This window comes from Phoenix dactylifera, unplaced genomic scaffold (genome assembly GCF_009389715.1).
Source record: "Phoenix dactylifera cultivar Barhee BC4 unplaced genomic scaffold, palm_55x_up_171113_PBpolish2nd_filt_p 000007F, whole genome shotgun sequence".
Taxonomy (NCBI): Eukaryota; Viridiplantae; Streptophyta; class Magnoliopsida; order Arecales; family Arecaceae; genus Phoenix; species Phoenix dactylifera.
Window position 1 is genome coordinate 4,133,006 of NW_024067666.1, and position 248,258 is coordinate 4,381,263.

At 39.2% G+C, this 248,258-nt stretch overlaps 22 protein-coding genes and 2 long non-coding RNA genes across 44 annotated transcripts; 12 read left to right on the top strand and 12 right to left on the bottom strand.

The window, feature by feature from the left end:
* Nucleotides 1-1,043: 1,043 nt before the first annotated feature.
* LOC103704531 (transcription factor UNE12-like) lies at nt 1,044-8,169 on the top strand. Its single transcript, XM_008787863.4, has 7 exons — nt 1,044-1,518; nt 1,704-1,802; nt 2,601-2,720; nt 3,224-3,289; nt 3,987-4,052; nt 5,329-5,403; nt 7,476-8,169. The coding sequence occupies exons 1-7, from the start codon at nt 1,243-1,245 to the stop codon at nt 7,704-7,706; spliced, it is 933 nt and encodes a 310-aa protein (XP_008786085.2). The 5' UTR covers nt 1,044-1,242; the 3' UTR covers nt 7,707-8,169.
* Nucleotides 8,170-9,589: 1,420 nt separating this feature from the next.
* On the bottom strand, nt 9,590-19,689 carry LOC103704591 (NADH dehydrogenase [ubiquinone] flavoprotein 2, mitochondrial). The gene is given in 11 exon segments (XM_039115796.1): nt 9,590-10,056; nt 10,141-10,206; nt 13,874-13,951; nt 14,446-14,492; nt 14,639-14,744; nt 14,901-14,978; nt 16,038-16,154; nt 19,201-19,266; nt 19,370-19,429; nt 19,484-19,566; nt 19,569-19,689. Coding segments are annotated over 11 exon segments (855 nt in total). The 5' UTR covers nt 19,615-19,689; the 3' UTR covers nt 9,590-9,948.
* A 120-nt stretch (nt 19,690-19,809) lies between these two features.
* LOC120104517 lies at nt 19,810-22,328 on the top strand. Of its 2 annotated transcripts, none has more exons than XR_005506907.1 (3): nt 19,810-19,898; nt 21,096-21,374; nt 22,044-22,328. It is a non-coding gene; the product is annotated as an uncharacterized LOC120104517 (long non-coding RNA). The 2 variants fall into 2 exon arrangements; XR_005506908.1 differs by having other exon boundaries at nt 19,811-19,898; nt 21,119-21,374.
* Nucleotides 22,329-25,253: 2,925 nt separating this feature from the next.
* On the top strand, nt 25,254-30,487 carry LOC103704534 (protein OSB2, chloroplastic-like; the record flags this gene model as incomplete). The annotated part of the gene is made up of 7 exons (XM_039115797.1): nt 25,254-25,456; nt 25,638-25,737; nt 25,852-25,936; nt 26,750-26,856; nt 28,069-28,654; nt 28,919-29,381; nt 30,068-30,487. Coding segments are annotated over 5 exons (684 nt in total), but the record flags the coding sequence as incomplete, so codon positions are not given.
* Nucleotides 29,666-31,628, bottom strand: LOC103704533 (auxin-induced protein 22D-like). The gene is made up of 4 exons (XM_008787869.3): nt 30,757-31,628; nt 30,457-30,662; nt 30,260-30,359; nt 29,666-30,155 (listed from the first exon to the last, which is right to left on the bottom strand). Exons 1-4 carry the CDS (start codon nt 30,963-30,965, stop codon nt 30,080-30,082), a joined length of 591 nt encoding a protein of 196 aa, XP_008786091.2. The 5' UTR covers nt 30,966-31,628; the 3' UTR covers nt 29,666-30,079.
* Nucleotides 31,629-43,402: 11,774 nt separating this feature from the next.
* Nucleotides 43,403-49,916, bottom strand: LOC103704535 (F-box/LRR-repeat protein 17-like). The gene is made up of 11 exons (XM_008787871.4): nt 49,214-49,916; nt 48,122-48,223; nt 46,947-47,091; nt 46,667-46,851; nt 46,277-46,381; nt 45,971-46,068; nt 45,563-45,807; nt 45,413-45,479; nt 45,242-45,327; nt 44,279-44,374; nt 43,403-43,760 (listed from the first exon to the last, which is right to left on the bottom strand). Exons 1-11 carry the CDS (start codon nt 49,738-49,740, stop codon nt 43,698-43,700), a joined length of 1,719 nt encoding a protein of 572 aa, XP_008786093.2. The 5' UTR covers nt 49,741-49,916; the 3' UTR covers nt 43,403-43,697.
* A 3,352-nt stretch (nt 49,917-53,268) lies between these two features.
* LOC103704536 (photosystem II reaction center W protein, chloroplastic) lies at nt 53,269-53,988 on the bottom strand. Its single transcript, XM_008787873.4, has 2 exons — nt 53,767-53,988; nt 53,269-53,676 (listed from the first exon to the last, which is right to left on the bottom strand). Exons 1-2 carry the CDS (start codon nt 53,858-53,860, stop codon nt 53,372-53,374), a joined length of 399 nt encoding a protein of 132 aa, XP_008786095.1. The 5' UTR covers nt 53,861-53,988; the 3' UTR covers nt 53,269-53,371.
* A 3,182-nt stretch (nt 53,989-57,170) lies between these two features.
* On the top strand, nt 57,171-67,286 carry LOC103704592 (magnesium transporter MRS2-I-like). The gene is made up of 12 exons (XM_008787944.3): nt 57,171-57,443; nt 57,560-57,589; nt 57,810-57,951; nt 59,540-59,661; nt 61,082-61,156; nt 61,937-62,164; nt 62,278-62,322; nt 65,963-66,007; nt 66,109-66,138; nt 66,394-66,513; nt 66,610-66,705; nt 66,871-67,286. The coding sequence occupies exons 1-11, from the start codon at nt 57,171-57,173 to the stop codon at nt 66,694-66,696; spliced, it is 1,197 nt and encodes a 398-aa protein (XP_008786166.2). The 3' UTR covers nt 66,697-66,705; nt 66,871-67,286.
* A 4,245-nt stretch (nt 67,287-71,531) lies between these two features.
* Nucleotides 71,532-83,231, top strand: LOC103704537 (E3 ubiquitin protein ligase DRIP2). The gene is made up of 7 exons (XM_008787874.4): nt 71,532-72,006; nt 73,608-73,707; nt 76,461-76,794; nt 76,924-77,357; nt 77,454-77,504; nt 80,517-80,589; nt 82,784-83,231. Exons 1-7 carry the CDS (start codon nt 71,862-71,864, stop codon nt 82,955-82,957), a joined length of 1,311 nt encoding a protein of 436 aa, XP_008786096.1. The 5' UTR covers nt 71,532-71,861; the 3' UTR covers nt 82,958-83,231.
* Nucleotides 83,232-83,955: 724 nt separating this feature from the next.
* Nucleotides 83,956-89,988, bottom strand: LOC108511194 (PRA1 family protein F3-like). The gene is made up of 2 exons (XM_026803617.2): nt 87,562-89,988; nt 83,956-84,244 (listed from the first exon to the last, which is right to left on the bottom strand). Exon 1 carries the CDS (start codon nt 89,679-89,681, stop codon nt 89,073-89,075), a length of 609 nt encoding a protein of 202 aa, XP_026659418.2. The 5' UTR covers nt 89,682-89,988; the 3' UTR covers nt 83,956-84,244; nt 87,562-89,072.
* Nucleotides 89,989-95,042: 5,054 nt separating this feature from the next.
* Nucleotides 95,043-97,601, top strand: LOC103704539 (transcription factor BHLH148-like). The gene is made up of 3 exons (XM_008787877.4): nt 95,043-95,895; nt 96,011-96,298; nt 97,383-97,601. The coding sequence occupies exons 1-3, from the start codon at nt 95,500-95,502 to the stop codon at nt 97,509-97,511; spliced, it is 813 nt and encodes a 270-aa protein (XP_008786099.2). The 5' UTR covers nt 95,043-95,499; the 3' UTR covers nt 97,512-97,601.
* Nucleotides 97,602-113,907: 16,306 nt separating this feature from the next.
* LOC103704540 (protein WRKY1) lies at nt 113,908-117,080 on the top strand. 3 transcript variants are annotated; one of them, XM_026803614.2, is made up of 4 exons: nt 113,908-114,073; nt 114,620-115,488; nt 115,584-115,709; nt 116,474-117,080. In XM_026803614.2, the coding sequence occupies exons 2-4, from the start codon at nt 114,680-114,682 to the stop codon at nt 116,616-116,618; spliced, it is 1,080 nt and encodes a 359-aa protein (XP_026659415.2). In that variant the 5' UTR covers nt 113,908-114,073; nt 114,620-114,679; the 3' UTR covers nt 116,619-117,080. The 3 variants fall into 3 exon arrangements, with proteins under 3 accessions (XP_026659415.2, XP_008786100.2, XP_008786102.2); XM_008787878.4 differs by having other exon boundaries at nt 113,909-114,061; nt 116,474-117,062; XM_008787880.4 differs by lacking the exon at nt 113,908-114,073 and adding an exon at nt 114,080-114,151.
* Nucleotides 117,081-119,093: 2,013 nt separating this feature from the next.
* On the bottom strand, nt 119,094-125,286 carry LOC103704593. 4 transcript variants are annotated; one of them, XM_026803610.2, is made up of 10 exons: nt 125,152-125,286; nt 124,770-124,901; nt 123,967-124,190; nt 123,798-123,859; nt 122,325-122,549; nt 122,146-122,215; nt 121,274-121,414; nt 120,144-120,484; nt 119,864-120,005; nt 119,094-119,506 (listed from the first exon to the last, which is right to left on the bottom strand). In XM_026803610.2, the coding sequence occupies exons 1-10, from the start codon at nt 125,159-125,161 to the stop codon at nt 119,267-119,269; spliced, it is 1,587 nt and encodes a 528-aa protein (XP_026659411.2). In that variant the 5' UTR covers nt 125,162-125,286; the 3' UTR covers nt 119,094-119,266. The 4 variants fall into 4 exon arrangements, with proteins under 4 accessions (XP_026659411.2, XP_026659412.2, XP_026659413.2 ...); XM_026803611.2 differs by having other exon boundaries at nt 122,146-122,212; nt 125,152-125,285; XM_026803612.2 differs by lacking the exon at nt 123,967-124,190 and having other exon boundaries at nt 124,774-124,901; nt 125,152-125,284.
* Nucleotides 125,287-128,711: 3,425 nt separating this feature from the next.
* Nucleotides 128,712-159,323, top strand: LOC120103847 (ATP-dependent DNA helicase 2 subunit KU70-like). Of its 2 annotated transcripts, none has more exons than XR_003385116.2 (19): nt 128,712-129,016; nt 129,129-129,206; nt 132,203-132,319; nt 134,954-135,068; nt 137,178-137,283; nt 137,410-137,527; nt 137,785-137,868; nt 137,975-138,033; nt 140,980-141,113; nt 141,231-141,274; nt 145,493-145,569; nt 146,533-146,680; nt 148,284-148,345; nt 153,504-153,564; nt 155,466-155,558; nt 155,637-155,757; nt 157,867-157,983; nt 158,094-158,286; nt 158,676-159,323. XR_003385116.2 is itself a non-coding variant. In XM_039115798.1 (19 exons), the coding sequence occupies exons 1-19, from the start codon at nt 128,954-128,956 to the stop codon at nt 158,787-158,789; spliced, it is 1,890 nt and encodes a 629-aa protein (XP_038971726.1). In that variant the 5' UTR covers nt 128,721-128,953; the 3' UTR covers nt 158,790-159,323. The 2 variants fall into 2 exon arrangements, 1 of the variants encoding a protein (XP_038971726.1); XM_039115798.1 differs by having other exon boundaries at nt 128,721-129,016; nt 157,867-157,969.
* Nucleotides 159,324-159,937: 614 nt separating this feature from the next.
* Nucleotides 159,938-167,393, bottom strand: LOC120104518. 2 transcript variants are annotated; one of them, XM_039115799.1, is made up of 6 exons: nt 166,850-167,393; nt 163,128-163,287; nt 162,556-162,732; nt 162,379-162,462; nt 160,875-160,956; nt 159,938-160,604 (listed from the first exon to the last, which is right to left on the bottom strand). In XM_039115799.1, exons 1-6 carry the CDS (start codon nt 167,233-167,235, stop codon nt 160,171-160,173), a joined length of 1,323 nt encoding a protein of 440 aa, XP_038971727.1. In that variant the 5' UTR covers nt 167,236-167,393; the 3' UTR covers nt 159,938-160,170. The 2 variants fall into 2 exon arrangements, with proteins under 2 accessions (XP_038971727.1, XP_038971728.1); XM_039115800.1 differs by having other exon boundaries at nt 163,128-163,284; nt 166,850-167,392.
* A 4,975-nt stretch (nt 167,394-172,368) lies between these two features.
* Nucleotides 172,369-173,318, bottom strand: LOC103704594 (ylmG homolog protein 1-2, chloroplastic-like). The gene has a single exon (XM_008787946.3). The coding sequence runs from the start codon at nt 173,259-173,261 to the stop codon at nt 172,554-172,556; it is 708 nt and encodes a 235-aa protein (XP_008786168.2). The 5' UTR covers nt 173,262-173,318; the 3' UTR covers nt 172,369-172,553.
* Nucleotides 173,319-178,726: 5,408 nt separating this feature from the next.
* On the top strand, nt 178,727-179,170 carry LOC120104550 (egg cell-secreted protein 1.2-like). The gene has a single exon (XM_039115855.1). The coding sequence runs from the start codon at nt 178,727-178,729 to the stop codon at nt 179,168-179,170; it is 444 nt and encodes a 147-aa protein (XP_038971783.1).
* A 2,224-nt stretch (nt 179,171-181,394) lies between these two features.
* Nucleotides 181,395-182,188, bottom strand: LOC120104534. Its single transcript, XR_005506924.1, has 2 exons — nt 181,856-182,188; nt 181,395-181,763 (listed from the first exon to the last, which is right to left on the bottom strand). It is a non-coding gene; the product is annotated as an uncharacterized LOC120104534 (long non-coding RNA).
* A 364-nt stretch (nt 182,189-182,552) lies between these two features.
* LOC120104000 (phosphoglycerate kinase, cytosolic-like) lies at nt 182,553-185,815 on the bottom strand. Its single transcript, XM_039115801.1, has 6 exons — nt 185,243-185,815; nt 184,610-184,687; nt 184,275-184,535; nt 183,618-183,935; nt 183,157-183,315; nt 182,553-183,079 (listed from the first exon to the last, which is right to left on the bottom strand). The coding sequence occupies exons 1-6, from the start codon at nt 185,690-185,692 to the stop codon at nt 182,870-182,872; spliced, it is 1,476 nt and encodes a 491-aa protein (XP_038971729.1). The 5' UTR covers nt 185,693-185,815; the 3' UTR covers nt 182,553-182,869.
* Nucleotides 185,816-188,327: 2,512 nt separating this feature from the next.
* Nucleotides 188,328-199,638, top strand: LOC120103784 (putative bifunctional dihydrofolate reductase-thymidylate synthase). 3 transcript variants are annotated; one of them, XM_039115802.1, is made up of 13 exons: nt 188,364-188,564; nt 190,670-190,732; nt 190,938-191,476; nt 191,551-191,950; nt 192,092-192,136; nt 192,773-192,838; nt 194,652-194,713; nt 194,813-194,887; nt 194,970-195,135; nt 196,115-196,238; nt 198,421-198,527; nt 198,665-198,847; nt 199,253-199,638. In XM_039115802.1, the coding sequence occupies exons 2-12, from the start codon at nt 190,670-190,672 to the stop codon at nt 198,773-198,775; spliced, it is 1,758 nt and encodes a 585-aa protein (XP_038971730.1). In that variant the 5' UTR covers nt 188,364-188,564; the 3' UTR covers nt 198,776-198,847; nt 199,253-199,638. The 3 variants fall into 3 exon arrangements, with proteins under 3 accessions (XP_038971731.1, XP_038971730.1, XP_038971732.1); XM_039115803.1 differs by lacking the exon at nt 199,253-199,638 and having other exon boundaries at nt 188,328-188,564; nt 198,421-198,541; nt 198,665-198,758; XM_039115804.1 differs by lacking the exon at nt 190,670-190,732 and having other exon boundaries at nt 188,367-188,564.
* A 951-nt stretch (nt 199,639-200,589) lies between these two features.
* On the bottom strand, nt 200,590-202,729 carry LOC103704547 (scarecrow-like protein 23). Its single transcript, XM_008787890.4, has one exon. It carries the CDS (start codon nt 202,230-202,232, stop codon nt 200,952-200,954), a length of 1,281 nt encoding a protein of 426 aa, XP_008786112.3. The 5' UTR covers nt 202,233-202,729; the 3' UTR covers nt 200,590-200,951.
* A 13,127-nt stretch (nt 202,730-215,856) lies between these two features.
* On the bottom strand, nt 215,857-223,647 carry LOC103719429. 4 transcript variants are annotated; one of them, XM_008808667.4, is made up of 8 exons: nt 223,474-223,646; nt 222,857-222,959; nt 221,101-221,206; nt 219,718-219,900; nt 217,675-218,145; nt 217,490-217,570; nt 217,320-217,416; nt 215,857-216,205 (listed from the first exon to the last, which is right to left on the bottom strand). In XM_008808667.4, exons 2-7 carry the CDS (start codon nt 222,902-222,904, stop codon nt 217,349-217,351), a joined length of 957 nt encoding a protein of 318 aa, XP_008806889.1. In that variant the 5' UTR covers nt 222,905-222,959; nt 223,474-223,646; the 3' UTR covers nt 215,857-216,205; nt 217,320-217,348. The 4 variants fall into 4 exon arrangements, with proteins under 4 accessions (XP_008806889.1, XP_008806890.1, XP_008806891.1 ...); XM_008808668.4 differs by having other exon boundaries at nt 222,857-223,020; XM_008808669.4 differs by lacking the exon at nt 217,320-217,416.
* A 3,701-nt stretch (nt 223,648-227,348) lies between these two features.
* Nucleotides 227,349-230,799, top strand: LOC103719430 (outer envelope pore protein 24B, chloroplastic-like). Its single transcript, XM_008808670.4, has 3 exons — nt 227,349-227,694; nt 227,797-228,162; nt 230,519-230,799. Exons 1-3 carry the CDS (start codon nt 227,497-227,499, stop codon nt 230,597-230,599), a joined length of 645 nt encoding a protein of 214 aa, XP_008806892.2. The 5' UTR covers nt 227,349-227,496; the 3' UTR covers nt 230,600-230,799.
* A 5,886-nt stretch (nt 230,800-236,685) lies between these two features.
* Nucleotides 236,686-246,015, top strand: LOC103704549 (transcription initiation factor TFIID subunit 11). Of its 8 annotated transcripts, none has more exons than XR_005506912.1 (14): nt 236,686-237,578; nt 237,675-237,729; nt 237,910-238,009; nt 238,116-238,239; nt 238,381-238,464; nt 240,530-240,583; nt 240,679-240,806; nt 242,539-243,109; nt 243,974-244,088; nt 244,199-244,248; nt 244,727-244,870; nt 245,181-245,477; nt 245,572-245,658; nt 245,731-246,015. XR_005506912.1 is itself a non-coding variant. In XM_039115807.1 (13 exons), exons 1-12 carry the CDS (start codon nt 236,991-236,993, stop codon nt 245,451-245,453), a joined length of 2,286 nt encoding a protein of 761 aa, XP_038971735.1. In that variant the 5' UTR covers nt 236,686-236,990; the 3' UTR covers nt 245,454-245,477; nt 245,572-246,015. The 8 variants fall into 8 exon arrangements, 4 of the variants coding, with proteins under 4 accessions (XP_038971735.1, XP_038971736.1, XP_038971734.1 ...); XR_005506911.1 differs by having other exon boundaries at nt 245,734-246,015; XM_039115807.1 differs by having other exon boundaries at nt 245,572-246,015.
* Nucleotides 246,016-248,258: the final 2,243 nt, after the last annotated feature.

Here is a 248,258-nt window from a genome sequence, read left to right on the forward strand (position 1 = left end):
TAATAATTATTAAAATTAATATAATTTTAAAAGGTTGCCTGATTACAAAAAATTGTTGGAACTCCAAAAACTCAATTCAAAAAATATTTTTAATATCTCTTTTAATTTTAAAATATTTTTAAAAAAATTATTTAAAAATATTTTAAATAATTATTTTTTGTTGTTTTTTTACTAAGAGCATAATAGATATTTTATACAATTTTTTAGAAAAAATAGATGTTCAACCAAACCTAAATTATTTTGAAAAGTATATTTTTTATATTATTTTTTCATTGTCAGCCAAATATGCAAAAACTACTTTTATAGGTATTATATGCCCAAACATCAACTATGTAGAAAAAAATTCTAGTGAAATAAAAGTTTTTCTGCGAGCAAAATAAGTCCCAAAAAAATAAGAAAATGAACGCCATAAATAAGGCCTTGTTTCTTTGCATTAAAAAGATATAAAGGAAGAATATTTTAAGCAAAGAACTTGCCTTTAATATTAACCTCCTAATGCCTATAGGAATTTGAGCATAAAATACATGTATACTTTAGTAATTTCTAATTTAAATTTAGTACCAAATTTCTAAAAAAAATTTAGGTATGTTCGGTGGGAGGGGGTTCAACTTTAGAATGAGAATGGAAACAAGCCACTTTCATTTTAATTGTTTGGTTGCAATTTGGAAAGAGTCTCATTTTAGTTTTTATTTTTACATAAGAACGAAAATGTTCCAATATTTCAAAATCAAATTCTGACTTTCTTTCAGAATTCAAATTCGATTGCAATACTGATTTTAATTAAGAATCAGATACGTGAGAAAAAAAAATGTTCATTCTGATTCCTGTTTCAACCAATTCCGTTTCAACCGGAACCAAATGCCGTCCGCTCGTCCGGGACTCAATCCGTTTAAAATAACAATAATAATAATAATAATAATAATAATAATAATAATAATAAAAATAAATAAATTACAAAAAGAAAAAGAAAACCCCGCCTTTTAGATTCTTCTTTGGCTCTTTCCGTTCCTCGGCCTATAAATTTCTCCTTCCCCCTTCACCGCCTCTCCTCTTTTATACGCTCCCACCTTTCCCCGCTATACCCCATTGCCCGCAAAAGCTTGCTTGCTCTTTCTCTCCACCGACGCTTCCCTCTTCTCTCGCTCCCAAAACTCCTATACCTTGCATGCACTTTGAGCTCTCCGGAGACCATCCCGCCTTCTTCTTGCTGGTAGAAACGCCCGCTTCTCGAGATTCGGCGCCATGGCGAACGCACCGCCGCCGCCACCGGACGGCATAGGGGACGACTTCTTTGAGCAGATCTTCTCGATGCCGCCGCCCTACACCGGGGGGGACGGCAGCGGCGGCGGCGGCCTCGCTGGAGGAGGCGAGGGAGGTATGCCCGCGGGGATCGTACTCCCTCGCGGGGACGGCTCCGTCGCCGGCGGGCCGGCGGGGTTCCCGCTGGGGCTCAGCTTGGAGCGGGGCTCCGGCAGTGGCAAAAGGTTCCGGGACGAATCGGCGGCCAAAGCGGTGCCGGTGAGCAGATGCTTTTTCTTTCCGTTGGTTTACCCTTTTACCCCCACCTTTTCTTCCTAATGGCGCGCGCGTCCAGTTCTGAGGCCGCCTTTCCCGGGAAATAAGAGGATGTCTTCGTCTTTTGCGTTGTGGGGGGGGTGGTAATTTGGACCTTTGGAGCTTACTGACTCTTGGCTGTTGGGCAGGAGAGGGATCCGGTGCAGTTAGCGGGATTGTTTCCTCCGGGGTTCGGTCACCTCCAGTCTCATCAAATCCGGCCTAATCCTCCAGCTCCTCCTCCTCAGGTCCGTAACTTTCTAAAAAAACTCGGTAAATCGGTAATTTGTTATCCTTGTCTTAATCGGCATTTAAAATTGTTGGAGGTCCTGCCACCTGGAACTCAAGAGGCAGCCTTGCTCAATTTCCCATTTTGATTGCGAAACAGAGCGGCAGGTGGTCATAGGATTGCTTTTTGTCGTTTCAATGTTGTTTGGAGTTGCATGCGTTGGAAAAAAAAAGGAGTTTTCATTTGTCTGACACTGTTTTTCTGATTTGTCTTACCTATGTAGGCAAGAAACAGATGCAATCACACGGCTCCTCAAGTTTGTGCTTTTTTGCAAATTTCTATTTTTGAATTTTGTTTTTGTGCTGGTGACTTAGAGATGAATTACTTCAAGTTAAGAGCTTGATCTAAAATTAGTGCCCAGGACCGAGAAAGTCAATAGGCTGCTAATAGTGCCAAATCGAGTTTGACAGCCACAACCAATTCAGCAGCATGAGAAATAAAACACTTTGGTCTAGAAATGTCATACAACCAGTGCAAAACTGCCAAATGATGTAGGGACTTAAACAATTTGAGATTGTTTATTAATTTTGGATTTCTCAGGACTATTTTCTTTGATATCACTTACATAGAAAGAAAGCAGGAACATGTTTACCACTCGCCTAACATGAAGAGAGCAGCATATCTGCTTCTATCACGTCTCCTGTGGTGCATACCATTTGGGGCCTTGAATGTTTCTTTGATATCTGATGTTATCGGAGGAATTGACATATCTTACCATATTTTTTTTTATTAACTTCTGTCATTTCTTTCTGTCTAGACTTTTCATGGGCAAGTGAAGCAAGGCGGGGTTGCTGCAGGGCCACAACCACCAGCCCCACGACCAAAGGTGCGGGCACGGCGGGGTCAAGCCACCGATCCTCATAGTATCGCTGAGAGGGTAATGTCTGACGCTTTCATTAAAGCATGTAATGTACTATTTGTGGGTCTAGCATGAAAGTATTCTCTCTATAGATAATTATAATGCTCGTGGCTTGCTGCCAAAGGAAATTCAAATTTAGAAAGCTTTGTTATGTGAAGGTATATGTATCTGACAAGGGCCATCAAGATTGCTTTCAATGCCAAGAAAAATTGCTTTTTAAGGATTTCTATCACATGTTATTTTCATTAATTACTAATTTGTTATTTGTCTTTTCGGCACTTACATAATTTTTATCTTGCATATTCATCATTCCTTCGTCTGCTTCATTTGAGTGTTATTTAGCTGTTTTCCTGATATTTGCTAAAAACATCATAAGGTGATCCACAAAATTTGTTGCTTTATTTAATGCTATGCCACATCCAGGTTTACAGAGCTTGCTTTACAGACCAGATTCCAAATTTCCAGTTATCCTAATGTATGGACAGCGGCATTTCTAACATCAATTTTTTTCCTGAGTGCAGCTACGCAGAGAAAGAATAGCAGAAAGGATGAGGACTTTGCAGGAGTTGGTTCCAAACACCAATAAGGTCAGCATACGATTTATGTTGTGAATCAAAGTGTACATATGCATGCATATTAAACAATTCAAAATCTATAATCTGAGCATTTAGTTATTTTCTTGTGAATATTTTTTTTGAAAATGCATCTTCTTAAAAATCACAAGTTCTTAACCTTTTTTAATGCTTTATTTTGGGTTGGTTCCATGGCTTAAGACTATGTTTTGTCTGAAACCATAGCCCAGCTTGAGACTCCTATATTGGGTGAGTTGAATTCCAAAAGCTTTTGAAGAAAAAATATTTTACGACTAGAGACAACCATTAGTCTAGTTCTTTATCTCTGTGCATTTTTCACTGATATTGTCTTGGGTGATGCATGAGTTCTCAAGAGCTATAAGACCTCAGATCTAAATGACATGGTATAGTGATCCAGGTCCTCTTATATAGGTTATCTTAGATTTCTGAACTACCTAAGTTTTCTTAGATGACATGCTCATTTCGTTACTACTTTAGAATAATAAGAGCAATTATTTGACTTAGAGTTGACTTCTGTTTCTCTTCTCTCTCTTTCTCTGACTCTCTCTCTCTCGCCCCGCCCTCCCCCCCCCCCCCCCCCCCCCCCCCCCCCCCCCTCTTCTTTTTAAATTTTTTAGAACAGCTTGTTTGGCAGTGACTAAGAGAGCACTTCTCATAACTCCATATTAATAGGCTTTGCTTTTCTGTGCAGACAGACAGAGCAGCCATGCTTGATGAAATCTTAGATTATGTGAAGTTTTTGAGACTTCAAGTGAAGGTATGCTATTTCTATCTTGCATTAGCGAGCACTCTTATATTACTTTTTTAGAAGCAACAATCATACGCATGTCTAAAAGAGCACTGCATATTTGCTAATTTATTATTATTTTTCCTTGTGTTGGTTACAGCTTGATTACTTTTTTCCCTAAAACCATGGATGTTGAGCAACTTTGGCCAATTACATTTATTATTTTTATTATCACAATAATTTTGATCCAGTCTCCCTGTTTACTTGTTTTAGAATGCCTTTATACTTGTATCTGTTAGCATTGATTGCAATCTCTTGCATAAGATGGTATTCTTTATTGAGTTGCTAGTTTTGAAGGACTGTAAAGAGGATGTATGTTTATGCCATTCCACTTGCTTAATAGTTGACCTACTCAGTAGCAGACCTAGGAGCACTAAAATGGTGCTGATGTTGAAGCAAGAATTCTGAATTCATAAACTATATTAGCTAATCTCTAGGAACCTTCTGCTTCTTGCAGGCCCAGCTGGAATTGCTTGTAGCAAACTATGATTACCCTATAGTTTCATTCAAAGAACTAACTATTTAAGCAAATTTTGTTGTGCTATAGTTTCATTTCAGACAAGAATTACGTATTTCAACACTACACCTGCCTTATATTGATGCTCTCCTGAACTGTCACCATTTAACCTCACAAGTGAGCCATACAAGTCTGACATAATTGTCATGTTGCTGGCACATGACATACTAATTTTATAATTGCATTGGTAGCATTATGCTGCAGGAAACTGATCATTTTAGACTGTCACCAGCATTACATACAAGCAGCTTTCAAACGTTAGTGTGTCATCTCCTCATCAATTCCACTAATTGAATTAGCTATCAACTAAAATAACATAAATTTTATCGAGCAGTACTGATTTAAGTTGAAGTAGCACCAAGGCTTTTAGGGCTGGTTTGGAAGAAGTACCAAAGTCAGGTAGCAGGTGGCATAACCCTATGATGTGGAATCCTCTCTGGATTATATCTACCTTAAGAGCTGCTCTTGATCCAGCAAGTTGCAGGATGAGTTCCTTCATTTTATAAGATTGTTTTTTTCTTACTCTATATTTCAAAAAGGGTCATGCAAGTTGCACAGAATAATGCTCTTGTGAAGTGCTAGATCTGATGATAATCTTTTGTAGAAAAGTTTACCACTAGCAAATTATTTTTTGACTTGCTATTTTTTTTTTTTTGTCTGATTCATTGATTTCCTATTACCTTTTCTCTTAAACACAGTTTCAAATATAGTTCATCTGCTGAATGACAGGTTTTAAGCATGAGTAGGCTGGGTGGTGCTGGTGCCGTGGCACAGCTGGTAGCTGATATCCCACTATCAGTTGAGGTAATGTGTTAGAAAACGAGGGAATACCAGTTTTAGCACCTTGCATGGATCCAATATTTTTGAACTACTTTATGCATGTAATCTTCCTTTATTCATGGGATAAGGCCTGTTAGTCATGTTATCTGTGAGTACTTTTCCTTAAATTTTCATTGTGTAAAATTCATATGTTTTAAGAATGTATGTCTGAAATTCTCTTGTTTTACTGATTAATGCATTGTATTTGATATTTGTTCGCTACATGCATATTTCGGTGTCTGTATTTTATATTAATGAAGTACATCTGTTCATGCATGCTAAGATAAATGGAGCACAAGAGTGCTTGTAAGCACATATATTAACCAATTTTTACTTTATGAGTATATTCATATTTGTGCTTGGTGCAAATAAACCATTCATTTTTGTTCAGATTCATGTGTATGATCATCGTTAATTTTTTAAAGTCCGTAACTAAGTAGCCTTTCTGAATTATTGGGGTTTGGCTCTACCAGTCATTCACCATCCATTCTTGTTAAATGATCTATCATTTTAATCCCTTGTTTTTTTACTTTATTTATCCAGAAGTTCATCATAATTTTCATCATGTTATCTCGTTACTCTTACATTCTTTCTCACATATTTAATTGTTTTAACTTGTGGGTACTGTTTGTTGCACAAGATTATGAAACCAATCTCAATCACTTCTCCCTCGCTTCATTTGCAATAGATGCAATTGCTGTACTTATTTTCAGTAGGTGCAATTTTTATGCTTCCTCTAACACTCATTTTTAACATTAGTTTTCCAAGTTTTAACATGCATTCAATGCCACATACTCAACACTTTGGTGCCCAGCTTATGTGCTTGGAATCTCTTCTTTTTCATATTTTCCAATCCAAACAAAGAGTTGTCCCTGTTGTCGTCTATTTAAATCCCCTTATTCCTCAAACATGTTGAATGCCTGCTTGAGTCTTGAAGTTATGTAGCAATTGCACAACATTTATCACCTCTCCACTCGTAATTATTGCTCCATTTTCCTGATCTCTTGTTCTGTGCGATCTCTTCAGTCTTTGTTATAATTGATCCAAGAGAGTGGAGATTTGAGCATGGATGTCTCTTGCATTAAAGACTATGATCTCATTTTCTGTTATATATTGACTGAAATTGTGTACATTAATTTCAAAACCCTAAAGCTTTCGATCATAACGCCAATTAAGAATCCAGCACTGTTCTTGTATTGGAAACTCAGTTATCTTGTCCAAGCTACTTCAAACAATTGATATCGATCCATAGTATGCATTCTAGATGCACTTTTGGTACATGGATTCAGTCTCATGAAGTATGAAAGACCTACCAGAACCTGGAAAACCAGTTGGTTATAGCATGATTTCTATGCAGTTTAACTTCATGGAATCCGAGAATCATCTGTTCAAGGTTGCTTTAGACATGGACTAGGTTGAGACAGGGAAAAGCTATGCTCAGCACAAGGATTTGTGTTCATATTCAAGGCACAATCAGAAATTAAGTACATACAAAAGCATGATTTCTCCAACTTTTGCTTCAGTGCACGCCAAATTAGCTCCTAGCTTTTTATCAATTATCGCACACTTTTATTAAATTTCTTATCTCTAGATTTTTCCTTCTGTTGCTTAGGTAAAGTACTTTTCATGGCTAACTTTTAGGGCGTATAGCCTGATAGGTTTTGAGAGGTGGTTGTCTTTTGTTGATCTTTGTCTCTGTCACTCTTTTCTATGGCTTTATAGTGGCTCATGAGTTATTCTATGATAGTTGGTGATGTTTTGGACACCACTTGTATTCTTATTAGCAAGCACCAAAACAATTTGCAATCATTTGATGTTTTTCTTTTCTTTTCTCCTCGTCTACCTGAATAGGTCGACAGTTGTTTATTATATTTGCTTCTATGAACACATTCAAGATGGCATGTCATGCATCATGGTCGTTCTTTTCTTTGTTTGCAGTAGTCACATTATGTTGTCTATAACTATGTACATGTGTATGTGAATGGTCTTTTTTTGTGTATGTGCATCCCAGTATGATGCGATGTACCTGACAGTCTTCCTCATTCAATTGTCATTAGGGGGAGGCAAGTGAGAGTGGGAGCAACCAGCAGGTGTGGGAGAAGTGGTCAACGGATGGCACAGAAAGGCAAGTAGCAAAGCTCATGGAAGAAGACATCGGAGCAGCAATGCAACTCCTCCAGTCCAAAGCCCTCTGCATGATGCCAATCTCACTTGCCATGGCAATCTATGACACGCATGACCAGCCTGAAGGCCACGCCGTTAAGCCTGAACCCAACACCCCTTCATAGACTACTAAGACCATCATCTATAGAACCCATGAACGGCTACTACATCCTGCCCCTATACATATGTATGAAGCTTCCACAGCCCAATTTCTTCAGTAGTACTTCTGGGAGGACCTGAAAGATCTCCCTAGCTGGACGAGTACCAAATGTCACTTTCTCACCTCCCCCTCTTCTTTTGTCAAAGGTGCTGTGATTGGAAGGAAATGGCAAGCAAAGAGTCTTCCCATGTCTACAAATCTTCCATTTTTTTTGAGTGGGAGGAAGGCATTGCTAAAGGTCATGCCCGCTCTTATTTTGTCTTGTGGGGGTTGTGCTGCACTAACCATACACTTTGTGGTGGGGACTCCTTTTTTTTCTTTTAAATGTAGGGCATATTGGGACTGATCAAAAATGGATGGATGGTTTTATATATTCATACACAAGTTTCATTGAATTGGAAAGAAAGATGGAAGGGGATAAATAATGATGATGACGCTGCTGCTACAGCTGCTCATTCTTTTAAAAGTGATATTGGGGAGTTGAGTCGTGGGTGGCAGATCATGCACTCAATTTTGCTTGTTAGTGGAGCCTGTCTTTTTTGTAGGTTTGTTCTTTTAATTTTCTCAGGTCATTGGATGGATAGAGACCGTTGCCAAAAGTTTAAGCCTGTTCCTCTTAGTGGTCCTTTTATCGATCCCATCATGCTTTGTATCTGAGATCAGCTCAGCGGGCTAGCCGGAGGGGGTTTCGCATTTCAAACTTTTTTTTTTTTTTTTTGATACATGGGCGCCTCACACACATGTATAGGTGGTGACCAAAGATTTTTTTGGTACATCGGTGCCTCACGCACAGGTGCAGGCGGTGATCAAAGAGTCAGAAAGTAAAAAAGACTGCAGAAGAGAGCAACAAGAAAGTAAAAAAGACTGCAGAGGAGAGCAACAAGGAGATGCTGTTGCTCGACGCCGTGTCGCAGAGAGAGAGAGAGAGATGACCTTCCTGTTGAACGCCAGTACTGCTGAAGCCATAGGGTTGGCTGAGGAAAAGTTGCAGAGGGGTCGTACACAACGTGGGATGGTGGGTTGGCAGGCGCGTCTTCTCCATTTCAGCTGCAAGCTCAAGTGGCTGTTGCGATTGGTGTGGTTCCCACCACTATGGCTGACCTACGCCACCGCCAGCGACCGGTAAAGTATCCACCGAGCCGAATGAACCGCTCCAGAGATGGCAATTGAGAATGGTAGAAAAATATGACCATCAAGGGAAATGGAAGTCTTTGAAGGCAATGATGCAGGCTAGGTTTGCTGTGAAGTGGAAATCAACTTTCAACTTTGTGCCCCTGCGATATATAGAGGACTTTGATATTTGGAAAGAACATCTTGTGTTAAATTGTTCTCCAAATATTTGGCTACTAAGGAGCCACGTCCAATCTCAAAGTCTGCAAGCTGTGTTAGAGCCAGATCTTTTTGGTGGAAACTTATTTTTCACTTGGCAGAGGACTGGAAAACTGCTGTTTAAAGGCAGTCTTTTACCCAAAAAAAAAGGGTGCATAGTCAAGTGACTTGATTGCTTTGAAAGCCAAGAAAAAGAAAGGGGAGCTAAAACGGAAGATATGACAAAGGACAGTATTATGATTCAGTGTATCAATTGGAAACCTCACCAAGGCCTTAGGGCTTGCCTATGAAGCTGTTTCTGTGGATTAATATATCAATATATGTAAATTTCTATGTGCATACGTGCATGCAAGTGTGTGCATGTAAAAGTTAGGACGAGCCACCTCAACCCATCTAAATCAGAGAGCCTAGTCCCCTAGATAGATCCAGTCAAAGCTTGCAAAACCTGAGCTTTGTTAATCAAGATCGAAGTGAGAACCGGCGCACCACATAGGATCGAAAATGAATAGATCTTATTGTTCTTGCTATTCCATTCTCTCAAAATGTCATGGAAGCACAAAGTTTAGAATGAGGTATGGAGAAACCATCTGGAAAAGGCTTATTAAGAGGCAACCAGTGCAGTTTGATACAGCATTGGATAAAATTCTGCATCAAGGAGTTTCACGGTTGCCAAGATGCCTAGTCCAGACTTTAAATACAAGTGAAATAAACATATGAATGACTATCGATCTTGAAAGCCAATGGAATCTAGACAACCACATTCGGTATGTTATCCTTAAACCAGGGTAAGAGTGCTGGGAAACACCAACAGGGCTTCCAAAGCTGAAATCAGTAAACAAATTTGATTTCAATTATTGACGACACAGTTCAGTTGAAATTCAACAGGCATCGAGATCCCTGCACGGTGGAGCTTTCGGCTCCCCAAGCAAAGTGGTATTCCCTCCAGCAGGTCCACTCCTTATGCGATCTGGATTCTGTGTACCTACCTGCAAGAGATCCAATATCACAAACAGAGAACTGTAACAGAACTAGCGAAAGACTTGCTGCCCTATCATTTTTAACCAACTTACAGGTGGTTTTCCCCCCTTTCTCAGCATCTCAACAATCTCAATCACTCGCTTGGGAGTGACATCTTCCTGAACAATCACAAGAATAATTATGACTTAGGAAAATATCACTGGAGAAATGAATTCCTGGTTTGTTCACATAGGTGACTGCAGAGAACTGTTCAGTTAATCTAATGAGAATTCATTGTTCAAGGGGTATTACCTATCCTAAACTGTAGGAATTGGATCGAATTGGGTTATTTCATAGATCAGAATACCCTTTTTTTATCATTAAAAAATAAAAACAAAACTATATGAAAAGTAAGAAACGACTTAAATGCAGTCTGCATGAATTAAAAGTAAAAAAAAATCATCATATTTGAAATAAGGAAGACTGCTTTTTTTTTTTTTTGCTAAAGGAAGACTGCTTTTCAACAATAGTAACTGCACATATCACATATCCAATAGACAAATAACCTGTTTAATTATCCAATGTAGACAGTACCAACCATACAAGTCCATAGGACATCTTACTTTGTTCAACAAAGATCAGCGCAGATATAGGCCTGGAGTGAAAAATCAAAGAACGCAAATGATGTGCTTTCATTACCTCATCATCATCATTATCACTAGATCTGGTATACCCAAAAAAAAAAATTGCCCCGTTTCCTTCCTTTTCCTTCTTGAGTAAGAAACACGATATTTTTTCTCGTCCAGTTGGCATCCAGATATTCTCGCTTTTACAAATAAAAAAAGTAAATCCTAATATGCCCAACAAAGCATATTTAGCTCACCAAATATGTCGACCTAATTCTCCTTTTCTTTTGGGTGAAGAACCTAATTCTCCTTCAAGGTAGAAGATTGTAGACAAAAAGAAATCAAATTTTGAAAAAAATGATTGCAAAGATATAAATATTCACCATTACCTTTTAGCTGATAAAACTCTCAAATTTATTGTTCTCTGTTCTGAAATATTCACAAAGCCAAGAAAATTATTAATTGTATGTACCAGAGATTTATATATGTTAATTATTCATTCTTAAAGTCAAAAAAAGTCTAGGACAATAAGGAGGCTTTACAGTTGTTTGATTAAATATGAATGATATCTGAATTCACAATAAAATGACTGGAAATCCACGATCAGGATTTTATAATCCAACCTGATTCCGATCTAAGAATCTGATCCCAATCCGAGGATCTGATCCAGATTGTTTAGGGTATTTTGATCTGGACTGTACAATACAGATCGTGGTGGATCTGAAGATTTTGACAACAGTTTGATGGGTCACTCAGAAAATAGCCCTCAGAAAAAAGATCATTAGCCCTCAGTTTCAAAATGTTATACATCAACATTAATTTCATTGGTTTAGACTTTCTTTCAGAATTGAAGAAAATTTACTACATAGCTAGATGTTCTGCAGCATCTACAAAGTTCAATGCTATAGCCATGTCCTCTGAACTATTAAGAGAAGAATCCCTGAAGTCGGAAATACTGAATTTTCATTTCCGTTGTGCCCAATGATGTGACATTGACAAAGCCTCTTTAAGATATTCTTTAACACAACCCCCACCGAAAAAAATCTTCTGGTTGTTTATTATTAAGCTTCATCCATTTTGCACCATGCTTGAAGACTTTCCACCTGTCGTGATCTTAAGCGAGAGAGCACATGCACATAAACAGTCAAAAATTGAGACATCCACTGTTGCTGATTGAACCATAGGTGCATTTGTTTTTGATCTCTAAAAATGTTGCACAGCCCTATTTACAATTTGTTCTCAACCCTGAATAGCTTAAAATTCCTATCCACGCAAACTCCATAAAAAAGGCAATCTCCATCAGTTGACCAACCAATAAACTAGCAAAACTTTTGTCTATAATGGAATGCCTGTCCTAGATTTCCAAAACAAAACCACATTACCATGAAGGCAAGAGGGTGACAGTAATTGCAGAAGTTTCCAAAACAAAACCACATTACCATGAAGGCAAGAGGGTCAGAGTAATTGCAGAAGTTTCCAAATCAAAACCACATTACCTCATGACCAAGTTTCTAAAAGTATCTCTCACTTCTTTTTTGACATTTGTACCAATTAGGATGTAGAGGCTCCATAAACAGCACAGCTAACAACTACTAGAAAGTTCTCATTTCGTTTCAAAACTTAATAATCCAAAATCGAATTGACAATGGCTTCTGGTAAAGTAGCTGAGCAGGTAGCATAGACAGTCCAATTTTGGCTTCATCACCACATGACAGCCAACCCTATGTAGAGGAAGACACAAAGGACAGTCCCTACCAATACCAGCAACCACAATGGCTTACTTTAATCACACTATTTGATCCAGAAACGGTATTCTGATTGCTATCTAGCATCATAATCCAAGAAGCGTCAAGGATAAATCTAATACAACTTAAAATACCTTACTGAATTATAACTTTTTACCAAAAAGTAGGGCTAAGTTGGTTAATCCACCATTCCACCCTGTCATTATTTCTCTTTCAATTTGTATTAGGCTCAAATAAGCTTCACATATTTTAGCGAAGGCCCTATATCGAACTTTCCAAACTAGACTGTTTCCTTGCTATATACTATCCAGACCAAAATATCACACTTTGATTCCATATAGCCTACCTGGTCCTAAAATGGTCATTTTATCTTTTCTCTCTTCATCTAGACCATTTCCCAGTGCAGGATAATCTTGGAGCATTGCTCACTAGTTGCATGAGCTTAAACTGTGTCAGCTCTACCACTTGATCATTTACATTTCACATCATGCCCCTCTCTCACCAGAACTGTGTGATTCACAAATCCAATCCCCATATAGATGCAATAAGGTGCACTTTTCAAACAAATTTGATGCTTATATTCGAAAGGAAGCTTTATTCTCAATATGCAGTACATAAATACTTCAATTTCCAACAAGAAGACCTCATTTGCAACAAGTTCAATGCAGAGAATGCAGTTTTCCTACAAAAGCTATGAATAAATATACAATGTTACACCATACTATTCAACACAAGTCCACTTCTTTGGTACGTTGAATTGTTAAACTTCTAACGAGATTGACTTCAAAGAGATGGAGATAGCAACCTTAAGGACCAGAAATCATCCTACGAAATTGAACTTGATTGGCAATGCATTCCCTAGAACAAGCATAACATATATGAAACTGTCAAAACAAAAACAAAATTAAAAAAAAACTCTTTTTTGGCAATAGTAAAAGGGTAGTGCCAAATATCCAGTTTATATAGGAAAAATGGTTGTATGAAATGAAACATTTACTCTAGCACCCAGTCGGCCTAAATTCATCTTACAATCCTCTCGACCTGGTAAATGACACACACAGTCAAACTGTATTTAACAGGAATGCATCTCTTATATTTCTCATTTTGCTAGATAGCAAGAGTATCAAGTAAAGTATCACAACATAAGCAATCAAGATACCATTCAACATGTAGAACCAACAACAGAGACCCTTATCTATAGAAATAACACTCCGAGCACATTTGACATTGAAGTGAAAACTTCATGGGCTAACCAACTCAACTGGCCTGCATATACTGAGCTTTACACAAACATGACTCTTTTTTGCAACATGCATGAGCACACAAGTGTTTCTATCACAATGGTGGTTCCAGTGTGACAGTAAAAGCATCATTAAAAGAAATGAATTAAGCATTTAAAATTCTTTCTTTCTAAGTGAAAAATTAACTAGAATGCAAAAAAAAAAAAGAAGGGAAAAGGCTTAATGTGAACTCACATAGTAATTGTATGAGTATCCTTCCGAACCGTTGGAATAGTCAGCCACAGTAATCATTGGAGCATTCACACAACATCCCTGGGAAGGCCCATTATTGTTATCAAAAAGTATGAATACACCAAGACTAAAAGCAGTAATTAATGAAACATGGTCCTTTTGCTATCAAGTTTACGGTCGTCATTAATGAACCAAATCGACCAATCTGTCATCCAACAAGTTTTAGGGTGTGAGCCACATGTGAAACAATTCCACCAGAACCATCACAAATTCCCAACAAGCATCATTAAGTGTATTCAGATAAAAATCTACAACAAAGTTTGCCAATATCGATAGGTATCGTACCGTACCGGTCAATACTGTATCGGGCATATTGTACCATATCCATACCGAACCGATACACAATCTCGTACCATACCATCACTCGGTACATTTCGCTATCCCGTACCATACCGTGTACCGATACTATAATAGGATGGTACCGGTACGGGGTCGGTACCGAGACGGTAAATCTTGATCTACTAGTTCATAACAAGAATTAAATTTTCAAAACCTCTGACTGAGAAAACTCTTACCATGCACTCCATTTCCCCAACAGAAAACATGCCATCCTTTGTCACTTCTGCAGATAAAATGTAGATAGTTGGTCTACATAAGCTTAAACTTCAATACCAAAACTTCAAGCTATGCCTGCCATTCTCCTACAACAAGATAATGTTGTGCATACACAATGAGGGACTAAAGGGTGCGATCCATGAAAATACTCACCATTGCGCTTTACTCCAAGGTGTTTTAGCAGGGCTTCTTCAATTTCACGTGATCCACGTATCATACAAGGTGTTGTTCCACAAACCAAAAGGTGATACTTACCAACCTGCAGAACATCAACAAGTTAACATGCATGCAAATACTGAATGTGTATGAGTGCACCTTTATGCATGGAAGTGCTATTATATACAACAGCAATATTGGACAAGAATGAAGCAGCAGGAAGCATTAAGATATATTAATTAATTATTGACATACTTACCTTAGTCCGATTGAACATTGAATAAAAGGTAGCAACTTCATATACACGAATAGGAGCAACTTCTATGATCTTAGCTACCTGGAACACCAGAACATGAGATTAATAAATGCAAAACTTTAGATAAAGGATTATTGGTACCTAATAACAAAAGAGAGATGAGAAAAAGCACAAAAGTCGGATTTTGCATAGTTGTTTTAACTGACTTACATCAGTCAAGTTTTTAACCATGTGAAAATATAAATGCATGGAGATTCAGAAAAACCATGACTGCACACAAGGGCCACCACTACTGTCACTCTGATTAAATGACTTCCTCATTAAGCAATGTGTCTTGGTAGTTAGAATTTGGAATATTTTACCTAGGTTGTTGCGCTCACACTGATGCATCACTCCCATTACAACAGCAACTTCAAAGACTGACACTCCCTACCCAAAAAAAACCCAAGAAAAAAGGGGAAAGAAAAGAAAATCCCCCTTTCCAATTAAACACTGCTATTACAACCATGTTTAATACAAAACAATCTTAATCAATAGGGGTTTGCGCTTTTTGACTACCTTGATTGTCTGAGTAACAAATCATATGATAAATTAATCGGTTAGCTTTACCCCTTGGCTGGAAGTTCATTTCCCTCTTTGTTTAACAGTTGGCCACTGATATACCCCTCTTTGCTTATCGGTTTCTTCTTATCACACTTGAGGTGAATAATTACAAATTACAAATAAAGATGAAAAATCATTTAGTTTTAGTGGTTTGAGTGCTTTAATATACTCTTAGATGCATTTTTCCCTTCTATTTCCCATTCCGATATACGTAGAAAAAGAGGGAGGAGAAGAGAAGAGAGGAAGAGATGACCAAGTTGAATAGAATGAAAGAAGTGAATGCTCCTCACCTCCCTCTATGCACCAAAATAAAACCTAAAGAAAATGCATGTTAATAATAAAGATAATCGTCCATTACTTTCCAAGTCTATTTTCTTCAGATGATCCTACTGGAATGATTCCAGATAACCATAACATGATAGATACCTAGAGCATAAACAGCTCTTTCATTCAAAGATGACATATATTGCATTTAAATAAATTCATCTACAAAAAAATAAGAAATAAACCACAATTAACCATTCATCTTAAACAAACCGCATTCATTGCAGCAACAGGTAGCCATCCACCATGCTGTTGCTGTGCAAGATCCAGTAATGGAATAACGGCAGATTGCTTGTAGTTGGAAGGATAGTGGGATATAATCTCCTTGACCTGAAGATACACATGCAGATGATCATTAACCTTCCAATAGCTTAACATGTTACAAGTACATGTGTACATAAACAGGCAAGACAAAAATGGAATAAAGAAACCACAAGTAAAGCCCCATACTAGTGCATGAACTAAAAATTACTGAATCAAGTATATAGTTATTTTGCAACTGTCCAGACACCGGTAAGTTAACAAGATTTAAGGTTATTTTTATGTGTTTGTAGTATTGGTTGTCATCGTAAAGAAAAAATGAGAATTTTCCAATCTGCTATCCAATTAACAGAACAATTCCTTTTATTTTACAATGCAGCATTGCTGGAAATGTCACAAGCATAAAGCTTCCAAGTTGCTTTTGAATCAACACTGTTATGTAACATGAGAGTGGATGGTTAATCATTTGAACAACATTTCAACAAAATACTTCAGCATATAACATTGTGTTTGCTTGATTTCACAATATTTAAGGAGCATGGCAGATGATCTATCTTTTTTTTCCCCCCTAATATTCTAAATATTATGAAGGATGATGATGAGATTGAGATTTTTAAATGAATCTCTAAAAGTAGAAATTTTCCTTATCAAAGGTGGGGCATATTGGCTATAATTTTATTGGTGAAACTTAGGGCAACATAATCAGGGTGGAGATCCAGGCTTCCTCCAACATGAAAACTATCGACCAAAACTTCTAACGAAGTAGTCCAAAAGACAATAATTACTACAACTCAACAGGAGAGATCAACTCACTTAACACAAACGAAAAATAAGGTTACGTTATAGTGAAGCCAGAAAGCAAAAAACACTACCATCCACCCTAAAGAAACCAAATAAGGGCCAAAAGTGGCCAAATACTGCAGCCTAATGTTAGCCATGACTTAAACCAATTCAAGTGTTTCCTCAATGCAGCTCCAATGTCTTCTCTAGATATTAATTACATTCAAAGATCATTTTATTGCCCTTGCAATATTTGTGAATATATTCAGTTGAGAGCTACTAGTGTTGGACATATTTTACATTTATTGCATTCTTGAGTATGGTACACCTCATAGTGTGATATTCTCAACATGCCGGTTCCCACCCTTACTTAAACATGATTTTGTATGTTGGACTGATGCCATAGTGAGATATACTTTGCATGAACCTTCTGTCCTTTTATAATGGCATAAAAACCTAAAATTACATACAGGAGCTTTCTGAGAATTTTATAAATTGCTTATCAGGGATATGCCTCCAGTTATTGATCCAATCATGGGATATCCACATGCTCATACTGTTTCCGGACTTCATTATTGAAGCATAACCAGTATTGGTAATCTAAGCATTCACCGTACTATGACAAAAAAATCAGGGTATGCAAAGGATTGAGGGTGCGTTTGGGATATGTTATATGGTCTAGGAGGTTTGAGCTCATCCTTTCTGGGCAGTGAATAGCATCATTTTTCAAAACTTTTCTCTCCCCTGCAACACTAATTTTGGTATTACTTTGTCTCTCCTGCAGCACTTAATTTTCTTTTCTTTTAGGAATTAATGGAGTTTTGTGCTCTCCTCTCCATCACTGACCTAGTGACCATCCAAAGCTGGTGGATACTCTTGACTTCATCTAGGCTTTCCAACCACATTTCTCACCATTTGCCTCCCTACACAATTAGCATTACTTTAATCCCTTCTCTCCATCCTCGGTTCCACTTCTCCATGTTCTTCTTTCTTCCTACCCTTCTTTGTTCACCAAATTTCCTCTATTTGCATATTTCTTCTCATATTTGATTGTGCACTGGAGTTATCAAACAACTATGTACATCTCAACCTGGCTTTGGCTGTTCCCAACAAAGGTTATCTAAGAAAACTGTCACTGACACCGCTTAAAATTGCATTCAAAAAGCACAATTCATTATAAGATTATTCAACCAGAGACTTAAATTTCATACGTAGAACCTCATTTTGTTTATTTTTTCCCTTTAGGTCTGACTTCCAACTACCCAACATGTGCACATTCATCTTGTAAAAATAGTGACAACTAGATTTAGTCATTACTCAATGGTCACGACCGATACATGTTTATTTTATTTTAGAAAACCATTTATAAATTTTCTTGGATTTTATTGTAGACTGGGCTAATTATAGCTCGCTCTTCTGTTTGAAAAATGCTTAACTTTAACGAGATTCAATGAATTCCTGAATTCATGGTTCTTATCACTCTTTAAGCTTGAAGCTGAGAATCCTCTGATAATCCTTAAAAGTCAATCAACTCATTTTACTGTTACTTGCAATATAGCTTTCTTCAATTGACACCTTTAATGTGACATCAGCAGCTTGGAGGGGGTGCTAAGTTGAGTTAGAAACAAATCAAGACTTACATTAACAGTTCAGGCTGTGCTCACTGAATGGATCTTCAAGCTTGTTCAATTTTGATTAGAAAACAAGCCACCTCAAGCTGTCACTTTGCTCATAAACGAGCAAAGCCCAAATACTAGATGCCTGCAGATATAAGTAAGGCTTGGGCTTGGCTCAATAATTGGCTTTTAAGTTGTTCACAAGCCAAGCCTAAACACATGGAGCTGAGGCTGAACAATCTTAAAATGACCAAATCGAGAGTGAATCACCCAAAGCTTAGACTCAGGTTTTTTGCAACCGTGATGCATGGTTTCTTGCTTCATCCGAAAACAAACATCTTATGCAAGAATAGCTTAAGAACATAAAAGAGCACCAGAGCAGTTTCCTCAGTCTTCATGTCCAGATGATCGGTACCGGCTTACCAACCAATTGCACAGATAGTCTCAGAGTATTAAATAAATCAATTCAGCAATCTGCTATCAATTCAGCAATCATTTTCAATCATTGACAAACTTTTAAGCCATGACATCTCCAAACACGCCACTAACTTAGTTACAACTCCAAAACCAAACAATAATAAAGAAAAGATTAAGATCACCAAAAACAATGTACTCAGATTTCAAGTCCATGCGGGAAGCACATCAAATGTCCAAAAATTCTCACAATTGGTGAACGGGAAGAAAAACAAAAACTAACAAATAAAAGCGAAATCACATACTCTTCCCATATTTGCTTCCGTGAATTCCCATGGGATGTCAGGATTGTTATCCGGAGTATCAATGTGCTGAGAAACAACAAGAAGAACCACATGAAGTAGGAAAGTTGGTAAGTTGAAGCCAAATCCAACAAAATCAACACTGAGGGAGCCAACTCTATCAAGAACTCACGTAGTTCAAGGCGGTCGAGAAGGATCTGAAGGAGGAGGCGGTGGCGGCGGGGAAGACGGCCTGGAAGGGAACCCAGTAATATAGAGAGATATCGGCCAAGATCAACGAATAGACTGAAATTGACGCATATGTAGTTGGATCCCAAGGGGAATCAGAGGAGCAAAACCTACCGGCTGAGCGGGCCCGAGACATCGCCGGATCTCGAGGAGGCGCTTGGCCGCGAGGCGAACCGCCGGCGAGAACATCGTGGGCGCGATCGGGCGAAGAGGGCGACGCCACACGGAGAGATACGAGAAATGGGAAACCTAGGGGATGAGAGAACCCCGTGCCCAAAACTATTTACCCAAAAAGAACCAACCATAATTCGCCACGCAGACTACTCGTGGGCCCCTTCTTTCTAATTAAAACCCCACGCGCTCACTTGAACCCAGGCTCTTCTCCCCCCTTCATCCAAAAAAAAAAAGAGCCCAGGCTTTTATCTCGCCGTCTAATTCGATTCTTCGGGAAGCGATAGAGAGAAGGGAGTGAGGTGATGTTCTCTTCTGTGCTTTTCTCGGCTTTCTAGTGGATCAAAATCTAGCAATAAAAAGAACTCTCTTTTTTTGTTTCTGTGTGGGAAAACTCTAAACCCTAACAAAAATCCTCCTTTGTTTCTTCCAATCTTTGATGTTGGATGGAGTCATAGAGGGGCGCTTTCATGTCTATTTTTATGCTAAAAAATTGATTTTAGTTGATAAAAATCAACTAAAATATTTCATTTTCTTTACATGGTACAGCTAGATTTCTATTTTTTTTTAAAAAAAGGATTGCTTTCCTTCTATGATGGGCTTATTGTGCCTATATGGAAGGAAATGGTTGTCAGAGTTCGATCATAAGTATTACATGCAGAAAATTATTCAGTCCTACCTTTTTAAATTTCAATTTGCTACCCAGTTCATGACATCTTATTACTGTTTTAGATAACATTATGCTAACATTAATTTTTCCTTCCGCTAATATTGTAATTCTTTCCTTGAAATTGTTGGATTGTGCATATCACGGATAGGTTGTTTAATATATTGCTGAATTGAAGCCAATTATTATTTCAACTTTTTTTTTCTTTTCTTGGCTACCATTTTATGGCTTCAGTTTTAAATATCATAAAATTAAATATCTTTTGTTTTATATCATCGGTTTTAAAAGAAAATTTGGATCGTCTTTTAAATAGTTTGTAAATTGTATTTTTGGGTGTGGTAGATGCCTAAAGTGTAAATAGGAGAGCTATACAGTAGCATGCTTTGTATTCTTTCTTCTTTCTCTGTCGTAATATCTCATCATGGTATGTAATCTAGTGATTAACTGAGAATGACATCAAAGATGTGCCTAATCCATCTGTAGCTATAAATCAGCAAAATTTTAGCGAGTGTCCTAGGTGTTTATTTTAAATTTTAGTTATCTGTGACCGTGTATTACACAGAAGAAATGTAACTTTCTCACCCTTTCCGTCATTTTTATAACCTAATGATTGTGGCGATACCCCAGAGGATCCCTTCATTGTCAGATTTAACAAGCAAGTTGTGAGCATATGTTTTAGAATTTTTGTTCTGTTTTGTTTTCCTGGTATGGCTAGATATTCTGAAGTTCGATGTAATCCCAATTCTTCATAATTCATTCAAGATTATCAATCTTAAAAAATATTGTTCTTTTCTTGTATAAGTTAATAATCTATTTCTTGTGTATCTAGCAGCAGTCTTAATTTAGAACATACAGGGTGCCATGGGAACTGAAGACTCTAAAGATATACTGAAACACAGGGATTGGAAGGCAGTGGGTGGTGCTATAACTGGTGAACCAAGTGGGCCAATCACAAAAAAACGGCTTCCGAAGAAACTAAGACAAGTCCCTGACTACTATTTTCTTCCTCGGCGATCATTACCTTCTGCTATTGCCATCTATGGTGCCATCTGTGTTGCTGGAGTTGGTGCCGGGATGCTAATGGAGGTTTGGATAAACAAAAAGATCAAAGGTGCATTCTAATTGCTTTTAAGTTGTATTAAATATTTATTTACATAAGGTGACGCAACTCATCTTAAATGGCCTGCATTAGTCATCATCAGACACTGGCTATAAGCCATCAGCCTAGATGGTAAGCACTCCAACTGATGTGCCAATTGGAAATGTATTGAATGTATGCTTACTCTCCATAATTAGAATGCTGAATTACTTCCAACTGGTATATTATTAGTTAGAGGCAAGGTATGCTGTCTCCATACCACCGGGCCTTGTAGCGGTGCCATTTTGTCACTGTGTTGGTATGCCATGTATAGGAGATAGTTCGGCCTACCAAATGTCGGTATGCCCTCTGTATTGTGTACCAGTATCGAACCAATACGGTACAATACATTATGTACCGTCCAATTCAGTACGGTATGGTGTATCATGGTTGGAGGACTATCCATGGATGGGTTGCCTGCCGTTGCTGGTGGGGGAGTGAAAGTTTATGTGCTATCATGGAAGATTATTGTTCTAATCAATTACTCTTGTCAGGATGTTTTTGATGCATGTGACATTTATAAGAAGAGGATATTAGACACGAGTAACGAACTAGGCAGAAATATATATATAGTCTCAGATTGTTTTTTCTAATCCTTGTATTATTGCAAGTTTGTCTGAGACAAACTATATTGAAATGCAGAGGATGATGCCGTCGTCTGGGTGATGGACTGAAAGTGCTGAGTGGATTTGCAGGTGCAGTTTGAGATGCTCTAAAGTTTTCTAGCATATTCAGATGCAACGATGTTCTACTAGCTTGAAATGGAGTATGTCTAATTACATACTGTAACGGTGGCCAAAATGGTTCCATTTGTTTTGCTGCATTATGAGGTGTTATGTTGCTTCTTTTTCATCCCAAATTTTTTAGGTCAGCACTGAATTGAGTGAATTCTTCTTTTCTGGAAATAAGCAATTTCTTGTGGTTATACATGTTGTGTCTACAGTTTTTGACACCGATTCAGAAGCTTGTAGTTTTAAGGTGATGGATATAAACAGAATATGCTTGCCATTCTGGAACATGTTGTACAAATGAATAACTTTAAAAAGTTGATACTATATTTTGTATTTCGGAGTGTTTTATTTATGCATGATCTAAACTGGCACCTTGTGTGGAATGTGCTCGATGCTATGCAAATGAACCTACCACCTGCTTGGTGAGCTATTGCTCTGTCAAAAGGTAGCAAATATGATTTAGTTAATCATGATGCAGTTGTTCTGTTTATTTTTTAGTACATTAAGTATGTGGTTAAAAAGGATTTTGTGTGTATATGGTGTGTATGTACGTTAGATCCTGTGATACCATAGCTACTGTATATTTTTTGATGGTCATCTCTGGCTTTGCTGCAGAATGTGGAAGTCAGCATTCAGCAAAGATCTTGTTGTTGCATGGGATGGTGCCATTGGAAGCGTTCTTAGTTCTTGGATCTCTTAGTGATGGCCGATGAAGCTTGCTTCCAAAGCAAACCTATCAAAAACCATGGCTGCAACAATCATGACAATTGGCTTTATCCAACTGTCCCTACGTTGTGCATTTCTCATATGTTTCAAAGCTGAGACTCTGTCATGAAGTTTTAGCATTATTTATAACATTTTTGGATGGGCAATAGTATTAGCATCCAATCATTTAGGTTGAGCACATGGTGATGCCACAGGAAGATGACAAAAAATCTCATTTTCTAACCTAGTATATTTGTTGATAATAAAAAATAAGGGGGAAAAGGAAATGATTTACATTTTCTAATCTAATGCATTATTTTCCAACTTCTTTTACTTGAGTTTATATTTTTTGAGTTGAACAAGCCTTGAGATACTTGAAGTATTTCAGTTAGATTTTTTTGTCACTTTTGAAGTTGATCACATATATAAACTTTGGATAAACAATATCCAAGACCTGCAATAATCAATAAATTTATTGTTTAGCCTTGTGGAGGAAATCTAGGCAATATGATCAATCAAAGAACCATACCACCATGAAGGACTCCCATGATGTGGAGGAAATTCATTCCAACACTTCTAGCTTCCTATTCCACAAAACTGATTGTTTCCAATCTCTTCTTAGACATCTTAAGAACTTGATTTGCCACTATTTCTCTTTAATCTCTTAATGGTTTAATGTAATTGCCCTTATTCTAAAAGGGGAGAAAAAGAATGCTGTATTTAGGCCTCATACGCTTTCTCAAACAGTTGGTATAGAAAGATTTCTAGCAAACTTGTAATATGGTTAACAGATTTCGTCAGGAAAGGTTTCTAGCAACTCTAGAATTGAACAATTTCATGGAATTTTTGAGTTTAGTTAGGTCCAGTTCTGCTATGGACAAAGTTAAATAGAAATATTCTTTTTCCGAACTTCAGATGCCCAAGAATGCTAAAACATCTATTTGATTGGCTGCTAAAGAAAGAAGATTGCCTATAATTTGGCAAAGAGGTCTTGGATATGACCAAGTTCCTCTATAATGTGTTGCAATGTTGTCTTGAGATGTACTTATGCTGAAGGGTCATCAGTCCTTTTAAAGCAAAGATGTAGTTTCAAGCATGGCTTGGTTCAGACTTGTCTTAGAAGGATCAGAACTGATGCCTTGAAGAGTTAGGAATATTTTGTTGTTTTGATCATTGGTCATACCTAGTAATAGTAAATTGAAAGCTAATATTGATATGCAACTGTATTGATTGATCTTTTGTATGGCATTTCATGGTCTCAATATTTAATAAAATATTGATTGGCACAACTTTTATCTATCCTTTTTTTCAGAAAAAAAATACAAGAAAGGTTTCGAGAAAGGATATTTGTATGCAGCATACATAGATCGGTCTAGTCGCAAACCAAGGTTTTCATAATTTCGTGACCTTTCTGTAGCAAATCCTGGCTTTATTGATTGTTGTAGTCATTATAAGGATTCTACTTGCCTAGACATGTTTGAACTGAAATTATTTAAAATTAAAATAATAATTATTTTGGTAGTTGCTTTTGTCATTACTATTTCATTTTTGGGTGAGCAAAAGGGATTACTCTCAAAATAATTCAACACTAAATTCTCTAGAATTCAACAACATATGCAGCAAAATCTAGCCATTTTCGACAACTATAAAATGCATATATAATCAGAATAAGAAAGAACCATGCCAAGCCTACCAATAAAAAAGAAAACAAAATCTAGTAAAGTAATAGATGGCTGAAATTCATTCTGCCACAAACCTAAGGAACCTAGTAAAGTAATTTACATTTTTTTAAAGTAAATATATCCCAAAAAATGAGAAGACAAAATCCTGCAATTTTTTTAAAAAAATTAGAGATCCATATTACATTGCCTATATGATTAGTGATAAATTTAATTACCTAATCGGCATTGGACTTCCCATCTTATAGGCACGGGTGACTTATGGTAGTAATCATTTTTTTTATAAAGATTATCTTTTATAATATTAGATCTTTTTAAAATTATTTGTGCTTTCTATGTTTTGAAGGAGAAGAAAGAGAGATCTATTTGCGGTGCCTTATAATTATCTGGTACATATACATCTATATCTTCGTATTTTTTTTTCCTTATAGTTTTCAAGCTGCTAGAAGAAAGACTTCTTTTTTTTTCTTACGACCAAAAACAGGACTTAGAAAAAAAAAAAGTATCAAAGGAAGCAGCGATAACCACGGAACGAGCCGAAGGGAATTTTTTAGCGAGAAATGGCTCTTCTCACCCTCCGCCATCTGGAAACCCCGCTTCTAAGATCCCGTGTTTTCCTCTCCCCCTCTCTAAACCCTAACCCTAACCCCTCCGTCTCTCCCTTCTCCTTGCCTTGTAGAGAGAAGCTCTCTATCTCTGTAGGGTTTCGCGGCCCTTCTTCCCTGTTCCCTATCTGATGCTCGAGCGGCAATGCGGACTACGAGCACGCGAGGGTGCTCCACCCGAGGTCCCAGGAGATCCCCTGGAGCGAGGAGCTCGCCAACTCCGTCCGCCTGATCGGAATCGCAGGGGCGCCCATTCAAATCAAGCATCTCAGCAGCGGAAAGGTCGTCGCATGGACCCGCCTCGGCGTCAAGAAATCCGCCTCCGAGACCACCTGGTAAGCCCAAGAAACCCCGCATCCTTCCACCATTCTTTGAGTTTATTTTACCAAGCAATCAAAATTGGATCTTTTTGGGGCTTCAAGCTCGCAGTCGAGCTGTTCGACAGTAGTTTTCTGGAAATGTTGTTGAAAATTAGTTTTTTTTTCTCTTTTTTTAACGTGTTGTGGGGTGCGTCAGGATCAACCTGACATTATGGGATGAGTTGGCCCATGTATCCGGGCAGCTTGTGTTGGATGTTGTCAAAGGGGACAATGAGAGGCGGCAGGTTTATTACAAGGTTCCGTTCTGATTCCTTCTGTAACCTTTTGCATCAATTTCTGCCAATCAGTGCATGTTCTTGTTTAATTGACAGTGGACCCATGTTTTTAAAATGGCATTTGTCTCGTGGCAGGTGGTAGTTCAGCAGCTGAATTTTATTGAGAGAAGCTTCCCGCCAGCATTGTTGTATGAACCAGGGACAAAATCTGGGGCCTCAGGTACTTATATTAAGATAACCCAAGGGAGTAGAGCTGCTAAATTCTCAAATTCATGTGGGTGGGTTCCTTGTGCCAGGACACTAGGTCGTCAATGACTGACATCTTGGCTATCTTGTTAAGTGAACAATACCTAGATGAACCAATTTATTAGGTTATATTGGCCAAGATAAAAGGCTAGCGAAATCTTAAAAAAGCCAATATATTTTAAGATTTCAGCTGATATATAATGAGTGAGATCAAAATAATTTCTGATGTTGTAAGTTCAAGGTTAACTTCTATTTCAATCGTTGATGTCACCATCTAGTTATTTATAAAGCTGTTTTAAGATAGTGGAAGAAAGATTAGAATATCAGCTGATATATTGACATGATATTATCTAGTTATTACTAAACCCGTTTTAAGATAGTGGAAGAAAGATTAGAATATCAGCTGATATAGTGACATAATATCTGCTGAGATATAATTTGTCAATATGGGAACCATGTGTTGGACCTTAATCTTCTTGCCTCTGCAGATACAAGTCTGATGTGCCATGAGTGATTGCTCTATGGCTGCATAAACTTAGCTATAAGGTTGGTTTTCCTATGGGTCAGCTATCCTTAGTTTTTGTGGTAGGCCCCATCTTGCCTTCTGTTTCTCAGACCAGGAATCTGCCAACAATGCATGGACGGTTGGCATTAGGTTGTAGCACCTTCTCATACTTGGATGGACTATGCCTTGATCCATGAAGTTGACTGCATAAACATGAGGCAAGGCTTGATGGTTATGTTTAAGGTTTTATGTTCTTTAATGTTTGTTTTTGTGGTTTTGAAGGTGCAAAGCTTGGGAATTATTTGAGCAAATCTTCTCCTTCAACTGAAGAGCTGTGGCAGGTATTCTTTGCTAATCCAATGGATTGGTGGGATGACAGGAAAAATAAGGTTCAACCACACTCTTTTTATTTTAAGCTATCAACAGATTAACTCACATGCTTGTGCTCATACATATTGCCGTATATGCTATTAATATGTGCTAGGTCTCATGTGCTTATATTATATCTTAAAACAAATGTGAATACGCATGTGTGTTGAGGAATATTCCCAAGTTGGATAAGCTAGGGACTCTAGTTGATCTTATATACTCATGGGCCCATCCATACTAGCTTGAACTTTTTGGTCAGATATTTTAACATGGTATCAAAGTTAGTTGTCTGTCTTGTCTATTGATGCCTCCAGACTTGCACTTGCTAATCCATGTGTCATCCTACTCTACAGGTTCCATCCCTCAGGCTCTAGATTGAGAGGGAGTCCAAGGAATAATCCCATATTGTATAGTTTTGGAACTCTTAAATTGTGTTATATGCTCCTGGGCCCATCCTTCTACTAGCTTTAATATTTGAACAATGCGAATGTCATATTCATTGACATTCACTTATATTTTTGCACCATAGACTTAGAAAAGGGTGCATTTCCAATTGGCCCGTGCTTGTGTTATCTGTATGCACTTGCACATGCATGTACATCCATATGCACAAGCACACTAGCTGTATGCTAACCTGGAAGTAGTCAATTACTCACAGCTTTGTTTCATACTTAAGTCTTCAGTGTGCTAAGATTTTCTTTGTTTAGTTCCTATTTGTTTTGGCCATGATACAAAGCTTTCCATTCTTTAATTTATACTAGAACGCCCGATGCTGGGTGTCAATGCCCAGATTGCTTGTAAAAAATTGAAATGTTTCTTAGACCCATTACTTATGCATCAGGTGATTGCTATGCTAATGCTTTTTCGGCACTCCAAAATTTTATTACATCTAGAAACTATTTAAACCACTTGAATTTTGGTACGGGTGTATTAAAAGTTATGTAGAATGCAACAAAGGGTATGGATAATTGACTTGGATGCTCCACCATGCATTTTAGAACAGGGCACATTGCATTAGTTGGTCAAAGCTCCAGTGGGTAGCCACTCCTTTCTCAGTTTAGTTATTTCCCGGGAACATCAAAACCTTCCCCTATATATATAATTATGAGGAAAATGTCATTGGCATGTAAAAAGTTTTTCTTTTTGTCTTTTGAAGCGTCTACAATTATTTTCTTTGTGAAAACCGGCCTTGCTCAATTATCTGATTTGAAAGTGACATGCAATTTTTACAGAAAAACCCGAAATATCCAGATTTTAAGCACAAGCATGCCGGCAAAGCTCTATGGGTTGAAGCAAATTACAACCCACCATGGGTGAAGTCTCAATTGGCAATATTAGACTCAAGAATGGGTTCTCTCCAAGCTAATGGGACAAGCTCTTCTGTTTCTGTTATGTACAGTGATGATTTCGCACCATTTTAGTTGTGCCTTGGTTACATTGGATTCTAGTTGCTATGCCAAATGATCAATGTCAGCTTAGCAGGTTATGCTCAGCAGCTCAGGGATGTATACCTTAAACCAGCCTCTTGGTTGTAGGCTACTTGATGAATTTGTACCTCTCCCAGAGATGGGTTCAAGAGTCTGTATCACTTTGGGTACACGGTCATCAATGTTTATTTATGTACTAACAACATTGTTTATGTTTCAAATCGGAGGGCAATCTTACAAGTAATCCTCATAATCTTAGATATGATGGGGGTTAATTAGTTACTTGGTTATCAACAGAAAAGCAGCCGTATGAATGTTGCACTTTCAAGGGGCACTTGAGTTCTGACGATTGAATGAAACGTGGACTTTCTTCAATTCGTATCATAATGAGGTAATTCTGTTTACAACACCTCTCTTAAGCTTTACGGTGATAATCATGCGAAAAATCACGAGATCTCAGTTAAGTGAGAGCTCGGAATGTTTTTTAAAATGAAAAACTTCCTGGAATTATTTTCAAAGTTAGCAACAGGCATATGGCCAGTGCATCATTTTGTCACCTCAAGTTAGGTTTCCTTTGTTTTAAAATCTCATCTCATTTTCTATGGCTATTTGATTTTGCGGCTTAATTACCTGAAGTGTATATTTTGCTATTCAGGAAGATCTATGACACTCATCATGTCTGCTGTTATTACCAACTGCATAAATAGCCAGGACTCAGCTGGTTCTCTGATATTCCAACCCCCAGCATGTGGAACGGGATAGCTTGGGAGTTATTAATTATTAAATCAGCAGTTTTTCATATATGGTGCGGTAGTTAGTATATGCTGCTTGTAGAGGTGCAGCTGTAGGAACAAGGTTGGACAGCTCTCTGAAAACAGAGGAATTCAGAAGGTTGCTGTAAAATGGTTTCTACCAACATTGGGTGCTCCTCCATCTCATTCATGTGCATGGCGTCTCCGTTGGAAAATTTTCTCTCTTGCTTCCGTTCATGGAATATGGACTACCTTTAGATCTTGTCAATCTATGCCAGGTTTCAGTGGCACATTTATCTGTTCAACTCAACATCAGAATACCATTAATGGAGAACTGTCTTCTTCGTTGACTCTGATTGACATCAGGTTCTAACATTTCATTTTATCTCTTTGTTTTCTACCATGAACCTATTGCTGCCATCTTGCCATCTTAAAAAATTTGGGAGTTTAGTTTTGTTATGCAACTGGATATTGCGTCGAAAAGTTGTTTCCTTGGCCAGCATCATTGCTTATCATAGAACACTGGGGTTTTTTGCCCTCTCTTTTGATGATTAAGAAAATGTTACGGGCATCATAATATCATAAGGGAGATGACTTACATGGCTCCTTTTCTTTCTTTTTTCCACTGACAATTCTGAAACTATGATAGCTGGCATTGAAAGTTCAAAATGTTTCATTGATCTTAGATTCTCTTGTATTACATGCTAATTTCTACACAGATGAGAAACAAGTAATTTTCTTTGTACAGATGCATGAGAGCATGGCCTTCATCTCTATGTGTGCCGTTTTTCACATCCAAATGAAAGTAATACAACGTATCAAAAAAGAAAGTAATACAAGATAAATAACTCCAAGACCATCTACTTGGTATGCTGTCATGTACTTTTTCTTTTGTTTCTCTTTTTGATTTTGTGAGTTGGGAAATGACGAGATTTATCCGCTCGGGAGGACCAACTCCGAGTGTTCGTTTTTTATTTACAAACTCTCATGAACTTGGAGAACGAAGCAAAAGGGAGTCTTGATGTTTCCATCTCTTCATTTCTTATGTGCAGGTAGGAGTGGTGTCATGGACTTGATCGCGTGCCCCTCGCTTCAGCTCCTCTCATTATTCTCAGCCTTTTGCAAGAGGAGATGAACATCCTGCAAATAAAAGAAGCCTATAAGTTAATTGAAAGGAAGAAGAAGAAAAAGAAGACTGATGCGCGCCGTGACATACTAATATGCAAAAATAGTTGGATACTTACTCCCATGGAACATCTCCTACCAACATCCAGTCGCCATCTTTGTCTTCATAGGTGATGGCATACTTCGGTCCATCGCATCCTTCCATCCCTGAAAGCTCGCCTGAAGAGATTAAAAAGAATCTTTATTATCATTTTATTTATTTTTGCTGTGCTCTTAACAATGTGATCATTTTGTTAGAAACAAGCATGCTTCTCACCTATAGAAAAGCATCTGAACATGTTGTCCAAGGCCTCTCTAAGTTCCTGGTAACCCTTGCACAACTTGAGATCGATCTTTCTCAAGTAAGGAGCTCCATCCATGCTAACTTTCACAAACAATCCGGCCGCCTCCACCTCCGCCTTCCTTGCTTGGAAGCTGTTCTTCCTATATGATCGAATTGGAGGCCATCCAACAACTCGTGCCCTGCCATATTAATCAACACACACCCATCAACATAAATCCCAACAAGCTTATATCACACCTTAATATTCTCCAGCAACCATGATTGGAAACTTACTTAGCCACAGGTTGAGCTTCTTGGTCCCTTGAGTCAGCCTCCAAAGACTTGCTCTTGCCCGGCCGATGCTCCTCGTTGGCCTCCAGGAGTGCCCGTTTGCTACCCCTTGGGCTCGCTGGTGCCGGTTTCTCAGGTGCATCACTCCCGGGCAATCCTAGTCTTAGCTCGGTCGCCTTGAGGTTATCGAGATCGCTCGCTGCAACTTCCATTCCCTTCTTCCTCTAGCTCGATTCCAACTGTATAACCTTACAGGAAATGTGACTTTGTGTATGAAAGGGAGGGGTGTAACTTAAGGTTATTGATTAGTTTTCCAGCTAAGGAGGATGTAGGGGTGATGAGAAAAGAGAGAGGTTTGTGTTTGATATAAAGGTGGTGAGAGTCCACAAGGGGTTGGTATTTTATAGTCTAAAGGGAAAGGAATAGTTGGAGAGGGGCCCCAATGTCTCCAAGTCCAGGCTCTCTTTCTCTGGGGCGGCATGGACAACTGGGCCGGTCGGGGGAATGGGGCGCACCCATGTGGGCCAGGGCAATCCCGGCCGGACATTTTGGACTCCCCGGTCCAAATCGGGCGGGCCGCGGTCGTCCGATCGGGGGGCAGGCACTTGGCATGGCCATGTGGTTGAGCGAGCCGACGCGGCTTTAGCTCTTTTCTACAATGTAAATTGGGCAGCACATGACCTGCTAGAAAATGGCCCACTGCCGCCCTCCCAACTTCTCACAAGAAAAAAAATCTTGCATGTAGAAGATGGTGTATGAGATCTTCGTATGGTCTTGATGGAGTTTGAGATGACCGATCAACCGGTCAAGTCATCCTCGCCGTTGGATCGGTTCGAGCAAAAATATCATGAGAATTTGTACATTCTTATAATAATGATGTACGGTACATTGGACCTAATGATTTTTTTTTGTTTTGTTTTTTAGATGAATATACAGTTCCAATTTTTTTGTTGAGATTCATTGCCAAATTCTAATTTTATTAGGATTCATATTTAGTCCGTCATTAGTTTTAATAACTTTAGAATTTTATGTCTAAATTTATTCTACTTACTTATTCCTTCTGGAATAGTTGTATTTATCCTTTAGTGGTTATCAAGTCTTATCTTTTAGTGATAGTCTATTTAAAGAGAAAGAAGGAGAGAGTAAGAGTTGTCCTTCTTGGTAGGGAGTAAGAGAGAGCATTTTTATGTAGCTTAATTTTTCTTATAAAATATTTTTTTTCTCCTAATTATTCTTCCAGCATCTCTTTTCTGTTTTTTGTTTGGCGTTTGTTTTAGATTTTGGGCCGAGGCAGCCAATCTACTCTGCATAGTACACCGTTCCACATGTTTCCATTTAATTTCTCTTGCCCTCTTAGCAACCAAATGAAGCCTAAATCAGCATCCAGACATAAATGAAGCAAGAACCCACAGCATTGCCTGTTCATTTGTGCATCCACATGTGCTCATAAACATCCATAACCATAACCATCAGCTTGTTCACATGCTCATGCTGTAACCTCTGATGACTTGTGCATGTGTACACAGCGATAGGTCCAATTTGTGGCCTTTTAGCACAAAAAAACAAATGAAAGGAGCTCTTAACAAATAAGATATTTTAATTGCACTTGTGTGTGGCATCCCATATTCTAGAGAGAAAGCACAGTCAAGATGAATCATAATAATGGAGGAGTTTTGGTACTGCTCACTTTATCTCATATCTGAAATCTTCTCCTCTTAGTGGAAGAATGGCCAAGCAAAACACATGACTTGCCTCAGAAATGGTGCCATCCATGTTTGGCCAGCAGTTAATGGACAAAGTATCAACATGGAGTTTATGATTTTTTTGATTAGATGCCTTCCAGTCTACTCTAAATGCCATGCTTTGGTATATCTGGCAGAGATAAAACAAGGGGGAGGTGGACAGTAGCATGTTTAAGTGTAGCGGAATCAACCAACATTTAGCTCTTCTTCCATGAGATATGTCTAAATGACCCATAAAATCTGAAATGAATTAGTTTCGGGTAGAATTTCTGCTTGCCATAGAGATTACTAATCAATCCCCAATTGGATGAATAGTCCTTTGATTGTTCATTATTGCTTTTATTTAGGGCGAAGGGCTTTAATTATCAAGTGGTGGAGCCTATGCATAGTCCATTCAAGCTTTGGAACATAGTAGCGAAAGTAGTTCCAATTTTTCTTTATTGATGAAGAACTTCTTAATATATCTTCCATTTTGTTTTGCGCTTAGAGTTTCTTTGTGCTTAAAATTTCTGAATAGAGATTAAAAATTTGTGAAGTTCCCCTGCTCAAACCTTAAGCTTGAACCACAATGAGGAATCCAAGTATTACACATGCATGTTCGATAGGAGGGGAAAGAAGCACCAACCAACAAAAGTCAACAACTAAAATTTGGCTTTAGAGTGAAAATCTAGTTGCTAGATTCCTTGCTCCCAAGTTTTAATTATAAGTTTTTTTTGCATGGATACCCTTCTAAATATCGAATTTCACATGGATATCCTCCTAAAAATTGATATGTGCATATATACCCTCGTAAAACATTTATTTTGCTATTCTGCCTTTATTTATCCATGTTTTTGCATATGTACCTATGTCATCTAACGCCGTTAAAAAATTAAAGGTTTTAAATTAAAATGAGTAAAATATTCTTAATGGGTAGATATGCAAACACAAATATTTATAAGATGATCACGATGGAGGACAAAAAAATAATTTTAAAATTTTATTTTATTTATAATTAAAATAAATATAATTTTCATTAACGGTGTTAGAATAACCGTTATATTAGGAATATTTATGCAAAAACAGTGTTTTAAGAGGATATAAAAAATAAATATAAATTTTAAAAGGGTATTCACATAAATTTGAATTTTTAAAAGGGTATTCAAATAAAAAAACTCTTTAATTATTAAAGATAACCTTGTTTATGGATGAACCTTGGTTAATCAAATGACATACACCGGCCCTAAACAAGTGGGAATTCCATATCTATTATTCAAATAGCATCTCTTTCCAATACTCCATCCTAGAGTTGGGCAACGGGCCGGCCCGGCCCAGGCCCACCGGGCCTAAGGACTAAACGGGCCGTGCCTGGCACGGCCCGTCCAGCACGGAACACCAGCCCGGCCCGGCCCCAAGCCCCTCTATCGGTGGGCCGGGCCGGGCACGGCACGCCACGGGCCGTGCCAGGCACGGCCCGTAACGGGCGATAACGGGCCGTGCCAGGCACGGCCCGCAACGGCTTCAAACGGGCCGTGCCTGGCACGGCCCGTAACGGCTCCAGACGAGCCATGCCAGGCACGGCCCGTCTGGAGAGGGGGGAGGAAAATAGCAGTTTTCAACGGCTATTTTCGTAAAAATGACCCTTTTACCCCTCCCAACAGTCCAATAACGGCTGAATTGAGGGGTATTTTGGGGAAAAAATTTGGGGCTTCTATAAATAGCCCATTCCTCCCTCATTCTCACCACACAAAACCTCTCATTCTTTTCTTCTCTACTGCTATTATTTCTCTCTTCTAAAGTGCTCTTCTAGCAATTTAATTTTTAGTTTGTTCAAGTGCTACACAAGAAGAGGTTCGTGTTGAGAAGAGAAGGTCGCTTCTGTTGAGAGCACAAGAGGAAGCTCGGAATCTCGGCTCTGCCTCTGCCCTCCGACCCTCTACTCAATTCCTCCTTGCGGTTAGTTTTTATTTTTTGAATTAATCATAGATATGTCATCTTTTGAGGAAAGTCAGTTTGGCATTCCTCCTGTTTCTGAGGGAGAAGAAACTAATCCCCAACCCTATATTCCTAGTTCCTCTAGAACTGGTGAACCGAGTGAAGGTCAAACCTCTTCTCGTAAGAGGACTAGTGCTGTATGGAATGAATTTGATAGAGTTATGGTTGAGGAAGTCTGGAAAGCTAAATGTAAAAAATGTGCCAAACTTTATAGTTGTAGTAGTAGTGGGGGAACAGGGCATTTAAAAAGACATCAAGAGAGTCATAGGATGCATGATTCTCATGCTCAAACTCAAAGTACCCTTAATATACAAGGGGGATTACTTGTAGGTAATTTTGCATATAATCATGAAAATCAAAGAAAAGCACTTGTAAAATGGATAGTTAAGGATGAATTACCTTTTAGTTTATGTGAATCTTTTAATTTTGAAGAATATGTTCAATTAAACCTACAACCTGCTTACAAAAGAACTAGTAGGCGTACATTTAGAAGAGTAGCTATGACCAACTTTTTAGCAATGAAACAAAATTTAATTGAAACACTTTCTACTTTAAATGTAAAAATTTCATTAACTTCTGATATTTGGTCGGCATCTATAGGTAGTAATTGTTTTATTGCCATTACTGCTCATTATATTGATAATGATTGGCAATTAAATAAACGTATTCTTGCTTTTCGTGCTTTTGATTTTCCACATTCTGGGCAACAAATTTCAAATATAATTTATCAAACTGCATGTTCATATAATATTAATGATAAAATTATGTCTATTACTTTTGATAATGCATCTAATAATAATTCTGCTGTTGCATTATTAAAAGACTCATTACATCCCATATTAGATAGAAATTTACTGCATATTAGATGTGCATATCATATCTTAAATCTTTCTGTTCAAGCTGGCATGGGCATGATTTAAGATGTGATTTCAAAAATTAGAAATGCAGTTTCTTTTATTCATGCTTCAAGATCAAGACTTCAAGAATTTAAGAAATTATGCGTAAATCATGGTAAACGTTTTAAAAAATTTAAACTTGATGTAATTACTCGTTGGAACTCCACATATAGCATGATACATGATGCATACCCATATAAGAACTTATTAAGTGCATATATTAATGATCGTGGATTAGGCTTTACATTGTCTGAAACTGATTGGAATAAAGAAAAAATTTTGGAAGATTTTTTGCTTAGTTTTTATAATGCTACCAATGTTCTTTCTGGTATTTATTACCCTACTTCATGTTCATTTTTACAACAAGCATATATAATTAGTCAAAAATTTGCAGAACATAGATATGATGATGTTTTAATGCCTATTATTGACCTAATGGAATCTAAATGGAATGAGTATTGGGACAAGATATGTCCTATGCATAACTTAGCTGCTGTATTTGATCCTAGAGTTAAATTAAATGGCGTGCTAATTTTACTTGATGCATACTCTGAAAATATGAATCAAGATTCTGAATCTGCTAAAAATGAGGTAAAACAACTTCTTTATGATATTTATGCTATATATGATGAAAAAATTCGTGGATCTAGAACACAAATACAAACCTCTATTTCTCCTTCTAGTAGTTCTCGTTCGTCATCTATTTTTTCATTCATTGCACAGAGAAGACACACACATGCTTCAAGTTCCTCTTCATCTTCTTCATCTTTAAGTAGTGAACTAGAATTTTATTTACGAAATGATCTTCAGTCTGCATATGATGAAAATCAAATAGAGAATCTAGATGTATTATCTTGGTGGAAGAGTGTTAGAAATCAATATCCTGTTATGTCTGCAATTGCACGCGATATTTTAGCTGTGCCGATGTCCACGGTAGCATCGGAATCCGCTTTTAGTGCAGGTCGGCGTGTTCTTGACGAAAAGAGAAGTAGGATGATGGGCGAAACGGTGGAGATGCTTCTCTGCTTCAAGGATTGGCTGGATGCTGAGGCAAGACTTCAAGATAAAGGTGGACATAATACAACATCCTCTGATGATGATGATACAAACACTACGAAGAGTGAATACTGATTCACTGAATCACTGATGATTAGTAAGATTTCTTAATTTTTTATAATTGTACATTTTTATTGTATTCTGGAGGTCAGACCAAGGTCCAAACCTCGGCCCTTTCTTATTGTATTCTGGAGGTCAGACCAAGGTCCAAACCTCCCTTCATGTACCATTTTGATTTAAATTAATAAACTGGTAGGGGTCTATGCCAAACCCCCCACCATTAAGGTGGCTTTATATTCATAAATCCTTAGTGTTCAATATTTATTAATTTATTAAAAAAATTTATGAAGCATTAATTTTTATCGGGCCGAGCCGGGCCCAGGCCCAGACCATGCCAGGCCCGCGTGCCAGCCCGGCCCAGGCCCTTATGGGCCGTGCCGTGCTGGCCCGCGGGCCGTGCCGTGCTTGGCCCGCGGGCCTAGACCGGGCCGTGCCGGCCCAGGCCCGAAGCGGGCCGTGCCAGGCACGGCCCACGGGCCAGTACCCTGTGACCCAGCACGGCCCTATCAAATGGGCCGTGCCAGGCACGGCACGGCACTGTAGCTGGCGGGCCGTGCCAGGCACGGCCCGCTTCGTGCCGTGCCGTGCCGGGCCGTGGGCGGCCCGGCCCAGTGCCCATCTCTACTCCATCCTGTGATAAAATCAGAAACATCTTTTCCAATTAAGTATCTTCGCAGCCACCAAACTAACAAACACAGCCGCCAAGGCGGTAGCTCAGTTGGAACGGAGCTCGGCTTCTAACCAAGTGGTTCCAGGTTCGAAACGCGCGGGCGTCGATTAAATGTGGGGACCGGATGCCCCTAGCCTGGACACGGGGTCTAGAAGTGCTACTGGTCGGCTGGTAGCCTTGGTGGTGCCAGGTGTGACGTACTCACACGTGGTTCTCGAGCCGGAGCCCAGAGGGGTAACCGAGCCGGGGTCACGGGTGGGGAGGGTATGAGTAATATATGGCTGGGGTCTGGTGAGCTGGGCCTATACCAAATGGCCATTCTGCCCGAATCGAACATAGTCCTGGCGGGGGCGGGGCCCGGTTGGGGTTGCTACGCGGGGTGGGCTTGTCCCTCCCCCCCTACCCCCTTTTTTTCAGCAAAAAAAAAAAAAAAAAAAAAAAAAAAAAAAAAAAAAACTAACAAACACATATCAAAAAGAGGGATTATATGTTACATCCTATAATTAAAAAATATGAAGAGAAATATGATGAACTACTACATTTATGAAGCAATCTCTTCACATCACAAAATTCATGTGGAAATACAAAAGTGCCCTAGGGCCAAGGAGTTAACTATGAATTAAACCGGACCAAGGGAGACAAAAGACCGTCGTTCGGCGTCACATGGCCATGACTTTTTGACGAGCCCCATCGACATGCCAGGAGCCTCGTGCTAGAATTCGAAGTCAACTGAGGTTGGCTGTGATTCGAAGTAAAAAGCTTCGAGCTAATGGATGGGTGGTGGATCTTGCTCCCAAAATACAAATCTGGCTTGAAAAAAAGTTCTATTGCGGGAAGTTTTCCGGCGGGGAATCCTTCGACACTCAAGTCAGACGAATTTTAAAAAAAATAGTGGAAGAGAGAGAAAAAAGAGTTGAAAGAATAACTTACTTGAGGGTTCTCCGATATCTCCTATTTAAAGGATGGGGTTAATGTTGGTTATCGAAATTAATGCGCCATACAATAACTGCATGATTAACTATAGAGTAACGGCTCGTCATGCAATAACTGTATAGTAACGGCTTCCTATGTAACGATAATTGCGTCAATCATGCAATTACGATCGAACTGGCATAATCATTGTCAAAATTATAGCCATATTAGTAACGAACATTAATCATGTTCTAATGGTCTTTAATGCGATATGTGGTGCTTTTTTATTGCATGATTGAAACGAAACTACACTTCAGCAAGAATCGAGAAAAATTACTTATGACCATACCAACGTCAAGAACTTCGGTCTATCCTGAGATCAGGTTGGCTAATATTCTTCGTATAAAAAATAATTATACCATCCAAAAATATAATACTTTAATATAAATAAAGTATATTATTTAATATATAATAATTATTAATAATATTATTGATGTGTTCTGTTTTAACGGAATAAGGCATCATTTTAGAACCGTCAAGCGAATGGTGATGTCAGCAAACGTCACGGCAACCCCCTACGGGCAAACTCGCGTGGAATTTCCAACGAACGAATCGACACATGTCGGGCACACACGTGATCGGACGGTCTGACCAACCGTATCTATTTACACCGGGTGACAAACTAAGAAGGAATGGAAAGCACCCGGCGTTGTTTAGTTTCTTTTTGCCTGGGCTCATGCAAAGAGGCTTGGAAACAAGAGAAGAGAAGAGAGGAGAGGAAGAGAGAGATTGGATTGGAGAATCTGAGGTTAAGGAGATCGTCGGAGAATGGGGAGCATTTTGGTGGCAGAGAAGGATGGCTATAGGCGTGGGGTGGGAAGGGATCTTGCCGATCCAGGAGGTTAGGGTTTGGGGGAGGGGCAGAGGGGTGGTGCTCCCACGAGCAAGAGGAAGAGGAGGAGGGCTCGGGCTTGGATGCGAAGGCAAGGTTAGGGGTGCCACGGCTGACGAGGCAAGGATAGGGTGGGTGAAGTAGGAGGAGAGGGTGATGGAAGTTTAAGGGATGAGGATGAGGTGAGAGGCAAGAGGTTGGGGTGAGAGAAGAGCAACAGTCAATAGGAGAGCATGAGATCATGACTGATGTCGGCAATTGCAAAGAGGAGGCGGCCTTCCCCTTCCTCAACAATCCTTTTGTTTGAAATACCAGTTCGGTCCACCCATGATCCTTTGGGATGGTCGGGGACATCTGGGATACCTGTCACGCTGTTATAGCGCCCAAGTATGTCCTTCTTTCTTGGGTACCCCCACCCCTTAGTCATCTTAAAGTTAATTTCAATGGTGGTGGACGGCGTGCATGGAGAAGTGGGATTTGTGATTAGAACCATCATGGCATGCTGGTTGTGGCGGGGGGTCGGCGCATCCTTGGCCAGACCGCTATTGAGGCAAAGCTTTAGGCTGCTTGGGAGAGCATCTCCTACGGAGCTGATAGAATTAATACACCTCGAGAGAGATTCCTCCACAGTGATCGATTGAATACCAGAGGAGGACCGTTATGGGGATGGGCACCCGTTGATTGGCGAGGTTCGTCGACTGGTTAGGAAGATAGAGTCCTTCCAGGTAGCACATGTGTTTCGGGAGGCGAACATAACTGCAAATTGGGTTGCCTCCTTTGTTGCCCAACACTTTGGAGATTTTATCTGGACTAGGGCTGCTGAGATTCCTCTTCCATTGTACCAATTTCTTTCTTCTGACTTGGCTAGCTGTACTCATTTAAAAGCTATATGAAATGTCGTATTTACCCAAAAAAAAAAAAAAAAACATAATCTTCCACTTCCTCATCCCTAGCGAGCACATCTCATCGAACTCTATGACCAAATCTTCACCGACCTTTGTGATAGGATCGTCACCGACCTCTATGACCGAATCTTTGCCAGCCTTTGCCACAGTCTCCCTTGCTCCAGCCATCTAGCTCCTCTCCTTCGTCGACTTCGTCATGATCAATAGCCAAGGGTGGCAATAGTATAGCCCAGTCGCAGATGGGACAAAGGAGTGAGCGGGGAGGCTAGCTGCCCTTCACTTGAAGCACCAACCCATCAAAAACTATGGCCCGAATATCTCTTACCAACGGATGGTAGTCGTCGAGCCCCCAGAAGCCGGCCAAATCCACTCAATAACCATCGGAGAGTCACCCTCCAGGAGGACGTCTCTCCCCTGCAAGGCACGTCGAACATATCGACAATCCTTTCGACCACCATGAGATTACGCAATGATGGTTGGGCCGAAAGTGTGCTGATGGTCTACACCCTCACCTATCAGACTTTCGTCAAGGAGAGAGTAGCCTAACTGCAGCTCCACTCCTAGACCGTTAAGAAGGTTCAAAGCACATCTTAGACAAACCTAGAGAATAAGATTGTCCGCTAGATCAAAGCCCTCGACATTGGCAATGGCATAGCCAGCCCTATATGGGACAAGAGAGTGAGTGGGGAGGCCAGCCATCTTCTAGTGCAATTGTTTTTGTTCTTTTCGCTTTTTTTTTTTTACTCGAGCTTATAATTTTAAAAAAAATATTCTACGAAAAAAATAGATTCAACTTACATTATTTCTCCAAAAGCATAGCCAGCCAATTTAGTAGGAAGGGTATTAAAGAAATAGGAGGCTTGATTTGTTATCACGTGAGGTGAGAACATGATAATGATTTCTTGCCGAGATGGATAATTCAGCCAAATTATAATAAAAAAATAAATTATAGTATCTAATTGAAAAAAAAAATAGGATTAAAATATTTCTCTTTCAAACTTGAAAGAGTACATCCGTATGTAGCCCTAGTCAGTGCATTGACACTAACTCACATATATCACCAGGGCCGGCTCGAGCCTTAGGCGACTGAGGCGGTCGCCTAAGGCCCCCAGCCGATGGAAGGCCCCGCTCTGCCCGCTGCAAGTTTTTTTTTTTTTTTGCCTGCACAGCTTTCACATCGGAAAGCTAGCAGAGTAGCAGGGCGACGGGTGATGGCTACGCCGCTACAGTGCATCTCCTTCTCCCCCGACGACAGACAGCCTACAGCCCTGGGCGACGGCTACGAGCCTATGACAATTGAAAATGACAAGCAACAGGCCTTTCTATTTTCCTCCCCCCTTCTCTCCCGGTCTCCCTTCTTCTCTATCGGTGCTTTTCTTTTTTGCTGAAGCAGCTGAACCTTTTCGGCAGGGCACACTCAGCTTCTTCAGTTCTCCTCTCCCCCTAGCGCTTCTTCACTTCAGTTCTTCGGCCCTTGAGCCCTTCCCTAGTTCCCTTCTCTGCCAGCAGGCTCAACCTCGACCGTCAACGGCTTGAAGCTTCTCAAGACTCAAAATGAAATCTTCAGGTCTTGGAGACTTGGACCGCCCCTACTCCGGAATCCGAATCTCCTCTCCAGCTCTCCTCTCTGTCCTCGTTTCCTCCGACCTCTAGCCTCCGGCCTCCGGCTCCTCGGCTCCGCTGTAGACCACCGTTCTCCTCCTCTGGCTCTAAGAAGGCAAGAACCCGGCGAGGGGCGAGCCGCCGGCCGGATCTCCTCTCCAGCTCTTGGGCCACCCCTGCTCCGGAGTTCGGATCTCCTCTCCAGCTCTCCTCGCCGTCCTCCGCTCCTCCAAGCTCTGCCGCTCTGCAGCTTCGGCCTCGTCGGCTCCTCCTCTCTAAAGTCCACAACTCCACCATCCTCCGTTAGGCGGTAGCATCCCAGGCAGTGGTGACTGGTGAGAATCTAGAATCATGGTTCTCAGCCTCTCAGGTTCTGTTATTCTTTTGCATAGAAGCTTAGAACATGAACCATTCTCCACATCCACAAATGATAGAAGTGGAAGCATATGGTAGCAATAAATTTTTAACATAAAAAGAGAAGAAAATTTCTTTCATACGTCATCAGTTTTTCTCTGAGTTGTTGTTATTGCATTTAATGTTATACATTAATGAAAAAGCCAGGAGAATATATGGCCAACTTTTAGACTTTAGACAAGCAGGATATGTGCTGGATAGCTGGAGTTGTTGGCTGTTGGCGAGGGAATTAATTTTAGATTTTAGGATATGTGCTGCAGTGCTGGTTATATGCTTCTGAGCTAGTTTGTTCATTAATTTTTTGATCCAATTAATTTTGATTTAGTCAAATTAGGATACTACAATTGAATTTTTTTTTGGTCCAATTGTAAGTTGGTTGTGACTTCGGCGGTTCAGCCTCTTCTCGCCATCGAGTTCGGCACTATTCGGCCTCTTCTTGCTGTCAAATTCGGCCTCTTTTTGCATCTTAAAAAGCTAGACGAATTATTTTTAAATAAAATTTTAAAATATTTTACATTTATTTAAATTTTTTTACTATTAAAAAAAAAAAAAAGACCTCTTCTAGTAAGTTCGCCTTAGGCCACCAAATGTTTTGGGCCACCCCTGTATATCACCTTGCCTGAGATGAGACTCCAATTACCTCAAGCCAATGTACAAGTTAAACACCCTTATCCTATTAGAATGTACGTTCATCTGTAGATAACAATCTGTTTATCTTATCCTACTCCGAGACTTGGATCCACACACGAAGTCTCCACCCTTAAACCAACGCTATCTAAAAAACTCCGTGGTTCGTGCTCTATTACTGTTACCGAACCTGTTTGGCTGCGCTATCCCATTCCATTGACTAGGATAACTAACTCCAATACTAAAAATCGATATATACGCTATTTGAAATTTAGATTACATTTCCAACACCTAAGACAATCTTTTCTAACGATTCAATGCTTTTGCAAGAGATCTAGGAGAGAAGAAGAGATCACATGAGGCTTCAATTGATGGTCATTATCATGTTGAGGAATTACTACTCACGGAAGGACATGTTCTGCTCAAAATCCATTTTATTCTCTAGTAGTGATTTGGAGATGGAATTACCATCCTTTCATCAAATCACAGGCTCACAGCGTTCAATCCCTCAAGTTAAGAACCACCACTAGCCCATGTATTTCTTAAAGGACAGTTGTTTTATCTCCCCTGCTTCTTTTTCCACTGCACTGCCAGTTGAAGTTGAAATTGGAGTAGCTTTGCCCTTATATCCAGTCCATCCCATGGGAGTTGACTATCCAGAAGGAGTCTTTCTTCGAAAGAAAGATTCATCTTCCTTTGCAATAATCTCTACAAGATCTACGCAGGCAGATGAATAGAAAAGTTTGGAGTACTCTGAGAGTTGCACAGTATGCAATCCAACAGCCTACATATCAGTCATTCTTTCGCGCGAAAGATGCAACTCGAACCCTTTCTAATAAGCCAGTCAAACGATGATCAAGCATAAGTATAATCCAATTACCTCTAATCAGAGATGAGGCTGCTGAAATATCCAATGTGATGAGACCATTGTAAATGAATTACATGCTTCAATCATGTTAAATTTATCTTTGAAGAGGACAGTAAGACATCTAGGCTGCAAATTATTCTTCTACAAGCAGTCCCATTTCTAAAGGTAACCCCATTATCTAGAATGATGAAAGGAGCCCAGCAGTATAGTTAATACAACAAATAGTATTTTCAAGTCTACAGGCCTACAGTAAGTGAATACATCACCAGTAATCAACAGACTGTCTGCTCTGACGGGGTCAATCTGAATGGTATAGAAGAGAATCATCAGTCAATATGCACAGTGCACTCGGTCCGCCGTAACCTCTTTTGTTTCCCATCATCAGATGGCTGCAGCAGGCATGAGAAAAGGTTTTGTGAAATTCCAAAACGAGAATACTGCAAAATATGTGAATAAAGAAAAGAAAGAAGTAACCAGTAACATTTATAAGGTCAGCTGAGTGCATCTATAGAAACACTTCGGACGACAAGAAAGCACTTTCAAGAGATATGAGGGTTGGTAAAATATTGGGAGGTGGTTTCTGATTTTTCAAAAAGCTGAAAAAGCTCTACCTGAGAGAAGCTCCATGCTGATATAAAAAAACTGTTTTTGATTTAACAAAAATTTCCAAATAACCAAAATACCTATGAACAAACCATATAACTACATTCTCTATATACTATATTATATTACATTATAGTACTATACAATATTCTTGATTGTCATTTTGTTATACTAAAAATACTCTTTCAATTCGGTTACCAAACAAATGTATAAATTCCACAAACACTTTAGAAATATAGTTATACAAATAACAAACAGTTTTTGGCTAAAACCTCTACCAGCCAAAGCTTTGGGATAGTCTCACCTGTAGAGGGTATTGAGGGACCTGAACCCTTTTGGAGCCATCTGCTAGCCGCTTGCATGGTAAATGGTTTTCAGCCGCAGCAAACTCATTGAGAACCTACAAAAATTTCAGCCATTAGTAGTATTCAAAAGGAATACTAGATAATTTTTCACCCTAATATTTCTCATAAGAGTGCCACCAGGGACAAGAATACTTGCAAGTGGTGACTGTATTTAAGAAAAAGGTCATATAATCAACCTTATTTTGCCTAGAGAAGTGACAAACATGTCAAAGTTCCAAGATGAAAACTGAAAAATAATGGCCAGAGGACATCAGTTGATAGCTCAAGACCAAGACCTTGAGTTTATGAATGGAGCTTCATAGATGCAAGTTGCTCGAAGATGCATCAAATTCGTGCTGTACAGATAACAGTAAATCCAGACAAGCTGGCCTAAATTTCTGGTAGACCAAGATAATGATCTCAAGCTGTGCTTATTCTATGCAGTCTGAAATCAGAACCCGCCTCATATTATACTGATGTATGCTGATAAAGCCCCATAGCCAATTTTAAAACTACAAACACAAAATATTCTGTTTACCCACAAGACAACATGCCATTGACAATGCAACCCACATTTTGAAAAAGCATCTATGGTTAGTTGTCAAAATGTGAGTGCAACACCAACCATTGAACAGCTATATGCGCTCTAGAGAGAGCCCAGGCTTGCTAGACTAGTAGAAAATTTCCCAGCATTATGCCCCCCACACCATATTTCCTTTTACGTTAGATATGCTCACATGTGTTTTCCAATATCTTCCCTCAGAACTCTATCTCCAAATGCAAGTAACTTATATCTGTTTTGTGCACTCTCTTTAGCAACATACAAACAATGTTATCTTAAACATATAAAACAAAAATCAATCTCAATCTTTATGTCAAGCAATCAGGTTTAAGTAGTCACAATGGTTGGCATAACTCAATACCTGGTTTCGAATTGCTCCAATTAGCATATCTTGACATCCAGAAGCATGAACATTTTTCAAATTGGAACACTGGAGCAACAACCTCTCTGGGGAAAATTTTGCAAAGAATCATATCAATAATGAGAATTTCTTTTGACATCTAAACCTATATGAGGAATGCTAGAGTCATACCTGGATGCAAATTTGTACATGAGTTAAGATTGAGATCATTAAGTTCTGGACAGTTTAGAAACAGGGCCTGCAATTGTTGTAAATTATTCAGAAGGGAATGACAAGATCATGTGAGCATATAAGAATAGCTTCTTTTGCAGTGTGACTTACATCTAAACCAGAACAGCCCCATAAACTGAGTTTTCTCAAACGCCCGTGTTTTATAATTAGTTTTTGGTAAATTGATTGTGGCTTTGATTTTGGTGATTTCTGACACCTAAGCTCTCCACTACTTTCACTACCAAGCAACCCATTTTCTTCAGAACTTTCCTCTTGAGAATTCATATCACGAATGCTCATTCCACAGTCAATTAGCTGAAGAAGGGGTAGCTGTGCAGTAGCAAATTGGATCCCACCTGAAAAAGGCACGGAAGCAGATACCTGAGAATATGGACAAATCACAACATGCAGCCAACCCCGTATAGATGGGACAAGGCTTAGGCAAAGCTTTTTTTCTGAATTAGCACATGTAGCGTAAATTCGAAAAAACATTATGGCATGAAGAAATTTGTTAATTACTTGAAGTGATGTTAGGACAGAGAGCAAGGAGGAGCCTGGATAGGGTCTGAGGGTACACGTTGCATATCATTCCAATCCCACTGTCGCTAATGCTTGATCTAGAAACACAAGCAAAAAATGAAACTGAGAAACTACAGGATCAACAGATATTGCAACAAGTAACATTTCGCAGAGAATGTTTAAGGAGTTCTGCTGTAATCCGTATATAGTAGTAAAGACCAATATTGCTGTAAATCACCGCATCTGGAGCTTTTGGACAATGCATTCTACAGTTTAAGCATTCATAGAGTGCAGAGTGAAGCATACCCACTTAAATCAAGCAATTCTAAACTTGAATAACTTGAAACTATAGCAGCTACAGCCGCATCTGTAATTTTTGAACCAAGAACAAGTGACAGCATGCGCAAGCCCCTGATAAAGAAATTTATATTAGCCAACCTGCTAAAATGAAGATTTGAAGAGCAGAAATGGTAAAGATGCTTTAGTATTGCACTAGGATTTGGCAATTTGGATCTAGATTTTTCAGTTTTATTCACATTTGAGCTCAAACATCTGTAAAAAACCTCAGCGGCCCAACAAGCATACGATAAATATCATATGATGTTAATCTTAGCACAAGTTTCTTTCAATAACTTAAACCACCAATTGGCAAATCATTATGTAGTGATTCACATACATCTGAAACAAATAACATACCTTAGGTTTGCACTTGCTAAAGCAAGCACAGCTTCATTACAAAGTCGAATTGATGCAATATGCACATTTCTTAGCCGTGGACATGTACGGCCCAAACTATCCATCATAGAAACAAGAACTGTAGAATCATTTTCTTGTCGAGTAAAATCAAAAGAAAGCTCTTTCAGATTGGGACAGTTAATGACCTATAAAGAATAAATGAGAATCAATTGATGCATGCACAGAAAATATCAAAGAATTGCTAACTTGACATGATACGTAAAAAGTATATGATAGCTACCATTTTTGAAATGCAATAGAGGTCTGAAAGCCATAGCATTGACAGGCTTGAAGAATAGAGGTTGAGAAAGCCAAGACTATTGCAACCTTCCACTTTAAGAATTGAAAGACAACGTTTCTCAGCAACAAAACGGCCCAATTCATCCCTGCATGACGAGAGACGTCAAGATGCTAAAATACAATGTGATTGGAAAGATGTAATACATTGCTGCTAATTTATTTACCAGTGGAAAAGAAAACTCTAAGCACAGACCTTGATTTGATATAGTTTTCAAGACAAAATGACATATTTGTGAATATTTGTCATGAACATCCTTCTAAAAGGAAGGAACAAGTCTATCGACCGAACAAGCAGTAAGCAAAAACAACAGCATTCCCAACAAACAACATCAGCAATTACATCATTTGGGTCAATACTGTAGAAAATGCTTCAAAATTAAAGCCAATGTATGGAGAAGACAGGCATGTATAAAACTAAGAGCATTTCCAACCAATAAGGCTCTCAGCGACATGGCTGACAAGCAAGAATAACTAAACAAGCAAATGAAACAAGGGAATGAATATTTCGATATCAATCAAGATAAACTGAAACCCAACCCATACACATCTAAGGTTCAAAGACACCCATGGTTGGTAGAAAGAACATGATCTCACTGTCATACTTGATCACGTTAACAAAATTTCAAGCTGTCGTATACCTTTCGAACAGGCGTCCAAGGGAATGAAGAATGATAAAATATTTTTAACGTACCAGGTATAACACATGATCTTTCACAGGAGCTGGAAGCATATAAATGGAACTAATATCACACATCAATGTACTATGACAGTAAACAAACAGAAGATTCTGAATAACATGAGTTTTCTATCACAAGCCTAAGCACATTCACAACTATAGTTGATGGGAGTGTTAGCAACCTGGAAATAGCAAATAAGCAAGAGGTGCTCAATAGCGAGCAAAATGTCTCGATGGTCCCAATCATCTATTTTATAAAATGCAGAAAAATGGACCTAAATCCATTTATTACCCTAGTAATAAGGGGGCACATCCACACAAAATATAGAAGGGACAGTTGTATACTTCAGACAGCAAAATATAAAGTATCATAGTCTAAGGTTAATAATAAAAATAGTAAAAAAAGGCAATCAGACAGAGAATAACAGTCATTCACATACCCAGTTATCCGATTGACTGCATGGTCACCAATACCGATCTCAAAAGCTTCTAGATTAGGGCATGAGAATGCAACACAAGCTAGCAATGTCGCATCAACATCACTGCACCAACAGCAGAAAGAATGTGCTTATCAGGACCTACTTATCCTACTTGGATACTCAAAAGACAGAAGGATCTGCTGTTATTTTCCAGTTTCATCAAATCCTCTTTAACATATAGATGTATTATAGACAATGATAAACGAGGAATCTGATTTTCTTTTCTCCTGGATATTATTTAAGTTGGAGGAGGATCTCACAAAGATCAGCTTGCTACAACGTCACTTGCTATCTCAAAAGCATTCCATTGTTCACAGTTCACCATACAGAAACAAAAACAAAAGAGAAGCAGATGAATATAGAAATAACGAAGAAAACCTAACCTCATACCCCATCAATCATTTTTCCCCTTTTTCCGTTTCCCAACCCAGTTTCAGACCATCAAAATAACCAAAACTACGGAATAGTTAAAAAATCAAGTATAAAAACATAAAATTTGACATGCAGATGATTTAAAATCCATAAAACCCACGATCATGGCAAGATCTAAACATGTCCGACCTAGAAACAACCTCCACGGACGAAAAAAAAAAGATCAAAGTAGCTCACATAAACAGGGCCTTCATAATCGAAAGACCCTCCATTACATTGATCTAAAAACGCATCAAAGCCCCAGATCCGTATAGAAGGAATAGGGACTTGAATGCGAAGATTAGAAATATTTCTCTAGCACCCACATTGTCAAATTTCACAATAACAGAAGCAACAGAAAATAGGAAAACTTCGTAAATTCCTTTTGCATTGCTATCGACCCCACTTCCCAATATTAATCCCTTTACGGAAATCCATATTACTTGGATCCATCATCAAAAGATCCAGAACAAAGGCCATCAGCATAACCCGCTCCCTGATCTGCGAGTTATAATGGTTGTATTATATTTATTCCATTAAAATCCGATTTTTTTTCATTAAAGTTTAGTTCTTTTCAGCTCTACCATCCAACCACGAGATCCCCCGTCCTCTTCCTCCCTCGATCTAAGAAAAAGCCCTGACCTTTCCATTCTCAGCATGAGCCTGGTCAGTCCGGCGCATTTGTGGAGCACCGATCCAACGAAACCGATCTGAGATCGAGGAGAAACACTAAGCCTAAGCTCGTCCGCGGATCGCCACACCCTCTTCACGCAATCCCTCCATCCCCGGCAGACAGCCGCCGCACCCATCAGCTCCTTGGGCGACAGCCGCCTCAGGACCTCCGCCAGGCACGACGCCGGCAGAACACCGCCGCCCACCTCCACCACCTCCTCCTCGGCCGCCGCCGCCGCCGCCGCCGCCGCAGTCTCCGCCACCTCCTCCTCCGCCGCCTCCGCGGCTGCTGCCGGAGACCGGTCCTCCTCAAAGGAGAGGGCGCGGCGGAGGCGGTGATCGGAGCGAGGGGGGAGGGCGTGACCGCCGCTGGAGGGGCAGACGTGGCCCTTCTTGGGGAGGCCGCATCGGCCGCAGTTGTAGCTGCCCCGCTTCTTCGGCGGACCACGCTTGGGCGCGACGGAGGCGGCGGCCTCCGCGGCGGGCTGGCGGAGCATCCGGATCCCGAAGGCTAGGGTTTGTGGGGAGACAGAGAGAGAGAGAAAGAAGGAAGGGAGTGGGGGGGCGGATGCGATGAAATAGAGAAAGTGGGAGAGGTCGGGTGCTGTCGGAAAAGGGGCGGGAGATTAGACTTAATTTCGCGCCATTTTGCCCTAACGGGTGGAGGGAGAGCGAAGCGAGATTAGGGGGAATGAATTACCGAATGAACCTGGTCATGCGCACGTATCTTCCGAAGATCGCTAAGCGGTAACTGTGGCTACATTTTCTTTCCTGGAATGGTATTAAGGAAATGAATTCATTCTTTCCTCTTTTAGCTCCTAGATTACCGTTGGTGCACTCCCTTTGTCATTTGCTTGGAATGGTAAATCAGATGTTTTTGTTTATTTATAATATAATTATATTTTTTTTGTGTTTCTAAAATAAACTTGTATCATTGCCCTGTCAATAGACTCAATACACAAGTGTATCTTCTTGTCAAGGCAGCTTTTTCTTTTTTAACTTCTGGTAAAATTAAGGTTAGTTGGGATGGTGAACATTTGAATAGAACAGTTGTTGTCAACTTTCTTTGAGGTTGGATTGTTGAGTGACACCAGAAATTTGAAGAGGAAAAAAAAACTAGGGGTTCTTGTTTTCTTCCTCCCCCAAAAAAATGTACCGAGAAATAAAAAATGCATGAGTCAATAAAAAAATATAACTTTCCTCTCTCTCTCTCTCTCTCTCTCTCTCTCTCTCTCTCTCTGTCTGAGAGTTAGGATCGTATGCTTGGTTAGCTTGATCACTCACAAATTCACTAATCATCCTGATCAATTTGGCATTCCAACACCCCTCCATCTTTAGCTTCTGTGTGTCTTGAAAAATACTTTGGGTGAGAATGATTTGATTAAGAAACTAATGATATGTAACTTCAGCCTCGTAAAAGATTAATTCCTTCAAATATGAATAGATGAAATGCATGAGTTCTCCATCAACAAAGGCAGTTGCAATAAATTTGCAGCAAATTTTCAAAGAATCTTTGATGCTATAATGCAGAGCCATGTTTACCGTCCATAAAATAGAAAAATCGAGAGAAGGAAAAAGAAGAGAAGCACCTAATAAAAAGGAGCTTGAGATTTGCAAGAGTGAGCGTTTTCTTGGCTAAGATCAAAGAAGGTAAAAGTAAAAGTAATATGTGAAGTAAATATAAATCATCTTCTCCAACAACATGATTTTAATGACTAGTAAATCTAGTCGAGATCTGACGTTAAGCAATGATTAAACTAGCCATTAACAGAAATTTTAGTTCTCCAACATCAAGGTTACTTATGATTGAGTGGATATGATCGAGATATTTTTAATAATTTGAGGTCTCAGATCACCAAGAATAAGAGGGCATACATTTACACTACAAAAAAGAAAAAGAAAGAATGCATGGAAAGCAAGGTGGCAATGAGGACTATATAGCATGAAAATGACATCAAATAAATTGGTTGTTTTAGTTTAAATGCTTGCAGTCCAAGGCGGTCCCATAGCAGCTCTAAAGAGTTTTTGGAAATTAGAGAATAAAGGCATATGGGACCAATCTTCTCTTTCTTTTCAGGCAACTACAACACATTTTTGCATCGATGTGAAGAATCAACAATCTCTTAAGGCCATCTCACCTAATTTATATCTTAGGTTTTATCTTTAACTCGGAGCATCGGTCTCTCTCGAGACTTAATAGTTATATGCATGGTCATCATTATTGGAATTATCTTATCTTTTCACTACATGTTCTTATACTTCTTGCTTTGTCATTCAATCACTCTTAAAGTGAATTTTAAGTTATTTTACTAAGACATTGAACCCGATCACTCACACAATCTCATCGATCATCTTGATTGATTGGGCATGCTGACGATTCTCGATTTTTAGCTTTTTATGTTTTTCCAAAAAATGTTGATTTAAACATTTTGTTGGATTATTAGGGAACCGCTACTTTATATGTAGTAAGCGTTCAACTTTAGCAAGCAAGCAACTTGAAGAGTCAATTATGGTACCAAGCTCGGATATCTACCTTTTGTAAACTATTTCATGAGGTGGGAATTTCTTCAACCCAATCATTTATTGCTTGCTTGCGAGGGAGCACAAAAATTAAAGTGTTATCATTATATTCATCATCTGTGAGAACATCAGATTGAAATAAGCCCATTCAATCACTCTTCTTGTAAATAATTACAATCAAGCAAAACCCACCTACTCAAAATCATCATCACAACAACAATCCCGAGCCATTAAAACATACATATGCTCCATTTGATCATCCATATTTGTTTTGCAACCAAATATTCTCCATTATACACCATTGTGAACCAAATGCAAATTATCTTATTTTGCATCAAAATAAAGGAACAAAACCCAAATCTCTTATCATAAAAAAAAACACGGTTATTACATTATAGTTAAAGTGTCGAAAATCAGTAAATTCTTAGTTTTTTCCAATCCATAAATATTGACATCACTTCCATTCTTCTATATGGAAATTACTCTACTCATACAATATGTTTTTGCCATTCTTTCTTCACTACTTCCATCACGTTTGTCAGGGCACTACTTAGCTTTCATTTTATTTGTGGTTTAAAGACACTGGAGTTCCCTCCTTCTAAAATCCGAATCATCCTTGAGGGCCATTCTTTGGTGGGTAAATATTATGAGAAAGTTGGTCAACTTTTTTATTAACTGACTTACCTATATTCTCATACTTCTCTACGCTGCTAAGTTTCTTTTCTATGGTTAGCATTTACCCATGAAATGGGCAAAAAGACTTACCCACTTGGGAGGTAGGTAATTATTTTCCCATCAGTCGGTAAAATATTCTTTTTACATTATTTCTAAAAACCCATAACCTTATTATTATATGATACTATTAATATAATCTAAATCCTATATAATATATGCATTATATAGTATAGTATAGTATATTATTAAATATTATTATATAATAATATATAATAAAATATTATTATATATTTATTATATATAGAGAGAAGGTATCATGGAAAATATGGACATGTCTTGGCAACTTACCCAGAAAAGTAGTAACACAAAAGAATATGGATATATAGCATATTCCCAGCCACATTTTAATGCATAAAAAAATATGGATATTTTTAAAATCTAAATATTGCCTAAAAATACTTATAAAAAAATATATTACCCCCAAAAGGCCAAGCCTAAGATAGCAATTGAGAAAAAGGCCATGCCGGAAGATCGCGGTATATCCAATACCCCTGCCATACTTCATGTTCAGATACCTCTTCTCTAGACAAGTTTAACTAAATTAACAATTAAAAATTTAGCATAAAATTTTTCCCTGGTTCCCACCTGCATCATTAATTCTGGCATTCAGCCTGCTTGCGTAGCTTCTTACTCTTCTTTTTTTGCTGCAATCCAAAAGATATTTCTTCTTTGCTTCAGATATCAGAAGTCTTTGTTCTTTGCATCAGTTTCAGCTTAGATGGAGCTAGCCCTTAAATAGTAGCACCTTATTGCCTGCCTACAAAGAAGGCTCAAGAAAACACAACACTGAGAAACAATGTTAAGAGCTTTCATACAGATGATTAAATTCTTAAGTTCACCACCAAACAAGCTTCCATTTGTTTACATAAGGGCTTAGAGGGACAGTCCAGATTCCTCATCCTCTTCAAGGGTAGAGGTGTACACAAAGTAGAGGGACCAGATGAGACCAAACACAGCAACCAGGATCCAAGTCAGCAGGTTGTTGCTGATTCCCAGGCTGAGCCCCGTCCCTTCGGTGCTCATCCTATCATCAACCAGGGCCAGGACTGGGTTTGACACGCTCATCACGCTTGCAGCTGCAAGCCATGACACTCCCGTCGACGTCCCACCGGCGACGGATGGCTTCAGCTCCGAGGAGCACCTCAACCTTCCACCTCTAACTCTAATCTGAGGCAATCCTGAACAGTCCATGTTCAAAACAAAACTCTCAGTTATTTGGCAAAGATGGCCATCATCTGGTTAATAATCATATATATATAAGTGTTTACCTAACACCGGTGACAAGGAGATGCCGGTGAGTCGCCTGGGCACGGCAACGCGTGCAACTGTTGAGGTCACTGTGGTGGCGCTGATGGCAGCCATTTCTGTCTGCGCTCGAGAAGGGAAGGAGGAGGATGGTTGAGGAGAGGAGCTTGTGTGGTGACCGGCAATGAGGGTGGTGTGGGCCTGTGGGCACTGGGTTATTTCATTCAGGGACTTCCAAATTATTACATGAACTTATGCCATGCTCCACACAATCGCCCTTCAAACCTCATCCTCTCACAGCCAACCAATGGCTTCGACATGGACACGTAATCTAGATTGCCCTTCCAACCTCATCCTCTCACAGCCAACCAATAGCTTCCACGTGGACACATAATCTTCATGAATGTTACGCTGCAGGAATATTCACAGGAAACCGTAGGAACTGGTGAGATATTGCATACTTCAAACAACAAACAAAAAAAAAAAAGAAAAGAAATCTACTGATCTTTGTGGCTGCAAAAGAGTATGAAACTATGAAGGTTTTGGTCTGCAACTTATTCAGAAGCTTGTCCATGTTGGATCAGCCTGATCATGCTGTCTCTATATATGCAGTTGTATCCAATTTGGCATGTATTTTTGCTAACCAACACGTCTCTGATATGTTTCATAAAATATATCAGGAGGAAAACAAAGATGAACGGATCTATAGACGCGAAAGAATACAATCTTAGAATTTAGCCAATCTTATAGGGAAGCATAATGATGGGGAGAGTTACACAGGTTATTTAATCTTGTGTAGAAGCAAAATGAGGTCAAATTATTTCCCACAAGTCTTGATTAATTACCATATGTTTTTCCAGTTGGATATTCTTTCTAATATTGGACTGAATCTGGCACTTGGGCATGTTCAGTTGAAAAAGTTGGACTCTAAAATAAAGATGGAAATGAGTGACTCCTATTTCATCTATCTGGTTTGAGGGAGTTCAATCCTATTCCGATTCAAAAAGGGTATAGGAATGCCTTAATTCTCCAAAACCTAACCCCTACACTTCCATGGTATTCAAATTTCATTTTGATTTTGATTCCAATTTCAGTCACGAATCAAACAAATCGAGGAATATGGCTATTTAGATTTCTATTCTAACCGATTCCGGTTACAAACCAAACAAGTATGGAGATATGGCCATTTCGATTTCTATTTTAATTTATTTTAATTCTGGTCGCAAACTAAATGCGCCCTTGATGTATTTTATTGATCAAGTGGAGAGAATACTCAATGGATGGCTATGATCGATCCCATCAGTGATATGTTTAGATTTTTTTTTTTTTTTCATGAACTGATTGACAAACACATTCTCTTCCTATCCCATCAAACTGATGACATTAGAGATAATCTTGCTGGGGGCGAAATTTTTTTCTCTCACCTGTGATAGATACCAATGAAGGGAAAATTTGTTGCTCTGGTGATGCAGTATAGAGAGCAACAAAGCAGGTACGTACATGGAATCCAATTTTGGGTGCTAATGAGGTTAGAGGATAAAGAACCAAAAATTTAGTCATCAATTTCAAAAATTATAGCTATCAATCTTAGCTGTTTGCGACCATATTATGAATAATACCTCCTCGACAAGTAATATTGGATGAAAGAAAAAATTGTTGCTTTAATGATGCAGCACAATGTGCAATGAAGCTGGTGCCTGATCTCCAAATCTTGGGCTCTAATGGGATTGGATGATAAAACAGAGTTGCAATTGAACTGCTCGTCAATCTCCATGTTGGAGCCGCGGTAAAAATTAAAAAATCTATTCTACCCAATGTATAGCTAATAAACTCTGGTATCCTTACTAAGCTAAGAGTCCAAATCCATACAATTCTATGCGGTCCATGATTAAGTCCAATATGCTTCACTATAGTGTCCATAGAATCCATTTTAATATTATTTATAATAACTTAGGGTTTTATAAAAAAATTTAGCCGAAAGATATACTTTGATTTTTTTTGGTCTTATATAAGTACTTAAAATCTATCCAAAGAATAGTTGATGTGGAATTAAATACATGCTCACATGAATTCTCATAATTTTGGCAACAAATTTTGAGATTCATACTGCAAGTTAGAGACCATCGGAATATTATTTGATCTCCAACTCAAAGATACAGTTGTTATATAGTATTTCTGCTCGTGCAAGTTGAACTTTATCTTTTTTTTGTACATATAGAAAAAAATATATAAGCAATGAGTTACAGTGGGACTCTCCCAATAATACTCCTGGAAATTCTAATCTTGATAAATGCAGGATCTAAACACAAATCTATGATACACAACTATGAGAATCCAACCAAAATTACGCTTAGTGGTCCATACGTGGCAAATCGAATCCAGTCAAATCAGCAGTGCCGATCGGGCCATCACTACTCCAGCAACAAATCCGTCGCGAACTCATCACCTGATCTTATAGAAGTCTCAAGATACACCAGATAGACGGCCTAGATATCATGGAGGCACACGAAGAAAACTAGTTGGATTAGGATGGAGTGCGAACCAACTGCTCATATTTGCTTTTTGTTTTTTGGGTGCCCCCACTTCCTGGTTTTCTCAAGGTGAACTTTAACGGTAGCGTGTCGGCAGATGGGAGGTTTGGAGGTATTGGATTTGTGATCAGAAACCACCGTGGCAATTTGGTAGCAGCGGGGGTCGACGCACGCCGGGCCTTACCATTGCTGTAGTAGAGCTTTGAGCAGCCTGGGAGGGGATATCATATGCGAGGTGAGTGCTCGGTACCGAGTGGGTATACATTGAGGGTAACTCATCTATGGTGATCGAGTGAATACGGGGTGCAGACAGGTATGGAGATGGTCACCCACTCATTCGTGAGATACGCAGGCTAGTAGTGGAGCTGTGTATGTACTAGATAGCACATGTCTTTCGGGAGGCAAACAGGATAGCAGACTGGGTCGCCTTCTATATTGCACGACACTCCGAAAAGTTTTTATGGACGCCCATAGTAGGGCTCCCGCCCCCATTGTACCTTTTATTTCCTTCTGACTTGGTGGGATGTACTAATATTAGAACTATATGAATTGCCGTTTTTACTAATAATAAAATAATAATAAAATAATAATAATAATAATATATATATTTTTTTAAAAAAAAAACAGTTACAATTCGATTCCTACTCAAAACCGCCCTCTCTCCCGCCCGCCGTGAGCCTCGAAACTCCTTTCCTTCTACGGCGCGTGTAAGCTAAACGGACAAACTACTTTTTAAGATAAGCTCGTGGGAGACTTCTTCGCAACCGAATCGTTGGGAGGATTTGATCTAACACGTGGACTCTCCCCTCTCCCGTTTTCTCCCGTCAAGATTTTTCATAGATATCTTCTCCCGTCGAGGTTTTTGATAGAATCTAGAGTTCTTGGACGGAGATGTGATGGCGCGGGAGGGGTGGGCGGCGGCGTTGGAGGCCCACGGCGAGGCGGCGGCGTTGGAGGCCAACGGCGAGGTGGCGGAGGCGTCGTCGTCGACGACGAGGAGATGGATCGTGTTGGACTTCACCGGCGAGGCGAAGGTCCTGGACGTGGACAAGTATGCCATAATGCACCGGGTCCAGGTCCACGCCCGGGATCTCAGGATCATCGATCCCTTGCTCTCCTATCCCTCCTCAATCTTGGGACGGGAGAGGGCCATCGTTCTCAATCTCGAGGTGAATCCTTTTCATTTTTTTTTTTAATGATTCTTCTTGTTTTCATTATTGATTCCTTGTTGTTAGATTTTGTTAATTAATGTGCTAACGTATCTTTTATTTTTCTTGAAAAACAGCACATTAAAGCGATAATTACGGCAGAAGAGGTGTGATCTGCACTCTCCTATTCTTGTTCTTTATTAATTAAAGTTGGATTTTTTTTTAATTATACTTACCTGTTTTGGTGTGGTTTTGATAATATTTAAGTTGTTAGAGGAGATGCAATGTAGTATTCTGCATCTGTAGTTGTAGTAGTAGGAAAGGAACAAGCCTTTTTCTTTTTTTCCACTCTGTGATTACCCTTCTTTGGTTTGATGGATTCTGTAGGTGTTGCTTAGAGATCCTTACAATGAGAATGTCATTCCAGTAGTGGCGGAGCTTCACAGGCGTCTACCCACTGCCAATGTAGTTCAGCAAGCACAAGGTGAAGGAAGCGGACACAATGAGATTGAAGCTGTCGAAGAACATGGTGATTTGTAATATTACATGACTGCTTAAGAACTGCTTTTCCTGATTGGTTACCTCTGACCTTAAACCTTGTGATAACAAATGAAGGGACAAAAAAAAAAAAAAAAAGAAACCTTGAATTTAGGTTATTATGGCCTCTCTTTTTTCTAAAAAAAATTAAACAAGATTAATTTTCCAGGTTTTGTTAACTGTAATTTTTCTTGAAGGGGTTTGAACAAGTAGAAACCAAATCATCTTTTTTCAACTCGCACGTTTAGGCTTTCTGTTAACATTTTTTTGGAAACTTAAACTGAACAACAATTTGAGTACATGATATAGAAATTGCTCTTCTCATCTTAAAGGATATAAATTTTTCAAATTTAACCATATCACAGTAAAGTTGTCTATTACTCAAGGGAATGATAAAAGAGGCCCCTGATAATTTCAACTCGAACCATGTTAAAGTGAAGTCAGTGTCGGCAGTCTTGACTTCCATGTGAAGGCCAATAAATTTTGACTTTACAATAAAGTTTGAGTTTACATAAATGCTCGAATGTAGATATTTGTTTTTGATTTACTACTCAAGAAAAGAATGATTAGATGTGATAACGCACTCATTGCTGTAAGGTGACATATTGCGTTAATATTTCCAGTATAACTTATAAATTGGATTGAGTATAGATAACTAATAGAATTTGTAGGGTTTTACATGTAAAATATTGCTTGAAACTTTGTGCATAAAAGTAGCTAAGCTTTTTATTTTTTTCTTGGTAAATAATTTTTGATATTTAACAAATATAAATATAATTATTTTGATGAATATTAATACTTTTTTTTACAAAAAGGAAAAATAAATGTTTCACTGTGGCCATTCGATCAAAGCATTTAAAATCAGTTATATAAACTATTGGTATTTTCCTGTTTTAATTGTACTTCGTCTCTACCAAATTTCTTGGAAAAGTTTGTGAAAGGACATTAACATATCTATTCATTATAGAGCAACACTGGATGATATCGGTAGATTACATGTACCTTCAAATGCATTTTTGAGTAAGAATATGCCAAAATTCCTTCCATATTAATACAATCCGGGATTGGAATATTTATTTTGGAGATTGCTGGTAAGGTATATTGTTGGAAGATAAACATGATCTTATTAATAAGGTATAAGTGATTGTCTGATGTTTCGATATCCATCTAAAGAAGCCAAGGTAACATGTTATTATTCATCAATTAGTAATTTTATTTGTATCGTCATATGGGTGACGTGCGTACGTGTGCATGAGTGCTTGAAAGTTATAACAGAGTTGAGTTAAGATAAAAAAGAGCCATTACCCATTGTGGTCTGGCAATCCATGGTCCTGGGAGGGGCAGACTGCAGACTGGGAGCAGACCTAATGCTTGTCCTTTTATTTTCTTGATGTGCTTTTTTGTGAACAAAGTGGCTGCCTGAGATGTGGAACTGTGTCATCATGCTTGTCAGTTCAAGCCTTTTTACCACAAAAAATGTGAAATGTTGGTGTTTTGTATGGACTCTTTTTCAAAGCATAATATGTGAGATAGGCATTATTGTTTATAAGCCCTGATAATGCTCATATCATGCAATACAGAATCTCCATTTGAGTTTCGAGCCCTCGAAGTTGCTTTAGAAGCAATTTGTAGCTTTCTCAGTGCTCGTACGACAGATCTGGAAGCTGCTGCATACCCTGCATTAGATGAGCTGACCTCCAAGGTATGTGAAAACTTACTTTCTGTATCATGCATCCTTTCTTACACATAACACCACTTAATCATTTGTTTCAAAAATTCTGTTAATTCACTTTGTTTTATGTCAACTTTCCTTTAATAGCATCATGTCTTTTGAACCATTTTCTAAAACCTAGATTTGGTCGGGAGTCTAACTGTGCACTAGCACAAGGTCACATCTTCATAGTTGCTGGTGGTAAAAACCATCATTTTTTTTCCAAAGATTTTGAAAATAGCTAGGTAAGGAGAGATTGTTTCTGTTTGATGTGTCTTAAAAAAAATCATCCATTAAATTAAACTTTGATGCTGATGTCGTCCAAACAATTTTTGTAGTTGACATTGAACTTTGTTAGGTTAAATTCATCTTCCTTCTCTTATTCAGAACATTCAAGTTCTTTATTGTTGGAATGATCACTTTTAATTCCATGTTTTCAAATTCAGTACTCATCATCTTAACATCTATTTGTTTGTATGCTTTGGCATCCAAATAATTTGGATTATGCCATATCATCTTTTTTGGTTCCAGCCTTTTGCTTTCCTATCGCGAAAGCATTTGGTGGCCCTCTGTTATTGTCAACTTTACTTAGGAGCTTCTTTTGGTTTGAGTTTTGACACTCTATTTGTGAGTATAAACATTACTTCAGTTATTGGCACCAGCTATACCGGATGTTCAAGCTATTTAGTTATTGCAAGCAAACATGAATTCTGAACGTAAGTTCATATTGCTATCATTGCATGATAAGAGAACCCTACAACTACAAGATGTCTAGGCTTTGATACGAAAACCAGTTCATGCTAAGTCCCCTAAATCTGGTTGGAGGTTATGTCATGCTTATGGAGTTGCAAGGTCACCTTGTGGAGAGAAGAAGGCATCATCATTTTCTGGCATCTAGAGTTATAATAAAATAAAAATAAAAATGCAGCTCATGCCGTCTAACCAATATACTCAGTTCTGCAATTCTCTCATCCATACGAGTACGCCCTCTAAACATGATCATTATTTAATCTGTTTCTTCAAACCTATTGTATGATAGAGTTGGTTCTGACTCAAATATGACAAAGTCACATAAACCTAAGGAATGCCATCTGGCTCTTATAAAAATCAAAATCACATGCTTAATACGATTAAGCTGCATGGGAAAATCATTAAAAATTTTAATTTTCAGAAGAAGGTTAAAAAATACAAATTATGACCCACTAAATAAAGGGATTTCATAAACTAGTATTCTTAATTAACTCATAAACTGTCTACTGATTTAAATCTTTCTATTCTCTGGTTTATATGACGCACCTTGCCGACACAAAAGAAACAACAATATTAATTGTGTCTAAGAAGATTTTTTTTTTCATCTATATGTTCTAGCTTATGCTTTTGGCAATTTGGTTAACGAAGTCACAATCTGCAGATTAGCAGCCGTAACTTGGACAGGGTGCGCAAGCTTAAGAGTGCAATGACAAGGTTGACTGCTCGTGTTCAAAAGGTGCAGATCTTTTTAACCTTTTAAATGTTCACTGCTGACATATATTAACTGGCTAGGTGTATTGACTTATTTTGCTGAGGGTAAACAATACATCTCCTGCAACACTCATGGCTTTATTAGGTTACATTTGTTGTTACGACATTGTTAAATTGTTATACGCGTGTTTGATATTTCCTTTGATTTGTGCATTATTGTTTCGTTGTATTTTTGACATTTTTCAAAAAAGATGCATTGGTTTAGCTATCTTATTCTATTTAGCTTGCCTCTCATTTGCTATCAGGAAAAATGTTATAGGCTGATCCCTGTAAGAGAACCCATTAGTTTATTTGCTACATTCTGGAAATGCTGATTAGATGTTATGGATTGATATGACTGTAGGAAACAATGAAATCTTAGTGCCCGATGAGTTGATTTTAACTGGTGATTCATGGCTATCATAAGTTACATGGTTGCATCTTCGAATGATGTTGTCCATATAGTGCTGTCAAGTGAAACAACACTGGAATGTGATTTGCAGTTTTCTTCTATATTCAAGTGTTGGTTTTTTTCCTTCTCTAAATTTTGACAACTGAAGAAATCTAGAGATAGTTCTCAAGCATAATATTGCTATTATCCACAAAATATTTATAAATTAATTTCAATATTAATATCCATGTGCAAATTTTGGATCTCATGCTGATTTGATGCATATCTAGGATCTAGACAGCAGTGAAGCTGTCTTCCTTCTTCTTTTTTTTTAATCCTCTCCCTTTTAGTAATCAAGTTTGCTGCCTTCTTCAGGTAAGGGATGAACTCGAACAGTTACTGGATGATGACAATGACATGGCCGATCTTTACTTGTCAAGAAAGATGGCTGGAGCATCCTCTCCTAACAGCAACTCTGTTGTGCCTAACCACTTACCTGCCTCACCAACAATAGCTTCAAAAATATTTGGAGCAAGCAGAGCAAGTGCAGCAACATTTCATGGAAATGAGAATGATGTCGAGGAACTTGAGATGTTACTTGAGGTTATAATGATATTTCTACTTCTCGCAGTAAATTTTGTTCTGATATATCATTGTTAGAAACCATTCCTGTCCAATAAACAGATTCTAATGTGCGCTATACTCTAGCTATGCAGGCTTACTTTAGACAAGTTGACAGCACCTTGAACCAATTGACCACGGTAAGCATCCCTTACTCAATTGAACTGGCTTCATTAATGTTAATGAGTAAAAGAAAGTCCTCCAAAATTTGTGCTATCTGCTCTAATTTTTCTTATGGCACAGGCACTCATTTGTGTCTTAAAATGTTATACAGCCACTAGTGTAGGAGGAATCCTTGACATTTTGGTCTTTCACATATTATGGACTGTTAGGATGTCAGACAATACATGTTTTTACATGCCAAATATCATATGAAAGTATAACAAATAATTTTTCATGTTTAATATTTACAATAAAAATGATAACAAGTTTCTTGACAACGAGCTGAGTTTTTAAGAAAGGATTAAGACCTAAAATGCAGGTGATTGTGGTATGTTATATCTAATTGTGAAATTGTATTTTCTTATTACATTCTAATTCCATTTATGGTCAATTGTTGTAAACTGGATTGTCGCTACTTGTTTGATATTTTGGAGCTGAATATGCATGATAAGACCTGAAGGCATCAGGCTAAAAACAGGGACATTAGTGGGCACAGTGGACACCTGTTAATTGAGGTCATGGAGATCTGAATATAATGTTACAAATAATGCATGACAATGATTTGAGGAGTTATGGCAAGGATAGCTACTTGGATTTGCAGTATGGCCAGGAAAAAGGAGGGAAAGGCCTAAGAGAACATTTATGGTAAATCTATTACAAGTTGGAAAGACAACAAAATTCAATCGGAATCCCGTGCCTTGTTCTCGTAACTATGCCCTCTGAGTGTGGACAATTTTGAAGTTCACGCATTACACAAGTGCGCGTACTCATACAAGCAATGGTCTTTGGAATAAAATTTGATGGAGCAAGAGGTTGCTTGTACTAATATAATTAGCTGGATGGGGAACCTGAATGTTACCATTTTCCTTGGCAAGTGAGGTTTGGTGGTTCCTTTCTTATAGTTTGGTGCATGGTTTTAAGATTTGGTTGAAGCAGAAAAGCTGTGATCCAGTTAGTTTGGTTTCAGCGGAAACTAAAATAGAAGCCAACGCTGTTTTGGGGTTTCCACAGTAAAGGTGACTGAGATCAATGTTTATGAGGCTTTTTAACCTGGTCCAATTTTTTAGTGAGGGTAGACTTCTTTTTTTTCCCCAAAAAAATCCCTTTAGTTGTTGATAGTTGGTTTTGCATCTAAAAACATTTTTTGCTTAATTAAACTTGGATTTTGCAAATTTGAGAATATTTTGAAGCTTTAGGTTGGTGGGTTTCCTGAAGTTTAGTTGAAAAGAATGTTCTTTTTCTTGTTTCTCTAAAATAATTTCCAAGTTTGTATAAAACAAATAGATCTTGGAGATCTTGCCGACATAATATATTAAAATCTGATATTTTGGCTCATAAAATTTGAAATCCTTATATTATGTTTTTTCAAATATTTTAAATTCTGGATTTTTCATGTTTCTATTTTTTTTTTTTTTTTTTTTTTTTGGTAAAACGGCAGCTCACACATGACGAGCGTGAATGTTTCTAGTTATGTTTACAAGTAAGATCTTGCAACATTTTATGAAATTCCCTAACTTGGAGAACAATTTTTTTAAAAAGAAAGATTCTATTTACTTTTAAAAATTGATTACATGTTTTTGGGAAAAAGGATCATTACATCCAGAACAAATGCAAGTATTTAACTTCATACTTTTGTATGGTGTAGTCATATAATTCCTTTTTTCTATACTATTATAATTCATACTGTGTTATCCTTTTTCACTAAATATTAGCATATTAATTATAATTAGCATGCTGCGTTAGATTATTCCAAACGATATATGTTGTCTAACTTTAACTTGTACTATTTTTAATTTTTTTATTTTTCTGAATAAGCTCTGGCTGTGTTCTGATTATAAAATAGTTTTTCGAAATATTTTTTATTCTTATTGTGAAATATTTTCCACAAGCTACCCCAAAAGCATTAAAGAAATTCTGTTCTTGTTTTGAGTTTATTGATTGAATCCCACTTCTGTAACCTTGCGTGTTGCTCGGTAAACCATGCCATATGAATTTTTGTTGGAGGTGGAACTTAAACCTGAAGATGGCATGGAAGATTGGAAGAGGTAGTCTGTGAAGGAAAATAATCTCTTTTGGAAGTTTTTAACCATACTTTGCAGTTTTTTTTCTATTTTTTGCTAGTCCTTTCTTGGTTGTATTATTGAGGGAGTGTCCATTGTTTAATTTTCACTTTTTTTGTTAAAAGAAAAGTAGAAATTGTTGCTCTTTCTTTGAAAAAAGGTTATGGCATCTAATGAGTCTATCAGGCTTTTGTTTCACTAGTTATTTTGAAATGTTTGCAGACGGTGTTCGGTGATGTGTTATGTGTGAAAATTGCTTGATATGTGTGCTGCATGTAGAGCTATGATTTTGTTGAAAACTGTCATTCTCTAAGGCGAAGTTGGAGAAAGATGCCAGTGTTATATCTTTATGACTTTTGTCATAATTTTTGCATTGTTAAAATACTGCTTGCAATCTTATGCATCTTCTAGTTCCATGAAGGTGATTGCTGTTATACATGTTCAAGAAGAGGCAGGTAAGAAGGTAGATGAAGTTTGACAGATTAGGATTCCAGAAATGAAAATTTGTATTACAGATACTATTCCATGTGAGGATGGCCTTGATGGGAGACAATGCATGGCTTCCCTAGGACTTCTAATTGAGTTGTGATTTTTCGATGCTGTTATTTGTTTTTTTTTCTCCTCTTTTCATGTGTATGTTCTCTGATTATGAAATACACATATTTCTAATAGAAAATAATTTTTTTCTGTTGACTTTGTTTCAATCTGAATTTTCATTTATCATACAAGTGCCTCAAATGAATTACTGAAGTCTTCATTTAGATTCTTCCAAGCTTACAGAAATCTTTAAAGGTCATTCTGACATGAGCTTAAACTATTTCTCTATTTTAACCTTACTACAATCCGTCTTGATTCTTCCAAGCTTCCAAAAATCTTTTAGGGTTGCTCCAACATGAGTTTAACCATCTGAAGTTCTAAATTATTTGGCAGGTTGCATTGTGCTTTCTACTCTTCTACATTACATTGTAGCTCCCACTCTTACCGAGTACCTTTGACCTGGCACCATTTTTCCCAGTCTCAGTCCCAAGGCCTGATCATAAGAATTTTTAAATTTATTTTGATCATATATTGTTTCATTGAATTGAGTCCATATTATTGGGAAAAGGCAAGTGGTTTAGTGTTAATGGATGTACATGTATTCATGCATCAGTAATCCTACTATTAATACAATGAATACCATATCTAATGAATTACTCACTAGTTGTTATGTTTACATATTGCTTATTTCTCTTCGTCGTTGGTCTTCACCCCACTGTCTTATCAAGGTATCATGGCATAATAGGTTGACAAGCACAGCAGGAATAGAATATATGATTTGTATCATGAGTCCGATTGATCGAAGTCTTATTCCTTTATTCATTTGTTTTCTCTGCCTATTCCTGGGATAACTTTTTTTCAGTTTTTTTAAGTTGAAAGAATCATTTCAGATTTTATATAATTACTCAAAATTGTTATACTTTTGGATAAGCTGGGCATTGGATGAAAGTGATACATCATTGGCTGTTCATAATTTCTGTCTCCACTTTGTTTCTGAAAATTGTCGCATCTTTCTTTGCAGCTGCGGGAATACATCGATGACACTGAGGACTATATCAATTTTCAGGTGGCTTCTAAATACTAAAAAGTCCTTTTGTTTGCCTTAAAATAACTCAAGTGGTTCTCATGAATAGTGTGATAAACACCGAAATGTTCTAAATTATGCAGCTTGACAATCACCGAAATCAGTTAATTCAGGTGACAATTTCTACCTCTATTGTTTATTTTTAAAACTTTATTCAGCCTGTAGTGAATGTCAGAAGTCCCACATTGTTCTGATGGCAATCAGATCACATTTCAAGATTTGCTTGTTATTTTGCCAAATCAAGCACTTTGTGACTTCTTTTGTATTTGCTGCAATATGCTCTTGCTTATGTGCTTTTGGAGGCTTTGGTTCTCTTTCTGGTTGGGTGCCTGATAGGTCCAGCCTTACTTTTATCATACTGATGGCAGTTAGAGCTTTTCTTGAATGGCGCTACTGCTGCCCTCACTGTTTACTCTCTAGTTGCTGGGATTTTTGGCATGAATATCCCATTTTCATGGAATGATAACCATGGATACCTGTTCAAATGGGTGAGTATCTATGAATTAGTGGATAGAAGGGCTATTCGACATGCATAAAATGTTTCTCATATCTTGCCTACATCTTGGTTTTTCATTGTTGAACAGGTGGTTGGTATATCAGGACTTGTGTCTGGATTGCTGTTCATTTTTGTTGTTTTTTACGCTCGCTGCAGAGGACTTATTGGGTCTTGATTTCCAGAGGTATGCATGATTGAGGAGTCAGTTTATAAATTTCTCCCCATGCAATCACTAGCAAGATCTAATCCACGCAAATTATTTTCAAATCATTCTCTTAATTGGAATTGCTCAATTTTTCTGCGTTGCTATGTTTGGCTGATGACTGCTTGTTCTCTTTTCCTTTGCCAGAACCTGTGAGATGTCAAATATTCCTAAAAATTTGCTACTCCGCATTGGAGGCAAGATAAAAGTCTTGGCCCGAGGAGCTTGGTGCCTGGTTCACAACAAAATTCCACTTCCATGGGTCATGGTCTATTGTATTAGTTCATTTTTGTACTATCATTTCACAAGTATTTCTTTTTGTTGGTGTTTCCTCTAAAATCAAGTTATTCAAGCCAGAAGTTCTAGAAAGAGTACATTGGTTTGTTTTGTTTGTCTAATACATATATTTCTTCGATCAGTTTCTTCTACCCTATAGTTCCTTCTGTCAAGTTATTTAGCCTGCCTCCGCTCTATGTCCACTTGGACGCAAGCTGGCATAATTTGCAACCATCCAAGGAGATGGCGCGGTCGTTGCCGGTTTCATTTCTATGAAAAATTATGAATTCAGTGTTCTTCCTCACTTTTAATTGATTTGCATTTCTTATTTCCGTCGGTCCAAGAGGAGAAAGGAGGGATATTTTGTTGAAGTTGAAATACGTTGCCTTCACAAATTATAAATTAACAAGACCGACATACATGTGAAACTCCAGATGTTGGCAATACTAGGTTGCACTAGTAGAGCTGACCATAGGCCATGCATCAGGCCTAAATTCTGTTAATTTTTAACCGAGCTTCGCATTGGGCGTTGTTGGGGGAATATAAATTGCCCTGAAGCACATGAATGCGTCGCCGGCACGTGACCAAGACGCCCAACTCAGAGACGCCTAACCTGAAGGCGCCCGACCTGGAGGCGTCCAACCTGAAGACGCCCGGCTTCAGAGGCGCCCGACCTGGCGTCCGACCAGGCGCTCGACCTCGAAACGTCCGACCTCGGAAGCCCGACATGGCCTCTGCTGATCTCCAGCTCACTCAATAATCAATGCGCATGGCCTCTGCTGATCTTCGGCTCACTCAACAATTAATGCGCATGCTATCTACGGATCTCAAGCCCTCCACGGCAAACAGTTGACCCGCTCGGCTACATCCGATCAGCCACGACGACTCATCGGCTCCGGCCTGATCTCCTACGACAGTGCATTAATTCATACGACATGCTCAATCATGACGGTAACTCGTTTGCCCCGTCACATCACAGGTAATCCTATACCCCTCTATAAAAGGAAAACCCCTCCATCTTAGAGGGGGTTGGACTCTGAAACTCCGGAGACATATTTCCTCTCCTCCCATCGGAGGGCCGGCGCCGGAAACTCCGGCCACCGGCTTTTTGCAGGTCCTCCGGAGGACGTCGCTCGCCGACGGACCGCCACCCGCCATCTCACACTGGAGCTCCTCCTTCTCAGCCGACGGTCGTCCCCGGGTCCCATTTCGGCGTATACAAAATTTGATATTTTTTGTGCTCAAACTCGGCCGCTTTAGGTTGCAGATATATATATATATATATATATATATATATATATATATATATATATATATATATATATATATATATATATATATATATATATATATATATATATATATATATATATATATATATATATATATATATATATATATATATATATATATATAATGACGTCCGGAGCTAGGAAAAGCAATAGAAAACCATTTGAATTTGCAGGCTGTTTTCGAAGTCTATGCCTATCAACTCCATCTATTAGTGACGATCTTATGATTATGCTTTGAGTACGTGTTTCCTACTTGATTTATAATTTGATGTTTTAGAATCCAACAAAACCCATGATTGTGGCATGAGCCTCTCACTGTTTATAATCCTATTTCGTTTCCCCCTCCATATATTTAGACACCAATGTTTTTTTCTAACTTTAAGGACGTCGTTGAGATTAAGAGGGATTGGAACCTTAAAATAGCGAATCTAATGTCACATCCGAGGTTCCCATCAGAAGGGATATAGCGTCTCTCATGCCAATGGGAAAGGGCCAACGATGGTGGAGGAATATCTAATTCTTGTGAGACATATCGTCAAATGCCTTAAGGGGATCAGAAGAGTGGTAGGAGCAACGGAGAGGATGCGGACAAATAGAAGGCCGATGAGTTCGAGGAGCGCGGCGGCATGTGGCGTCGAAAACAGTAGTGAAACAGGCGAAAGAAGACATGGGCAAGCTCTCCAAGGTGAGGGCAATTAAAGAGGACGGGAGGGTATTTTAGTCATTTCGATTTATTAATAATTGCTTCATGATAGAGTCGTGCTGTTGTTGGGATATAGATGTACGGCAAAACGTCGTGGCAGGAATAGAATTGCGACAATAGCTAAGAAGAAGGGTGATTGTATAAATAGTAATTTTAAAGGGATAAATGTTAAATAGTATATAATATTTTTTTATTTTATTATGCATGTCTTTTTTTTGATGCATCTCGTTAGTTAGCTGGTCCTACTTAGATTTTTTTTTTGTTTTAACACAAACTAGGCATGTTTGTTGTGCTTGTGTACAAGGAGTTATCTCATTCGATAAAGAAAAAAAAAATGTTTGGATATACAACTATCTGACCAAAAATCATATAGGACTTCAATAAATGAAGCAATATAAGAATCAAAACTTCCACATACATATGCCTACGATTAGCAACATCCAAATAACACTGGTCTTCAGATAGAAAGATCTGATGGGTGCTAGTAGCAGTGGACCCCCTTATCTCATGCAACCTAGTCACTTTGCTTCCATTCATTTTTGTGGTTTTTGCTGAAGTTATTAAGTTATACATGGGCCACTGGCATCAGAAGCTGATACAATGCAATGATGAGAAGCAATCGCAGGAGTTAGTTCTGTGGAACATATTCTCGGCCATATTTCTCTCGGCGTAATTATATGGAACTATTGATTTGATACTTCAAGAGTTCTAGAAATTTTTATTATACCTACTACTCTAGGATGAGACCCACGCTGCATAAATTTGTTCTCTGTGATAAAATGAAGATACTGACATGGCTTAATCCAAGTAGTTGGTTCGCTCCTTTCTAATGATTGCAGATTGCTTGACTATAAAGTAAGCTAATATGACCTAATTACTCGGTATGTATAATGTATATAGTTAGCACAAATATCTACAACGAATAGGGCAATCCGAAAAATCACATACATCACCCATGACAAATATGGAGTTATAATAGATACTATTTAGCGTATGCGAAGCATGCGAGAAGTAGCATAACAAATGCCTATAATTTCAAATATGCAAGATCGATGACCATTTTTCTTAGTGCATTTTTATCGTTTCATTGTAAGTGGGAGAGCCGGTTGAACAAAGATAAGTGTATTTGCTTAAAAAAGAACTTGACTTAATGTCCAAAAACAAATGGGATAATGTAAAATGTCCACGAAGAAATAGGGTTGGTCGTAAAACTATCCACACAGCATATATACTAGTATTATACTTAAAATTTGCAATAGAATCAATATATGTGATATATAAATATTATTTTATTTAAATAAAAGAAATTATAACCATGCAAAGCTTGTAAGAAGATATGCACTTTGACATATTCTTTATTAAAGGGCATGTACCCAGCGATTCTCAAAAATTTTATAATTTGCTGTCTCATGAGCATGCATGAAGGTGCCTTTTTGTAATACAATACACGTTAGACTCCGGTTTTGCTTTGTATAACGAAGTGGCATTTATCTCCTTTTTGCCTCTTCTTTCTTTTTCTCATAGATGGTCGAAATAGGGGCCCCAATTTTATTTTCTAATGGAGACTACAACATCTATAATAACTTATATGCTTATGCAACATAATGAGAAGAGATAAGGATGGGTTCAAGGTTGGAAAATTAATTTTCTTTACACACTTTTATTATCTTTCTTTAAGAAAAGGAGCTAGGTGAGCAAAGATGGGTGAAATATCCTAGAAGAAATGGGGCAATGATTAGATATCTAACTTGAGATTATGCTATTGTAGAAGTTGAATTTGATAGTAGATTCAATAAATGTGACACATAAAAGCTTGTTCAATTTAAAAAAAATCAAATTGTAACGGCGCCAAGCTTGCCAAAAGATAGTCACTCAGACTTTCATTGATATATCCTCGATTTGAGGAGCATGCATGGGAATACCCTAATGCAATGCAATACATATCATGTGTCATTTTTGCTTAGTATAATAAAGTGAATTTTATCTTTTCCCTTCCTCCCCTCCCTTCGGTTTTTTTTTTTTTTTTCTTTCCCTCTCTTTTTTTTTGTTTTTTCCTCTCTCAAGGTGGTCTAGGTGACTGCCCCCCACCTTTGGTGGTTGGAGCCTAGAAGCTGACCCTCTTCCCATTTATGTGCACTTTAAGATAAATGTTGAACCGAAGTGCCACCTCGTCAAAAAAGAATACCGGTTCTCACTAAACCAGCACAAGCCAAACCAAAAACAAAAACATAAAGAAGAGAGAGCGAGCGAGAGAGAGCCGGATTTGGGTTCAGGTTCGGGTTCGGGTTCGACCAACCCAACGGTTCAATTCTGAACCGCCCAACTGTGGCGCACGTTAGCGTCCGGCTTTGCCCAAGGAGAGATGGTCTACCCACCTCGAGGACGCGTGGGTTCGGCCCGAGCACGCGAAAAACCTCCTCGTTCCGTGCTCTCCTTTTTTTTTTTTTTTTATCTTCTCTTTTCATATTTATCACTTTTATTATAAATATTTATTCTCCGCCCCCACCCGTTTCTCCTGCCTTCCCTTCTCTCTCTCTCTCTCTCTCTCTCTCTCTTTCTCTCTCTGGGGCTCCTCGTCGTCGCTCGATCCCTCTCTCTTTCGCCCGCTCTCCCACTCTCCTCCCCCCTTTCCTTCTCCAAATCCACCCTCAGACCGCTCTCCTCTTCCTTTTCTCCGCATAAAATCCGATCGTTATCCGTTCTCGTCGTCAGATCCCCCTCGTTTCTGCTTTCCCTACGTGATTAGGCGATCAATGTGGGTTCCGAAGCCGTAGGGATGGTAGGGGACGGCGGGCTGTGGCGCTGCGAGCAGGCATGCAGGGAGGCGTGCTGAGCGGCGCGGGGGCCGCGGGCTGGCGGTGCAGGAGATGGCCAACGACGGGTCCGGGACGGCGGCGCGGCCGCCGCAGGTGGTGATGGTCAAGAGGGAGCTGCTGGCCGCGTGCATGACGTGTCCCCTCTGTCACAAGCTCCTCCGCGACGCCACCACCATCTCCGAATGCCTCCACACGTGTGAGCCCCCCTCTCCGCTTTCTCCTCTCCGTCTCTCTCTTCTTCTCTGGGTTTCGCCATCTCGGTTGATTCATTTTATTGAATTTTTTTTCCCCTACGTGGGTGCCGTTTGGTTTCGGGCTATTCGATTCCGGGTTCATGAATTTATATTTCCTGGTTCTGTTCTGTGATGTTTTTTTTTATATTTTTGGTAATTATTCGATCTAGCGATCTGGGTTTTCCTTTGTTTCAATTGGTTTTTTGAGATTGGAGGCTGGTCTTGTGTCGAAACTGGTTTCAAAGGTGGTTCTTCTATGGTTTCGGTCCGTTCCCCTTTGACACGAGGTCCTGCAGTCGCATGCACCGTTGGCTGTTTCGGCTTCTGTGTTGTCTTCTTCCGGCTCTGCCGCCATAGTGAGGTAGGAGGAGGTTGATGAGTGTTCGCACATGGAGAAAGGTGGTACCTTTATCTGGTTACTGGTGTCATTACTCATCTGGCACCGGCAGAAGCTATTGAGATTAAAGGTGGACATTTTCGAGTGTTTTTTAGTTGAAAGGAGCAGGGGAAGCTCCATGCATGCTGTTGTGATTCCATCAGAAATTAAATTTCATCTAGCTGTTGCCCTCTGCGTCTTAATAATTTAGTATGGAAGCAGCAAACTTTGGGTATCTTTCCTTTTCTGAGAGAAGTGGACATCAAATATATGATTTTACTATACAATGTTGAACGTCCTCTTCCATATACTAGAATTGAGTTGGGAATTGCATTAATGTCCTTATGATCGAAACTGTTGTCTGTCCGTTAAATCTATGCTTCAGAGTTCCTTGACTCTATAATATATGACACTTGGTACTCGATAGACTTCTTTTCTGTTCTTCAGTTTATATTTCATGCTTTTTACCAATATAGGAAAAAATTGCTGTATATGTCCATAACAGTACTTATCATGAGAGGTTTTGCACAAAATCTTTGTAGCTGCATGTCTACATGCTTCTATTCAGTTGAAGCTGCGTAGCCGTTAATTGTTGATCAATCATGATACACCGAGCTTCTATTTGTCGTTAGTTAGTTTGTAATCTTTATTGGCTTGTTTATTAGGTTGTCATGCCAGTTGAACCTGCTTAGTTGTTAAGTATTGACTAATCATGATCATGAAGCTACTAATAATGATTAATTAGTTCATCAGGTTGGTTGTAAGGTTGTCATGCTGGGGGCATATCTTTGTCTAGAGAATCTTAATTTGAGTCGCAGTTTCCTGATTCTGTTGTAAGTACACTGTCGCTGAACTTCCCAAACATTTCATTTCAGCAGTTCCTTGATGAAGTCACTGTTCTTGTTTTCTTATTTCTGGCTAAGGTTATCTCTGAAGGCTAGTAATTACTCTAGGGCCTCATCGTATATGAATATATCATGTTTCTCTACTCCTAAATTATATTTCTATCCGTCAACTTTAAATTATTTTTTGATAGTCAAATATTTGATGCTTTTTTTAATGTTATCTTAAAGCAATGAATAGAGCATTTCTTGCTCGTCTGCTATTCTATTTTCCCTAGAGGGAATCCCGGTATGCTTAGTGAGTTGGTGATGTAACAATTCTTTAATATTTTTATCATTGAAACAGTTTGCAGGAAGTGTATCTTGGAGAAACTCACCGACGAGGAGTTAGATTGCTGCCCAATATGCAATACCGATCTGGGTTGTGCTCCAATAGAGAAGCTCAGGTTATTTCTTTTCTCTGGAAATATTTAGACTTTCAGTTGTTATATTGCTCAGTTAAGTTTCTAACTTTGTTTGCTAACCCTTACTTCAAAGCATCTTGGATAAAAAACCTGTAGAATATTATGGCTAAACTATTGGGGATATTAATACAATAGAATTTCAACCTGTGCATTAAAGTTATTCTTTGTTAGATTGAGTGGAGAGTAGTAATGGGAAGAACAAAAAAAAAAGAAAAAGAAAAAAGAAACATAGATGGGATTATCAGCCTTTTATTTTCTAAGGGTGTGAAATAGAAAGATAGGGATCTTAGTTACTTGAACTGAGAATGGATTTGGATACAAGAGCAGGAAGCGTGGCTTTGGAAAGTTTTTTTAGCAAAAAGTGCCAAGGAAGTGAGTTTGGAAGCAAGATTCTAAAGAAACTTCAAAGCAGTTTCAGCACCTGAAGTATAAGATTCTAGCTACTAAAATGAGGTATTTCCAAATGTCAAAAAGAGGAGAGAGAGTTGCAATTGTGAGGGTCGTGAACTGCAGCTACATATGATAATAATCTATGTGGGAAAACAAATACATAAAGGTAGATTCCCTGAAACCAAAATGGCATGAGATAGTAGCCTCTTGAAGAAATTCAAGAAAAATTGGGACCTATAAACCCTTTTTAGTGCAGATTATTTTCCACATGACCATAAGTTCCCCTTTACAGCCCAGAAATTGATATATATTTTTTTGAAATTGATAAGGTATGTTTATTTAAACTATATTTTGAAAGTGTTTCTCAAAAGCTTGATTTGATAATATAATAATCCACAAGTAAAAGTCTGTGTAACTTTTTTTATTTTTTGTATAGACCTAGTGCATAATGATATCAGGCTGGCTGATTCTTTTGTCTCTAATATTTAGTTGAAGCACATAGTGTTATCTCCTACAAATCCATTGGTACATCAACAATGTCTCCGTATAGTAATATCTATAACCATAAAGTTTAAGCTATGTCCCAAGGTTTTCTATACTGATCCGTATTGCCCCATACCAAGCTTACCGTACAGATCCAATAGGGTATTGGTAGAGTATAGGGGCTTGTTATGATACCATACCAATACATGGTATTGCTGCTGTCTTGCCTCCAGCAGCATCCTACGAGGGTTGTCTTTCCAACCCATCCCGAACCGTACCATTAAAGTACCAGTGTGGGGTCTGATATTGAGTCTGAAAATGTTGGTGGAGCAACGCATATCAGCACTTGATCTTGCTGCATCCCGTTGTGTTTTCCCTGATTGATACCAGTGCTTTGGCGGCCTGAGTGAAACTAACCAATATAATTCATTATTCCTATTAGAAATACCAAAGGCAGGGTCATCCTTCCAGGTGTGTTCACTATTAAGCCTTCAGTTTTGGAGTTTAAATGTGATCAGTGCTAAACGTGAATGCTACATAGGCTATTTTCATGCAAAGAGGTAGTCATTAAGCATAAAACACAATCAATTCCCCTCAAAACTTCCTTTAATAGCCCTATCATGGGATCTGTAACATTAATGCATCTCAAGCCAGAGCTCAAATCTTGCACAATTTTTATTCCTCTCTTTTGATTGCTTACCAATGTATTTGCTAGATTTACAACAACTTTTTTTAATACATGCTGAGTTTGCATGAAAGGAAAGCACTAAGCCTGTATCCTTTCACTGAATAATCCATAGTAACAGAGGAGTTAATCTGTTTATAGACCACTCCACTCATCCTGAAACCAAACTTGAAGCTCACCTTAGCCTTCTAGTGGAGCACTGAAAAAGATCTTAGCTATGGCATCAAACTCTAATCCTTGAAACCTTTTTGCCTTACAAAGTCCTTGTTTTATATCTATTGTTTAGAAGTCTCTAATAAGATACCAAAAAGAATAGCATTATAATTTTTCCAATGGATCCCCAGGTCATTACCCTGAATATTTTTAAAGCCCTAGATTTTCCATTTATCAACCGTTGTACTAAATTGGTTGATTTTTATAATTCTATTGCCATGTGCTGGAAGCACCTAAGACACTAGAAGCATAACTCTTGCAATCTGTTCTCCCTGTTGTCTTATAAGTGAAGTGTTAAGTCTAGTGATCAGAGCAAAGAAGCATCAAAGCAAGTAGGCACCATCTTTTTCTTTGTTCATCCTCCAAATGTGCCTCCAGTGTGCAGATTAAAAAGCTACCATGCAAAGCAATGGTGTTAGGTTTCTTGAAAGGCGGAGCTATAATGTCATGGAATAATTAATCTGTAATGACTTGAAATTGTTGAAAATGTAGGTGGTACTTGTGTAGGTCTTTGTGATTTCATGGCACTGAAACTATGTCCATTTTAGCAAAACTTGTTGAAATGATTTCTTGCTCCATTTGAAGCACATCCTAGTGTCTTTCACCTTTTATTTTGTTGTTAGAGTTTCAACTCAATTGCATATTTCTGTTTATATGTGGTTTTTCCACTTCGGCCTGTTAATTGCATTGCTGAACTTGGAAATTATGTGATCTTGCTGTAATTATATGTTGCCTTTGGAGGGATCTTGTTTTCCCAGCTAAATGGTTGAAAGACAGAAAGCTTGTGGGTGATGTCTAAATTTTGTTAGACTGGAGCCTGCCTTGCTTCACCAAACTTGGGAGCATGAAAATTCATTTTATTGAAGTTGAATGCAACAAGAAGAATCTCAAGAGAGTTATTTCGTCTAACTTTATGCTTACATGCGTTGTGGAAGTGCATGAATTGATGCTAGAATGTACGCAGACCTGATCACAATCTACAAGATGTGAGAGCAAAGATATTTCCATTCAAAAGAAGAAAGGTTAATGCTCCGGAAATTGTGCCTCCCATTGCATTGCCTGTTAGAAGAAAAGAAAGATCACTTTCTTCTTTGGTCGTCAACACTCCTCGAATAGCAACACAGACAGGTCTGACAGGAAGAAGGACAAAAGCTGTAGCTAGAAGGGCTGCTGCACTACGTGGATTAAGTCCTGTTATTAACCAGTCTATTAAAAAAGAAGATAATAATGCTGAAAAGCAAGCAGAAGACTCAATCTCAACTGAGACTTCGAGCAAGATGACTCAGAACAGAAGACAGGTAGAATTATGATCATTGTTTTTTATATCTCTGATTTAAGTGGAAAATACTCTTCATATACTTACTCGTGCTCAGAGCTGCCTTTCTATAATTATCTATATTGACATTCGTATTTGGTGAACCTTCCAGAGTTCTACAAAAGCAGAGCCATCTAACCATAGACCTAACAAAGATACAGAGAATGGTGAAGAGTCCTTTTTGGATAAGACTGAGCTTTTGAAACCTTTAAATTTCCTGGTTGAAGCTGCAAACAGATCAAAGTCTCCTAAGTCTAGTCCATGGAGTCCTGTTATAAAGGCAGAGCAAATCAATGGTGCTGATAATGAAGTACAGTTTCATAAGGTGAAGGGTAGGGAACATCCAAATAAATTGAAAATTCATGATGAGAAGCATGAAAGTGTTCCAATGCATCCAGTGATGGCAAGAGCTAGGAGACTGCAAGGAAATAGCCGAAAGAGGAAAGAGTTAGGAACCTCAACTCAGGCACTGCTTGATTCTGCAGGTGCTCAACGTGAAAGGAGGATAAATCAAGTTTGGTTTTCATTAGTTCCCTCTTTTGACCAGTGAGAAACTGTTCCCTTTTCTGGAAGTTATAGTTGTAATTTCTATGCTTTGTTATTTTTAAAAGCCTCTTTTCTGAGTTTGCAACATGGTTTCAGGGAAGGAGATTCGCAATTGCCCCAGGTACCTGCAAATTACTTGAGGATCAAGTGAGTTTTCCCTCCTCAATATGGCTCTAGAACATGCTAATGTCACAATTAACTATTTTGCATTGTTCAAAAGGTATCTCATTTTGCTTTATTTGTTTTTGTCATTTTGAATGTCATGTGTAAAGTTATGCTATAAGATGCATTCTTTTCAGGATGTTTTTGATGTGACAGAGCCATTCTGGGAAACATTTTAGTTTTTTAAGAAATAGAATAGAGTATGAACATGAAAATTAAATGGTAAAGAAGAAAGGAAAATGAAGTAAACTCTCCATGTCTTTTATGCTAAATTGGTGTTGCATGCAGCTGTGACCTAAGAAAGGGATATATAACATATTCACATTATCAAAAAGTGTACATAATGCCCTTATTTTCTTCAGATAAAGCCATGGCTTTCTTGGTAATCAGGCCTTTAGTTGCTTAAAATAGGGACTAGCGCTATGGCAGGTCTGGGTGTGGAAACATGCCAGCATAGCTCTTGAAAATTTATTGCAAGGAAGCATGTAGAAAGCAGGTGTGGAGGTGTGAAGTGAGATTGCAAAGGTAATGCAGAATGCTGAGTTGCATCTATTGAGATTAGGCCAAAGGTTTTGAGGAAGTCAGCATTGTTTTTTAGGTAAATTCTTTAGAACAGTAGATGAAGCTGTTCCTGTTGTATATGATTACGTATTACAAAAAATCTAGAAAGGTGCCTCCTTGTGAGCATTTATGCAAAATGTTCATTTCATATGACTTAAGGCATGTTTCAATATCTTAGCTTATTAAATAATATACAAAATCTTATGAAGCAGAGAAATCAAGGATGATTGGGCGTCTTCTGCACTATGATGCATAGGCAGTCGCCTGGACTATAGGCTAGGTTTGTGTCCTAGTGTCAGGTAAGTGGTTTGATGATTATGGTCTGTTAGAACGATGAATTAGAACTAACAAAAATATGAGAAAGCAGATCTATCATTTTGCACTGAGAAGCTCAACTCAGAACCTTACTGATTCAGTAGCTCGGTTCTTGAAAGTCAATCCAAAAATGATATTTTTTCAGAATATTAGTAAGAATAACAAAGATCTGTGTATATCCATGTGTATATATATCTTGACTATTGAATAAAAAATTGTATTGTCAAATTAGAAAGCTCATTTTTTCCATTCTAGAGCAAAAATTCTAGTTCGAAAAGTATAGGACGAATCTGAAAAAGAAAATAAAAACTGTTGATTGTGAGGACAATTCAGCTTTGGACCAGGGAATATGACTTTCTCTCCAAAAAACTTTGGACATAAATTATTTAAATCTTCATCAGCCACAAACTTGAAAAAAGTAAGTACAACATGCATCTATTCCTTAGATTTTGATCAAAGGACAAAGGAAAAAATTATTCTAAATAAAGTTTTTCTTTTTTCGCCCCCTCGCTTGATGTAGTTGGATTTCAACCAATGGCTGTGAGAAGGACAACGGATGAAAAACCTTTTTGGAAATGGAAAATTTAGACGCAAAGAAGGACTTGGAAAGACAAAAGTTTCATTTTTTAAAAATTTGTCTCCTCTTCTCTCTCTCTCTCCCCCCCCATCTTTGACTATTTCCAAGTCTTGGGGAAACTTGGATGACTGCCTTTTGGTTTCAAAAAAGGGAAGCCCAATACATCAAGTTCTTGCCATTGTAGGGTCGGAGGAGGATAAGATGTATGCAGCCTTATCCCTATATACGGAGAGGCTGTTTTCTTGTTTCAAACCTATGGCCTTTATGTCACAATAGAGCAACCTTGCCATTGCGTGAAGACTTGCCTTCAATACCATTGGTTTTCATAGACTCAAAATTGTGTAACTGGCCTTCCATGTTTCTGCAGGCCACTTTCTCAAATTTTCTTCCAAAGATGCCATCATCAATTTTCCACCATTTGGATGGTCAACATCTGATAGAGAATAGGTTCACGTATTGATATAGATCATATGCTGCTTCTTAAAGTGCCCATTAAGTAGATTTGATGATTAAAGTCCGTATTCAAGTTGTATTAGTAATGCAATGGTATATGGTTTAATACACAGGTGTCTGGTGTCTGTTATATGTCCACAATATAGATGCAACATGTTTCAATAAACCACATGCTATGCGTCAGATGTCTTGACAGCTGAAAGTTGTCAAATAAAAATTCAGGTCTCCCCAGCATCATGGATCTACTAGAAGATAGTTTACATTACTTCATTCATATGATGGTTAATAAAAGAAAGATTGAACTGTAGTTGGTTGGGGAAAATGCTCAATGCTCTCTGTGGAAAAGGGGGAAGAAAGAAATAGGCAAGCATAAAGGTGTATTCAGTGGCAAACATAATAGTTGAACTGTTGAAGAGAGATTTAATACGAATTTCTGAATTATGGAACAATTGCATAAAACTAGTTCATTTCATATGTTGAAAATTGAATTTTGTTATTGAGTAAAGTATTATTATGCAATTCGGGGATTGTGAGTACCATCTGAAGCTAAATTTGCATATTAGTTGTAATAGGTGGAATGCTGCTATCATTGTCATTAGATGCATGTTTGTTACTCATTTATTGATCTAACTATGATATTAGTTCTCCCCTGCGAAGGATGTTTGAAAGAAGTATATTCAGTCACTAAAAGGCACTTGTGTTAGGATATCAGCAGTGCTGTTGTCTAACTAGCTAGAATATTAATTCTTCTCTGTGTAGGATTTTTGAAGGAAGTTTTTATAGGCGCATCAAACCACTTGACTGTCAGGGATGCTAAATCTAATTATTTCTCTTTTTGCTTTTGCAAGCAACTTCTCTTGTAGATCGATGTACCTACCTGTGTAATATTTGTTGGCATGAACTATGAAGACAAGCCAATTATTCTAATAATGAGAATCCACAAAGAATTATTATTCCTATCGCTTTTTGTAGCTTAATTGAGTGGAGAAAAGTTGCATGTTAGTTATCATGCTTAATGGCTCTTTTTATCCATTATTTCTTTCATTGTTGCCTTGTATTAACATATATTATTTTACTACTTTTGGTCTTAGGGATGGCAATCTAACTGTTTCTTTCATCCAAAAATACCTTGCAAAGAAGCTTAATATTGCAAGTGAAGCTGAGGTGAGTTTCCAATTTCCTTCTTATATTAGTAGATTTTGCTTGTATCTTAACTGGTATCAGGTAGTAAAATGGAACGAACACCGTTGCTTTTTGTTGCTAGGATGATAGAATTTTACTTTGAGTCTACTGAGCCTACTTACGTTGCAACTACACTGACTTGCATATGATGTATCAAGAGTGTAGACATACACCAGAAAGAAGCTACAGGGAACATGATACTCTGCAATGAAGATATGCAAGAAATTGTCCTATAAGTAGCAAATAATCTCGGTCATTTTTTTATTGATTGTTGTAGAAGTAAATGTAGAATTAGATCAAAATGATCTTGAACAAGCATTGTCCTTGATTTTCTACAAGCTGTTAATTAAACCCAGATTTCCTAAAAGTCTGCACAATTGGGGGGAAAAGAAAATGATACTAGACAAAAGCAAGAACCCACAAATATATGCCTAAAAATACATGAAGTTAATAAATATTTCTTTTTTGATGATCATATGAGTAAGTTCCAGACAAACTGCAACTAGTTCAAATAAACTGCAATTAGAGTAAATCTATGAAAGCTAAAACCCATTAAGGACTGTCTGTTTATTATATTGTACTATTTTTCGTATATTTCTAGATGGTGGGCCTTGGTACAATGGTAAGATTGCTTCATTTTGACCGGAGTGTCACAAGTTTGAAACATAAAAATAGCCACTCCACATGTAGAGTAAGACTGCGTACATCTGACCCTCTCTTGACCTCGCAATAGCTGGTGCCTCGTGTACCAGGATACTCCTTTTTTTTATTACTTTCAATATTATTTCTCTGGATTTTATAAGGGTTAAAAGAGCTATAGCTTGTTTGGAAATTCATAAACGTTTTAGTTGGTTAGAAATTTGTTCATGAATAGTACGTTGAGTTATGGAAATTATACAATGATATGTTCTAGTGTATCGACCATGTAAGTGCATCAAAGTTGGTGCTTACATTAGCTTAAAAGTTGATGCATATCTCAAACTCAGTCACTCTACAAGCGTACAATCTTGTAGATGCCAATTTTTACGCCACGATTGTATGCCAAGAGTACAAAAATGCCTTCATTTCCTACACACTGATGCCAGTCTCCCTATTCATTCACCGCCAATCTTTCGTGATAATCAAAACACTTTCTCACCTGTTTGCTGGCCTCCTAGGATTTGTGGCAGACCACTTGGTTGGACAAAGTCATCCGGTCCGGTATTTTGACAATGACTCAATTGGTTGAAGTCAGTTTGAGGGTCATTGTAAAATGTTCTTAAGCTTTTTATGTATCGATCTTCTAAGACATGCTTAAAGAACTTCACATCTCTCATACTACTGTTAGTCTTGTTCAATATGTCAATTATGTTTCTTATGATCCAAAACGCAATCATCAGCATTCTTGTGCCACTCCTAGGCAAACAACTAAGCACTTGGACTACTTCCTTGATATCCGGCAACAATTGTGTGGGGCATAAGGGGTTGCTGGCCTGTGACAAGCTCAAATGGGCTCTTGTTTGAGGAAGATCTCTTTTGTAAGTTGAAGCAGAATTGAGCAACGTCTAGAGAAATTAACCAACTGGTCCATGGATTGTATTTCTAGAAGATAGATATGACTGCTTTTTTTTTTTGAATAGATAATTTAGTGATTTGTTCCATCACAAAGACTGACATGATATATATCAAGTCACTGTATACTTGATGAACATGCCTCCACAATCTTGATTGGTTTTTAATTACTTTCTCCTCTATAGGTGCAAAACTTATAAAATTATCCATTTATTATTTACATCACATCCCATTTTGTAGCTCTTAACATGCCTAGACCTGATTAGTTGCCCATGTTTGAACAGTCATTCTCTAAACACTGTATGGCAACACATAGTGCTTGGATGTATTAGATTGAACATTCTCTTAACATCGATCAGCATTCAATCAGAGTCAGAGGCTCAGAGGCTAAGATACTAATGATCATGAGACTTTGTATTTATTTCAGTTGTTCTAGGTTCTTAAGCAGAGCAGGATAAAAATTCTATGATTTCTTACTATAGAACAATAAACATGAATTACTATAGAAACTGGTCTCATCCACTGACTTTGCTTATTGTATTCAGCTGTGTAATTCATTCCTCTGATCAACTCATTCTTTTACCCCATGGAGAAAAATATTTGATTCTTCGACTTGTGGTTATAGGTGGAAATTAAGTGCCGAGGCCAACTAGTGAACTCCGGTTTGACCCTGCACAATTTAGTAGATATGTGGCTAAATGGGGGATCATCACAGAGGGTGCAAGCATCTAGCGGTACCTCAGCCAAGGAGTTTGTGATGGTGCTTGCTTATGGTCGTCGCAAGGTTCCGGCCGCATGAATGCATCACAACAACATCTTTCCAATTCTCCAATAATCCAAATGAAGGTGTCCTGCTGTATTTTCACCTTGTGCTTTAGGAGGTGGTTAAGGATTCCCCTTTCTTATATCACAAGTGCTGAGCCTGGCCTTTCACAGGATGCGTTTATGCCCTTAATGTATCCATTAGTGTATGTCACCGTCCTTCATTTCATATGAACATGTCCTTGCATGTTTAAACTTGCACCGATGTAACGTTAATTTAGTGATTTGCAAGAGCATTATATTGCATATGAGGGTGATCAAATGGTGTTCTGTGTTGGAGTGTTCGGTTCTTATTGCTTTTGAATCATCACTAACATAATTTAAGTAGGAAAGTATATATATTTAAAACAGTTATTGAGTACTTCCATGAATTATGCGGTTCAACTTTATTTTCCTAGGATTTGTAGCCTCTTCGTGTCTGCTTTTGGAGTATCATATCAGGGAGTATGTGGCAAAATCAGAAAGAATGAAAAGTGCATTAAATTGGGTGCAAGAGCTACGAAAATATTTTTATTTGTTGCTAAAACGGGCATTTTATACATTATGAATAAATTCAATAAAATCAAAAAATAATAAGCTTCGGAGTGCTTCAGGCAACTCTATTTTAAATTGGCCCACAGTGTCTTGTGCAAAAGATGTTTTCACTTATTATTATTATATGTATATACGCGCTTTGGCAGAATGTTTCAGGGCTTCTTGTTATATGGATGTGACCTTCATTGAGCTATCTTTGGGTAGTCCTGAGTGTTTTATTGTCATAATAGCAACCAACCAGCCGACCCAGCAACAACAGGTTAGCAATTATGTTAGGATCTTAATCCTTGCATGCCGACCACATTGGTAGGTACTAACCTTTCGATTGCTTGAGCTCTTCTTCAACTTTTAGCTAAGAACTAAATCCATTCAAATGGCCTAGATTTTTGGGACAAATGCAGGTGTTACACTAATAGAAATTCATGGTGTGACAAGCATGACTAGAGGCTTATAAAGCTGATGAAAGTTTTTATATCTAGTCTTTAATTCTTGATTATTACAACAACAAAAAAAAAAGAAAAAACGAGGAACTTGCATCCGAAAACATTTCAGTTTTTCCCATCAATATCCTTAAAAAACATTGAGAGATCGCTGATGCAATACTAGCATACCCCACCATTCGAACTCCAAGGCAACATTTCAGTTGAGTTCTTTTGGTCAAATTCTGCCTTTGTACTGTTTTCTGTCATGTCGGATTAGGGGATTTTGAAGCTTCTTCAAATCCATCAACCTGTTCATGAAACCAATTTAAGGAGAGAGGATTGTATCTTCGTAATAATAAAAAAAATATGATAAAAATCTTTGCAGGTGGCAGATACGGAACTCCCAATGCCAAAATGATACTCCATGAGCTACGTAAGTAGTGCCCAAAATGTACCCTACAATACTTGCAAAGCACTGACTATGCATGTACATGGTCCTGCGTATATGTACAATGACGTGATTTCTTCCTATGATTTACTACCTGGTTCCCATAAGATATCATGCTATGATTTTCTTTCAACCTGATTTACCATAAGCTATCATGCTATCAAAATCGAGCATCAAACTAATCATATTACAGAAAAACCAACTTAAAAACTCATTTCTGGCTTGCCAAAAAGGGTGCACTCTATTAGCTAAATTCGATGTGGCATCACTTTTGCAAGCTTCATGTGACCAATAAAATGGCAACATCAAATTGCTAAGATGGTTAAGCGTAGAATGACTTTCCTTGTGTAGTTCATTTATGAGTATCCAAATAAACTCAATAACTGCCATGGTCTGCTGTACCGGTCCGTACCGGCCGGTACGTATCGGTTCGGCCTGGAACCGGTACCGGATCAGCATGAAATCCGATACCAGTAGCTTATCATTGAAGAACCGATATGGAACTGGTAATGAGACCGGTACGTACTGGTCCGGGCCGCCACCGGTACGCCGACCGGTACCGGTACGGCGAACCTTGAATTAACAGCTATGAAGTTATTATTGCAATCAGGTTATATGATGAAATTTAGCTTCAAAAAGATTGCAAGAGAGGCAAAGAGTGTGTATTGCCATGCAGCTCAAGTGAGGCTCATCTGCTATTTCCAAGTGCTGGAAAGAGGACCTAACTGTAGTCTTGTCAAAACATTGTAAACAAGACTTGATTTCTGCTGATGAATAATTAAATTTGGTCTAAAGCATCTTTAAGTCAAAGGGGGCAAGTAAGGGCTTGAATGCTGCCTAAGCTATAGTAAGATCACTCGTGCTTTAAGCACATCGAATCAAATCTTAAATTTCACATGGCTACATCATGGTTCTAAGTGGTTAGATGTTGATCAAGTTGAGGAAAACAAAAAGAATTATGAATTGCCTAATCAGTGCTCAAACAACTGCAGACAGTCATCCAAGAATTTGTGGAAGGATCAGAATATTTACTTTCAGATTCATCACATACATTAACAGCATGATGTTAGTAAAGCAAACATAGTCTGAGATGGCTGTTCATAGTAACCAAACTGAGATTTGGCATTATTTCGTCAAAGACAAACTTATGTATTTTAGGTAAAAGTTCGAGGGAATTTTCAGATTTCATTGGAGACTAAAAGCGAAAGAATGTACATGGATAAATATTGAAATTTATTTCAATTAGTTGGACAAATTTAAAAATATTTCACAACAATTAATCAAGTGCACAAGAAAAATTGTGACTTATTTGTCAAGTCACCAGAACCACATAAAAGCTTCAACTAAACTTAGGGAAATTAAAAAAAAAAAAAACAAGACTAATCAGAGAGCTTTTCCAATAAGTCAGAGAAATTCACTAGTAGGGGCTGTTGGAATAACAATCTGCCTAGATCATGCATCTTATATTCTAGAAGGGCCAAGAATGGACTATTTTTTGCTTGTTTACTACCTGCAGCTGTTCTGGTTTCAATATTATTATGAAAACCCACTCCCTTAATCATACTACTCTTCCCTTTCTCTTTTTCTCAGTGCTTATGATCTGAAACCTCAAGAAGATGTAATACTCTCTTTTGCCTTTTATTTTCCATCAATTTGCTAATGCTAATAGGAATAGCAAGGTAAATTCTCATATTACTTCTAGAAGATTATCTTTATGCATTCCATTCAGCTCAAATCTGTCCTATAAGTGAAGATTGATAAAGAAAGTAAGAGCACGAAAAGGAAATCAATTTAAGGATTTAAAGAATTTACTGTTACATAGTATTTCATCATCACTCAAACATGTTACTTATATTGGCAATTTAATTCATAACAAAGTTAATGCATGCTTATAACATGCTCGATCCAGATTGACTCCCAAGTTAATTTGCATTCAATCGAACAAATGATCCTCCTGGTCAAATAGCAATCTCGTCTTCCCAGATACCAAGGAATATAAAATTCTTGCCCCTATCCTAGCAAAGGTGCACATTGATTTAACAAATGGATTATGATATTACATTACAACAAACCACATACTCGTTCCAGTATCATGTTACAACAAACCTCAAAAGGGAGATCCAGATAGGCTTCCCAAGATGCATTTGCAAGCAAAAATATGATATTGCAAGGGCGGCCTAGTGCACTAGGATCCCACCGTTGCAACGTCTAGGGAGGATCAGGTGTATGCAGCCTTAAACCCATATACGGAAAAATTGTTTCCATGTTTTGAACCTGTGACCTACAGCCTTTATAGAGCAATCTTGTCATTTCGCCAAGGCTCACCCTCGAACTTGATCGAACAAAATATTACTATTAAAATTGAGGTGGGAAATATATCACAAAATACTATATCCTGAATTTGTTTAGGGGCTTGTCTTAAGATTTGAATTTTGATATTACGTTCAAAACAAATAAGTTAACATGTTTTGGAACTTCATGGTAAGCTTGCGTAGGCAAATCAAGCCTACATCTCTAAAAAACATACTGCATGAATTATTCTACTCCAGTTCCACTAGCATAATGTGATAGCATGGTAGCCAGGACAAGTGATTGATCAAGACCCTTAAAATCCTCAGTTGTTTACATAGCTTGCTGTGTTCAAATGGCCTAATAATAGTTAAGGGGGAAACGTATTAGAGTGCAGATCTAGTGGATTTCTTAACCAAATAAGTTCACATGTTTTGGAACTTCATGGTAAGCTTGCATAGGCGAATCAAGCCTATATATCTAAGAAAACGTGCTGCATGAATTATTCAACTCCAACTCCACTAGCATAATGCGATAGCCATGGCTCCCAAGCCAAGTGATTGCTCAATGCCCTTAAATCCTCAGCTGTTTACATAGCTTGTTGTGTTCAGATGGCCAATAATAGTTAAGGGGAAAGTTCTAGACGAGCCACTACATATAAAATAATATTAAAATGAAAGCTCTAAAACATAATGATTTATCTAATTGGTGTAGCTTCTAGACAGATATAAGGCATAACAAAATATCGACCTAGTAGTATAACAAAAGATCAAGGTTGTAAAAACTTTAGGCCTCAGATGGGCAGCCAGGGGCATATAAAAAGAAAAAGAAATAAGTACAGGCTAAAGAAAGAAAAAATAGGAGAAAGAAAAAGGAAACACTGCATACCTGCACCACTGCCGATATATCCATCGGAGCAACCATCACTGGTCATGGTTTGCCCCTTTCTGCCACAGCCAACAGGTCACCCCATCTGCCAATTTCTTGATCTCCCTCTCTTAACATGGTAGGTTTATTGGGGCAGGTTTAAGGGAAAGGAGTTTCTTATATAAGCTGTTGGGTTGATTACAATCTTCTTAGGTGCACATTATTGGACACCCGGCCCCAAAAATCCAACCACCCAATATTAGTTATTTATTGGGCCACCCATGTGCCTGTTTTTTGGGCCTTCTGGGCAGTCAAAAACTTGCTTGGGGCTGGGCTGCTGGGATTTAAGAGGTTGCTCATGTTAGGTAAGCCTAACACTTTTTTTTTCAGTAAACAGATAAAAGTGAGCAGTTACAGTATATACAGAAGTAGCATCTGTTGATGATGGTGATGAGAAAGAATTGTGTGTCTAAGTGTTCGAGATAGGGTACAAATGAGAGTTTCAGTTAGGTGCTTAAAGATTGAAGAATGAAAAGGAAGAAACAACAATGATGAACAAGAAAATAAAAAGGAGAGAAGTTTTGAGAGGATGAGAAGGAATCCATGTGGTTTAGTCAATCAATTGGTGGGAGGAGCAAAGCCGTTCTTCGCCAATATAACTGATGGTTGGATATATTTAAGGCAAAAACCTACACAATTCTTAATAGGAAACAAGATTAAATGGAATAAAAACACAGTCAAAACATGCGATCATTCATATTGAGCATTTCTAATTATCTCTCATATTGATTAATTCATACTAAGCATTGATCATGATTCCAGTGGTTGGACAAAATTAACTGCCACTTTCACATTCAAGCAGATGCTTGAAAGGCTACATGGCCACTTATGATGTTCAAGCGAACACGGCTTTAAAGGTAAGCACCATACCGTCATTTAGGTATAACATATAGCATAGGTGATTGCAAAATGTTTTTTACCAATATCATTTAAGAGTATCATAGTTTCCAAAAGCCCATTGATGTCCTATTCTAAAAGGCAGATCACAAAAGGAATAATAAGAGAATGGGCTAAAAGGGTGTCAAGCAATCTGCAAACAACCTCAACAAGAACAACTAACACGTAGAAATGCACTTGCTCCGGCAAATTGATCAAAATATCCAACCACATATTGTATCTCAAAAGAAGGCTAGATTTCAAGAAAACTACGAAATTTACATGCTTAATTCAACATTCAATGACATGAAAATTGCCCGCGAGAAACAGATGAATCCGACTTTCTTTCTCCTTTTTTTGTTCAAAAAGCTGAGAACATTTACAAAGATATCTAAAAAGACGAGGAATAAGGGCCAAAACATCCAGAATCAGATGAAAGAGAAGTAGAACGCAACCTCTTATCCCAGGATGGCATGACGGTCGGTGCTTGCCGACAGCCTACAGGCAGGAAAATTTGCTTCAAAACCACATCGATTAGACCCCTAACAAGCAACACGAATCAATCCGCAATCGCAAGAAGCCATCAGAAACAAGAATCACACACGGCCGTAAGCAGGGCGAATCGGACTACCGACAACCGAGAGCAATCCCCGGCCCGCCGCTTCTTGCTCGTCGAGAAAGAGGTCCTCCGTAACCCTAAATGCCGCGTGCAACCCCACGATCACGGCCCCGATGATCAGCGAGACCAGGATATTTAATCCGACATGAGTGAACACGAGGGCGACGATCGTAACGACGGCGAGGGCGAGGAGAACCAAGCGATCATCGATCTCACGGCCGAAGAGTGCGATAGGCTCGTCGCGGAAGAAATAGAGGAAGAACCAGGCGATGAAGACGATGAGGAAGACGATCATGGAAACGGGATGCCAGAGAAGGCTGCAGAAGAGGATGAAGAGGACGATGAGGGCGTAATTGACGCGGAAGTAGGCGAGGTTGCGGCGGAGGCGGGCCATGGCCTCGCCGCAGCTGTAGGGGCGGCCGAAGGCGGTGGGATCCGCGAGCTCGCGCCACGGCCGGCGGGTGGCGACGAGGGCCCGGCCCCGCTCCTTCGCCCGGGAGAAGAGCTCCGCGGCGCGGGAGGTGGAGGCGGCCTCCGGGGCGGTCGGGATGGTCCCGTAGCCGCTGCGCCAGGAGGTGGAGGACATCTCGACGCGAGGGTGGGGGAGAGGACCGGGCCGGGAGGGCGCAAAACCCTAGCCCTAGATCTCTTTCTGGGAGGCGGGGGAAAAGGAAAGGATAGCAGAGAGGAAAACCCTAATCCAAGATCTCTGTGGGAGGGAAAACCGCCAGAAATGCGCACATGTACACAAAAACGAAAGCAAAGCTCAAACAACATTGTCAGAAAGGCGTATTATCTGGCAGAGCGAATACCAAATGGTAGGAATCAGATAGAGAGAGAGAGAGAGTCTAAAAATAATAGACATGCAACAAAAACCACAAATTGGGCAGTACAGTTCTGATCAGGAGAAGCATATAAAATAAAGATGACATACAGCAGAAAACTTTAAACACATTAAACAATCATCATTATGAAATTCAAGCAAAAAAACTGATATTTCTTTAAAAAATTCTAAAGTATTTAAAATTTGATATATTACAATCATCTGTTATTTTTTTCTTATTAGTGCACATAGAGGATATAATTTCTCTATCACAATATACTGGATCCAGCATATTATTTTAAATTTTAAAAAGTAAACCCTGATTATGTTGCTATTAGTTTGATGATGATTATAGTTTTAGATAGATTTATGAGGAATCATGATTTTAGTTTAAATAGCTCGTCATCTCCGTTGTTTTTTGGCAACATAGCCTCTACCTGTTTCTGGTGAATAGATGGATTATACCTTTACAGCTATCATGTTCTAAGAATTCAAACGAGATTAATTTTGGTGATGTATTTTGATAATTGTGGACTAGTTTTGTTACATGGAAGTCCAATGTCTAAAGCCAATGGTGTCTGTCGAGACTTGTTGATTTGGTCAAAACCTAGCTCAATTGGGTCTCTATTTATGTTAAATTTTTTTATTATATTTTATAACTTATTTATTTTTAATTATAAATTTTTTTATCTACCATGCAATTTTTGGGTTACTTGAATTAAATATGCTTTCCTTCCATCTGTACCAAGGTGGCGCTAGGGTAACGTACCCACATGTGAGGTGGTGAGCCCATGGGTCGAAAAAGGCACGCAAAAATCTACGACCTGTATCGAACATTTCCTAATGGAAGGGGGGCCCAGTGGAGGCTACTACGCGGGTGGGCTGGTCCCTCCCCCTCCCCTCCTATTTTTTATCAAAAAAAAAAAAAAAAAAACTCTTGGACTTCTTGAAACTATGATGGTGAGATCATAGTCTAAGCTATTCATGGAATTACTCCAAATCAAGTAGGGGAGAACAATTGCTTCCTGAATGCTCTCATTCGGGTAAAGTTTGATCGGTAACTCTAAATTTATCAATCTAAGCTTGTAGCTTATCTTCATTAGTATCAGGGGGAAGCCTATCCCCAATCGAAAACTTCAAAACATAATCATGTTGGAGAGTAATGTGTCACATGCGAGCTGAATCTTCTATTGGCGCTGTAGAAGCAACTATTTTCATGATGATCAGCTACTAACATCAAAAAAAGAATTCATGGTGGTTATTTCAGCAATCCAAGCCTGGTAAAAGAGCGAATCTGGTAGCTAGGCGTTTCGTCAATTGAGGTCAAAATATTATAAACCCAATATTTTCAACATCTGAATTGATCTAATTGTTCCATTGCTGTCTACCTGATCCAGCAGTTTGTGGGATCTTTCTTATTCTGTCAGAAGCTTAAATGAACGAAGCATGAGTTAAAAAAGCCAGCTTCAATCGCCATGATGCAGCAACCTTGCAATCATCAAACCAACACATTAAAGCACCACATCTTTCTATTGATGAATTCCTGCTGGGGGAATCTATATAGGATCCCTCATGCAAAGAGAAAAAAAAAAAAGAGAAATACTGCCACCGATCATCGCTTAGAAAAACAGACCTCGGTCCGTCGATCGCATACTTCTCTAATTCTCTTTCTGGGAATCCATGGGAGTAAAGATACAGGCCATCCAATAGCCATCTCATTCTGTTTCACATCTTCAAACATGTCATGCTTCCACTTCACTGAGATCCCTCCAACTCCCCTCTAGTTATGTGCATGTTTGTGTCAACTCCACTGCATATCCATGCATATGTATGTTTAGGCCCCGTTTGGGGAGCTTTTGGCACTTTCTGGCCCTCCAAAAGTACTTTAGACAAAAAACTATGTTTGGTAAATTTTTCAAAAAGCTGTTTCAGCTTTTGCGGGAAGCTGAAAACAGCTTTTGGAAGGAAGCTCCAATTTGGAGCTTTTGGGAGGAAGCTGTTTTAGCTTTTTCGGAAAGCTATATTTTTGACAAAAATGTCCATATTAAAATAACATAATTACATAGTTTATCCCTGTATAAACCTAAAAATCTGCTGGAGCCAAGAACCCAAGCCGTCAGACTCCTTTCCGTAAGAAAAGGTATTTTTCTTTTCAATTTTTGTATGCATCTCTTGAACCACATTTTAGAAGAAAAAAATTTTAATCCTTTTCTATACCTTCCAAAATCAATCTATTGTTTTTTTTTTATCATCAACCTCGCGGCCCACGCTGAGGTCCTCCTCGAGCGTGGACCATGAAGAAGAGCCCCTGGACCGCGGAAAATTATTTTATGAAAAATTATGAAAAATTATTTTATACTAATAATTATAATATTTTATATCTTAGGTATTTATATTGAACCAAGAAATATAAATAATACTCACATGTTAGTTTTTTTTTTTTGGTTAAAGTCCTATATTAAATTTTTGACTGAACTGGAAGTTGGTCGACCTGGTCTTTCTCTTGATAAATCTGACACAAAACTTTTATTTTAGCATGGGGACAGCTAAAAAGTTAGCCATGAGCAATTTAATTGGGTGAGAGTTAAATTCTTCGGTGCACCACACCAATCACATATATTCGTTTCTATAGGCCTCATTCATCAAGCACTCATCTCAGTGATTAGCCCATAGGAATGAGCATCTGTGATTAAGCATGGTGCACTGCCACGTGTTGCATGTGGTGTAGGATATGATTTTTCTCTTTATTAACTCATAAAAAGTTCCAGAAAAATATTTATGATGTCATATCACCCCACATAACACTTGTAGAATGGGGTGCTCTACTTGTCTAAGCAAGCTAATGCACAATCCCTACTTAGAATGGGGTCTTCTTTTGCTTCCTAGGCCGATCTCTGGATGTTTGCTTGCCTCTACTATCTATTTTATTTCTTCTGGACTTTTCTTCCTAATGTACATCCAGGCCGACCATAGCTCACCAGAAAAACCGTCCAATTAGAACTCACCACGATGCCAACGCATAAGAGCTGCCACCTAGCAAGCCTGATGCCGCACGACTGGGTTCACATCTCGAGAGCTCCCTACGATTAGCAACATCATAGCCGAGACCCCAAGCAATCACTGAAATCCTGCCGATGTGATAGACAGGATGTCATCTGTGTGCGAGACGCTTGCGCCTGATATCTAGGCCATACCGAGGATAGACATTCCTAGCTGATCCACGTGCCCTAATTCTACGGTGGTAGGTATACTCCTTCACCTATACAATCATCTCTCAAGGAGAACCCTTAGGGTAAGTGTTCAAACACCCTAACGGATTGCAGGAGAACCTCCTTCTGTTCTCTAACATCATCCGGACTTAGGCATCAGAGGGTCTCTTGTCGGATACACTCCAGCAAAAGAACTTCTTCGTTTGTGCTATTTCAGATCGGAGTGTGGCCATCCAACCAGGATCCCGATCGCGGTCGTCCACTACAAGTCCTCATCAAGCTCGGTCAGAGCAGTCGATCACTGAGTCCTCCAGCATCGTCGCATCTCTCATGCGGTGTCTAGGATGGGCCAGTTCTCAGCAGCAACACTTTCTTTGTGCATACTTTTTTTTTGAATAAATTTAAAGTGGGAAGGATGTTTTACACTCCTCCCAAGCTCACCGAAGAAAGCCACCAACCTAGGGGTACAAATGGGTCGGGTCGGATCATGATGACCTCAACCCAACATGGTTTCTTATTCGGGTTCTAATTTTGGATCCAGACTCGATCTGATAGAAGATCGGGTCGGGTTGGGTCCACCGCTACAATTTTTGATCCAACCGGTCATTCGGGTAGGGTCGGGTCCATGTACAATCCGGACTCAATCCAAAAAATTCGGATCTGGGTCAGGTCCGAATCGGGCTCGGTTCGAGTTAACCCATCCATGGCTTCATAACTTGTGTTTGCACTCCCGAGAGTTGCAGCCTGCAGGCCCAAACATGATCGAGAAAATAAATTGGATCTAATTTTAGGACTTGATTCGGCCCACGGATTCTCCAAAATGGGTCGGATCGGATCAGATCACGGGTCAACCCGACGTATTTGCAGCATTACACCTATGTGGCCGTGTTTCCCTGTCCGCGGCCAAGGCGTCAGATAAACCGCGTGGTCGGTCAGTCAAGATCCTTGTGCATGCATCGCTATGTACCTGTAGGTTCTACCATCCGAGTAACGTCGTCACTGGTTTGACAAACCAGACACATGCTCCTTAGTTCTGACAAAATTCGATATCAATTTTAGATTAATCAAGTAGAGTCAGGCCAAGAAAGATAAAAAATCCTTACTACGGAGTTCATACGTGTCTATAGCTGAGTCAACCAAGAAATTGAATTAGTAAACCAGGATTATAAGTTCGAATCAAATGACACATATTGTTTTTTTTTAGTATGATTGACTCCTGTCGATTCCCCTGCCATTCTGATGACGTAGAGGCTGACATATGTCTTCAAAAATGCTAGAAACAAACTTGCGTGGTCCACAAATCCAAAGGTGGATTCGTCAGAAGAGAAGGAAAATGAAAACCGTGATGTTATTTATATTTCATCGTATAGAGGTGTTTCAGGTATTTAAACAATTGGGTATGGTTGATTGACTCATGTCAACCTCGGGGTTGACATATTTACATGCCTAGATAGAACATAAATGCATAAACGTTTAGATATAAGTCATTGAAAAAGGGCGCAGCCATGTTTAGATTAGTAATCATCTTCATTTACATCCTTTGTTGTGGATATTTAAACAAGAAAAGAGGCCGTAATTTATGTTTAAATTACATCCTTTAAACATATTTGATGATATTCGGCATCATTTACATCCTTTGAGGTTAAACTTGGGTACATTAAATTACCATCATCCTCCTCGCAAAGGACATGGTTAGGCCACAGTCTTCCTATTTCATGCAGGATTATTTGAAAACACATTATCAAATGCTGTCATTCCAAAAGATTTTATTTCACCTGCGAGGCATACATGAGTGGAAGCTCTTCAATGTATACCATTTTTTTTTTCCTCATGTCACTTGTTGCTTGCTCATGAATGAGTGTGAGGCAATAATAACATGTTTGAAAAGTGGATGTTGGATCTATGAATTCCAAATTGATGCTCTATAATGTCATACAAGCGTAATGAGATATTTTTAAAGTATATTACACAATTGTAAGAAATGAAAGTGCATGACAATCTTGATCCTAATAAAAAAAAAAAAGTGGAAGCAGGTATAATCCAATTTTTTTTAATATGCCTGGTGGGAAAAAGTACAACCCGAACCCATTATTGGGACCCATTGACCGGTATCAGACAAGTCGAAGAAGAGAGAGCGTGTGCGCGCGCGCGCGGGGTCAAAGGCCGTGAAACTTTGCACGTGGGAAATGAGTGAAAACTATCCCTGACTTTTCCTGTTTTTACACGTGATTTTTCTGGTTGACCATCTGGAGATCACCGTGCCCACGGACATTCCCCGACCGAGTCGCCGACATGAGGCCGCCCAACGGCCCCTGCCGATATTTAAATAACGCGGGAGGACCAAGCGGAAGCAGAGGAACCCGGGAACCACCATGGAACCGTTCCCCTTCCAAACCCAGGAGGACGACGAGCACCCGGAGTATCTGAACTGGGACTTCTCCCTTCCCGACTCCATCGACCTCCTGTCCGCCATCTCCAACCCACAGCCCCCACCGCGAAGTGCTTTTGTCGAATACAGAGCGTTTAATCGTGGGATCTCGTCCCAGAGTTCGGGATGCCAACAGCAACGAACCGGCGGTCGCAACATCCACCGGAGAGTGATCGAGTTTCTAAGAACGATTCCGATGGCGACAAGGGAGGAGAGTTTCAGAGGTGTGGTGGCGGAGGGAAGCAGGGAGTTTCGGCATCTGATGAGGGAGAGGCAGAGGAGAGAGAGATTGAGCCAGGGTTATGCTGACCTCCGCTATATGCTCTCCAACAGATCAAAGGTTTCACCATTTCCCATCGATAATAATTGCAGAAAAAGAAATTCTCTGAATCTTACTTGCTTGGGTGTTTGTGTCTTTTTCTAAAAAAAAAAATTTCTTTCGAATTTTCTCGTAGGGTGACAAGAATTCGGTGGTTCAAGCAGCGGCTGTTTACTTGAAAGAACTGGAGGGAGTGAGGGAGGAGCTGCAGAAGCGCAACGAGGAGCTTGAGGAGACGGCAGCTGGGAAACGAGGGGTGGTAGAAGGGGCGACGATCAAATTGCGCGTGATGAATCCCTCATCGGCCGTTGATTCCATGATGGGGGCTCTGCAATGCTTGAGGGGAATGGAGTTGGCGGCTGCATCCATGCAGGCCGAACTCCGCAGCGACGAGTTGTCAGCCGTCGTCAATCTGAAATCAAAGGTTTGTATGACATGCCTGGTGCTTAAGAAGGACTTGTTATATTATTTAAAGAAATGTTTAATTTACTGAAATTAAATATGGTATTTTAGTCATCATATTTTTTTTTGAAAAAAAAAATGCTCTCAGATTCTTTTTCTTCCCCTTCCTATGGGTGATTAAGCTTCATTTTTAGACAAGTGTAAATGCCAAATTTAAAGTTGTTAATATCAGAAATTTAGATCATGGGTAGGTAGTCACCGAAAAGTTGGGCTGAAGTCCTGTGGAATTTTGACATATCATCTACCAAAATCTAGTTATTGCTATTAATGAATGCCCCATGGACATTCATTTACAAGATCCATTATTTAATCGTGGTTAGCCTCAGAGAGTGATTTTATTAAATTCTGGATCATGGCCATCCATGATCTGCAGCATGGCCCAAGATCAAACCTGGCCATCCATGGTGTATAGAATTGCACACCTAGCTTTCCATATGGCTTGCACAATCATGGGCTATCTTGCAAATCGTATACCCTACATTTCATGCAGCATGCACAATCATGGTCTCATAGATTATCATGCAGATCATCGATACCTGTTATTTATTTTTCTAGTTCATGCAAAGTGGAGAGGATATTGACTCATATAATTAAAAAATATGAGCCTGCATTCTCTCCATATCTCGAAGTTAACAACAAGATAGTCCAATTATTCGAAGTGATTGTATGTGTTTCTAGATGGATGACAAGAGATTAGGGATGCAAATGGTTCCGGTCTACTTGCAATCTGAACCAGTCTCGACTAGATTAAACTCGAATTTGATTGATATTCGAAGACTCGAGTTAGGTCCGGGTAATACTAATTTATACATCAGCCCGGTGTACTTTTGATCAACAAGAAATGGGATAAACATGACTCGACCTAATCAAATCCAAACCGAAAATCTGAATCATATAGAACCCCTTTTCCTTCAGCCACTTCTTTTATTTATTTTTTTTCTGTTTCACTTCTTCCTTCATGGAAGTGTTTTGTTCAAGTTGTACTAATTTTAATTCATGCACTCAATAGTACCTAACATAGTCATGGATTCATTTATGTTGTGCAGAATGTGGCAATAGCTGAAGTGGAGAGAGCAATGGAATGTGCTTTAGAGGAAGTGGAGAAGAAATCCCACACTTTGTCTTCCCAACAATATAAATGCTCCGTGAGTTGCCATGTGGAGAATGCACCATGAGTACCGCGTGTGCTCTACATGTAACTCATTTGACCTAACATTAGAGATGAATGAAACATCCTTTTCTAAAGTCAATACGTAAGAAAGGTTTGCATGTTAAATTCCAGCTAGAGGAATATGATAGCAATTCATTGATTTAGAAATATTCTCAGTCATAGAGGCAGAGAGGCATAATTTTTAAGGAAAATGATAAAAACACTAGCATCCATGATATGTCATACCAGCCCAAACTGGACAGTATGGGGCGTACCATACCATACCAGTTCGGTACCGATATTCGGTACGGATGGCGTACCAATATTCGGTATGCTAAAAAAATTTTCGTACCATACCATACCGACACTATACCAGTGTGGCATTGGTACAGGGTCCGGTACCGAGACAGCGAATCTTTCTCGCATCTTTAAAAGATGCACTATTTGTTGGAAAACCGTGCATGCAGCAGAAAAATCAAATCGCAGCGGAAGACGCATGCACGGCTCGTTCATCACATGAACGTATTTTAAAACCGTTCGTAGATAGATTAAGATTAAATTGTTAGAGGAAAAATCGTATCTTCACCTTATGCAAGTAGATCCTTACCGCAATCTGATGATCATGGTAATCTTGAAAAGCTCGCTTGAAGCCGCACACGTGTTCGGCCTCTATGGGTATCCACATGAGGAAGAGGACCGATCCAAGCGCCTAGATCTCACCGGGGTGCTAGCTCCCTTGCAGAGATCACTTTTGATGGTTAAATCTCTCTTAAACAATCAACTCTTGATTGCTCTCAGGAGGAAGAAGAAGGAGAGAGGGAAGAAGAGGAGGCCACGCCCAAGAGCAAAATGGGAAAGAGGGTTCGGCCGTAAAAGAAGATGAGGCCTACGGCCCTTCTTTTTTCTTTCTCCTTTCAACGGTCTAGATTTGCCCCCAAAGCCTTCTAGGGCTTCCTCTCACGCACTCCCCCCAAAAAATCTGAAAATAAATAATAAAATGAGGGGCGCACGCCCCTCCTTTTATTTTGTGCATGAATCCTCCTCCAAGGAGGATTAGGTGGCCTAATCCAATCATGACTCAATCATGGGCTCTAGGACTCTTAATTCTTATCTAATAAGGAGTCCTACTGCAATTAAGATTCTTCATCCTTATCTAATAAAGAGTCTTATTGCAATTAGGATTCTTCAATTAAGATTCTTAGTTCTAATCCAATTAGGACTCTTCGAGTCCTAATCCAATTAGAACTCTAGGAGTCCTACTCCAAGTAAGACTCTAGACTCTTATAATTTGCAGTCCTAATCTAATTAGAACTCTAAGAGTCCTACTCCAAGTAGGACTCTTAAATCTTATCTAATAAGATCAAGCCCAATTCAATTAAGTCCAATTGATTCAATTAAATTGTAATTTAATTGCTTCTTCAACTCACTAACTCTTAGTGAGTTAAACCAACTATCAATCAAATTGGTAATCATGAACTATTGTGATTCCAAATCACAATCTAACCATCAGATCGATCAAAACCTTTAATGTATGTGACTCCATAGGTTTTATTCTGTCTGGTAGTGAGATAAATTGTGATTTCTATCACAATATTATTGAAAACTCCTTTCAATGGGTTGAAACAATTCCAACTCATCTCACCAGAGATTATTGACCATCAAGATAATCCCTGTGAGTCTCACCATCCACCAGTGACCCCTAGTAGCATGTAGTGGCAACCCAGCAGAATGGAATGAATGAATCTCTAGGTGCAGTTATCGTATGATACAGTCGTTCTATCGTGAATCCTTACAACATGGAGATCATGGATAACTCGTCAAATCTCATCGTCTGTCATATGTCAAGATTTATTCGAGTTTTGCTCGAGAACGAAAACTTCTTTTCCACTATACATACTGCCACGGCCGAGGTTTTTCAAACTTAGTCTCATAAATCACATAAGACCACTCCTTATCTACCAAGGTCGATAGATTTCATGTAGGTGCGCATCCTACTCCTACAGTGAACCTACTGTAGCCAATCTGCACCACAAGGATCCATATGGCTAGAGATCATGTATATGTGCAGTCAGACTACAGCAACCTAACTGTGCATAATCAAGACACCGCAGGTCAAAGAACCAGTCATACCATTTCAACATCAGGTAAGTCACTGACGAGTGGATAGATATCCAAGTGACTTCTTGTTTTGGTCACGCTCGATATCCTTGTTCTCTAATAAGCACCTGCACTATCACTCGAGTGTCCCTACACTGTGGACTCGAGACTCGTCCATCCAAAAGGAAAACGATTTATGCACTAATCTCATCAGATCAATCACCGTTCCCATGATGATCCATCGATTAGAAGCATTTAGGAATTAATCACCAATGACATATGGCTCAAATTTTCAACTCTTGAGAATATGTATCATCATCTTATTAATTCCTTAGACGATTCATGGACATATACACAACATGAATGGAAAAAGATGCCCAATATTATTAAATGATAATAAAGTTAAGTACAAAACTATATCCCAGAACAAATAATGTATTCGCTAGATTGGCTTCTAAGGTATACATCTAACACTGTTTTCACCTCTTCAAGGCAATGTACAAACTGAAGGAGTGTGTACGTCTTAGTGACGTAGTAGTATTGTTGGTACCAGTATCATGCTCAGCTTCCCTATTAAATTCAAAAACTTGTAGTTGTTTTCAGCGAAGTTGAGGTGGCTTTCTTCACTGACTTGCTCATTTGATTCATTAGGTTAAGATGGTTGCTTATGATGTCACAGGCTAATGCACAGATTGGATCTTCTTTTCCACCTGGTGTACTTCAGTTATTTTAGCTGCTTTCCTTCTTGTGTGATGGTTTAGAAAGCATATGAATGCAAGATTTGTTGATCTTGGTCTCACCTCGTGCTATCTTTGTAAAACAAAATATTTCACTTTATCAATTGTAATTGGTTCCGGTATGCGCTTGCACGACATGAAGGCCATTTCCTGAGTTCTAGGCTAGTATTGCCCCTTCAACATCAAATGAAGAAGATTTGTATCATGTGTATTTCAGCTCTTCCTCTTGGGACAGAGTTCTTAAACGTATATTATTACTTCATGTTGTATCCAATATCTTTTTCTTTTTCTTTTTTTGAATTAAAAGGGAAGTAGGAAACCACACATTATTTATTGATATGTTGTAAAGAATATGAAGTTAGATAAGCTGCCAAGAGGAAGAGACAACAAATAGAGAACGGAAATTTGTTGCATAAAGAAGGAAGCTGGGCCAAAACAGAGGAGCAGAAGAACATGGAGAAGTTCTTTATCCATCTCTAGCAGCTATGAAGGTAGCCAGGTAGGAATGTTGAAGCTTTGACAGAAGCAGGTTCAGGACTCAGGTGGCAAAACCACTGAAGCAATGGTTCATGGGAATCTTGAGTTATTCTGCGGCAGCAAAGAAAGCACACCTAATACTGAACAAAGAGTCTTCCAAATGGTTAAAAAGAATGCACGATTAGAGAATAAATGATCCACTGCTTCAGTAGCATGATTGCATAACATCCATCCTCCATGATTCTTTCCCAGTTTTTTGGCAAGCAGCTCTCTAGTACTGAGTTTTTTTCCTCCAACGAAGCTATAAGAAACGCTTTATTTTTAGGGGAACGAACAATTTCTAAAGACTGGATGCGAAACTACACTTGTGTCCCCTCGCATTCAAAAATTGATACATGGAAGAAGTGGAGAAGGTTCCATTCCCATTAAGCTTGCAAACCAGCTGATCCTCGTCTTGATTCGAACAGAGCAATGCCAAAAGGGAAGATAACTGGTTAAATTGGGCCTAAGCATCTACGGAATGTCAACCTGGCTGTTTGATCTTCCAAGTTAAAGTTCATGCATTGAAGAAGTAGCAGCGATTGTTCCATTTTTCTTTTGGCTGATTTTGTAAAGCAAGGGGAAGATAACTAGGAGAGGGGACAAATGCAGCTATCCTTCCAAAAGAGAGTACTATGCCTATTGCCAATTTTGAATTGAGTTCTATTCCAAAGAGAAGGAAGAGCATTAACAATATCACAACAAATATTGTATGCAATATCTACCTTCCAAATGTTCACTAATCCCTAGTGATGTCATTTCTCAAGTAAGGCTTGTGAGATTTTATTCAAGAAATCTGTTCTTGCAATAACAGAATTCTCATTCACTTTCTATGAGAAACAAATACAGGTGAGGCACTAATTGGTGGCAATAGCTAATAAAGAAGAAAGAGAGCAAATTTTGGATTTGGGCTTAGTGCCAACAGCTAACAAAGAAGAAGGGATAAATTTTGGATTTGGGCTTCCCATTTCTTTGCTTAAAACTAACTGCAGCTGGGATGTCAGCAATAAGGCCCAAACTGCTGTTAGCTCAGTTGTTTGACATCCTACTCCCCATGGAATGGGTCCTAGGTTCAACCCCATGGGATGGAAAATAACCACTAAATTCCTGAAAAAAATGAATAAAAAAATAAAAAGCATACATTCTTGCTATGAACAAATCCTCAAATAGTTGCAAACTGCTAAATGGTTGCCTTAAGGTGGCATTAGTTCAAATAATCCAGTGCCAACAATGCTTCAAAAAGGAAGCTTGGTTCAATAGGTTTGTCAGGGATTCAAAAACACTATTCACAAGTCCCTCAGTTTTAGCAGTATAGTCATTATCCATCTCTAACCTTCAGGGAATGCAAGGATGAAGAGGACAGAGGAGCCTATTTCTAATCTTTGTGGTTGTTGCTGCTGCATACCACTTATTGGTTTGTATCAGATAATTGTTTACCTGGACAATCAGGTTATAGAACTTCTAGTCCATCACCCATAAGGTTGCAGGCACCACTAAAATATCAAGAGTTTAGCATGAAGGTGACAACAGCAATTGTTCTCTGGGTCACAAGATCAGTCTATTTTCCCTTCACTGCAGCAGTGGTTTCTGTCGACACCTTTGTGCTGCATATTGTCTGATGATATCTTATTGATCTGAATTTTCCAAGATGCAGCTATTTTTGATAGGACTTGTTGATTAAGGTTGCTCCCAAGCTTCCACTTAGTCCACGGCTGGTTTTTCTGATAGTTTTTTGCTCACACTGCGTCGGTTGCTGTTGTTGTGATCACTGAAAGAGAATTCAATGGTTTTGAGTAGCAAATATTGTGTCAACTCTCCCCACATGCCAAACCCAGGATAATCATTGAATAGGTTTCTTCGCAATTCTTGTCTATCCTGACTTAACTGCAGGTCTCTTTCCTTCATTCATGGGTGCAAAGGATTTCGATTATTAGAACACTACAAGTAGAAGGAAAAAGATAACAATTACATGGCAAACTTTGGTGCTTTAGTTTGTGCTGATCTAATTTTTAAGCCTTGAAATGTTTTTTTTTTCTTTCGGTTACGGAGAGTGAAGGTGCAACTAATGGATTGAGCCAGCGCCAGATGAAAACACTCTTGCCATACTCTATGCAATTGTTCAATGCAAGCCAATGTCGCCAAACAATTGACCACCCGATTTGCTTCTCGAAGAACATGAAGAGAAGTAAAGTTGGACAGATTGGTACAGAACATGTTGATGTTTCTCAGGGTTGGATGATGTGAAGACTCCTCTCCATGATCCATTTCATCACTGTAGTTGAGTCCCCTTCTAACAAAATTTTATCACTCTGAACCATATCAACTGCAGTCTCCAACCCATTCCAAGCAGCCATAAGTTCTGCTACAGGTACAGAGTTTGTGATTACAGGAATTGATGCAGCATAAAGAAGCATTATGTCGAACGGAACCATCAAAATTCAGTTTAATAAACTCTGGTTGCGGGGCTTCCAGGATATAATAGTTTCATTTGGATGATTCGCAAACACTCGTGGTAAATATTAAAAAAGCTGTTAGATTGGTGTCCATTTGAAGAATTCTACTGTAGATCCTTTTACTTCACAAGGCTAATCGCAAAGGGAAAGTACCAAAAGGACACTAACATTTTTCACTTTGCTTTTAATTTAAAATTAAGTTTCTTTTCTTCTCTTTTTTTTTCTTTAACTAAACAAGTAAACATCTCATTCTGAAAAGGTTATATGCATGCAGCTTGCTTTATTCTTCTGCTTTCCTAGGCATTCCTAATTGTAAAGAAGTATGAACATGGTTCACTTATTGCTTCCACACATTTGCCTGCATGCTTTTGCCATCGCTTTATCCACTCGATCGACGGCAAATTCTATTTACTCTCCACCGTATCTCTTATTCCTGAATCACCTTCGGATTAAGGATTGCTTGCCGTTCGCACATATTGAGGTATTTTTATCTGAGTGGTACGCTAGTATTCTAACGAAACGGAGCGAAACGATGAGATATGTTTGTCTTTGGGATAATTATATAGTATTTTATTCTACCATAAATACTGATAGGGGTTGGAACTCTAGACTAGAGTTTAACTATAAATATCTTGTAACTCTTCTTATTTGGAGATAGTGAAAGTTACAGTCGTTTCGCTTCTCTGGATATTGGCACATTGCCGAACCACGTAAAATCTCTATGTTCAATTTCTTTTTCCTTTCTTTTCTGAATTCTGTGCATTGTTCTGTTTGCCATTTAGATCCTGTGTTATGGGCACCAAGTTTAAAGATCGACTTCTGGTCAAGGAGCCGATCTGTTTGGATGGATCGAATTTTCTATTAATAACCAATAATAGTTTAATGATGATTAATTATCATTATTATCATATATTAGAGAGACGAAATCATTTGAAAAATCTAAGTGGATGGTAGGGTTCTGTCCATTGTGGGTCGCAGTTGTTGCGTAGCACCAAAGACTTTGACAATTCATGTTCCCAAAACCCGGCCCATCACTAGGCGTTTGTCAAAGCCCTAATTGGAAATGTGGTGGAAATTTAGAGCAGACAATCCAATGCTACCGCGTCTCACGTAACAAGAGATTTTGGCATGATCTTTCCTGTCTTCTGGTGTGACCCTCCTTCACATGTCACCATGTCAATATAAGATTTGAGCAAAGGGGAGATCACTAGCTTACCTAATTGAAGGTATATATGGAACATTATTTTCTAGCTTGTAAAATTTCCAAGATTGGGCAGTATTCTGCTACAACCTTAGTTGTATCAATAATGTTTCATGGAGGTCACCCTGCTACTGATTCTAAAACCCTAGTTATTCTAGATTCGACGAAGGCGACATCATGTTGGCATCTTGCTATTTTGATTGCATGCAACTCGTAATCTTCGTGGTGGTGAGTTGTAGATGTTTTCTTCATGAAATTTGGATATTTCTCAAACCATTTCTTTCTTCAAACATGACATCTGAGTTTTCGAATTTAGAATGAAATCTAACTTTTCGCTCGGCCAACTTTAGCTTTCCCAATGAAAGGCTAGTAATTCTTTTTTATTGAAGATAGATAAAATTAATATATGTTGAAGCATGCGTTTTGAATTTGTTAGCATGGTAGATGTCTGCATCAACGTTCTAGCAAGCCACCAATGTGGGTCGAATCTTTATGAGGTGATTGATGCTTGATCCTTCATTTGACTATCATTTTAATATTAATATATATTATATTTTATTATGCTTTGTTGTATAATTTTATGTAATGTTCTTCATGTTTATTTTGTCATATCAAAAGTACTTTCTGAATTTGTTTACCAAACACATATTAAAGTTTTACAGCATTTTAGAAATATAGTTACTAAATAGCAAATAGTATTTTATAAAATCTCTATTTCAAAAAATTCTACTTCTGAAAGCTCTGCTGCCAATAACTCTGCCAAACGAGGCCTTAAGCATAGAAAGATATAAGCATGTACAAAAATAGATATAAGTATATATAAAGTAGTGCATATAAATATATGCAAGATATTTGTTTAACTGCGTATAGAATAAAAATATAAAATGCTATATGAGAATTAAATGTAACATGATAGTCAGCCGCAAAAATGATGCTTTGAAAAAGCTGGAAATTTGAGGGTGCGCTAAATTTTTAAGAGAAAGAAAAAGGTCATTTTCATTGAGAAGATATCCACAAAATATTTTTTTATCCCTGTTGACAATTAGATAGAATGAGATAACAGGTCAATTAGTCAAATCACTGCTGTTAATTTAGATTATCCTTTAATCTAATAGTTCTTCTTGTTTAAAAAACTCTTATTTCACTGTTTCATCTCGGTTTTAGAGTTAAGTCATCGATACGGTGATATCTATACTAAAATCATGACCATAAAGAGTTTGATCTAAGGTGTTTAAAGATCTTCATTACCATTTTGATGTAAGAAAAAAAAAGGTATATCAAACCTCGGTTGGCGCCTAAATAATTCATTAGAGGTGAAGAATCATGTTCCCAATATTTCAGGTGCTTTAATAAGAATTTATAAGTGATTGCTTGTAAGTTTATTTATTTATTTTATTTCCGCAATATGGTGAGAATATCACTACTACCATTTTAATTAGTGAACCAATACTTCACCCAAAATAGCTAGTCAGAAGGTATTATTTGGGTTACTTGATTCTGTATAAGTAGCCAATATGGGACTAAACACACGCTCACATGGATCCTTACACACTCCTTTCGTTCAAGCGCTAATATTCTCGTCAGACTAAGGGTTCAAATCTATTCAAATTTAATTACAAGCGCCAGATTAACCCATGGTCAGGCTCAATGGATCCATGTTGTAGTGTTCCCAAGTCCACATAATTTATGAGTAGGTCTGCTCTGATACCATTTGTAACAACTCAAGACTTCACCCAAAATGGTTAGCCGAAAGATATTATTTATACTTCTTGATCCTGTATAAGTATCCAAAATCTATCCAGCGAATAATCGATATGGAACTAAATACATACCTGCCCGATTTCTCACAATTACAGGGCAAGAGGCACATATAAAAATAACAACATACCACACATCTCCGACCAGGAGGTTTAACATATCAATTTATAGGCTAATTTGCTGCATGACTCCAAGCACATCTTTTTATTAGCATTACACCTAGCCATTTCACAAGAATAAGTACTTTTTTTTTTATCACTTCTAAAGTTCTATTTTTCTTTTTTTAAAAATGGGGATCCTTGAATCGCTTCTGTTGGGTATACATTCTTCAATTCGGTGGTTGTCCAATTTCAGATACCAATGATAGAGGTCGATTGAAGTCTCTTTCTATTCCTTCTAAACTTGCAAAACGTAAGAATCATTTAGTCCAACACTTTGCTGCCGCTGAAAGCAACACATCTATCATCAGGCATTTAGTCTTCATCCAAATTCAAAAATTGCGGTAGAGAGTGGGACCTAACATTAAGCTTTTAGGTCTTGAATGATAGCTATACAAACCTGGGTTCCGGCATGCTTGCCTTGTACTACAAATCTAAAATTCTTTGGCACCATGTTCACTCTTATCTTTTAGATTTGCTTGTTATCTTGTGGCTTTCAAAACATGCATTATGGGACCTTACAGTTATACTATCAAAATGGTTATAATGTGTGTGTATATATATATATATATATAGCTCAGTTAATCTTCCATAGCTAAAATTCTAGTATAAAAAATATCTATATAACTATAATTATATGACTAATTATATAATACTTTTAACCTTTTTAATTCAAAATCGAACTTGAAATTTTGGTTTCATTCGGCGTTCACGAAATAAGATATTGGTGGCTTAGGTATATTTCAAAATACGAAAAGCCTAAGGCATAGGTCCAATTTTATTCGAACCCATTATAATAACTGACCTTAGGAACCATTAATTGTTGCCATTGATAGTGGAGCAATCTTTGGGGCTTGTTTTAATGTAAAACATATAATATTAAGAAAAATTAGGAACAATTGCATGTTGTTTGGATGGGATTCTTTTTTTTTTAAATTATCACCACACACAACGCCAAGCAGAAAAATCAACGCCGCTGTTGACTCCATCTCTACTTGTTAGGCTGCAGGCTCTGTTTGCATGCGCATCGTACAATGCTTGTAATGAAGCAAAAATTATCCAAATCTACGTGCATGGATAATTTTTATTTATTTATAAAATATATTATAAAATTATTAATATTATACATAATATATTATAATAATAAAGAAATTATTTAATAAGATTGATGTGGCAGCCATTTATAATGGTATAAAAATCTACAGTCTAAAGGCCGCACCGCAGAGGATCCTGAACTGAACTTCTTCTTCCAGGCAAATAAATTTAATAAATAAGTAGGTGTGGATTTGCCCAAGGGCAAGGGGATTATACAACTGCGTGCCTGCCAAACTCTTGCTTATGTCATCCAAATTTAAGCTTTTCCACTGCCCACTCACATTAAAAGAGTGTTAGGTGCAAACCATTGTTATTAGAGATTAAGCCGAGTAAATGAACATCTTTTTCAACTTTTCCAACTTCCACACTTATAATGTCTCCTTGTAGGACAAGAAAATAATAGATTCCCAGGTATAGGCCTCGTTCATTTGGTTAGGACTTTTACTTGGCTCAAACTAGTGGCGCCTACATGCCCGTGTATAGTTGTATCTAATATTGATCTTCCTTTTTATCTAACTTGATTTATCTAATTCGTTATTCATTTTCTCTTAGATTTAACTTTTATTTTATTTTTTAAACTATTTTTATGCTTATTATTTGTTTTAGAAGAATCACCAGATTCAATATAGACCATTTTGTAGGACTAGACAGAGTCTAAAAGTGAGATCCGCGATATCGAGAAGCTGAGTTGTGAGCCAAACTTTCAAAAATCATAACTTGGTCATACGACATTCGATAGAGATGATCTTTCTTTTGAAATTAGATAATTTTTAGAGATATACGATGTATCGTTGTCCCCTAAGTCGGCCACACCTTTAATGATCAGATCCAAACTCCATCATTTGGGTTCTAAAACCAGCCAGTCGAACCAACAAAATTTTTTTCATAAAAAATTTGACCAAACATATATTTTAATCCAAAAAAAAGTAGACGAAGTGATAAAAGACAGAGTTGTTGTGAAAGTCGAGATCTGCCTCCTATAAAATTAGTGTTTTTGAGCTTATTTGTAATCGTCGAGTCTATTTTAAGAAAATGAGTTCTATTGAAATTAAGAGAGGAATCCGATCTAAATTATGCTAGGACGGACTTCACCATTATAAGTAGATTAGTTTTATTGTCATCAATAAAAAAAAAAAACGTAAACCCTTCTTTTGAAATTTTTTAAGATATTCAAGTTAAATGGATCGAGAAAATTCTTCCTTCTCCTAAATCAGATCACCGTTTGTCTGAATTTTGTTACCATCGCGGTGAGAGTCACAATCCTTTCCATCCGGCATGAATTGCATGCAAGATAGTCTAACATCCATCCAAGACACATGAAATATATATAGAAAGGAACGTACCGCTAAAGCATGCAACGTATCTGAACTGATCCACAAGCATTCACATTCATGGATAGCTCGACTTGCACGCGGTGTAGTTCACAGAGACGAATTGATTCCATCCCTAACCATATTTGGGTGAATGAGTGCACCGTTTGTGGTTGTGTCCATCTTCAGATGCTCTGTCCATGGAAAAATCCGAAATAATAACGATAATAGTTTTCATGTTACAATAAATAACATGATATATATATATATATATATATATATATATATATATATATTCATCATTTTCCATTACAATAAATCGTTAATATAAAAAAATAATGACTTTTTATTTCTACTTTTATCTATTAAAAATATTTTGTGATTGAAAAAGAGGTTAAAACCATCCATCTTTTATTAATTGTAGGCAAAGAATACAAATAATATTTGCGGCCTGGAGGAGGAGAAGGTAGCAAATCAAAGAAAATACCATTTTTTGTTACAAAGAAGTAATAAGAGTAATAGGAGGATGACAGAACAGAGATAAGAGAATAAAACTCCTCTTTAGCAATCAAATAGAGAACTGCTATTCAGCCCAAAATAACTCTTTGCAAACAGAAAATCAGCATCCAATTTCAGCTTGAGACATCAAATATCTATTTCGGATGGACGAGTCCAGAAATTCTTTTAACCTTGTGCCATATTTCTCCAAAGGCCAGCAACATTTTACTGCCACATAGGATGGACCCATTCTTGCAACGAATGAAAGGGAAGCTTGCTTATTTGAAAAAAAATTCTTGCATTTCTTTCTTTACAACATACCCAGATAATACCAGCAATCAACATTAAGATCATTAGTTGGGCTGATTCACAAAACCTCCTCTTTCTCTATCCAAGATAAAGGCTTTCAAAGGCTGTATGAAAAGGTTGCCGTATTCACACCCGTCGAGTGTCAGCCGCTGCACCAGAAAAAACAAAAGAAAAAAAAGTTGCATGAGAAGGTAAGGCTCCAAGTGCAGAGCAAATTGCCTTCCATGTAGATGAAAAGAAAAGGTAGTCAAAAAAACTAAGTTCTCCATTGATTCAGATGAATGACCACAAAGTCCGCAGCTGCCTAAGTTTTTTCCAACTTCCTTACAAGAGTGTCCTGAATGTTCAAATTTTTCTTCCGACATAATTATAGAAAACATTTGACCTTAGCTGGTACATTGAGATTACATAAGTAGGATGGAAAGACACATTTGACCCTCCTTGTGCCGAGGAATTGATAGAAAGATGGTAGTTGGAAATTCTTCTTTACTACTTAATTTCCAAACATTATGATCTTCCTCCCTGTTTAGAGAAACCAAGGCCAATAAGAATGACAAATGATTGTACTGGGATCTGACCTCCATTGTAGAATTAGATGGTAATCTGATTTCCAAGACATCATACTGAGGCCGAAAAACTTGGTTATTTTTCTATTCGTTTTTGGACTAGCTTTGTAGAACGAGAGGGCTAAAATATGAAGAGGTGCATCACAAATTCAATTATTTTTTTAATCTAATTTCTACTATAGAAAGCCAAAAGAGCAATATTAATACCATATTTTTCGAGATTTGAACAACTTCTAATAGGTTTCCAACATGCCTGCAACTTTGATCGGCAAAATGAACTTACTTTTTCAAAATACCCTGCTTAGTGCAGTTATTTTTATCAAAAAATTAAAAAGATCATATAATTACTTTTCGTTAGTATCAAATTTTCCATTATAATAGTCCTGTTTTATAAATTATTTTAATATTAAAAATAAAAAAAAAGAGTATTTACTAATAGCTGTTATTACCGTTAATAACGATTTTTGGCTTGGAGACCATTGTGTTATTCAAAAAATCTTGGTTCTTGGTTTGTGTTCCACTGACATTGAACCCTAGATCCTTTTAAATCCCAAACAAAGGGGATCTTTAAAAAAGATCGGACCCCAGGCACAAGTACCGAGTATCGAGTGCAGCGTCCGACACAATGATTTCAACACCTTAAGGTTCGAGCCACATCTCACCAACCTAGTTTTTGAGGGAATCTCCTTTTCCTCCCGTTGGAAAAATAAGTCCAAATCTTTTGAGATACCAAAAGGCTTTCATGTGCGACAACTAACTCAGGCTTATGGCACTTGCCAATGGACCAAAGGTCATACCAATTTGAATGAGGATACAAATATGCAGTTGATTTCGAAAATTTGAGACAATATAGAAAATGAGTTAATAAAAATCAAATTTAATTTAAAAAAATAGATCAAAATATTTTGTAATATATTAGATAGCAAATATGAATGAAAATGTGGCACCACTAATTTTTAATCTATAAAGATACCCCATATCGATCATGCTCGAAAAAATAAAAAAATTTATTTTTGCCGCCTCCTTTATGCTCGAAAAGGTTGGGCTGATACAACTGTAAAGTGGACTGTGAAACTGCGAATGACTCATTAAATTAGTTATAGTTTGTTTGACGGTACGTGCTACTCGGATAACCGTAGTAATTCTAGGGATAATACGTGCAATAAATTTCAATTTTTGGAAGAAATGCATTTATTAGATAAAAAGTCAATACAGGCTTTGCCGGTGGCGCATCATTCAAATTTCTGCTCTATCAACTTTCGATAGTAGGATAGAGGCTTACCATAATGGTGACGAGTAACGAAAAATTAGGGTTCGATTCCGGACTAGTGACCATTATGAAATGCTTTTATTTTTTTACTTATTCTATAAATACTAAAAAATTAATAGTTATATATATATAATTTTCTAAAATTATAATTTTATTTTTTGAAGTTTGCAATTTCTCCGAGGTATCCATTTCTAATGATCTGCTTTAGAATATAGAGTTTTCCATTTCTATATGAAGGCTAGATTTCGATTTTAATAATTATGTGCTTATTAGTATTCCAAAGTGGATGGCCATCTTTTTAATTTATTAACAACAATAACCTGTCTTAAGGTTTTATATAAGCTGAGATACTTGGTGATTATAAAAGGCTGCGTGAAAGAGAAAAAAAAGGTTTGGGGAACCGCAAAAAAGAGTCATCGGTAATAATTACGTTCATATTCGCCAGAGCAAAAAAGGTCGGAATTGAGCGCGTCATGATTTGACGCTAATTGACACGAAAATCGTCAACATGGCATTATATTGGCATGTACCCGACAAGATGGATCGCGAAGGAACCGATATTGTCCGAACCCGAATCCGATTGGATTTTTACCGGGTGAGTTATTAAATCATGAGCTCCATGCCCACATTCAAAATGGATTACTTTTAGGTTAGTTCAATGGTGGTAAATTTAATGTGGGTCTTATCCAATCCTTGACTTGAGACCAAATTAATATCTTTTAATCTCAACATGATCCCACATTCTTGTTAGATGCATGCACCGAATGTTCTTGCCTATTTTATGGACTAGGTTTGGTCAAATTTAGCTTAAATCAATCCAAGTTGCGTGCTTGGTTTCATATCTATACGAATCTACTCTAGGGTTTCTAGATTGAATTGCCACGTTAGCATTAGCCCAATCCATGTTGCATCCTTAAGTGTATATATATATGTAAAGCTATTTGAAAGCTTGACTTAAATCCAATGTCGAATAACCGGTATTAGCTACATAAGTAGAATGCTGCACTACCGATCCCAAATATACACGCTGCAATACGACGGCGGGGATGGTAATACTTAACCAATCCGTCATAGATTAGATTAGATTATGTATGTATAGATATGGATTTTTAACTCGTTTTGTCTTGGCTTATTTCTATCTGGTTTGTCTCGAACCGATTGCGACCCGTGTGGCTGGGTGTACATTGGTGGAGCAAAATTGGCTTGAAATTTCTTCAAGCAAGGAAGCCTAGGACTTATATGTCACCTTAAATCCTAAACCAAACATAAGTTAGTAGGCACTATTTCCCATTATCTATAAATATATTGTTAGTGCATCCATCTTTTAGAAAATGCTAACCATTACACTTATTTAAGAGGTGAAATTCTATGCGCTTGGAACTCAGGCTTTTGTAAGCAATGACTCCAGTCGCAAACCGGCAAAGATTCAGGATGGCTCTTGACATTTTTACGAGCTTTTTTGACCTTGACGAGGCAAACCCACTCATTGCCCTGTAAGTACCGACCACCGTTTCGTAGTGTTCATCAACCCCGGCCAACGAGTCCAGTAGAAAAAGAAAAAAAAAAGAAGAAGAAAAAGGCTGCTTGCGGATGGAGAGAGAAGAGACAGCTGTTCACACGCAGTTGTGTTACGGCGAGGGGAGAGAGAGAGAGAGAGAGAGGGTGGTCCCCCAGGGAGTCAACGGAGTCCCTGACCTAGGTGGGGCCCGCCAGAGCTCACCGCCCCCTCGCGCGAAGCAAAGGCTGCCACGGTCAATAAAACGCACCCTAAATATGTCCCCACGAAGCGAACTCGGTGCCACGTGTTGCCGCACTCTGCCGCAACGGCTACTCTGGAATGTCCCCATTTTGGTGCCAGAGTCCTGGGCCCCACCTCTCGACACAGGCAGACATGTGGACAAACAACCCTTATCCATCAAAATAATAATAATAATAATAATTTCATGGGACGAACAGAACTGGTGATTAGATCATCCCATAAGAGCATTTATGTGTCATGAGCTTATACTCAGCTCAGTTAATATCAACCTTGTAATATTTTCTATTATATTTGATAATCACAAATTAAAAGGTATTATTTTCTTAATCTTTGCTGTAGCTGTTGCGGTAGCTGAAGCAGCTATTGGACTGGCTGTCTAATATTTTAGAAAGATAGATTCGGCTTACTTATGTTCTTCTGCTGCAGTGTAGTCTTCTTTAGCTGTTTGTGCTAATGCAAAATTAATGGCAATAATAATAATAATAATAATAAATAAATATTATAATGGAAGGAAATCGAGATCGCACCTTGGGACCCATTGTAGAAAAATAAATCACCTCCGTCCATTTCAATCATGATTACCATTCCATCTCCGGTTGCTTTATTATTAATTAATTGATATTATATAATGAGCCCCTTCTCAGCTCCGAATCTAATATTTTAGTCCCCGGAGTTTCCTCCGTTTTCTTTTTCTCCCCCTAGTCCTATCCCAGAGGTTTGAGTATTTATGTTAATAAAGGATGGAGATTTTCTTCTCGGTGCGGTCACACCCCCTTCACAACTTCCAATCCCTCGGCAGCGATGGGAAGACTGGCATTAATCAAGGTCTGCCCCGTCCCCACTCCGAGGTCAGTCCTCCGGTCCGCTCCTCTCCCTCTTTCTTCTGGTATCCGTTTCGTTTTGTCTCGATTTCTTTGGCTGGATTTCTCTCAATAAAGGTGCAAAAATTATCCATCTATGTTTTGACTCTTCTTTCGATAAGATTGGATGTAATCAATCCAAAGAAAACATCTTTTCTTATATAAGAGCTGTTTCAGATGATCAAAATCTCATCTTGGTTATCCTTTTTCCTATTTTGCTTTCTTAAGTTGGTTTCGAGAGAGCTCTTCCGTTTTGAGTCAAGGTTTGGGAAGGATCGGGTGTCCTTGCTTGCGAGGTTTCGGAGTTTTTATAAACTCTGAAATATTTTCTTTGTTGATCCGAATCGTTTGATATACTTTCTTCATCGTTCGGCTACTTCGCAGTTGTTTTAATTTGATCATCTGTTGGTAAAACATGGAGGAAAGACTAGTGATAAACCAATCAAAAATCCCATCTCAGACTTTTCTTCTTTTGAACGTTCTTCAGTTTCTGTAATGGTTTTTGTTTGAGATCTGTCCGATGAACTTGGTTTTGGTGATTTTCAGATGCTGTCGCTGCTGAGACTTTTTTGGGGAATTTAGGGTGTTCCGGGACTTGGTGTTGAGATGGAGCAGGTGGAGGAAGCTAACCGAGCTGCTGTGGAGAGCTGCCAGAGTCTCCTGAGCCTGCTTTCCCAGTCTCAGGATCAAGTCCAGTATAGGAATCTGATGGCGGAGACAGGGGAGGCTGTTTCAAGGTTCAAGAGAGTGGCCTCAATGCTCAGTGATGGTGTGGGTCACGCAAGGGCGAGGATTGCGAAGAGAGTCCAATCCCCCTTCAACCACAAGGTTTTACTAGATCATCCATTGGCATTGTCTGTGATGGAGCCTTCCCCCAAGCCTCTCCAACTCCTGCCAAGAAGTCTGTCAGATACCTCAGCACCAGAGTTGGATTCCAGTGCTAAAAATCCACAGCAGCTCACCCAAAACCAAAAGATCTTACTTGAGAACCCAGGGCTGGATTTGAACTCTTCTTCTTCTTCAAGGAGCGCTCTCCAGCTTGCACCACAGGGTCCTCCAACGGCAGCCCATTTGCAGTTCCTACAACAGCAGCAGAGCAACCACAGGTTTCAGCTCCAGCAGCAGATTAAGTTGCAGGCTGACTTGTTCAGGAGGAGCAATAGTGGCATCAACCTCAAGTTTGAAAGCTCGAGCTGCACGCCGACCGTGTCGTCGGCGAGGTCCTTCCTGTCGTCGCTGAGCATGGATGGCAGTGTGGCCGGCTTGGATGGGAAGGCATTCCATCTGATTGGCGGAGCAGCGGCATCTGATCCAGTGAGCACGCATCTGCCTCCAAAGAGGAGGTGTTCAGGCAGAGGGGAGGATGGGAGTGGAAAATGCGCGACGACCGGCAGATGCCACTGCTCGAAGAGGAGGTGATGAGACCATCGAAGCTGTTCCTTGTTCTTGTTGGATTCAACACAGTTTTGGTTACTAATTCTTGATCTCTTTTGTTCTTATATTTTTGCAGGAAGCTGAGAATCAAGAGATCCATTAAGGTGCCTGCTATCAGTAACAAACTTGCTGACATCCCGCCCGATGAGTATTCATGGAGGAAGTATGGACAGAAACCAATCAAGGGTTCTCCTCATCCTAGGTATTTCTTTACTCCCAATACCAATTTCTCTTGGGCAGTTGCTTAATGCCTCTCGGCGTTAACTTGGATGAGTTTGAGCAATGAATATTTTATTATAGTTTGGCCTCCATGTTCCATGTAAAGGAACAATAAATGCATGCTGTTAAAAGCACATCGAGCTGATTTTCCTAATATTCCATTCTTTCAGAGTTGGTCAGTTGCAGAAGTTTGTGCTCTGCTGGATTGTGTGAGAATTTTTTGAAGAATTTTCTGAACTACAAATTGATTGTGGTTTCCCACAAACCCTCATAGTTATTAGTGTGATGATATAGCACTGCTAAGATGGCATCGTTGATTCTGGTACAAAGAACCCAATTTGCTGAGTAGATTAAAATGCTCTCTTTCTATTGTGGAAACTAGCACACCCTTTACTTCCAAATTTGCTTCTTGTTGCCAAACTTTTGTGTTGGATATACTCATTCAGCTCTCTTATCACTACATCGGGCACCTAAATTTGTAACACCATATAGCAACCCGTGACGACAGAAGCGTTAAGTACAACTAAATAAGCAAGCCTGTATCTTTCTCTAAGTAAAACATCAGCAACAAAGTTTGTTCTTTTGTTTGTATTTATGCTTTTAAGTACTGGAATTATGACTATATAAATCCAGAAAGATCGAATCTTAGCATTTTGCTGAATGTTTGTTCATAATCAATTGCTGTTAAGTTCGTTTTCTTACTCATAGAAGAGCCCTATAAGAGAGAGCAAGTTTGATTTAATGCAGGGGATACTACAAATGCAGCAGCATGAGGGGCTGCCCTGCAAGGAAGCACGTCGAGAGGTGCCTGGAGGACCCCTCAATGCTCATTGTTACTTACGAAGGCGAGCACAACCACACCAGGTTGCTCGCCCAGTCTGCCCAAATCTAAGAGGCATTAGAGCTCTCCACCAGCAGCCAGCCCAGCTGCTGCTCCATCTGCATCCCAGCCTCATTTTGGGGTGACCGAACCAACCGCTCCTGTATATGCTTACTTTTCTATTAGCTAAAGATCGAGGCAGTGGAGCAGTTGCTGATGTGGGTTAGTCTCTCGGATCCTGCAAGCTTTCCAATATGAAGAGGGAGCATACAAGAGGATACTCCCTGTCGAGCCACGTAGAAATGCTACCTACCTCAGTAATGGTTGAAGGAAGCGAACAAAGAACTCTTTCCTTGCTCAATTCACATCTCATACCATCACTGCAACCATGTTCAAAAGCAGTTGGATGGAAGGTATATAGCAGACCTTTTTTGAGACGACAATAGGCATTTTGTAATCTTGGAAGGGAATGGTAGCATTTCATGTTGCTCAAATTTGTTCTCTCCTTTGCTTTCATTCAGTGGTTTATCTCAATGTTTGTTCCGTGGATGACTTGGTGCTAGTAGTACCTGTCCATCTAAGCTCTGGTGGGCCATGCGTACGAGCTTTGTCTCCATGATGGGGTCCTTCTGGACCCATGAAGCTTCCATGAAGCCTCCATTTGATGGTGTTTTCCGAATGCCAGGTATTCGGTTATCATGGAGCTGCTCATCAGCTCGTGATAATACGGTGCCTTCCCATCTGACACTTCTGCAAGCCTTGCTCCGCTGGGTAATGCTATCATTTGTCTGCTTCTACTGCGAGTCTATGACTTTAAAAACGCTGACAGATCTCGCTTGTTTGGATGCATTTGGAAGGCTGGCAGTCTTTTTCCTTTGTCCCAAAAATGGACGCTTGGAGTCTTGAATACATCTCTTTTGACTGTGCAAATGTTTGTTAGTTGTTACGTTCTTTTGCGAGTGCACAGCCCTTCAGGAAGGCATGAAAGAGACTCTACGAAGTGGAACACTGGTTGGTGGCGAGCTCACCATTGTTGGAAACCGGAAGGAGACTGGAAAATAGCTAATGCTTTCGTTAGGCCGGATTAAAGACTGGTTTCAGAGCCCCATTTGCTAGCTTAGACGGATGAGGGTCCTTGGAGTGCTCATCTTAGATGGAGTGCAGTTGTGGGCTCTGCTCTATGACGAACGAAGAAGATGGTGGAGGGTGAACCAAAACTTGAAGTTCACGTTCAATGCAAAATAATGCATTGGCCATATGTGTCAAAATTTTCTATATGATAACATCTTGATCTAATAACTAGAACCAGCTAATCATAAGATCTATAATTTGTTTTAATCTTGGAGACTTAAATTGATCCATGGGGAACTGAAAGTGGGACTGGTGACGTGTGTCGAGACAATAAGTTCCTCTTTATACCAAAGGTACGCATCAATCCAGTTAATAACGGGGGAAGAGTGAACATAGTAGCCGGCAAGCCAACTTGGGGGTTCCTTTTAGCCTTTTTTGGGTTCTTAAGCAAGCATGTTCCTTCTCTTTTCACTAGTTTACAGTAATTGGGCAGCAGGGTTGGACGTCTGATGCTCTTTGGAGTTATCCTTTTCTTTTCTAGACCCATGGGGGGAATGTGACATGAATAAGCCCTCTAGCCCCTAGTTAAAATACTTTAATAACCACCGATGCTTAACTATGAATTATGGAATAAATATGCGCCATAGCAGATTTGTGCTTTGGTTTAAAAAAAAAAAAGGAATAAGTTCATGCTTAATCTAGGTTCGGGTTATATCTTCCGTGCGAAAGAATAATTGATCTTTTTTCGCAACATCGACCATCGGATCGCACTCTGCACTACTCTCAAAGCACTCTGAACTCCTCCATTTATCTGTCTGCGTAGATCTCGAAGCGAACATTGCATTATGAACCATGCAGTGGTAGTAAGTATCCTTAATGAAATGAGAATAGAAACTCATGCATAAATCTGACCTGCCTATTGTGCACTTTACTTGTTACAATCAGTACTAAGGTGATCTAGGAGTGAAATACAAAGTTAAAAACAACGAATAGACTTTTTAGTGTAGCTTGAGACTGCATTTAGATACCCCAAATTGGCAGCAGCATCTTATCTTACCCTGACATGGTCCTGTTTGGATGCAAACTTATAATTATCCATTGGATATCACACTCAGGTTTCCAATGGTATATAGTGTACTCCAATACGAGATAAAGCATCAAGAGATGTGGGACAAAGATAAAATCAAAAAAATATTACCCGTTTATCTCAAGATATGCATTGCCAATGCTGGCTCCTGAGATGCCCTATTAATATCCTCCGATGCAATTTCATGAAATAGTTTGTGTTATAAGCTTTTAACAAGTCATTTGATTCTTTATCCAAGAAACAATCTCAATATATAGAAGTCAAGTTACTCTTTTTTTCTTTTAAACTAACTAATTGTCTAGTCAAGTTAAGTGCACCAGACCTAGATTGTGGCTCGGTCACACATGATTTCAGATGGTTCAGATTGGAGGACCCAAGAAGTGGAGACATTTAGAGAACCATTAACTAGAGCTGTAAACAAGAGACCAGAATACACTTTTTAATTGACACAATCTAGTGGCAAAGTAGGATTCATGACATGTGTTGATTTCCATGCCATTCATAATGTACAAAACAACATCAGACCAACGAGGACCTGGTGATTGGCTTCACAGTGATTAGGTCATGAGCTTTGCTTCTCGATCATTTGAACTGCTGCCTTTAGTTCTCGTTGGATCGATTTCCTCGATGGCGACATCACTATGTCATGCCAAATTGATCGAGATCCACATCCAGTATCACCATGAGGATAGAGTTCGCAGATTGAGTTAGCTTCCTCATTTAATTTGCTCACCCTCTCCAGGCAGCTGAATTCTTGAGGGTTCACTAGCAAGTTGCTGTCCACATCTTTCCTTGCTATTAGCTGCAAAATGATCATCCCATTGATAAATTAAGACTGATACGCATAATAGCTTAAGTTCATAAATAATGTGGATAATTAACATGTTATCCTACCAAATTTGGTAGAAGTTGCGAGTTCAGATCTTTCTAAGCCAGTCGATTATTTCATCGATTCAGTTCGCATGCATGGCCTGAGCCGCACACTTGGCGGATTGCTTAAGTCCGATATAACACTATTGTTAACTCGTTTTCTAATAGTTCAAGTCTTTGGAGTTTAGTGTTTAATTAACATGACTATGTCGGCATTATAGGTTCGATGGACTTGTATAGTTTGGCTACTTGGATTTTGAATGGGAAACTAAGAAAAAGAAGAGATGACCTTGGCAGTTCCCAAAGCGTTGGTGCTGTAGAGCTTGGCGTCGTCTACAAGCTCACAGTATCTTCGGAAGGCACTGGCAAATCTCTGGTGGGACTTCAATTGGGACTTCACCCTCACTGCTCTTTTTATCATTATTGCTCTCCTGTCATTCAACAATAACGTTTGGCATAGTCAACAATTTGGCATTTGCTCTGGACTGCAAAGACATCTTTGTAGGCCATCAAGAGAGAGTGAATTCTCAATGCTATAGCTATGGGCTGAGCTTGGGCTGGCCTTTTACCTGATTCCCCTCACTACTGCAAGATAGGCATCACACACAACTCCAATCAGCTCTATCCTGTAAGGCTTCCTCTTGCTGGTCTCACAGTTGTTATTGTTGTCATCATCGTCGTCGTCGTCATCATCGACTGGTTTCCAGTAATTCTCGGTGATGCTCTCATCTTCGGCAACCTTGTAACCGGCCCCCATTCGGTAGCGCCGGCGGTGGACGGCTCTGGCCATGGCAATCGTTTGCTCGACGAATGGCTCCCATGAAAGTGTGCCATCCATGATCACATCCCGGCCCTCGTTGAGCGCAGTCACCAGGAGGGAGGAGGCAGCGTCTGTTGAAGATTGGTGCACCTATTGCAGCTTTTATGTTAAGCCTGGTTTTAGATTGGAAGGTAATGGCTAGCAAGGGAAGGTTATGAGCAAGACAGCTTTAAATATTAGGTGATCCAGTAGCTAAACATAGTACATTTTGGTGCTCATGCTGTATGCTCAGCGCTCAGTGGACTTGGGTTGGGCTTATCTAGGTTTCAGCCTTTCAGGCCTATGATGCTGAGATTTTAGTTAAGTTTTATGTAACAACTCAGAATCTCATCTCAAAACAAGACATCAAAAGTTATGAATTTACCTCCATGATTTTCATGACCCTTAACTTATAATTCTTAATTATCCAAAACAATCTGATTAACATAACAAAAAGTTTCTTATTAAACTTTGAAATGCATGACCGGCTTCATGAATGTATTATGTTACATGAACATATTTTACATCGTTCAGCTTGATAAACCCTAATAGCTTTTATCGGGTAAAGAACTGCCCTGGCCAACTCAAACATACCATCTCCCTTGACTTTAGCTACCAGTTCTTTCAAATTATTTAAATCTAAAAAAATCATCTATAATATAGTAAAAGCATGCTAATTAGTATATAAGCATGTTAATTATAATAATTATTCTTCATAATCTCGATCCTTAAACCTAACTTGGGTAAAAAACGGAATGTTCTATTCTAAGATTCAATCATTGTACTAAAATTATTCTACATAATCCCATCGTTTCAAATGTAGTTGCTTTTAAGAATAACATCTTGCTTGCCCTCAAGATATCAAGAACAGAGGAGTAGATAGAGGTTTTGATGTGTTACCAGCTCGGCGGTTTGGAGCATGTCGTTGTGGTGGCCTCTTGAGCTGATGGCTCGGTAAATGACATCTCTCTCTTTGAACGCATCCGCTTCCACCCTCACCGCGTTCGCTTTTGACCAAAACTCACTGCAACCAAAATAAGCCCAGCATTGCCTTTGTTACTCCAAAAAATTAAAAGAATCATATCGATTACAAGAATTGATTTATAAAAAAATAAAAGTTTGAAATATATATGTATACTGAGTCATGTTGCTCAATAGCCTAATGAGAGCCCAAATAAGATTTATAGACGTATACTGAGTCCCCTCTTCTTTGTGACATCCGTCGGTTGGTGGGGAAGTACAGTATCTTCTGGTATAGTGGCCATGAAACAATATATCACTGACTGCATGTCTCAAAAAAAAACCACCATTGGAACCCATTGGTGAGATGTGGTTCTGCCTTCAATTATTTTTATTTTTATTTTTATTTTTATTTTTTTAATGAAGAAAGAGGTAAAGCCATCCAGTTTTTATTTAAAAAAAAAATTTACAGAAACTATTTATAAAAAATTTATTGAAAAATAAAAAAAATAATAAATTTTATTTTGAAAAAGTAGTAGTTCTGCCATCAGTTATACAAACAGTCATGTTACTGATGAAAAGGGAGGGATTCACCATAATGGTAGTACATTGCCACAAGTTAAGAGCTGGCTGCCAATCCTTCCTCCTTAATTGCCACACTTGCTATTTGTTTAATGCAAAATTTGTGCTTATTAATGGTACGTAATTATCAGTTACTACTCTAATTGTAAATATTAGCTTAGCTCCCTTCCATTGATTCCCAGTAAGTGGAACTATCAGATCACACAGGAGAGCAGGGAGAAACTGACTACCTTTCCTGCCTGAGTTCCGGCACATTTCAGTGCATTGCACTTCTCCTGAATTGTATAACGGAAGTGACTGCTAAAAAAAAATTTTATCGCTCATATTTTTAAGGGTAAGTCACAATGTATCTACTAGTAATAAGAGATTGTGAGAGAAGGGACCTCAATTTCTGGCAGCGTGGACTTACTCCTGCTCAAGTATGTCATGAAGCACAGTGCTCTTGCCGGCACCCATGCCGCCGCCCATCAGAAGTAGAACCGGGCGCCGATCACCGCAGGCCACGGGGACCATCGCATCGGCGCACCGGGAATCATCGTGCGACGCGATCCCGATGGCCTTCATCTCCTCCACCAATGTAGAGAACAGCCTTGCCACTTTCAGGTCCCTTGTTACCCTCTCAAACCTCTGTTTCCTGCGTTCCAATAAACAAGACAGGCGCTGCATGCATTCATTCATGTCATTGAGTCAACTTTTTTGGGGGATTTGCTTATTGATCAATACTAAATCAAGCGCATTATAAATGAAAAAGTTGGATGGAAGGTAATTCTTCTGGGCCCACATTTCTCTCCCATACAAAACTCCAAACCAAACCAAACCACCACAAGGCCATGATCTTCTACAAGATGAACCAAGACAGAGAATAATTGAAGGCCCTTTGCTCATGAATGAAAAAGTTGGCTGGAAGATATCCAAAAGAAGATGTGATTTTGGGCCCACATTTTATCTGCCATGCAAAGCTCGGATCCAAAATAAGCCACCTCAAGCGTAATTTCCACCACCGAGCTGATGGACCAGTCCAACTATAAAACAACATGCACAAATGCACATGTATTGTGCGCTTTCCTTTTCTTCTCTAGTTTTATGTCTCTTTTTCCTCCTTCAAATCACTCCCTCTTTTTCAAAATCTTTGCACCTAAGAGATTATGAAATCTAAGAAATGGTATAGGTATAATTTCTAAAAATTATGTATCGATTTACTTAAAGATGTATATCAAAAAAGTTTACAGTACGTATCAAAAAATCGATGAGTTTGTATCACTTAGTTATGTAGTATGTATCGGTAAACATAATGTTCTGAAAGGCATATATCAATTTATTTAGAGATGTGTATTGGGCTGTTAGATGACAAATTTACTAAGTATATATTACTGGCTATGTACCATATATTTGTGAATACCATATTTTGAAAACTATATACTGATTTATCTAGAGGTGTATATTGGCTTGCTAGATAACTAATTTGCTTAGTGTGCATCACCTGACCATATAGACCGTATCTTAAAAAATATATTTTAAAAATGAGGAAGAAAGAGAATTATGTGTACGATTGTTTTTTCTTTTTTTGATTTTTTTTATATTTATAAGGCTAACTACTAAGAGCCATCCTTAATTTTTAAGTTTCTTCTTTGAGATGGACATTAGCGGAAATATGGTAAAATAGAAACCTGCTCTATATTTCTTTCTTCAGTGCCCGATTCATATGATATTTGTTCACAAATGATGGGACAGGGCTAGCTCCCAATACTCACATAACTACCGACCAAAGAATTAAACAAGGTCTTCGATGGTTGTTAATATCTCATAATCATACTGGTCTGATTATTTCCTTTTATCTATAGTATGTCTGTCATTAACAAACAGAGGAGTAAGGAGTGCCCACCTGGTAGCCTCCATGACCATGTCCTTGAGCTTCCTTTTGGGTTCTCCATCAGCAGTCAAAACCTACATAAATAAATAAATAGTCAAGATATAATAATACACCATAAAAATGATAAAATTGATGAAACAAAATTAGCAAGGGGGTAACCTTTTGTTGATTGTTCTATTACCTTAGTAATCATAAGAGTGGCGTGATCCCAATGAAATGCAAAATAACCTAGTATACACCTATCTAATTCCTCTATAAATTTCAAACACACAGTTTCAGGATTTGAGTCACCAGCAAAGAAGGCAAATATGCTGTCTTCACACCCCTTGGTTTTCCTCAGGAAATCATATGCTAATTTGCATAGCTGAGGGCATTCATTTGCATCCTCAAAACCCAACTGCCTAGCTGCCAAAACATCATCAAATTAATATGCGACTTAAAAAATCCAAAAAATTTAGTTCTCGTGTTCTCATCAAAATAGAGCTCTAAAAAAAAATGAAGGAAATAATATAATCAAGGACATGGGTCCCCACCTTGACACCATACTATATAATCATGGTTGTGAGATTGTTATGCAAGAACACGGATGGAAATGTACTTGAACTCTTTGTACCTATGATATGATTCGCATAATTCGTTGAAGTACTAGAGCTGATCATGAGCTAGATTTGGGCACAGAAAATATCTAATTTTAAATAAATCAAGCTTAAAGCCTAGCTAGTTTAGACCCGAGGCCTGGCCATATTCTCAATTTTAATTCTATAATGAGGTGTGGGGCCAATCACCAACATAGAAGATTGAATTATAATTCACAACGAGATTAAATTATAATTCGCAACTAGCTGGTGACTAAAAAAGAGATAAAGACATCAAAAAGCTAAACACAACCCAGGGAGAGAGAGAGAGAGATTAAAGGCCGAACGCCAAGTATCCGAAAAACCATGAGACTTGACATATAGAGGTCTGGTGTTGCAGTGAGATTACCCACGTAGTGGGAGAAGCTCTCGAGCTCCTCGACCCCGCCGGAGTCCGTCAACACCAGCCTTGGCATCAGACTAGTGTCTCTCACCGACCGCTGCTTCTTGCGGTGGCAGCCCACCGCGGCGGCTATTGCACCTGCGTTAGAGACCGCGACAACATGGAGAAGGAGAAGTTAAAGTGATGACATCTAAAAGGAGTGATAGAGATTGGGTCAGAGGATCTTCAGTAAGAGAAGAAATAGAAGAAGAATTTGGAGAGGAAGCCCCAAAAAGAGAGGAAGGGAGAGGACATATATAAGATCCGAAAGAGAAGAAGAGGGGAGAGAGAGAGAGAAAGACTTCTCCAATAAAATAAAATAAAAAAACGGAGGGGAGAGAGTGCTTACCTTCGTGCATGATGGTTGGATGAATAGATGGAGTTTTGATCCCCTTGGTGTTGAACGTCCAAGAGAAAAAGAGGGTGCAAACATGCGACAGGTAGAGTATGAGTTTTCTGATAGAACGGATGACGCCGAGCCTGGCCTTCTTATAAAGAAAAGGGAAAGCAATGGAAACTCGTCATTTCCTCCGATCTGCTGCACCAAGGATCATGGTAAGATAACGGAGTTCCTTGAAGTTTGCTTTTTGTCGACGATAAATATCTTGACTGTCTTGGCTTTTACCTCGAGCATCGATGAGGTCGCCCAACATTTTTGAATTGTTCCAAGCTTTTTATGTAAAGGTCGTTTGAGGAATGGTCAAAGTCCCCGTAATCACCGGAGAAATTATATCCTACATGGTAAGCCATTCATTTCTGTGAGTCATATTCATCAAGTGCTTACTTCGCTACAAAAATGAGGCTCTGCTTTTTTAATATTAAACAACAACACCATAAATTATATGCCACAAGATTTATAGTTATTGAAAACAGTAATTATGTCCTGTGGTATTATTACTAGGCGAGGAAAATTTTCGGACAACATAGCTGATGAAATATTGTCCATTGCCTGGCTGATAAATCAGACCAAAGTACCAAACATGCCTCACCATTGGGAAATTGAATTTGCAGCACAAAGATCTCTACCCGGATGGAGCTCTGTCACGGATAGGAAGAGTATGAGTAAAAAATATTTTATCCATATCGAACACTCTCTAGCAGAGAGGAGGCCCAGTGAGGATTACTACGCGGTTGAGGTTTTTCTCACCCCTTTCTTCCCTTTTCTTAAGCAAAAAAAAAAAAAAAAGGAAAAAGAAAAAAGAAAGGAAGAGGGAAAGCAAGAAGGAGGGAGCATTGGGGAGAAAGGATAAAACACCATAAACAAGGCTCAACCCTTTGGTTCCCAATGGATACGGAGAACAAAACACAAAGGCACCAAATGCCAAACTATTCGAGTTGAGCTTAGAACAAAAAATGGGGGCATATATTTTAACATAGAGAAGCTCCTTAATATTAACTAGAACAATTTCAAACTTTAACATTGATTTGTGTTGTAATAAAGGCTTTAAAGCTTTTTGTTATATTTAAGAAAAAGCTACAAAGCAACATGGAGTTTCTATACATAGAAAAAGGTACCATATAATGAAATGAGCCTGCAATTTGTCGATCAACGATTGCCCAAAAAAAAATGTCAATTGATGAACTATAGAATCAAGACATCCTTATTATTTAGTATAACAACTAAGCATAATTAGAAAACTTTTCCTGTGCCGTATCAAATCCAACACATTAGAATCTAGAATTTATAACAACAAGCAATAGTTAGAATGCCATGAGATACATGCCTGAGTTATATCTTGGCTCCTTCACAGAGGATGTTCATTTTCATGAAGCAAACTGCATATAACCCAAAAGATCTTCTATCAGGGAATGCTTTATAAAGTCGGCAATTTATAGTTGATTAGTAGAACTAACATAAAGTAAATAGGTAATAATTTAGTTGGAGATTATAAATAGAGACTCGAAAGGATAAAATATATGCATGTAATATGCTTGTCAAGCATGGAGTCATAGGTTAGAACATGGAATGCGGGATAAAATATAAGAAGTGAAAAAAAATAAAATAGTAACTATAGTTTCATCGATCGATATAGAGAAAATAAAGGGTGCAAGAGCGCTAACTAAGGGATGTTACAAATTCATAGATATTGGATTTAAAATGTTTTTACGTGGCACATTGGACATATGCCTAATTCAAGAGAAAGATACATATCAAGCCTGACATACAACGATATGGCAATTAGCACGTGTATGCACATTATTGGTTTCAAGGGAAGAATTACCATTTTAAATTTGAATTTTTTAAGATATGCCATAATATAAGTAGGCTTTATTTGTAGTTTTCATACATTTCATACGTTTTTTTTTCCTCTCTAAAGCATTGCAGAGGCAAAGAAGAGCTGTATCATTTCATGTATATAAAAAAAAAAGTATGAAGGTGTGTTTATTATAAATAATTGATCTAATTATTTTACGTACTTTATGAATGAGATCCATCGAAGCCTGATATATAGGGGCTGTTGGCTTGGTGGATGGATATGGTGAACCGTTGAATGATTAGACATAGTGTGTGCTAGCTTTTTGACTTTATATAATGGAAAATTTCTTATGATAGATGAGTGAGCTTGTTGAATAATGCAAAGCAATCCGGTCTAATGATGGTTCTTGAAAATAAGAATTTGCTTATGATTGGTTGCCAACCAATGATGAGGATAATTTTCTTCATATAGCATATGATTATTCCACAAAATATTAACTCATGGAAACTTAGTAGAAGTTTTAGTGCGGCATCTTTTTCTTTCCTTAGCAGATAGCTTGTTCACTCTCATCTGGAGTCAAAACTTTTCACAACAATGTATAAGAACTAGCATCATTTTGTGCCTTATTTTAATCTATTCATCGCGGCTAGGTCTCACATCACTCGGAAGCATAATCAAGAAAAATTGCTTTAGTTCAAAATTTCCACAAGAAAAGCTCATCACGGCGATTGCATCCGAGAATTAATAGATGGCAACTAGATCTAATCCATAGTCTCCAAATCTAGTCTTGAGCGATCACTTTTAGCAAAAACTTGCATTCACCAAAACTAGCATAAATGATGTTGAAACAAATCAACTTGCTGATTGGCTAACTGGATTGGGTACTTTATGGGTGAAATATTGATGTAATTTTTTTTGCTGAAAGAATATTGATGTTATTTATAACAGTAGTGCAACCCTACATTTGGTTCTTGCTTCTCCTATTTTATGTGAATAGTGAATGGTGCATATTTATTCAATATTGAGACTTTGCCTCCATTATATCAAAAGTCATAGGGGAAAAAAATCACATGATGAAATAATCATCATGGTGAATTTTGATGAGTATGTCTCGAACGGAGGTACGCAGGGTGGCGCGGAGTTTGTTATCAGGGATCCGAACGCCAGAGTGGTGGTAGCATGTGGCTGTCAGCTATTCGATGTTTCAGTTCCTAGTGCAGAGTTAAGCGCCGCGTGGGCAGGCCTTCGACGTGTTCGGCTAAATTTGCAAGTTCGCTCAGTCATTTTGGAGGGCGACTCGGCTACGGTTATCAGATAGATCCAGGAGGTCCGAGGGGTGCGGGTGACGACCACCCTCTGCTTTGTGATATATGGGCCATGACTAGAAATGGAGTGGCCTTTCAGGCCAAGCATGTCTTTGTGAAGCTAATGGGACTGCCGATTGGATGGCTGCCTATGTGACAAGCCATACAGATAGTACTATATGGGCTGGAGATGAAGAGGTGCCTCTAGCATTTCGAGATATTTTGTTTTCTGATTTTGTTGGATGTACTCATATTCGTCAAATATGGGTTGTCCGTTCCAGCAGAAAAAAAAAAAAATCACATGATGAAGACGGATGATCAGAGTCGTCACCAGTTATCCACGTGGCAACAGCATAAAACCGGGCACCGCATCGGCCCACTGGACACCCCCGGTTGCTTTCGTTACAGGCCAGGCGAGGGCAGAAAGGCGGCAGAAACCCCGTGTCTCTCTCTTCTTTTAAAAGGGGATTTTCTGGTAATTTGACAAGGGCCTCTCGATCTTCTTCCGGAAGAACCCTCTTCCCTTTCCCCGGACGCGGACGCATGACTCCATAAAGAAGCACCTGGCGGGAAGAGCTCCTCGTTCGATTTCGACCCCCTCCTCGCCCCCAAGAAGAAGCATTTCCTCGAACACCTTCGCTCCCTCCTCATGGATTTGGACCCAGAAGGCCTATTTCGGGATGATTCCGACTCCGAGAGCGAGTTCTATCGGGTCGGTTTCCCTCCTACTTCTTTCCCCCTCTCCAGTCTTCTGGTTTCTCGAATCTTTCTCCGTGTCTGGAATCTTCTTGTTTCTTGAAATCTTTTTGTGTCGTTGTTTTCAGGAAAAAGATTCCACAAAGGAGTTTGTAGTCTACCTCGTTGATGCGTCCCCGAAGATGTTCGGTGCAGCAAGAAGCGATGTGAGTTTGTCTTTCCCATCTTCAAATTTCTGGCATTGCGATTTATAGCAGGTCAAATGATTTTTCTTTTTAAAGATCTTTTTTGGTGTTACTGTTCTTTTATTTGGGAACTTGGGAATCATGCAACTCGTGGAACGAGTATTCTGTATTCCTTTTCCCTATCGTTTTGAGTAAAAGAGAAGGGTGTAAATGGGTTGAAAGTGGGGTGACGGGAAGAGATTCTTGGATTTCTGGCTCATAATTTATGCGGTGTTCGATGTTTTCTTCTCTTTCTTTTATGTGGTATTATCGTGGTTTGCATGTATAGTCCTTCCATTTCCTCATATGATGACATTTCTTTCTCATCGGTTTGTGCTGTTGGATGTAATATAGCTGCATTATATGGGTTACAGCTGCACTATCGTGAATTTTAGTATGTCTTAACCATAACCAGGGGCAAGATTTTTTTTTTTGTCGACTTAATTCTTTAGTTCGTATGATGAAAATCAAAGCAAGTCAGAAAATGCAAGAGAAAAAATATACTTTAGGAAAATGCTACGTCTTCCCTGAAAGATCCTTGAAACAACCGTGAACCATGGATTTCAAGGAACGGCCAGCTACAAAGTTGGCACTTAGATTCCAAATTAACACCTGGAGTTTCCTGTGTGTCGCACCAAATCTAGGTTAACACCTTTTGGGTACGTTTCTGGGGAAACTCACCAGAGATGGCCTTGCAGTAAAGGTGGAAGTAATAGATTCAACAAAAGGAGATATTAGGTAGAACTCTGGAGCAACCTAAAACAAGGATGAGTAAAAAACATCTCTAGCATAGGAAAGTCCATAACACATCAAGATGCTTTTTGAGAGCTTAATTCGAGGAGCGCAATAAATCATAAAGTTGAAGCTAAATGACCTGATTGCAAGTAAACTTGATGTCAGGACAAGCATCTGCTATAGTTGGATAAGAAGCCTGGACCTTTTTTTATAAAAAAAAATCTATATTTAGAGAAAAATTAAATTTGCTCTCTGCGCTGAATCAAGCAAAATGATACTTTCAGTGAAAATCACTTTTATTAAAATATGAGTCGATCATGGGTTAAGACTCGCTGCCACAACCTGAATTCACCTAGAAAAAAAATGTGATCCATGCACTCTATGCATGAGATGCAGTGCACCATTTCTTGGGAATGCAAGCCTTCTACTCATATTTTGGGCTTAAACATTTTAAACCTTATTGGCATACCTCATCTTTGAATAGTTTTGAGGAATTTCACTTTTGTGACATCATCATGATTGAAGCTTACTTGACAAAAATAGCAGATACCTCGTCGGTGCAATTTGTTAATATGATTTGGATCATATCCTTTTGCACTACTTATGGATGAACTTACTGCTAATATTTAGGAAGATATATTATGATATATGTTATTTGCAGATGATATAGTGCTGATTCATGAGAAGAAAAGATTCCATATTACATTGGACTTGTAGAGAAAAACTTTAGAGGATAAGGGCTTAAAGATTAGTTGAATGAAGATAGAGTATATGAAATGTAAATTTTGTGAGAATGAGAATGAAAATATGATAATTTACCTAAAAAAATGAAGATATGATACCAATTAAAATTGATGACCGAGAGATGCCAAAAAGTGACAGTTTTGTTATTTAGGATCTGTATTGTACAAAATAACGAGGAGATAGACGAATATATGTATATATATGTATGTATAATAGAACTGGAGCCGGTTGGATGAAGTGGAGAGGTGCTTTTGGAATATTATGTGATAGGCAGGTGTATACCTAGGAAACATAAAGAAAAATTTTATAAAATAATATTGTATGGCTTAGAGTGTTGGACAATAAAGAAAGTGCATGAAAATAAGTTGAACATAGCTGAAATAAGAATGCTAAGATGGGTATGTGATACAACTAGAAAAGATAAAACGAGAAATGAATATATTAGAGGAGCTGTAGGAGTTGCACAAACTAAGGACAAAGTAATGAAAAATCAGTTGAGATGGTATGGACATGTAGAACGAAGACCTAAAGAGGCTCGAGTTAGGAGAGTTATGTTGAAGGTGTTAAGAAAAGGAAGGAAAGATTTAAGGTGACATGGATAGAGCTTTTAAGGAAGGATATGTAGAAACTTGGAGTAATATCAAAGCTGGCCCTAAATAGGAATACTTGGCAAATAAGGATCCATAGAGCCAAACCCAAATAGTTGGAAAATGACTAGATAGTTATGGTTCTGGTTTTGGTTATTTGGACCATTTGCATAGTAAATTGAACTTGTTAGTTATCTGGATTTAAACTATTCTCAATAGTGCTGATGGCACCTTGCTTCATATATTGATTTAAGCATTACCTATCTCAGCTCACTTTTGGTGAATTCTTGCTTCTCATTGAGTTAGACAGCTCCACTGGGATCATCGCTATAGTACGACATGCATAATACGTCATTTATACATTCATGATCCCTGGGCACATCTATAAGCTGAAATATAGATTGATAGCATGATATTTGATGCTCACTACGTAATTGTTTTTTGCTAGACCAATATATTATGAGTCAATGACTATTGCTAAGCCCTGTAGGTGCATAATAAGCATCATCAACCTCTTGCATGCCTACATCACCTCACAAGGTATTGAAATTAAACATATTATCCGTTGATGGAGTTTGTAATTTATTGTTATTTCTTTGTATTTTGAAGATTCATGGCTGACTTCTTAAATTGAATTTTGTTCCGACCCAAATCTTCTTCATGGAATCAACTTAGCATTGGCTTAGCTTTGTTTGTCATTAATTTCAATCTTGAAAAGGAATGGTTTGTAAATAAAAGCTACTCATATGAACATAAAGTTTGAATCTCCTTACAAACATTTATGTATTTTGATGCTTATATAGTTATATTATCATTTGAAAACCAGCATAATAAGAGCATGGTATTGCTCATTTGCTTTGATGTCAGCACTAATAAAATATTCTTGGTAATTGGTTTTATTGTTGCTTGCAGGAAGATGAGAAACCAGAAACACATTTTCATGCTGCAATAAACTGTATTTCCCAGTCATTGATGGCCCAAATTATTGGTAGATCCTATGATGAAGTTGCAGTTTGTTTCTTTAACACTGTAAGCTGTTGATCTTATTGGGTTTTTATATTCATATTTTATTCATTTTCATTTCTTTAGCAATTGTATATTTGTAATCTGTAGGTGCTCAGGTTTATACGAGCCTCCTTATTGAACTGTGGTGTTTTAAACCCATCTTTTTTTTTTCTTCTAAGATTTGAATTTATCATTTTTGAAAATTGATGATCATAACAAGCACCTAGAGTAGAAGTTGTTAGTGCTGTTAGTTGTAAGCAGTGTTAGCCTCACTATCCGGAACCGGACAATTTGGGTTGTACTGAACCAGTCAAGAATTGGAACGGTTCGGGCGGTTTGGATGGTTCAGTGATTTCAATCCTTAATAAAATAACAAGCCTCTTGTGTTGTGGTCCTAATTCGCTTAATCTCTCTCCCTTTCTATTTGGTCCATGATAAAACCATGAGCCTCCCAGCTCTCATGGACCCAATTCGCTCAATCCCTCTCCCTCTCCCCCTCTTGCTCTATCGTTCTCTCTCTTTCTCTCAATGTCTTCTCTCCCTCTCTGAATAGGTCTATGGAAGTTGAGCAAAAGCCGGAGTGGAGGAAACCTTAGAGGAGTCCCCTGGCGGGACCAAAGATGGAGGCGGAGCCGCCCACCGGGCCGAGAGGGTTTCCTCTCTCCCTCCCTCCCTCTCTTTCTCCCCCTCCCTCCCTCTCTTTCTCCCTCTTCCTCCCTCTTCCCCTCCCTTTTCTTGTTTCAGTTCGTCTCAGAATGGTGCAGTAATGATCCATGCCGTGCCAAACTGATTTGGCTGGTAATCCGGTAACACAAACCTTGCTTATAAGTATTATGTGGAAGGGCTTTTTTTTAGATCTTGTATGAGAAACATTATGGAGGATAGCTTTGTGTACCCTCGATTATTATTGGCTTTAAATAGGGTCACACAGGTCTTATTTCTGATACTGAGCAACTACTAGCTCAAATGAAATTGGTTTAAAGCAACAATGCTTCTTTCTTAGCAAGCTACAATGTCTTGTAGAAATGGGTCTTGAAACCATTATGATTAGCACAAAGTTTGGCATATGCTAGATTGTGTATAAAATTACCTTTGAAAATTCAGGCTTCAAGCCATGCCTTGGCCAGTTTCTTAGATGAAAATTCTTTTGGGCTAGTTTTTGGTTGCTTTTGGTCAAGCCTAGGGTGCAAATAAGCCGAGACGAGCTGAGCATCAAGCTGCTCGGGCTCGACTTAGAATATTGAGGAGCTGCTCAAGCTTGGCTTGAGCTTGAGCAAAGTGTAACATAATCTGCTCAAGCTTGGCTAAGTTTTTAGCTGAGCTTTAATTGAGCTACGTCAAGCTTTCCCCTATTTTTGCACTACAAAGTGTTCAGGCTCGGCTTGTCTATGAACCGAGCTCTGAAAATGTTTGAGCTCAGCGTGGTTTCTAATGAGCTCTAATTAAGCAGAACTCAAGCTTGCAACCCTAGTCAAACCTAAAGTGCAAACAATTATATATACTTATAAACATGAATATTTTTTTTAAAATAAAATATAAATAAATAAATAAAATTTACCTAACCCTAGAACAGACACTTAACTTTCCTACTTCTCTCTTCTGCCATTCCCTCATCCTACTTCCTTCTCCACACCTTCACTCATTTCCATTATTTTGCCTTCACCTCTCTTTACCTGCATAATGCTGAGGTTGAGGATTGTGCATTTTGAATTTGCCACAGTTGTGCTAAGTTGGGAACTAGCAGGCCAATTGAAACTCTAAATTAACTGGTGAGAACCCACAAAAGCCAAATGCAAACCAGTAGTGTCAAAAAAAAGAAAAAACTCATAGTATAATGACGATCATCAACCAAGTCAAGTCAACATAAAGAGAAAAGGATGAATCGAAGAACTTTGTAGATCAAATTGTTCATATATCTATTACATTTAGTAAAAAGTTTGACAAATTCTCTGAAAATGAAGTGCTGAAAATTTGGAGCCAAATGATGATTTCTTAGTAAAAGAAAATGTTGAAATATGCTTTTTTTAATTAAATCCTAAAAGTATTTATACTTTATGTTTATTTTTGGTAAGAGAAGACTGCTATTAGAGTTCAATATTCATCTACTAAGTAACAGTGGTACTCCCCCTAATGAAATTCCCACCTTTACCCCAGCCAATTTGCAAAAACGTTGTCTTCCCTGATCAAAATAGGTCTAGTTTACTATTTAGCTTATCTCGAGCTATCAAAATTGGCATTGGCTTCTCATGGGTGTAATGTTGATATCCAGTGATGATTGAAATTGGCAAAGTCTATGGAGAAACCTTTGTTGTAAACCTTGTAGGCATTGATTGAATAGAGGATGAAGAAATTTTAATATAAGAAAGTATGTGGAATTCCTTGATTGTACTGAATTATGTATAGCAATTGTAAACTAATCTATTAATTGATAATTTATACATCCTTGGAGTAATCACATGGAATCATAAACCATATCTACCCGATATTTTTGTGTATGGCCATTTGATGGTTTGTATACTTGCATCTATAGTTTTATATCTATCTAATGATAACTTATTCTTCATAATTTGAACTACTTGGCTGCATGCATTTCTGTTTCTGAGACAATGTATTTCTTGTTAAAAACTCATCACATGTTATGCTTTCTACTTGTTACAGAAGGAAAAGAAAAACTTACAGGATTTAAATGGGGTCTATGTCTTCAATGTTATGGACAGAGAATGTCTTGATAGGCCAACAGCAAGGTTAATTAAAGAGCTCTCTTATGTAGAAGGTAATTGTTAGAGATGATTTATATTTTTTTTCTCTAACAATTGTATCTAATGTTTGTTCCATGAAGATATCAAATAATTGTCATCTCATGTCATAATAATCAGAAGTTTAGAAAATTTGCTAGTTTGTTTGTAACCTTTGGATATATATATTTTTTATTTTTGAGAAGAAATGTGGCAGTACCACCTTTCCTAATTGAACTTGGAACCTCTTTTGTAAGTACCAAGGTGCAAAGTCTGCCATTCCATCACTTATAGTCCTGTACTGACCATACCATGTACCAAGATTCGGTTTGGTTTGTAAGCCAAACTTGCTAGTACTAGTGTAGACTGAGCGGAATCATCCTGTATTGCATGGTAATGACTTGTACTACCCAGTTTTAGCTAGTACCAAGGACGGAGTGAGAAAAGAGTGTTGGAAGCCTGCCTCGGCACATGGTGTGTTCTGCACCATACTGAACTTAACGTACCAAACTGTCAACATATTGGTACAATTTTTGGTACCGGTTTTGTGGAGCTTGCCAAGGAGAAGTGCCAGCCAACCGACCAATGTCCCATTGGTTTTTTAACCTTTAGGTATAACCAAAAGCTAGTTAAGTAGACATCCATAGGAGATTGTTCTCAGATCGTTCAATTAGTTGATTCAGCTAAAACTCCTGTGCAACTATTAGGGCGTCCCACCTATTGTTTCTTTTGTTTTCCTACTTTGTCCTTAGACCATCTCTCTCTTGAAAAATAGAATAAATTATTGTAACACTCATTTGATCAGCTATGTATATATTGTTTTCTCTTATTTAAACTAAAAACATTTTCCAAAGGCACTATCAAAGTGTATGTTTGCTACAAAGGCGGTCTACTAATCTTTCAAATACACCCTCCTTCAAGTATTTCCCTGTAAAAGAATTCTTTGTGGTAGTGAATCTTATAGAGACTGTTCATACACAATACTAATTTATCACATGCAAAATAAGAGTTGTCAGATTTAGATAATAAGCAATCCCGATATTATGGTTCAGGTTATAGTTAAACAAGGGCAATGTTAAATAATACAACATTCTACACAAGTGGAAGAAGCCATTAAAATTTTGAATTCAAGTGCTAGTATTTGATTCATGGAAAAAAAACCCTAAAGCTCAAAAACATTGTCGGACCTCTTCATGTTTGGTAGGCCTACGATTGGGCCAGGCACCTGGACACGAGCTTTTGGGTCATGATTTTAGATGTGGACCCAACCTGTTGAATAATTGAGTTGGTTCAGGTTCATGGAAAAGCTTCTACACACTTCAGGTTATTTAGGATGGCCAAAACCCAACACCGTGCATTTGGGTCTGGGAGTGAGTTGGTCTAGATTTGGGTTCCATGCAAGATAAGTAGAACTTAGACAATTTATTCTATGCTTAAAATAGAATAATAACAACATGCACGATAGGTAAGTGTAGAGAACAAAAAAGGGGAAGTAGTGTGGACTGTTACCCCTAATGTCACTGACACAAACATGATTCAACCTTAATTGAGCCTTCAACCTCTAAATAAACAGGCATAAAACACCATATTCAAACCTAAACATAGCCATAGGGTGAGTGATAGAGTGTTTAGAGATTACAAAATCATGGGTTTTTGTGTTGAGTCTAATTTTACGAGGCTGATCTATATTGGGTCATCTATCGTTTGACCAATTTAAACTCATTTAGTACATGGGTTGGTTCAGGTCTGAGCTGGGTCAGAAAACATATGTGCCAGAACCAAGTTTTCAAACAGGCCATTTGTAGACCCAGTCCTTAACAGTCTAAAATGCTGGGTTGGACTGGGCCTAACTAGGTTAGGTTCATGGATTGACCCAATCCATTTGCAGTCCTAATATCTGATAGAGAATCACAATCCATTGTTCTTATTGCATTAAGACAAGCAGTTCTGCAACTCTGATACATTTCCTCTGTTACAACTTCCGAAATACTAACTTGATATGCCTCGTTTCTCTCTCTCTCTCTCTCTCTCTCTCTCTTGTTGAGAAAAAAACATGCTTGTTAATAATTGAAAAGGAGTGAAAATACATGAATATTCTGAATCTTATTTTTCATGACGAGTCAACTCCTGATTATGAGACCATGCAGATACATTTATGAGCAACATTGGGAGTCGATATGGTATTGTTTCTGGATCTCGAGAGAATTCCTTATACAATGCTCTTTGGGTTGCACAGGCACTATTGCGCAAGGGGTAGGATTTGCACTCCCTTCTTCCTTACAATGCCCCACCCACCATCACTGATCATCCTGTTTTTTAACTGTGCCATGTGCTTCTACTAATTAAATCTTGTATCCTTGTTATTTGATAATTTCTCAGATCCGCAAAATCTGTGAGCAAGCGAATTCTACTATTCACTAATGAAGATGATCCTTTTGGGAGTATAACAGGGGCAACGAAAACAGACATGATTAGGATGACACTACAACGTGCTAAAGTACTGCTGCTTTGTCATCGACAGAAACACATGCATGAATGCTTGCATGCAAGCATGCATTTGTTTTGTGACTTAGTTTTTTATGCATTAACATTTATTTAGTAAATTATCAGATGTCCTCTAAGTCGCAGACACCCACAGACACACATATGCACAAACATAAGTACACACAAATATGTGCATGCATTTGTCTTGTGGTTTAAATTTTTCATATCAATATTTACTTAATAACTTCCAATTTCTTACATGTTCTCTAGGACACACAAGACCTTGGCATCTCAATTGAGCTTCTTCCTTTGAGTTGGCCAGATGAGGAGTTCAACGTATCCATTTTTTATGCTGTATGTTTAACCTCTTTCAACAATATCTAATGCTTTCTTCAGTCAAATGTTGTTGGATATGGATTCATTTGCATCAATAAAAAGTATTGCACTCTTGGTATTGCAGGAATTGCTTGGATTGGAAGGTGATGATATATCCCAGTTTTTGCCATCTGCAGGTGAAATGTATGCTAGCTGAACAACTTTGTCTTTTGAAAGTTATTAAGATTTCTAAAAATTGGTTAGTTTCATATAAATTATATTGAACTTGCATATCTCAGTTAGACTCTCCTTCCATCTAATTAACTTGCATGAGTAATTAAAAGACCAAAGTAAGAGTGTCACAAAGGCCAAAGTAGGAGTAATTAAAAGTAACTAATGAAAAGACCGAAATAAGAGTGTCACAAAGGCCTCGTAGCCTTACCTTGTTTAGAAGGCCCTACAATTTCCACAAAGTAGGCCCAACCCGAATTAGCTCTGCAAGCTTTTGTTGCTCATGCCATGTGTTGTATCACAAATGCCTTTTAGAGGGCTACAATCCCTGGGTGGTAGGCCCAACCAAAATTAGCTTTGCGAGCCTTCACAGCCCATAGGCCCATGCCATATGTGTTGAGTCACAAATGTCCTTTACATCATCATTCCTTTAGTTACAATCCTAGAACACCTTCATGGAATTTAAACCTAGGGGGCTAAGCAATGGTTTTTGAAAGAAAGGAAACCTAAGCTGCTTCTCTTGTCTCTTAAACTTCTACGATTAAGTTGCTCTTCTAGTTTAATTTTCCGTGGGAAAAGGCTCTTGCTTGCTTTACTTTTGAATATCGCTCGCACTTTTTAAAAGCTATTTTACATAATAGCTTGAATTCTTGTTGATAAAAATAATATATAAGAACTATATATACATCAGTTGGTTTGTATCATATTAGATATACACCGTCTGAATTTATTTTGGGCCTAGACATGATAAAGGCATGACTTTCTATCATGCTCTCAACCCGAGATCGTGAGTTGGAGGTTACGGCAGCTGTCACATGCTTATAGGAAACTCTCTCCACAAACATGCATGGCATCTCTACATGATATCATAAACAAATAACGAAATAAATTTAGATAACTTTTAATTTAAATAATTAAATCAAAATTAAATGTCTCACAAAATGTGCAATATTCAAAAGTCTTGCATCAAACTTTAACAAAACTGGAACCTAAACTAAAGATGCCAAAATTTCTGGCTCTAGTCGCTCTCCCATAATGCAACCCTAGGTCAAGCTAGTTCTCGAAATCTGTAAAAATAGTAAGATTTCGAATCATGAGCTTCCAGCCCAGTAAATAATGAATACTTTAGCTAGATAAATCAAGCCATAAGATAAATAATAATATACTAAAAATAAGTATGCAAAATACATCAATTCAAAACCAAATCTAAGTATACAATATTATCAGAAACAATATCCATGCAAATCCAGTCATTTCAAAATTTAAAGTTTGCTTATAAATTAATTTTTTTCAAAACATCAAGTTCATCTTGACATCCAAGAACTATGACCATAGTTATACCATATGGTTGGGCCAGAATATGAGCTCAGTAATAATCAAAGTGCCCTATATAACCATCAAAGGTAGGGTATCAAAGTGCCAATATATAACCTTCATTGGCAGGGTATCGAAATGCCAACATACAACCCTCACTGACAGGGTAACGAAACACGGTCTGGTTGCGAGTCCAAATTTGTCTCGAATAAGAACTCTTTTTCTCAAAAACATATTTCATGTTCCAAATCAAAAAATTCATAGGACTATGAGACATCAATATCAATCGAGCATGGTCCATATCAAATTTAGAACAAATTTAGCTTCCTCAGTAAATTTAGCCTTATATTTTGCAACGGTTATATGTCTTTGTTTTAGACGAATTAACTTATGCTCTTTTTGAGTCATGCTCCAAGGAAAGTACTTGTCATAAAATGCTCTTCGGAATCTTTCCCAAGTGAGTGATTCCCTATCGTGTTCATATTTGCATTCCAGCATCCGCCACCAATTGAATGCCTCACCTTGCAACATACAGGATGCATAAAGGATCTTCTCATCATCACGGCATCTTTGAACAACACATGCTTTCTCTATCTCCATAAGCCAATTTTCAGCTTCTAACAGTTCTATAGTCCCCTTAAAAGCTGGTGGAGCCAGCTTCTTAAACTCTGCAATGTTTCTTCACTGCTCTTGCCGCTCTTCACATCCTTGTTGTTGCTGTGTTTGCACTTGTTGTTGCATTTATCATTGTTGCAGTAACTGTTGCTACAATTGTTGCTGTGTTTGCACTTGTTGTTGCATTTATCATTCTTGCAGTAACTGTTGCTACAATTGTTGCTGTGTTTGCATCATTCCAACTAATGTCTGCATTAGTTGGGCTATATTAGGTTCCGGTTGTTTTTTCTGATGGTTCCTAGCAGAATCAATGACTCCTTCCCGTTGATGAGTGCCACCAACCTGTTGGGAAGTGCCACTATCCTGTTGGTTTGATGCCTCTCTAACAACATCTTGAGCAGCCTTTGATGTCCAATGTGGAGGCATCTTAACCTATATCTGTCAGATAGCAGCAAACTCTTAATAAACGTATCAATTAGTTATAAATTTATTAAGATAATTTATGCCACAATCATCATAAATTAACATCCCAATATTCCTAGTGTCTGTCCACCTACACATCCTATGTCTGACTCTACGGCTTATGATTTATTCACTTACGCTATGATACCATATAAATTGTCACACCCTCAATTTATTACTTCAGCAGCGGCTGATTGGGTTGCCTGTTCATGCATGACTATGCTTATGTCTTAGCCACTTAAAAGTGGTGCCATTTTTTATTCATTTGGCTGCTTTGCAGCTAATACATAAAGTAGAATTGTAGGCATGCTTATGACTTACATTAATGTTAGTTTCTAGATAGATATCTGATCCTGGAGGTTTGAGTTACGGAGTTTGCTGAGAATGGTCTGCCCTGTTCCATGATCATGGTCTATTTTATAAGCAACTTATTGTCTACATTCTTAATTTTGCAATCACATGGAATCTTTGTTTAGATTTCATCCTGCTCTTCCTTTGTTGTTTGATTTGGTAATTTGTGTATATCAGATTGGAAGATATGACAGATCAGCTGAGAAAACGAATGTTTAAGAAGCGCAAAGTCAAAACCATCAGATTCTCTATTGCAAATGACATCTGTATTGAAGTGAATACATATGCTTTGATCCGCCCAACCTCACCAGGTATATGCGCCACTGTTATCCAAGTGTTTTCGTAGTCTTTTAATTAGGTGTCACGAAGACACTCCCTTGTGATGTTCATATTATTAATTGAGGAATTTGTTGCTTTGTTCTTTTTAGGACAAATAATGTGGCTTGATTCTGTTACTAATCTTCCATTAAAGGTGAGGGTAATACTCTGTAAAAGTGTTCTGCTTCTTGCACCCCCCAAAATATACAAGTATTGTATTTGGTGCCACACAGCCTTGTTTAATCCTGCACCCCCTCTTTTAAATTCATTAAATTATAATTTGAATATTTTTCTATATGTCACTTTTATATAAGGACCTAAGGTAAATGCAATGATAAAAGCAAGGTTGGTGTATTTTGTGAATTTTGGCTTGCTAACCCTATAAATTATTGCTTTGCTAAGAAAGTAACATGTTCAAGATAGAATTGAATGTGTATGTTTGCATATTCTAGATTTCTAGTGCAAGTAGGTTTTGCTGAAAGAGAAAAAAAAAATCTCCTAATTTACTGCTATATTATTGTCTAAAATTTAAATGTTAAAGTAAAACTAGGCTTGATGGGCCATTTGGAATATTCTTGTAAAAATATGCAGCATGAAGGAACACTAGATAATCCTGTTTTATTTTTTGCTTGTGTCCATTTTTCATTGGGCTAAAGCAATGTCTATGGAGCAAATACCCATTATTAGTGAACAACATTTCCTTATGTGGCTTTAGATCTATAATCAGAAGTGTGAAACCAGTGAGGTGATGTGTAAGTGAGACAGATACATTCTGATGTCGATAGGCCCATTGATTGATGTCTTCATATCTATTAATTATGCCAGTTTCTATATGAACAAATTCCTCATGCATTTTTCAAATGATATCCTTGATATTGTTGTTCTGTTTTGTTTTTTTTTGTTAGCTTGCCTATTTTAAGATCATTTTCTGCATGTCTTGAGTGATTCGAATTTTGATCTCTGTTGTGTTCGCTTTTGTTTAAAGCTTCTGTATAATCTTGGAAATATCTTGTGAAGTAGGGCCTGTTTGCAGGGCTGGTCTAGGACCTAGCCAATTAAGATGGGATTGTACCATGTCCCAAATTGAAGGCCCAAATTAAATTTAAGGCAATCCTGGGCCAAGCATGGTTCATAACCCTGCTTAAGATCATAGGTGTGTTTATGGTATTAGAAAGTAGATTTTGAAGGTACTTGGACCATCTATTCAGCCAGTTGGCTAAGAGGTTCCTTTGTTTCTGCAACAATTTTTTATGTGACTAGTGACCTTTGATGTTGATCTTCCAGTTATGGTTTTAGAATAATCATAATGTTCATCGGCACCTTCTTTTATCAAGTTTTCCAAAACTGCACCATTTAGGGAGTGAATTTATCAAGTTTGAATAGTGAATGATAAGACGTTTGAAGTCCTTGTGCTTCGTGCGACTTTGAAGGATGCTCTAAAGTCATGAAGAAGAAATGAAGTAAAAGAAAGGGAAATTTGGGCCAAGAGACAGCGAATATGGTGGACAAAGATCAGGAAATGCTACAGATATGGCTCTTTAGGATGCTTTGTACTGCATTCAGTGAACAATCTACTCAGTTGAGGTTATAATTTTATTACAGCCACTTTATTGAGGCATTTGTCATCGGGACTTTTTCGCCGTGCATACCCATGGGCCTAGTGTGATTGTGGCTGAAAATCTTAAAGTTCAGCCTAGCTTTATTAATGTATTGCGTGGGCCTCAATTGGTAGAACATTCCAAGACCTCTCATTCGTTATTATTTCAATTTTGTGTGTTCACTTGCTATAAAGAAGCAAAACTTCATGTTTGTTCGGTTCAGCTATTATCTATTTATGACTATGTTGCAGAGTGTGATTACTACTGGAATATCTGAGTGATGGAGATAAGGTCATAATTTTCCAAACCAATTTTAGTGAAGCTATTGTCATAGAGATTTTTTGTATATAATTATAAGTGTCTCTTCAATTTGCAATGGCAATTTGACTTCTATAATGCTGCAAGAGAAAATGAATGCTCTTCTAAAGAAATTTTTTTATTAGGAGATAACTCCATGTTCATTGAGGTAAGTTTATAGAACTATGTGTTGCAAATGGTGACTGCTATTGGAATTTTTGAAGTTCTTTGTTAGTGTAGTGCTGATCTGCCCCACTGAACTTTTCAGTCAGTTTATTCTTCGGTATCTTTGCAATTTCAATTATTTTTAATAATCTTATAATAATGCAGACCTTCATAGCTTAGAAAATAAGCATGTGCACCACTATATCTGAAGTGATATATCTGCAAAATAATTTAGAACTATGGATGGTCACCAAAAAATTGGGTTATGTTAATGGGTAATCTTTCAATTTTAGTAGCACTTCTTGCAGCTTACGAACATGATATGTGGATTAATATAATTATGTGCATTAATATTGTCATGACCCGAACTTGGCGGTGGAAGCTGAGAGATATTTCTGTTCCAATTTCTGCCGCTTCTTCTCCCTCTGAATCAAACTTTTTCTTGCCATAATGTTCAGGCAAGTTTGGGGTTTTCCTGCTTATAATTCAATTAGCAATAAGGGGTGTATTTTCCACCTGTGCGTGGTGAATTTCTTGCTGTCCCGGAAAGGGCCTATATATGGCAACTCTCATTCTTTATGCATAAGGATAGGCCCCACGAGCATGCAAGGTGATAACCTATCAACAACAATTTAACCAATTCTAACAACTACCTAACAAACATAGGCAAGCGTAAAGTTTCAAACTATCTAGATTTCTAATAGCTTGGGTTGGCCACACACAAAGCATAAAAATAACCAGAATTAACAATACCACAAGCTAACTATCAAAACAAATCCACATACTAACATAACTTCTCAGATACTCCAAGGTTTAACAAGTTCTCCAAAACAACGTTTACAAAAGATGGTTTCCCCTAGAAGAAACTAAAGTAACAAGGCTGGGTCCATAGTAGGTCTTGGGTGTTGCTCTAAGCTTACACTCCAAGCACTCTGTGCCCACTCCTAAGCCTTAGGCTCTGAAAAGAAAGAGATAAATAGTGAGCAAAAAGCCCAATAAGTATCCAAAATAATAACTAGATGGATCGAGTAAGTACAAGAAAAGAAGTTTTTAACAAATTATGGATGCATAAACAAATTAATAGTTAATAAAGATAGAATTTTTGCAATCAATATTTCGCATATATTATCAAATATCAATTTGTAAGCTATTCTCCGAAATAGTTCTCAACTCATCAATCTATGAGACTATGGTCACATTATCCGTGTGGCTTGGTCTAAAGTACCGCATTTAATCCTTACAGAGAAGGTCTACCACATTTAACCCTTGTGGGGTAAGTCCAGTATACTGTATTTAACCTTTGTGGAGTAGCTTTGCCCCACTTAACCTATGCGGAGTAGGTCTAATGTACCACATTGAACCCTTGCGGAGAAGAGAATGGAGAAAAATTAGGGCAGATGGATTTACGGGAGAGAGAAGGGAGGAGATGGGGCGAGTGATGAAGAGAGATGGAGCAAAGGAACATGGGTAGATGGTGGTGGAACGAGAGACAGACGGTGGTGCTGTGGTGGCGCTCGTGTGAAGAAGAGGAGAGTGAGGGAGGGGGCGTCATGTACGGGCAGAAGAGTGGGTGGTTGTGTGAGAAAGAAAAGAAAGGGGTTGGGGAGGTGGATTTGATTAGGCCTGGGCCCAAGTCTAGTTAGGCTTGGGTTATGGACCGGATTCTTCAAAATATAATTGTCATAAGCTATTTGTAAATTATGGTTTCAAATCCCTATGGAATGTCCTGCAAGATGCCAGAACGTATACTGTCCCAAATGTTATGATGGGACTGTCCTGCCACCATAGCATCTTGATTGGCGCGCCCAGAGACATCCCCCATCCCAAGTGTCGGGATGACGCTGGACGGTGATACATCCCATCCCACAAAATTTAAAACCTTGGACAACTATTTTACTAGTCTACCTCATAGATAATGTCTCTATTCATAAGTAATGTTAAGGTAAGATCTCAAAATGCTAACTTTTTAAAGCTGCCTAATTTAATGAATATTTGTCTGATTTAGGATGAGATTCCACGTCTTTTTGAAATTTCAAAGCTTAAATAATCTTTAATAGTGCTGTACTTGTATACACATAGATATACAAGATGTCTCCTTATTGCATATATTCTTGCATCATATATTTGCATCGCTAGCTTATATGCTTGAGAATTTGTAGTCACTCGAACATACTCAAAGATACATTTTATGATTACTTGAAGTAAAAAACACATTTAAAGACATTTTGAAGCATTACCATTAAGTTCCCTTTTTTGTACTATTTAGGCTCTTCTATAGTGCTATAACATATGTTCATTTGTTGGTTTGGCAGACGGAAAGGTCCTTTATATGCGCAGACACTGGAGCTCTAGTTCAGGAGCCGCATACATATTTTCACCCTTATAAGAAGTTGGTATTCATGGCTTGGTTTTTTGCTTGCATGAAATTTTACCTTTTCCATGGCATGTTTACATGTAATTTCTTTTTTATCATTTTGTCTTACTTGTTTCCTACTTTTGTATCCCAAGTTGATAAGATGACTTCTTTTAAGGATGGAAAGTTGGTTACTCTTGCATATATTCTTGCTAAAGTCCAACCCAAATGCTTAAGCTAGGTTGATGGGCTTGTGAGTATATGAGGACCGCTAAGGTCCCTTCTCTAACTGATGTGGTATTATGACCACTTGTTGAACAATTCCTTCATTGATATGATTATTGCTTTACTTTTATAAATTGTCTTGATGATCACGAGATGTGGGACCTTTGTTACCTGAAATGGGATAGAGTGTGTGTATGAGTGGATTCGGTTGTAGGTGCAGGAAACAAATCTATTAGTAAAAGGTACTACGAAGCACTTAGAAGGTAGGTGCAAGAGTCGCGTACCAGCCTTGTGGCCTCCTTCACTGGAGCCACCTCCTCTTCCTTGCCTTCTCCCCTGCTCCACCTTCCCCTACACCCTCGAGGGGCTCCCCGCTGGCGAGGACGGCGATGTCGTGTACTGGCGATGTCGTGTGGCCATCTGAACAGCTATGCTGGACTTCGCCATGGCCACTGCCGTCTTCGTCCTTGCCCAGATCTGCTCTGTCCTTGAGACCCTTGGTGAACACCCTGACCACGAGGCCATCAACGATGCTCGATCTCCCCACCAGCTCGTTGAGCAGCTCCTCTCGTAGTTAAGAACAAAAAAGAGTGAACCAAACATGTTTTCTGTTGCCAGAAATCTTAAAAAAAATAGAAAGAGAATTCCTATTTCCTTTTTTTTTAAAAAAGAAAAGTGTTAACGATGCCAAACACAGCCTGAGAGTATAATTTTATCGTGTTCGCTGACTCTTTTGAATTAGTTTGTTTGCCTTATAATCTTATACTTTTGCAGTGAAATCATAAAATTTTCTATGGATGAACTATCTAAGATAAAGAACATTTCAGACGGTCAGCTTCACCTTTTAGGATTCAAGCCATTGGATTGTTTAAAAGATTATCACAATTTGAGGCCATCTACATTTATTTTTCCAACTGATGAGGTGAGAATGCTGCCTTTTATTTTGATTAAAGCTTAAAATTTCATTCATGGATTCGGTAGTGTTTTGGTATGTTGCTTGCTAGAATGTTAATTGCTTTGATGAAATTGTATTGTGACCATGAACTCTGATGACATGATCATCAATGGCAAAAGACTTGAGGAACCATTAGTGATTTTCTGAAAAGATTCTTTTATGAAATATTTATGTAAATTATTCTCATATGGTACGAGACACACCATAAGGGGAACAAAAATCTAATGTTTGCTTAGTGAATGAAATCCAAAGGCAGTGCTATAGTTAGGGTTGATAGAGCGAAACAGTCCTTATTTGTGGTAGGGTTTGTGTGAAGAATTTCAGGTGAAGGCTTTACTTAATTCCAATACTGCAGCCACATATGAATTTAGGCCAGGAATGTGCCACCTATAGCTCTGCCTAACCTTGATTTATGGTCATTCACATATAAGGGGAATCATATGTACACCCTTTTTGGTAGATGCATTTTAATATGGTCATCTCTCTCTGGACATGCTCTAGAGGGAGATAAGACCAAGTGCTTGTTGGGAAAAGGAAAATATATCAGTTTGATATAATAGACAACCCTATTTTGCCTCTCTTTAGCCCCCCATCTATCTGCTCCTGCTGCTTGGGAGCCCTATCACTGCAACAAATGTTACAAGGTTGGTGTCTATGGCGATAATGCTGCAGCTTGTCCACCTAACTTGCCGCTGCAATCCATTGCAATAAGTTCTCCGTCGCCATTGGGTTCTCCTTGACACTTGGAAGCTGGATCCCACCTATTGTTCTGAAGTGCATGGTCTAGTCCCCTGCTTGCTGCCTCTAATCTTTTCCCTCGAGACTTAGGCCCATGATATCCCACCCACTGTGGACTTTTCAAACCTACTCTCTGCCTTGTTTAAGATAGTTGATTCGACCAAATTCAGATTTTGTCTTTAATGTCTTTAATGTGGGATTTTGGGCTGGGATGAATAGTCCTTAAGCATTCAAATTCTAAGTTTGAAACAGGACAACAAATGACATTTCTTCGTTGTATGTGCTACTTCAACAATTTATGATTTGGCATTCTTATCGAAATTGATAGATTTCATTGATGCTTATTGAGTAGTGCATGCATCTAGAAGTCTCAAACTGACTTATCATCCGAGGAAGGAATGTGCGGGACAACTAGTCTAAAAGGATTTACATGGTTTAGTTCAAGCTTAGGAGAGAGCTAAAAGACTAGTTGTTTTGCCATATGATATGAAATGTCTTTAATATTTGTATTGTTGATTATTCTGTCATTATTAAATGTTGAAGTTCACTTTAAGTTGATAATGTAAACGGCCTATTACATTCCGTGAGCGAAATCACTTGGAATGGACATATCCAATTTAAGTTAATCTTCCATATGTTTTATTGCATATATTATTTATTCAAGTTATGTCTACCAAAGGGAGCTTTCTGTTCAGACTTCAGTGTTCAATTATCCATTGTTAGATATCAAATGCCCCCCTCTCTCTCTATCTCTCTCACACACACAAAAAAGAAAGCTCATAAGCTTACTGTTACATTTGGTGTGATTAATCGCATTTTTCATATGATGCAGGAAATTGTTGGAAGTACTCGCATTTTCATTGCTTTACATAGGTCAATGTTACGCTTTCAACGGTTAGTACGTAATAGCTAATTCTTGTAGTAGCTTAAGGTGGAGCAGAAAATCTAAATCATTGCTCGCATAGAAAATATAAGTAGTATCGATATCTTTTTTAGCAAGTACTAAGACATTTTCAGTTTTCATTATCTGGCTGGCTTGTATTATTCGTCATTGTAGTTTTGAAGTGCCAGTATTATTTTGGTTCTATATTTGTAGACTGAACATATGTTTTTGTCTGAAACTTCCTTTTTCACTTTGCATAAGCTTTCCTATTTGTTGACAATCCTTGTTTCATTCATCTGGAATTGACTCTCTGAATTCTGTGTTAAAAATTTCTTCGTAGCAAGGTTCATAATTAAGGTGCGACATCCCTCACTCCCGATGTTGAGCCTTTCTAGTATCTTTTTTTCTCGGCATTTCTGGTAGTATAACCATGGTATCCAAGGAGATCAGCTTACAAATTTCTTATTGCTAAATTTAGACAATTCTGTTGACCTGGCAGATAACTCAAGCTGCATTCCATTCACTTTATTTTGATCAAACTGATTTGTGAAGCTTCATCCCCTACTGCTTTCTTTCATGATAACCATTTAAAGATTCATTTCTCTAATGTCATTAATCAAGACACATTTTATTTGTGAGAAACATAAAGGGGCCTCAATGGACAGCTGCAGCTACTTCTCCTAGGTACTGAACATTCTTTAATACATTATTTATATTGTATACATGGATAGGTTTATGTATGCCTTGAATTTTCTTTCCCCCACCTGGTAGCCTCTCCATCATGGTTTAAAGTGCCGAAACGAATTGTTTTGGCCTAGCCTAGTCTGAAATTGGCCAATTTTTTTTGGTTTCAGTCAGTTTTGCTAGTTTTGTCCAAGTTTCAGCCGAAATTGACTGAAATTAATGCTTTTGATCTTTTTTTTCTTTGGTTTAATAAGTATATATGTTCAACCTTTTCTAATATTTTGTTCAATTTGTTAATATTTTGAAATGTCACAGTCGTCTAAGGCTCTGATTTTTTAAGCTACGTTACTTTGGCTAAGCTTTGTTACTATAGTGGGCAAGATGCAGTCTTGATGTGTCTTCACTAATTGGAAAGAGATACATGTTCCTATGATTCTTTATCTTACTTGCATGAGTGCTTTTTTCTTCTCTAGTTCTTTAGCATAAAATAATATAATAAAATAAAATAGTGAAATAAAATAGGTTTTTGTTTAGATGGATCTTTCTTGCTTAGATGGGTTATTCTAATAAATAAAGGGAAATATGCTTAAATGATTTTTTTTGGTAAATAAATGAATTTTTCATGTTCAGCTGATGAGTAAAATGAAATACAATAAAATGTGCTTAAATGGTTTTTATCTTACTTAGTTGAGTTATTAAAATGGAATAGAATAGAATAGAATATGCTTAGTGAAAAGTTTAATTAATTGTAAAAATTAGAGAGAATATGAGAAATTATAAAAAATAGAGAAAGTAAGGAAATTATTAGAAAATAGTAAAAAAATGTAGGAAAATTATAGGAATAGGGAAAAGTATAATATATTTATTGTATTAGTAATTTAGTTTCAACGTGAAACCATCCAAACTATGTAAATTATGCTCCTAAGTCCTAACTAACTCAAAATACAACAAATGATGTGAAATAACTTTTCTTGATGTTTCTTCTTAATTTTTTATTGGAATCTTTCTCTAAACCTCTTTGACCCAAACTGGGAGCTAAACTATCAAAACTACCAATGTCAAAGTTCTATCTAGATGACCAAAACTGGAACCCAACCAAGTTTTAGAACCTTGTTCTTTATATATTCCAGTACATATATAATTTTACCTGTAAAATCATGTAAAGGTTTTGAGGTATGGTTCCATACATGCCTATAACTTAAGGCCTTATTTGGCATTACTTTTGGAGGGTGAAATAGTGTTACTTGAAGAGCTTTTGGTCCTCTTGGGTGATTTTAAGGTGCTTGGTAAAAAATTTTGAAACAACTTTCTAGCTCATCCAAAAGCTGAAAAAGGTCTACAAGAAAAATTATAACATAGTATAGTATAATGTAATATAATAATATTATCATAATATTAAATTATATTATATAACATTATAAAAATATTATACTATTATCATCATTATTATTGCATTATAATAATCATGTTATATCAATATAATATTATTATACACTAATAATATTATAATATAATATATTCATATCATACTAAAATAATAATATCTCATTATTATAATATAATATAATAATATTATTAAAGTATTGTTGTATTTTATGATAAATTTAAAATTTTATATCTATTATATTATTTAGGTTAAATATCAAAATAAATAATTTATACATTAGGAATATTTCATAATAACAATTTTAAATTGTCCAAATGGTTATGCAACTAAAGGCACTATATAATGTCCTATATTATCATTTTTTGATACTAAAAGTATTTTGTCGGTTTGGTTACCAAATAGATATTAAAGTTCCACAACACTTCAGATTACCAGACAGCAAACGACTTTTTATTAAAAGCTCTGCTGACCAAAGCTCTATAAACAAAAGCTCTACTACCTACAACAATGCTAAATGGGGCCTAAACCCTTCTAGTGTTTTCCTACATGGATATGTCCTTAGCTATGAAAGTCAAGTACGGACTTTGTAAACTTGTCATTACTGGGTAAAATGTAGGAAAAAAAGATTAAAGAATTTTGTAAAAGGACATACGCAATTATTGAAAGTAAATGCTGATCTTCCTAATAAAGATGGACATATGCAACTCAAACTTGCAATGACAAAAAAGAATGCCTCCATTTGCATGCAAATTGTACAAGCAAAGATGATTCTTATTTTTTCCTTCTGCATTCACCTGTAAGTTGAGGTATCCTTTGGAAGGGATTGAAGCGTAGAATGAAAGATGAAGAAGAAATGATTCATGCAATGCTTTTGCAAAGATAACATAAGGCTGCTAATTGTGAGTGATATGTTAGAGTTGACTATGCGTGTTTCTACTCTTTCACTACTGAAGTGTAGTCCCATTGAATGACAAAAAAGAATGCTTCCATTTGCATGCAAATTGTACAAGCAAAGATGATTCTTATTTTTTCCTTCTGCATTCACCTGTAAGTTGAGGTATCCTTTGGAAGGGATTGAAGCTTAGAATGAAAGATGAAGAAGAAATGATCCATGCAATGCTTTTGCAAAGATAACATAAGGCTGCTCATTGTGAGTGATATGTTGGAGTTGAATATGCGTGTTTCTACTCTTTCACTACTGAAGTGTAGTCCCATTGATGAGTTTGCTGTGCACATAGATAACTCGGTTCAAGTATACTCGGTTGCCTGCTGCTAGAGAGTGAGGTGGATGGCATAAAACTGGTCATGATTTATGGGAAAAAATAATTTTAATCATGCTATTTGAACAGAGGTTTTAGAAAAAGATTCATACTTGGTGCTTGATTAAGAAACTGTTATTTTCTTCTTGGATGTCCACGAGCTAAAGAACGACCAACATATATAAAATAGCTGGCGCAGAGGATTTAAATCTGTGATAACAATGTAGTCCTCATGTATAAGAAGTTTGAGAGGCCATAGGGTTACAAGAACATTTGCTTAGTTATTGCACCATCCCTTTGCAGGGACTTATCTTGCTAACGAATTTGTCTGGCTCATTCTGAAATCTTTGTATGTGCTGAATCATTTTCCTTGACATGAGTGATGTTGGAGATTCTATGTACCCATGCTGTGGTAGTTGAGCATTTAGTTTGAGGAATTTCTTAAGGCTCAAAAAGTCTAATTAAAGTGAAGTAAGTTTTCTTGGATAGCCAGTTGAAGTCTTCTCTGCAGTTATTTGGCCTCATCCTCTAATGCATCTTGAGCATGGATAGTAAGCAAATAGTGCCTCACCTGTTTGTTCAGGTACTCTTGAGCTAATCCCAAAGTTTGACTAAAGATCCTTTCTAAGCTATGCTGTTGATGAGTTTGCTTGTATGAACATATGTTTTCTGGCAGAAACAAACAAAGATATGCAATAATAGTGTAGTGAAAAGTTGAGCAACACATTTCCCAAGTTAAATCCCACTTTGCCAGGTATAATGAGTCACCCTCTCAATGCCCTTGCATGAGAGCTGGAACTGAAGCAAAAGTGTTGACGCAAACATTTTAGGACTATTAAGGATATATCAAAAGGTTCTTTATGTCGCTTGAAAATGGAAATGTATAGAACATGTAAAGATTAGCATCCGTATCTGCAAAAGTTTAGTCTAGTCTTGTGGATTAAGATAGTGAAGCCTGCTTATTGTGCTGTGATCTAAATTCTAAAGTATGGTTTGAAAGATCATCGCATTTTTTATTGTTAAATTTTTAGTCATCAATAACAAGGTAGATTATTTTGATTCTTCTATTGGTACAAGTTATTGATTCCAAACATTATCAACAATATATATGATAATAGCACTTATTGATGTTCTCATAATGCTCCTAAATGGAGAATTTCCATATATATGATAGGAGGCCAGAATCCAATAAAGTAATGAAACTGATTTGAAAAAAATTTGATGCCTTCCCGTTCCCTTTTTCTTTTTCCCCAATCTTAAACCCAGTATATCACTAAAAAATATTTAGCATATATATACCAGAAAAGCGGAAACATGGGAAAAATCAAGAGATATAGTTGGTCTTGACCTTGCAATCATACTAATATAGCTTTTAGTGGGCCTTTACTTATATATTTAATCTATAGCATTAAGTTTAACAATTATCAATTGTTCTTTGGCACCAATTGCCTTTAGAAATTGGTTCAATGTTTTCCTTATGCTTAATTATCACTTTGATCTATACAGCAGAATTGGTCTTATTATCGTCACATTTGACTTTAATATTTCTATCCTAGTTATCATCTTTTATATGAAGCTCTCTTCGGTATTAGTCAGTGCATTTCTTCACATCACCTAACTCTATATCTACTAGAACTATTTATATGCATATCTATGCTGGAATCTAAGTACAGAGAAAATAGTAAAATGAATTTGGCAATGTTATTGAACTGACGAGAATGTTGTATCACATTGGATGGGTAAATAATTGGTCACACTAGCATTTAAAGTCTTCGTGGTTTAACAAAATATTTATTTTTTGCTGTTGCTACATGTATTGACTCTAGCAATATTTTTCAGGTTTGCACTTGCATTTTATGGAAGTTTATATCATCCCCAGCTGGTTGCCCTTGTTGCGCAAGTAATATTTTCCACTGGCCACAATGCCTGTACATATATATGTATATATTAGGTTGCAAAGTCGTCATTCAATAGAGTGAAATTTTCATAGTTACAGTTGTTGTGTTATTGTTGATATTGCATCGGAAATCACGTTAAGAGAGCGAGTTGATCTAGCTTCTTTCCATTGGGCTTGGAGCCTCAATCCTAGTGAAAAGGAAGCAATAGTGAACCTTTTAAATCAAGGATCCACCTTTTGATCATGATCTGCAATACTTAAAGTACCTAAACAACCAATCACATGTTTTGAATTATCTAACTTATGCATCTACTGGACCTAAAATGGACAGTAGCAATAGAATTAGTTTGCTAAAATGTGCTGTAGGATATGTTGAGATCCAGACTATCTGGATCTATACAAATTAAAAACCAAAATAGATGATTTGAGAATTTTGAGTGCTTGTAAACCATAAAATAAATCAAAACATTACACTATGTTGTTTATCTATGTTGGATATCTACAGAACATTTGATTTTGGTTTTTCTAGGTATTTTAGATGTTGATTTTGCATTGGTGGTATTTGAGCTTTAATTGTATCAGAAGAGTACCAGTTCACCCACCTCTTTTAACGCTTGTACATGTATGTACATACATATGTGCTTATGTGTATCCATAACACTAAATTGAAGTTGTATATGCACGCTCGTAAAAGCGAGTACCTTGCTTTTAGAATCTGATGTTGAGCACCATAATTTGAGATCTTGCCGCTTCATGCAGGATATAACCATTTCTTTTAGATATCATAATTTGAGATATAATACGGGATGAACACTTGCACCATGTGGTAAATTGCACTCCACGCTTTGCAGGGAAATGTTTCAGGCATCCAAATAATTATTTTGGTTATAAATAGCTGATTATTGGTGTTAGACATGTATCAACAGTTGCAAGGATATTGATTCTTTTAGGAATCTTTTATACATTCTTCAAAATGAATAATCCCTTCTTTATCAGAAAGAATATTATAGTTCTTTACCCCAAATCTTAAGGAATCCAATAATGTTGTATACTTTTTTTTACTCTAATCTGCTGGATTATTCAAACATATCCAGGAAGTATGACATATAAGAGTAGGAAGACAAGAAGGCAAGAAGGATGGATGACCTTGTAAATGCTGGATCAACTATGCTGTTAGGATATGTTATTTTTTCTGGATTAACCAGTGTTGTTTTCACATACCCAGAGTTAGTTGTTTCACACTTTTATGCATGTGTAGTCTCTTGATTATTTTTATTTCACGAGAAGCATGTGGAGACAATGTATTATCAAGAAAATTACTTAACATCATTAATTTGAACAAATATTTTTTTCTTTAGGATTATTTTTAAGAGGTCTGCTTTCAGAATTTGTTGCTGAGATCTTGATTACTATCAGTCTAGTAAAGTATCAAATTATGGAGTCATGCAATGAGAATATCATCTATATATATAGTCCTGCAACGATTGTTGTGGAATTTTAAAATTTTGAGTCTGATTTCCTTGCAGAATGAAAAGCAAAGGAACTTAGCATTATCATGATTCTTAAATTGAAAACTATATCTTTGTCGAATAACTTACAAATTGAAAGTAAAGTTCTGTAATAACAGGTAATGTTCACTTGAAAATAACACTTATAAAATCTGTATTTTGTGATAAGAACTGAAGGGACATCGAGTTTCAGAAAAATCACAAGATCTCTAATCCTTATTCTGGTAAAAATAATAAGTTATTGTAAAAAAATAATAACTTATGTGAAAGGCTTCTTTGTGAATATCAGTGTCATTCTAAAGTGCTTGTTTGTATATTTTGTTCCTGAAGTGCTGAATTCAACTATGTATTGAATAACTATCTAGTGAAACTAGCTAAATAAATGCATTTAAACAGGATGAAATAACCAGTTCAAGTGGTCAAGTGGAGCCTCCTGGAATGCATATGATATATCTTCCATATTCAGATGATATTAGACATGTTGAAGAGGCAAGAAAACTTGCACTTTGATTATTGTTCAGTTCTCTTTTTTGATTTACTAATTTACTAATCCAAGTTAATTTGCAGCTTCATATGGCTGTTGATGCTAATGCACCACGTGCCACAGATGATCAAATCAAGAAAGCCTCTGCTTTATCAAGACGTATAGATTTAAAAGACTTTTCAGTCTGCCAGTTTGCAAATCCTGGTATTAATCAACATCCTATGATTTCTTTTCCATTCTAATAAAACGTACAGTTATTAACAATCTATCATGAGCATCATACATTTTTAGAAGTATGCGGTTGACTAGGTCATTAATAATAAACCATGCATCCAAAGAATTAGGTCAAATTCATATCGAAATGAAAAAAACAACTCTCTTCTTTCTTTTCCTCGAAAAAAAGAAAGAATAGAAAGTCCTTTTCCCTAAGGCATGTGTTTCTTTCTGTTCTTTCCATCCTTTATTTACCTTTTTCTTTACCCAGTGTAAATTGTAGCACATAAAAATATTCCTTTTCATTTGTAAGCACTAACAAACAGAATGGTCAAGTTTTTAAACCAGTTCTTGAAAATTTTCGAAGTTCATCTACCATTTGATTGCTTTCAAGCTGACTTCATCAGCTAATGTTTACCTTCCCAATTGCATGATTGTTAGCCTACATGGCTGAGTCAAATGAGCCAATCAAGATTACTTCAGATATACCTAAACACGTTGAAGGTAATTTAACTCATAAAATAATTTTTTTTATTCTAAATTTTATAAAAATAGTGCTAATTAAGTGCTTCAAGATTTTTTGAAAACTTCTATTTATTAATTATATATGTGTAATGTAGAAAGCAAGGTTTTCGTACCAGCACCTAACCGGTATTTTGGCCGTATTGAGTGTCGGTACAATATTGTCAGTCCACTCCTTAGCGGCATTATGTGGGCATAGCAATAGTGAATATTAGTTTCTTACCGATCCAATAAGCTATGCCTGATATTAGGGCTGCCAATGGACCGGGGTGGGTCAGGTCAGGCTTATATCTGAAGCAAGTCCAGATTTTAGAACTTAGGCTTGAGCCTGGCCTGGATAAAATAAAGCACGAGGGCCTAGGCCTGGGCCCAACCCTACTGTGGGTTATATTTCAGGCTGGGGCAGGTCCAAGTTAGGCTCCTATTTATTTTGAACCAAAAACCCATCTAGGTCCAGCTTGGAATAAATCAGGCCACCTTAATTTTTGGCCGAATTAGGCTTTTGGGTTAAAATTCCGATCCCGATCCTGGTTTTTCATGGGCTGGGCTATTTGGCCCATGGACAGCCCTACCCGATATTATCCAGACTTAATATCAATATTTAAATAAATAAATGACATTAGAGCTGCGATGGAACTTCTCATGTTTCTAAGGTCCACTTAGTTCAATGTAACAAATAAGTTGAGTCATGCTCCAAATAAGGTAGGAATTAAGGTAGGATGTGGGAGAGGTGCAATCAGAAAGAGGAAGAGGATCTACCCACAAGCATTTGTCTACCCACCTAGATATGTTCATGTGACAATACATTTGATACTATATATTATATATCTCAGCTTTTTGTTAGTGTTCATTATTTCTTTTTTTGTTTTCTTTTGGAAAAGCTCATGTTTTATTTGTGATGATTTTATTAGTAAATTCTGTTTACACATCTGAGACATGATTTCAATATTCAAAAAATAATTAAATGATATTTAGAGCTCCTATGAAACTTCCTAGTTTTTGCAGGCCCACTTAATTCAATGTAACAAATAAGTCATGGTCAAAATAAGATAGGAAATATTATTGATATGCTTGAACTAGAATCTTGTGCTCAAAATAAGTTGTCACCAGTTGCACCTACACATGAAGAAAGAGTTGCATCCCCACTTAATTCAATGTAACAAATAAGTCATTGTCAAAATAAGATAGGAAATATTATCGATATGTTTGAACTAGAATCTTGTGCTCAAAATAAGTTGTCACAAGTTGTACCCATACATGAAGAAAGGGTTGCATCAGAAAGCAATCTAAACTTGTGCCCAGCTTCTGAAGGATCCGAAAGTTATTTCACCTATTATCTCACAATTGACTTACTCTCTTGATGATGGATCCGAAAGTTTATTTTTGGCTGGTTTTTGATGAGGGTCCATCATTGTCTTTTACTTCTAACCTTCAGCCTGTCACATCATAGAATATCACTGGTATAAACCGAAATGCAGATTGATGCCCATCAAATGGATGCAGAACTGGCCATCCTACTTTGCAAATTTTTGGCCCTGATAACTCTGACATAAAATATTGTATTGTTTCTCTGTCCAGCTTTACAAAGACATTATGGGATACTGCAAGCCTTAGCTTTGGGTGAAGATGAGATGCCAGAAATCAAAGATGAAACCTTACCTGATGAAGAAGGCCTGTCTAGGTGACTCGTCTGCTGTATGCTGCAATATTTCTTCCTTTATGGCCTTCAATTTGATTTATCAACTGTTATTGATGTTCCATTTCTATAATCCTAAATTCAGTCAAACTTGTGCTATTATCTGCAGGCCAGGAATTGTCCGTGCACTTCAAGAATTCAAAATATCTGTTTATGGTGAAAACCATGATCAGGAGGAAGCCAACACCGCAGCTGCAAAAGGGTCTGGAAGTGAAGCTTCTAGAAAGCGTAAAGCAATGGCTGAAACTGCTGCAAGGGAGAGTGCAAGTTATGATTGGGCTGATCTTGCAGAAAATGGAAAGGTGAGAGTGTGTTTATTGATTTAGGCTACGGTTCTTCTAATTTTGTTCTTTAGTAAAGGTGGCCATAAACAGTTAAAGAGTATTTAAACTAGTTGTCGTAGGGGGCTGGACAGCTAAACATAGTTCTATATTTAAAAAAAAAGGACATTATTTGATTTTTGTGGCCAAGTTTTGCTACCTCAGTGCCGAATCCTGTACCGGTACTATCCTATTATATTATTGGTATGCGGTATGGTACGGTAAGATTCAGCATATCGAGTGTCGTTACGGTATGGTATCATGTACCGGTACAGTCTTGTATGCTCGATATGATACATTACCGACCAGTTTGGCAAATCTTGCTCATGACTAATGATAATTTTCTATTTTCTGATTTTATTTGTATGCAGCTGAAGGATCTGACCGTGGTAGAGTTAAAGTACTACCTAACTGCTCACAATCTCCCAGTTACTGGGAAGAAAGAGGCCTTAATCAGCAGGATCTTAACTCACTTGGGCAAGTAAATTTTTGTTGAAGCTGTACTGAAATGTCATGCAGCTTGCTGAGCACCGTGGAAGGGCCCTTTGCAGTTGACCTAATTGCTTGAAGCTGGGTTTTCTTTGGCAACCAACGTAGCTCATCGGTTTTGTTATAATATTGCTGTAAAAAGATCCTCGCTTCCCTTTTCCCCTCTTTTCTGTAAATGAAAGGTAGCAAATAGTACAAGCTACAGTTTCTAGGATATTAATTATTTTAAGTAGTCTAAAGCTCTGCATTGGCGGAAAAGTGACGATTTTAAGGATGCTAGAGTAGCTGAAGTGTTATAGCTACATAATTTGCAGAAAGAGGAAAGAAGTATCCTAACAAGTTGACATGTACGTAAGAATGGACGGGACGTGATGTCAGATGAACTTTCAGTGAGAATGGGATGATGAAAAGTTAGTGTTGACCTTGTGAGTGTTAGTGTGGCATGAGCATCTACTAAGTTGCCTGCCTCTATTATTAGTTTACAGCATACCTTAAACCGTTTATACAAGTTCAAAATCTGTTCTGTATCAGTTCCACCCCTCTTTATCTCCCAGTCTGCTCGACCTACTGCACGTAAGCAAAATGGATGGTTTGCCGGCAAAATGTTTTGTGTTCGTTTCCCAGCAATTATTGCTGGCGAGTGATGGTTTCCGCTCCCTACATCATTTCGAATAGCAGGGGACAGCGGACTTGGGTGAGTTTTCTCTCAGGTTTGTCCATACCAATCTTCCAGCCAATATTTGGTGTTTATCTTTTAGCTAAATTGGTCTCCTTGTTTCACATGCAATGTTTCGTCATCAGGTGCTACATAAGCTATGGGAGAAGCAAAAGATGGGAAGTCCTCATAGGCACAAGCTCAAGGAGATTTATCTTACAAAGTCATCATACCTGTAGTAATCTGACATTTTCCAGTAGTCTCTTAGCGGTCTCCCAGGTATTACCTGAGATCATTGCTTCAATCCATAATAATTTCTAAGCTCCAAATGATCAGATCTAGAGATGAGCCTCCCCAATATCAATGCCACACACCCTTTACCTTATAAGTTATTCCTTGTTCGGTGAATGTGACGACCATTTCTGGAATGAAAAGCTTCTCTATCCGGCCAGGACACAATACCATAGACACGGGCAAGCTTCAGTATGCATATCCAGTGGGCTTATCGTACGCTGTTAGATATCCCACCACAAAATGATAAGAATATCATACAAAACATTGCGATATAAAGCTCGCGGAGTAAAATTGATACCAAATTAATTGTCAACTATAAAAACAAAAAAATTATATACGCAGCTTTCCCGTCATTTATAACATTCCAGCACTCTAAATAGGAATCAGAAATCAGTCCCTCAAAATAAACTCTGCGCAGAAGGTAACTCTCACTTCCTTGCAAGCCTCCTTGCAGCGCCAAATAACAGAGACTTACCAATAAGACCGGTCTGAAGCCCACAGATAACAGCTATCGTTCCACCAATAACAACCCATTTCCATTCAACTCCTTGACGGACCTCATGGGCATCATCATTGTTACCTGCTTCTGATTCACCGGACGGTTCTGGGTCTGAGAGAGTGACGGTGCCATCAACCGGGATCTTTGTGGTGATACGTGCCATTAGTGCACTTCTGGACAGGGATGTCTCTGTTTTTCTCATTACTTGGTATGCTCTCATACCAGATTGCAGTTTTTTAACAGCTCCCCACATCCCATGGCGGACACCGACCTTTGCTACATCCTTGGGAATGCCCATGTCTTCATGGTGAACGAGTGTTACTTCACATGCAGAAACCTGCCCATCTTGTCTGCGGGATTCCACTGCATTCATGTCAATGAAAACAAGCAAAAAAGAGGTCACTAAGAATATTATATGATCCACATGACACAATATAATAGTTGATCCATAGAATCCAAACATGACATGGAAGGAAAACTGCCATGATCACAATTAACCCACCATCTTAATGATGTACATGAGATTTCATCTTCTGTGGGATTCAGTTAAATCATATTTGTCTACAGTTTAGCCCTAGTAGCATCCCATCTAATATAACAGGAAGCACGAAATTAATTAAAATATATATGTACCTGGCCTGATGCGCCAACTTGAGAAATACAATTCCACGCGCCTTGGCTTTTCTTTCTTGCATAAAGCTGGGTAAGGAACACCCTGTAGAATAAAATGTGGTGAATTAATCAGCAAAACAGCACACAAAATTAGGATATTGCATACCAATAGCTGATGGTGTATATCTCACACTAAAGATGCAGAATGTGCTAAACAACAATCATCCCCATCCTAACTTTACTGTGAGAAGCTCGAAATATAGTGAAAAATATGCATGGATGGACTGCTATTCACATCAACACTATAGTGTAAAGATTATTACATGTGCTGGACTTCGGATGCCAGTTAAGACAAGTTAGCTACAGGTCAGCTGGGCCTATCTAAAACTCCAAAAGCATCAGGCACATCACATGCTGACTGAAACCTCAGTGGACTGAATTCTGTCACCATTGTCCTTAAAGTTCCCTCCAGATCTCCCTCCCCCTCTCTGCTACTGTATCCTCGCAACAGCTATGGACTTGTCTCCTAGAGATCCTCACTATCCTGTCATATACTCCAAAGGCTTTCCTAGCAACTGCTGCTATGAAAGCAACACCTAGTAAGGTAGATCTTCCTCCCTCCCTCCCTCCCTCCCTTGGCAGCAATACCTAGTCAGGTAGATCACTTCCCACCACCACCACCACAAAAAAAAAACCAAAAAATCCCACCTGCATTCTCGAGCTTAGACGAGCTAGGTTCAGCTCTATCTCTGCTTGAGCATTACATATTGAGTATATGTAAACCAAGCTTGAGCTGGGATTTCTCAAGTGGATTCAAGCCGATCTCAAACTGACCCTTTATAATTTTGCGCCAAGATTAAGCAGAGCCCAGATCGCTAGTCTTTGGCTCATTTATGGCCCTAATACCAAACTACAGTCTTATAACTCAGGCCAAGATGAACAGGTAATCAGAAAGGTCTGACAGCCCATTTGGCCTCCATCCTTGTAATGTTTCCTTCAATCATACAGAACATGATCATGGAAACCTTTGGCTTTTGCAGGGTGAAGAAAAATTTACTGTGATTTTATTCACTGGTTATGGAACATTTTTTAAAACAATTATTGCACAATGTCATGTGAAACATGCAGTATGCATGATCAGTGCTGCTCTGCCAACGTACTACAAAAATAGTACTTCACAGATGAGTTGAATAAAATAGAAAAGGAGCGGGGCTGGGGAATCTTGAATTTTGTATTTCGTGATGTGCAGCCATGTATCCAGCTACATGGAAGCAGATGCCCTTTATGCTAGAGCATGGATGAAAATGAAAAAGGAACTATTATTTTCTACTTAGAAAACACTGTCCCGTACAAAATCTTTTTGAAGAAAACATAGTTATAGCAAATACAGTAGTATACAAACAACACAAATTGAAAATTGGCTAAACATATAAAGAGCACCGAACATGATCTCTAATTTGATAGCTAAATAATGATTAAACAGTAGATATAACCATAACTAATGTATAAATTTGTCATGTAATACCTTTGTCACACAGTAGTAAGTCTTTCCAGACTCCCATATGCGTCGACCAATAATGTATTCTCGATCACTGCAGAAGAATGGGAACTGGAAATGACAGATAAGCAATCAAGTCAAACTTTTACTAATCTGCAATTATAAGTTTGATAATCAACATCATAAGTGATGCTTGCGGAAAACCTTTTTTATCCAGTGAACAATCGTAGTCCCACTTTGAGGGAATTCCTCCAAAGTAGTAAAGTACGCAAGCATGGGATCCCATTTAAGTCGAAAATCATCATCCCAGAAGAAATCTCTAACCAATTCAGGAGTTGCATCCTCAAATATAGTTCTGCTGCGATAAATTATGGGGCCCACCTGAGGAACAAAAAAGAACATCAGAATCTTGAACGTATCATCAACAAATTAGACCAGTGATGATGATGCGACCAAAAGCACAAAACTATATGGCAAAGAAACAAAGCAAAAGATCTTCATAGCATTTTTTTAAAAAAAAAATTAGTGGAAAAAGAAAAAATAAACTAAAAGAAGTCTGTCAAAATGTGGAAAATAAAATGGATTAATAAAGAAACATTTCGAAATATTTAAAAAAGGACAATATAAAGAAGAAAAAGAACACATGTGCATGCATGAATTTGAAGCAAAGCCCAGGAAACAAAAAAATGTTAGACACACAAAATGTTTTCAGAAGTGACGATCAGAAACTATTTTGTAGCAGTCATTGTTCAAAATGTAAGAACACTGCATTCTACCTCAGGTTCGTGACGCCAAGCTTGGTATATCATGTTTGGAGTGGTGCGTTCCATCTGATTTTGCCATACTGCATCTCCTACCTTACCATCTAAAAGATGCAATAAATGCTCCAAATCTTTGTCAGTAACAACATCATGCCCATCCTCAAAAGCTCCACTGCTAGATCGAGAGAAAGATCAAGTGCAAAGAAAGTTAAGAGTAATTTGAACTTCAAAGACATAAAGTAGACCACTTAAAAATATGAAACCACATAAATTGAAATAGATGTGCTGTAGAGTGCCATCTATATGCCGAAATCCTCAATTTTAGCCAAAAAAAACCGTTGGAAAGTTGCATACCAGCAAATCCTTTTCCGAGTGCAACATGGTCCTAAAAACAAGATTCTCGCAGCTTACTTGAATCAACACAACCTAGTCAATTCCCCGAAAACACCGTGAAAGTAGCAGCGAGGACAATTTTGAAAAAGTAAACAACACATCCATACCCATCATGGAATTAACTATTCATGAGACATAGGGGAACATTGTGTTGCACAACTACTCATTTGGGATATAAATTTATTAGAGCTTAACATAAACTTATACCAAGATTTAAGAGTATCACTATCACATGTCACATAAAACTTACTCCAGATATGCAACTAATTTATAGCTAACTGACCCCATCAAGGGCTAAATCCCATGGCAACACCATCTTAGTCCTCCTCTCCTAGGTCAGCCATGACTCTGAAGGCTAATGATTGAAGTGGTCTCCCAGAAATGCATTTAGTTCTTAATCTTTCTAATCTACTTCACATCATTTCTTCCTCCTTTCATGTGGCTGTGGTCTAGCAATCTCACCATTTGAAACAGGGATTCTTAGCCTGATGCTAATGTATTCTGCATTGATCACACTGAGAATGGCGGTATTTTTTATGACTGACTCTCCCACATAGTCTATACCCAACTACATACTGATGTCCTAAATGGAAATTTGAGACTCATGGATAAGTGAACCTTTGTCCCAGGCAAAAAGCATTAAAAGCATCTTTATGGCCAGCGACATATCAACAGTAGTTCTAAGCAAATCCAGAAGGATTAATTGGAAACAGGATATGTATTTCTAGGATAACCTTTTTTATCCTCAAAACAATAGTTGATTTCAGTTTAAAAGTGAATGATTCTTTAACAATTACATAGTACCACATTACAACTGACAGTTCCTTAGTTACATTTTAGTTGAAAAAGACACACACCAATACTTTTTCTCTTATTGCTAATGGAGGGAGTTTGACATTGCAAAAATTAGATGCGGTAAGAAGGGTGGATAGCTCCATTCCACCATATCTAAGAGATTATCCAATGATAAAGGCCATTGATCAGAACTGTCAAGTATAACAATCCCAGCCTCCTGTTTTGGCTGTTCAGCAGACATTTCAGGTATAACTGCAGTTTATCCTCTTTCCAACCTAGGCCAATGAAACCAATGCATCTCCAAGGGTGGTCATAACATAAGATGACGGATCCGGATACTACCGTTAGACATATCAAGCTTGAAGGCCAAGAGTATTGAAACTAAAAGGCCTAGGAACACAGTCATCTTCAACTATTGATCATTAGTTAATATTGAATAGATACAAATGGTTTTCATCAGAAAAATGACTATTTCAAACATAAATCGCATCACATAGTTATACATCAAGCAGGGCTTCATAATTAAAGAGGCAGAATGCTTAAATCATGTCGGAAAGCATCCGCATAGAAATCTTTTTACAAAGAATCAAAAAGCCAAGGTAAGCCAATGCATTCTATCCAACGCTAATTGTGTTTAGGTCAGATTGATGGTTCTTGACAACATCCTTGGATTATATAAGATCACATTTTCCGCATTAAGGCAAAAAATTACATATAGAATAAGGATATTTTTAACTAAACATAGTCGCAAATGCAGGTTGTCTCGAAACAGCTTTGCACTAAGGCAACCACTTAAGCTTATTCTATTTAAACATGAATTGAGACTCATAAAATTAAAACATAGCTACAAAATTAAACTAAATTAACAAATTAAAGGAGTAAAATAAATTATAGAATTTTTAATTTATTCAAAACCTATTTTAGTGTGACATGATATGTTTACTGTTATGCAACAATGGTAATTAATCTTAAAAGAAACATGTTGAATACTTCAAATGAACTGATGCAACAAGAGGTTCAACCATATAATGACTAATGAATCCAAAATCGAGTATAAGCAACTAATCAAGTATTAGTGAATTTGGTTGGCTGTAGCTAAGAAAAATAGAGTACCATAATAAAGATATCTAATCCACTCAACTAACAGGCCTAATATATTGACAACTCCATGATATTGTGTATACTAGTTCCCCTTGCCATCGAGGTTCTTGCAAGGTAGTCGGTCAACATATAAGATCTGCCAAAGTGTTTTGGTACTGAGTGGAAGGCCAGGTGACCACCTAAGCTCGGGTTGCTGCCTCCACAGTCTAGGTGGCTACTTTTCAAAATAATGAGAGGAAAAGTGATCAAGTACTGGACTATCTATGATTACATTGAAGCAGATGCCCATGAAGAAATATATGAAGTCCTGATCATTTTCCTCCCAGTTTGAAATCTGTGTTTTGATTTAGAAATACATAACTGATATCAAAAGTACCATCATCAATATCGACAAAACCTTTTTCCCATCAAATAAGGTCGGCACCAGAGCTAACATTGAGAAGGCTCCATTAAAGAACTAAACAAAGTTTTATAACTGGTATCATATCAAAAGGATGTTTTCGATGCACATTTCCAGTACATCCAATAAAAAAAAGATCCTCTGTCAAATTTCATTTGTTTCACATAGTCATACTTTGTACAATGCATCAGCCATTCATAAATAAGTTCATAGAGGCCACTGAAACAAAGGATAGGCGCATGCATGAAATTCTAATCTCTCAATCAAATTACTAAGCCCATGCGTGTCATTGTAAAGCAAAGCATCACGGTAATAACCAGCTGCTTCTCCCTCTAGCTTGCTCTCCTTGTTTGCTTCTGGTACGTTAATCTTCAAGATTTTACAAGCTGGCCCCGTACTACCTTAAAGAAGCACTGAGTTTCTTTCTTCTTGGATAAGAGACCCATTTGATAACTTTCATGAAATTGTGAGCCATAATCATATGATTTGCTGGCTCTACTCGTTATGCATGACGACCAAGTAGTCTCATAACTCAACCAGCTACTTCTATCATCTCTAAACTCTAGGAGATCCCACCCCCCCACCCCACACACACCCCCCTAACAGTCTTCTGTCTAACCTTATCATTTGACAGACAAAATGGGACTTTAAGCATATTAAAGTGCACTCCTTTCAAGAAGATAGGGTTTATAATTAAAGCCTATCTTCACACAGAAAGTTAAGAAGGGGACAAAGATACATAAATTCTTGTATCGTGACCCATTTTTTCTACAATTCGAATCTTCTCAGATTTCGAAAGATCAAGCTGCATCCACAAGAAAGCCAAGATACACCTTCCAATCTCACAATCACCATTAGTATAGAAACCAAGAAGGATAATACTTTTCCTGGAAATTAATCAATCACCAAGCTTTATCTTTCTATCAACATGAAAGAACCCCTAATTTGGCACAACATTCACTATCCTCATTCCCGAAAATGCATATATTAAATAACTGTCGCACAGAAAACAACTCAGAAACAAGAAACGAAATGGATTCATACCCACCTGAAGCTGCCACCACCGTCCTCCTCCGCGGACGACATCGAAGCCGCCGACCGGGAGCCCAAGTCCTCCGCGGCCGACGAGCCCTCGCCCTTCCCTTTGAAGTTGGACCAGAGCTTCCGGCACACGGAGAAGGCCGAGAGGGCGGTGAACGCCAGCCAGAGCCTGCGGGCGCCAAGGCCCGGCGGAGCCGTCCACAGGAACCGGAATTTACTCCTCATCCCCAAGAACAACAGCCCCGTCCACCGCGGCCGCCACGACCACCCGATCACCAGCCCGATCATCACCGCCACCCAGATCGGCACCGCGCACAGCAAAATATCGATGAACGTCTCCACCACCGCCGGCCGCCTCATGAAGTCCACGAAATCCGTGTAGATATCCCCCATTATTTCCTCTCCAACTCGATCGTATCCTAAAAGAGACCAAGGAGAAGACGCAGAAGAGAGCGAAACCCCAGGACCAGATCGATCCTCTTGGAACGCCGGTGGAGAGGGAAGCGATAGATAGGGTTCGTTCGTTCTTGGCGGATTTGGTTGGAAAAGAGGAGAGAATTGGGGTAGAATTGGAGGGAGAAGGAGAAAATTACCACAGGATAAATCTTTAGAGATATTACGTTGTGGATAAAATACAGCGGAGTTATCGGGGGAGTTCGTGTCGTGGCGCGATGTGGTTGGTTGGGCTGGCTACTCGGGTCGGTCGGTTGACTCGGCGGTGATGGGAGTTTGCGACCGGCACGAGGCGTTGAAGGGTCCAGCTGTGGCCGGGTGGTTAGCTTGGTGCATCAATTAAAAATTTAGGATGGATACCGTGTGCTATGGTTGGCCTTGGTATATCTGATATCACCTACCCCTCGCCCTCAATTCCAGTTAGAATCAGCTGTTGGGTGGAACCCAATTTGGTATTTGTCATGATGCGCATGGGCTAACCAATGTATCAAATTCTACATAACTCCCGGTTGGGTCATTAAGTAATTTGGGAGTCCAATATACACCCTATCAAAAGAGAACCAAGTAACAATTTCTAGATTTTGGGAATGGCATTATCTAAGGGGTCATTTGGTTCGTGGGAATAAGAAAGAACAAGTGTGGTCAATGGAAAAAAACAAAGAAAAATTTTCAGAGTTGTTTTGATTGTGTTGATCATTGTTTTGTTGATTTTATACGTTACTATATATGATGCAAAATGGGCATGCTCACTTATTTTGTTATCTAATTAATTTAATTTTTTAACATAAATTACGAAAGAGCTAAAATACATGCAATACTAACTTGTTACTGAACCTCCGCCAACACTAGTATGGTCACACAAGGTTGTAATTTAGTTTTAAGAGGAAAAGTTTTGCAGCCTACAATGGACCTGCGTGCATGTGCTAGGCTTATTTCAACCCCTTGTCAGCCACAACGTGCGGTGCTATATACTCAGAGTGGGTAAAGATTGAGAAAGTCTGTGGCTGTTTCAAATAAAATTAAGGTAATATTTATCTTAACAAAAGTGCAATATTTTACCTCGGACCCTATGGCCATCAAAAAAACTTATACAACACCCAAATTTCTGGAGAGAATAGTCCTACACCAAAGTTCATGATGAAGAGGACTCGAATCTAGACCGTAGAGGTCACCCATGCAGGCCATTGATAGTTCGAGATATGTGGAACTCTACTTCTGCTCCTGTAACATCTCAAACAATTCTTCGAGTTTTCTCAAAATCAACTTCGATGGATACATTTTGGATGGTGGCTAGCGGAATAGTACGGATTTCGTGATCACAAATCCAAACTCTAGAGTGGTGGCAATCGAAGAGTGCCCAATCTTTCCTGATGCGGAGCTTAATAGAATAATTACTATTGTAAGTAATAGTTGTTATTGCAAAAATAATGGACAATAATGAAAAGATAAGAGTGCTACTTTTTATTCACTTATTGAATAAATGTATTTTTTTGGATTGTAAAATCACTTTTGAAGAGAAATTTAATTTTAAAAAGTTAAACTTAATTTTTTTAAAATTAAAAAAAAAAGTCACAAGTTTCGAATGTGACATAAGGAGCGGGGATGGAACTATCACAAGCCAGTCTTTTTCTCATATTATTATATATAAGAGGGATGGGGAAGTATCATCAGCCATTGTTAAAATTATTAGCATTTTTCACATGAGCCCTCGTGGAAAATGTTAAACTGGTGGCAGCTAGTAATGGAGATAAGCAACTGACCAATTCGACCCTCTTCCATTGTATGCTAAAAATGCTACGATAGACCTCACGTGTCCGCAAGGGCGTAGAAGTTGACATTGCCGCTCGAGCAAGATACCAGAATCATAAGGCTTGATCGAACAAGAATTGTCAGTCGTGTTCATGTTCATGTAGGTTATACACTGTTAGGGTTAGCCTCACTTGGGCAAAAGAATTTTTGGCTAAAAGAAGAAATAAAAAATCAGCAAAAGGGAAGCACAAAGAAGAAATCAGAGAATGAGCTCCAAAGAAGAAATGAAGAAATAAACAATGATTATGGATCCTTCAAAAAGAAAGTAACGATCAAATGGCGAGTAAATATGTATAACTCCAAACAAAAATATTGGATATAGTTTCCAATTATGGTTCTTATTGTACTGAAAATTATTGGATTTTGATGCACTGCAGCAATTACAGATCACGATGAATCATGCAGTCTGAAAATAACAACGTTGACCAGATATGATATTAATATTTATCAATTTGCAACCGTGGCATTTAAAATGAAAAGTGCATTCAGGTATATAGAAAATTAAATTAAAGTATTATGGAGAAAAAGACATTTGTTTTCTTGTGTTGAAGACTAGGAGGAGATAGATGAAGGAGATGTTGGAAAGAATAACGAATTTCTTCTAGTGCATGGCACATTCAAAATTACACATATCATTGAAAAGGTGATTGAAAACTTGTCAAGTAGAATTTATGGCATGATGATTTTGGAAGCAGACTTATAGGTTTCATTTTTTGATGATAATTTAGTACAACCCACAAGGTGGCTTCAAAACTTCCTCTGCATTTAGAGTAATTAATGCAACAGCTAACACCTGGAAGTATAAGTCGCTCATGTTAAGGTCAAACTGATACCTGCATTGCACTCTATCAACATCACACGATCCATCATTATTAAGTCTTGTTCTAACTCTCACTCTCACTCACACACTGTGCTTCTCAAAGCTAGCAGCATGCAAGTAATAAGTTTGTATTAGCATTGGGGTAAAAAGCAAATGCATTTGCTTAAGATTAGACACGTGCAAACATTTCCTGCTTGTTTTTCAATTTAGATCTTATAGTTAACCTATGCTAGTTTATGAAGCATGGACATTGATAAGATACCACCTGGATACATCAAGAAGCATATATATTTTATACCTTATTAACCAAAATCTTCTGCCTCAGCTAATGCACCCACTTCGAAATCTTCCCAGAACCTCAAACCTACACACGCTCTCTCACTTCTGATTCTAGCAAATAAGTTTCACAGATAGATGCATGCATAGCTACATACACATATATGTATATGTTCAAATGTGTGTGTGTGTATGTAGGTATGAATTTGAAAAGCATCCATAAATCATAGGATGCTATCAGAACAAAATAGTTGACAGTTCATATTTTATACGGTCGCATCAAGTTTTACAAGCTCAAAAAATTACTGATCCCAATCCATACACTTCATATTTTCAACATGAACATTGTAGACTCCAAAATTTACCTTTTACTGTTCGAAGGTTAACATTTAAAAGCAAGAAAACACCCTCCTCTTCATCTTTGGAGGCATTAGGGAAGTAAATTCAGTGCGTCTGAAAAATATCCAGAGTGTTTTTTTTTATTTTGAAAAATAGGATACTTAAAACTAGCTCTGGACATATATTTGAGAAGTATTCAACAAGTATCCGCATCCAATACATATATGGTACAAACATGCTAGTATTTCTACTTCCTAGATGCTATTATGTTAGGGTCATAAGAGTTATGCATGTCTAAGGGCATCTCAAATAAAGTTACTTCTTATGGTAGATGAAGGTCATATGAGTCGGAACATAATACTGATGTCATTTATGTTGCTTAGATTCAAAATATTTTAGTGAGATCACAATACAAACCAAAGAGATGCATGAAGCTTATATCTCATGCTTTACTCAGTACCTTACACCTTTGGCTTTTTAAACATTAGATACACCACATTATGAAATTAGTATTGTTTATAGTGGCGATTACATTAAATCATTTTTTCTGATTAAAGATTATAGGAAATTATTTATATTATATAGAGTTATCCATTCATTGGATTTTCAGAAGGTTATGTCAGGCATACACTACATAGACACTTAGTAGTTGTACCATATTTGTTAAAACCAAGGAAACATGAACATTATATGCCAACTAAAGTTCTGAAAACATGATCACTAAACATAAATGCCAAAAATATCAAGGACAGCAAGTGTTTGTGCTAATACTCATGTGTATCAGATTTCATATTGAAGTCTTATTTTGATGGAAATTAGAGGAGGCACAAAGCTCAGCTTGTTCACTTTAGCCTCCATGAATTTTATATATCTGACTAATGAACATGGCTCTAAACTTTTACAAAGCAATGAAGCAACGAATTCATTATCAAGAAGCAATTTTTAAACGTAAGCATGTACAGGCTTCTTTGGTTGGTCCAGAAACTCCATAGACTGGTTGTAGTCTAATAAAGACTCCAGAATTCCAGTCCTAGTATGACGATTTTAGATTAAAAAAAAAAGATCCAGAACGAAAATGGGTTCAATTATTATGTGTCCAAAGAATTTATAAATTAGCAATGTCCAGAAAAATTTTAGCATAACATAATCTTATGTTCATTCATATGGACAAATACTCACAAATGTTCCAGAGATGAAATATACTTAAACATCTTATCATTTCCCAGTTGACATATATTGTCGATTGAATTTTATACTGCAAGATCTATCAAGGTTTTCTACAAAAGTAAACTATTCCATAAGATTCAAGAGTTACGGATGAAAGCTTTCAGCTCAAACATTATCGCATTCTGGATTCTCATTTAGCTATCTAGTGAAGTTTTAATATGTTTTTCCATTCTGAAGTAGCAAACAAATGGCACATATATATTCTTTAAGCTAGTAAACAATGACCAATTTCAGACCATTAGTGCTTAGCACATTCTTGGCCCGTTTCTTTTTCACTAGCTATACCGAGCAAAGCCTTGGCAAAGGAAAGCACAAAAGGAAATGGGGGCAAAATTACAGCAGCATAATGGTATCTGAATGATTAAGACTGTCTTGCTATATGCAATTATTCACTACCTACATAGAAATAGATAATAAAGTTCCAATCTAAGAATTCTTTGGACCATTTGGCACAGCTATCTCCTAAGAAGTTACAGAATTAGTATTAAAAGAAGGGATCAAAGTGAAATAATTGTGCATGTCAGTAATTCCCCCCCCCCCCCCCCCACAAAAAAAAAAAAAAAAAAGAAAATTGCCAACTCCTCAAGTTACAAAATACAAACTTTAAGGCAAAGAAGGGAAAAAAAGACAAAATTTCTTCTTCAAGATATTGTGTATCAAACTCATAGACAATCACATGCGTATATATTCGTAACCAACCTAATCAAGAGGCTTCAACCAACACAGAATTGGATGAATATTGCATAGAGAGAAGTTAAAAGAAAAACCTTCTTTGTCCGCAGCTCCTTCAATACATCCCTCTGCTGTTGTTAAGAATCGAACCAAGAGTCCCCAAGACGGCGAAAGCAAGAAGGGGGCTCACATCCAGGGTATCAAACACCGGCGGGATGATGTTCCTGAAGAGATTGAGGTAAGGGTCGCAGAGATCCCTAATGGCCGAGAGGGGTTGGCGATCCCAGGGAATGTTGGGGAACCAGCTGAGAAGGACCCTAACCATGAGAACCCCGCTGTAGATGTCGAGCCACTTGGCCATGCCGGAGGCGACCACGGTGAGCGGGGTATTGAGGTACCCGCTGGGCCGGTCCTTGAGGGCCGCGAAGAAGAGGGGCCCCACCGCACAGGCGAGGCTCCCCCGGAGGTCCCGGATCTCGGCAAGCTCCACCGTGGAGGGGACGGCGCCGCGGGTGGCGGCAGCGGCGATGCGGGCCGGGAGGGAGAGGACGAGCTTGGAGACGGAGAGGGCGAGGGCGAGAAGGGAGGAGAGGGTGCGGGTGGAGTCGGGGAGGAGGGTGGGGGGCGGCGGCGGGGGAGAGGCGAGAGAGGAGGAGACGACGAGGGATTTGGAGGGGCGGGAGAGGCGGAGGTGTAGGGAGTTAGAATGGGGGAGGCGGAGGAGGGACAGGGAGGAGGGGAGGGGTTTGTGTAGGAAGCAGAGGGTGGAATTAGGGTTAGGGTTTCGGAGGGAGAGGGCGGTGGAGGAGACGACAGTCGCCATGGATGAGGCACAATTTCAGTTTGCCTTGCTTTTGGTGTCCAAAGTAGCGGGGACGGTCTCCAGGGTCGTGGTTTCAAGTTTACTTCAACGTGAAGACCAACATTTTGGGCTCGCATATCACTGGCTCAAAGCCCAATAGAAACTGAGGGCCCAATAGAAACTTTTTTGGTTCTCGTTTCCAAATACTCAAGGAGAAGAAAAGTAGACTAGATATGAATGAAGCCCCCTTCTTCTTTTTTAATTGTTTGTAAAAATTTTAGAGATTTTGGTAGTCGAGATTTATTACTTCCAATAAAGAGTGAAAACAAAAAGCAAAGAATAGCAAAATTTTATGGCAGTATTATCTTCAATATCAATATCTATATAGTATTTTACTAAGTTGTAGAATAATAAAATATACTCAAATGGTTTAATTTATCTGATTAACCAAAAAAGAAAAAAACAAACACTATAACGATGCCAGATAGGCTCTAAGTTAAGCTCAAGATTTTAATTACGTTGTTGTCTTGCTATAACATCACTATAAAATCCTTACTTTTTGTTATTGTAGAAATAGTGATAATTATTTTCATAATCTGGCTTTTAACTTTTTATTAACTATCCATATGTTAGGGAATCTAAATTCTACACAATGCTAGTGGCATTCTTAACACATGCAATTCAGACAGGTAGTGGTGCTTTCAGTAAAACAATAAAAACATATCTTTGGAAGGGGAATAACAATCGGAAGCTGTTGCTAATATCCGATATGCCGAGGAACAAATGGTAAAATCTAGGGGCTTACATCTAATTAGCTAGTTGGTGATGCGGTGTCTTACCAAAGTATGTTCGAAAAATCCAATTCCTAGTTAAGGGGGATGGAGGGACCTTCCAGGTCAAGCATGTATACCGTGAAGCTAATAGGACTGCAGATTGGATGGCTGCTTATGTAGCCAAAAGTAAGAGTATATTTTTTAAACAAGATATATCAATGCTTTCTCTCATGTGATCATGGCTACCGATACTTTAATCCCGCTTGATCATGTTGATGTCGGCATGGAGCAGCACCAAGAGTAGTCTTGCCCCGAGGGCGAGGAGGAATGGATCAGAGAAGAGAGAGTCAATTACAATTTAATTACAAAAAAAACCTTGATTCTGGTGACGTCATTTAAGACTCTCCACTCCTCCTAGATCCGTGTTCAAGATTATGTACATGCTCAGGGACTCGGGAGCAAAGAGACAAAAAGAAAGCAACTGGTACAAATTTGTAGACTTTTGAAACGTTGGTGAAGAGTTATGTTTAAAGAGAGCTGCAACCGACTGGATGGCTGCCTATGTGATTTACCACTCAGGATACATCTTCTGATCAGAAGAGAGGAGAGCTACCACATGCACTCCGCAAGTTAGTGTTTTTTGATTTTATTGAATGTATTTGTACACGTATTTTATGAAGAAACCGCTTCTGCATCAGTTTCCCAACGGAAGACCGGGACTTCTAGTACTCGAACGCGGTCCACACAACACTTTCTAGGAAGGTGCATGAGCCCATGATTAGAACTAGCTTCCATATGTCATGGGTTTCTCTTAGTCCTTCTAATGAGCTACACCTGGAACAAAATAAGTTGAAGGGAAGAAGGAAGAGGAAAATGTGCAAAACGAGAAGAGAATTATGTCTTGATTGCTGCTGGTGTTTATTAATACCTTCCTTCCGAGCATTCTCCAGCCATATCATCTCAGCTCCTCGCAAAAAAGTGATCGGTATATTCAATCTCTTAGCCTCATAATATGTTCTCTTTCTATCACTGCATAGTTTGAGCTTATAGCACAGTTCCATAATGTCTTGCGAATCCCTGGCAATATAATTTTTTGTTCGACATTAGTAGATTTTGTTAGTTGGCCACAGTTCTTAACAATCAAAAAAATTCAGGACTTGGGTGCTTAAATTAGCAAGATAGGCGCTTTTTTGTACTCAAAGAAGGAAAAAGCAAGATAAGAGCTAGTGGCTTGGGAACAGTTTCACGCTTCTACTGTTGTCTTTAATGTTGCTTTGCATTATTGTTTTTATAACAAAAACTTGTATAATTCTGGAAGATGAGTATAAGATGGAGATGGGAATGCTATCCTTCTCTGTTGTCCTGTTTGTTATGCTAGCTCATGTGGATGCAAGGATTGAAGTCGAACCCATGTTTATGGATCAAGGTGAGTGCAAGTAAATCATCAAAAATCATCATTATAGATTTTATTGTTCTTCGATATTAATCCAGTATTTGGCATGGCCGAATTCGCCATGAAGTAGGTGCTGCTGCTACTGTTAAGGGAAAAAATCAATGATTGCATGGATAAAATATTTCGCATTCGAATTTAAAGCACACCTCCTTGATGAGACCTATGAAATCCTACTTGCCTTCAATCATAACTAGCAACTGACTTCTTCATAGGAAACAAGCTTTCTTCTACCGAAGGCCGGTCACCAAATTCCATTTGCAATGCATGCCAGGAGGCTTCAAGAAAAGCTGAGAAAGCCTTGGGTGATCCAGAATTGTTTGGGTATGTTGATATTCTCTCAAGTGAAGTTTGCCATATTCTGCCTTTTGATCTCAAAGCTAAGGTACAGACTTCCACAAAAATGGTTACTTCTCATTTTAGACATCATTTCACCAAACAGAGCTTGCTTTATCCTTGCAGTGTCTACAAAAGTCAGAGGCATATATCCATCAAACAACGCTGTCTTTGCAAGATCTTTTCCATGAAGAAAATCTCTGCAACAGCACAGGATTATGTTTGGACGAGTCCCTGCTTTGTCGCATTTCATTAAACAAGTTTTCTTCTGAGGTAAATGAGCTTTTATCGATTGTAGTAACGATACAAACTGACATTTCTCCCATAGCATTCAAGCCATGCATCAATTCCGTTAAATGAATGTCTTGAACTGCTGCAGGTGATGCACATTTACACATTTTGTCTATTCAAAATAATATTTCCATTTACAGCAGGTGATGCAGTGAGGTAGCTGAATATTGTAGAAAATTACAAGTAGAAGCTCAGCTTATCATATGGATTATTCTGTATTAGCAAATTACTGAACATTAAAATGCTTGCACACTTAGCATTAGCCAGGTTTTCCTCCCATCCTAGTTCTCGAAAATAAAATAAAGGATTCGAAATGAAATGAAATGCTTGCACACTGAACAACTAGTGGTAACAATACTATATCATTGTTCAACCCCAGTTCCATGATGTTGCATTGTTGTTGGGGTATTATTTAACACTGGTGAAGCTAAATCTCTGTTGTTTACCATCAGACAGAGGAGAACACTTGTTTAGCATGCCACAAAGCTGTCAAAAATCTTTTCATTCAATTAAAGACTCCTAAGATGAGGGTAATCATATTGTGGATCGATGAAATACTATAGTATATATTTTATCCTCTTCTTCTGGTAACTATCGGTTTTATTTGCACTTCTAATTCAGATGAAGATAATGGAGACTCTTATTGAGAACTGCAAAGAAGCAGATGAGAATGAAGAGCAAGTAAGTATTTCATCTCTCTAAACAATCACTGATGGCATGGTCTTCATCAGAATGTATGACAAAGAAAAAATGATGTATGACAGAAATAATGATCTATTATTATTAATTTATAATTTTGCAGTGCAAGCAAATTGTCTGCATGTATGTTCCCCTAATCCTGTCAAAACTTGACAAGCAGAAACCCAGTGACCGGTGCCGTCTGATGAATCTCTGTGATGAGGGGTTATCTCTGTGAAATGCCTGTCCAGTTAGCTAAGTGGTAGCTTTGCTTCTATTAGATGTGCTCAAAATAACCAAGAAAGGGGGACATTCTGGATCTTTGAGGATTGAATAATGTGATGTTCATGCATCATATGTCCAATGTTGCTAGGATTGGTGTGATCAGCCATGTGTTATTGCTTTTATGTCTGAAAAGCAGATGTATATTCTTCTTTCGGTATAAAAATTTTGTCCGAAGAACCTTTGAAAATCTTCTGCCGCAGTTGGCATCTGATCAAGCATTGCAATATATTGCTGCTACCTCATCTAGTTGTCCAAAATGTAATTTGTTTACATAGTTAAAATGGTGTCTTTGTTATTATACAAGCCAGTTGTGAGATCATTATATTAATTGTTGTTCACTTGTTAATAGAATCATGTTGGTCAAAGGAGGGCTCAACTCCAAATAGTCTGCATAGAAGGTGAGCTCATCATCCATTTTCCCTGAACCCTAGCCGGTTTGCAGATGAATTTCAGTACTTCACCTGATGCAGCAAGACCAAGTGTGATCTCTGTATAGAAAAATGTGGGACAACATACAAAAGGATGAAAAGGCTTTGCAAGGGGTAACATGGATGCATCCAACTAGATGCCTGCATGCAGGCCAGGTCATTTTTGGACATTACAAAATCATAAATCCTAAAATCACATCTCATTCATTCACCTGAATTGAGTCAATACCTACCCTGATATTAATTAGAGATCTAAGGTGGCACCCAAGATACTCCATGCCATCTCTTTTGTAACTACCAAGTTAATGTTCTATTATCATGAATGCCTGTATTGAAATTTTATGTAGGTGCAAATATCTATTGTATGCATTTCCTAGAACAGTTCTCTTCTACTCAGCCGCATCATGTCGCTTTCTCTTGCATTCAGTTGGGGTAAGGGAAGGGCAGGAGAGTCTGGGTATGAGTAAAAAAAGGAATTAATGTCAATAACAGAGAAGATCGATGGACTATTTCTCAAAAAAATTACAGAGAAGAAGGAGAGAAGACTTGCCTTTCGGAAAGGGCACTTAACCTCTTTCAGTAGGAGATTAACACTGACAAACTCTTCTTTAAGCAATATGCCAAGTTAATATATGTTCACTTATTACCTTCTTTCTTCGGTTGTGAGGCGAAAGGTTAGAGTTTGACGATGCAAGAGACGTACGAGGAACAAGTAAAGTCAGTTGGAATAGGGTGTGGAAATGAAGAGTTCTGGTATTGGTGTTTATACAATACTTAAAGAAAACTAAAAGACAGGAGCTTATTGTTCCATGGAAGTGGTGGTGGAGACTGAAAGAATGCAGAAAATGGTGAATGAGAGATCATTATCAAGAAGCAATTTTTAAACGTAAGAAGGTACAGGCTTGTTTGGTTGGTCCAAAAACTCCATAAACTGGTTGCAGTCTAATAAAGACTCCAGAATTCCATAACTCCATCCACGCTTCCAGCAATAATTTCAGTTTTTGTCAAACAGAGAGACATTACACTGTCTTGAATGGCAGTCCCAAACGATCCTACCATTTTGGCATTCCGAACGTCTCGCAACGTTAAGAGACTTTTCGCGTTCCCAAACTCTTCCTCTCCGACTCCAATTACCAACACTACTCCTCCCGTCTATAAATATGCCCTGCCACAACCTTCCTTACCCTCACACCATCATATACGCCGCTCCCTTTGCTTGAAAAAGCTTTTAGGAGATCCACAAGCATGTCGCCCGTTCAAAAGCTTGCCCTCTCGTTCATGATCGCATGCCTCGTTGGGCTTGCCAATGCCCGCGAGCTCTCCTCCGTGGAACCCGCCATTAGCCCTCTTGAGGCCCGGATCACCTCCAACGGGGGCCTAGTTGACTGCTGGAACGCACTGCTGGAGCTGAAATCATGCACCGACGAGATCTTGCTCTTCTTCATGAACGGCGAGTCGTACCTGGGAGTCGACTGCTGCCGCGCCATCCAAGTCATCACCCGCCAGTGCTGGACCACGATGCTCCAGTCCCTCGGCTTCACTCCCCAGGAGAGCGACGTTCTCAGAGGATACTGCGATGCCGAGGCCGCTCCTCCTCCTGTCGCCGTTGCGTCACTGCGTCCCCACTCCACGACATCTCCCTCTGTGGCCGACGCCGCACTCGCGTTTGCCGGTCCGGAGGCGGCCTAGCGCTTCCCTGGGCTTCCGTTTCCACGAGCGATGGGGAGGGTCCTTCGATATCAGTCATACTTCTTTGTTTACTCTCATCATGTCCTGATGTTAAGAAGTTCTGCGTTGTCTACTGTTGTCATGGCTTCAATAATATAAATATGATCGATCCTCCTCTTTTTATCTATTAATCCTCTGTCTCTGCGACCCCTGGCTTCCGAATCCGGGTTAACAGCAAGCCTGGCGGATGTTGTCCATCAGGAGAAGGGGAAAAAAAAACTGACCTAAAGATTGGCATCTCATCGATCAAAAGGCGTCATCACTGGCATGCGGACGGGGGCGTGGACGGCCACGGTAGTTAGCGAAGAGGCGGGACCCGTCCTCCCCCAGGACGGAGATTCATGAGCTCTGGCTTGGTTCCAAGAAACCCCATCGCCATCGGAGACGCCGTCACCTGGATCCCTTTCGGCGGATTCCCTTCAGGAGACACGATCCCCGTAGGACTCGCCGCAGGATAACTCATGATAAGCTCGCTATACCCACCAGGCCACAACGGGTTCGGAGACCCAACCCGCGTTACCTGGTGGCTATGGACCTCGCCCCATGCACGCAAACCGCCGCGTCGGAATCGTGGGAGCGAGCAGCAGCTCGAGGCCGAGCTACGCACGCGGAAGGGAAGCCGCCCGCGATGGAACGGGGAGCGGAAGACTGAGCCTTGCTGCGAAGATGGCGGAAGCGGAGCACGTTCCACAGGGGAGGAACTGAAGCTGTGTGCATGGCCCGGGTCTCTCGTTTGCGTGGGACGAGGAGAAGAAATGCGTTCCCGCTTGTTTATTCTTGCCTTGGGTTTTTTTTTGATGAAAGTTCTTGCCTTGGGTTTGGGGACGGAGAGAGTGAAGTGTTGGTTTTCTTTTCTTCCCGTTTGTTTATTCTTGCCTTGGGTTACTCTCACGCGAAGAGAGCTGTTCGCTGTTTTGCATGGCTTGCTTTAACTCACTGTTGAGCTATTGAATAGCATTTCCTTTTCCTTCCCATCGACTTCTTCCTCTCTGATTGGGACCTAACAACTCATCGTCGTCCCTTCTGGGGGATACCCTCCCAGATGCATGATCTCCCCGGTAAATGGAGCCTCGACCGCCAAAGATATCTCTCTGGGCGCGACTCCGGGCTCCATTGGCTGCTGGATTCCGTCCGGATAGGACGGGGGAACCACCGCTGGAAACGTGGTTCTTGATCCCGGATCGGCGCCTCCGGAAACATTGGGAAGAGCTCCGCGATTGGAGACGGCGCCGGAGCTGGCGTATCAGGGGGATCGGCGGACGGGTACGGAGCGAGATGGAGATCGGGCGGTCTTGGGGGAGGAACGGGTCTGCCAGAGGCCATGTGGCGGTGGAGGGCGAGGACGACGTTCCAGCCGTCGGCGTTCGGGGGCTGGCGGTGGCGGGCGATGGCGATGTCGCGGTGGGGAACGACGGTGGGGAGGGAGGTAGGGCGGGAAGGGGGATGCGGCGGAGGGCGACGTGGTCGCGGAGAGAGCGGACGTCGGCGGGGTCGGAGGCGCAAAGAGGACAAAGTCGGTGGGGGCGAATTGGGTGTGGGAGGAGTTGAGGCGGAGGAGTCAAAACGAAGGTCGGAGGCGGCGATGGCGTCGCCAAAGAACTGGTAATCGCACGACCGGAAGGCGGAGATGGTGGCGTCGAGCTCTCGATCGGAGATTCAGTCCCCCGGCGGGGTAATAGGGAGAGGAGGAGGACGGCGAGGAGGAGCGGGTTTGTGGTCGCCGTTGGTGAGGGAGAATGGGGGAAGAGAGAGAGAGAGAGAGGAGAGGAGAGTTCTTGGTTTCTGGGAGAAACATAGATGCCGAGTCTATATGGGGTAATTTCTGGGGTCCACATACGGGGTATTTGCGGAATTGCCATTGAGCCGTTGGCGGGAATGACGCTCTGTTTTAATTTCTTTGATATTAGTCCCAATGGTTGAGACAAAACAGATGTTGTGCCCTTCATTTCCTGTTGTTCTGTTGATTAGTGAGAATCATCGGAATCTCAATGGTGATTTGACCCGATAAAAACACAAATGATACGGATCCAACTCCTATAATTACAAGAGTTAATCATCTTTTCTTTACTTCGTATATTGATATTGATTTTTACGTGGAACCCTTCAATTTTTTTTTTCGGGCGCGGGGGAGATTGAGTTGGAGTATGAAATGATAAACTTGAGTACCACCTTAAACAAAAAGAGATCAAGAACCAAACATGATAACCACAGTGACTTCAGTGGAAAAGAGATCATATTATGCAGTACAAGTTTCGAACTCAATTCATTTACTAAAAGAAAAATTACGCTGCAAATACTTACACCATGCTTTTTCTTTGAGAGAGAGGGAGAATACACCATGAATATTTTATCGTATCAAGCCAAATAAAAATAAAACTCATGACAAAAAAAAAAGAAGAGTGGCCAGAGATAGAGATGATATGGCCAACAGAATTTCAAACGCCCCGCCGTAAAAATGGATTGGAGCTCAAAGCTCAAGTAATCCATATTATTTAGCCGCCAACATTTGTTGTTTCCTCCGAGGCTCCGAGTCCCCTGAATCCTTAAAAGATTTCTGTAAACCAGAGGAAAAGAGAAACCTCTTATCATATAGATCACTGAAACAATGAAAGAAAACAACTAGCTAGAGATATTGCCTAAGATTACCTCACGCAGCTCGGCGAAGCTAACGGCATGGAATGTCACAGCGGCAGTTGCCACTGCTCCCGGAATGGGCAAAGCTATCCGGGCTGCACCTTTCATGCCATCCAAACTCTCTGAGCACCTTTTATGCCATCCAAACTCTCTGAGCATTTTGGAAGGGTGTACCTCATCGCTACCTGTGAACGCAGTGGTAACTCGTGACCCAAATATTTGATTGGCTATAAAAAAATCGTACATTATAGAGTAAATTATATTTGATTAAGCATCTTCTTTACGTGAAATATCTATTATATTCTTAATAAAGAAAGAGATCTTATCTATAAATTTTGATGGCTTAAAAAAACTTTTATAAAAAAAAAATCTCAATTTCCAACCAATAAAAAAATAATTTTTCATGACCATCTTTGAGTTTTTTTTATAAAATATAAAAATCTTATTTCTATCAAAATATTATTTTTTAATCTTTTTTATTTAAAAACTACAGCCAAATAGAAAGCCCTTCCTAGTTTTTCCAACCACCATAATTTTTTCCTTCTTTTCCCGTTCAAAATGCACTTACAGTTTCTTCTGTCCAAGACTCCAACCTACAATTCCTCTTAGCAAAGAGGGAAAGAAAGCAAAGAGAAGGGGAAAGAGGATGGCTTATCTACTCAACCAAACCTGATAAACTATGGAATTCTATTGACATGCAAGCCATCAGTGGTGAGACATGCCAATGCTGCAATTCGAATGGCGTCTACAACCTTGACTTGTTACAAGAGGCGTACTGGAAAAAAAAAAAGGATACACTTCTAGTTTATGCTTTATTTCAACCATAAATTGGCAGCGCATCACAACAAAACATCAGTGTAGGGGGGAAAATCCTCTCTTTTTTTGCCAATCCCTGAAACTCTACAAGAATTCGACATCTTGACTGATTCCACTTCTGGGTAAAACCCAGATGAAAGAGACCATAACATGGTTACGTTCTTTCAGAATCCAGAACAAAAGACAGCAGCTTCAGAATAAAACTAGGCCTCACACAGCAACAGGGACAGCTTCATCAAGAGCCACAACTCCTGGAAGCTCCTTCCCTTCCAATAACTCCAAGCTGGCGCCACCACCCGTGGATATGTGGCTCATAACATCAGCTACTCCCACTTTCTCGACCGCTGCAACAGAGTCTCCACCTCCAATGATCGTCGTCACGCCCTTCCCACTAAGTTCTGCCAACTTCTTCGCAATTGCCTGCAAAATTAAGCCATGTCAGCTAAGTTGCTTTCACATCCACCAACTGATACTGAATAAAAGAGAATACGACATACCTCCGTTCCAACTGCGAACTTATCAAATTCAAAAACGCCCATAGGACCATTCCAAATAACTGTCTTGGTTGTTTCCAGTGCATCACTGAATGATTTAACTGAATCTGGTCCGATATCCAGGCCCATCCAACCATCGAGAATTGCAGTTGATGGCACAACCTGCACGACGAATCTTCATTCCTCGATCATCTCATTTCATATCTTTGATCTAATACAGTCTGTACCTTTGCGGAGACTTCTACTCAATTTTGTTACAGAATAATCTCCATGTTTGCGTGAAACCAAAAGGAACTAAAATGTTTAAAGGAGGTTCACCTCTAAGGTTTTTTCCAGGTTTGAAGGTTCTTCTGGCATGGCTCGACAATAAGCAGATAAGAAGGAAACTATGCTTCACTTTATGCCTTAAAGGAATATAGTGTTGTTGGAGCAATAAATATTAATAGGACCCTAAAAATACAAACCTTGGTGTTGGCATCAGGAGCAAATTTGTCGGCAACAATAACATCAGTGGGCAACATAAGAGAGACCCCTCTTGATTTAGCCTTCGCAAGAAGCGATGTTGCAAGCTCTAGTTTGTCCTCCTCTACCAGGGAAGAACCCACTGAAAGTCCTTGTGCCTTGTAGAAGGTGAAGATCATTCCTCCACCCAGAAGAAGGACATCACATTTCTCCAACAACGATTCGATCACTCCAATCTTTGATGACACCTTTGAACCACCTACAATGGCAGCAAATGGCCTCTTTGGGTTTGCAACAGCACCAACAAGATAGTCAAGTTCCTGTAATTAGGCATGAAAATGTTTGGTTGGAAATTGACTTAAATTATAAGCAGAAAAATAGGAGAGGGGCAAGTCCAAGTGAATAATTCGAGAAGCAACACATAGTATCCAAGATGCTGTTACATGAGAACCTACAGAGGAACTCCCGTATGTTAAAATGCACCAGATGGAGATCAAACTGCCTCACTTTGGAATTTCTCAAAAAAAGAAAAAGCCTCGATTTGGATACGGTATGAGCTTTTTAAACACTCAGGAACCTCACAAATCATCCATGCAATTATTCTCCACTCAAACCACAACTTTTAATGGAGCAACAACATATAAAAGCTAAATACCAACCTTCTGCAAAAGAAAACCAGAAACAGAGGGCTTCAAGAACTTGGTGACACCCTCTGTCGATGCATGCGCTCTATGTGCTGTTCCGAATGCATCATTCACATAAAGGTCTGCTAGGGATGCCAGCTTCTTCGCAAACTCTGGTTCATTCTTCTCTTCCTCCTTATAAAACCTTACATTTTCAAGAAGCAGAACACCACCTTCTGGAAGTGCAGCAACCATTTTCTCAACTTCTGGCCCAATGCAGTCATCAGCTTTCTCGACCTGTATGGTGCCCATAAGGAATCCAGAATAAGAACTGTCAATTAAATTACATCTGGGTGCAAAGATGAGCATACCTTGATGCCAAGGAGTTCAGATAGCCTAGGCACCAGAGGACTCAAGCTGTATTTTGGTGTGACCCCCTTTGGGCGTCCCTGTTCAGAAAAAAGAATCAATAGCCCCCTGCGACTAAAGAAAATAGAAAATAGAATACAACTCTAATGTTGTAACAATAATAATTTCGTGGGCATTCTTCCCTGTTCCATGAATTAAATTATACTAGATAGCACTGTAACTAAAAATCCCAACATAACTTCCAAGTATATGAAAACAAGCACATAAAAACCTGCACAGAATCTAGCTTGCAAGACACTCATTGACGTGAGGCCTTCTAACACAACAACAAAGATGGAGAAAATAGAGAAAAAAGGCTACCTCAATGAAATGATCGCGGTTTCGACAACACTTCTACTCATTGGAACTATCAAAAAAATCAAAATCAATGCTTATATACATTAAAAAGGAATTTGATATTCTAATCTCAGCATAATTCGATAATGAAAGACATGAAAAATGAAATAACAATCAAAATTGAGACTTTTGTTGATAATTAGTACTATAATAAAAATTTTAAAAAAGAAAGAAGTAAAACAACCAGCAATTTCAGAAACATCAGGTGGAAAGCAAGTAGGAATCGAGAAGAGACTCACCAGATGACTGGAGAGGATGACTTTGGCCCCTTTCCCCATCAAGTGCTTGATGGTGGGCACGGCCGCCCGGATCCTAGTATCATCGGTGATATTCTGGTTCTCATCTAAGGGGACGTTGAGATCCGCCCTCACGAACACCCGCTTCCCCTTGAGGTCCGAGGCGGTGAGGTCCCCTACGCTCTTCTTCGCCATGGCCGCCACGCCCCTCGGCCCCCTCCCGCTTCGCCCCGCCACCGCCCGGATCCTCGCCGCCACGTGGAGCGCCAGCAGCGGGTCCGCCGCCGCCCCGGTGAAGCCCAGCCGGCGGAACGGCGATCGGAGCGCGACGCCGCCGCGGGAGGCGAAGCCGGGGAGAACGACCGCCGCCGCCTGCTGCCGGGACGAGGACGAGGATGCGGAGGCGGAGGACGGGCGAAGAGAAAAGGAGGTGGGGCAGGCGGCGGAAGCCATCGTAGCTCTTAGCAATAGAAAGAGAGCTAAGAGAGAGTTCGAAGGGAAAGAAGAAATGGTCGAGGAGGGGTGTGATTAGTAGTAATGAAAAAAAAGGATATGTGGAGGAGGGGTTTGCGGGGATGGATATTTTCTTATCGCTGGGGAGAGGTGGAGATTCGACATATATATATATATATATATATATATATAGAGAGAGAGAGAGAGAGAGAGAGAGAGAGAGAGAGAGAGAGCTCCTTTCAGTTTTCAATAGTACTATTTTTTTTTTTTTTTTCGCCTTCTCCTCCGAGGCACTGAAAGCATAATAGAAATTAGGCCTGCAAGCAGCGAGTGCTCTTTGTAAGTTGCGAATCTATCAAACCATAGGCACCTTATCGGCCCCCCCCCCCCCCTCTCTTTTTTGAATTAGAAAGAACTAGACAGGGGATGAAAGACAAAGAAAGAGATCAAGATGCATTGTGATTAGAGAAAAGGAAGGGGCATGGTTGATGTGTCACTGGGTCAATGGAAAATCCGTAGAAAGGGGTGACAACTTGCCGAATTGACATCAGAAATCGCCAACATGAGCATAAACAAAATTATCGAATTTCATATAGAAATAACATGAACCATTTTTACTCTCAGAGTTGAGGTATATGAAGAATTGTTTTTTGGTCCCTTTCGTCCGATGGTTAGGACATTGTCTTTTCATGTCGATATATATATACACACACACACATGCGTATATAAAAATTTATTAACTAAAAACTGTATTGCAGGGATAGCTCAATTAGGAGAGCGCCAGACTAAACATCCAAAGGTTGTTAACCATAATTTTTAAAAAAAATTTCAGTAAAAAGTTAATATTCTTCAAAAAAATAAAAAATTTGATCATAATATTGATTTAAAAGGGTAGAAGAATGTAGTTCTTTTATTCCGATCCACTCTCTCTCTCTCGCTCTTTCTCTTTTGAAGTCCTAAACTAAAATCGGTTGGGCCTACCGACTTCAGTCCAAAATAGGCCCAATAAGCTGATTCTCACATATGTATTATGGTGTATGCTATTTACGAATGATATAATGTTGATTAAATACTAAAATTAATTTTTAGAGAAAATTTTAGTTGGAAAAGGGTTTAAAAATTAATAGAACAAAAATAAAGTATATGAAATGTATATTTGGTAAAATATAAATAAAAATATGATACCAATAGAAAATTATGACTAAGAGCTACCATAAAAATGATCATTTCTTAATTACTTAGATCTATACTATAAAACAATAGGAAGATAAATGAAGATGTGTATGATAGAACTAGAGCCAATTAGATAAAGTGAAGCATGTATTTGGAATATTATAAGATAAGTATATACCTTGGAGTTTTAAAGAGAAATTATACAAATTAATAATAGTTAGTCAAGTATATAATAATCCTTGCCTCACCTAAAACTATTGTTGGATTCTTGATCACAGTAGAACTTAGTTGATGAATAATTGATTTAGTGTTTAGCATATCTGAGAAATTCTAAGACGAGGTTCCCACCTTGCAACCTCCTTTCCATTCTCTCATTATCCTCTGAGAAATTCTACACCTACGATACAACTATTGTTATTTCATTTTGATTCCTACTATATATATATATATATATATATATATATATATATATATATATATATATATATATATATATATATATATATTATATATATATATATATATATATATATATATATCTTCCTATCCCCTGAAGGAAGACATTTATTATGCTTTTTGATATAGTTTTGATAATCACAGTTTAAATTGCATCCTTTTTATGTGAATTTCTGTAATTCTTTCTGTATGTCTTGCAATTATAGAAAAAAAAATTTGTACTGCAAGCACAGAAATGGCCAAAGCCATTCAGTTGGAAAAAGATAATAGAGAATGGAGTATGCATGGGTGAAGAGTGATGTGAATCAGTCATGGGATAAATAGGAATGCCACAGAATGAAGTAGGGCTGACAGAGGTGAGGTGCATCAACAAGGTATTTGAATGGGAAACATTTGGGACCATCAAATATATTTATGTTCCCAGAATAATAAAAATAAAACGAATAATATATAAGTAAAACTGAATATTTGACGATGACATCAAATGAAATCCTTGTGCCTCCATGCATGTTTGTGTATGTTGGAGAGTTTGTGTTAAAAATGTTTAACAAAATATATGTTTTAGTATAGCCCTACAAACATACACACATTGAACTGCTAACTTCTCGAGCTTCGTTATTATACATATGCACTCCATACACACTTGCAGTTTCACATTTTTATCAAAAAAATATTTTTTAAATAACTACTTACCTTGAAAAAGAAAGTGTAACTTTTCAAAATAAGGATTGGATTCATCGAATTAGAAAATAAAAATAAAAGTACTTCAAAAAAATTAAAAAGAAAAATCTAAATCATATACGAGAAATTACAACCATTCATACATACTATAATATATGCATCTTTGCACCTCCTTCTGGTCACCTATTATATCGCGGGATTGCTACATATTTTACTACAAACTCTCTCCTCTTGTGGACGTTGACGTCCATATATTTTATGATTTGTATTATAGGTGCCATTTTGGGTTCCCTCCGGGGGGACCCAAACTCTTCAAACATAGCGCCGTATCTCGTCTCCTCAAGATGGCGCAATTAACAAGCGCCCGTGCCCTCCCCTTCGTTCTCTCCGGCCCTCGAATGCGAGGCGATATAAAAACGTGGCCTCCACCTCATCAGCCCAAAATCCCCCAATCTCGCAATCCCCGCCTCCGTCGGAAGAGCGACCGGTCCCCGCCCTCCGCCGCCGCGCCCCCTCCTCACCAGTCACCATCAACTCCCCTCTCTCGCGCTTGTCCTCCAAGGTAGTCGAGCTCTCACCTTTTCCTCCCTCGGTTTCTAACGATTTCTACGGCTAGGTTGCTCTTATATTTCCCCCTATTCGAATCGAGTGAACCCTAGTCCCACCAATGACCTCAATCCGCTGTCTTTCTTACTTTCTGAGCTTCAAGATCGAAAAGTTATTAACTTTGATAACCATTAATTTAATTTATATGCGTGATTGTTTACCCTATGCGATTGTCTCGGTCTCTTTTAATCCTATATTCTTTGTTTTGAAGGCGAAAGAATGTTGGATTTTATTATTTTATATGCTTATCCATTTCTTGGTTTGTTTTTTATTTTTAGCGGGGTAGGTTTCTTGGAAATAGATTGTGCTAGGTAATGTTAATCTTGTTCGTGCTTGGGAATGTGTTCATGGCCTCATCGGATCATTTTCTATTCGCTTTTTCTCTTTGCTGAGTAAAAGTCAATGGAGGTATGAAGTGGATTATTTGGAAAAGTTGTCGAAGGGAACTTTTGGCAATCACCTGATGTGGGTTATTCAGGCACTGGACAATGTGTTCTAGGGTTCTGTTTTTCTTCGGAAAGAAAGGAAAATATTGATGCTTTCTAGGGTTCACAAGATGCTCCGTGGCTTAGATATTGGCCATTTGCCAATTATATATCTAATGGTTATGAGGCAATGGTGGGGTCGTAGACACTTTCAAATGAAGGTATAAAATGTGTTTTGATCTTGTCAAATAACGTTGACTTACGGCGTGGAGAGCAATCGATACTTGCATTATTTTACAGTGTTTATTGTTAAGTTAAACAGCTATACATACAGCTTGGTACATGCATATAGAGATCTTTGCAGGGAATATGTGCATGTTCGATGCATTGGATTGTGGAGAACAATGAAAAGATGTAAATACTCGAGTGGATAGAGAGCACGAATCTTGAGTTGATAGAAATGACATTTTTGTTTGATAGAACAGCTGTACAATTCTTTTCAAGGCTTTTTCTATGGTGGTTTCTCTAGTCTCCATGCATACATTCTTCTTTCAAAGTTGTTTTCTACAACTTCTCTAAGTCCAGCACGGCTTATTCATATATGTATCCTTTGTTACCTCTAAGGATGTTGAGCAAGTTTTTCAGTTACTGTTTAAGAGCACATGCCAATTGAAAAGTAAGGTCTATCCAACATTATTTCCATTGTACCTATAACACATTTGACCAAAACGGTTTGACTTCACTCCTAGGCTTTAGAATCTCATTTCCAGGATTTAGGGTAGAAATGAACTGTTCTATTGTGTTGAAAATTTAAAACATCGTGTAGGACAATGGTTTAGATTAAGGGTATGAAAAGATAAGTTAATGTTCAGGTTAAGAAGCATTTTAGAGAACATAGCCTCCTTCTATCGATTTTCACATGCTTTCCTGTGGTAATTTACAATATTTATCTGTATGAAAAATCATAGTATACCGAACCGGACTGGTCCGGTATGGTGGCGAAAAACCTAAGGTATTGCAGATTCGTGCTATGCAACAAATCCACCAAGAGGTCATTTTACCAGTTAGTGTAAGTATCTTGCTGCCAATATAAATGGGAAACAAGAATGTTTTAAACCACAAGGTCTTGAAAATTAAAGCATCACCAGATTGTGCCACTTGACTCACTTCCAAGTATGCAAAAGTAATAAGCTTTTCAAAGATACTGATCAGTTAAATTTCCTGCTAGCACTGTCTTGATGTTTGTCGTTGTTCAGATAGATACCAGTGGAAGGGGATTGGGGTTGTACTTATTAGAAATTCTCTTGTTTAGTTTCGTGATAGCGAACATGCTTGTAATTCTATTAAATTATAGTAATCAATGTTGGAATATAGTGTGGTTAAGTTTGGACTTTGCATTTTTCCATGCAAAACATTTATTCTTTTCTTATTCATAATTTTATGTTATCAGCATGGAAAGATGTTTTATATTTTTGGCAGTGTCAGTAAATTTTAGAAAATTGTAGCAAATTACATCTTTTTCTGTATCTCATCATACTTGGTCTTCTTTTCAGTATTCATTTTATTTTCTTTTACTAATTCCTGAAGTATCTGCTGTGAATCATGATTAGTTACTTGTGGTTAGCTCTTGGTCCAGATGATGACATTCAGGATTTTCTGCTCTGGGAACATAGCTTTCAAGGTTTTCTCGAGCATACATGTTAAGTACATACATGTTGCAGTTTTTGCCATATCATGATGTTGCATATTGTACTTACAGTTTTCTTTTCTGTTTCAAGTTCCAGTTTCAGTGTTGCTGTGTTTCTTATTTGTCTTGTTGACGTGTGTCTTGGTTGCATCAAAGCATTGATTCTTTAACCTCCATTAATCATGTCTAATTTTTTTAGTTGTCTTACTATGTTCAGATTGTACCAGTTTCGAGCAAAAGTTGCTTATCTCGCATTGGACTTGAGAGGCATTGCTCAGTAGTTGGAATTTTTAAGAAAGGGATAAAGTGCAGCTATTGCCATTCTGTTCCAGTTATGGCTGGTGACATTCCCGCAAACATTTCAAATGGTAATGCACAACATGATCCTAAAAGGACTTTTCAGGTTGTTGTTGCTGCCACTCGAGATATGGGTATTGGGAAGGATGGGAAGTTGCCATGGAAGCTGCCATCTGACCTTAAATTTTTCAAGGAGGTTACTATGAATGTGTCAGATCCTGTAAAAAAAAATGCTGTGATAATGGGTAGGAAAACATGGGAAAGCATTCCTCTTCAGAATAGGCCTCTGCCTGGTCGTTTGAATGTTGTGCTGACTCGCTCTGGGAGTTTTGATATTGCAACAGCTGAGAATGTTGTTATCTGCGGAAGCATGAATTCTGCCTTAAAGCTGCTAGCAGCAACCCCTTATTGTTTGTCAATTGAGAAAGTGTTCGTTATAGGTGGTGGCCAGGTATTAAGGTGAGTTTTAATTAACCCCTTTAAGTATTCACTGTATCTATGCTGTTCAGAAATATTTACAATATTAATTGCAGGGAATCTCTTAATGCACCTGAATGCGAAGCCATTCATCTCACAGACATAGAAACAAAAATTGAATGTGACACTTTCATCTCTCCAATTGATTTTTCGGTGTTTCAACCATGGCATTCATCCTTCCCATTGGTAGAGAACAATATCAGGTATTCTCTTGTGACATATGTTCGTGTGCGACATTCGGCTACTGAGCTTCATGCTCTGCATGATGGGGAAAAAACTGATGGTAAATTATATTTGAATAAGTTTGAGGTTGAAAGGTTCTCATTTCTTCCTAAAATGATACATGAAAGACATGAGGAATATGTGTATCTTAGACTTGTCCAAGATGTCATAGCAAATGGTGCCCAAAAGAATGACAGGACAGGGACTGGAACACTATCAAAATTTGGTTGTCAGGTATGCCTGTTTTTCTGGTAAATGCTTGTCTACTTTTCTTGCCAGTAAATTTGTTTCAATAAAAAAACACTTTTCTTGCCAGTAAATTTGTTTCAATAAAAAAACACAAGCATCTTAAAATTTTGTCTTCCTGCACTACAGATGCGGTTTAATCTGCGAAGATCTTTTCCGCTGCTTACAACCAAGGTACTGCCTGTTATCTTGTTTGAATCTTGATGTTTGTGTCCGCAGTATGCTAGAGTTTATGATCACAAAACTGAGATCTGGAATTAGTTCAGCAAGTACACAGGTAGCAATTGCTAGAAATATTATTTGGAATTTTTTTAAAAAAAACTTGAGGATGTCAGTTGAGTGGAGAGTCAATATGGGGTATTAGAAACACATTAATAAAAATATTTTGAACATGCTCAGATGCTTCCTGGTTATTTATGTTAGTTGGTGAATTATTTGTAAATGTGCCATAAATGCAGGGTGTGTCTTGCTTTTGTAATTTTGCAGAACTTTGAAAAGAGTTTTGCTTTATCTTTTTATAGAAAATTAGGTGTTTCTATATAAAATTATTTTGTCTGCTCACAGTGGCCCCCACAACCCCCACCATATGCACCTGCTTGCAAACAAAAGCTTGATTCAACTTTAGTTGTTGTCTAATCATGATTTTACTTTCTGGATGCTATAATTTACTTATGATCTTATGATTAGTAATTTCACCGTACAAATTATGAAGAGGTTACCCGCTGCCTTCTAAGGGTCAACATGACATGGATGTACATTTTCTTGCATTTTATAGTACCACAGAATATCAGTATATGGTTGCTTTTGCAGAAAGTATTTTGGCGAGGTGTTGTTGAAGAACTCTTGTGGTTCATCAGTGGTTCGACAAATGCAAAGGTGGGTAACATATTAAGGGTAATTTGTATATCAGTTGTGATGTACATCTCCACCACCACCACCATCATCAATTTTCCTGTCCTTTATATTGAAATGTTTCTGTGATAGATTAGCTTATGAATCTAGTTATCGAATTCAATGCTCCTATATTCTTTTATATTCAAATGTTTCTATAATCTAGATTAGCTCATGCATCATTTCTATTTATCGAATTGCTTAGGTTGTATTGAGTAAGACTTGTTTCAAATGCTGGTTCCTATTTGCCAGTTTAGTTTCATGTTTTTATTGGTTAAGGAAGAAATGATATGTAATGTACGATTTATGGTGGATAAATCGGGTTATTTGCAATAACTCCCCTAGAAAGGAAAAAAAATTGCTATTGTAATGCATAGAAATCAGCCATGCATCGCTTGACTAGTTTTGGTGAAATCCCGATGGATGTTGAAGCTTTAGTAAAGGTAGTTTTGAATTCTTGAAATGATGCAAAAATGTTTGGCGATGTATATCATTAATGCAATCTTAAATCTTCTGATGGATGACATGAGAAGAAAATGGCACCAAAATGATCTTTTCTGGTTATGCTATCCTAGTGGCTTTCTGGTGTCAAGATGCTGATGAAACCTATTCTATGTTAACGAGGCCTGTTATACAATCTGCACAGCATTTGCAACATGTTGCTGTAAATGTTTCTGATGATGTTGTGTGTTGGGATACATATTCAGGTACCTTGTACCGATGGCTATTAAATTGCTAGTTTAAATGGATTTTAGGTTATTTATGATCAGCACTTCATGACTACATTGCACCTATCAGACTCATTGGAGCTCAAAAGCCTATGAAGGGGCAAGTTCGGTGATATGTGAACCATAGTTCAACCCAACCTTGCAGTTGGTAGTTCAACCCAACCTTGCAGTTGGTTAGATGGCAGCCAAGTCTGACGTATCGCAATCTGGAACACCAATATTTGAAGTTGATCTGAAACCAACAATCCAACTGTAAATGAAATTAGATAGGATTGAGATGTTGGGATCTGGAACAAAGAAATTTACTAGCTAACAAGTCGAAATAACATAGTAATTTGGAAAGGATTTAAGTTCAGTTGAAGACAGTTCAGTCATGAAGTGATTTCTAAGTGGTGGATGGTTGATTTAAGAATTTGAGATTGAAGTTTATAGGGTTTGTTGTATGTCTGTGATAACTTTTGAATCCTATACGTATGCTATGTTTGATATGTATGTTGATATTAATCTAATGTGATGCACTGTGGGATCAGGTTGGGTCTTGTCACTTAAGGTGTCAACCTGAACATGAGCTGTATTGGTTTTGTCTGGATGTAGTTCTCTTGAATCAACCAGGTTCTTGTCTCTTTTCAAGATGGCCAGGATTGACAGGTTGGGCTAGCTACTTTTGGGGGATTGTAACTCTAGTTTTTTTATAATTTGAGTTGGATAATGAATAGGAAGTCTTGCTATTAGCCAGCTAATCTTAATATATATTCGACAATTATGTGCAAGCATTTACTAGATTTTTTCAAGACCTATGTTCTGGATATGGCCATCCACAGCTTAGGTTGCTGCTGATTCGACTAATTATTTGATGAATTATATGGTGCACACGAACATCATTTGGTATCCCATTCTGGAATAGAAGTTTATTTTGCTAGTTTTGTCTTTGTTTTAACACATTCTAGCAGACAAATCTCTTTTTAACTGTGAACTGCATAGTGGCCATGTACATCTTGAGCTCTGAACCATTCATTAAGTTATTTTGTCTGGCTGCAATTCTGTGACAAATATTTCTATTCGTTGGACAGATTTTACAGGAAAAGGGTGTACATATTTGGGACGGCCATGCATCGAGAGAGTACCTTGATAGGCATGCACCTTGCTTTCAATTTATCTTCTTTACTGTAAATTTGACATTTTGATTACCATCGAATCTTGCTATCTGGTGTCATTAAATTTCTTTTTCCAGTGTTGGCTTATCATGTAGAGAAGAAGGCGACTTAGGACCAATATATGGCTTTCAATGGAGACACTTTGGTGCCGAGTATGATATAATTTTGGAAACCTGTCCAACTATCTCTGCTCTGACTTGGTAAACCTCTAACCTAGAATCACATATTTTGCAGGTACACTGGCATGCATGCTGATTACACTGGAAAAGGATTTGATCAGCTATTGGATGTAATTGACAAAATAAAGAACAATCCAGATGATCGTCGCATCATTCTCTCAGCTTGGAATCCTTCGGATCTCAAGAAAATGGCCCTTCCTCCTTGCCACATGTTTGCACAAGTTAGTGATTATGCAGAAATTTTAAATATATGAACCTGATATTTGCACCACTGTAGGTTTTTTTAGCTGTTGAATTTGTTATTCAGTAATCATATTCAGGTTTTGTATGCTTGTTACTTTTTTTTAAAAAAGTAAGGACAAGCACAATCCATTGGGAGCAACAGTGTCAGAAATGAGCTATTGATATTTATACTTTTCCCAGCCTTGACATTACTGCCACATCCTTTTCTTGTCTGTAAAGCAATGCAAGATTAACATTGAAATGTTCTTAGAAGACAATTAGTAACTACTCTTTTTAGCATGTAGAATGCTAGCAAATGCATTGGGAAAATTAACTCCAGTTGTTTTGACTGCTATGCGTCATTTGCTGACTAGAAAATTTTATTCCTGGACCTTGGTTTTTATAACTATTTAATTTTTAATTCCTGGCCCATGTAGAAGGTGCATAGATATTGTATATTATGGACTAATTGATAATTGGAACTTGGGCATGAATTTACAGTTAAATGGCAGTCAAAACAGGCGGCAGAGTTTCATTTACCCAAAAGCATCCATATTTTGTTTCAGTCCGCCCATCTGAGAATCCTTGTCTGCTGCCAATTGCAGTAAAATGCCCATTTAACACATTATGAACATTAAGGTTTTCACCTTTAGCATAAATCAATAGTCTCATCTATCATGAATGCTTGATAATTTGCTTGTTCAGGTTATTCACTGGTTGGAAACCTCTCCCTCTCCTTCCCTCCCTCTCTCTCTCTCTCTGTGTGTGTGTGTGTCTGGAGGGAGAGTGGAATGATCTCAGGGACTTTAGAAGCTATGTGAAAATGATATTTGAAAACATTTTCTTGCTGTGGGATGACTTCGGTCACACATGTAATTTATTTTTATTTATTATTTTTTATTTAGATTTCAATCATACTTTTCCAGTGCATGATTCCTCTTTCTGTTTCTATCTATAAAAGTTGTTGTTTCTCCCCAGTTTTATGTGGATAATGGTGAGCTATCATGCCAAATGTACCAACGGTCTGCAGACATGGGTCTTGGTGTGCCATTTAACGTTGCGTCGTATTCACTTTTGACATGCATGATCGCTCAAGTTTGCGGTATGTTATCTTTGTTTTCACAGAATTTGTTGGATTGTTTTATACTTAAGAAACTGGTAACTTTAAATATTCATGAGCTGCCTGGGTATGATTATATTTTGATGCCAGCAAGTCAATACATCCGAATATGATTGTTAAAACTAGCTATCTATTATTATGGATGATCCACATGTTAGAAACTACAGAGTTATTAGAGTGCAGTGAACATTTTAAGAAGAGTATATAGATGCTTTTGATATTTTGGGAGGATCTTTGGAAGTTAAATGTGCTGAGGTGTTTATTATTTGGAAATAATGCATTGTTGATAGATGGAAATGAAAATGAACTGAGGCCCTAGACAAAATTGATGGTCAAGAGATTATAGTCATGATAATTTTTGTTTGCCTTGGATATACTGTACAAAATAATAGGGGTAATACTTATCTTGAAGAATAATAGTTGGATAGATGAAATTGAGAGGTTGTCCTGGATGTTATTGACTTTGGTGACTTGAGGAACAATGCTTTAAAATAAGGCCCAAAAAGTATTGTATGGTTTGGAATCTTAGGTAACAAAAAGAACATGTGGTAATGCTCTTGATGGGAGCTCTTACAGAAAACAAAGATCTGGGAATATCTTATTAACATTTTGCTGAAATTTTCAGCAATAAGAAACACAACCATGCCCTGGAGGCAATGAACCATCCCCAGGTCGATGAAGATCCAACACCCGCCTCCTTCCCCAGCCCCCCCTCCCCCTCTCCCAAAAAAAAGGAAGTGGTGGAAGGAAAACAAACTTAGAATCTTATCCAGTTATAATGCATCTTGTTCAATTTAATGGACACAACATAAAAAAATAGAATTCATTAGGGGGGGCAGTTAATAAACAGAAAGAGGATGCCAGAAGTTGTAATTGACCCTCTTTCTATTTTTCTTTTTCACCTTTTCCCCCTCTCCTTTCTTCTTCTTCTCTTTTTGTTTCTCTTCTCCTCTTTTCCTTTTTTCTTGTTTTTGGTCTTTAGCTTAAGTCTTCTGAATGATTTAGTTATCCATTTCTCATTTGATAAATCCTGGCTTTCAATTATTAGCTTGACATTATTTGTTGTACTCTGATACTTTTCCTAGTTTCTGTCTCTATATTAGCCTTGTCAAGGTTTGGATTTTCTGCTTGGCAATATGATTATTTATGAAATCCCAGGGGAAGAGAATATTGGCATGAAAAAACAAAGAAAAATCAAATTGGAGTTCATTGGCAAATCAGAAGTTGAACATGGTGGACTACAAATAATCAAGATACTACTGTCTTGCTTTCTAGAGAATGCTTCTATGACTCTTTCCAAATGCCTACTGAACTATATGGAATGTCAAGTTCCATTCTTTTGTAGCTCTATCACACTGCAGTTGTGAGCTCTCCAAGCTAATAACCAACTTTGTATGTCTTCAGACACCAAATTATAACTCTACCAAAACTTGAAGCTTGCCACAATGTCCAGGTGAAGGAAAGAAGCACGTGATTCATGCTCTCATCTTTGACCGAAAACGTGCATTTTCATTCAAATTTGACACCCTAGGATTCTAGATGACTAGGCAATCAAAGGCTTGGATCTTGCAGGAAGCCTTAATGTTCCAGCAGTAATTTGCTCCCTCTAGTATTTAGGATCCTAATTATACCTATCTAAAGAAGCCAGTTTAAGCATAGATAGAAATGAGATATTATGGAGTTGTCTTTGGAAGGTCTGAAGGATGCTTAAAGGTGTTTACTTTCATGTTTATTATCTACCTTTTGGTATGAACTCTATTCCTTGCTTTAGTGCATATTCCACCTTATATTTAGTTGTTCAAGCTATCATCTACTTCTATCAGTATTTTTTTAATTATTTCTATTTTGAGATTTGGTGGGCAGGTGGGGTTTTGGGGGGGCAATTTATATATGTGCTGATGAAAATCTCCTTGGTTCTTGCTTTTCCCCCGCCTCTGCAAATTAGGTTATGGGGTCCAACCAGGATGCATAATGCATATAGAACCATGGATGTAATCTGTTGTAGTTATTCGAAACCATTTCCATATAAAATCGTACTGATGAGATTGCTACATATTAATGACCCTTTTCCTTTATTTTGTCTAGATACATTTTTTTGTCTCCTTGGATGGACCAGTTCTTTTTGTTATTATTTTGATTTATCGTTTTTTTTTTCTGGATGCAGATCTTTTGCCTGGAGATTTTATCCATGTTATAGGAGATGCTCATGTATATAGAACTCATGTGAGGCCTTTAGAAGAGCAGCTTCAAAAGCAACCAAAACCATTCCCAGTGAGCAATGCTATGTAAAATTTTCTAATAATAGAATTAAGTAGAATAAAAGAAGAATTGGTTGGTCTGAAGTTAATTGTAGCCTTCCAGATATTGGATTTTATATTACCACTCAAATTTTTGTTCATTGAACACAGATTCTGAAGATCAACCCTTTGAAGAAGGAAATAGATTCCTTTGTTGCATCCGACTTCGAGCTTGTTGGGTATGACCCTCACTACAAGATAGAAATGAAAATGGCAATATAACGCCTTCAGCTTTGGAGTAGAGAACTTGTCTTACTGTTCTGCATATTGTGGTCAGAAGCATAGTTTATAGAGGTAACCACTCTTTCACAGCCTTATTTGTTTAGCAAGTTATCTTAATACCGCCAGTTAATCAAAAATCAGTTATGAACTTTATATGACGAACTCAATCTAATAATAGCGGGTCCAATACAAGTTGGCAAGCTTGGGAGAAGGTTCTTTTGAACTTGCTTTGACTGAGAAAATGGCTTGACAGCCAGAAAACATATCCACTTTTTATATCGCAAGCTTTGGCTACTGACCAAAGGCTTGGGGCAGGCTCTACCTAAATAAAATTTATCGTTGCATCAAAATAATGACTTATGTTGACAAGAAGTATCATTTCTCAGGAGAATATTATAATTTCCATGGCTCACACGAGGTAGAAATAATTTTTTAATAAAATATTTTTTATGTCATGCTTTCCCCCACTTGTGTCAGGTATAGCTGCATGCCTATTTGTCGAGAGGCCCTTAAAATAACAATCAAGAGGTCTTTGCTCCATCGGCACATATATTTCTAGAAAGTGACCAGCTTATAAGTTTCTGAAAGTTGATACTGAGAGGTGACTGAAATTATTCTCTTTGTTTTGATTTCTGAAAGTTGATACTAAGAGGTGACTTTTGACATTTTTATGGGTGGAACTCTGGCTTTCTTTTTCAATTTGAGCCTATCTGTGAGTTCTGATGTCCCAAGGAACAAGAATGTGTCTCTGTGCCCATCTGATCTTATCTAGTGCCTTCCATGCACTTTTGTGTTGAACAGGGTAAATGTTTGTGATTGTATGTCTAATATTTGCCTTATTTAAAATCTAATGAGCTTCCATATTGTTGAGATTGAATTAATTAGGTGAGTTGCCCAACTGTCACTCATATGTTACTGAGGGGCATATATATATATACACACATACACACACACATACATCCATACATACATACACATACATCCATACATACATACACACACACACATACATACATACATACACATATATCCATACATACATACATACACACACATACATACATACATTCATACATACACATACATCCATACATACATGCATACATACACATACATGCATATACATCCATATACATACATGCATATATAGAGATATATACATACATACATACATACATACATGCTTACACACACACACACACACACACACATATATATACATACATACATATGTATATATATGTGACAAGATTTGAGCATCATTAATAACTTCTACAAGAAAAAATAGCTAATACTACTAGAATTAAAGAATAACATTTGACGGCATGTATTAGAATAAAAATTCTTTGATGTGCTCGCCATAGAAAATAGTATGGCACAATTTTTTTTTTTTGCCACCTCTCATGCATCTTAATATAGGAACCAAGAGTTATATTAGGACGAAATTTCTTTTATTAACAAAGTTTATTTGTCTTGTAACTTTAAAAAAATAAAAAAAGAATCATGATACACGCATAAAGAGTTAAGGCCATCTAAATTATACGATTATATTTGATACAATTGATTCAGTATTTTTTAAAAATTTAGGATTGATTCATATTTTATATCAAATAACGTCATTCCATGTATGCTTTCGTGCGAATGATTGTGTAATGCATCCATTCCCATGCTTTAGAGGAATAGAAATCCCCAAAGCCATCAAGACCGGGTTCAGTTCACCAGTCAACTTTACAGCACCGTATATTCCATTCCATAATCAGCGCAAAAGAGAGCTCAGGTTGTTAGCAACATCGAGATTGGATCGTGCCCCACACAAATCTCAAAGCATTCCAAATTCTTTTATTTATTTGAAAGTTTCTATTGCGCATTGCACGATCCAACAGTAGATTCGCGCGAAGAAGGGAAGATAAAGCCTTCTTCGCGCAAAAGATACAATTTTTTTTTTTAGGAAGTAAAAAAAAACAAGAAAACAATTCAAGAATGTCTTTCTGACACGTCTTCTCACTGGTGAGCAGCAAATAAAGCTACATATCCTCTTTCACCGCCCTACGTCTCCCAGTAGTCTCCAAAGGCAGCTAAAACCAGCATCATCTCAACATGCAAGATGGAAGGAAGATTTGATACGATACTGAGAAAAATAATGAACATGCAAAACAAAAAACAATGGTAAAATTTCTCATGAAACGACGTGGTGGCGAATGCCATCGTCGTTGGCCGGCGGCGGCGGCTCCGAGGGCCGCCACGCCGAGGCGGTGAGCAAGGAGAGATCCTTCCACCCGAGTTTCAAGGAGCCACCCTCCTCCACCAGCGTGTATCCCTTCCAGGGGAACATCTCCAGCAGGAGGCTGGCCTGCGCCCCGGGGCTCCCGGCCAGCGACACCCGCCGGAACCCCGCCCGCCGGAGCTCCTCCCCCCACCTTTCGACCTTCGCCTCCCCCGTCCTCTTCGGGCCCCCGACCGCCACGATGTTCTTGATCTCCACCGCCAGTAGCTGCCGCTCCACCGCGTGCCGCTCCACGCTCTCCATCTCCGCCCCGTCCCCGAGAGCGTCGAACAGCGCCGAGTAGTAGTGCAGCGCCTCCACGAATCTCCCCAGGAAATCTCCACCGTGGCTCAGATCTTGCTCGACGACGGTGACGAGCTTCGGCCGGAGGGCCTTGAGGAGGCGGACGGTGCCGAGGTCGGAGCCCGTGACGTCGGAGAGGCAGTGGTGCATCCAGTGGACGACGGTGACCTCCCGGGGGTCGCGGGGGGCGAAGACGCCGGGGTCGGTAACGTGGCCGATCTTGGCCTCGAGGGGCCGGAACTCGAAGTGGAGCCCGAGGCCGGCGGCGAAGTCTGAGAGCCGGCGGCCGGTGGCCTCCAGCAGCTCGAGGGACGAGCCGAGGCCGGTGATGCGGATGGAGCGCATCTTGGCCGGGCGGGAGGCGAGGAGGTGGAAGAGGCCCGGCCACTGGAGTCCCTGCATGATGTCGAGGTCGACGACGTGGACGCGATCCTCGCCGTCGAGGGCCTCGAAGATGGCCTGGTTGGCGGTGAAGTGGGAGAATTTGACGAGGGGGGCGATGGAATTGTAGACCTGGAAGGCTTGGGCGATTCGTCGGTTCTGGGCGAGGGTGAGGGATTTGAGTGCGAGAGGGGAGTAGGCGCCGAGGAGGGAGCTCACGATCCGGACGTGGAGGGCCTCGGAGAAGTAGGCGGCGACGCGCTCCGGCGGGGAGCCGAAGGGAGAGGCCAGCTCCGAGATCTCCGGAAGGAGGTCGCGGGCCTCCGCCAGGTGGTCCATCGCCACCGCCTCCGCGCACTGGAGCAGCAGCTCCAGCATCCGGAGCCCCCTCGATTCCGCTCCTCCCCCGCCTCCCCTCTCCTCCGCCGCCTCGCCGGAGGGCGAGCCGGACTGGTGCTGCCTCTTGCGCGCCCGGTCCTCGTCCTCGCGGTCGGAGCGCTTGGGTCTCATGGGATCGGAGGAGGTTGGGCTCCCATCAATGGTGGAGGAGGCTCCGGAGCATCATGGGAACGAATTAAACAAAACTGAGTGGATATTTTGGGAAGAGACGAGTGTACTGCTGGAATTCGGATTCGAGAATTTTGGGGGTAGGAGGGGTGGAGGAGACGAGGAGGAAGGAGGGCTGCCGTTACGGCCGCGGAGACACCGTTAAGTTTGACGCCAGCATCCGTTAGGAGCCGCCTGCCTGTCGTTTTGCTGTATTTGTTTGCGTCCGTTAGTTGTTTCCCGAATTGAATAAAAGGCCGGGAAAGGGGTTGATTGTCTTCAGTGATAATTATATTATTTGATTGGTTGAGGTGATGGGACCCAGGGTTTGGATTGCTATTTTTTTATTTATTTTAAAATTTTTATATAAAAATATTTTGGATTAAAGTGATAAGTAAGACTCAAGCCTTTGTCATGGGGGATAATAGTGCAACTCCCAAACATCAAGATAACTAAAGCTGCTATTGCATTTTGGATTAACACATATTTACTTACATGTTAATAAAAAGGTAACTTAGATAACACCAGATAAGTCTTTAAAATTGTTGCTGGAAATTGGACCCGGGGGCGATCTTCGGTCGAAGAGAGGGAGCGGCAAGTCCTCACAGGGAAGCGGTGATCCGTCGGCGGGCGGTGTTCTCCGTCCGGGTGCCTGCAGAAAAGCCGGTGGCCGGGTCTTCCGGCGTCGGCCCTCCGACGCTCAAGTCAGAAGGGGGGCAAACTGTGTGGGAAGAAGAAGAACAGTGCTTCTAGAGTGCGGAATCTCCAACCCCCCTCTGAGGAGCAAGGGCCCCCTTTTATAGGGAGGTTGGTTTACCTGAGATGTGATGGGGCGAGGTCATTGTACGGCTCGGCATGTTGCTCAGATTGGCGCACGATCAGGTGAATCATTGCATTGATGTCGGAGGTGAGGTCGTCGTACGACCCGAGGTAGCACGCGATCGGGCGAATCATTGCATTGATGTCGGAGGTATGGCCGAGATCAGAGACTTATCATCGTTGATTGGACTCTGCTGGGCTGACTTGCCGTGGGGAGTTGCGGGTCCGTAGATAACAGGAGCCACGCGCATTAATGGTGGAGTAAGCCGGAGATCCGCATTAATTATGGAATAAGCTGGAGATCCGCATTAATTGTTGAGTGAACTGGGGGTTTGCAGGGGTCATGCGCAATAAATGCCGGGGCAGTGGCAGGACATGGCCCTCGGCCGGACCTCGGAGGGGTACGGCCGTAGTAGGTGGTTGACAAGAATAGACCTCGGGTGTCGGGAATTTTCCGGGTCGGAGGTTCTGAGGTCGGATGTTCCGAGGTCGGACGCCGACTTCGGCTGTCCAAGGTCGGCGGTTGTGCGACTCCTTAGGGGTAATTGTGTCACTGGGGGAAAAAACCATATTCCCCCAACACTATCCCCCGACTTCCGAGTTCGAGCGGCTTGCAGGCTCGGATGCGGGAAGTAGAGATTATTATCAAAGTTGGAGGGAATCACGTCCGCACTCTTACGCTTCTCGGAGCCTTTATGACGGAACCCGCGCCCTTTGGCGCTTCGAGGTCGCTTTATTCGGCGAGCTTATGATGGGGCTTGTATCCTTACGTTTTCCGAAACAGCTGTAACGGGGGTGGCGCCTTTTGGATCTCCGAGATCGCTTCGTGCGGCGAACCCATGATGAGGGTCCCCGGGCCCGACGAGGCGGCGCCTCGATCTCGTGGTCGAGGCCCCCCTCATCAATGAGTATGCGGTTTCGTGCTTCAAAATGAACATGCGGCGTGATCTGAGGTCGGACGTTTCCGATCTCGCATTAGCGGATCATTGATCTGGCGAGGTGGAGGCTACATCGGTGCTCCACGTGTCCCGGAGTCTTATTAAATGAGGGGAGCGGGGGTGACGTCCGCTCGTCTTTCAAGGTGATCCGATTCTGCAGACCCATGATGAGGCCGCGAGATCCGATGGGACAGCGTTTCGATTTTGTACCCGATTTATTGATCCGGAGTGAATGTGGTGCCTCGACTTCTGAGGTCGACACGCGGCGCAATCCGGTCGGGGGATGGGAACCAATTCTGTCGATCTGGGCCGTCAGGGGGGTCTATATAAACCCCACGAGTCTGCCCTAAGAGTTCTATTGGGTTGCCTTGTATTTTTGCCGTCTTCTTCCTCGCTCCACCTTTCAACCAAATTTTGCCGACGGTGCCCGGAGCGATTTCCGGCGATGTCCTGTAGGTTCCCACCCCGTACTTGCTAGGGTTCCTTTTCCTCTTCCCTCCTCTATTTTCAGTTTCATTTCATTCTTCTGTAAAATGGGTCTTGGTCCTGAGGAAGTAGGGTCGAGTCTGTCGGGAGAGGAGTTGGAGTTGATCCGCTCCCGGTTCTTCTTCCAGCCCGGGTTTCGTCTCGAAACTGCGGGGCCGGAAGATAGGGTGACGCGGCCGCCCCCAGGTCGGATCGCGGTTCATCGCGAGATGCTCTGAGCCGGCCTGCGGTTCCCTGTTCACGAGTTCGTGAACAACTTGCTGGTCGAGTACCAACTCGTCCCAGCACAGCTTGCTCCGAACTCGTGGAGGACTATAATCGGGTTCCTGTCCTTGTGTCTCGGGCATGGGATCCCGATCTCCGTGAGCGTCTTCCGTCGGTGTTTTCTATTAAAGAAAAATCCGGCGGACGCAGAGTGGCTGTACTTCGCCTTTCGGGGCGGTATGTCACTCTTTCATGGTGCCCCTTCCTCTATTCATGAGTGGAAAGGGAAATTTTTCTTCTTTGCGTCCGAGGTGCCGTGGGGGTTCAACTCGAGGTGGGGGCACCCTCGGTTGAAGGCTCTCAACAGGCTCTCCGAGCCCTCGGGGAGGGAGTTGAGGGTCCTGGACTCCTTACAGGCCCTCGGAAAGGGGTACGACCTGACCAAGCTCCTACGGGAGGACGCCCTGGCGAGCGTGGGTCTGAGTTCGGCGCGCCCCGAGGGTAAGAGTAGTTGCATTACCTTCTTTGTTTGTCTGTTCTTTCTTTTTACTAACATTGGTCTGACACTTAGGAGAATTTTTGACTTCAGATATTCCTCATATGCCGACCAGCAACGTATCGCTCTTCTCCCGCCTGAAGAGGCGGGAGGCCGAGGCCGGGGGGGGCTGTTCCCCAGCCTCGGAAGAAGGCGAGGTCGGCCGGTGCTTCCACATCGGCCGGGACGAGAGGCCCAGAGGCGGGGGCCTCCGCAGCTGACCTGGGGCGGACGCAGGCCGCCAGTGATGCAGGCCCAGCGGCCCCTCCTTGTCCTGCCCCCATCGCCCAGCGGGAGGGGCCGGTCGTGATCCGATTGCGGTGCCCGGGGCCTGAGCCGACCCGGGGCCCCGAAGCGAGCGGCCCCGAAATCTCGAGCTTGGGTGAGCCGAGCTCTTCCAGGGTTTTTCGGAAGGAGTCAGCTGAGCCGGACTCCCCAATCCTCGAGGGGAGCTCTGCCATCCACGACGCCGAAGTAGCGCGCGCCGTATTTTGGCGCGCAATGCTTCCAGCGGACCGGGCCGAGTTCCGGAACTTGCCGCTGGAGGAGATTGTCGACGATACTTATCGCAATACCGCTCGGGTAAGCCACTTTTCCGATGTTCCATAGACTACTGGTAAATATGTTATGTTTTTCAGCTTGTAATTGCTTTACCCTTTCCTTCTTGCAGCATATCCACGAAGTAGACACCCTGGTGTTCATTGCCCAAGGGTGTCAAGAAGAGACCCGGCGAGTCAGCCAGCAATTGGAGCTGGCTAAGAAGAAAATCGCCGAGTTGGGGGCAGCGCTGGCCGAGGCCGAGGCTCGGAGGGAGGCCACTGAGGCCGGGCGCCTAGCGATGGTCGAGGTGCTTGAGGAGGAAAGGGCCGCCCATTCGCTGGCCAAGTCGGCCTTGCGCGCCTCGGAGGCGCGACTGGGGGAGGCCCAGTCCGAGGTCGCGGGCCTCAAGTACGAGGGCGGGGTCTTCCGCCTCAAGATCGAGCAGCTCGAGGCCCGGGAGAAGAGGGCGCTCGAGCGAGCCGAGAACGCCGTGGAGCTCTTCAAGGAGTCGGAGGAGTTCCGCGATATGTTAGAGGAGGAAACCGTTGACGGGTTCCTCCGGGGCTTCGACAACTTCCAGAAGCAGATGGCTCGGATCTGCCCCCAGTTCGACCTCTCGACAATTCGTCCGAGGATGAACCTGGGTTATGGGTCTGATACGGACGACATTCCCGCCATCCTGACATCCGAGGCGGGATTGTATGAATGTGACGCCGCCGAGCCCGCGACGGCGGAGGCCGAGTTGGAAGGCACTTCGGAGGCACCCGCCGAGGCCCTTGCTGCAAACCCCGAGCCCGTAACTGCTGAAGACCCTTCGGTCATCGCCATAGATGACCCGAGGAGAATGCTGACGCGATCGCCGCCCCTTAGGACCCGGATGTATATTTTTTTTTTTCATTGTAATCGAGGTCGGCTCCCCAACTTTTGAATGGCCGACCTCCAATTTTGTACTTGGCCTTCTGGCCCTTTATTAATGAAAGATCCTTTTTATCACTTCGTGTTTATCTTCACTTCTCTTGTCGTAAATGAGGCCGGAATCTTAATTTATCGTTTCACCGACTTTTATCTTTGTATCTTGGCTTTCGAGCTGTTCAACGGAGTCGCACTTCTTCCTTGGCTATATCTTAGCTTTCTCAAATTCTGATCCTACCAATCGGAGGGAGCTCCGAGCTTAGGTTCTTAGATAATTTTTCTAAGTCCTATAGCCCGGATTCTAAGATTGCAAAGTTGCCATATTGGGCTTTTAAGTTTTTGAGGCACCGAAATCGGGCCTTAATCCTTCAAGCAGGATTGTGCGAGATTTGTATACGCCGCTATCCGAGGGGTCTAGTCGGGCTTCCGAACTTGACTCCCGGATCGCAGAATCATAGAAAGGGTCGGTGCTGTTCTCCATGGGGGAGCATGAGCTAATAATCGAGCCGTCGCCAGGGTTCCATAATTTTCATCCTCGGACTTTGCCGAGGTCCCGGTGAGCGGGGTCGGGACTTTTTAAAGAACACCTCAGCATCTTTGAACTCGATCGATACGCCCGCGGTCGAGGTTATTTTCATAGCTCGACATCGGAGTCTACGTATGGGGGCCGAGTTAGGCCCTAGTTTGCGAAGACTTGCATAAGTCGTTATGAAGGTTCAACAGACGGGAGTATGCATAATGCTGATGGGAGGTCAGTCTTAAACCGACTCATAGGAGTAGTCCAACTTTGGCCAAAATAAGGTCTCGACTTGGACTGAGATTTCGCTAGCAGCGCGTAGATAAAATATGACAAGAAGAGTGTCGAGTTGGATGTACCTTTTGCATTCCCAGAGTTGTACTCCACAGAGCAGAGTGGGTTGCTCCCTTTCCTCGTCGACTTTCGGAGTCATTCTTTGACTTGTTGGGGGGGGTTCGAGCCTCTTACGGACCCGATGACGCCCGCCGAAGTTGAGAGGATCTGGGAAGACTTTATTGATCCGCGGCTCTTCCCGAGGTCGAGGGAGTTTGGGACTCTACGGTCGAACCTTGGGGCGTCCCGACCTTGGTCGAGGAATCTTACGTCAGGTCAGTGGTTCTGGGAACACTCTGCTGACCTGCGATACATCCCGAGGTCGAGGGAGTTTGGAACTCTACGGTCGATCCTCGGGGCATCCCGACCTTAGTCGAGCGATCGTTCGTCAGGTCGATGGGTCTGGGCACGCTCTATCGACCTGCGACACTTTCCGAGGTCGAGGGAGTTTGGGACTCTACGGTCGATCCTCGGGGCATCCCGACCTTAGTCGAGGAATCGTTCGCCAGGTCGATGGGTCTGGGCACGCTCTGTCGACCTGCGACGTTTTCCGAGGTCGAGGAAGTTTGGGACTCTACGGTCGACCCTCGGGGCATCCCGACCTTCGTCGAGGAATCGTTCGCCAGGTCGATGGGTCTGGGCACGCTCTGTCGACCTGCGACGCTTTCCGAGGTCGAGGGAGTTTGGGACTCTACGGTCGACCCTCGGGGCATCCCGACCTTAGTCGAGAAATCTTGCGCCAAGTCGATATTTCATCGTCCTGCAATACTTCCCGAGGTCGAAGGAGTTTGAGACTCTACGGTCGAGCCTCGAGGCATCCCGATTTTAGTCGAGGAATCTGAGGATCACAGATGACCCGACATTAGAAGAGAACCATAATCATTGAAATGGGCGAATTATTTGTAGAAAAGAGATCGAATTCATATTCCTGGTTGCCTTGAACCCCTGTGGGCTTCATTGGTAGTACATCCGTAGATTCTCGGAGTTTCAGCTTCGCGGAATCAGAGTCCCCTCTAGGGACTTCAATTTGTATGCTCCGGGTCGTTGTACTCGGGCGATCTGGTACGGCCCTTCCCAATTTGGGGCGAGCTTTCCTTGCTCGGTCGGTTGAGAAGCCTCGGCTCTCCTGAGGACGAGGTCCCCTACTTTGAAGAGCTTGGGCTTGACTCTGGAGTTGTAGTATTGGGCCGTCCTCTGTTGATATGTCGCCATACGGACCCGGGCGACCTCTCGGGTCTCTTCAACAAGGTCCAAGTTGTTCCTGAGCCGGGAAGAATTGGTGTCGGGGTCGTAATGCTCCACCCTTGAAGAAGGGAGGCCAATTTCCAGCGGGATGACAGCTTCAGTGCCGTATGCTAGGTTGAAGGGGGTCTCTCCCGTGGGCAGTCAGAACGTAGTCCGGTACGCTCAGAGGACGTTGTATAAGTTCTCGACCCACTGTCCTTTGGACCAATCAAGCCTAGCCTTGAGTCCCTGCAAAATGGTACGGTTAGTTACCTCAGTTTTTCCGTTTGTCTGGGGATGGGCGACCGAGGTGAAGCGGTGGTCAATGCCGAGCTCAGAGCAAAATTTCCTGAAGTGGACATTGTCGAACTGCCGGCCATTGTCGGATATAAGGATACGGGGTAGTCCGAATCTGCAAATTATGGACTTCCACACGAAGTCCCGCATCTTTTGCTCGGTGATCCGGGCTACAGGTTCGGCTTCGACCCATTTGGTGAAGTAGTCGATTGAGACGACCAGAAATTTTCTTTGCCCGGTGGCCAGGGGAAAAGGCCCCAGAATGTCGATCCCCCATTGGGCAAACGGCCAGGGGGTGATGATGGAAGTCAGCAGGGCCGAAGGTCGGCGTTGGATGTTAGCGTTCCGTTGACACCGGTCGCACTTCCGGACGAAATCCGTCGCATCTTTCTGGAGCGTGGGCCAGTAATATCCTTGCCGCAGGATCTTATGGGCTAATGCCCGACCCCCCAGGTGATTTCCGCAGATTCTTTCATGGACCTCTCGGAGGGCATAGTCCGCCTCAGAGGGGCGGAGACATCTGAGAAGAGGAGAAGTAAATGATCGACGATATAGTCTATTTTCATACAAGACATACCGGGGAGCTTGGCGCTTGATTCGGCGAGCCTCTGTCTCGTCATGGGGTAGGGTTCCGTCCTGGAGGTAGCAGACGAATCCGTCGATCCAGCTTGGCTCGAAGTCGATGCACATGGTGGGCTCGGGCTCCTCCGTGCTGGCCGTCCGAAGGTACTCGAGCGTTGTCCCCTGGGGAAGCTCGCTCATGCGGGAGGTCGCCAGTTTGGACAACTGGTCTGCCCTGAGATTCTCCGCTCTGGGAATGTGCTGAATACTGAAAGAGTTCAAGGTAGACGTGAGTTCCCGCACTTTTTGGAGATATTTCTGCATGGATGGCTCTTTTGCTTCGAAGTCTCCCTGGATCTGGCTTACTATCAGCTGGGAATCACTGAAGGCCGTCAGGTCTTCCACTTTCAGTTCCTTTGCCAACTTGAGCCCGGCGATGAGAGCCTCATACTCAGCCTCGTTGTTCGAGGCCGGGAACTCGAGGCGCAAGGCTTGCTCGGCCACCACCCCGTCTGGACTGGTGAGGATGAGTCCGGCTCCGCTACCCCCCGAAGTCGAAGACCCGTCCGAGTGTAAAACCCATGGTAGCCTTGGGGCTTCCTCTATGGATACGGATGACAGCTCGGGGTCGTCCGGCAGGGTGCACTCTATGATGAAGTCGGCGAGTATTTGAGCTTTAATAGCCGGCCTGGGCCGATATTCGAGGTCAAATTTCCTGAGCTCGACCGCCCATTTGGCGATCCTCCCCGCACGATCCGACCTTTGCAGTATTTGCTTCATAGGCTGGTCGGTCAGTATGGTTATTGTGTGGGCTTGGAAATAAGGACGGAGTCTTCGAGCTGAAGTAATGAGAGCAAAGATCGTCTTTTCAAGTTTGGAGTATCGGGTCTCAGCATCTCTGAGGACCCGGCTGATGTAGTAGACCGGCTTTTGGAGCTTGTCCTCTTTCCGGACGAGGACTGAGCTCACTGCAACTGGAGAAACGGCCAGATACAAGTAAAGGACTTCATCCCTCTGCGGTTTGGTGAGCAGCGGGGGAGAGGCCAAAAGGCTTCAGAGCTCTTCGAAGGCCTGCTGGCATTCTTCTGACCATTGGAAATCCTTTGGCCGCTTGAGGATCTTGAAGAATGGGAGGCAGCGTTCGGCCGATCGGGAGACAAACCTCCCCAAGGCGGCAACCCGCCCGGTAAACCGCTGCACCTCCTTGACTGTCCTCGGGGGCGTCATTTCTTGCAGCGCTCGGATTTTCTCAAGGTTGGCTTCAATTCCGCGCTGGGTCACTATGAAACCCAGAAACTTGCCCGATGTGACTCCGAACGCGCACTTCGCGGGGTTGAGCTTCATTCGGTATCTCCTGAGCTTGGAGAACGTTTCGTTGAGGTCAGCTACATGGTGCTCCGCCGCTCGACTCTTCACCAGCATGTCGTCCACGTAAACTTCCATATTCCGGCCGATCTGGTCTTTAAAAATTTGGCTGACCAGCCTCTGATAGGTGGCTCCAGCGTTCTTCAGGCCGAAGGGCATCACCTTGTAGCAATAGGTGCCCTTGTCGGTGATGAAGGCCGTCTTCTCCTCGTCTTCTGGCGCCATTCGAATCTGATTGTACCCCAAAAAGGCATCCATAAAAGTCAGCAGTTGGTGTCCTGAAGTGGAATCGACGAGCTGGTCGATGCTTGGGAGAGGGAAACTATCTTTTGGGCAAGCCTTGTTCAGGTCGGTGTAGTCCACGCACATGCGCCATTTTTCATTGGCCTTCTTTACGAGGACTACGTTGGCGAGCCAGTCTGGGTAAGAGACCTTCCGGATGAAGCCGGCTTCAAGGAGTTTATCCACTTCCTCGGCCGCCGCTCGTTGCCGTTCCGGGGCGGAGCCTCTTTTCTTCTGCTTTACAGGTCTGCTGGTTGGCTTCACCCGAAGTCGATGGACCATGACCTCAGGGTCAATTCTCGGTACGTCCGCGGGCGACCAGGCGAAGATATCGGCATTGTCCCGCAGGAAGCTGATGAGGTGATTCCTCTCGCGGGCGCCAAGGCTGGAGCCGACCTGCACAGTTAGCTCGGAAAAATTTTCTCGTAGTGGAACTTGAACAAGAAGCTCACCAGGCTCTACTTGCTTCTTCCAAAGAGTGTCCCTCGCATCCAGGGTTTCCATGGGTAGTGAGGGGCCTGTTGGCTGAATCGGCGCCTCAGTCGGTTGCCTTACTCGGTAGGCCGCCATGTAGCATTGCTTGGCAACCAACTGGTTTCCACGGACCTCGCCTACTCCTTGGCCGGCGGGGAACCTCATGAGCAGATGGCGGGTTGAGACCACGGCTCGGAGGGCGTTTAGCCCTGGCCGCCCAAGGATGGCGTTGTAGACTGAGGGCAGGCGGACCACAAGGAAGTCCGTCCTCACAGTGCTCTCCCGGGGAGCGAGGCCAATTGTGACAAGGAAGCTGGCCTCACCTTCAACTGGGACCGAGTCCCCGGTGAACCCAACCAGTGGGGTATTGATTTTCCGGAGATGTCCTTCTGGCAACCCCATTTTTTGGTAGGCATGATAGTACAAAACGTTGGCTGAACTTCCATTGTCAACTAGGACACGTTTTACATCAAACCTGTTTACAATCATAGAGATGACCACAGCGTCATCGTGGGGGGTCTCAACCCCTTCCAAGTCCTCGTCCGAGAACGAGATGACTTCATCAGCACGCAGGCGCTTCGGGGGGGCTCCCTGGGCGGCTGCTCCTACCGAGGCTCCTCCAATCATATTAATGGTGTCGGCGATAGGCCTGTTGTCGTATTCTCGGGCAGTGTGGCGTTTTCCGTCGGCCTTCTTTCCTCACGTCGGTTTCTCACGAACCGATTGAGTACTCTCCGGCGGATGAGCGCCTCTATCTCGTCCCGGAGCTGGAAACAATCCTCCGTGTCGTGCCCACGGTCTCGGTGGAAGCGGCAGTACTTCCTGGGATTGCGGGGAACTCCAGTATCCCACATAGGAGGCGGGGGTCGAAAGAAATCCTGACCCTCGATTTCCATCAAGATCTCGGCCCGGGGGGCATTAACAGGTGTATAGTTTTCGTACCTCCCTGGTACGTCCGAGGCCGCTGTGGAGACCTTGGTCGAGGTGGAGTCCTCCGCTGAGGTCGTCCCTGCTGCCGAGGCGGGCTCCTCAGTCGGGGGAGGTTCTTCTCTCGACGGGGGGATCGGCTCCTTTGCCGGCTGCGCTCCTCGCGGCATTTCTTCTGCCTCCTTGAGGCGGGCTCAATCGCACCCCGCCTGGAGGCAACTGCCTCCTCGGCCTTGGCGTACTTCCGGGCTCGGGCCAACATTTCGGTGAAGTCGGCCGGGAAGCTCTTCTCAATGGAGAAGAGGAATCGGTAGGAGCGAACTCCAGTCTTCAGAGCCGACATGGCTATTGACTGGTCTAGCTCGCGAACTTCCCACGTGGCGGCAGTAAAACGGTCCAGATACTCCTTGAGGGATTCCCCCTCCTTCTGCTTGATGTCCAGGAGGGAGTCTGACGTTCGTCGGTGGCGTCGGCTGGCGGCAAAATTGGTAGCGAACTGCCTGCCGAGTTGCTCGAAGGAGGACACCGTGTTCGGCTTTAGTCCAGAAAACCAAAGCCGAGCTATCCCTCGAAGAGTCGCTGGGAAGGCCTTACAAAGTACGGCCTCCGAGGATCCTTGTAGAGCCATGAGGGCTCGGTAGCTCTCCAAGTGGTCGAGGGGGTCGGTAATTCCGCTGTAGGGCTCCACCTGAGGCATTTTGAACCTCGCGGGGATCGGCTCATCCTCGATCTGGCGGGAGAAAGGGGATTTGGTGGTGAACTCGAAGTCTCCCTCCTGCCTTGCCTTCCTACTGTGGAGCGCTGCGATTTGGCGCTCCAAATGCTCAACTTTCCTGTCGAGCTCCCCAACCCGTGGGATTGTCACCGTGGTCTGCCCCGGCTCACGGTGGTCTGGGGCTGACTCAGCCTCAGAGGGTTGGGGTCTTCTGTTGAGATATTCCCCCGGTAGCTCTCTCTGGGGAGAAGTCCGCTCTTCGTTGTTGGCTCTGGAAGAGCCATGCAAATTTTGGCTTGGGAAGACCGGGCCGTTGGGAGGACATTCCGGCAGGACCTGGGCCTGCGGGGGGAGCGTTGGTAAGGCCTCCTCGCGCCGCAGGCCTTGAACGGCGGCGGCCAGGGCCTGGACTTGCTGTACCAGGGCATCAAACTGTTCTGGCTGGACCTGAGGAACCGGGTCAGCCGGAGTAGGCGAATTCTGGACGGAATGTCCAGAATTTTGTGGGGGACGCCGGGAGATGTTGGAGGCTCCCTTGCTTCTCAACTTCATGATCGCTACTCGGGCCCTTCCTCTAGCGCCAACTGTTGCTGGAAATTGGACCCGGGGGCGATCTTCGGTCGAAGAGAGGGAGCGGCAAGTCCTCACAGGGGAGCGGCGATCCGTCGGCGAGCGGTGTTCTCCGTCCGGGTGCCTGCAGAAAAGCCACCGGCCCTCCGACGCTCAAGTCAGAAGGGGGGCAAACTATGTGGGAAGAAGAAGAACAGTGCTTCTAGAGTGCGGAATCTCCAACCCCCCCTCTGAGGAGGAAGGGCCCCCTTTTATAGGGGGGTTGGTTTGCCTGAGATGTGATGGGGCGAGGTCATTGTACGGCTCGGCATGTTGCTCAGATTGGCGCACGATCAGGTAAATCATTGCATTGATGTCGGAGGTGAGGTCGTCGTACGACCCGAGGTAGCACGCGATCGGGCGAATCATTGCATTGATGTCGGAGGTATGGCCGAGATCAGAGACTTATCATCGTTGATTGGACTCTGCTGGGCTGACTTGCCGTGGAGAGTTGTGGGTCCGTAGATAACAGGAGCCACGCGCATTAATGGTGGAGTAAGCCGGAGATCCGCATTAATTATGGAGTAAGCCGGAGATCCGCATTAATTGTTGAGTGAACTGGGGGTTTGCAGGGGTCATGCGCAATAAATGCCGGGGCAGTGGCAGGACATGGCCCTCGGCCGGACCTCGGAGGGGTACGGCCGTAGTAGGTGGTTGACAAGAATAGACCTCGGGTGTCGGAAATTTTTCGGGTCGGAGGTTCTGAGGTCGGATGTTCCGAGGTCTGACGCCGACTTCGGCTGTCCAAGGTCGGCGGTTGTGCGACTCCTTAGGGGTAATTGTGTCACTGGAAAAAAAACCATATTCCCCCAACAAAAATTATTTAATTTTAATAAAAACTGTTATCTAAATAAAAATTAATTAGGATGCAAACTCTCCTGGGATTAATTGTGCTTAAAGTGATCGATCATACGGCGGCAGAGCTTATGGATATTTTGATTCATGATATATTGAGGACATATCATGCAAGGCTGCAAGCTTGAAACAATGGCCTTTGCAGCCACTCTGCAATCAAAATAACATCTCAGCCTAGAAAACCCTAGAGCTCTATTTCAACCACACCGATAATTCAACATCTAAATCGATCACAGTTTCAGCCGGTCGGTCATCTATTAAAAAGAAAATTGTAATCACCTTGCGGCTCATGTTTCTGCGGTGGTCAATCACTATATCCACATATATATTCTTGAATATGTAGACGCTACTCATGGTCGTAAACCGAGATGCTGTTTTATTCCTCTTGGTCACAAGGAGCCCGGCACAAGAGCTCCTAAGTGCCCCCCCTGTAAACAAAACCTCATCAAACAATGTCCAAGCCCCTTAAACCCTGCTTCTCTCACCTGTTCCAGGGTCGACCAGTATGCAACATTTCTAATGCAGCAGAGCAAGCATAGCAATGTCACCATGAGCCTGGCTCAACACTCAGATGCTTAGACAAGGCAACATACATACACACATACATAGGTTTTAGGAGAAATTGATGTACCCCTGTAAACAAACCCTCATCAAACAATGTCCAAAACCCCTTAAACCCTGCTTCTCTCAACTGTTCCAGGGTCGACCAGCATGCAGCATTTCTAATGCATCAGAGCAAGCAGAGCAATGTCACAAGGCAACATACATACATACATAGGTTTTAGGAGAAATTGATGTGCCTCATGCATGCATGCATGCATGCATGCGTATCTCAACAGAAACAAGTGAACAAATTTGCAAAGAGGAGAATATAACAGAAAATCTTCAATTTGATGAAAAGATGAAGGGAGCAGCAGTAAGCCCTTTTGTGCTTGATGATGGCTGCAACGAAATGACAAGAAATGCCCACACATTCAAAATATAAATCTGTAATATGAGGAAGAAGAGGTGCACGCATATAAAACCAAAACAAAAGAAAAGGAAATTTCCCATAAAGTAGATATAAACACTATCACCTCCATGGTATTTTCCAAGGACAAAACATGAAAGCCCTAAATCCACGTCTCCAACACTGAGACCAGTCTGAAAAGACAAAGATGTTGACTTCTGACTAAAAAACAAGTAATTATTATGGGCGGATCAAACGAATACAAGCATCAGCAACAGTCCAGCACGCAAGCAGCAAGCAACCTTTGAAAGGCAGGCAATGCCTAAATGTCAAGAATTTAAGAAACCTATCCACCCATAAGTCATGTACAAATGCTACTCCCTTGCCCGGTCAACCTGCAGTACCATTCTAAGAACGATTAAGAACTGCATCAGATTAATTTGTAATTAAAAGATTAAATCGCTAAGAGCAAAAAATTACTCGTCCGTAGCAGAGGTAAGAATGATCGTTATGATTAACTGCCTCTTAATTGCATACAGGTTTCAGCGATGATGGAGAACTTCATGACCTCCGAAAGGAAAACTATTGGTATTTCTAATTTTCTATCGCTCATCATCAAACATAAAAGTGCAGAAGGTAAAATTGCCCATGTTGGCACTTCAAGTACTTAAGGAAAAATAAGAACCGATGCATAAAATCATCTTTTCGAATTATGGTACATAAAATCATCTTTTCAAATTATGGTTGCTATAATTTTATAGTTCCTAAGGTTTCAGAAGCATCCATTACATTAAACATGTACATTATCTTATTTCAATAACAGCTATATAGCCATTATCCTGTTAAAATAGCCATACAACAACAAAACATCCGTTGGTTTGCCATTTTCACTGTTCCAACCAATTAAAATATTGTTTACGAAGTTAATTATTTCAATCCAGAAAAGAAATGTTTACTCTAATGAGCAGTGAGACATTTAAAAAAGACCATAATTCTACCATCACTGTCCATAATTTATAGTTACAGCCAATAAATGGCTATCATAACAACCATTTTTTGTCTAAGAAAACCAAAGATTACTCAGTGGCTTGGGAAAAAACCATCCATTATCACATTACAATGGTAAGTAACACTTTTAGATGGCCACTTTATCAGGTCATATCAGCAGCATTCTCGAAGTCTTGTGTACGATATCATAAAGCAATCAAACACTTTCAGGAGAAGGAATTGAAAGCATATTGCCAGTATTGATCAAAGCAAGTCATAACAAAATTGGTCCAACAAAAAAGGTCAGGCTACTGTGAAAGATTCCAAGTAAAATCTCACCACTTCTACAAGATTAAGAATCACTTAGCCGGTTAAAGAGCAAAGAAAAGTTACTTTCTTGAGCATTTTCATGGGAGTACAAGGACGATCGATACATTCATGGCTACAATAAATTTGCCGACACATGGCAAATGGTAACAGGTCAATGCGGAATCTGTATTTGCACATATGGTAGAAAGTTACCTTAACAGTTGCTCCAATTAGATTTTTAATCAGTTTCTCTCAAAATCCTCATAACTGACGCCTTCAGAAATAGAATCTAGTCTCCTATTTTCTCCCTCTAAAATAACAGGGGAAGATATTAGTAACCAAACTCAAGAGGCGAGGGGAAAATAGGAAACTAAGAATGTCACCTTTACATTCTCCAGGAGAACTTGAGAAGTTATTTGCTTCAGCTGGAAGGAAAGGCGACCTACCATAATTCTCCAATATATCTATAAACAAAAGAAAAGCAAGCCGCTTATACTGTTCAGGGAAAAGCTAGAGGGGACAGAACAACGAGTGTAACTACACTTAAAATGAGGTTATCGAGACACACCAGTACTTTGAGTGAAGTGATCTGCTAAATCTGAAAAACTGAAATTTCGAGGAATCTGGCTTAAAAATCCGAATGACTCATCTGGAAGTGGATCATTCAATGGTTGTCCAGTCAACTCTGAGCTGCTGAAGGATCCAGCAGGTGGATCTGCAATTGGTGGTTGCGTTTCTAGAAAACTACTATCAGTACAGAATGAAAACTCAGAATTGCTTGAATAGCTAGGTTCCGACTTTATAGCCGTCCCATTAATTCCTTGAAGCCTTCCCATGGCTGAGTTCTGTGTCGACAGCAGGCTTGTTGAAGTGTCCATGCTTCCAGTAAGAACGGATGCATCATTACCAAGCTGAATGCCCGTTACTGCAGGCCTACTATTTAATATGGCACCCACAGCGCCTCCATTGCAAAGCATGCCATCTGGCCTTGAAGATGTAGATGCCCGTTCTGACAAATAGCATGATGGCGTTTGATGCACTGAAACAAGTGCGAAGATGTGACATTTATTTTTCACACAGTAAGAGCGACATGATGAATTTAAGCAATTAAGTGTAAATGTGTTTATAAGAATCAACGGTACCCCAATGACATAAGATAGAATTGCAATTAATGAACAATCCCAATAACCAAGGCTGATGACTTCAAACATAGTAGCATATCGCTCATGTTAGGCATGTGCCTGACTCAAAACTACGGTTAAAAACGGGTCAGATTTTATCCAACCATATTTGCTTCTGAATCCGAAGTGGATCCAAATTTGGATATTTATTTGTAAACCTTAATTGATCCAGACGCGAAATTGGATTTTAAATACTTTTTGAATCCAGATTCTCAAACATTTATTATATAACTCAAAATTCGAACCAATCCCTTCACCACCAAGATACAGCACACTTCTTATCCAGATATATTCGGGTCATTAAATAATCATGTAATGTACATTATGACATTTCATATGTTAAACATTATTTTTTTATAAAATATCCTTTTCTCATACTCTATTTTATTCTTTATAATATTTTCAAGAATTTTTATTGTAAAAAAAATTTAAAAATCCACTTCTATGTATTCCTATATTCATATATAACTTTTCTTACAAACTCTCTAAGAATAAATAATCCATGATTATTTTTATTTAAGCTATAATTAAAAAGTAATAATGATATTTGATACAAAAAATATAATATTTTTTTATCTTATATAATTTTAATTGTTAATATTTTCATACAAATTTGGTCAAAGTGTGCACTAAAAACTTCAAAATTGTCATACACAAATTTGGTCAAAGTGTGCACTAAAAACTTTAATTGAGCAATTAAAGTTCAATAAGCAAGTAAGACAAATGTTGACAGTTCATATATTAGTATATTTTGTGATATTAATATACCTTGTCATCTTCCACCTAAACTGCGAAACTTGGATTGAAACTAAATGAAACTGCCAGCATTCGGAAACTTCGTAGAATCGAATGTAGCTGAAGCCAAGTTTTCAAACCTTGGCTAAGAACCAAATTTTATGCAATCTCGTGAATGTTGGAGCTTCCTGTCTAAAAGGATGAGAAAACCACTGCCTCCATTACTCCCACTCACAAAACAGAATTTTTTTAATGGATAGGATTTATTAAGGAATTAAATAATTATTAAGGAAATAAAATCAAACTATTTTTTTTAGTTAAAAAAATGTAGTATTAAATGTTTTATCATATCATTACTCAATGATCACTACAATGTATGCAATATATTTTTGAGGGAAAAAAACAATAACTCAACATCTAATAAATCAATCTTTGAGCATCTCATGGAGATAGACATCGCTGCTCAAACAAAATGTTAAATTTGTAATCAAATTGTCAGAGAACAGAAGCTTTAATTTTTGAAAAAAACGAAGAAAATGATAACCATATACAAACAAACCTCATTTCATTTATGTAAAGCCAATAATAAAAATCAAAGGTATGGTTTGGACAAAAATATCAAAATAGTGAACAAGAGGATGACAGATCCAATTTCACAAAAAGACTGAAAGAACATAAAGTGGAAGAAGTCATACATGTCGAATTATTGGAGCCATTGGACAGAGGTATAGGAGCAACTCCAGATGGACATACTTTGTGCATGAGCTCAACCTGTTTCTCCAGAAGCTTGTTGAATATCATAATTTGGTTCTTAAGCATCAGTCTAAGATGATATGCCTTGAAAAATTCTCGATTCTCTTCCTCAAGTTTTTGCCAAACTGGAAAGCAAACAAAAGATGCAGCCAATAGTAGAATAAGTTCATCTGATACACATGCTTAGAAAAGTAAAACGGTGCAGCTTCTTATATAGAACAGTCAACTGTCCTAAGTTGATATGTTAGCACATTGTTAGCTTTATTTTGGCAGAAAGTTTACTTGATTTTTAAGAATAACGTCATGCCTTACTGTCTTAGCTAATAGCATTTGAAAATCATATGGGAAGTTACATTTCTCTCTCCATCAAGTTGGTTCGCGGTGTGATTTCCCAGCATAACGACAATCACATGAATCAATGGTTGAATAGTTATACAGTGTGATTTACCAGCATAATGATAATCTTATTGCAGACTGGTATCTATAATTATCAATGCAGCCTAAGAGGAATGTTAAGGTAAGTCGACCAAATTTGAACACAGCCAATTCTAAATAGGTAGACATGTTGAAAGATAGTGCGAAATAAAATCCTAAAAAACAAGCAAAATGCACAGCACTATGATAAAGGTTTGGAAATTACGCTTCAAACATAAGAGGCTGATTCACATTATAACTGTCGCTCATAAAGTTCCTGACAACATGCAAGGAATTTATGGTGGAACTCCTTTAAACTCAGAAGAAAATTCTTAGAATGCAAATATTCTTTATATAGAAGAACCATATATCTTGAACATTCAGAAGACAAAAAATATTCTTCGTTCTTTGCTCACAGTCTGACAAGAGATCTATAAGCCATATTTTTGTTACTACAAACATTTTCTTTGATAGAATTATTACAAAACCTTTGACTATTCTCATAAGATGCATGATGTTTCTTTCATATTATCTACAGAAGCACACATATGGCCCCATATGTGGCATATTTTACACCTTTAATTTTCTGTGGTAATTGTGGCCATACAACGTCATTGATACTTCCACCACATGCTTCATCATTTCCATATTATATTACTCCATTTACAATTAACAACTGTCAGGAAATAAACGCTTGCAACATTCATTCATATGCAAGGACTTCATCTTTTTAAAAGAAAGATTACATTTATTCTGTTTGGGAACCATTTAAGCCATATGCGTCACATTCAGATATCTATATAAAAAAAAGGGCAGCAGCTAGCTGATTCTAATTTGAGTCTAACCATCTTTTGCTCTACAATCCACAAAATAAATCCCAGTTGCACAAAGATGCTTTGAAATGTAATTACCAAGTTCAGTGAAACTAGGTTCTATTTTTGCCTGAAGAGAGAGTGTCTCAACCACTTCTTTTTGATTCATATACAGCTGAAGACAACGCTCGATAAGATTTTGAACCTGAAATAGAAAATAAGAGATATAAGAAACAATATTAAAAAAATCGCAAGTTGCTTTGTTCCATAAGATGAAAAATGGTGATCTATGCTTGGAATGTCTATTAAAGGAAGCTAGGAAGCTAGATAGTGAATATATTAAGAAAGACAGTAAAAGGTATACCAATATAAATTGCTATAATAAATGTAAAATACAATTGCCAACCAGAGAATTATATAAATCAGGGTAGCCCAAAACGGAAAACTAGAGTTGCTTTAAGTAATTATTTGACTACCACAAGTAGGAATATGAAAGAACAAACCAAAAATAGAGAGGCTAGAAGATTTTCTCTTTATTTATTAATAATATCAAGGTATATTACAGTAGAAAAGAGGGCATCAGGAATCAAAGAAATGTCGTTCATATGATGCAAAAGAAGAAAGTTAACCAGCCATGACAGATGGTGCAGAGTGTAGAGTAATCTAGCAACTCGATCATGGCATGGTGCATGGCAGGAACAAAGAAAGATATGCTTCGAGAATAGCAAAATATGAGCTTTGTGCCATGGACGGTAGAATAAGGAAATAACTGATGTAGCAAGATACTCTTCTACCTGGAGGCAGAAGATCTGTCGCATGCAAAACATTTTTCCCATATGATTACAAATTAATCATATTGATACAAAAGGTTACGTCATCTTATATGCCCTAGCTCATCGATTTGAACACTACAGAGCAAAGCAATCCCAATTGACAAGAGTACACTGCAATATAAATGAATCAAGCCTCTACATGGCAGGTTTTGTAAGATATAAAGATAACGGAGGTAGACATGTCAAAATTGCACTCACCATGAGAAGAAAATAGATATTGTTTTATTTTCTTGAACTCCTTTCACATCTCTTTTATGAAAGGAAGAACAATTCATAGCAGCTAGGTTAATTACAAACAAAAATAAGATCTGTCATACCGACTTGTTACAACCCGTACTAGTCAGGTACAGGTATGGTACCAAGGTTTGTTTCGGTAATAAACTGAATCAGTTCGTGCCCGTCTAAACTAAGCGAACCACCCCATACCACCCAAAAACATTGTGTACCGTACGAAACCAACCTGTACCGCCCGATTTCAAACGGTGTTATGATAAACGTGAGAAAAAAAAAGTTAAGAGCTATCTCAATAAAGGGTGCATGATATACCGGACCAATTGTACCATACTAGATCGGTAAGCTACAAATACAGTACCTAGTATCAAGGACCTTGGCTGGGATCAATAATAAGCACCTAATTGAAACAAGAAACACTAATCCATCTTACAATTAAAAAAAAAATGATACACAACAAAGCTAACAATCACCTAGGATCCTATGGAGAAAAATTAAAATTATTTCAGATTAAAACAATAATTACAACAAAAACAACAATCCTAAAAATAGCAATAATAGTTTTACAACAAGATGACCAAATGAAAATAAATTCACACGGGACGTGTGGTATGATCCAGCAAACTATGAAGTAAATTTGCAGTGGCTTGCAAATAAGCAGGTCAATAAATAAATAAATAAATAAATAAAAGACGGTGAAGACTTAAATTATTACCAATAAAATATGACTTAACAAAGAAAGAAACAGAACGTAAACCGAAAGCATATTAGAAGTATAGAAGCTTTCTTACAAGTTGTATATCTTGACGAGAGACCTTTCGCACTTCTCCACCAGACATCTTCCCTTCTAATTCTTGAGAAATTCAGCAAACACGAGCAAGACTTCGACGAAACCTGATCAGCAGCGTCTCAGCATGCATGAAAAAGGCATAATACTAATGCTTAACACAAAATCCTGAAGAAAAAAAAAAATAAACCAACCGCATCAGCTACCGTGGACAGCGAACCCCTAAATTGAGGAAAGCGCTCAATCGTTTTCTACCGGCAAAAATTATGGATCAAAATTTAAACTTTCAAAGCCTAAACATATTATTACAGCAATACCAGCTGCAAAATACCAAGAATTGGCAAAAGCTCATCTACTTCGGAGCCAAACGAATCAAAACAATACAGACTACAAAACTAGGTTTTCTATAGACAATCAGTCACACGCAAAAATTTGAAAACGTCATCCAAAGATCAACCATACGTAACTCCCATTGAAACGAATCAAAAAATTACTCATCCTTCGCACAAATAGTCTCTAAATTTTTTTTAAAAAAAAAATTGACCATACGAGGAAAAGATGGAATTCCACAAGACAGAAATTTTGAACCACTATAGAGATTAATCAGAGGATAGGAATTACTTAGGCCGCCAAGATCGCCCAATCTCCCCACCCGAGATCGTCCCCCTTAATGCCACCACGTTTATTCCCAGGATTTATCCGTCGACCCGGTTAGGGCTTCGGACGAATAAAAAAAAGAAAGCGGAGATGAGACGCCGGAGGAAAGAAACTTCGGGAATAAATTATGAAAGGGCAACCAAAGGGCAGTGCCCCGACCTAAAAGAGGAAAGTAACCAAAGGGGACGGAAGGAGCTTCCTTCTTTGCAACCACACGCGTTAGAACTTAACACGTGCAACGGTTGTCCACTGTTCGCCTTGGACAACTCCACTTCCCCGCCCTGGTTTGACTTCCAGGTCACAATCAAGGTCTCTTGATCGAATATTTAAACCGTGGATTGCATGTACAAAAAAAAAATTAATAATAATAAATAAAATCAAAATAAACAAGCAAACAAATATTGATATGCAAAATAGGCATAAAATTATAATGCCAGCCTCTAGTTTAGTCACATGAAAAGTTCTCGATATACAAAATAGGCATAAAATTATGATGCTTGGCCCTCCATTAAGTCACATAAACGAGACAGAGTGATTGTCATAAGCTCAAAAATGATATGAGTGGAGGTGATGAGATTATTGTATTAAGTTCCACCACGGTAATCCTGCATGATAAAAATCTAAGATCATCTTCACTCCTCAAATCGCCATCCAATCTAGTAATGGAATATCTCAAAACAACGATCTTGGGTTGAAATTTTAGAGTAAAAATATCCTTCGGTCCGACAGAAAAAAATTGGTATATTAATATACCGCTAATATATTATATTGATTTTATATATATGATATGATATTACATTAATATTATATATATTGTATTTATGATATATATTATATTATAACAAATTATTAATCATATTAATGACATGTTATTGTTCATTGGTAGTTTTAAATTAGAATAGAAATATATTATTGTACTTTATATTTGTAAAGTGAAATTATTTAGTATATTACTTCTATTTTCTTTATTTTCTAATCAAAATAAATATTTTTAATATTAAAATTAATCTATTTTGAGTATAAATAAAAATATTAATTCTATAATAATAATTAATATATCTTTATAAGATTAGTAATTTATAGAACTAATAAATATATTTTTAGAATATATTAATAATTTATTATTTAATAAATACATTAATATTTTATTATAATATATTTTAGATATTTAATAAATATATTTTTATGAGATATATCAATGGTAGTTTTGGTATTATATGGAATGGTGATTTTAGTATTATATGGTCTATAATTTTGGATTTCCATATAATACCAAACAGGTTATTCGTGCATATCTAGAAATTTTGAATTATTGAAATATAGCATAATAAATGCGGTGATCTTAGATCATCGGGCATCGGATTACTCCGAGATAAAAATTACCTTAGAGTTCCTATTTAGGTCACCAAACACCACCTGTCATCGTTTAGCATGGGAAAAATGATGCGAGTTAGTGCGACTGGTGTAATACATGAGATCTACCAGCAGCATCTAGGTTTGAGGAATCTTTTATGCGAGCGACCGGCACTTCAAAGTATTTCGAAATAAAATGTAGTTGATTTAAATCATCAAATGGTGGGGCAACTTAAGCATGCAGAACTGCAGGGAAGTGCATGATCCTTGTGTTGGTTTATGACATGAATGTATGTACAAACTATTATCTGAAAAGTAAATGTTTCAAATATACCTAACTATTAATACCAAATTGAAATGCTTTTGCTTTTTAATTAAGATGAGTCAACTACAGGTGCCATTCCTTGTGCTATCTACTTCTGTAGAAAACTAGAACATAGGGAAGGGAATGTGTAGTTGCTTGGGGGGATGCACTTTATTTTAAGCTGTTGTCACAATGGAAAATATCAAAATACTTGAGGCAATTGATCAAGTACACCCTTTTACTCTCTCCGAATGAGTTGTGGAGAGCCATTATGCACTCAAAGGAAAGTAGAGTTATAATTATTCAAACATGTTCAGTAGTTTGCAAATTTTTGTATTTTTATATTTTGCTATTTTTTATTTTTATTTTGTTCATGAAACTTTACTAATGGTAACAGAAAAGCAAAAAGATGTCACCTAACATAATTCGGAATCTTGCTAACTTATTTCTTTCATGTTTGGAATTGAAGTATAAGCTCTGAGAACTACCAAAAACGAATCTAAATCGAGATTGTGTGTATGTTTGTTTGTGTATATCAATGCTAAATGCCAATTTCTACTCTATCAATGCTCATAGTTATCATAGTATTGCATGTAACACAACGCCTTACCTTGACTCAATCAACATATTATAAGAACGTAGGAAAATGAGAGAGAGAAAAAACAAGTACAACTGATATCTATCGCTTAGTAAGATTGTATCTATCAATTTCAATTATCCAATAATAAAATCACAGTTTTGTGAAGGGAAATCTATATGCCTACCCATTCATTAAACATGGAGACCCCTCTTCTCGGTTATCCTGCAGTAATCACGTGCACTTCACATGCTAAGGACAACTATCTGGTCGAACACTTACAATGCCGGTACGGAGCTGGCGTGTCAGGCCAGACCTGCATCCTTTTGTTTATGATATCTGTTATCTTGTGGGGGAGCCGGACTCATTTCGAGTCGCGCACGTCTTTCGAGAGACGAACAGTGCGGCGGACTGGGTTGCCTCATTTGCAGCGCACTATTCTGGAGCCTTTCTATAGGGGAGGTTTGAAGCATGTGCCGGTGGCATTAGAGCATGTTTTGTACTATGATTATTCTGGACGTACTCATGATTGATGTGGTGAGACGTCGGTACACACAAAAAAAAAACACTTATAACACCTGCGATATGTGCCTATAATTTTGCTTCACATGGATGGTGGGATGAAAATATTGATTGAAATTTTAAGATTCTCTTTTAATCATAACCATCCCATGCTGTCCCCAATCTTTTATCGGGTCAACCTCTATTATAATTTTCCAATTTTATTATTTTGAAAGGTTTTTTTCGCATGAATATTATTTTAAAAATTTAAATTTGTATGAATATTCTCTTAAAATTTATATTTTATTATAAAGCACTATTTTCGTACAAATACCCCTAATATAATGGTTCTTCTAACATTAATAACAACTATGTTTATTTTAATTAAATATAAAATAAAATTTTAAAATTACTTTTTTTTATTTTCTATCGTGATTGCCTTATAAATGTTTCTTTTTGTGCATCTATCCATTAAGAATATTTTAGTCACTTTAATTTGAAACCGTTAATTTTTTAACGATACTAGATGGTATGGATATATATGCAAAAATAAAATAAAAAAAAGTATAGAATAACAAAACAAGTATTTTACGATGATATACATGCAAATATCAATTTTAGAAGAATATTTATATTTTATCTTTGTTATCTTTTTTTAATAATGAGAAATAATTTGAGAGAGCCAAGTTGATCCCTAGAACTCCTAGTCCTAGAATCAAAAATAAATAAACATACTCTTTAATCGACTCAAAACTCCAATGGGAACTCAAACTTAGATTAATGTTTTGTTCAAAAGGCTTAGAATTCCAATTTTTTTGTTCTGTTATAAGAAATAAAAAATGGGGTTCATGCAAAATATGATATTTAGAAAGGTATTCGGGTAAAAAAAACATAAGGAGAAGATGGATTGCAATTCTTAGAAATACTGTGCGACCAAAATTAGTTACTCGCACAAAATCGTCCCGCTCTACCTTGCAATGATGGGCCCATCCACGTAATCCTCCATCCCTCGTTCCCTCCGAGGTAGTTTTTTCACGGGTCCCTTTCTAGAGTCCCTTTAGCGTCCCGACCAGAAAAATACCAAACGAGCGTCCCACCAGTCCACAACAGGATAAATTTGAAAGGTTTCCGGCGGAGACTCCACAGCCGAAGCTGCTTCCTCTCTCTTTATCCCCGCCGTCCTCGGCGGCGTCCGTCGCTTCCAAAGGCTACGAGGGCGAGCTTCGAGAGAGCGAGAGCGTGAGAGGGAAAGATGAAGGCTACGGTGAAGGGGAGATACGAGGGGGACAAGAGCTCCACCTTCGCCGCCTTCGCCGTCAACGCCGGCGACCTCAAGCTCAAGGCCTCCATGACCGATGCCACCTTTGTCCACGGCCCCTCTCTCAACGGCCTCGCTTTGTCCGTGGAGAAGCCTGGCTCCTTCATCATCGACTACAACGTCCCCAAGAAGGCATTCCTTCCATCCATCGATCCCTATCACAAGTTTTGATTTTTAGGATTAGGGTTTATGATTTTTATATGTAGTCTCTGGTCTTTGTTGGTTTGCTTTCAGGATGTTAGGTTTCAGTTCATGAACTCTGTGAGGGCTTTCGACAAGACGGTGAATCTGACGTACACTCATGCCCGCGTGGACAACCGGGTGGGCCTCGACGGCTCGGTGGCGTTCGATCCGGCGAACAAAGTGTCGGTCAGCTATGCTCTGGGATCGGGGAATTGTAAGGTTAAGTATGTGTACACGCATGGGGTGCTAAGGCGGACAGTGCTGGAGCCGTGCTATGATGTGTCCAAGAACTCGTGGGATTTTGCGGTCACGAGGAAGTTTGACGGGGGTGATTCGCTTCGCGCTATCTACCAAACATCATCGAAGAATCTTGGGCTTGAGTGGAACAGGGAATCGAAGCCCTATGGATCCTTCAAGGTAATCTGTTACTGAATTGGGATTGTTTACTTTAGGCAAAATTTGATTTTGAAGAGAAATGAATGGACGAGTTGATAAAATTCATGCTTATGCTCAAATTTTATTCACTTCATCTTGTTCCTGAGATCAGACTAGACTAGATGTTATCTATCATAATTGCAAATAAACACGAGAGAAATGTATAGTCTGTGATCAACTTTCTCATCAGCGGTAAAAAAAAAAAGTCAATGGGCTAGAACAAAGAAACTTCTGTAAAACAGGGCAGCACTCATGTTACATTCCAGATCCATATGTGGTCAATTGCAAATCCTAGAAAGAACAAGGAATGAAGGGGCAAAATGCTTATATCCACTGTTGCTCTGGTGACTCATATCTACACTTCAAGCAAATGGAAACACCCGGAAGATGGAAGAAGTAAAATAAATATATAAGTACAAGAGAAGTAAAATAGATATATAAGTACAAGAGACAAAAGGAGGGAAGAAATATTCAAGGCTTTGGCCCATCAATTGGTATATCTATACAAGGTGTTTGTGTTCAGCCTAGGAGGCAAACAGAGGAATGAGAGGTGGATTAAGTTATTTCAGGATTGATTGGAGCAATCTAAATGGTTAAAGAGGCGTTGGGGCTTGATTGGATCCATTAAGGTTAGAATAGAGATTTTAGTATTTGATGGAATGACCCTAATTTAGGTTACAAGAAAGATTTTAGGATGATGGAATGGCCCTAGGATCAATTTGAAGGTGGACTGTTATACACAAGTGAGTCCGTGGTGGGAATTGCTAACACAGGCACACATGTAGAACTGCACCTTTATGGTGCTTAAGTTGTTCTATGCTAATATGTCACTTTCTAGAGAGGGGGATTTAGATAGCTTTCACATCATGAGCCAAATTAACAAATCCTGAGCGTATTCTTGCAGCCAAATTAACACTAATATTAAAAGTAATAATAATAAAGAGCGTGAAGAATCAACTCAAAATAACGTAAAGTGACTCATGATACCTGCATCCTCCACAATATCTTACTAATCATGGAAGGGCAGCTAGGTGGTAGCAAAACTTCTGTGCTTAGTTTGTTCTAGGCAACTATTTTACAGATTGGACATGATATGTTGTTTCAAAGATTACATATTTAGAAGGATTCTTCTTATAAGTATTATATTTGGTTTTAAAGATATGGTGCTTGCTTCAAATCCTACTATCATGGAGTGGATTTATGATTCTGTATATTCACAGGGTTCTGATAACAACCTCTTTACTTGAATTGTTAACTCTTGTAATCCCTTTTCTCATTATTTTATCCACTCTATATCAGTTCCTGCTAGTGAGATCTGAGAGTTGTTTTAATGATAGTGATAAGATCAAATTTATGGCTCGGTTAAATGATTGAAGTTTTAAAAATGAAATAAGTTTGTAGGCAGAATAGTGCCCTATGAGTGATATGGAGTTGGCAAGCTAGAAAAGGGTACAAGTGAGAACCTTAGAAATAGCTTAAGATGCATCATGCATGTGTAAAAGATACTTAAACCGAGGCAAAATAAAGATTCTCTTTCATATGTTGCAAAGATCAGAGGCAGCCCAAGTAATCCATGAGAGCGAGTCGTGTTATTAACTAGGGGGTCTGAAATGAAGAATCAAAGACCAGACAAAATTACTTCAGATGTTGGCAGATAGTTATCGAGGAATCCTAAAGCGATGAATGGTATGTTATATGTGGAATGAATCATTAGTCTCTTGATAAATGGGATAATGGGTTTAGTGGGAAAATTAATGTCTATCATTCAATGGGTTATTCATGTTTATACATGCAGCAGCAGCAACCTCCCTCTCCTTCTCTCCCACCCGACTTCTGAAGTTGTCATATAGATCTTGTTGAATGTACAATCCGCTTACTGCTGTGGTGTTTCCACAAGTATAACCAACTCAATCTGCCTTTCTGACTAATTAATTTGTTGTGTTTTGGTAGAGCCCACCTGTAGGATTGTCTAAATCTGCCTTTCTGTTTTCTGGAGGAGGCCAAGTTGATTGAGGTTTACACTGTACATTTTTCTGAGATCATGTGGTTTTTTTAATTATTGGATCTGCAAGAGCTCCATTTACCCCAAATGAACCATTATGCATCGTATAGCAAATAGATAAGATTCATCTAATGTTGATCAATATTGAGTACATTTTTGATGTTTTGTGAATCATATCTGGTCGTAGAAATAATCAACTCAACCTCAGTCAGAAAGCACCATACAAGAGTCTCCTCTCTTTGTTTGTCTCTGATATATCACTTGATGCACTTGATGTGTTTTTCTGCTTTTCTTTTCAATGCATGATAAATTTTGTGCTTTTTGTTTTTTCTGCAGATTTCCACATCATTCAATCTGGCAGAGCAAAAGAAGGTTCCAAAAATAATAGCTGAAAGTACATGGAATTATGAAATGTGATCTTATAGCTCACCCATGCCCATGGGTTCTTTAATCAAACAATTTTTGTTGTCAACCTTCTTTAAAATTTAGTTACCAAATTTTCTTTGTTAAGGTTGTTATTTTGCCAAGGCATGAGTTTGAAGAGATAAAGACTTTGCATCTGCCTAGGAACAAAATTCAGACTTTTTATTTTTTTTATTGCTTTGAATTCATTTTGTTGATTAAAGGACGAAACATGAGCTTAGATTCGGTGCATGGTATAACAATAATTTTTCTAAATCCAGTTGGCATATTTGTGCAAGAATTGTTGGACTTCTCTATTTGTTGATCATGAAATTTACCAAAGAGGGTCGTCATGCAAACTTCTGCAGCATTCAATCATGTTGTCTGCAATTCTACAATAGCTCAGCTAGTAATTTAAAGTTTGTTTTTCGTAGGGATGCATAAAATGAATAAACTCATGTTTCCCATTGTTAACGTATCTGGAGATGCTGATGCATTTCCTTATTCCTCGGTACCTGAATATTTGAACTCTGAACATATCACATATTCCAGCTCATCTCCTAAAGACTCTCTGATGGATTAGTTCAAAGATCTCAATACTTGTATCTAGTTTTTGTAATCTGTTTGTTATGCAAATCTGTTTGTTATGCAAACTCAAAGTCCCTATAAATATACATGAATAGAGCACCATCGGGAAAACTGAACATCAAAACATTTTTCCAGAATCTGTGTATTCTTTCATGGTATCAGAGCTATATATAAGCCTACGCTTTTAGATCCTACTTGTGTTTCACCAATGGCCATCTCTACTGACAATGCTTCCGCTGATGTGTTCGTTCCTCCGAATGTTGGCGGTATGATTTCCGTCAAATTGGATGGTGAGGCAACCTATCTGCCATGGTCTTCACAATTTATTCCTGTTCTCAACTACAATTCACTGATGGGCTTCGTTGATGGTTCTGAACCGAGCCCTCCTCAATTTCTTCCTCCTTCTGCCGGGCAGACTACTAGTGATATTAACCCGGCCTATGTCTTGTGGCATCGCAAGGATCAGTTTGTTTTGTCTCTGATTCGAGCCACCCTCTCTCCTAAACTTTTGTCTACTGTCTACGGTTTCACCACTGCTCAACAGGTCTGGACCTCTCTGTCTCATCGCTTTGCTTCTCAATCTCGCACTCGCATTAACAACTTGCAGCGTCAACTGCGAAGCTTGCGACTAGACAACCGTACTTGCTCTGAATTCTTGGCCTATGCCAAGTGTCTTGCTGACCAGCTCTCCTCTGCTGGTAAGCCGTTTGATGAAGAAGAACTGGTGTCCATTCTTTTGGGTGGTTTAAGTGCAGCATATATTCCTTTTCATAATTCTATCAGCATTGCTACTAGGGACAAACCTATGTCCTTTGATGCTTTTCAAGAAGAATTGCTTGCGTTTGAAGCTCTACTTGACTCTCATCAGAAATCTGCTTCTCCTGAGCATTCATTTGCCTTTGCTGCTCGCCACCTTTCTCAACCTTCCACCCGTGGCAATGGCAGGTTTAAGCCCCCTTACAAATCTGGTGCCTCTTCATCCCACTCGGGTGCTCCTTTGCTGCCCATGCCCCAATTCTCACCACCATCCAGCGACACCATTAATCCAAGAGCTTGTCAAATTTGTGGGAAATTGAGTCATCGTGCCCTGGATTGTTTTCACAGGTTTGACTTCTCCTATCAAGGCAGGCATCCGCCACAAACTCTAGCTGCTATGGTTGCTCAACTGAATGATGCTTTTCTAGCAAAACTCAATGATACTTCTAGTGGTGGAATTTGGTATGCGGACAGCGGTGCAAATAAGCATATTACTGCAAATTTGGAACACCTCTCCCTGAAGCAGCCGTACACAGGAGGTGACAATATTGCTGTCGGCAATGGCACTGGCTTACAAATTGCTCACACTGGTTCTGTCCTTATCAACACTCCTTCAAATCTTTCCATGCCTCGTGTCTTTCACTGTCCTCAGGCCTTTGCCAATCTCTTGTCAATTAACCAGTTTTGCATTGATAACAATTGTTACTTCATACTTACTGGTACTCATTATTTTGTTCATGATGTGCAGACGGGCAAGATGCTACTCCAGGGAAAGAGTGAAGGTGGCCTTTATCCAATTCAGCTGCGGAAGGATTCTTCACTCACACATGGTCCGTTTACTGCTTTTCTTGGTATCAAAGTCCCTGTTTCAATTTGGCATTCTAGATTAGGACATCCGTCCCCTCCTATTGTTTCCAGAATAATTAAGGATTTCACCTTACCTGTTAGTGGATCCTTAAAAGACATAGGTGTTTGTGTTCCCTGTCAGTTAGGTAAACACAAACAGCATCCTTTTCATGAATCTAGTCGTCTGTCAACTTGTCCTCTTGCTCTTATTCATTCGGACGTATGGTCTTGTTCCACCCGTTCCAATGGTGGTTGTATTGCTTATGTTTTATTTATTGATGATTTTTCGCGATTCACTTGGGTTTATCCATTGCAATCCAAAGCTGACGTATATTCATGCTTTATCCGATTTAAATTATTAGTTGAAAATCAATTTTCCATGAAAATTAAACAACTACAATCGGACAATGGTGGTGAATATATCTCAGCTCGTTTTAAACAGTTCTTGGCTGACAATGGTATCCTCCAACGTTTAAGTTGTCCTTACACAGCTCAACAAAACGGATTAGCAGAACGAAAACACAGACACATAATGGACATGGGTTTATCTCTCCTTGCCCAATCTGGTCTTCCCATGGAATTTTGGGTTGATGCATTTTTAACCTCCACGTTTTTAATCAATCGCTTACCCACTCCAGTTTTGGATCATTTATCTCCTTTTTTTAAACTTTTCGGAAAACAACCAGATTACTCTTTTCTACGTACCTTTGGGTGTGCATGTTACCCTCTTTTACGTCCTTATGCCTCTCATAAACTCACGTTCCGTAGCAAGCAATGCATTCTCCTCGGTTATAGCTCCAGTCATCAAGGGTATCGATGTTTTGATCCTGTCACAAAACGTGTCTACATATCCCGTCATGTTGTGTTTGATGAAGGATTGTTTCCCGCTTTGGATAATTCCACTCACTCGGCCTCCACTACATCTCGCCCGTTGCCTCATGACTCTGGTGAGCTTCCTGTTGGCCCTCCAACACTACCAGGTAATGATCCTTTGAATTCTTCTCCTCCTTTATTTTCTCCTACTATTTTTCTTACTCATAACCCTCTTACGTTGCCTATTAGCCCTACCACTGAACCTCCCCATATTTCTATTACCTCTCCTACTATATCCCCACCACCAAATCTAGGCCCTATCGAATCCTTGACCCCTCCTCCTACCAATAATGACTCAGCTGCTTCACATGAGTCATCTCCTACAGACAACCAACTTCACCCTACCACTTCTCCAGCTAATATCAATTCACTTGTGCCCCGTGCTATTACACGTTCACAAACTGGCAGTCTTCGTCCTAAACTTTTTCCGGATTACCATGTTTATTATTCTACTCGTCATCCCCTCAAAGCCCTGCATACTGTCACCTTACCCCCTGAGCCGACATGCTTTTCTAAGGCAGTGCAATCACCGGAGTGGCGTGCTGCGATGGGAGAGGAGTTTGATGCGTTGATTGCTAATGGTACCTGGTCTCTTTGTCCTAGGCCCTCTCATCATAATGTTGTTCGTAATAAATGGGTTTACAGGATTAAACAGAAGCAGGATGGCTCCATTGACCGCTTCAAAGCAAGACTTGTGGCGAAAGGATTTGATCAGTGCAGTGGTGTTGATTTCACTGAGACTTTTAGTCCAGTAATCAAACCTTCCACAGTCCGGGTTCTTTTGACATTGGCTGTTCAGTTTGATTGGGGTATTCATCAACTGGACGTTTCTAATGCCTTTTTGAATGGTGTCTTAACAGAGGAAGTATATATGGAGCAGCCTAAGGGCTTTATGGATCCTCAATATCCAGATCATGTGTGTCGCTTACACAAGGCTTTGTATGGCCTTAAACAAGCACCTCGTGCTTGGTTTACCAGACTTCAGGATTCTCTTCTTGAGTTGGGCTTCTTCTGCTCAGCGGTGGACTCTTCTCTCTTTTTGTATCATCTTCGTGATGTTCATATCTTTGTTCTAGTATATGTCGATGATATACTAGTTACTGGCTCTCACCCTTCGGTTATTTCATCTATTATTGCCAGCCTTCAGAAGGAGTTTCGGCTAAAGGATCTTGGTCAGTTAAATTTTTTTCTTGGCATTCAGGCTTTTCGTGACTCTGATGGTATTCACTTACGCCAATCAAAATATATTAGTGATCTTTTGAGTCGTGCTCGCATGGTGGGTGCTAAGCCCATTGCCTCTCCATGTATTATTGGCTCTAAAATGTCCACTTTGGATGGTGATTTGCTTGTTGATGATGATGTTACTGAATATCGAAAAATTGTGGGGGCATTACAGTATTGCACACTCACACGACCTGACATTTCCTACTCAGTTAACCAGTTGTGTCAACACATGCATCGCCCTTCAACGACTCATTGGTCTGCTGCTAAACGTGTTCTACGGTACCTTAAAGGAACCATAAATTATGGTATCTGGTTTTCGAAGGGTTCTCTCCATCTTCAAGCATTTTGTGATTCTGATTGGGCTGGTAATCCCGATGATCGCCGATCTACCTCTGGCTATGGTGTTTTCTTTGGTCCCTGCTTAGTTTCATGGTCTGCCAAGAAACAACCTGTGGTTTCCCGGTCAAGTACCGAGGCTGAATATAGATCTCTTGCTCTTGCCACAGCAGAGTTGTATTGGTTAAGGATGCTCCTGCGCGAACTTCAGCTCCCCTTGTCTTCCACTCCTGTTCTATGGTGTGACAATGTGAGTGCCATCTCCTTGGCTTCCAATCCTGTATTTCACGCTCGTACAAAACATGTGGAGGTGGATTTCCATTTTATCAGAGAAAAAGTTGTCAATGGCGACATTACTGTGAAATATGTCAGTACTCATGATCAATTGGCAGATCTGTTCACCAAGGGACTTACTACTCATCGGTTCTCTTATTTGCGAGGCAAGCTGATGGTGCTTCCACCCCCGCTCAGCTTGAGGGGGGCTGTTAACGTATATGGAGATGCTGATGCATTTCCTTATTCCTCGGTACCTGAATATTTGAACTCTGAACATATCACATATTCCAGCTCATCTCCTAAAGACTCTCTGATGGATTAGTTCAAAGATCTCAATACTTGTATCTAGTTTTTGTAATCTGTTTGTTATGCAAATCTGTTTGTTATGCAAACTCAAAGTCCCTATAAATATACATGAATAGAGCACCATCGGGAAAACTGAACATCAAAACATTTTTCCAGAATCTGTGTATTCTTTCACCCATTTGCATGAATTCAAGGCCTTTGGCGGATCGTGACTTGATTCTTAGATAACTCCATATAGATGGCATAGGACTGGTTCGACCATGATGATTCAATCCTCTTTCTCACTGATACGTGCCTCCCAAGACATTTTGGCAACTGACTAGATATGTTCATTTTATTGGTACTGTAACAACTCAGGACTTTATTCAAAAAAGCTAGCATTTATTTTTCGTAGGGATGTTCTCTTATGGACCTTTATGAACAACAATTCAATGGTGGTGAGGAGAGGGTGGATGAGATTTAATTATTTCTAGCACATAGACATATTGGAATGAGGTGAAATTTGAGCCTAGATTATTTTACGATAATGTTTGATCGGAAGGAGTTGGACTTTGAAATAGGTGCGAAAATGAATAATTTCTATTTTAGTTTTTTGGTTGGAGAAATATTCCGGTTCGAGAAAGGAATAAGGATGCTTTAACCTCTCAAAATTCAATTCCAATTCTTTCCTGATATTCAATCCTATTTCGATTACAATTCTGATTTGAGGCACAAACCAAACTCGTTAGGAAATCTGACCTTTTTAAGTACTATTTCAATCCATTCCGATTTCAATTATGGATCTAATTTCAGTGATGGATCAAATGCTTTTAATTTGTGAAGACTTGCATTTATCCCTTTTCGATCAACGACCATTCCTCAACATGTTAACACGGGGCTTGAATGAATCAAGCGAGCAATCCCACGGCGGTAAGCTTACCGGGATGTTCGGGTTCGCCAAAGCCATCCCGTCGATCAACGGTCAATGACCATTCCGCAACATGCTAACGCGGGACAAAAATGAATCAGGCGAGCAATCCCACGGCGGTAAGCTCACCGGGATCTTCGTGTTCGCCAAAGCCATCCCGCCGCTTTGGCGCCAAAGCTTTTAGAATTCTAATCTGCCCGCCTCTTTCTCGTATATCTTCCCTTCCTTCCCTGTTTCGCCGCGCTTGGGAGCATCCGACCTCCACATCGTCTCCTTTCCACAGCTCGAAGGGGAATGGAGAGCTTCGAGGACGCCCCCCTCCTCCCTTTCTACGAAGAACCCTCCTCACCCATCCCTCAGCGAAAGCTGAAACGCCTGAGGAAGGCATCCGGACCTAGGGTTTCCGATCCGCCGATCGCTCCAACCCTAGATCCCGATCCCTCTTACCATTCCGCTTCCGAGGATCTCCCTGATGCGCGAGAGGTGCCGGATTTGGAGGGATCCGCGGCGGATGCGGTCGATCCGGCGCCTGCATCAGAGGATTTGGGCAAGGGAATGGCTTCTGACGACGAGCTCGATCCTTTGTTTCCAGACCCGAGGGATGCATCTAAATCCTGGCAGCCTCGGGACATGGAAGAAGGAGAAGAAGCAGAAGAATGGTGGGGGGGTTCCTCTTGGGGAGGAGAGAGTGGAAGAATTGGAATGGGGGGAATAATGGATGATCTGAGGAAGGAGAGATCGGCAAAGAAGCGGCTGAATTTGGAAGGGGAAGAAGATATCACGGAGAAGAAGAAAAAGAAGAAGAAGAAGAAGTCTGGTGAGTTGGCCGGCCAGGAAGGCAGACCAGAAGAATCCATTCGAGAGAAGAGAAGACTTGAGAAGGTGGCGATTTTTTGGATATATGTATTTTTTATTTCAGTAGGAAAAATTTTCTGGGTTTTATTTGTTGTTGACCTACTTTTCCATTTTGTTCCACAGGAGAGGATGGCTAATCTGGAGCAAATTCATGCTGAATCTCAGAGACTGTTGCGCGGTATATGCAATCCTGTTTCTCCTTTTCTTTTTCCAGTTTGTTCAGTTCGATCTTCACCCTAAAGTCCAGGAGACCTAAAACGTCATATTTTTATTATTATATCTATATTGGTGCCTTTTAATCAGTAAGACGAAGACGATAAGCTAATAATTTTTTTTTATCTATTTCATTTTGAGGCAGAAACTAGAGATGCTTCATTTAAACCTGTGCCTCTTGTTCAGAAGCCGATATCATCTGTTTTGGAGAAGATCAGGCTAAGGAAGTTGGAAGTATCAAAAAAGTGAGTCATCAAATCCATTTTTGCTATTATGTAAATACCAAATTTTGCAATATTCATGTCAAATGCTGGAAAAAAGTAAACTATTGGAAATTACCACTGATTGCAGACCTAGCGTTCTCTATCATTCTGATTCTATTGCTGATACTGATTGTTCTGCGGCTGAGATGTCTCACGTCTCTGATCTATCTGGGTCTAATAATGGGAAGGAAAACAATGAGACATCAAAAATGGTACGTCTCCTTCCTCCCCAAAAATGCTATGTCTCTGTATGTTTTTTTCAAACATTTCTTTATGTGTGAGAAAGCATGAAAAGTTGTTTTTTGTAAACTACTTTCCCAAGAACTATCAATATCATAGAAGTAGTTGTACAGTTGCAGGATGATGCTGTCCAAGCTATGGATGGTGACAGCAGTGCAAGTTTTCTGAGCTGCCATGAGAATGTTACCTATAGCAAGGTTATCAATTGTGTTGGTGGATCTCTATTTTTTTAAAAAAAATTATTTAAATAATGTGGACAAAGAAAGGAGGCTTCACACTAGACTTCAGTATTTGCCAACCATTTATCCGCCTTATGTCAGTTTGTTTTCCTATTAGAAGACACTAAATGGCATGCTCAAATCAAATGGCTGTACTTCATATACGTGTTAGAAATTTTTACTTCACGCTATTGAGCTTTATTTTAATGTGCACATCATCCTCAGATTTATTGCTCTTTTGTAACATTAAACATCACTTTTATTTGAAGGTGATAGGTGAATTTATCATACTAAACAGGAGGTACCATTGTTTATATTATTTCCTGATAATAGTGTTATGCAGTAGGATGAGTTAATATAATGGTCTAAAATTTAATAGAACCAGCTAGTGTATGTACAGCAATGCCGGTGAAGTAACATTATCATTGACTGCAATAAAGACTGATGATAAAGAAGTTTCATGAGACATGGTATACAGAATAATCGAGAGATGGTTAAAGATATATTTACGAGTTATAATCAGATATGCAATATAGAGACTCTTCTAAAATGTCATGTCAAGTAAACTTCCCTTAAGACCTGGGGGAATATGTAAGATGGCAACAAGGTATGCGTGTTGTATGATTCAAAATGTTGAGCAATAGAGAGAGTCCAAGCACGTAAGGTGAGCATGTCTGAGCTGAGATTATTGAGCTGAGGGAAAAGTAAGCAAACTGTGGGCAGAGTGATGGAGAACTATTAGATATATCATGGGTGTGCACAACAAAGGTTTGAGGGGGCTTTCTATGGTGGAAGGTTCAAATTTGTGTTGTACATCAGATGAAAATATAGTGACACAGGTGGAAATTTTTGAAGAAGTTGGAATATCTTGAACAAATATAAATGTTTTTTGAATGTAAATATGTGGTTAACAGACTTTTTGAGTGTGGTGGTGTAACGAACTAGGACCTTACCCAAAAAGGTTAGCTGGAACGTATTATTTGGGTTTGTTAGTCATGTATAAGTATCCAAAGTCTTTTTAGCGCATAGTCAATGTAGGACTAAAGACATGCCTGCATCGATTCTTATATACTCCACCCATTTAATCTTTGATGTCCTTGCTAGACTAAGGGTTTAAATTCACTCAAATTCAATCACAAACCATCATGATTGGCATGTGGTCAACCCTAAATAGGCCTATGTTGCAATAAGTACCCAAGATCAAGGTATGTTGTCTTGGTACTGGACTCCGTACCAGCGTCATACTATCACTTGGTCGGTACGATGCAAGGTTGGTTTGCATACCGAGTATCGATACGCCCTTCATATCATGTACCAGTACCAAATCGGTATGGTACGGTACGCCTTGTATCGTCTGGTCTGATATGGTATGGCAAACTTTGCCCAAGATCTTTCTAGCGCATAGCTAATGTGGGACAAAGCATATGCCTACACAGGTCCTCATAGGTGAAATATTGGCTTGTGTAAAATGTTAGACTGAAGTGTTTTATCGAGGTTACAAATCCCTATAATGCCCGCATCTCCTTTAGGATGACGAGTAAAAAACTTTGGATCAACCTTACATTCCAAACCTCATAGTCTTTATTTGCAATATGGGTATGAACATAATCAATATTAATATAAAACAAACACATGCACATGAGCAGTCATAATATGTTTATGAGCATATTCAAGCTTTTATATGATTTAGCAATGAATTATTTAGAAAGGGCAATGAAGGATTAAAAAAGTGTTGGTGATTATGGTTATAGCTATTGTTCAAACCTAGTCCTTTCTATTGCTAAACTATGATTATCACTTTCTGCCATTGCCCCAACATATTTTATTCATAAGAATTTGATTCTTTCAACACCATTGCTTATTAAAATTTTAAGTGTATGACAAGCTTCTTTTGTTGGTAGCTTGATAAAATTAAGGAATTTTGCATGCAAGTTAGTTGTAGGCTCTATTGGCTAGCATCCTTGACTATCATTTTTTTTGGTGACAATTCAATTTACTTATGGAAGAAAGTAAAGAATGCCCCTTTTTTTCAATGAAAATCCAGGCTTCTGATGCACACCTGGAGGACTCCTTTCAGATTCCAAATAATGACACACAGGTCTCTTTTCCATGTTTAGTATTTAAAGGTTTCGTTTACTTATTCTAAGAAGGTTTCATCTTTAACTGTTGGTTATTTGCCTATTTTTGTTGCAGAATGTTTCTAAAGACTCCAAACAAAGCAACAGAGAGAAGAACCAGTTTGATGATGGTGCTGATGATACTATAGATGTTCTTAGTCCGTCCTTGCCTGCTTCAAGCTCAAAACCTGATCCTGCTGATGTGTAAGAAATTTGAACTTTCTAATTCCCTTTTTTCAGTAAATAATAATAAAAAATCTTGTTTAAAGCTAGGATTGGTAATGCAAATTTACTTTTGTTGATATCTCGCTGATTTCACTCATCCTGACCATCAAACTCCTAATGTCGATTCTTCTCAGCTCTTCAGCATATATGGATGCATTGTTTGGTGTGGCACAATATCCATGTATGCTCATTTGGATTTTCATTGTTGGGTTGCTGTGGGGCTAAACATTCACCCATGCTATCTTTTGATTAATTGCATTTTACATGGCAACAATTGTTAGTAATGGGAAAAAATGAAACAAAATATATTGGAGAAAATAACAAGAGTTGCTATCAAATGCCTGCTTTGATCTGTTGAACAAGAAGGTATAGTAGTTGCTGTTTGGGTTTGACTTCCATACTTCATTGTTTGACTTTCTGATTGAAAGCACAAATATTGAGCTCTGCATTGTAGGTCATGTCATCTTAATTCTTGAAGATCACATGTTACCATCATCGCCAATTGTTTCTACCTGAAGATTGTGATAGTCACCTGCATCTGATATAAGTGGTGTTTCTGTTGTGTTTGATAGGTCATGTTGATTATTACCTTGTATTGTTATCATGCTTGGCTTAAGGCTGGCACATTATGTGCACCTTGTCATTCTATGTCAATTGCTTAGCACACACTGGAAGGTGGCAGGGAAAGATATGGAGCATGCCACTGGACCTTGCCTTACCTTTTTGTTAAAAAGTGTATTTTGCATCCTCTCACTTGTTATGCGCCTTTCTTGGGATCCGGATACTGAAAGGAACCACCTAAAGGCCTGTTTTTCCATTTTGTTTGAGGGGCTTAATGTGTTTTTCTATTCGACTTTCATGGACTGCCTAAATGGGCCATGAAATTCTAGTGTACATTATTCATGAGGATGGATCCATATTTTAATAGGTGATGTGGATATCTCTTGTAAGTTGATGGTAGGTGGTCATTCCTCATCATATATCAGAAGCATTCTGGAAGCTTACATACTACAAATTATCTTCAAAACCTCAAAAAGTGAAAGAAAAGAAAGTGAAGGAAAATTGGTGGGAACGAGTTCTAGATCATCTTAAATAGAAAAGAAATAGGTTATTTAGGATGATTAGGCTTCAGTTAGAAATGAGAAAGAAGGGTGCAAATCGTTCTGCTATGTACTGGCTTTCAGTGCATTCACTTGATGCACATCTATACAGTGGATAAAGATTGTATAAACTAGACAGGTATGTACGCTCATGTTCTACAAACTACCGGTGCCATACATGCCATAGATGGAGTATGTAATAAACTTGCAATTTAGTCCTTGGCAATATATGTTCTATCAAATGTATGTATTAGCATGCATGCGCATAATGTGTGCATGTTATATATTCTCTGGATAGACAATTGGGTTGCATATTCTTGAAATGCTCGTCATTGGTATTTCCTTACATTATGTAGCAATTTATTTCCTTCGGATTTTTTTTTTTTTTTTGTTGGGGGGGGGGGGAGGGTGGGTGGGTGCCATGATCCAGACCTTCTCTCTCTTGTTTTTCCTTTTTTTATGTCGATGAGTAAATTGATGTCTCTGGCACACTATTTCACTGTTAGAAAGTCCTAGTAATTTTTTCATACCATATTGCCATTTTGGATTTTCTATATTAAGATTCAATGTTGTTGATGACTTACCTTGTTGCTTGGTGATATTCTTCTCAGTTCATCATCATCAGAAGAAGACAATGACAAGGAAAACATTGATCCTCATCCTCACAAGGCTGCTGTCATGGACTCATATCCAGAAGGTGTTCCAGCAAAAGCATTTCTAGATGATGAGGCTGAAGAAGAAGATGATAGTGACCATGATCTAACAAGGTTTCCTGAAGATGAAGAGGATGATGAAAGTGATGAAAATGAAGTGTTTGATGATCTGATTGCCAGTGGTTTTGAGGAGGCACCTATAGATCATGAAAAGCGTAATCAGCTTCATCAGAAGTGGCTTGAGCAACAGGATGCAGCAGCAACAGATAATGTTTTGCAGAGACTAAAATATGGTAAATATCAGAAAGAACCTACAGTACTTGATGAGGAGGATGATGAAGAATTAGGTGAAGATTCTGAAGATAAAGCATCATATGATCTGCCTCCAGCAAATTTCGTCCGGAATAATTCGAAGAAGGCAAAACAAATGATTGCACAAATGTTTACTGATGATCACGATGCTTATGTTCCATCAGATGATGAGGAAACAGAGCAGACTCTAATTCGCCAATGTCTATCAAAGCAGATGGTAAGTAGGTTTTCCCTTGGTTTATTCATTTTATTTGCATGAATGGCTAATGCAACCTTTCGGCCTTCTCGATGTCAATGCTGTCTCTTATCCTTTGCTATAAGATCTATGATTGGAAGAACAACTTAAACTAATCAGTTAGATAGTTGTTTTCCTGTCCTTTCTCTGGGGTCATTTTTGTGGCTTATTCAATTGTTCTATAACATACCTCATTTTCTCTTTGAGCTTTTATGACTCTTGTGTGGCTCAGAATAATGTCTGGGCATCTCATGTTTTTTTAATCATTTTCTCTGTCAAACTAAGAGGGAAACTAGCAACCTATTTTGCAAAATAATTGGAGAATCGTGAAAAGCAATAGGATAATGACCTTCAGTTTTGAACTTATATCGCCACAAGGATTAATCTTCCAATTTGAGATGCTTGATGACAAAGCAGCAGGACCTTATGACGTCAATCGTGCAGTTGTGGATCAAGTAGCCAAAGTAACGAAAGAAGACAGTTTAGGTGTTTCTATGCTCACAGGCCAACAGATAGATATGGGTGGCTGTGAATGAGTGGTAACTATAAAGTACAAATGCATTTGGTTGTGTGGAAAAGGATTCACTTTGACCTAATTTTCCTCTTGTATTGGCACCAAGAATATATTTCTTTCCTGACTTAACAAATGGATAAACAGTTGGTCATCCTATTATCCCTGGCTGTATCTGTCAGTAATTTAGCTGTAATGGCTTATTGGTGTGTTTAAGAATGAGTTGGAGCTGAATCTGGAGACACTAAACCCGGAGAATTCCTTTCTTATTTCTCTATACTTAATACTTGTGCAATATAATTCAAAGATTATAACGAGCTTCATTTTGTATCCAGGAGGAATCCTCATTTGTGTCTCCAGTAGAGGATGAACATTCCAGAGAAGTCTTTGGTCTTATAAAGAAGCTGAATATTGCTCCCGATTCCAAGAAGAGAGGAAAAACAGCAACATGTATAAACAATGCCCTTCCTCAAGTTTCTTCCTTCTACATTTGCAATTGCATTATGGAATGCATTTTTATATTCTTATTCTAACCTTTTACACCTTTAAAATGCTTGTAGCTAACTTTAACATGCTGATGATGGGAGGGAACAGCAATAGCTCTTCAAAGGTGAGCTTACCTGAAAGTTTCATGTCATGGACTGTACCTGTTTAGGAAATATGATGTCTATTGACAGCTAGTTATTGGTTTCATTGGAAATGCACATGTTAGTACCAAAACAGGTAGCTGCTCGTACTATTTGAATAATGTCAACATTGGATTTTATTTAAAGTTCTAAATTACCAAAGATGGCCATACCACTCTCTTAAAATTCAAAAATGTGCAGCATATGTTTGATATATATGAAGACATTTATGAGATTATAGATTAACAGTTAGAGGATCGCTTGTTTCTTCAATAAATTTGAATCTATGAAAGTTTTTTGTTAGCTTCAGTGGCTGTAGCTTGTCATTTTACATATTAAATATGATCTATGGAAACAGATTGAGTGATACTTCACTCGTATCAAGAGATATAGTTGCTTTGACAGCTTTACATTCAATATTGTTTGTCATATCATATGAATTATTGATGGCCTGTGTTGTAGTCATCTTTTCTGGGTCGAGCAACAAGTAGTTCATTACCATCTTCCCACAAGCAAGGATCAACAACTGTGCGGACATTCATTTTTAGTCGGGATGACACCAATAGTAGGAGTGGTATCTCAACTACTGACAATCTCTCAGATATGGTAAGGTTCCTGTTCAAGATTCCAATGCTTTCAGATTTTGGATGGGGTCACGTTTACTTCTGGGGAAAGAATTGGCCATTTTTGGAAGAACATTTCTTTTTCTATATTTTAATTTGAAGGCAAACAACAGAAAATTAATTCAAAGGCCCTCAGCTTACCCTCAGAATGACTAGTTTCAGGAAATCTATATATATAATCATATACATATACATATACACACACACACACACAAACACTATCTTTGTAATTTTGTCTTTTCTCAGCTGAAATTATGGTCAATGGTTCCACTTAAATTGATTGTGATGGGCAGGACCAAGCAGAAAACGAACCTAAGCATACTTCATCGTCTAAGTTCAGGGGCTCACAGTTGAAACCAGCTTCTTCTAGAACAAAAGTTGAGGGCAATGGAAGTTCAGGTTCTTCACTTTTTGAGATCCTGCGCCAGTCATCTACGATTTTCGATAAACAACTGGAGAATAAAAGGGGAAGCAGCAGTCATGTAATCACAGAAACACAGGCTGCCTACCAATTTTCTGCATTTAAGTTGGGAAAGAGGTTTCCAAAGGTGGAGGCTAGGAATTAATGCCAGAGCATTGAAGAAAGCCCGGCAAGGATATGTTTAATTTCCCATATTCAATGTCTCCATCTTTCATCTGAATAAAGTTACTGATATGCTGGCTTTCTTCCATCTTTATGTGTAGAGGTTTATATATTGATCAAGGATCTTCCCTGAAGTGAACAGAATGAAATCCAAGCAAAGTGGTGTTCAAATTACATAAAAATCACAGGTGCTTGCAAGGATCTTTCCTTAAAGAAAATTGCACATGTTTTTTCCCACTAATATTGAGTTGAAGTTGCAGCAGACTTGGTGGCATCTTTTGTTGCAAACCATGCTGGCTCGGTGACTTGGAATTTTAGTTCATTTCTGCTCCACTCTGGGATATTGTGCTTGCTGATTCTATGGGCTGTATCCATTCGAAGGCTGTGTAAACAGGTGGTCATATCAGGAGAAAAAAGACGAGTGTAATCAATAAAGTTGGAAGCAATTTTTGTTTAGGATAATCGACAGAATGTGTCTTGTGCCCAATACTCCTAAAAACTGCTTTCAACTGAAGGGAAATGATATTATGACATTCATGCAGTGAGCTTTGTGTGTCCTCATTTAAGGATGTTAATATAGGAAATACAACTCCAGAATACCCCTCCAACAGAGGGGTTTGCTATTGCGGTCTACCAGTGGCAATCATCAAAAGAAGTAAGTCATGCAAATAATTCATTCTCTAATGGTACTACAAGTTTGAAAAAGTTAGTTTGCATATCGCGGAACCAGATCAAGAGCACTAAGTAGACTAGCTTAATCTGGTGGAGATCACCCGAGTAATAAATCTCTGATTTTGTCTCTATGTATCTTATAATGCAAACTCCCATGGCATGACTTTGCCTTCATCCATTCCAGTGTGCCTGTAGCCCTTTCTACTGCTGCTGCCTCTATGAATACTCTCTTTGAATCTTGGTTTACATCTTGTTCCCTTAAGATTTTCATTTAAATCGGCACATTGCATATGTCAATTTATTGCAAGTTATTTTCTCAAAGAAAAGTTGCAAAACTGATTATCTAATTGTTTCATGAATATAAGTAGCTTTTCAAATGGGTATTGTTTTAGTGTTTTGGTCTCATGTGGTGGTCATGTTCCTGAGTTACACTAATAATCTGACTTATTTTAGATCCACACCCCCCACACCACTGCAACAATCTATTTAGCAGGACTAAATAAGACATGCTTCATATGGTTTTGTTGCATGCTTTTCTTTGATTGGTTTAATCATAGCCATATTTATTGACGCGGCCGCTAATTTGGTTGCGCCACAACAGCGATGGAATAAACCTTGTGTTTGGCTGTTCGCTTGTCATGGAAGTGGACTTAGGTCTTATTAAGAAAAAACCCTGCTGCCACAATTAGTTCATGAAGCTTTTTTTATTTTCACTTCCAATAATAACTCCAGATTTCTACCTTATTAGATGTTTAAACCATGCTAAACTTCTCCTTCAATTAAGATTTCTATGACTTTATACCAGAGTCACATCTTTCAAAATCCAATTTTATAATGAATCGTTGGATATGGTGAAGCTTAAGCCTATCTAGATTGGAAATGCAACATGTAAAACAAATGGAATATCAGGAAAGCATATTGTTTCTGCCAAAATCTGACCCAACTTAGATGTGCTTTTGAGATTGGTGCTTGATTGGCTTGGTTAGAGATCAGAGCAAATAGGCAGGACCTGCAAAGAAAAGAAAAGGAAAAGTAACAAGGGTTGCTAGGTTTTATCCGATGGGAAATTCTCTGATGCCTAAGTTAGATTAGGTTTGGAGAACAGTGGAGATCCTAACAATGAAACTTGGAGGCATTAGCGCACTTGAAGGTCCTCTTGGTTTGGTTTATATAGAGTGATGATTGGTACTAGTTACTGCAAAAGATGGATGTGTGTCTTAATTACTCAGCGAGCAATAACTATCTACACATTATGCACATTATTGGAAAGGGTGGATGTGCATGGGACGTGCGTTCGTGGGCTGAGCTATAACTGTTGCCCAATAGAGGAGCTTTAAATGACTTTAAGGTGCATTTAGTCTATGCTACAGATCCGAGGTGTATTACATATTATACATGAATGTATGTTTTTTTGATCCATCATTTATCACATACCTAAGACCTTGTAGTGAAGAAATATGTATTTGCACCTTCACTATATTATAAGTATAACTAGTGGATAAGGTGCATTCTTTTTTTGGTAAGTGCACTTCTTTTAATAAATTAGAAAGGAGGCAAGTTTGACCGATTTTATTTAGGACTCGTCTGATGCACCGAAAGAGTTTTTTTTACTGAAATATTTTTTTCGAAAAGATAATTCCTGAAAATATGATGCCTAGAAAAATTATTTTGGGTTGACCATGAAAAAGTAACATATTTCAAAGTAGCTTATGTTTTGTTGAGCATGTACTTTTCTAAAAAAGTTGTATGAAATACCTATGATACTTTTAATAAAGAAAAGATCTTACTTATAGATTTTGATGGTTTATCAAAAAATTCCCAATTCCTAATTGATAAGAAAGTAGCTTTTCCATATTTTTTTATGTATTTTTCTTTCTAATAAAATATGAAAATTTTATTTCTACAAAAATATTATATTTTTCTTAACTCTAACTAAATAATATATATATATATATATATATATTTTTTTTTTTCCTTGTAAACCAATCGAGTCGAGTGTCCTTGAGCGGGAGCCCAAGGTGAGTTTGGTTTCTCATTCAATTCCCGTGAGCAGTCTATCTAGGGTGCCGGCGGAGCCGCATAAAGTCGGGAAATTAGTACCGAGTTCATACGCAGT

What these genes read in the sequence shown, in the direction of transcription:
- LOC103704531 (XM_008787863.4), top strand. Translation starts at nt 1,243, where the DNA reads ATGGCGAACGCACCGCCGCCGCCACCGGACGGCATAGGGGACGACTTC. An exon ending in CGGCGGCCAAAGCGGTGCCG is followed by an intron (nt 1,519 to 1,703) that starts GTGAGCAGATGC and finishes GCTGTTGGGCAG; the next exon opens with GAGAGGGATCCGGTGCAGTT. An exon ending in TTTTGAGACTTCAAGTGAAG is followed by an intron (nt 4,053 to 5,328) that starts GTATGCTATTTC and finishes GCTGAATGACAG; the next exon opens with GTTTTAAGCATGAGTAGGCT.
- LOC103704533 (XM_008787869.3), bottom strand. Translation starts at nt 30,965, where the DNA reads ATGGAAGTTGCAGCGAGCGATCTCGATAACCTCAAGGCGACCGAGCTA. An exon ending in GAAGCTCAACCTGTGGCTAA is followed by an intron (nt 30,663 to 30,756) that starts GTAAGTTTCCAA and finishes TTAATATGGCAG; the next exon opens with GGCACGAGTTGTTGGATGGC. An exon ending in GTTCAGATGCTTTTCTATAG is followed by an intron (nt 30,360 to 30,456) that starts GTGAGAAGCATG and finishes TAATCTCTTCAG; the next exon opens with GCGAGCTTTCAGGGATGGAA.
- LOC103704535 (XM_008787871.4), bottom strand. Translation starts at nt 49,740, where the DNA reads ATGCTCCGCCAGCCCGCCGCGGAGGCCGCCGCCTCCGTCGCGCCCAAG. An exon ending in CTCATGCTGAGAATGGAAAG is followed by an intron (nt 48,224 to 49,213) that starts GTCAGGGCTTTT and finishes CTGTTGGTGCAG; the next exon opens with TGATGTTGATGCGACATTGC. An exon ending in CTGTCCTAACATCACTTCAA is followed by an intron (nt 45,808 to 45,970) that starts GTAATTAACAAA and finishes TGCCTTTTTCAG; the next exon opens with GTGGGATCCAATTTGCTACT.
- LOC103704536 (XM_008787873.4), bottom strand. Translation starts at nt 53,860, where the DNA reads ATGGCTGCCATCAGCGCCACCACAGTGACCTCAACAGTTGCACGCGTT. An exon ending in CTCCTTGTCACCGGTGTTAG is followed by an intron (nt 53,677 to 53,766) that starts GTAAACACTTAT and finishes TGGACTGTTCAG; the next exon opens with GATTGCCTCAGATTAGAGTT.
- LOC103704592 (XM_008787944.3), top strand. Translation starts at nt 57,171, where the DNA reads ATGGCGCGGGAGGGGTGGGCGGCGGCGTTGGAGGCCCACGGCGAGGCG. An exon ending in TGAAGCTGTCGAAGAACATG is followed by an intron (nt 57,952 to 59,539) that starts GTGATTTGTAAT and finishes CATGCAATACAG; the next exon opens with AATCTCCATTTGAGTTTCGA. An exon ending in CCTTGAACCAATTGACCACG is followed by an intron (nt 62,323 to 65,962) that starts GTAAGCATCCCT and finishes CTTTCTTTGCAG; the next exon opens with CTGCGGGAATACATCGATGA.
- LOC103704537 (XM_008787874.4), top strand. Translation starts at nt 71,862, where the DNA reads ATGGCCAACGACGGGTCCGGGACGGCGGCGCGGCCGCCGCAGGTGGTG. An exon ending in CTCCGAATGCCTCCACACGT is followed by an intron (nt 72,007 to 73,607) that starts GTGAGCCCCCCT and finishes TCATTGAAACAG; the next exon opens with TTTGCAGGAAGTGTATCTTG. An exon ending in GCTCCAATAGAGAAGCTCAG is followed by an intron (nt 73,708 to 76,460) that starts GTTATTTCTTTT and finishes GAATGTACGCAG; the next exon opens with ACCTGATCACAATCTACAAG.
- LOC108511194 (XM_026803617.2), bottom strand. Translation starts at nt 89,681, where the DNA reads ATGTCCTCCACCTCCTGGCGCAGCGGCTACGGGACCATCCCGACCGCC.
- LOC103704539 (XM_008787877.4), top strand. Translation starts at nt 95,500, where the DNA reads ATGGAACCGTTCCCCTTCCAAACCCAGGAGGACGACGAGCACCCGGAG. An exon ending in TGCTCTCCAACAGATCAAAG is followed by an intron (nt 95,896 to 96,010) that starts GTTTCACCATTT and finishes ATTTTCTCGTAG; the next exon opens with GGTGACAAGAATTCGGTGGT. An exon ending in TCGTCAATCTGAAATCAAAG is followed by an intron (nt 96,299 to 97,382) that starts GTTTGTATGACA and finishes TATGTTGTGCAG; the next exon opens with AATGTGGCAATAGCTGAAGT.
- LOC103704540 (XM_026803614.2), top strand. Translation starts at nt 114,680, where the DNA reads ATGGAGCAGGTGGAGGAAGCTAACCGAGCTGCTGTGGAGAGCTGCCAG. An exon ending in TGCCACTGCTCGAAGAGGAG is followed by an intron (nt 115,489 to 115,583) that starts GTGATGAGACCA and finishes ATATTTTTGCAG; the next exon opens with GAAGCTGAGAATCAAGAGAT. An exon ending in AAGGGTTCTCCTCATCCTAG is followed by an intron (nt 115,710 to 116,473) that starts GTATTTCTTTAC and finishes GATTTAATGCAG; the next exon opens with GGGATACTACAAATGCAGCA.
- LOC103704593 (XM_026803610.2), bottom strand. An exon ending in GAGCTTCTCCCACTACGTGG is followed by an intron (nt 124,191 to 124,769) that starts GTAATCTCACTG and finishes ATGTTTTGGCAG; the next exon opens with CTAGGCAGTTGGGTTTTGAG. An exon ending in ATGGTCATGGAGGCTACCAG is followed by an intron (nt 122,550 to 123,797) that starts GTGGGCACTCCT and finishes ATTGGAACGCAG; the next exon opens with GAAACAGAGGTTTGAGAGGG.
- LOC120103847 (XM_039115798.1), top strand. Translation starts at nt 128,954, where the DNA reads ATGGATTTGGACCCAGAAGGCCTATTTCGGGATGATTCCGACTCCGAG. An exon ending in TGACACTACAACGTGCTAAA is followed by an intron (nt 137,528 to 137,784) that starts GTACTGCTGCTT and finishes CATGTTCTCTAG; the next exon opens with GACACACAAGACCTTGGCAT. An exon ending in GATCCGCCCAACCTCACCAG is followed by an intron (nt 141,114 to 141,230) that starts GTATATGCGCCA and finishes TGTTCTTTTTAG; the next exon opens with GACAAATAATGTGGCTTGAT.
- LOC120104518 (XM_039115799.1), bottom strand. Translation starts at nt 167,235, where the DNA reads ATGGGGGATATCTACACGGATTTCGTGGACTTCATGAGGCGGCCGGCG. An exon ending in GACGGTGGTGGCAGCTTCAG is followed by an intron (nt 163,288 to 166,849) that starts GTGGGTATGAAT and finishes CTCTCGATCTAG; the next exon opens with CAGTGGAGCTTTTGAGGATG. An exon ending in CTTACTACTGTGTGACAAAG is followed by an intron (nt 160,957 to 162,378) that starts GTATTACATGAC and finishes TTTATTCTACAG; the next exon opens with GGTGTTCCTTACCCAGCTTT.
- LOC103704594 (XM_008787946.3), bottom strand. Translation starts at nt 173,261, where the DNA reads ATGGCGACTGTCGTCTCCTCCACCGCCCTCTCCCTCCGAAACCCTAAC.
- LOC120104550 (XM_039115855.1), top strand. Translation starts at nt 178,727, where the DNA reads ATGTCGCCCGTTCAAAAGCTTGCCCTCTCGTTCATGATCGCATGCCTC.
- LOC120104000 (XM_039115801.1), bottom strand. Translation starts at nt 185,692, where the DNA reads ATGGCTTCCGCCGCCTGCCCCACCTCCTTTTCTCTTCGCCCGTCCTCC. An exon ending in CTCCTGATGCCAACACCAAG is followed by an intron (nt 183,316 to 183,617) that starts GTTTGTATTTTT and finishes TTCGTCGTGCAG; the next exon opens with GTTGTGCCATCAACTGCAAT. An exon ending in AGTTCGCAGTTGGAACGGAG is followed by an intron (nt 183,080 to 183,156) that starts GTATGTCGTATT and finishes TTAATTTTGCAG; the next exon opens with GCAATTGCGAAGAAGTTGGC.
- LOC120103784 (XM_039115802.1), top strand. Translation starts at nt 190,670, where the DNA reads ATGATGACATTCAGGATTTTCTGCTCTGGGAACATAGCTTTCAAGGTT. An exon ending in CTTGCCACATGTTTGCACAA is followed by an intron (nt 195,136 to 196,114) that starts GTTAGTGATTAT and finishes GTTTCTCCCCAG; the next exon opens with TTTTATGTGGATAATGGTGA. An exon ending in CATGATCGCTCAAGTTTGCG is followed by an intron (nt 196,239 to 198,420) that starts GTATGTTATCTT and finishes TTCTGGATGCAG; the next exon opens with ATCTTTTGCCTGGAGATTTT.
- LOC103704547 (XM_008787890.4), bottom strand. Translation starts at nt 202,232, where the DNA reads ATGAGACCCAAGCGCTCCGACCGCGAGGACGAGGACCGGGCGCGCAAG.
- LOC103719429 (XM_008808667.4), bottom strand. Translation starts at nt 222,904, where the DNA reads ATGTCTGGTGGAGAAGTGCGAAAGGTCTCTCGTCAAGATATACAACTT. An exon ending in ACCTAGTTTCACTGAACTTG is followed by an intron (nt 219,901 to 221,100) that starts GTAATTACATTT and finishes TTTGCTTTCCAG; the next exon opens with TTTGGCAAAAACTTGAGGAA. An exon ending in TCACTTCACTCAAAGTACTG is followed by an intron (nt 217,571 to 217,674) that starts GTGTGTCTCGAT and finishes TTTTGTTTATAG; the next exon opens with ATATATTGGAGAATTATGGT.
- LOC103719430 (XM_008808670.4), top strand. Translation starts at nt 227,497, where the DNA reads ATGAAGGCTACGGTGAAGGGGAGATACGAGGGGGACAAGAGCTCCACC. An exon ending in ACTACAACGTCCCCAAGAAG is followed by an intron (nt 227,695 to 227,796) that starts GCATTCCTTCCA and finishes GTTTGCTTTCAG; the next exon opens with GATGTTAGGTTTCAGTTCAT. An exon ending in AGCCCTATGGATCCTTCAAG is followed by an intron (nt 228,163 to 230,518) that starts GTAATCTGTTAC and finishes TTTTTTCTGCAG; the next exon opens with ATTTCCACATCATTCAATCT.
- LOC103704549 (XM_039115807.1), top strand. Translation starts at nt 236,991, where the DNA reads ATGGAGAGCTTCGAGGACGCCCCCCTCCTCCCTTTCTACGAAGAACCC. An exon ending in AGAAGAGAAGACTTGAGAAG is followed by an intron (nt 237,579 to 237,674) that starts GTGGCGATTTTT and finishes TTTGTTCCACAG; the next exon opens with GAGAGGATGGCTAATCTGGA. An exon ending in AGAATGTTACCTATAGCAAG is followed by an intron (nt 238,465 to 240,529) that starts GTTATCAATTGT and finishes ATGAAAATCCAG; the next exon opens with GCTTCTGATGCACACCTGGA.